Genomic DNA, 288,358 nt, shown 5'->3' with positions numbered 1-288,358 from the left:
AAATTTAAGTGGGAAATTAAATTTGGAGTCGAATCTCAGACTGAATAACATGAACTTAGTTTTTTCGCTTAATATCATAAAGTTTTTGTCAAACCATAACCTTAGGAAAAATAAAATCTTTTGACATTGATTGGTAAAGCGAATTTAAGTCATGGTTTGTATAAACAAAAGCAGTGTCATCGGCAAACGCAACCAATTTACCATTAAAACAACCATTACAAAGATCATTGACATAAATTAAGAAAAGTATTGGTCCCAAAACAGAACCCTGCGGAACACCAAATTCAATTTTTCCCTGGATCTCCCATGACGCCACCAATGTTTACCCTTTGTTCTCTCCCCGTGAGATAACTAGAAAAACCAGTCAAGTGGTAAACCTCTAATACCAGCCAGCCATAACTTATGAAGTAAAATTTCATGATCAATCGTGTCGAAAGCTTTTGTAATATCAATGAACAATGCAGATACCTTTTTACTATTATTAATTGGCTCGTAAACTGATTCCATGAATGAAAGTAAGGCATCCTCAGTAGACATACCCTCTCGAAACCCAAACTGATTATTAATAAAGAATTTGTTTTTATTAAGAAATGAAAGTAACTGCTTTTTAACAACCTTTTCCAATATTTTTGAAAAAAACTGAGAGCAAAGAAATTGGTCGGTAACAGTTTGGCTGTGTAGGGTCCCCACGTTTGAAGATTGGAAACTTACTATTGCACTTTTTAAGCATCTAGGAAATTCCCCTGTCATAAGACTGAAGTTATAGAGATATGTTAATATCGGAATAATACTGGGAGCTATTTGTTTTATCATCGTTGGACTGACCTTGTCAAATCCTGGTGATTTGTTGTTTTTTCAGACTAGAAAATTAAAATGAAGAAACATCCTCACTTAAAATAGGTTGCATAAAAAAAAGATTTAAGATTAATGCGTTGATTGAATACGTTGTCGAAAACCGTGTGCTGCGCTAGATTCGATTGATCTATTTGACCTCTCAATTTCCGAGGGGCATTTAAAAAATGTGAATTGAATTCATTGGCGATAAGTTTAGGTTCGTGTATAATACAAGATTCCCAACGACCTCCCTTATTAACGTACATCAAACTTACATTTACCTATACTTAGTTCTAATACATCAATAAAGCATTGGAAAGCATCAGACACAGTATTTTTTTTTCATATACACAAGCCCAATCTACATTAATAAGTTCAGCAGTAAGTTTTTCCAAAATCAATCTGGCTATAGTACTCTTCAGTATCTTTAATTATTGGATTGCAAAAGTGAATTGAAAACAGAACAACAGAATGATCAGTTAAATTATAATGGAAAACATTAGCTTTGAAGTCAAAACTGAAGATTGCCCTTTTTAAAGAAACCGTACAAAAACATGATCTAAACATGTAGACGAATTTCCTTTAATTCTAGTGGGTTCATTAACTAAAATTTAACATTCCCCTTGCTGCTCAAAAGGCTCAAATAATTATCGCTCTCAGCTGACTGACTCAATATATCTAAATTCATGTCACCTACTAAAACAATATTACGATTTCCTAGACCCGTTAATACATCCTCAATTATCATCAATGAATGCGGAGCGCAAGGCAGAGTGGAGACGGTAGACTGCGATCAGTGTAAAGCGCTCAAGGTCACTGACTCTGACGTCTAGCTGCAGAACATCAGTGATCTAATATCATCTCTCTCACTCACACCGCTACACTGATAACAGTCGCAGACGTACACTATGGTACCTCCCGCCCTTGTACTCCTCATTACAATTAGCAAAAGCATTGTAGCCAGAAATTTTATAATAATTTTAATTCAGCTTTACTAATCCATGTCTCAGTTAAAAACTATTATATCAGGAAATAATCGAGCAGATTCTAAATTCATTTAAAAATAAATTGAAATTCTGCCTTCTTACGCTTCTAATATTTTGATTTAAATCTACTATACTATTAGTGTTATTAATATTTCACAACAAAAAAAAGTGTCGGATTGATAACTAATACTAGCCTAAAATATACAATTTTCTAACCTCATTTCCACAAACTGTAGTTCACAATTTATCCAGGTCCGCCAGCGAAGTTACAACTTTCACAGGTTCACCCTCCGCCTTCCTCATTAATATCTTGCCTCCTCTGATCCATAGATAAGTGTAATGTTTTTCACTTTTCTTTTCCCGGGCTGCGTTCAGAAGTCGGCGTCGTCAGGGCTCAGGCTTTCATTAATATATATAGGCATCGCAGGACTTGCAGTTAGGCCTATATCGTGCGTATTTAAATTACGCTTCACTCGCCTTTTTTGGAGGACAGCCTCAGCATCCATGCGTCGGGTCATCTTCACTATAATTCCAGGGGGCTTGCCAGATCCTTCCCTGTTTCGCAGTCTATGGCAAGCACTGATCATATTTTCATCTATCGTCAGGTCCAAGGCTCGCCCCACTGTTTTCACCACCTCGGACGATCTGTTCTCCTCTATCAGCCGGGATACCGTGTATCTCGATAGTTATCCCTCCTGGAATAATGTTCGATGTCGTCCATACGGCTCTCGAGCATAGCGACCTTATTCCTGAGGGCAGCGTTTTCCGTGGAGAGTTTGTTTACAAGTTCTAAGAGTGCTGACATTTCCTCTCCTTGTTTACTAACCAGGCCTTTAGTCTCTTTTAACTCTTCAAAGGACAGTGTTGATCGATTTGCCCAGTCCAGCTTCAACTCCTCTCAGGTCCCTTTCTCAATTCCGATACTAGATTAAAAACATCCTCATTGGTAATGGTAGTGGTCATAGATGACTCAAGGGCCATGCTCTTACGTCGTTCCTTGGCGCAAGCTTCACACCTCCATACGGTATTGTTCTCGACGTAATACTGAATGTCGTCAGGTGTAAGATCGACACATTTTCCATGAAATGACAATTTACATTCAGCACAATCCACCTTAGGAGCATTTTTCCCAGTTTTAGGATCGGTCTCACACAGCGACCACATGTTACTACTAGGCAACCACTGCATTAGATTAAACAGCTAACAGGTTTATTTGATCTGCTACATGATTGAATTTATCATACGAAATAATCTATGCAGTTTTCGAATGGTGCTCAAAGTTTTAATTTAATAACTTGTAACTTAATATACATAGAAAAATGTATAATTGTAAAATATAATAGTAAAATATACATTTAACTTGATACAAGGTAGCAGTACATTATAATAAAATGTATAATAGGCTTCACTGAGTTGCAATGCAAAATTTTAAGTCTGTAGGTCAGTTAGTTTTTTAAATATTGTGCGGACAGACAGACAGACAGAAATGACATTTTTCCATCCCTCGAGTCCTCTTCGCTAACGCTCAGCCAAATAAAAACCATATTTAATAATATTGAAACTATTGAACTATGTATCTTGGTCAGTTTTAACACATTCACTATCGGTTATCTTTATTCAAATAACAATGAGTGTAAACTTTGAAAACCTGTAAATATCATAGCCAAAAACCGCAACACACAAAATGTGTAACATTATTGTTGAGTGAACGCAGTGCACAAACTTATGGACTGTATTAAAAGTCCATAATTTTGTACACAAGATAGTAAGTAAGTAATTATACTTACTTACTATCTTACATGGTATGAGTGTGACACAGTGTTGCGTAACAGGCTTCTCTGGTATAGCATGTAAAACTGTATTTTCAATTTCATTTTTACCACTATAGGTACACATGACTTAAAAGCTTTTGCTAATGCTTAGTCTGATACTCTATATTGCGTACATTCAGATCATGCTGTGTGCAAAATTTCAAGACTAAAAATCAGTCAGTTCGGTTTTGAAATATCGTGTGTGCGGACAGACATACAGACTGAAATAAGCATTTCCAGTCTCGAGTCATAAGTTTTGCTGAAGCAACTAAATTTTCTAGGTTAAGATAAAAAATGTAACATGAATCTCTCATCTAAATGGGAAAGTTTCCTTTAACAAATCATCATTTGGTGTTTAGTAGCATCTGTATGTGTTGTTTTAGTTCAAAGAGAGAAGTTAGACTAGAATTCAGTATGTCATTCAAACCGATCAGAAATTCCTTTGTCAAGATTTGCTCTTTGGTAACTTGTTTAGAAATATTTTCTGCAATCTTATTTCTTGACTTATAAAACATATTCACATTGTTTAGTATTTACACTAGTAAAGTATAGTTTTATGGGTTTACTGATTATATAGTCATAAATTTCTCTGTTTCGATTAAATGTTTTAGCAGATAGGAACTGCTACATTAAAAAGCCCAGAGAGTAAAATGAACATGCGGCATAGAAGAAAACCACCTTGACATTCAATAATACTACCAATGTCAGACAATAAGGGTGTAGTGTCAGTAATGTCACTCTGCGACGACAATCTCACGAAATATCTCACTTCTCCACAACTCGGTTATAGTCCTGGTAATAACCACCTCTCCCATTTTTGTGAGATAGGTAATATCGCAGACTTAGGACATTTCATGTCATTGCTTTTGCTATATTAATAAATGAAACGATCGTTGTTTCTTGATCACTCAATTATTATGTGAAATTACACATGTTTGTAATGATGTAATATGGTATGATCAACAAAACTTATGCTGCATTATTGTTAGAAGGTAGTGTAAACAGGGAAACAATCAATTTGGGGTTTGGAAATTCTTTTCATGTTAAATTCATATTCTTTTGCAATAACTTGGCCAACATATTTTATCACTCCTCATGAAATTTGAGGGATTTACAGTGGGGAATTCAGGCAAGTTTATAATTAGTCACAAATTAAAACGGCTGAACATAAATATTTATAGTAGGTTTCTAAATTATTGGATCAGGTACTTATATGTTCCTTAATTTAAAGACAAATATTTAAGAAGTTTTGTTATAAGCAATATTTAGTTTCTTTTCTTAACTTAGTCAAAAATTAACTAAAAATATGTCAATCCCTAAAAGTACAAGTCATGTACAAACAATAAAAATTCCTCATTTTTATTTGTACTATATATAAAAAATGCCTAAAAGTTTGTAATTTCAAAGCCTATAATTTCACGAGGATTGATAAAAACAAATATCGTTAATGTAAAGGGATATTTTCCAAACCTGGAACTGACTGATTCTTTTTGGGGGCAAATTTGTAAGAATTAGTAAATAATTCGTACTAGGTGTTAAAGTACACAAAAACACAATATATAAAAGTATGAAATATTGGAATTTAAAACCAATATTCAACAGTACATACGTGTGGGAAGCACAAATTGTTATTAAATAAACAGAACAACAATTTACTATTTCGGGTAAGCGGCTGGAACTTGTATTGTATTGCTGCTATAACGGCCAGTGCAGAGGTGGTATGGTCGGTATATTTGGTACGGCTATTTCCCACTATTGTTAATTAGGTTTTATATAGGCCAACCTATTTGTAGTTAAGGTTAGTTCCATTTTATCTGTATCTCCACAAAGGTTTAATCGACTGTTTATTTGTGCAGTTCTACTTTTGATTTATGGCCACCTTTTGTTTCCAATTTTTACTATACAATGCGAGGCAGTAAGCTTAATTTTTTGGTATTATTTATAACATTAGTATTTATATTGATTGATATTTTCATTATCAAAACGAGCTTTTGACTGATGACATCACAACCGTAGTTAACTAGAAGCCAGACAATAATAATTAGTTGTCAAAAGTAACAAAATTGGTACTCACCTTGCCTACACATGCACACGAACACTTAACAAATAAACAACATATAGTAAGGCGCTTTGAAACGTAGAGTTGGGCGTTATTTAACGTAACAGGATAAACAACAGTGTTACTACGCAGCAACAGTTATACTGGCTACGGGTTGCGAGAAACAACCTGACAACGAACAACGAATCCATATTTCGTTGCCGGCAACGGTAACGTTGACCTGAAAACAGTCTAAAGCGGTAGAATCGAAACCCTTCAGCTGTTATTTGAGCAACGGGGTTATAATGAACAACAGAGTTGTAGTGTGACCATTATTATTTAATTCCCGAACATCTACCTACAGCTCGATAATATCAGCTTGTATATAAGTTTTAAAAGAAACAGCTACTGGAAAACATTGTCCACAGAACGTTGCGCAATGGATAGACGGATGAACGTTTCGTAATGGTCAGTCGGCAACAGTTGCTGAAATAACACGTTACCGCAACCTGTTGTCTGCTGGCAGAATAACGTCGCAACGCGTTGCCGCTAAACAACAATTTCCAACTCTATTGAAAAGTAGCATGGTCCACGTCCGATATTACGTACAGGCTCGGGCATATTACGTGGCCGCCGGCGTTGAGTGATGTAATTTACCGGTCACTCACCTACAGGGTTCAAGGTCAGTAACGATCATAGCGATAACAGATATCAATCCAGCTGACTCCTTCGTCTCTAAAAACGGTTCTAAAACTTAAATGTGATTTTTTTAAAGGTTGTACTTTCTTACCACCGCGGGTTTGCACTCAATTTTCAAATTCGATTTCCTTGTACTACGAGTACTTAATAAAAGCGTTTATGACGCAATATGATGGAGTCCTACAAACGTTTTCAGACAAAAGTAGGCAAACATCAAGTTTATATTATTTTAATAATCTTACTTAAGAGAATTAGAGCATTTCCGGAACAAATAATTAAGACATCAAATACAAATCGTAGTTTACATCTTGTTGACCAGTGTTCACTGCGAAAAGTGTCAATAATATATAAACTTGTAATGTGTTTACTAAATAAAAAAGTAACATTTAATTTGGTTTTAAGTGTTGCAAGTAATCATCATTTTAATAATATCTTTTTAAACATTGGATAGGTCGTCTCTTGTGTAATAATACATTAAAAAATACGACTGTCTTCAAATGTATTTGCAGCACATAATATTGCTTCAACTTTCAAGCCATTGAAATACTGAAGAAATAGATAATTAAGGCGCATATAAATCTTTTCACGTTATCATTCTACAATGACTACTTCATTTTAATAAGACATCAGCTAGCAGTTACATGACATGAACCTAGTCTGCGTTATAAGCTATCTCACAAAAATATGAGAGGTTATTACCGGGCCGATAACCGAGCTGCGGGCAAGTGAGATGTTTCGTGAGATTGTCGTCGCACAATGATGACATCAGTGACACGATACCCTCCATCCCCCTCTCACAGCCCTTCGTACTCGTGAGATCGGTAGTTTTTTGTTGATTGTCAAGGTGGCTTTATTAAATGTAGTACATTCTTTTTCAATTTTTAGACTGTAAGTTTCAATGTTGTTCGTGTTTAGTAGAACTCATAATATATTAATAATTACGTGTTTACGAATTCACCGAAGGTTATATATAAATAAGGACCTATACATTTTTAAACAGAGGGGGAAATAAAACTTTGAAGTCAAGAAGCAAAGACAATGTTGGTTATATTTCCAAAACACTTACTCAGGAGTAAAACGTCTTATGTTTAGGTGTATATTTTTTCAATTTTGCCAAATAAAAACAAATACAAGAAATATGATAAATATCGAAACTAATTTCAATAAAATTTTGAGAAAACCCAGCTTAGTGAACTTTTTTAAAATTGAGCTTATATGAAGGCAACAAATTTGGTATTGATAATTAAAGACCATGTCGCTTGGTAATATATTTTACGAAATCATAAGAAATATCTTTTTATGATTTATACATCATTCTCTTTGTTCGTATGTCTGAGTGGTTAGTTTACTTTTGAATGTACTTGTTACGTACTGAAGAGTCATTTCAGAACCAACCCATCCTTGAAAAATTCCTTCAAATGTAAACGATCCCAAGATTTTATGACCTATTTCTATAATCCCTGAATTTTCCAAAGTTTTCAGAGAGGACTGTTTGACTTCTTGAAATACAATGCTATTTTATTTGCCCGTCAGTTTAGTTTTAGAGCCATCCGAAATACTTCTCTGCAACCGCTTTTTTTGCCTCAAAGCGGATTCTAAACTCCTTGGACTCCTGGTAACACACTCTGTGTATATTCTGTGATCTAATCACGGTATTTGATATGATTAATCAGCAAATCCTGTTTACCAAGCTTGAAAGACATGGACCTGTAATTAATGCTCAGGGCTCAGTGCTGGGGCCTACTTTATTCCTTCTTTATGTAAACTTCCGACAGACTTCGGTAACATACAAAAAACTCTATATCAGTCTGCCTAAAACCTACCTCATTAAATCTCACTCCCAAACTACACAAAACTTTCTACATCATATTATTTTTATAAAGAAAATAATGCTATAATATGACTATACGACTTCTGAAAATCAATGCATATTGTTATTGCATTATTCAGATTTTGTTAATTTAAATGAATTTGCTTACACGATGTTAACGCAATTTGTATCCACTTTAGTGCAAAAAAGGTGAAGGAAATATATCAATAATTTATTAATTGTAAAAAGTATCATGATGACATCGGGAAACTTCGCTAACGCTCAGCCCGAAGCATATCTAAGGCAATTAGCCGGACATTATAGGATGAGCATTTAGCGGAGTCTCTCTCATGAAAACAAAGGTCTTTTTTTATTAACTGATACATTTGAGAAGAAATCAACTTTTGTATTTTTTTCGTGTTCGTCTGTCCACATGATAACATGAGTAAACTTGGGTGGTAGTAAAATTCGACGTTTACTACCCCTGTATATAAATTAAAAGCGGGTAATGTGGGTCCGTTTGGAAATTCGACTCTGGGTAAGAAAGTTTTCATCCAAAGTCATTTAACACGGTACTAATTTGACTGAACATTATACACATTGTAAACATCTCATAGATTGCTATAATAAGACTTTGCCCCAGTAATTAAATCTGTTAATGATGGTATACTTGGATAATTATCGTAACTGAATGTACTAAACTAGAATTAACCATAATTAAAAGTGCTGCACGATATCGTAATAAAGTTTCTGATTACAAACTAAAAACAGATTTCGCTTAGAGATCAAAGGACTAAATTAGAACATCCCACTCACATTGACGTCACACTTGTTGAAACGGAATAACTATTTGTAGTTCTCGTTAAATATTTGTATGGTAAATTTAACTACGGTTTTCCATATCGGTAGAATGTACGAGTATTTTACAAACTGCGGTTGTTGATTTCCTAGAAATTTGCATGTTGCAATCATATTCATACCAGGGTGTCAGGAAGTGCTTTACAGAGTCCACCAATCATGAACTGTAATGCAAACGACTCCGTGTTCGTAGACTTAATTATCTTGCAGGTGTATGTGATATCGGTTTGGTGTGATTGTGATTTCCACGAAAATATTGTAAGGAAAATCTGTATTCGGCGTATCTTCCAAACGATAGAGCAAAGGAATATTAATGATATTTCACAATAGTACGTTACCTCACAAAACGTGAATTATGTTTTGAGGTATGTTTTTTGTAATATGACATTAAAACAACAAAAGAAAAAAAAGCACTGAAAGTTCTTAAATATGTAATTTAAAGGATGGAATAAAAATATTAATTTGAGGATTTTCCCAGTTAAAGTATCGTAAATGAAAAGAATTCAAACATATTTTTTGATACTATATAAGTATATGAATTCAGTGAACTAAAATAGAATTAAATATTTTGCAATTCAACCTTTAAAATATTATTTTTGCTAATGAAAACATAACATTTAGTTTCAGTTTGTTCCTTAACCATGATAATAATATGGAATTTATAATATAATAATACATGCATCAAGGAGCACTACGCTGACGTTTTGCCATGTCTTATTCTCAGAAGGAAGCACACTAGGATCCTCCGAGTGCGATATTGTATAACTATTGATAGAAAGCTTTTGATAAAAACTTACTTTATTTAATAATTTTGAGTTTAGGTTTCTCAAAATCACCTGCCCTTGTTTTTAACTCTAAATCCTTCGATATTGTTGTTATGACCACTTAATTTCTGTTGACATGCAACAACCTTACACTTCCACAGATTCACTCAACCACACTCTCACTCACCCCAGATCCTATTCCTCTCTTAAATCCCAGCTGCTCACCATGAACTCATAGACAAAGTAGAACGCACTAGACACCAATAAGCGTTTTAATTGGTTTTGATTGTTGGAGTTCTTTATACTTTCCGGGAGCTTATAGATCAATCTGACACCAACCTGTTGCGTAAATGCCCCCCCTCCCCACGACCAAAGTGCAATTTGATATGCAATACATGATCACGTCAAATATGAAAAGGCATTGCATGTCAGAAATTCAAGCTCTCTAAAAGATTCCCTGCACGACTCTGTAATTTAATTTTCCAATTATTTTGACAGCCTTTTGGAGCCTTTTGTGTGATTTTTAACCTTTTAGCGCTAGCAGTGGACTGAAATTTGTACACTGTGTAAATGCTCTGTGGACAGGAAGAATAATTTGGTAGATATTTTAAAACCAATGGAACGTCAATATACAATTTCTAACTGAAAATAAGGGTTTTTAATTTTTTATTTGTGTAGCCATTGAAAAATTAAGCCTTTTGCTAGTAAAACCATGTCATTTGCCATTTCTTAAATTGGATGGAAAATCGCTATTCGTTGCGCGGGTTGTGGGGTGGAGGGGGGGGGGTGAGAAGGTGTGAGAAGGGGTGTTGTGTCTAGCACCCTCTGTACTAATAGTGCTTAAGTAAGCAAATGGGGTTCTGATGAATCGTTGTCCCTCCAGGTGCCTGACCACGAATGTCATTCAACATTCACCGCAAGTCATTCTGAGAAACAATTTGATATTTTAGTATTGTTTGCCGTTGCATTGTTTGCATTATTTGATTGCGTTGTTTGGATTTGTCACACTATGTTTGCTTCGGACATCGAATCGTTATTTTTCTTTCTTTTATATTAATTTTGTCAATGATAAAAGTGAATTGCCTTCCGTTTCACCACCATATTAAAAATGATAAACATGTTACTTCATACAAAGTTATTAAAAAATAACGGGATTTAAATCAAGAACAGTTGTCAACATTCCAAAACGATTATTTTAAAATAAATTCAGAAACTTAATCTATAGAACAAAACTGTATAAGAATTATGATTATATGGTGAGACAAAAGGTATATTACAGATTATCAAAAAGTTAACAACATTGTGTTATATGTCTCTGTGTGTACACCTCTGAAATTTTAAAATTATACCTTCCTTACTCTACAACGTGCATTTCTCATATTTCGTATAAGCATGAATAATGAAGCATCATTTATAAATTTAGCGTAACATAGCACATGAGACATGGCTGAATTTTGAAAATCCAGTAGTTAGTCCTGCTGTGCGTCCATTTGCTTAATTTTGTCATGAGTAGAATTTAGTGTGTATTTAAATAGAAAATTGTTAGAGTACCGAAAATTCTAGTTGAATACTTACTAAGGCCAAATGTGAACACCAAAAGCGATATTATAAGCTGTTCAACCCAAATTGAATAAAATGAGTAACCAGTTAGTTATAAAGAGCATGTTTACAAAAAGCCTTGGGGTTGGGTTTGACAATAACGTATTACTCGCGTATTTAACATGTACGGTGACGTAAAGGCAATCAGCCGAATACTTAGCCAAATTATATTTTTTTTAAAACAGACATTATGAAACTAAACAAAAAATCATTATTATTACATGCAATAATTCGGTCACGTTGATATTTCTAAGAGTAACGAATAGGTTCTTAAGATGTACCTAGATTTTTTTTAAATTAATACTTTATACTGAACTTATCAAATTATAAAATAGCAATCATGATGTGGCTGTCAAATTTTTAAAGCGTATCAGCCAAAAAAGGTGCTTACTTTGTAAAAACAACATAAACATTGTTTCTAAAGAAAATAAATCAGAAATCTTTATTCCATGTCCTTATATATATATACAGTTACATAGTCAATATACATATAAACACATTACTCGAACTGATAAGCACTGTAGAAACATAATAATAGACGCAATACTACCTATAATAATAATCTATAATACTATTAAGACCACAAAATAATAAACGGTGTTATCATAGGGCATTAATAATTTTACATGGTTGACACCTCATTAGCCGAAGCTGCATTGAGGTGCCTTCGTTACCATTTAAACAACAATAAAGATTACAAAAGACAGATGCTCAAATATATTTTTTAGGTTTAAATTTAAATGTGTAACTAAAAAGATACAGTTTGAGTTTTCATTTTATAAAATATTCTTAAACTTCATCGATATTAAATGTGAACAACCACTCTTCAAGGTATCTAGAAAACGTTGTAAATTCAGTAGCATTACTGATGTGAATAGGAACTTTGTTAAATACTTTAGCAGACATGTAAGAATAAAACCACCTAAATGCTTCACAATATGGCTTAGGCACTTGAACTCGAATCAGCTCTTTTAACCTAACTGAATGTACAGAAGAGTTTGTGACACTTTGACCACTTCTCATGAAAAACAAACGTGAAACCTTGAATATGTAAAAGATGTCTTAAAGGAAATATTTTAAGTTCCTTAAAAAGGGGATAATATAGCACAATTATTCAATAACAGTTTATTTTTGGCTTTTTTCACTTTTGGCATATCTTATAATTAGGTTTAGAATATTTAACAGAACCCATTCGGTATTAAATTGCATTAGTAATGGTACCGTCAAGGAATATTTAGCAAAGAAGATTCTATCTACCTCTTTAAAGCATAACAAAAGTCGTAATTAGTTGTTTGAGTTATAAAATAAGTAAACATTTATTGTAATAACACAATTTTCTTGTAAATAAACACAATTATCCTATAAGTCTTACCCGTAAATGTTAACCATTTCGACCATCTCATCTAATTGAAAACTTTTTATTGAAAATTTATTTCGTTAAAAATGATTTCTATGTAATAGGAGTTTTATGAAACAATTCGAACTTAATTTGTCACCAAAATTTAATAGAGACCTCTAGTTTTTTCAATCATTTTTTTATCTTATATTATAGTTAGAAATGACGTGTCTCTTGCTAGAGGTACCCCTTTTAAATTGTTGAATCCCACAAATTACCCCATTTTGGAAGTGGTCAATAATGTTTGTGCATCAAAACACTCCTCAGTTGGTCATATAAACATGCCCCAAAGTAAATCACATATAAAAAAGTTAATAGGGATAGGTGGGTCTATTCTTATACCCGGAAAATTTTTGATATTAAAAAAAGTCAAAATAAATTATGACACAACAAAATACTAAGACCGGCGTACATTTCAAATGGCCATAAATGACTTATACACTTTTTGACGCATTTTATTGATCGTGAGAACATAGAAAACTCAAAATTGGCGTCAGAAATATAATTCGCTCTGAACCAAAAATGTTTTTATACGTGCCTAGCCTACGAAATTGCGTTGGAAGCCACGGGTAACTGCTAGTATAAATAAGAAAAAAATATTGGTAACAATATCACATTTCAGTTTTATAGTCGTATTTTGAGACAACGAAGTCAGCTGGATTGATAGTCATCTGTTATCGCTACGATCGTTATTGACCTTGAACCCTGTAGGTGAGTGACCGGTAAATTACATCACTCAACGACGGCGGCCACGTAACATGCCCGAGCCTGTACGTAATATCGGACGTGGTCCATGTTACTTTTCAGTGTCTCACTGTTTTTTGTTTATTTGTTAAGTGTTAGTGTGCATTGAAGGCTCGGTGAGTCCCAAATATTGTGACAGATATTTGTTATTTTTTAGTTTCTAGTAAATAAGGATGTGATGCCATTAGTTAAAAACGTGTTTTGCCAAAGGAAATACAAATTTAGATATACTTATGCTAGTATTAGAAATATTAATATAGAATTAATCAAAAAAGGGTGATATCGATTAATACCTTTTAAGGACAGGAAAATGTAGAATAATATAGAGAACTACACAAATAAACAGTCCATTACACTATTGCTGGGGTCAGAGTAGAAATGGAATTGGCCTATATGAAGGTTCACCTAAATAAATCTTAATTAAACATATTGGGAACCATAACAGATGTAAAAACATTCCTCTGTATTTGACTGTTTATAGCAACAAACACGATACAAATTCCAACCACTTACACAGACTACGAAATGTGTACTATTTATACAATGTGTGTTTTTACACGCATGTAACGTTTAATCAACAGCATTCATGTTAATAATATCAGTTTAAAATCTCAGTAATTCATATTTTTTGTATTTTTTTATCTTGTTCCTTTATACAGATTATACATTACTGCTTATTGGATGCGTACTACATTTGATTACATTCACCACACAGATAAATAGTTCATACTGACGAGCTATGAGTTCCAGGGATTATTCAACTTAGTTCTGAAGTGGAACGCTAGGGCTGCGCCACTTTATTTTAATTGTTACCGTTCAAATATTTAATATCTAGGCCTCTCACTCCACAAAGGGTATTAAGAACGCCTATTTTTTCCATCTGTAAATCTATAGCACTGGATTATTTGTCTATCATGTAACCAATAAGTACAAAGATACTGCCATATCTTCAAACGTATCTGCATCGACGGTTTTGCTTCAACATTAAAACCACTGCAATATTACAAAATGAGATAATTATAGCAATTGAGTCATTTCATGATATCGTTGAGTTGTTCATTACACTTTATTTTTTTAGACATCAACAATCAGTGACTTGTTATCTCACAAAAATAGGAGAAGGTTATTACCGGGCTCATAACCGAGTTGCGGGAAAGTGAGATGTTTCGTGAGATTGTCGTCGCACAATGATGACTACGGCGACACGATACCCTTCTCTTCTTTCTCACCCCTTCGTACTTGTTTTGACATTGTCGATTTTATTAATGAAAATCAAGATGTTTTTATTCCGTCTGGCACATTCACTTTCACCTTTTTAGTTAGACGTTTCAGCATGGTATAGTATATCATCAATTTCGAATTATTACTCAGAAAAAAATACATAACTATACTTTTACACAAAACTGGAAGAATACAAAGGTTTTGAATTTAAGTAGCAAGCAGATACAGACTATGTTTCCAAAAAAGTCACAGAATGAAACGTCTAATAAAAATGTTCTGCAAGTAAAAGAATCCGGTTTTTTAAAATTTATAAAAATTCGTATTAACTTCGTCATATAAAAACAAATACTTGGATTAACATAAAAAGTTACTTTAAAAACATTTACCCAAAAACCTCTTGCCCAATAGACCATTGTAACAATGCTAAAGAAAGGAAACAAACTTGGTGTGGTAATATTACAGAACAATTCATCTGTCCATATGTTTTAATAATCCTAACATATTTTTTTATAGAAATAGTTATCACTTTAGTTGAGAATTTACTTAATACGTACAGAAAAGAGTGGTTTTGAAGAGACATTTACTGTTCATTCAGTTTTTAAGAAAGATCCAATGGCCATTGACATTGTCAATAGCCTAGTAAAATTCTCCTGTAATACATATCCAAAACTAATAAAAAATTTACTTGTATGGATACCAAAAGTAATGGAGTTCCTATTGGTATTCCATTTCAGGAGAAATATTATTAGGTGAGATTTAGGGAGGCCTGTCACCCGAGGGACTGTACAAATGTAATATCTGTCTCTATGTCTTTCTTTCCACACGATATCTCTAGAGTAAACTGGTCTATAGATTTGAAGCTTAATTTTTTAGATAGGCAACATCGAGTTTGGTGATGATGCATTTTGCTCCATCTTATTGGTTGAGACTTATTGAACATTTTAACATTCGATTTTCGGGTAACAATGATAGCAACGTGAAAATAATAAAATAGTCCTTTGCAAACAAAGTACAGTCATATGACATTTCTACAAGTGACAGAGTAAAACATTTGTCCTATCACCATTTAACCATCTTAAATTCGGTATACATCTTTATTTATAAATGGCCAAGTGTAAGTTCTATGATGGTGCATAAGATTTCCATGGGATTGGGTCGAGTTTCAATGTCACTCAGAAAGCAATTTCCCTTTGGTCGTCCTAGGGGTATTTCTTCTTCTTCTTCTTCTTATTTACTACAGACTTGACTTCAGTTTTGACTTTTGGTGTAATAAAACTTATGCTTATTACTCGACACGTAATGTGGCATACTTGTATGTTCTTTATATTGAGGCCAGTCTTATATTGCAATATTAGCCTTTAAAATATGAATAAAATACAAAAACTAAAAAGCCACTATATTAGACTGGATATCATCAGTTTTGGTAATTATATTACCACATCAATATTGCCTGAACATTTCACTCATTATAAACATGCCATAGCGATCTACAAGAATACTTCATCTGAATCGTAATTGGAGAGAATTAATTATACAATCTTATACGTATTAAAAATAATCCTAGTCACAACATCATATCATATCATGTAGCCTACTACTTAATTATTATTAAGTATTTGTAAAATGTTGTACGGCAACTCAATAATGTTTCTGGTTACAAATTAAAAGCGGATATCAGGTGAAGATCAAACGCCTAAACATAGAGAACATCCCACTCTCATTGGCATCACAGGTAGTCAAACGGAATAGCGAACTTATTCATTCATATTCCTAGTTCGCGTTGTTTATTTTTGTGGCGATTTTAAAAACAGATTTTTGTATCAGTAAAACATATCATACACAATTTGTATCTAATTCCATTCCAAAGTACACAATATGTAGACACACTGTTATAGATTCCATAATCAATAGTCCGTGCACTCCGAAAAGTACAGTCGACTATGAACAGAATGTGTCTTCTAATTCCATTCCAAAGTACACAATATGTAGACACACTTTTATAGATTCCATAATCAATAGTCCTGCACTCCGAAAAGTACAGTCGACTATGAACAGAATGTGTCTTCTAATTCCATTCCAAAGTACACAATATGTAGACACACTGTTATAGATTCCATAATCAATAGTCCGTGCACTCCGAAAAGTACAGTCGACTATGAACAGAATGTGTCTTCTAATTCCATTCCAAAGTACACAATATGTAGACACACTGTTATAGATTCCATAATCAATAGTCCTGCACTCCGAAAAGTACAGTCGACTATGAACAGAATGTGTCTTCTAATTCCATTCCAAAGTACACAATATGTAGACACACTGTTATAGATTCCATAATCAATAGTCCGTGCACTCCGAAAAGTACAGTCGACTATGAACAGAATGTGTCTTCTAATTCCATTCCAAAGTACACAATATGTAGACACACTGTTATAGATTCCATAATCAATAGTCCTGCACTCCGAAAAGTACAGTCGACTATGAACAGAATGTGTCTTCTAATTCCATTCCAAAGTACACAATATGTAGACACACTGTTATAGATTCCATAATCAATAGTCCTGCACTCCGAAAAGTACAGTCGACTATGAACAGAATGTGTCTTCTAATTCCATTCCAAAGTACACAATATGTAGACACACTGTTATAGATTCCATAATCAATAGTCCTGCACTCCGAAAAGTACAGTCGACTATGAACAGAATGTGTCTTCTAATTCCATTCCAAAGTACACAACATGTAGACACACTGTTATAGATTCCATAATCAATAGTCCTGCACTCCGAAAAGTACAGTCGACTATGTACAGAATGTGTCTTCTAATTCCATTCCAAAGTACACAACATGTAGACACACTGTTATAGATTCCATAATCAATAGTCCTGCACTCCGAAAAGTACAGTCGACTATGTACAGAATGTGTCTTCTAATTCCATTCCAAAGTACACAACATGTAGACGCACTGTTATAGATTCCATAATCAATAGTCCTGCACTCCGAAAAGTACAGTCGACTATGTACAGAATGTGTCTTCTAATTCCATTCCAAAGTACACAACATGTAGACACACTGTTATAGATTCCATAATCAATAGTCCTGCACTCCGAAAAGTACAGTCGACTATGTACAGAATGTGTCTTCTAATTCCATTCCAAAGTACACAACATGTAGACGCACTGTTATAGATTCCATAATCAATAGTCCTGCACTCCGAAAAGTACAGTCGACTATGTACAGAATGTGTCTTCTAATTCCATTCCAAAGTACACAATATGTAGACACACTGTTATAGATTCCATAATCAATAGTCCTGCACTCCGAAAAGTACAGTCGACTATGAACAGAATGTGTCTTCTAATTCCATTCCAAAGTACACAATATGTAGACACACTGTTATAGATTCCATAATCAATAGTCCTGCACTCCGAAAAGTACAGTCGACTATGAACAGAATGTGTCTTCTAATTCCATTCCAAAATACACAATATGTAGACACACTGTTATAGATTCCATAATCAATAGTCCTGCACTCCGAAAAGTACAGTCGACTATGAACAGAATGTGTCTTCTAATTCCATTCCGAAGTACACAACATGTAGACGCACTGTCACAACAATAATTGAATATATAATTATTCTATTATTGTTTAATTCGTTTAACAATTTCACTGTAATTTTTTATAATTTAATAACGAATACAATAGAGATTTCTCCAACCTTCCTGAACAAAAACTCGAATGTAGGACAGTACAAAGTGGTCGAGTCTCTCCTTTCTCAACAAAGGGCACTTGACTTCTTTTGATTTTCTTTTATCTGAAGCTTCATGTTGATGTAGACTTACAGCTTCAAGTTGTCTTTGGCCTCCCTCCCAAGTTACTTACTTGTACTAAAAAGTAATCTTCTACAATTTACTTAATTGCATTATTAGATTTTTCATTAGGTCCATACTTTTATAAAAGTCTAAATACATCAAATTAAAACCATTACTTTTAGTTCCCTTTGATTTATTGAAGTGCATACAAAATGTTTCAAGTTTAACTTCTGTTTAAATGGACCAATTTACGTTGTTCTAATTTTGGAGACTATATATTGCATTGCGATATTATATTTGTGGATCTGATTCTTCGATTTTGCCGTTTTAATTCCTTTAAAGATTGGGTTAAAACAGTTTTAAGGAGGACCAAACTTAAAATAAAAATATATAACGAATGTTTGTACTAAATGTAATGAAAATTAATCTTCTACAGATTATTTAATTGCATTATTAGTTTCATCATAGGTCTAAACCATTTTAACAGTCTCAATGCAACTAATAAAGTCATAATTTTTAAATCAATTTGTTTTATTAAAGTTCATACAACATTTTTTTAAGTTGATGTCAGTAGAAACTGATAATTTTTAAGTAATTTTTCAATGTTGGAGACTACAAATTACAGTGCGACATTTAATTTTAGGACCTCCGTCTTCAAATTTAATGGTTTATTTCTTTAATTGTCAGCTTAAAACAGTTTTAATGAGAATAAAACTTAAAGCAAATATATATAAAACGTGTATTTATCTAGACTAAAATTCCAAAACCCAGTTAGTTTTTAAATTATAAATATGAGCTATGTATCTATCATTTCGGGGTTTAATATAAACGCAAGTATTTTTATTTGTACAACATTTTGTTGGAAAATCACTAAACAAACTACTATTACTATTTATTAGAGATAAGTGTGATTACATTTAAATATACATTAAATGTTTTAACTGCGTAAGTATTTTCTTCTTATTCTTCATATACGAAATCTTCTTTAATTTTAAAACCTCCCTAATTGCTCTAAATGTTTTTGTTCAAACCGCTTTTTACCATTAATGACGAGAGTTTTTAATTTCTGGCATATTAAAATCTATATTACCTAAGTGTTAAGAATAAACTATTATAAATAATTGAGATATTATTTTTATTAGAACATTTATATTATTTATATATGCCATGGTGTAATACAAGTTGATGAAGTGTTTTTTTTTTATTATTACTTTTTTAGAATGAGGATAACACGGATAGTCCCCCACTTTGGTAATGGAGGTCGGACAGAACCCTATTAAATTCGTGTTGTCCTGCCGTCTGTGAAATAACTCTAGACAAGAAGATCATAAGGATTTGAAAGTTTGGGCATAAATTGTTCTTGGTCCAAAGAATGTCCGTCTGTCTATCCGTAGTATCGTCTGTGTGAAAACTCTTGATTAAAAGGTTCTATAGACATCTACCTTGGTACAGAGATGTTTCTTATTGCAAAGAACTCTGTTTATTTTAAGACCAAAAATTAAAAGTACAGTCGATTCACCAGTCTGTCTGTCTGTCTGTTCGCTACCTCGATAAGTACGGTCCTTCAATACTCCGTTGAAGTACGATATCCATTTGTGATGAAAAAATCATTATCTGAAAATTTTAATGTTCCTTTGAGTTTAATTAAAATTGTTCTAACGTTTCTTATTTTTAACTCATATATTAATTGTTTTTAATTTTAAACGTTAATTTCAATATCAGTTTCCTGAATACACCTATACTTTTGTATATTTGTATAGTTCTTCTAACATATTGGACAACAGTGTAAAAAAGAGTGAAGCCCTGCAGGAATTCTCGTAAGCGCCTGCTAACCCTTGGTACAAAAGAGGCAATAAGCTCTGAGTGAAGAAAACCCTTCTTTCTTTTGAAACGCAGTTTCTTAAGTGTGACCCGCTTATCGCATATTAAAATCTCTTCTCCTGTTTCGGCCTTGGGAAGATTTTCCCGTACTTCATAATCATAGTATTCACAGTTGTATTCTTCTAAGAAGTTTGTTTGAGGAATAGCTAAAATTGAAATTAGTTAACATTTACTTATTAGATTGGTAGTTTAGAATTTACATGTTGATTTAATAAAATTATATAATGTTTAAATATAATTTGTTTGAGAAATAATAAACGTTGCAAAGTAAGAGGTAGCAATTTTCGCTTTATCAGTAAATAAAATTAGATTACCAAAGCTAGCGTAGAACAAGTGAATCGCGTGTGGGGAATATTACTAGAATAATTCGTAGTTTTATTCTTGGAGATTTAACGTAAGTTCACTTGTCTCAATATAAAAATATTGAACATTAGACTCAAATTCTGATCTAGCACATCCATATATTGAAATTTGAATTATTTGAACATTGAATTTAAAAAAGATATATATATATATATATATATATATATATATATATATATATATATACTATACTTTTAATGTAAAAAATGTGTTTTAATTTATTTTAATAAAATATGATTTGGAATAATTTTCCACTTCTTATAACGACGTTTGTGAAACTGTTACATTACCAACAATGTAAGTTAATTATTTAATGAAACGAAAAAATGTATATTTTGTGAGCCTTATCTTAACAAACATTTAACGTTTAAAACATTTCTTATTAGTTTTAATTATTTTCTAATTTAATAATATTCTTATTACTAAAAATAATACATCTTTCCAAAATAAAAATGCAGGTCTTATATTATGAAAATGATCTCGTAGTAATTTTAAACGTATATATGCTTACGACCAAATGATCCAATAAAATTATACTTTCGTCTATAATTAATCAAATATAACAAATCAAAATTATCAATAATCATGCTAAATATACGCTCTTTGTGTTGTGCATTTGAAATCCCTTCAATAATTCATGTAAGAAATACCAGAAAAATAATTTTAAATAAATTTAAATACCAGTATATAATACGAATAATATTACTACCTCATAATCACATACCACCTAACATTGTATATTCAAGTAGCACACGCAGTATCGATCAAGTGAGTTATATAATGTCACACCTTTTTATTTAGCTATAATGTCACACTACACCCTAGAGTAAATCGTGAGCGTATAGTTCAAGCTGTTGATTTAATTATTAATTAATGGCATATAAACTATATTGTATCGAATGGACGAAACACATGGGGTTGGATATCACTGAGGTTGTAGGAATAAATACTCGATTCGGAAATTTACTGCCAAAATAGAGTACTAAAATGTACTTAAATTATATCTTGGGGGTGGAACTAATGCTTCCAATGTTCTTCAGAATTTTGCCTACGACCTTAATCATTTACTACATTTTTTAAATTAACTTCCCTTAACGGCAATGTAGACTCACATGCGCGGCGTCAGCATCTTGGCTCGACATTGCGGCTGTAGTTAGAAAAAGTAAAGACTGGTAGATTAGAAGTCTAAAACATGAATGCTGGAAGCACTCGAAGTTGTACTCATAGTTAACACGTTCGCTGCTAAAAATCTCTATATAGAGTTCCCTACAAGCTGAAATTTTTAAAATATATTTCTACTTACTTTTGGATGAAATATGATAGAAATATATGAAAATTACTCATAAATCACAAAAGTTATCACTCTCTACCTTTTTTTGAATGCGGTAACTGGTCTTCCTTGCCAGCTGGTAACTCTAGTTACCGTACCACTCGCACTAGGGAACGCGCTTTTGTGGTAGTGGGAATGTTCCAAATGAATTTATTGTAGCTACGTAAATTGTATTTTATTCGTTTCAGACACACATAATAATATTTATGCGTAAATGTGAAAACCAAAATCAATGTAAAAGTTTATATAAATGTGAGAAAGTTTATATAAATCTCCACTACACTCACTAAAATTCAGTTATTATTTACAAATATTTGGTGTGCAATTATAATAAAATATAATTAAATGTTTACTTTAAGTTATAGAAAAAATATTGTATTGCATAAGTTTATAAAAATGTATTCCAATCCGATTGAGAGCGCTCCATTGGAGTGGGTTGGTCTCGTAATCAGAAACCTCAACTTCCGAGTCCGTCTGGTACTCCATATCGTCCATGTTGTCATCCTCGTCGTTTGAACTCAATACTGGCTCTGTTGTACGCTTTGAACTTGGTTATTGTACACCACTTGGTCTCGGGGGGAGATGTATTGTATTGCACAACCACTTACTAGGCCTACTATAAAAACTTTAAAAATAATGAAAAATTCTAATGTGAAAACGAAGTGCATAAAAGCCTGACGTGATTTTAAATCAATTTCAACAAACAATTTAATTTTCACCCCATAAATTCAAAAACAACCTAAAACAATTATTTTAGTAAAATAACAATACAACAAAATACATATGTGTCATTTTGAAGAACATATTACTGTAACTTTAAAATAAAGTTACGGAAACATAACATAATAATAATTCTAGAAGGTAACTGAAAGGCAAATAATAGAATTAGGCTTTGTTTCAAACGCCTAGTCTTTTTTAAACCACGTGTTTGTTTCGTAGGATCTTAAAAATTGTTTACTGTAAAATAAGATAACAGTATGTATAAATAAATTAACAGAAAGGATTTTCTGTAACTTTTAGGTGTATTGTAAACTAAGCCTAATTTACTCAAGATAGCCAACTTTACTTACTTACGTAACCTGATCCAACTAACTTAATACAGCTAACATAAAAGCAACATTCAAATTAACTTCTTAAAAGATAATCTTAGCTTTCTTTAAAAAGGTTCTACAGATTGAGAAATTGGAATGTTATTTTATTATATGTACAATTTATATACAAATCAAATTTGGCACAAAATATACTAACACCGCATCAGGTTAAATTGGATATAAATATATAATTTATCATATTTTATTGTGGGCAACATTGGTGTCAGAACTATAATTCACTTAAACCAGAAGTGTTCATAAATGTGTTAATTATGATAAATAAAAATAAATGCAAAAATTTCAGTTACAATTCAGTTATTCAGTTCCTTGAAATGTAGTGTTTATAACATTTATTAAAGAGATTGAATGTGCAAACGTCAAGGGCATATAGATAGATTTGTACTGGAACAACTTTTATAACAACATTTAGAGGAGGGGGAGTGAATAGTAATGGTTTAATAATTATATATTTGATAAAAGTATACCAAATTTCTATAAAAAGTTATGAATAAAATTAGCGTAAATAAATATTTAATTGATTGAAAGTATATATATTTTACAGTAATTATATTAACACATTAAGGTATTATTTTCTGAACTTAAAGATGTTTCAATAACCCAATAATAAGCTACTCTATATTAAAATGATAACTAAATATTTATTAATAAACCATATAACTAACTAACATTACAGTTGAAATATAATTTATCAAATATAATGAAATAAAATATTTAATCACTTCCTGCATAATTTAGTAGCTTGAGTTTCGACTATTTTAGTGAACAGTATTGAAGGTTATGGTTGTAAGCTGGCTGGATAAGTTACATTTGTTTTCTAGGAACCGTGCTTTATACCCAAAGCAAGTGAAGTTACATGCAAATTCTGACATTCGACCGCAAGTTATTCACGTAATATTCCCCACGGGCGTTTCACTTTGTTCCCCAAATCCATATTAGCTTCGTTAATAAGTGTTTATCCCCTATTAAAGTGTAACTTGCTACCTGTTACTTTACAACGTTTGTTGTGTGAATAAACCCTCATTACACAGTTACTCGGCTATTAATCATGTATATGTTAGCTACGATTACTGCTGCTCAAAGATAATTTACTACGTTTGAATTAAAATTATCCTGCAAAGAAAGCAGTTATAAGCGTATTAATGTAAATGGATATTCAGAAAACTCTTTTCCACCAAGGCAAACACAGAAGAGAGTTCAATAAATAATAAGCTGGTAATACAAGAAACTATGTTTCAAAAGAAAGAAATACTTTCAGGCTTCAGAGCTCATTGCATCTTTTAAACCAATGTTGAGCAAGTATAGAGATGCTGAATAGATTACTACAAGCTCCAACTCCCTCTTACACTGTAATATTATATAGTTATGTAATTTGGGTTGAAAATTAATTCAAATATCTAAGTTAAGGAAACTGGTTTTTACAATAATCCGATTACCTAATGCATGGAGTTAATGGTTTTATAAGCCGTATTAAATACAATATTTTAGTTTACAGTAATATAATTTTCAAACTGTTAGAGAGAACTGGGTCACTGGGTCTGAAATCATACATAATAGATTAATTAATTTCAAAAATATAATAATATAAAATTAACTTTGGGAATAAAAATTAACAAAGGTTCATTACAAAGGTGAAACCTGACTGGTACACTAACCCAGTGTCCGCGTTCGTTACACAGGTTTGTAACGACGCAACGCGCTGATTGTGCTCATTGTAGAATGATGACGTGAAATGACTCATAAGCTGTAACTATCTACTTCTGCACTGAAATGGTTTAAATGTTGAAGGAAAATTATTTGCTGCAGATATATTTGAAAACATATACGCATCTTTAAATGTATTTGTTACATTAGGGATAATCTTTCTAATGCTTAAAAACATATTTAGTATGAAGTTGATCTGCAAACACTTGATGCAAAGTTAAATTTAGCCTTTTAATTTAGTAATCACGATGCAGGTTGATAGTTATTAACAGTTTTCACAGTAAACACTTGTAAGTAGGGTTTAATCTACGATTTGGATTTGATATTTCAATACGTTTGTTCTAGAAATGCTCTGATTCTCTTACCCAGATTATTACAGATCTTTGCCTACTTACACCTGAAAAAGTTCATAGGACTCCATCATATTACGTCATAAACGCTTTTATTACGTATTAAGTACCCTATTTATTAAGTATTTTAGTAAATAGTATAAGGAAATCGATTTTGAAAATTTAGCGCAAACCTGCGGGTGGTAAGAAAGTACAATCTTCAAAAACATCACGTTTCAGTTTTATAATTGTATTTAGAGACGAAAGAGATGGATTGATAGTTATCTGTTATCGCTACGATCGCTACTGACCTTGAACCCTGTAGGTGAGTGACCGGTAAATTACATCACTCAACGACGGCAGCCACGTAACATGTCCTAACCTGTACGTAATATTGGACGTGGTCCATGTTACTTTTCAGTGTGTCTTACTGTTTGTTATGTATTGTTTAAATGTTCGTGTTCATGTGTGTGGTAGATAAAAATGGAATATCAAATATCGACAGATTGTTAGAAATATTAACAAAATATTTACTAAAAAATTAAACTTACTGACGAGCATTGTATAATAAAAATTGGATACAAAAAGTAGCAAGTGCACAAAAGTAGAACTGCACAAATAAACAGTCGATTACACCTTTGTGGAGATACAGATATAAATGGAACTACCCTAAACTACAAATAGGTTGGCCTATATAAAACCTAATTAACAATAGTGGGGAATAGCCGTACCAAATATACCGACTATACCACGTCTGCACTGGCCCGTTATAGCAACAATACAATACAAGTTCCAGCCGCTTACCCGAAATAGTAAATTGTTGTTATGTTTATTTAATAACAATTTGTGCTTCCCACACGTATGTACTGTTGAATATTGGTTTTAAATTCCAGTATTTCATACTTTTATATTGCGTTTTGTACTTTAACACCTAGTGCGAATTATTCACTAATTCTTACAAATTTGCCCCCCAAAAGAATCAGTCAGTTCCAGGTTTGGAAAATATCCCTTTACATTAACGGTATTTGTTTTTATCAATCCTCGTGAAATTATAGGCTTTGAAATTACAAACATTTAGGCAATTTTTTATATAGTACAAATAAAAATAAGGAATATTTATTGTTTGTACATGACTTGCACTTTTAGGGATTGACATATTTTTTAGTTAATTTGTGACTAAGATATGAAAACGAATTTAAATATTGGTTTTAACAAAGTTTCTTAAAGAGTTTTCTTTAAATTAAGGAACATATAACTACCTGATCCAATAATTTAGAAACCGACTATAAATATTTATGTTCAGCCGTTTTAATTTGGGACTAATTATAAACTTGCCTGAATTCCCCACTGTAAACCCCTCAATTTCATGAGGAGTGATAAAATATATTGGCTAAGTTATTGCAAAAGAATACGAATTTAACATGAACAGAATTTCCAAACCCAAAATTGATTGTTTCACTGTTTACACAAACTTCTAACAATAATGTAGCAAACGTTTTGTTGATCATACTATATTAAATCATTACATACATGTGTCATGTCATTTAGTAATTGAGTAATATTTCCACAACGATCGTTTCGTTTGTTAATATAGCACAAGCAATGACATGAAATGTCCTAAGTCTGCTATATAAGCTATATCACAAAAATGGGAGAGGTGGTTATTACCAGGTCTATAACCGAGTTGTGGGTAAGTGAGATATTTCGTGAGATTGTCGTCGCAGAGTGACATTACTGACACTACACCCTTTTCGTCTGACATTGGTAGTATTATTCAAGTTCAAGGTGGTTTTCTTCTATGCCGCATGTAAATTTTTCTCTCTGGGCTTTTTAATGTGGAATTTCCTATTGGTTACAAAATGTAACCAAAATATAAGAATTACACGAAAATTCAAAAAAATAAAACTTAAAAACTTTTCTGTTATTTACACCAAGATATGTGAATACTTCTTTGAAGTCAATCAATTGTACCGAATGACGATAACACATGGGGGTGGTGACTTCTGAGATCGTAGTAATAAATACTCGAATTGCAAAGGTTACTTATAAGTTCAATTTAATTAATGAAAATTACAAGCACCACTTTTAGTTGGTAAATTAAATGTATGCCTTGCCACGTTGCTGCCAATTAGAGTACAAGAACTAAAAATGTATATCTGATAGGTGAGCCTAAAATATCCAACGTTCTATGGAATTATGCCTACGATATTTTACTTTATAAAACATTAAGATTTTACTTCCCTTCGCAATATATAGACTCACAACCCGGGCGTCGGCGTTTTGGCACGAGACATTGAAGCTGTAGTTTAAGAAGGGTTATTTCTAGTCCGTAATTACTAGAAGAGGAGTAGAAGTTATGAAAGTGGTAGCCATCCACTCAAATAATACGTGAGCTCGCCTAAAACAAATTCGCGACAGTATTAGCCATGTAATGAGACAAAAAACTTATGACGACAACGTGCTCGTCATAAGGACGACGCCACAACTTGTATCCATTTCAATCAAGCAAATAAAAGATCTTCAAGGGTAAGTTACTTTACTATTTACAACTTTACTTTACGTTACATTTTTATATGTTTGGCATCAAAGGGCAAATTTAATAATACGGAAAGATAAATTTTACTTACGCACATAGCGCGCGAGGTGAAATCGGTCACGTAGTTAGGCTGCTACGAAGGGTTACAATAAAATATTCATACGCGTGCCAATTAGGTAGTTAGTCCGTCGATAATTTAGTTCCGGAACATTGGATAAAAAATAATATTAAGTTGTACTGGCTAACTAGGTTGTGAAATGTTGCATTACATAAAATGGAATTAATTAACGGTACACAATTAAATAGGGAAAATAATATTCCCAAACAAGTAACTAAAGTTTAAATCTAAACAAAATCAATTCTGATCAATTTTTGTGATATATCCTGTCCTTAACTTAAAACAACATATAAAGATGGTACTGAACACCATAATATATGATAATTTTCAAAAGGCAACTTTCCCATTCGATCGAGAGAATTCATGTGTCATTGTTTTTGATGAAGTAGAAAAGGCCTTTCCCATTCGATCGAGAGAATTCATGTGTCATTCTTTTTGTTGAAGTAGAAAAGGCGCTTTAACTTAACACAAGTTCTGGTTTCAAAAACATTATCCAGCTTAATACAATATATCTCCGATGTGGGAGAACACTAATAAGAATTTAATTTACAATTTCAAGAGACTTTATTGGGGGTATTTGAAATTTTTCTACTACATTTAAAAAATGATTGGGTAGCTTCAGCGAAACCTATGACTCGAGGGACTGGAATGTTTATTTCAGTCTGTATGTCTGTCCGTACACACACAATTCAAAACTGAACTGACCTATATTCTTAAAATTATGCATATAGCTTCATCTGTATGTACGTAATATTGAGTTAGAATATATCGTATGTCACTTAATGGTATTTGACTGAGCGTTAGAAAATCTTATTAAATTGGTCTCATGTTTCACCATGATCGCAAAAATAAAATTTAAAATTAAGTTTTACATGTTATCTCAGGGAATCCTGTTACGTAACATGTGGTGAGACGCTCATACTATGTAAGATAATAAAGTAATTAACAGTCCATAATTTTGTGCACTACGTTCACTCAATAATTACACATTTTGCTTGTTGCAGTTTTAGGCCATGATACTTAAAAGTTTTCAACGTTTTCACTCTTAGTTATTTGAGGATAACTGATAGTACATGTTTTAAAACTGACTAAGATGCACAGTTGAATAGTTTTAATATTATTAAAGGTAGTTTTAAAAAGGTTTATTTTATTTGAAGTCTGTCTGTCCGCACAATATTACGAAATCTAACTGAACTACAAACTTGAAATTTTGCATCGAACCTCAGCGAATCCTGATAATGGTGTACTGCTACCTCGTATTAATTTACAAGTATAGTTTTAGTTATATACTATTATTTTTTCAATTATACATTTTTCTATGTATATTCAGTTATCTTTAAAACTTTGAGCGTCATTCGAAGACTGAGTATAATTTTTTTGTCTAATAAATTCAATCTAGCAGATGAAATAAAACTTTTAGCTGTTTAATCTAATGCAGTGGTTGCTTAATAGTAATCTAACACCTCCAGTAAGATCCTGATGTCGTGTCTGACACGTATTATAACTGAATTGAATCATGATCCACATCTCAGGGTTCGGAATTTGTCCTGACCCTCCCTCCAATTGTTATTTATGATTTCTTCTCACGAAGTGCAATTAAAACCTTATTATCATTACGAAAATTAAAAAAATTACTCATATATCTAATAATATTTCTATAAATTAACATTCTTATGGCTTTTCTAATTTCATTTAGGATTTTTTGGGATATTACAAACCAAAACTATAGTTATTTTATACCTTAGATACAAACTGGCTGATTCAAATCGGTATTGTTTAAATTGATTGATCCCGTTATGCCGTATAAACTTAATTGATATAAAAATCGTAGAATTTTCATTTCAACAGAAAAACCGCGTAGAATAAAAATTAGAAATGTGTGCTTTCATTGTTTTACACTTTCAAGCAATGATAAGCGTGCAGATACGAAAAATGCAATTTTTTAGCATTAAAATAAAAATTGAATCTAACCTAAAAAATAAATATTGGCTGAGCAATAGTGTATCTTATAACTCGAGAGTTAGTCTCTTATAACTCAACATAAACTCTTATGTAGGACAGTACAAAGTGGTCGAGTCTCTGCTTTCTCAACAAAGGGCACTTCACTTATTTTGATTTTCTTTTATCTGAAGCTTCATGTTGTCGTAGACTCACAGCTTCAAGTTGACTTTGGCCACCCTCCGAAGTTACTTACTTGTATTGACATTGAATCTTCTACAGTTTACTTAATCGTATTATTAGTTTTATCATAGATCCGAACCTTTTTTAAAACAATAAATACAATTAATTAAAGTCATTTTTAAAACTAACGACAGGATTAGAATTTTATTTTCTTCCTTATCAACTATGTGTTTTAGTTAATTGCTATATATTCATGGGATAAAAAAATAGATTCTTCCTATCCAATATTGTGGTAACGTCGTAAAAATGTCTTCTAATTATCATATACGAGTTCGTCTTTAATTTTAAAACCTCCCTAATTGCTTTAAATGTTTTTGTTCAAACCGCTTTTTACTATCAATGACGAGAGTAATTATTTAATTTAAATTTAATTTCAAAGCATATTAAAATCATTATTGCCTAAGCTTAAAAAGAAGCTCTAATACATAAAAGAGATAATTTTATTGGAATATTTATTTTATGTACATCTGTCATGACGTATTAAAGATAAAGTGATTTATTATTATTATTTATTTAGAATGACGATAACACTGATAGTCCCTCACTTTGTTAATGAGGATCACACAGAACCTTATTAAAATCGTGTTGTTGTCCTTCCGCCTGTGAAATAACTCTAGACAAGAAGATCATAGAGATTTGAAAGTTTGGGCATAAATTGTTCTTGGTCCAAAGAATGTCCGTCTGTCTATCCGTAGTATCGTCTGTGTGACAGCTCTTGATTAAAAGGTTCTATAGACATTTACCTTGGTACAGAGATGTGTCTTATTGCAAAGAACTCTGTTTATTTTCAGACCAAAAATTAAAAGGACAGTCAGTTAATCTATATGTCGATCTGTGCGCTAACTCGATAAGTAGTTTTGACAAGTTTTTAGATGATCTTCTATGTCTGCTTCTTTTATAACATTTCGGTGAAACACTGTAGTGTATTTATTACTTACTAAGTAATAATAGTTGGGAGATAAATGTGACTTTTCTTTTACATACAATTCTTATATACTATCTTCATGACCAAATTCAGTGCCTGACAATTTAAATGCTGCTTTAATATTACCTAAAAATGTTGTTAGATTTCTTATTTTTAACGCGTATATTATTGTTGGAAAACAAATTTAAACTATCAGTTACAAAGTTAATTTTAATATCAATTTCCTGCTCACTCTTGTACATTTGTATATTTGTTATCAATAATCATGTATTCCTTCTTATAGGTTGGAGTAAAAAAAGGTTGAAGCCTGCAGGGATTCTCGTAAGCGTCTCTATCCTTGCTAACCCTTGATACAATAGGGGCAATAAGCTTTGAGTGAAGGAAATCCTTGGAAAATACTTCTTTCTTTTGAAACGCAGTTTCTTAAGTGTGACCCGCTTATCGCATATTAAAATCTCTTCTCCTGTTTCGGCCTTGGGAGAAGAGACTTTTCAGTATTTCATAATCGTAGTATTCACAGTAATATTCTTCTAAGAGGTCTGTTTGAGGAATAGCTAAAATTGAAATCAGTTAAATTTTACTTATTAGATAGTAGTTTGCAATTTACAGATTGATTGAATATAATCTAATTATATAATGTTTAAATATAATTTGTTTGAAAAATATTAAATGTTGCACATTAACCGGTAGCAAGTTTAGCTGTATTAACAGATACTCTGATTACCGAAGCTAGCGTAGATATGGTGAACACAGTGCATCGAGAGTGGGGAATTACTTGCATAATTCTTAGCTTGAATCTCCGAGGGTTTAAGAAGTTCACTTGTTTCAATTACAATTGGTGAAGTGAATAAAGTTGGAGTACATGCTCCGTAGCAGATGCTCAGGTAGTGAGGAGTAACTCCTCCTAACACGAGTAAGTGCTCTGATTCGATGTGAATAAAAAGTCAATATTGGACCAGAAGACTTGCTCAGGAAAATGGAGCAAGTGCTCACAGTTCCCTTTCCCTATCTTGTGCTAGACAGACGTGTTGCAACTTGTCCAGATATCGAGCAGATAACACTAATATTCAGCGTCCACATTCGCATTGTTGTTTTAGTTGTCTCACGAGTTACAACAAAACAAGTGATGGCTTGCGATAAAGGGAATAACCCACAACTGGAAAACCAGGCTTCTTTTTATTTCGATTATAAAGGAATATCCAGTTACTTTGGAAAAGAGTAATACACCAAATATCAAAAACAAAAGAAACAGAGTCATTGAAGAGATTCAAAATAGAATCGATAGTGAACTGGATTGCATCTCGACTCAATCCAAATTTTGAAAAAATTCAATAACATGAAGATTAGAGTGAAGTCAAAGGCAGATACTAACAAGACTGGCAACAAGAAGGTTATCTTGAAACCATGGGAAGAGGAGTTACTTAATTTTATTGAAGGTGAAACTGACTACCCGGCTATTGTGCGTTTAAAAGGTAAGTTCAGTTAAAACTGATAAGAAAATAATTTTACCTTTTATAACATTTATTTGATCTTGTTGGCATGATAAATAAACTCTCATTTTTTCTTCATATTGTACTGGTATACTTTGTGTTAATTTTTTTTAGAACTACGCTTGTAATAAAGAATTTTACGTTTTCAGGTGCTGTTACTGCGTGGACTGAAGAGACTCAGAATAAAACAGTGTTTCTTTTGACTCTTCGGTGGATTCCACCAACTTTGAAACTAGCTCGGACAAAATTGAAACTGAGGAAACTAAAGATTTGACCTTCCCTGAGCTACAACGTTTGGTGTTACTTAAGCAGCTTGAATACTTCAAAAAAGCTGAAAAATTGGTTGATATACAATTGAAACGAGAAGAATCTAAGGAAATCGATCAGCCACAATCAACAGCACCATCTGAGCAAAACAGAATTTCAACAGAGGAACTACAAACTATGATTGGAACTTCTTATTCAACAACTTACTGTGATGGATTGGAGTTCGCTACTGTGTAATAAATGTATAATAATGTAAAATAAAATCTCATCCTGATCATAGGATAAAAATACCTACCTACTTTATCTTAAGGGTCTTATGTAGGCAATGTGTACAACCGCGTATACAACACGGCCACAAGCAAAGGTTAGGTCCTACTGTGTTACAACAAGGTTTGTGGCCGTGTTGCATACGTACACACTGCCTACATAAGACCCTTGAGCGACTGTCCCAGACACTGGCTTTACGGCTGTAAGACTGGCTCTATTGAAAGTCGTACGCACGTAAACACGGTCATTACGACCCCAGAGTTTAAATATTTTTGGTATTGTTTTTGTTTTTCGTGTGTTTTTTAGGAATTCGAAGTAGGTAGGTATTTTTTATTTTTTTAACAGAACATTTATTTACACAGTACATTCTTTTTAAGCTGTTAAGCTCCATGTACCAGCCGAGCGATTTAGGTTCTTCTCTTTTGTCTTATATTGCGGATGTCTCTTTCGTTACGATTCTCTACATTGCCAACTTCATTGTTTTGCCTTTCCTCAATGTTAAAGTCAAAGTCTTCATCACTTAGTCTTTTTACTACATTATGAAGAATAAAGCAACCATCGATGGAACATTTTCAGTTTTAATCCTAATTTTATTTTGCATAACTGGGAAACGTTGTTTCAACTGAGCAGTTATTGGGTTTCATAGGGCGCCAGGGAGCTATCCCGTAACCCCAATCTCCAATTAGAAGTGATTTACCTTGATTGAATTCCATAATTCTGTAAATATCTGAATTTCTCCTAATTCGTGCATCATGCACTGAACCTGGCCAAGAAGCATCTACGCTTGTGAACTCTTCAGCAAAATTACACGTTGCCTGCACATTTATACTTGGAAACCTCTTTCTATTTATACTCGTATATTCATCGCCATGGTCAGAAGGCTTGCGTATAGGTATTTGAGTGCAGTCAACAGCTCCAATGGCTGAAGGAAATCTGTATTTTTCTTGCCAATTGGCTTTTTGATGTTCCATTTCTTCTCTTGTAGAAGGAAATTTTATCCATACGTTTTTCTTCAGTAATATAGCTGCCATTACATCTGAAATGGTTTTTGTGACTGTAGTTCTGTCGATACCAACATCTTCAGCAACACCACTCTGAAACCCAGGATCACCAACATATCGAAGAAAAGTACGCATTCTGTCCAAATTGGGCAACACACCACCTCGCCTTTCAAAGTTTTCCCTAAGAAAATGATCACTAATCCACTCAACATTCATTTCATTAAAACGATAAAGAGCTCGGTAGTCTTGCTCTCGAGATTCCCGACGCACTCTGTAAAGTTTTACAGCACGAAAAGGTAAAAACTCTGCCATCACAAAATTGAACGTCTTTAATTGAGCAAGTTGTATCTACTAATGAGTAGATCGGTAATTTCTGGAGTACCTGCTCACATTTTGGAGCAAGTGCCTAGTTTTATTCACCTAAAAAGGTGAGTAGATACTCCAAGTCAATTGTCTAGTCGTTAACATGAGAAAGTGCTCCGAGCCTCCACTGAGCAAGTTCTTTTTATTCACATGAAACTGGAGTACGTACTCATTTTTGGAGGAAAGAGCATTTGCTCAGCTTTATTCACTTCACCCAATGTATTGTACTTATAAGCAAATTCTGCGATATATATAATGAACTTACATGCATATATTGAAAACAATTTTCCGATATTAATACAAACTTATATATATCTTATATTATGTTTTTAATAACAATAAATTTTTAATTTTAATAGTGTTTATATAACTATGATTTATATAAATATGATTTTGAATAATTTTCTACTCGTTATAGTGACGTTCGTAAATTGTAACATTACCAACAATGTAAATTGTTATTTACTTAAAAAGAGAAAAACATTTTTTGTGAGCCTTGTTTTACCTTGGAAAAAAACCTCAATATTTAAAATATAGCTTAATATTTTTTTACTTTCATTTTATTATATTATCATTCCTTAAAATATTAATTTTTTTCGAAATAGAAAAAATACAGGTCTTATCTAATGAAAATGGTCTCATAGTATTTTTAAAAAATTCTACTATTTCACGAGAAAAGACTACCAAATTATCCATTCACATTATATTTTTGTCTATAATTTATAAAATATAATAAATCAGAATGATAAAAAATCATATTAGATACGTGTTATTGTGCTGATCATTTGAAATGCTTACAATAATCCATGTAAGAAATACCAGGGAAATAATTTACAATACATTTAAATACTGTACAGTATATAATATTAATAGTATTACTATGAGATAACCAAGGTCTCACAGTACCTAACATTTTATATATAAGTACCACATGTAGTATCGATAAAGTGAGTTATGTAATGTCACGCCTTTTTCATTTAGCTGTAATGTCACTTTACACCCCAGAGTAAAACGTGAGCGTATAGTTCAAACTGTTGAGTTAATTTATTAATAGTTACATATATAATCTATTTATACCGAATGGACAAAACAAATGAGGTTGTATATCACTGTGGTCGTAGTAATAAACCCTTGATTTGCAAAGTTTACCTGTGACAAATAAAATCTACGAACAGCACTTCGAGATGTAACAAAAAAATAATACCTTGCCTCGTTGCTTCCAAAATAGAGTAATAATGAACTTAAGTGATATCTCGGAGGTGGGCCTAATGCTTACAATGTTCTTTGGAATTTTGTCTACGAAGTGATTAGTACACTAGAAGTCTAAAACATGAACACTGGAATTACTCACAGTTGTACTCGTAGTTAAAGAGCACTCGTAAACACGTCTAAAACATAATCTCGACGGTATTATCCATTTATCGAGACAACTTATAATCCCGACAACGCGGTCTCGTCAGAAGGTCATCACAACAACTATTGTCTGTATTCATCTTCCAAATAAAACATTATGTAAGGTAAGTTACTTTACATTTACATTTCAACTTTATATACATCCCTGTATATATTACAGATAATGTATGTTCTAATACTTCCCCCACCTGACGACGAGGATAGATTCCAATCCTCGAAACGTTGTATTATACCTTTTGCAACAATAACGATTGCAAATGTCCGAAATCCTGTTATATTTTACTCTTTTAGTAGATATGTTAGTGACATATTAGAGGGAAAGAGTACGATAACAAGAATTTTCTCTTTCAGTTCTAAACTCTCGATACATTTCTAGACCATTTAACTTTAATTGTATCCCTTATTTTTAAATATCGAATGATTTTTTATTAATACCTGCAGTTCCAAATGACTGTTTTAAAGTAATCATTTACATTAGTAGTAATCACTAACATTCAAAAATAAAATTCCAATCTTACTTAGGAATTCTAAAATCTTAAAAATAAGAGTTATTCTTAACAACGATGACATTAAATCAATAATCCATACAGTTTGCTGGCCCAAGAGAAAGTGAACAGTAGCATGAACCTGGCAAGTTTGTGATTCTCAGAGCTTATAAACTGTCGATAGCAATGGCAACAATAACCAACAAACCATTACACTTGAATATTGTTGCCTGAGCAGGACCTTCAATACTGTCTTCTGGCCATCGACTGGCCTTACTGACTTGTACAGTATAACGTAGTCTATACCACTGTATAACTATATAATAGAGGATGTGTGTTCACACGTGCTATTGTGTTTTTGTTACTCATTTATAAAAACGTATTGGACCGATTGTAATATAATTTTACATGGACATACTAAAGCCTCTAACATACAGGCATATTCCTATTTTTAAAATCCCTTATGGCCACGCCCCACTAGTCTATAAATGTGTGGACATCCATGTTTGTTTCTAAAATATTATTAAAGCAAAAGAATTATTAATTGAAAAAAAAGCTATTAACTGTAATCAACTGTTCTGTGCAAACATTGTTTTAAAACAGCACAAGATGTTAAATTAATTTAACCACTATTTTAATTAATTTTGTTTTTATAGTCTCGAACGCGTAGAGTAATGTCGTAAAGTAACAACTTTTCTTATTTCAACCTTTTTTGTACCTCTGTCGAGTACAGAGTAAGAAAATATCCAGACAGGAAGAGGTTTATTAATAACATATTTTTAACTGTACTTTTTAATAAAAACTAGCCGTTACCCACGGCTTCGCACGCAAATCTTATAAGAACCGAAGTCCTTATATTACTTAGTTAAAGCAATTATGCGCGATTGGCTGCGGGTAACAGCTAGTTCGTCAATAAATTCGTAGCATTTTATAACGAAAACTCTTCATTTTCAATAAAATACCAATTACAACCAAATACCCACGGCTTCGCACACGATTTCCTACAGAAAAATTGGTACATAGGAGGCATATTTCTTTTGAACGTCGTTATTGCCATTCTGAGATAAATGATAGTCACTGAAAGATACTCCAAGCTCATGACCTATTTAAGATTTAAATTTTAACAGTCTTAATATGCACCTGTGAAATAACTGGAATTTTTCTCCAATATTCTATGATTTTTGGATACAATTGAACTATATTAGACCATCGTGGACAGGAGTCACAAAGTCGGAATTCATTAGCGCACATACAATGTAATAAATGATGGCGCTCAATGTAATTTTGAAACGAAAATAGGCATATATTAGGTACATATTATTACATTCTAATGATTATGAGCTCCAGATGTTAAGCAAAATTGTGTATGGTTTTTATTTTAGGCTTTGCGCGTGTATCACTTCTAGATCAAATTAGTTATATCTCCGATGCCATGATTGAGCTTGCTTTGTCGTCTCTATTATTATTATTATTGCTTTATTTGTCAGTTAAAGGTGCATTTTTACGTCAAATTTGAATTGTATTATCTGGATAGTAAAGTCTATGTTTAACAGTGATTGCAGAAACAGTTGAATCAAAATTTGCTGTTTCTCTTAAGCTTACTCTATACTTTCAAACTATAAGTGTAAAGAAATTTAAAATAGTAATTAAATGATATAAACATATATTTCTTTTGTCACATTATATATGTTTACAAAGAACAGCTGATTAAATTTGAAAAGGCTCTTTCACTTAATAACATATGTTTGCTGCAATGCATTTCTTACGGGTATTTCTGTAACTTTTAGAGACCAGTGGGGCGGAATCCTGAATCGGGAACGGGATAAAAAGTATTCTATGTCCTTCTCCCAGTTCTTAGCTACCTCCCTACCAAATTTCAGCCAAATCGGTTCAGCCGTTTTTGACTTATAAATAGTATAAGTCAATAATATGTAACTAACACGACTTTATTTTATATATATATATATATATATATATATATATATATATATATATATATATATATAGATAGTTATTCATTGCTTGGTCAGTTCTTTAATGCAGAAATCAATGAAACATTACAATGTAACCTTTACTAAAATACTGTTATAAAACCCATCTTTGTTTTCTTTTTACAGAAGTAGGCTTCTCAGACCTGATAATCAATATATATATTTCCTTCATCGTAGAGCCAAGGCAAAATCAACTATAGCACAAAACATACTGCGACCGGAATAAGTTACAATGTCTATAAATATATATTTTTTATTATGGGAAACATTGGCGTAAGAAATATAATTCGCTCATAGCAGAAGTGTTCGTACATGTGTAAATCCTAGGAAATTGCGTCTTGAGTCCTGTGTAGCTTGATAACAAAGATAAATTTTCTTCTTTTTAAAAAATGAAAATGGTGAATTTCTTTAGATTTTTTGCGTGAAGTTAATTATAACATTAAAAGTAAATAAGAAAATTTAAGTTACAATTCAGTTAGGAGTCTTATTAAATGTATGCAAAAATATTGGGACTAAGAGTTTAATATTTAAATTGTAATGATCTTATATTTATCAATATCATATTGAGTTAATAACGTTATCCTGTATTCGATTTACCAGGTATTAAGGTAAAACTACAAGTTCCTTACACTGACTTCAGAGGTGATGGTGGTGATGAGTGATGAGGGGTAGTGAGGGTTAATGAAGGGTGGTTGAGTTAATCGTGCTAGCCATTTGGGATTTTGGAAATGTTTAAAAATTCATTGAAAAGGAATAAATAATTTTTATTGTTAAAATAAGTTGAAACATATATTTCCTTTAATTAAATTTTAATTTTTAGTCACTGACAGTAGTCTTCCTTGAAATTTAGTGTTTATACATTTTATTGAAGAGATTAAATTTGAAAACGTCAAGAGGATATAAATAGGTTTGTATTGGAAAAACTTTCATAATTATATTTGGAGGAAGGGGAAATGAATAGTACCGGTTTAGTAATTATGTTGTTGGAAAATGATTTCGGAAAAGTTATGAATAAAATATTAGCATGAATTGAATTGAGTGGAATTAAATTAATCAAACCGTAATTATGTTAACACATATATAAATTAGATTCTATTGATACTATTGATTGATAGATTCTATATACGACAATTTTTGAACTTAAGGATGTTTCAAAAACTTTATAATACGCTACTCTACATTAAAATGGTTGCTTAATAATTATTAATAAGAAATATAAACAACTAATATTACAGTTGAAATATAATCTATCAGATATAATGAAATACAATATTTAATCGCTTCCTGTATAATTTAGTAGCTTACTTTTCGACTATTTAGTGATTAGTATTGAAGGTTATGATTTGTTTTCTAGTTACCGTGCAGTATACCTAAAGCAAGTCAAGTTACATGCAAATTCTGACATTCAAACCGCAAGTTATTCTCGTAATATTCCCCACGGGCGTTTCACTTTGTTCCCCAAATCCATGTTAGCTTCGGTAATAAGTGTTTATCCCCTATTAAAGTGTAACTTGCTACCTGTTACTTTGCAACGTTTGTTGCGTGAATAAACCCTCATTACACAGTTACTTTGCAATTAATCATTTAATAACAGCTACGATTACTGTTGCTCAATAATGATATTTGCTACATGTAAGTTTAAATTATTCTTCACAACACTTATAAGTGTATTAATGAATATTCAAAAAAACTCTTTTTCCCTAAGGCCAAAAGAGGAGAAGAGATTTTAATAAATAATAAGAAGGTAACACTTAAGAAACTACGTTTCAAAAGAAAGAGGTATTTTCTAAGGACTTTCACTCTTCAGACCTCATTGCCTCTTTTGAACCAATGTTTTAGCAAGTATATAGATGCTGAATAGATTACTACAAGCTCCAACCCATTCTAACACTGTAATATGTAGTTTTATAGGTTGGAATAAAAATTAATTAAAACATATGTCAGTTAACGGAACTGGTTGATACAATAATCTTAAGACCTAATTTATTTAGTAAATCGTGTTGTAACACGTAAGAAATCATATATTTTAATTTAAAACGATAGAATATCTAAAGTGTTAGATATTGTAAAGTATTTTGTTTTCACTGGGAATGAAATTAAACTCAATAAATTGAATAGTTTTAAATATATAATAATAGTAAAGTATTTACGCGAATAAAATTACTTCAATATTAAAATTGTTGTTGAGTTTTTTTCTCAGTTTGTTGTTAACGGCGGATGATTATATGTTACAAAAATACAGGGTGGTTATAAATTATTGTACACATTTTAAGATTGAATAAATAAATAACCAATCAACTTAAAAACATGGGAATTGTTTTATTAAATTGTAAATGTAAAACAGTTTTATATACTGACTGAAAATTAATAATTGTACACATTACAATAATTATAAAAAGTAGTTATAAAAAGAAAGTAAAAATGTCACTTAAACTGTGGGTGTAAGGTATGATTCTTCTTAATGACTTGTGTTGTGACATAGTCAGCTGGTCAACAATGGATTTTTCCACACCAGCTGTTAATTACAGTTGACTAAACAAACACTAAACTAACCTCAGTATCAAAATGGCTAGTGTGCAAGGAAAAGCAAGGTGTGTTCTTTGGTTTCATGAAAGCAGATCTGTAATAACTGTTCAAAGAAGGTTTCGTTTAGAGTATGGCCGCAATCCTCCGAGTAACAATTCTATAAAACGCTGGTATAGGCAGTTTGAACAGACGGGAAGTGTCCAACATAGAAAAGGTGCTGGTAGACCTCCAGTTTCTGAAGCTACTGTTGATCAAGTAAAGGAATTGTTTACGAGGAGCCCTGGTAAGTCTACTCGGCGTGCAAGTTTGGAATTAGGATTACCTCGATCAACAGTTTTAAAAATTTTGCACAAACACCTTAAGCTCCATCCATACAAAATTCAGTTATTACATTAACTAAAACCTAACGACCTAGGTTTACCTCGACGCTACGATTTTGCTGTTAGATTACTTGACCTCGAAGAACAAACAATAAACAGTGGAGAAAGCAATTTCTTGAAAAGGTAATTTTTTCTGATCAAGCAACCTTTCATGTTTCTGGTAAGGTGAATAAACACAATTGTAGGATTTGGGGTACTGAAAATCCTCATAATGTTCGAGAACAAGAAAGAGACAGCCCTAAAATAAACTTTTGGTGTGCATTGGCCATAGATGAAGTGATAGGACCCTTTTTCTTCGCAGAACCGACAGTCACTAAAGAGGTATACCTCGACATGCTTGAACTTTTTGCAATACCGCAAATTGAGCATAAACAACCAAATTTTTACTGGCAGCAAGATGGTGCCCCTCCACACTGGGGTAAGATAGTACGTGACTACCTAAATGACACGTTTCCTGGTCGTTGGATTGGACGGAATGGTCCAATTCCTTGGCCTCCACGTTCCCCAGACATTACACCCTTAGACTTGTTTTGTGGGGCTATGTCAAAGACAGAGTCTTCGCCAAAAAAGTTCAAGATATTGAGGAACTCAAGAATAGAGTTCGAGAGGTTATTGGAAGCATAACTCCAGCAATGCTCAGAAACACATGGTGTGAGGTTGAATTTAGACTACAAACTTTGCGTGCAAACCTCGGAGAGCACGTGGAATTAGTTTAGTTTCCTTATAAAAGTATGAGTAACAGTAATCTTTTTGTCCTTCATTGGTAATAAAACTGTTTTAAATTTGCTATTTAATAAAACAATTTCCATGTTTTTAAGTTGATTTGTTATTTATTTATTCAATCTTAAAATGTGTACAATAATTTATAACCACCCTGTATAACACTACCATTTGAGGATAGAAATCCACCCTATTATTCAGGTGTAAAATACCCTAATTCATTACAAAAGTGATATCTCATTGGTACAATAACCCAGTGCTCCGCGTTTGTTAATTATAATTATTATAAATTTGATTAGCAGTACATTACCGCATTTTTTTTTATTTTAAAAGTTATTTTTAATGTATTAGGTATTTATAACTGACCGTCAAAAATCGAGTTATACTTTTTTGTGACATATAAAAATGGCTTATGTCTGAAATTCTCAAGTTGTGAATTAATTGTGTGTAGAGCTTAAAAAAAGGGCAGTTAAATCTCGTGTTCAGTAATTAATTCTTGATCAATAAACTTAAAAGGATTTTCTACATTTTAATAAACAATTGGCATTATGATGTTAAATTGAATAGAATCAAACGATATATTAATAATATTGTAATGTTTATTTAGTCACGCAATCCAACCATCACAAAAGCCATTCTATATAAGATCTACAAATTATTATTATGAATTTTGTATCATACGTGAGCCCAAAAAATAATATTAATATAACATGAATTTGTAATTATGAGTTCTTAAAAAAAATTAAACACGATCGAGAGCCAGTTCAATAGCATTAATTAAACCATTTTATAGTTTATAGTTTGATATCATTACATTATTTACAAACTCTAATAAATATACCAAAAGAATTCCCTCACCCTCACCCTAATCACCCCCTCTCGCCCCCCCACCCCTAATGTAGGACAGTATAAGGTGGTGAGTCTCACCTTTCGTAACAATAGGTACTTGACATCATCTGATTTTCTTTTATGGCACTGTAGCCACGTGGATTTATAAGAGCTTTGTTTCCTTAGCCTGCTTTTAAAATGCAAATAGCGAAATTTCTAATATCTCTTACATTTAATTAATTTAGTTCAAACAGTGTTTTTATAGTAAGTACATTCTTTTGTTTTATTCACATTTGTCTGCTTGTGTTTTTATATTAGATAATTTTTTACTTAGGACAGTAAAAGATTGCAGTGCAGAGGTATATTTGAGTTACTTCCTTCAAATTAAATAACTATGGATTATCGTACTTTTAACTTTTCACTATACTTGAGTGTTAAAAGGGTAAAAACGTAAAGAAGTATTATTTTACAACGCGAAGTTAGGGGTAACGATCCCTTTGTAAAACTTAACCTGGGGACCAACGACTTAAAGGTGACTTCCGGAACACCATCTACGACCGGGCAGGCGGGCTGCTTGCAAGAACAGTATACAAATAGTTTATGAATTTTTATTTCAAAAATTATACTAAACAAGTGCTACTGTTTGAAAAAATATTTATTCCTTATGCAACAATTTATTATATTTAATTCTTAAAATTAGAATACAACAGACATAAATAAAAATTTTATTTACATTGAAAAATATAATAGAGCAATTTTAAAATAATAATTTAAATAAAAATCCCATTATCAAACAAGGTGTTTCGTAGATTATATAAAGTTGTATGAGTTTATTGTATCATTGAGTATTGTTTTTTTTTCGATTCGTTGAGCAAAAATTTTGGAATCTTACTGTAGTACGCAATATAAAATGTACTTATTTAGCAGATGTCTTGATTCACAAAAATCACGATAAGAACATTTATTGAGTTCGATAGATTAATATTGCAGTTCCCTAAAGCGCTGCTTTACGGAAATTATTGTTGAAATGTTAAGGACAGATTTTAACTTGTACTTTCCTTATTTTATTACACAGTTCTTCCAGTGAAAAGAATAACTTCAATCATCTCTATGAAAATGTATTCTATCAAGATGATACATAATAAAATTCATGACTTTTAAAGAGTTTAAGAAATTTAAAAACTGCTCTGTAAACAGTTTGACAATGAAATATCTTAAAGTTGAAGTACTTTATTTAGTTTCATAATATCAAAATCTTTCATTTAAAGTGCCATGTTTCAGCTATCAAACTCATAATAAAATGTGAGTATAAAAATTAAAATTCTTATTTCTCTGATGAGTACTGTAAAATAGTTGACATTTTAATATTTCATTGTAAAACGGTCGTTAAATTTCGATTACTCTTAATTACCACAAAAAAGAAATCAAAAGGTATATTAATAAAGGTTTAGGTGCAGTTCGTGTTGGGAAAGGATAAAAATAAATTTGAGGAACAGGAATATTCGGAGGGTCTAATTTATATGTGGAACAAGTTCTCTATTTAGGCATAATACATGCCAGACACGGCATTGAGATTGGCCTGCAGGCCGAGACTACATCCGGTGTAATTGATGTCAAAAATGGATATTTAAGCTCTAGTTTAAAAAATGAAATGAAATGAAATGAAATATGCCTTTATTCAAGAGGCGGAGTTAGTTTACTATAATAAAAGGCTAATAATAGTACAATTTACATTTATTTTAATAATAAATACAATTAGATCTGAAACTACTTCTAATACTATGCAAATTATATTCACAAGGCAAGCAAAACATAATAAATTTTTGTAGGAGCTTAATGAACGTTATAACATGAAGCAGAACACTAATATTGTAAGGTTACTTATTGTTTTAGCATTGTGTATTATTGGAAGTTGATTAATTCTAAACAAGCTACACTGTTTCATGTACTCCACACTAACTTTTAAAAATTAATGTATTTATCATTATGTATTTTTTGCCATTAAAACAAATTAAAACCCTTTAAACAAGTTACTTAGAATGAATATGGTTTGCAAGAAATTAATATTAATTGTAAGGCAATACGTTTGACTGTGGAGATTTATATAAAAACAACCGTTGTGGCACGCTTGCTTTATGAAGGAAACATGGTTTTTCCGGACATTTGCCATCGTTCAGTGAAACAAAAAAATCAGTAACACTACGTTCAAGATCTGCAAAACGAAACGTAGTGATACTGATTTTTTTGTTTCACTGAACGATGGCAAATGTCCGAAATATCCTGTTTCCTTCACAATCCTTCCATTTTCAAAAACAAACTTCAAACAGTGAAAGGACTAGCTTTATATTAAACCAGTGTTGTGGTACACTTGCTGTATATTAAACAAGTGTTGTGGTACACTTACTGTTTATTAAACAATTGTTGTGGCACACTTGCTGTATATTAAACAAGTGTTGTGGCACACTTGCTGTATATTAATCAAGTGTTGTGACACACTTGCTGTATATTAAACAATTGTTGTGGCACACTTGCTGTATATTAAACAAGTGTTGTGGCACACTTGCTGTATATTAATCAAGTGTTGTGACACACTTGCTGTATATTAAACAAGTGTTGTGGCACACTTGCTGTATATTAAACAATTGTTGTGGCACACTTCCTGTATATTAAATAAGTGTTGTGGCACACTTGCTGTATATTAAACAAGTGTTGTGGCACACTTCCTGTATATTAAACCAGTGTTGCGGTACACTTGCTGTATATTAAACAAGTGTTGTGGCACACTTGCTGTATATTAAACAAGTGTTGTGGTACACTTGCTGTTTATTAAACAAGTGTTGTGGCACACTTGCTGTATATTAAACAAGTGTTGTGGCACACTTCCTGTATATTAAACAAGTGTTGCGGTACACTTGCTGTATATTAAACAATTGTTGTGGCACACTTCCTGTATATTAAATAAGTGTTGTGGCACACTCCTGTATATTAAACAATTGTTGTGGCACACTTGCTGTATATTAAACAATTGTTGTGGCACACTTGCTGTATATTAAACCAGTGTTGTGGTACACTTGCTGTATATTAAACAAGTGTTGTGGTACACTTGCTGTATATTAAACCAGTGTTGTGGCACACTTTCTGTATATTAAATAAGTGTTGTGGCACACTTGCTGTATATTAAACAATTGCTGTGGCACACTTGCTGTATATTAAACAAGTGTTGTAGCACACTGGCTGTATATTAAACAAGTGTTGTGTCACACGCAATTATTACAACTTTTCAACACTTGGAACTAATTGTTATAGAACACTTGCTGTATATTAAACAAGTGTTGTTGCACACTTGCAATATATTACAACTTTTCAACACTTGGAACTAATTGTTATAGAACACTTGCTGTATATTGAACAAGTGTTGTGGCACACGCAATTGTTAGAAGTTTGCAACACTTGCTGTATATTAAACAAGTGTTTACATCTTGCTTGTGCTTAAAACATGTGTTGTGTGCGGTACACTTGCTTGTGATTAAAAAAGAGTTGCGGGTCACACTTGTTGTTATTAAACAAAGTGTTGTGGTACACTAGCTTTTAATAAAAAGTGTTGTGGTACACTAGCGTTATATTAAACAAGTGTCGTGTGGTGCATGCAGTGCTGTATATGTAAACAAGTGTTGTGGTTACACTTGCTATATATTTTAAACAAGTGTTTTTTTTTTTTGCGGGACACTTGCTGTATATAAACAAGGTTGTGGGTACACTTGACTGAATATTGTACAGTGTTGTGGCATACTGGTGTATATTAAACAAGTGTTGTGGCACACTACTTGCTGTATATTAAACAAGTGTTCGGTACACTTGGCTGTATATTAAACAAGTGTTGTGGCACACTTGCTGTATATTAAACAAGTGTTGCGGTACACTTTGCTGTATATTTAACATAGTGTTGTTGGCACACATGCTGTATATTAAACCAAGTGTTGTGGGCACACTTGCTGAACAATTGCTTGCGGTAGCTGTTTATTTAACCAGTGTTGTGGCACACGTTGCTGTATTATTAAACAAGTGTTGTGGCGACAATTGCTGTATATTAAACAAGTGTTGCGGCACACTTGCTGTATATTAAAAAAAGTGTTGCGGCACACTTGGCTGTATATTGAAAAAAGTGTTCAACACTTGTGGGGGGTTGCTGTGGTGGTTACACTTGCTGTATTATTAAAACCAAGTGTTGCGGTACACTTGCTGTATATTAAACAAGTGTTGTGGCACACTTGCTGTATATAAACACAAGTGTTGTGAGCACACTTGCTGTATATGAAACAAGTGTCGTGGTACACTTGCTGTATATTAAACATAGTGTTGTGGCACACTTGCTGTATGTTAAACAAGTGTTGTGGCACACGTGGCTGTATATTAAACAAGTGTTGTGGTACACTTGCTGTATATTAAACAAGTGTTCTGGTATACTTGCTGTATATTAAACAAAAAAGTTTTTTGTTCTGGTACAACTTGCTGTATATTAAAACAAGTGTTACGGTTACATTGCTGTAATTAAACAAGTGTTCCGGTACACATGCTGTATATTTAAACAAGTGTTGCGGTACACTTGCTGTATTTTAAACAAGTGTTGCGGATACACTTGCTGTGTATTAAACAAGAGTTGCGGTACACTTGTTGTATATTTAAACAAGTGTTGTGGTACACTAAGTGCTTTATATTAAAACAAGTGTTGCGGCACACTTGCTGTATATGAAACAAGTGTTGTGGTTTACACTTGCTGTATATTAAACAAGTGTTGTGGGTACACTTGCTATATATTTAAACAAGTGTTGCGGTACACTTGCTGTATTATTAAACAAGTGTTGTGGTACACTTGCTGTATATTGAACAAGTGTTGTTGGCATACTGGCTGTATATCAAACAAGTGTTGTGACATTACATTACCTGTATATTAAACAAGTGTATGTGTCATACTTGGCTGTACATTAAAACAAGTGTTGCGGTACACTTGCTGTATTTTTAAACAATGTGTTTGCGGTATACACTTGCTGTGTATTAAACAAGAGTTGCGGTACACTTGTTGTATATTAAACAAGTGTTGTTGGTACACTAGCTTTATATATTAAACAAGTGTTTGTGGCATACTTGCTGTATATTAAAACAACTTGTTGCGTACACTTGCTTGTATACTATTAAACAAGTGATGTGGTACACTTGCTATATATTAAACAAGTGTTGCGGTACACTTGCTGTATATTAAACAAGTGTTGTGGTACACTTGCTGTATATTGATCAAGTGTTGTGGCATCATACTGGCTGTATATTAATCAAGTGTTGTGACATACTTCCTGTTATATTAAAACAAAGTGTTGTGTTCATACTTGCTGTACATTAAACAAGTGTTTGCGGTACACTTGCTGTATATTAAAACAAGTGTTGCGGTACACTTGCTGTACTATTAAACAGGTGTTGTGGTACACTGTTTCATGCTGTATATTAAACAAGTGTTGTGGCACACTTGCCTGTATGTTAAAAAGTGTATGTGGCACACGCAATTTATTAGAATGTTTTCAACACTTGGAACGAATTGTTTAATTTAGTTAATACTTGAGCACCAAACATAGGACCTAGGACCATCTCCAGATACCAAAATATCCTAGCCGCTACTCTCAAATATAGTTCTCCATTAACAATTTTATTCATTCTTAATCTAGGCGAAACTCCTCATAGTCATCTCCACTATTAGCACTCCTGAAGATAGTGAAAAGCATGTAAATTATGTAAGATGTGTATAATAGTCATTGCATTGCAAAAGATCTTATACGAACTAGGTTACTTGGAGAATTCTTGGACGTGTAGAAGTATGGAATATTAGTTTCAGGAGGTCCTTTATATCCCAAGAGAGGTCGCTTCCGGCTGGCTTATACGTTCTGGTTTAATCTACTCTGGGTGCAGCAAAAACCGAAGTGTCACTTAAATTTGGGCAGACCCATGAATCTAGATGCGGCACATCAATAGTGAGTATTGATCGGTAAAGAGTTGATCTTTAGTCTAGTTTATGACGGAGGATGACTGTTGGAGGCGATCGAGCTTCCGTAGCTGTTGGTAGCTTAAACATGAAGAAGTTGTGTCCCTTATCCACTCTGACTTGAAAACCTATTTTCTTCCAAGGTGACATGACTTAGATATGGGGCTGCCTCCCATGTGATCTAAGGAGGTGTCCACTGCAACATACGACATCCATCCTGAAAGTCCTGCCCCTACAAAAGTGAAAAGGTCCTCTTAGGACTTGGAGCAATCGAGGGTTTCCTCAGATTCTACACTTACTACTAAGTCTTTCCTATTTCTGAGATCGTCGAGTAGGCTATGTTCGTATTCCTCTTGATGGCCTCGAATAGACCTAACATGATGCATACCATAGTTATAATGGAATCCATTTCCAATTAGGAATATTAGGATAGTGTTAATGTTTTAATTTCTAAATACCGATTCTGCTCAGCAATTTATCTTAATATCTTTATATTATCTTAATATCTTTGCCCAATTTACTAATGGTAGCTGAATAACTCCACAAGATTGAGGTAAGCTCAGTGCTTTGGTGAGTCTAAATTAATGCATTAGCTCCAATTTACTTAGACAAAGGCATATCTGAGAATGCTTCACGGCCTCTTCCATGAGTGAAGTTTGACGGTGATTGATCATAATCGCTATAAATATCAAGTATAATGTTTGCTGGGTAAATGGTATTGCTAGTTATATATGAGGACTTTATTATATAATATATACATAGTAATTCGGCAGACAGCTGTGTTATTGGAGAAAATGTTCTTTTGTTAGATGAAAGTTCAATTAGTTATCTGAAATGGCAATTTAAGTGCAGGGAAATGTTGATTTACTAACTATTACACTGTATCTAGAAAAAGGACCCAAAGTCGCTCCATGTTATTTCTCCATAAGAACTTTGTGTCCCTTTTGTCATACCTGACAACAATCTTTATCGATGATTATTTTGATGTTACCAGTTAAATATCACTTTACAGTAGATATTACGTTGTAAAGCAGGAGTTTGAGAGGAATATCCGAATGAAAACCGAAAATAGATTTTCAATCTTTACTCGACTATTTGCTTGTACTGACAATTTTACTCTGCCGACTTTGGGTCCCTTTTCGCTTTCCGTATCAAATATAAACTAATATAAATTGTGAGTTTTGTAAATTCTCTCTAACTTTTGCTGCAAGTCTTTAAATATTGGTTAGTTAGACTAGATAGTTAATAAATCAGCAATGTTAAAACAAAATTATTAAAAAACATAAATATGTTTTTAAAAAGCATAATATAAAGTATAATTTATAACAATGTCACATCACTCTATTGTTCATCTCAAAATACAGTAGATGACAACTATATATCTAAAGATAACCTTAGCGGTGACCTATTATGAATGAGAAATACTTTATTAATTTTCATATCAAAAATTTTCACAAAAAACGAGATAAATAAAAAACACATTCTGTAATAATTACATTCAAACATTAATTACCACGAATTACAATTAAAGGTGAAGTGAATGTTCTAACGTATAATTGATTCTCAATATTAATTAAACGAGCTGTAATTTAGCACAAAATTTTAATCTCTTGACTGTAGGAACAAAAAGCTTTCCTTATCCATCTAAATTCTTTTTACGTGCAGCTTCTTGATACTCGGATAAAAGTAATTGATATATTGAGAATAAGTAATGGAATCTTAAAGTGGAGAGTTTATTTTCAACTAAGATAACATTGATCAATAAACCTTTTCTACAGTCGTAAGCTATCTAGTTACTTTGTAATGTAACTCTAACCTATAAACTGTTTATATCGATTGAACAGTAACGAACAATCCATTAGACTTGAATGTTACTGCCTGAGCAGGACTATTGTCTCTGCTTGTCGATCGATAATACTACGATCTATACGGTAACGTTTTATTATAAATGAAATGTCTGGATAGAGACAAGCTATTAAATGTCTCTTCAAGAACAACTTGGCTAAAATTTGTTTTCATGTGGTACTCTCTTATATACACTTGAAATTTAAGATAGTTTGTATTCACACAAAATTTAAGTATTCATTTAAATACGAGTCGATCATAAATACCTGCATTCTTCAAGGTGCAGTTAACACAAAATCAAAAAAGAATTTATAAAATGTTTTATGAAATTTCGACCTTCATCTTGCTATTATAGTATTTTTCAGCAATTCAAGGTTACAAATAAAGTAGCTATGGTGAATTGGGTTGATTCCATGTGATTGCTGGGTTAAGATGCAATTCACCTTCCTCTTAGTCCAGCGCCAAGGATCTGATTCACAAATATTTTAACTTTAATTCCCTAATTGAACGCTAGTTTTTGGCCTCGTTACTGTTATGTTTTATATATATAAATATTGCATAACATTGCTAAAGGCTCAGGAAATATGCAGGTGAAACGCTTAACCTTCTCTTGAAACGTGAATAAAAAATTTGCGGATCTAAATAATAGGCTATATTTGTTAGTATACAAAATGTTTTTGTCAAACGAGCAAGCATAATGTAATGATGCTGCTCGTAATCAATTACTAACAATTGTGTTAGTGATGTGATAATCCACAAATATTTGGTAAAATTCGCAGTCTTCAATATTACGTTTCCAGCAACTCATACTGCGGATCTCAACTGAACTACAATATCTCACAAGCAAGTTATAAATTCATAAATGTCGTAGAAAATCTAGGTCTCCCGTTTTACAGAGTAGCCTGACAATTTACATAAGTGCGAGAATGTGTTAAGTCGTTTCATTAAGACCTCAGTCATTTTATAACTACTCATAACTTTCATAAAGTCGGTGCTAACATTAGACTTAAACTTAACATTAAAAAGTGTTACGAATCACGAGAGCACTAACTAAGAGTATATTTTAAATTAAATTAATATGGGTAAACCTGTGCATATTCACGTATATCTATATTTCACACACTTATTTTCACACATCACGTCAAAAGTTGCCAAAAATGACCTTTTCTATTTTAAGAAAAATCACAAAATTCCAAAGCCCTGTCAAAAGGTAACATGGTGCTAGCTAGGTAAATTTGATTATATCAACAGAAGTTGATCTGATTGCGTCTTTAGTTAGACAGTATTAGGTTAGTTAGATAAGGTTGGATACAATTAGGGTAAGTTAGTTGTATTAGGTAAAATAGTTAGTAGTTGTCACGTGATGTTAGAGTAACTAGGGTTAGTTAGCGTAGTTAATTGTTTGGTTTACAATACGTATCAGAAGTTTCATACTACGTTTTCATCAATTGTACCAAATTTCCTCAAAATACCTAACTTTCTATAATTTCAGCCAAATTTAACATCCCCATTGGTTCCGATTTTTTATATTTTGTAAAAATTAAATTGTTGATAAAACGATGCAACAAAATATCGGAGGACCCAACATAATATTATATCACACAGATGGACAGACAGACAGATGGACGGTCTACTCTTTGACCTCTTAACCCCAAAAACAATAGCATTTTTCTATGGATCTGTAGGCACCTGATACCAGGTTTAAACCACTACAATTCTTCTTTGGACCAAGAGGAACCACGTGCCAAGTTTCATTTCTCTCGGACCTTTCTATCGAGAGTTATCGCACAGAAGAGAAGACGGACAGACGACAAACGGACGGTTCCTAAAATTTGGCTCATAAATCAATATAGTTCTTCCTGGAGGGTCTCTAGGACTTTTATATCAAAAGTTGGGAAGAAGGGTACGGAAAATTACACGATCTTAAGCAGGATCTTTCGGATCCATAATAATAACATTTTAACTATTATTATATATTTAATACATAATATTTTCACAATTAATTCCAGATTTATAATGCACAACTATTAATTATTTAAATCAATTGATTGAACTATACATGTTTCACTAGTGTGATATCTTACAAGATAAAGAACCTTGTCTATAGCCTAACTAAGATACGAGTAAGTCACACCAATTGTCGCGTAAAAGGCTTCGTTAAGGTTGCATCTAAATAGCAAATTTCATCCTCTACATGTCCTGGAGATAGATAAACAGACATAAATACAATCTTACACAAAAGATTGTTCACATCCCCCGGCAGGCAAACTAAAAATTATATTAGACTACTTACAATGATAGGCATTAATGACGCTCAGCCAAATGCCATGGTTGGGCATGCACCATCTTACGAGATGCATGTAAAAAAGTAAAGTAATGTCTTATTTTACCAGGCGAAGTTAGGGCTAAGAAACCCTCTCTAACACTTAACCTGGGGACCATCGGCTTAAAGTTGAGTTCCGAACCACCACCAAATGGCCGGGCAGGCGGGCTGCTTGCAAGGACAGGATCGCTCAGCGGTCACCCATCCAAGCAGCAGCCACGCTCGACATTGCTTGATTCGGTTATCTTACGATACCCGTTACACTGCGCCATTGGCTGCATTGAGATTAGCATTGACATTTACTGTCTTATGTTTAAATGGAGTTTCAGAGAAAACTTAAAGCCTACAGTTAAAATCCATCTCGCGATTCTTGCCACATGATACATTCACATATTTTTTCAGTGTTTAGTTTGATAGCAGTGTTCAAATAAATGTTTCAACGTACGAGTGCACTAAATTCAAATAGTATCATCGACTTTTAACATTGACTCCAATGTGATATTCTACTCTATTTATATTATACTCTATTGATAAAAATCACAAGCTAAAATCTTAGAGGATTGGATTCAGTTTGTTTAGAAATGCATTTATTCACGTTTTTTCTCCTTTAGATTAGTGGCTAACTATAAGAGCAATGTAAAAGTATTCAGTAAATCTTAGCCAAATTCCATGCGTGTGGACAAATTTTCCGAGATCTAGTGCGGAGAGGCGGGCAAGTAAAATATTTTCAGATCCACAATTGATAGGCTTGGCTAAAACTCAGCCAAAAATTTAGGTTGGTCTTACTTAACTAGCATTTAAATTTACAAATATTTTAATTATTAAAAACAAAACTAAAATTGACAAAAGTTCTGCACAAAGTTGTACTTATGTAAATCTGATTTTTTCTCAATAACAAAAAAACGCACCAAAACAATAAGAATAATGATTGCTTGTGTACTATTAGGATAACAAGAATGTGTTAGTATCATGAGGGTTCACCTCATTCTCCAGGATGCAGCATTTATACTGTTAATAATCCTGAAATCCCGAAAACTTGTGATGCAGCATTTTCTAAATCCATTGCTGATCTAAGCATAAGTGTAATCTTGCTAAGTATGCAGCATTGATTTTAAATCTCGTCTGAATCGAGTCTCTTCGTGGATGGCTGAGTAAAATGGTAAATCAATATAAGAAAGCAAACATAGTCAATAACGTTTATGATAACTAAATAAAAAACTGTCTATCTTATCCAAATTTGGTTACAGACCTATTTATGACAATGACATTTACAATTTGGCAGGCATAAATCTAATACAAGTTCTAGAAATATAGTTCACGCCCCATTTAAGTACCTAATTAATAAAACCATGTACTGTGAAAACATATAATATGTTCAGTAAACGTCAAAGTACACCCTAACAGTATAAAATAACAGTAAAGGTTTGGGTTGAGATTTTTTTTTAAACATAATTTGACCCTAATTAAACAATTAAGCAAAATCAGAAATAAAGATTTCCTAATTAAGGAGCACAATGTGTACATGGACGAATGATACAAGATTTCTATTTTCCTATTGATAATAAAATGGGGCGTCACCAGGTTATTTACCTAGTTTGCAGATATTTTAGTCATCTGTAATTTAAAATCTGTCTCAGGAGTGTTCCTTCAAATGTGATCAAATAATTACGTGGTAATGTCAATACACAGTCCACAATACGAATCTCTATTTACGGACGAACCATATCTCATTCTTTACAATGAATGAGGTAATAACATTGGCTATATTTGTGCCGATAACTGAGAGACAGATAACATGGCGTGCGGGTTGACTGACATGAACACGCACTGACTTTCCCTTTCCCGCCAACCAATAATCCCTTCAACCATTATCCACATAACTGTTCAAGGATAAACCTCGAGGTTCTTATGTCGAAAAATAAAATAGTACACTCTTTTAACTGTACTATATACATAGACGATTTATTTACATTAATTGTCATTTATATTTACAATACAGTTTTTATATCCTTGATATTTAATTTAACTAAAATCGTAATATGAAATGTTTAATTTTTCTATTTATATAGTATAATGTATAAAATAATACTAGTGCACATAACTCAGATATAATGTATGTAGTGTGAATGTAGAGTTAGCTCCAATTCACCCTCCTCTTAGTGCAGCGTCTGAATCAGTCGTGCATTCCGTTATGCACCTGATGAGACAATGAGAACCCTATTCACCTAAGACTATTCACTATTCAATATACACTATATATGATAATTTAGGTGTCCCTGATGTCGAAAGGATGCTAACCTTTTTCGTCTCCGAAATTTTTCGATTGTCACAATCGAACATGACTTTAGATTCCCTGAGTCAAGTCTGTGACAGTTTTACTGCACTACAAATGTGAACTGTAGCTAAACACAATATTAGCTTGCATTTTAAGTTTAGCTCCAGTTCACCTTCCTTTTATTGCAGCGTCTGGTATGTGACACTGTCTCGGACTTGACTCCTAGAATCTGTGTCCTTACAGTCTACAGGTGGGTGGGGGGGTGTCATAAGCGTCCCTATACTTGACAACCCTTAGTACATAAAATCAATAAGCCCTGAGTGAAAGAAACCCTCCGAAAAGCTTTCTTTTGAACCGCAGTGTCCTAAGTGTCACTCACTCATCGCATATGACGTTTCTCCTCGTATTTGGGGATAGAGTTTTTTTTTAACATATAAACTGTAAAAATTTTCTACATCCATAGGAGGGTACAGGTCTGGTTGGTTTATTGCTACCAATAGAACCTACACTGAGTTTGGTAAACACCAATGTGTCACTTACATTTGGGTAACGCAATATTTATACAGGAGCTCCATATCTCTACCCAAGAATGTCGAGATTTGCTAATTGAGTAAGAGAACTGGTCAAAAGGTCAATTTCAGTGCCTAGGATGACTTTTGGAGTGGGTGTGTTCACCTTCATTTCAGAGGCTTTACTAAGCAAACACCTGGGGGACCGTTATCTTCTTTGCCCGCATTGACTGCACAGAGCTGGCATTTTTTGGACATGGGTGAAATGAATTCCATTGTTTGTTTTTATGTTGCTTTACCATACGTAAGGATGGGAGGTCTTAAAAGTTGAATTATTCATTAATAGTAATATTGCAGTAACTTCCACCATAAAGTTTTAAAAAATATTGAATTCCTAATCCCCATTGACATTGTCCCTTAAACTAACCTTTAACAGAAATCTTACAGTAAATGTCTGAATATTAAGAAATACTCTATCTCCCCAAACAGAAGAAGAAATTTCGTATGAGATAAGAGGGTATCACTTAGACACTGCCACCCAAAAGAAAGATTTTCAAAGGGTTTCCTTCACTCAGAGCTTATTGCCTCTTTTTTACTAAGCGTTATCAAGTAGAGAGCTGTTTACGAACACCCCTGCAAGCTCTACCCTCCTTTACACCCTGTGTAACCTATGGCTGTGGTTCTATAAGTGAAAATAAAATATTATGAGAAATATGTAGAAATATAAGTTGAGGGAAGTGGTTTTAAAATAAACGTCAGCATTTATTTTGTAATTAAGAGATAGTACAAATTCGAAACTTTTTAGTTAATACCAAGGTACCATATAAGTAATATTTGTTAGATGGTGAAATTATTTTACGACAATACAAATAGTTGTATATTACTAAGATTGTCATTTATGAACTTAAACTTAGTCCGCTGTGTTTCACCAAAATATAATACCGTGAAACAACAAGACTAAATACTTTTCTTGATTTCTTCATGTGAAATTATACATTAATACTTCCGTGTGATACCTAGTAAGTAAAAAATCATTATAATAGTGATAAATAGAAAAGATTTCTAATGGTTTTCAGATTCGGTACATTTATACTACGTATTTTACTATAGGAATAAAATTTTTTAATAATATAGTTAGAAACAGTAGGGCTGTTGTTTTATTTAGGGATACATCAAATTTTCACTGAAATGGTTTCAATTTTGTCATAGAATTGTTGATGCAATTTTGGAATACCCACAATGCTAAAGAAGAAAAATGATTTCTATTTTAAAAGTAAAATGCTGTCACACAAATCTTGTTTGTTATCAAATTTTAATCTCTATATTTTGAAGTGATATTAACCTTTAACGACAGAGGCATGTTATGTGAGGTACATAACAATCTAGGTAATTCCCGCTGATCACAAACGTGCAGACCAAGGCCATGGACTTAGCCAGCGAGTGTATCCAAGGTGTTACGACCCCCTCTTTTTCAACTTTTCAATTACTTTTTTAGTAAACGATTATTATTATTTCAATAATTCAGTATTACTGACATGTACTGCTAAAATATCGTTTTCAACAAAGAAACGGGTGATGAAGCTTTTAAGTAACAACATGGGACCTCACTCTCTGTCCACTACCGGAAAATATTAGTTGTCAGCCCCCCAAAATATTTTTCTTTACTAAGGCAATATCCTCCTTTAGAAGCAAGGAAAAATAAACCAATACAAAGGATAATTGGAGGATTTCGCAAAGTAAACCAATACAACGGATCATTGAAGTATTTAACTAAAGGTTTAACTAAAAATCAAACAAATTTATCATAAAGTTTTTATTAATATGATTGTAACTATCAGACTAACAATCAGCTTTACCATATTTTATGAAACTAACCAATCCAATGCAAGTACTTTACCACATGTGGTGATAATACCACTACAAAGTCAACATGCACACTACTACTTGATCGCTTCCAGATCTGTGTACTCATGGTCGCCCTTAATACCAGTGTAAACCTCTGAAATTGTATTACTTAGCTTTTTACTAAAATATATATAATTATTCCTTAGATCAAGAGAAAGGTAGACTTTAATAAGCGGCCTGCACTCGATATTCGGTTAGTTTATCGAAAGGATTGATTGTTTTTATCTGACTGAATAATTCAATCTTGCAATTTTGAAAGGAATGATTTTAACTTAGTTTTAGTAGTCTTTAATTTAAGCAATAAACTCAAAGAGCTGTATAACTGTTAGAGAATTTAAAAATGGCGATCGATATGAGATATTTCTTTATGCACATGTGGGTTTCGCACCTGACTTTACCCATGGGAAGAACACTTTCCTCCATTTTACAAAAGCGGTTGCTCACTGCTACCCGGGAAAGCTGTAAGTATTGCAACTTTTTTCCGATATGAAGACCGTAGTTGGTTTTGTTATTTTTTATGTTATTGTTAAATTTATTTTATTGAAATTGTAATTTATTATTTTTGTTTTTAATGTATTATAATTACTGTTACGTGCGATCATTATACAATATCGAAGTTTCATAATATATCAAATCGTTCGATAATAAAAATCGAATAACGGGTGTAGGCTGCTTATTAACGCCTTACCCAAGAGGAAGCTACGTATCAAAGTTATGTCTATCTTAAGGACCTTTCTATCAAAAGTCGTGACATGGACGGACAGACAGCCGGACAATTAACGATCCGATTTCAGGTGAATTCGCTTAGTAAATTTCGAATTAATTTGTTCTCCTTATACCGGGAGAGTTTTGCATCGTAGTTACAAATCTTCGATACAAAGGTCTATTTTAGGCTGGACTATTTCTTCCTCATTATTGCTGTAACATTGGCTATATTTGTGCCGAGAACTGAGAGACAGATAACATGGCGTGCGGGTTGACTGACATGAACACGCACTGACTCTCCCCTCCCATCACAACCAATATTTCCTTCGACCAACAACCGCACAACTGTTCAAGGTCAAAGATTGATATTCTTACGTCGGCTGATAAAGTAGACACGCTGTAACACATTGCAACTGATATGTAAGTCTCTTAAGAGTGTTACAAAATTGTGAATAACACAAAATACGATACTTTATTGTTATGTATAAATCGGCTAACATCTATTGTTTAACCTTTAAACTTTATAAAATTAATAATTAAATTTTAAATTTTCTAATCGACCCCTCCTGTTTTGACTTATTTTAGGAGCATTTCCTGTGCAATGGTTATTCACTAATTTGCATAGAGAGGTGTCGTTTAGTCTTTCCTAATTCAATAAAATATTGAAGATACGGTGTGTTTCAAATTTGATGCACACTGAAGGGATCTTGGAAACGATAAGAGATTGAGCAAATATTAAATAGACAAAGTTGTGGCTAATAACAAGACCAACAATTTAATGTGGTTAAGGTGATTATTTGTTACCTCGTTCACTCGCTGCGCTCAAAGAACAGTTTTTGTCATTTTTTTAAAATGACACAGCTCTCTTATTAGTTTGATTACAACTAGTAGAACAACAGTAGATAGTCACTGATAGTAAATAGTCACTGGTAACAGTCGATAGCCACCGATAACAGCATTTAGTCACTGATAACTGTCGATAGCCGATGATAACAGTCGATAGCCACCGACAACAAATAGTCACTAATAACAGTGGATAGTCACAGATAACAGTAGATAGCCACTGATAACAGTCGATAGCCACCGATAACAGCATTTACTCACTGATAACAGTCGATAGCCCATGATAACAGTCGATAGCCACCGATAACAAATAGTCACTGATAACCGTGGATAGTCACAGATAACAGCATATAGTCACTAATAACAGTCGATAGCCGCTGATAACAGTTGATAGCCACCGATAACAAATAGTCACTGATAACAGTGGATAGTCACAGATAACAGTAGATAGCCACTGATAACAGTCGATAGCCGCTGATAACAGTTGATAGCCACCGATAACAAATAGTCACTGATAATAGTGGATAGTCACTGATAACAGTCGATAGCCGCTGATAACAGTCGATAGCCACCGATAACAAATAGTCACTGATAACAGTGGATAGCCACTGATAACAGCATATAGTTACTGATAACGGCATATAGTCACTGATAACAGCATATAGACACTGATAACAGTATTTAGTCACTGCTAACAATTGATAGCACTGATAACGGTGATTACCGAGTACAGTAATAGTCTGAATTAAAAATCAATACAAATCTAATAACGGGGAGACGTATTTCCAAACTGAGTTTGATTTCATCTAAAAGCCGGAAGTTATGTTCTTTAGGTTACATTCCTTCCGAACAAGATCTTTCCTGATTAAACAGAAAACATCTTTATGCCATTCACATTCCTTGTTGAACCTATTACTAAATATTGCAGTTCCTAAGTTCTACTATACCTCAATAATTCTATGGCTTCAATTTGGTAGGAAAATATCAACACCCATTTTCATTATTTCATATTAAAGTGAACTTTCCCTTCGGCACTTCGGCCTTTTCGAGATCAAATCGTTCTATATAATAATATAATATAACACTTTTTCAACAATACTAAAGAAATACTAATACATGTTGTGCAACACTTTATGCGTGATTAAAATGTATACAAATAAATTTGATTAAATTATCAATTATGATTGGGCATATAAGTGATGTTCAAAACAATTAATTTCAAAATGTTTTCTTGAAATATTCAAATTTGTTGCCAATACCTTGATATTCTCTTATTTAAAACAATCTAAATTCATAGTCTATGTTGAGGAAATCTTAAGAAGATACTTTAATAAAGATTTAATTGGCGTTCGTGAGGAGGATCATAAAAATAAATTGTAGAGGGAGACAGGAAATGTTCCGAACCTCTAATTTAGATGTAGATCAAGTTTTCTGTTTAGCCATAATACATGTCAGGCACGACATGGGGATTTAGATCCTGTTGTAGGAGCTCTTTGTCCTTGACCACACACATTCACTGCTTATATTTGGGTAATTTGCCATTATAATTAGTTTTTGAATGCTGCTTATTTAAATAGCAAGGGGGAATATAGATATGAAATGTATACATCTCAAAAATAACAGTTTGTGTTTTTATTTTCACCATAAAAAGGTAATTTAAAATATCCACAATTCAACCCAAAATCAATCTCCCACACTGTTAGTTTTTCTCACTAAAGTGACTTTATAGTTATGAAATTAGTTTATACTGACCGTAATATACCTGGAAACTGCAACATACTGGCTGAACGTTAGCGAAGCGTATCCAAAAATGTAATGTCTGTCTTCTAAATAGTTTTCCGTATGATCGCATGGTAATTCCAGAGTGAACCTATAAACTTGAATCTTGCATGACACTTTCTGCATATTCAAAAATGATTATTATGATCCAAATGAGGGTGAAAGTCCATTCCTGGAATTTGGCTGCCTGGAGGGTGAAATAATTTATTTTTTACATGATTGACTGTTCACAAGGCACCTATAGAATGAAATAAGCTATAGCTGAAAACATTAAATTAACCATGTTTATGCAGGCTCAGCGTACTCCTTAAAACACAATTATTTATGATTGAGGAAACATCAGGATGAGCTATGTTTGTGTTAATATGCCTTTGGACAGCACACAGAATTTAGATGTCTAAAATAATAACTGAAACATATATTTACAAGTTTATTATTATTTAGGTAACAATAATTATGTGAATCCATGTCAAAAGCATTACGGTGTACGAGTTAATGATTTTGTAATGTTCTATTCTCCAGCATTGATATTGTTAGTAGCCGTGTAGATGGGACAAGACGGGGCCCGGGACCTCAGGGGGCCCAGACCGGGCCTCACCACACGTCTATTTGAAGGAACCGTGTCGACGGGACAGGAAGGGGGCCCGGGGCCCTCAGAGGCCCAGACCGGGCCTCACTACACGTCTATTTGAAGTAACCCTGTCCTCGGGACAGGAAGGGGCCCCGGGACTTCAGAGGGCCCAGACCGGGCCTCACCACACGTCTATTTGAAGGAACCATGTCGTGAGGTTCAAAAATATAAAATGGCTAGAGGCTAAACGAACTGGAAATAGTAAAAAGGTAGGGTGTATTTTGAGCTTAGAACCACACATAAATCTGATAATGCAGAGCCAGCCCAACCTTTTTGTTACATCCTGTATTTAACCAAATGCATTTATCCTGTAGTTGTGTAGTATTCCTATCATCTTGTATAGCGGAGAGGTCTGTTGTTTCGTTTATACTTTTTCATTTTCAGTTTTAGGGTTTCGATCTGTTCCTCTGACTTCTCAATTAATAATTGTTTAGAGTCTGTGAAGGAGGTCAAGATTTTGGATACAAAACATACTTTCAAATAATAACCAAAACCCCAAAAATGTCCACAAATGTCTTTCAGAACATTTTTGAGTCCCACATAATAGGTAACACGGTTACGTGATAAATCAAATCTGATGTTTTTGTTGTTTCAGACAAAATTAAAATGCTGAAACTAAGGATAATTTCAGTAAAATTTAGTTACCAATTAAAAAATTAGGAACTACTTGTACAAAAGTCGTGCTTATTAAAAAAAAACTCCTATTTAAGTAATAATTTATATTCACTGCAGAACTATAGTGTAGTATATCAACACTGGTGAATTAACCTCTTGAAATGAAATTTCCAAGCGTAAAACACATTCAGTCATTTATTTAGTTCTGTCATTTTTGTAACTGACCCACGTAGCCGGTTGTAATTGATGCCAACCAGCCAATGGCGAGCGGATCCGGTTACTACTGGCTTGCTATTGGTCGATCCGCTCACTACTGCGCTCTGATTGGCCCGGAACTCAGTCAAGGTCAATCGATCCGCCCGGGTTGCACCGCACTGCACAATCCAGGTCATACGCGTTGTGTGCATTGTTGCATCTTATTGTGGATACGCCTGTAATGTTTGTGTCCATAGAATACTACTTCGAATGTTTTAAAAATACCACTGGCCTTATTTTAGCCACTTGAAACTGATAATTTATTGATTATTTTGCATCAGGCTGTTCGTGGTGAGAACTCCTCACTCACTGCACATAGTAGCTTAAATATAAAGCACAATCGAAAATTTTTATCTGGACCTTACCTTTGTCTGTTCACCCTATGAAGGCAATAAGGTTTGTATTCATTGAAAGGTGATTGGGCCAAGAAGACTTTTTTCACCCACCAAGTGTCTAGCCGTTTAGTACAGGTCAGTATTCAGTACTGGTCTTTTTCTCTGTGAGTGTTCATTATTAAAATAAAAACTCTATTAGTAAAAATATGAAGGTGGCTTTTTCAATAGGCCACAATTATGATTATAGAAAATATAAATCTAGTAGCGAAATTTAAAAGGGGACCCTATCGTTGTTTTTAAATACAATTAAATGTATGTAAATAAAACTATAAAAAAAACCGCGCAATTTTGCAAAAATAAATAGCTCATTTAAAAAAGCCACCCTTTAGAGCATGAAAGTGAACAGTTCTTCTTCTATTCTTGGAAAAACATAAAATTCCTGCTTATTTTTACTTATTTAAATTTAAATTGTACGACCAATAACTTAGTAAATACACAAAACCATTTTATTACTGCTCTAAGTAATAAAGTAATAATACTAAGACTCTAAACTGAATCTTGCTCTTGTAGGATAGATACACCTAATGTATTATTGTTATTATTATAAATAGGCTTAATAAAACAAAGTAGCTATAAATCATTTATATTTTTATTATACTGACATGCTTTAGGACTAAGCTCGTCACAGTAAAAAATAGTAAGTTGAAAATATAAAAATTAGGTTTAGTTGATAAAATATTCATGCGCTTTATACGAACTTTTTTTTGGATTTAAATATCTTTTTAGGATTTTAATCATTAACATGATAATATATATTTTAATAATATGCAATAAATTATAAGGTATTAATTTTTTTAACAATGTACATACGTATTTATGATATATATATATATATATATATATATATATATATATATATATATATATATATATATATATATCATATATATAATGATCTTTAGCCATTTTTATTCGTGTATGTTCACAAATGGGGCTACATTTTTAATATTAACACTATATTGCAATTCCCTTTGGAGCAATAAAAACATTTTTCTTAAGGTTTCTTCTTCACGTAATTTATTCTATAGGTCTAAGACTTCAAAAACACAAGCCACCATCTTTAAAAATTCACGTTGTGATGAATTTCACTATACGCGATTTTATGTCATACGATACTTCACTTAAGGGACGGCTAATAAACAGCAAGAAGCCTTTCGCTGTCCAACTCACTTAAGATACCTTCACTTAAAGTTTATTGCTAGTTGTACAGCAGAATTTTCCAAAGACGGAAGGAATAAGATTATCCATTACAACTAAATTTATGTTGGTTATGTATAAACAGTGTATCATCTTTTTTGAGTGTCACTGTCAAATTTAAAATTTGTTTCATCTCGATGATGATATTGTCCTTTCTTGGGATTTAATTAACATCTTAACAGAAAATCAGTAACACTACGTTTCGAGATCTTTAGTCTGATTTCTTCTTCAGGTAAACAACTGTTATTTACCTGTGAGAGAGATCACTTTGCAGATCTCGAAAAGTAGTGTTACTGGGTTTTTGTATCACTGAACGATGGCAAATGTCCGGAAAATCCTGTTTCTTCAACAATCCTTCCATCGTCAAAAACAAAATGTCAAACAAACAAAGAACATAATAACAGTTGAAATTGCGCATTTATAGCCAGATTCGACGAATAGAGTTGTACATGCATCAATTTATCACATGAATCTTAGTATTTTAAGGTAGGCTACCTATTAAAATTTATTTGAAGTTTTTTCGAGAAGTATGCAAAGCTTACTGTCTAATTATAGGTTATTTAGGTCACTTCCGTTCTCTCAGAAACTGAAGGAAACTAATTTAAGAATTTCACGTTTCACAAATCTTGATCTACGGATTTAGAATAATGTTGTCAAATAAACTGAACACGTAAAGTGAAAGTGCGCAATATTAATACATTGTTGTAACCAAGTCGGGCAATATATTCCCAACATATTCAGGTGTTTCTTTCAACAAAACTTGGTTCTAATCTCCTAGAGAGTGGATGCATACTTACTGTAAACTTACATACTTATTCTGTACTTGTATACTTAGTAACTTACCCTTGCCTATATGATGAATACAATAATTATGTGTGTGGAATACAACACTTTTGGTCAAAGTTAACTGAACATATAACAGATTGGATGTCCAAGAATTTGCAGTTTGTCCTACTACCAACGTAATAATGTTTGGGCAAGCCAGGGGGTGGCTTGGAGAGTAAACAACCCCACGTTCACACCTACAATGTGATAGACTAATTAAAACAGACTAGGAGTTTTTAGTGGTTATACTTCCAAATAACTCGAGGGGATGGAAACATTTTATATTATATCTTTTATATTATTATTTTATATTATATCTCGAAAACAAAAAGGCCTGTAGACTTGAAATTTTCACGACGATTTATTTCTAAGTTGGCACACTGGGTTTACAAGATTGGATGGTGCATCTTATCCCATGAAATTTGTCTGAGCATTAGTGAATATATTTCCTTTGCTCTATAATCGCTAACGAAATAAATACACCTGTAAAAACAGTGTGCAATAATATATATTATATAATATCATAATAATTAAATTGTGACATATTAACTCATCTATCCAAACCCCCAACACATTCAACATAACCATTGGTGAATGGTATTATTTAAACACTGCTAGACAACCCAGTTTAATGTACAAAAATATGAGTATATCAGGTGGAAAGATATGTAAAAAAAGTATTTAATTAAATTTTCCAAAAAACCTTATGTATACACTGTTATTGGTTAGGCTTTATGGCTTTATGGCCAACTACCAAACTAGACTGAGCGTCACTGAAGCCTATAATTATTTTGCTAAAGCATAACCTCCGTATTCATTCTGCTGTAAAGGAGGATCATCAAGGGTTTATGGATAAATAAATCCTAATAAATACTTAGAAAATCCTTTTTGATAATAACCACAATATGGACTTTTAATACCATCGACTTTTATCATGACCTTTTGTTATCAGTGACCATTTGTTATCAGTGACTAACGGCTGTTATCAGTTACCTTTTGTTATCAGTGACCATTTGTTACCAGTGACCTCTGTTATCAGTGACCCCTTGTTGTCAGTGACTATCGTCTGTTATCAGTAACCTCTGTTATAAGTGATCTTTTGATATCAGTGACATCTGTTATCAGTGAATATCGACTGTTATCAGTGACCATTTGTTTTCAGAGACCTTTATTATCAATAGATTAAAGTAGAAATTTGCGTAAGTTTTATATTAAGGCCACAGAAAAACTGCTATAGATAACTGTATGAAATGTTTACATTACATACATGAAAGATGATATGGGACAGAACAATTTCCTTTATTAAAATGTTTTATTTTAAATAATAGTTAAATAAACAACAGGTAAAATTCTGCAATTGCATGTGACTAAATAATAATCCCTTGTGTGGCAAACTATTAAGAACATGTCGTACCTCTAATTCACAACCAATATACTGTTAAATGTTTAGGAATGTAAAACCAATTTATGCAATTCAAAAATGTATCTACGCTTAATTTTGAGGATGAAGTGGTATTACATGGACTTATCTTAAAGCACGTCCCAAACGTGCTAGAATGATGGAAAGCCACATACCCATCACTTACATAAACATCACTTACATAAACATCACTTACATAAACATCACTTACATAACCATCACTTACATAAACATCACTTACATAAACATCACTTACATAAATATCACTTACATAAACATCACTTACATAAACATCACTTACATAACCTCACTTACATAAACATCACTTACATAACCATGACTTACATAAACATAATACCATTAAGTAAGACATAAATAGATATAAAATTTGACTACCACACTTAAAACGGTCTTAGAGATATCGTCCGAACAAAGGTACAACTTTAAACACTGTTGTGGCGTTCTAAATTATTCATCAAATCACTTGTAGTTTAATAAAATTAGTCATAGTTTGAAATAATAGCTAGAAAACCTTAAAATATGTTTATTTTTGCATGGTAAAAGTCATAAAAAATCCTTTTGTAAACCAAAATAGCGTTTTGTTCAAAATAATTTTAAATTTCGTGTACATTATGAACGTTAAAACTTCATGGAACGGGCAGGATAAAATATGCTCATTGATGAAATATGAATTGATTGTTGGAATACATTACTTGATTGGTTTTTACTGGCCGTGTTTGTTAGTCTGGTCAAAGCGGTGTTTGTTTGAAGTGTGCGAAATTCTCAAAGTACTTAATAAAATATAACATGCGGCCTTTGAGCAGTATAAATAAATTGCTCATTCCACATAATTACATTGGGCCTCTTCAGAGGTTGAGCGGCGCGGCGGGTGGTTTGGTCTTGTAAATGTAACCTACCCACATTTTTGGGTTTAGCTCATTCAATTAAGTGTCAATGAATTAGAAATCTTTACAAATTCAAGGGGAAAGTGAGATTCAATTCAATTCTCACTCACTAGTGATCTAAAATATATAAATGCATTTGAGTTGAGTGTCAAGTGTTAGCTCCTTGCAGAACACCCGTCAATAGAGTTCTCTCATATCGCTTAAGAACGTTTGTTCGACAAATATATAATGACTAATCACATCGTCACACTATACCAGCAGAGGTGAAGCACTCGAAGACTCGTGGAGTGTACACAGATCAAGACATTTTTAACCTATAAATATTTGTCAAGCAATCTTCGGTTGGGTTTTATACATTACGTCATATGATCTACACAACGTAGGGGTACGTTGAAACATGTGACACGTAATAGGTTTTGCTGAGGTTGCGTGCAAAATTTAAAATCTGTAGATCATTCAATTATTGAGCTATTCTTAATACTTATTGCTGAAGATACTCACAGAAAGTTAATTGATACAAAATGACACTGAGTCAAATTCCATGATTTAGCATGCACCATTATTACTTATTTCTATTATTTATTTATTCGTTGTTTTTGTGCTGTGTTCATGAATTTTAAACTATGACGACTCCAGATGGACAATCCTTGCTTTTAATATTTATTGACACCGACACCAGAAATGAATTATTAAAAGTAGAAATTATAATTTGTATGACTACAGTTTGAACAGTTTGACAAGAGTACGTTGTTATTGTTATTCGAAATTAAGTCTGGTGCAAAATCTACAGTGTACAGATGAAACCCTTCTCAACATATACTGCAACATGATACATTCATTTTTGTTCATTAAGTTAGGTTTCATAGTAGAGTTTAAATATTAAAACTTCCGGAAGTAGGAAGGTTACTACAACACAAGAGTGCGCTGAAATTAAATCCTGTCCCTGACTTGTACATTGCATTTGCACGTTAAATCTCTCATGTTAAAATCTTATTTTATTGTACTTAGTTTATACACAAATTTATTTACTATTCTATTTTCACGTTGGTATCTTGGCTACTCATACAAGCAATGTAAAAATAATCGTTAACGCTCAGCCAAGTCACATGGAGTGACGTCATCGAACTCAGTGTTGCCTATATTATCGAAATGTTCATAGGGTAGTTCGTTTTCGAGATATTGCGCTGATATACAGACTACTAAAGATGCAGACAGACAGACAGACAGACAGAAATAAAATGTTTCAGCTCTAAAGAGGCTTCGGGAATGTTCAGCCAATAATATTGAAGTTAAGAACCAAGTGTAGTGGATTGACCTTAAGTTTCACTCAGTAAGAACCATATTATTCTTCAAAGACATTTACATCCTAATTTTTGGTAGTAGAAGAATAGGAGGTGTCTCATTTTTAAGATTGTTTGTATAGGTAGAATAAACGTTTTTTTTAGTTTTTACTTAAATGCATATGTATCCTTTTAATATTATATTAATGAAATACCAAGAATCTTAAACAGTTTTTAGTTGAAAAAATAAAAACAACTATTCACGCACATTATGAAGCGCACAAATAAAGTATTTTCGACTGAAAAATAAGAATGCAAAGGTGTGTGATGATAACCATATAATGAGACTGCTGTACATTATTAAAACCAGTGCGCAAGACTGATAAAATTACATTTTATTCTTAAACTTCCAGATGAGGCATAAGTACAATTGTCAATATAAATCGTTGTTTACCTTCTTAAATACAAATAATTGTATATTCCAACAGGTTATCAAACAAAAACGATGTTTTAAATTTAATTAAATCAGTCTCAATCATAAAAGCGTTCAGGTCAGACGTCTACAAGGCCAAACCTCTTTCAAAAATAAATATATCCTAAAAATGTTTCACATGTGTATATCGAGGTTCCAATTGGAAAAAATTATATCAAAATAAATTTGCGTACTTTAAGATGCCAACCGCTGGTCTTTAGTAGCGGTTAAGACACTTTAGTTAAGATGCCAAACGCTGGTGCCAACCTAAGGGTTGCACACCCCCTACAGAAAAATACAAACCTCATAACTTTATATTCCTTGTACACTTTGACTTTTATAACGATAATTACAAAAAGACATTAGCCTAACCCTGAATAATCATCAACAACTCTTTGGATTTCAGCAGTAGCAAGAATAAAGTTGCAACTAATTCTTACACGAGCAATTTTCCAAACAAAAGAACAAATATAATTGTTTAAAACTGTGTTGGAAAACTTTGCTAGTTCGAATCAGAGAGGGAACCTGCCGTGTAAACACGTGTGGCAAAGTTATAATTGTAACAGTTTGCTGGGTGTAACTGAAGGCGGTTTCTGTTAACTTGGTGGATGATGTGTTGGTAAACCTGGTGATTCCGGTTACACCTCGTGCTCTTTGTCACTGCTGTTAGAAACTTAATTGTTTACCAGTAGTATGAGCTTTCTTTGTTGAGTTTTGTAACAGATTATTTTTATGTTGCTTAATTGCTTATTAAATTATGTGTGGGAAAATTCGAAACTCAACTGGACACAAAAATTATATTCTATAAATAGAGTAAAAGCATGTGGGAGAGCCAGTAACCGAGCGGACTAGGATGGTGAACTTTGAGTCTGAGATTGAGATAACGCAGATTCGAATCCTGTCTGTGACATTTCCAATTTTTATCTTATCAGTACTGCGCACCTTATCCTGTTCCGACTCTTCCCCTGATTCTGCTTGATAAGGACCTCGCTCAGGCCAGTGTCCTATGAGAACGGGCAGAACAAAACTTAAGTGGATTGCCCACTTTTGTTAAATCCTTGTTATTCTTTAAATCCCTACAGTAATTTTCTTAGATGGATAATTGATTATCACCCATGCTAGTTTCGGTGGATTTCAAAATCGGAATGTATCGGAGGGCTTAAAAATATTAAACAACATTTTTTTTTAACTTTCCTAATCTAAGCGTCAGGCACAAATAAAATTTATATCACTATATAAAAACTAGGTGCAGAGGTTGGAAATGTCCACGTGCAGGATCTATGGTTATCTGACTATGGTTTAAAAGTTAGTATCCCACTTTTGCTTGTGCTGGTGTGACGTGTGTTGTGCTCTTGGATTCTCGTGGTCGGAACTTGTGCTCGGGACTTACATCCTGTGCAGTAACAAAGTCTGGATTCATTTTCTCCTGTCTGGACCCAAGCAGTTTTGGTATATCTTTGACCCCTTTTTCCTTTCTCTCTTATTTTTTCTTTCTTTTGTTTCCTGTTTTATGACCTAGTTAATTCCTGACCTGATGAAGAGGATAGGTTTCAATCCTCGAAACGTTTTGATGTACAGTAAATTTTGTAACTCTTAACGATGTGAAATGTCTGAAACCCGATTATCCTTTTCAGCTAAGAAAGATAATACCTGAGAAAGAAAATTTAAATTTATATTTTTACGTCTTTTCATACCTTTTCCATTTGAACCCCATTAAATCTTGGGCGTTTAAAAGTCTTACGTAATTACTTAAATTATTATTTTTATTATTAAGTAAATTGGCATTCAACTTACTATAAAACTATAAGAAATAAATTTTATTCAGTCTTTTAACATGAATTCAATTATAAAAATTACAGATTCTACGATGGTAAACGAAATAGAAGCCTTATATCTTATTTTATTTCTTATTTCTGTCAAAGTCGAGTACAGATTATAGGCTAAATGATAATACCAGGTGATAGGTATTAAATGCTGGCTAGTTGGAAAGTGAATGTTGATCGTACGCAGATAACAGACATGTTTATCTGAAATATTACCTAAAATAGAAATATTACCTTATTTAATCCTAGCAATGCAGTCTTTCTTCAAATTTTCACAAGCTGCTTCATTGTTAATACTGAACATTATTTGTAATGCAGTTTTCATATATTTATAAAATGTATTAAGTAATTGTAATTTTTAAAATTACTCTGGGGTTTTCAGATTCTAATTAAATTCAGGTTTAATAAAAATGACTAGTACATACATAAATGTACGTAAGTATTCAGGATTTCACCTCCGAACTCTTTCACTGTTTTGATTTTATTTAAAAAACACAACTTGAGAAAACTGTGTTGAATTTATAACATTCTCGACCTGTGTTTAGTGCAACTGCACTCCGCTTTTATATTTCCGTCCAATTATTTAAACGTAGACGATTTAAATTCATGCTCATATTTGAGCAAAATGTATTCTAAAAGTGACCTATTTTAAACATGTTATACAATTTCATATTTTTAAAAATAATAAAATAGTTTATAGTTTGTATTAAATATTTCCGGGGTTTGTTTAGGTCATTAACTAGTTTTTCGTAGAGAAAGTATTATATCAATTGTGGGTGGGTCAACTTCACGGTAGCCCACCCACCATGTAACTTCGAGATAACATTTGGGTCTGTCAATAATTATTCGTTAATTTACGTTAGTTTTGTCAATCCCAACGTTTGTATAGGTTGTTAAATTTAGAAGACAAACCGCTCCCCAGGGCGGTTATCCTACTCCTAGCCCTCACACTCACATTTAGGTTATTTAGCTCGGATAGGCAATTTATTGTCCTCAGGCATTTATGTCATGAGGTCTTTAGCCAAATATTGCCCTACTCAGGTCTTTATGACGGCATATTATGGTTTGATATACCCCCACCTTACCTACGGAGTAGTATTGTGGGGTGCCAGTTGATGAGAGTGTTCAAACTGCAAAAACAAGCGGTTCGGATAATCGCTCATTTGAATTTTCGAGAGTCCTGCCGAGAAACCTTCAAAAATTTGCAGCTATTGACTCTGCCTAGTCTCTACATTTGCGAAACGACACTGTTTTGTATGTCCAAGTGTGCCTTAACAACTGGCCGAGACATTCATTCGTATGAGACCAGAGGCAGGGAAGCCTACCGAACTGGACAACACAGAACGGGGGTTTATGAACACCTGCCCTCACAAGCAGGTGTGCATTTCATCAACAAGCTGCCCAATGGGATCAAAAATGCACCATCGCCCCAGGCGGTCAAAACTCGGTTGAAAAGCTTTTTAGTGTCACAAGCATTTTACAATGTGGCCGAGTTTTTGGCATTTAACTGGGAGACCACCCAACAGGGAGATTGACTTTGGCTGAGGAGGTGGGGAAATTGGCGAATGGAAGTGCGATGAGTGAATGCGGATTTGTATGTATGAGTGTGATCTTGATGTGGAGAGAGTGGACAAAATTTTAGTTATTATAGTGACGTTTGCTATACATGTTATACATGTCTATTGCAATAAAAAATGATTGATTGATTGATTGTTTTAGTGCACTCTGAAATAGAAATCATTTACCAGCTGGTACTTGGTTAGGACTACAGCTGCAAAGGTTCGGTCATAAGTCCTGCACACTTAAAAGACTGAATATATGAGAACCTGAAGAGATCGTCGAGTGCCTGGAGAATCGCCAAGAACTGATCGGAGAGGTGCCACCCCAGGGCTGTTAGTTTACCCCTCCCCCCCAAACTCATATTTAGGTTGCGGCGTATTATAGTCCCTGTATTCGGGAACTGTGTTCTTGTTACGTTCGTTGGAGCCACAGCCTTAAAGTATAACGTAAATAAAATACCGGACCATCCGTCGTCCTGATCTCTTTTATGTTCTTTTGTCTGTGATCTTTTGCACACTGGAATTACGCAGCCTCTTGCAGGCTGAGCCGTCTGCAGCAATAAGTCTAATATTCTACTAACGAATTTCCTTCGCAAGTGGAAAAATGCTCGTATTATAAATTTATAAATCTGACAGAAAACGTTAAACGGGGAAAACTTTTCTTGTTTTAAAATTATAAATATATGTTTTTTTTCATTTTTAATAACTGCCCTACTTTTCAAAATGGCGGTCAAATTTGTTTTTCTTATGGTACTTTGTATTATATTATTATTTTCAATAACAAGAGTAATTGTAAACCTTTTTTTATACTTCCCTTAGTAACAGACATATAGTCTAGAAGGTATTGACATTCCTTTTTGGAATATTCCAAGGAACATAACATGTAAAATTTAGCAATATATCATTGTTTCACAGTACTTAAACATTTGTGTTTAACCTTTTTTTTAATAAAACCGTTCAGTATCTGCACAAGTTTAAATGGAATAAAAAGGATTTGAGCTGAGTGTTATTTGAGCTCTATTAAGTCTGTTATCAAAGAAAACCCTTTTAAAGTTCCAATAATAAAAAGCATTGAAATTACTTTTGCTATCAAATAGAATAATAAAATAAAGGATGTCCTGTGAAAAAAGTAATATAGCTCGCTAAATTTAAAAATAGCGACAATTTTAAACTTTTGAAAAACACGTTTTAATGTATCTAAAACAAGGAATGTTTTCCATTTAAATTTTTCTGACAGATTTATAATATCCAACATCGAAATGGTAACCCATTTAAAATGACAGTAGGTATTTTTGAGATCTTATTCGCACAACTTATTCTTTTGATACCTATGTCTTCATTGTCACATATTCATTATTTTTTATTTTGTGTATGCTTAACCATCAAGATTCCTGATGACCTGATGAAGAAAGTAGATTACATCATCGAAACGTAGCCTTTTCCTGTTAACCTTTTAAGTATACGTAACTTTACTCTTTCAAACTGCATTTTATTTCCTAATTCCTTTTATTGACCCTCCATCAAAAATAATTTAATGACATAGCTTAATTTAATTGACTTTAATATTTTTTAATCAACTACGATGAGATAGATAATATAACTAAGAGACATTCATACAGAGAACGAACCGCACTGAAAACATTGGGATTATGAAAATAGATGTACTATTATCAAATGAATAATAAATCTCTGAACATATCCATTGCAATAATACACTGGCTTGTAAACACGATTTGAACACAGTTTCTGACTCAAACCGAATCTGTTATAGGATTAGTACTTACGTATGCATTGAATAAGCTCATTAGTTTCGTATCCATTACTTTTCCTAACCAGAATTAATGCGATATTTCTGGCTATGAACAGAAATTGTTTATAAATTAGTTAAGCGATATATTTCAAGCACCAAGTATTATTTTTCCCCAGATGATACCAGAACATTACATAAAGTCAGAAAAAGCTTTGACTGTCTAAATAACAGAAACTAAATAATTTTCAATTTCTATATTTCTAATACAATATTTTATAAGTATTATTAATACTGCGTAATTTATAAAACATTATTCGTAAAAACAAATGTAAATTATATTTTTAATAGTGAAAATATATCAAAAATCAATTAAAATGTTGTTTAAAATAAATTAAATATATGTTACAATCTATGTAGAATATCTCAAACAAAACAAAACAAAATCAAATCAAAAACCTTTATTTTACCAAATTAATCTTAAGAAATTCGTTAATACATCTAATTACTTTGTCTCTACTAAAAATGAACGTAAAATCTGCTAATAATCGAGTAAAATATGTTTAAAATTAATATCAAATCTGTTAAGAATGTTGTAAATTAATTGAGAATCGATGCAAAATCTATTGAGGGCTTTATCAAATCTGTTTGGAATCAATGTACACATATGTTAAATTTAAATATAAAATTTGTTGAGAATGTTGTAAAACCTATTGAGAATGTTGTAAAAGCTGTTGACAATGTTGTAAAATCTGTTTAAAATCAATCTCGAAACTTTTAAATCAAACATTTTTTAGTATATGTTTGAACTTTGTTTTAAATACATACAAATTTATAAAATCAGAGTTAAAAAAATGTTTTATAACCATAGAAACATTGTAACTTAGATAAAAACATGTTCAAAATTTTTGATTAACAATCTGTCCATAACTATATTTTGAGCTTCTAACCCTGTATTAATAGAGTCTGATTATGAATATTTTGTAGTTGGTTGTAATCCATGTCGATTTTAATATTTTAATAATTTTATTTTACAATTTTAATGTTTTGTCATCATCTTATGTTTTTAATTTTAATGAAACTGATTCTTTATTATTTATAAAATATTTACAGAGCCTGTAATTTTTTTATACTTTTATTTCAACAAATTTTGATTTATGTTTACCATCTTAGACATTTCATAAATTTAGGTAAGGTTTTAAGGTTTGACTGTGCATTTTGTATTATTTTAAGATTTTTGTATTTTCATATTCTTCCAATTATCTTTGTTAATTTTAATAATTATATTGCGTTTTCCATCTATTTAAAAAGAATTACAAATTATTTTAAATTTAATCATTTTTCTGGTCTTTTTGGAATTTTCTATTTTCAGTATCGGTATTTTAAGTAACTTTATTGAAAAGCATGGAAATATATTACAATTCTAAATATTTCATAGAAAATGTATGTTATTAATATAACGAAAGTTTGTCGGATATGTCTGGTTCAAAGAATAATATAGATATCAATGTTTACATTCAAAATGCTGTAGCATATTTTTAACCTGCTAGTGTATTGTTGCTTCTGAGACATTGCTAGTTTAGTGTCATTAAAAATGACACAAGACATTCAACTAACTTTTAAAAATATTTTGTAAGCCATTGGTTAGATGTTTTTTAAATCATTTTCACATTTTAAAGTTACTAACAGAAGTATTCATTTGTATTTTCTAAGGAATATCCAAAAAAATATGAATGAATATTTATTTATTTCATCTCTCATAGTTACAAAGATCTCAACATACATGCAAAAAACAGGAAATGATCTCCACATGGGCATAACCTGTGTGTGGAGATCGAGACGCGATCAGCAGCATGAATATGTACTCATCAACATAAAAAGTAATGTAAATCTTCGTATGGAAAAACAACGTAATGACAACATGAAATGCAACTTTTGTATGCTTTTAATATAAGAAAAAACAAATATTTTCATAGCTACAACAAAGCAAGTGTTTGACAATAATATTAAAACCAGATAACAACCGCAGAAATGATAATATGATAATGGATGATTCATAAATGATAACAAGAATATAAACTGAATTTATCACCAAAATACGAGATATCGGTTAATAGGAGGCTTGGAACCTCTCACACACTTATACACTCACGCCACACATAACTATCATAATCTATCTCTCTCTCTCTCTCTCTCTCTCACTCACTCACTCTCTCTCTCTCTCTCCCTCCCCCCTCTCTATCCCCCCCTGCTCCCCTTTACTTTTATCTCCCCCTTCCTGTCCCTGTATTTACCACGATCAAAAGACACTCTATCAACACTCAATCCTACACAGTTACAACATCATGACACCAACCCACTGTCAATGCTAGCGATGAACGAACATAGGTTCAACAATTATGCTAATGTGCATACAAAGAAGTTATAAAATATTCTAACTCAACTTTATCTATGTTTTAGTAGCCATGAGGTTACTTTCTTTTTATAAGTGACGGATTTGTAAACACTTGGTAACTTAAGACAATCTGGTAATTTAGGAAAAAAATTATATTTGCAATGTAGTGTGAATTTGTGCAATTGATGGACTTCTCTAATTTTGGGGCAATAATCCCAGAGGACACTGCCAATCTGGTCGAGTAGCTATGGCTTACTTGATTAAAAATATTACTGTGGTTTTTGAACATGTACATTATAATATTTCTAACATATAAATGTCTAACGTTAAAAACCTTAAATTCATCAAATAACAAATCTGAAGGATAAAGACGATTTTTTTTTCAAGGCAGCAGCTTTAATAATTGCTTTTTGGACGATTTCTAATGGTAACAGCGAGCTCTTAAATGTCCCCACCCCAATAATTCCGTACTGCAGAATAGACTGTACGAGATGCGTAATAAACCATTTTTAGTAAATCAAATGTTAATATATTACAAAGTTTAAAAAAAATAAAAATGTGTTTCCTCAACTTACTTCTTATATATTGGATATGAGCTGTCCCATTTCAACCGATTATCAAAAAATACTCCTAAATACTTGTACTCAGATACACGCTCTACACATTCACATGACATACAGCCAGCCAGCCATACTCCGCCACAAGTGTGAAGCCTCAGGTGTAAATTGTCCGGATCATGACCCGTCCGAAGTGCCACTGCCATGCACTTTGTTTTTTTGACGTTGATAGTGAGTCCATTTTGGTCAAACCAGCGCTTTACAGTGTTTAGACCACGCTCAGCCGCCCCATTACACCTCTGGCCAGCTGAACCCCTCGAAACACAGAGCTGTGTCATCCGCGTATAAAAAATATTTTACCATTTGCCATATTTATTTTACCTAAATTGTTCATTATATCAAGAATAATATAGGACCTAAAGTACTTCCTTGAATTACACCGTACTGTATGGTCCTTCCTCGAACTCAGCTCCCCCTGAATTGTGACCACCTGACTTCTGTCTCGGAAGTAGTCTTTAAACCAGTTCAAGGTTGTATCGTGTGCCCCCAAGAAATTTAGTTTCTTAATTAATAAGTTCTGATTAATTGTGTCAAACGCTTTATCCAAATCAATAAATACCAATAGAGCCTTCCTGTTTTTGCCCACAGCATCATGTAACTCTTTAGTCAACAAATATAAAGCATCATTCAAATTCCTATCGCTCCTAAATCCAAATTGGTTTTGATAAATTATATTGTTTATTTTTAAATAATTCACAAGTTGGTTCTTAACACATTTCTCTAAGATTTTTTGCTAGTACACTAGATAAAGTAATAGGTCTATAGCTTACACGCTCGTGTTTTCGGACCTTAAAAATTGGAATAACTTTTACCCACTTTGAAAACATTCGGATAAATCCCTTTTAAAAAATACTACAGTTAAAAATATGGTAACAGTGGTTTTATTAGTTCGGTAATATTGTCTTTGACGATCCTAGCGGGAATCCCGTCAATCCCCGGAGCGGAGCCCCCCCTGAGTTCGGTGACACTCCTAAAAATATCATCCTGAGTGAGGGGAACCAGCCTGAGGGCCGGAGAATCAACTGCGAAGTCACCATCATCAATAACAAGCTCAGTCACTGGAGGGACAGCACTGGCTAGCCCTGCCCCATCACCGACATAATAATCATTGAAAGTGTCCGCAAACCTTAATCACGTCACTTTTATCAGGCTCCCTATTCCCTTCCAAAAATGGGTCAATTTTGAAAGCTTCTTTTCGTTTAGTATTACCGGTAATCTCGCTAATACTTTTCCATAGGAATTTCGCGTTATTCTCGTTCACGTTAATATTATTACGAAAATAGTCTTCTTTCGCCGTTTTAATAAGATTACTAAGTACATTCCGTAGGATTTAAACTGAGCAATAAGAATAGGATTGAAAGGTTGTTTTTTTAATTGTTTGCTAATCTTATCTCTGTGTCTGATCGACTTAACCAATCCTCTAGTCATCCACGGTTTTATTTTCATTTCTTTCGCGGAATGTGTTTATCTTCTGTAGATTTTTTTCAATATTGTCTGTATCTGATGAACAAATAGCTCGCTAGAAGTGTTGACGTCGTCTGTTTCAACTACAGACTCCCAATTAGTTACGGAAATGAGATGTGCTACTTTTTTGAAATCTATAAAAATGTTGTGATATGTTTTACTAAGTTTAGAATTGGTAATATTGTTTATTAATTGCAGCAACTGTAAAATAATGATCCGTCATTTCTGCTTTAATTACACCGCATCTTACATCTTTCGTGGTACGTGAGTCGACAAAAAAATATGATCAATGCAGCTACTTGTATTTGTGGGTGACACGAGTGGGTAAGTTAATACCACAGACATAGCCCGCGCCGTAGAGCAACATCCAGGTAACGTTGCGACGTTGGGTTATGTGTATCCGGCAGAATACAGCAGTTCACGTCACCTAATCAGCCAGTGTGTCCTGTCCCGCGGCCCTGCTGCTATCACAATACGACTCCAGATTATCAATAAACAGTTCAAGGTCAAGATCAGGTGATGGGCTGCGGTACACAATGATATTAAGTAAAGTCTCTTTAAAGGTCATTAACTGGAAGTGATGATTAAAAAAAAATATGTAATATATACTGATCTTATACACAAAATTTCATTAAAAAAGCTCTAGTACTTTACGAGATATTCTATGTTTTAAGAGTTAAGGTATGATTGGATTAGACTGTGAATTCTTGTTATTTTATGCAACTTTAAGTAAAACTTGCTTTTTAAAGATTTAGAATTTTCAGATGAATTTTTGTTTTAGTTTTCAATAGATTTTAAGGAACAAGAGATGACTTCACTCTCGTGGTTAATTTAAGTCGATAGAGTGATGTATTTGCTATATGTGAACATAATTTTATCAAAATTGGTTAGGTAGTTTTTGAGATGCGAATTTTAAAATAAATTCACTCATTTAATATATACTTTATCAATCATAATAGTTATGGGGAATTAATAAATTTCGTTCTAGCATGTTGGTAACACAAAATCTCGTAATATACGCAATTTGCCTTGTAGATAAAATAGGCGAGGCTATTGAAATATTTTTTTCTTATAAAATTAAGAAGACAAATTATTATATTTGTAATTTTATAGTGAAATTGAGTTTAATATAGCATTATTATAATATATTTTATAAGTGAAATGAACAAAAAGATTTGAAAATTCTGATAGAGTGATAAAAGTTCAAGGACGACGTTACCATTGGTAACGCTCGAGGTCAAGTGTTACAGCAACTCTTTACATTCTTCTTGCCATGTAAAATCTCAAGGACGAATCAAATAAAACATTCCTTTCTTCTTCTCCTATTCCCAGTTTTTTAACAAAATCAAGTTGTAATCGTGATTAAAATCAAGAATTGTAAAATGGAATAATTATTAAAAAATATCGTATTTATTGCAGTCTTGTAAATGAAATTCTTTTGATCCAAAGCGGTTTAAAAACAGGATTGTTCAAGAAGCGCAAGTCAAAATTCAAACGTTCAATAGAAAACATGCACATTCTGTATAAGGTTCACTATTTTCACTTACAGAAAATTATGACGCATGAATTCACATTTCTATTTTACTCTTTAGTTTTTAAAAATATCTGCCTTTCTAATATCTTGAACAGTTAATATTTTACTATATAAAAGGGTAAATAAATAATTATAACAAACTATTACAGAAAACAACAAATATTAGGGGAAAAATTATTGAGTCATATTTGGTTTTTAAATATTTTCATTGTGTATAACAAACACAAACCAAAGAATTTAGAAATAAATTTTGTTAATGAATTTAGATCTCTCAAAGAATCGCCATTTTTCATTATCTTTGATGTCTTCGAAAATATCAAAACTTTTTTAGAGAAGGTATTACATTTGTTGGCACAAAATAAGCATATTTATTATAAAAATTATTGCTTGTGATTTTTCAATATCTGGATCTAATGATAAAGAATATTTTAATTAAAACCTGAAATATTTTATGATTTCATAGTACATTTACAAAAAAAAAAATAAATGAAGAACTTTGAACTAAAAAACATTCTGCATTTACTTTTTTTAGTTCGAGTTCGTCTTAATGTTCGTTAGTTCGAGTTAATGTTGTCTTCATAGGGCCTAAATGGAGTTTTTTAAAGAGTGAAACTGTGTTGGGGAATTTACATTTAAAGAATATGAAAAGATAAATTATATTATATAAGTTTTATTGAATTGTGAATTTATAGAAAATGAACGATACATTTTGTTTGACACTTTTTATATGTTATGATAGTTAGAAAATATAAAATTTAATGTACTAAAATAGATTCTCGAATATTGTAAATGATACGATGATTACATAAATATATACACAGATAATTTACATTTAATGAATATTAGTAAAAATATTATTGAGTAAAAATAACGTATTGTGATTAAAATTGGAGAAAAGATTTAAAAAAGTTAAAAAATATTACAAATATCCAGGATGGCAATGATAAAAATTATAAAATGTTGGTACTATTATATTTTGTCTGTCATCTTAAGAATCAACAGAATATTTATTTTATCTACCTCAATATTCGTGTGTTTTTTTAAATTAAAAAATAATATTTTACTATAATCAAAATGTGATTTTTTTGTTACAAGATTTATTAATAACTTATAAATCTTGAAGAATCGTAAATTTATATAACGAGATAAACTCTTATATTTTAATGTCTACTATACGATGGCCTATATAGTGATATTATGATATTGATCATGAAACTTTATAAAAGATTGATAAATATTTCTGATTCTTTAAGTATTTTTAATTTGCTTAGGATATATTTCAAATAAAATGTATATACTATATGTTCGCTACTATTTTTGTTCTACAGTAATGAGATGATTTTAAATATTAATAGAATTATTTTTCATTTAAAGCCGAGACCGAAAGTTGTATAAATATATGTTTAAAATGTTCGGTAGATTTTATAAATTCATTATATATTTTATTTTATAAAGGTTTTAATCGTGAGAAACTGTAGTGTGTAGAGCAAAACGTGAAATTAGACGCCTCCGACGACTTTATAAAACCTGACAAATCTGTGTGCGCACAGACGTTCCATCTTGGTAATGTAACTAATTTATTTGTACTCTAAATTGTATCAGTTATGGGCATAAAGAGTTCTGTATTATTAGTAATGAACGTTCTAACAAACGTAGGTCGTCTTTTGCTACGAAAAAACATATCAACAGCTCAAAGACTCGTATTATAAGCCTCAATAACAAGAGTACGATATCCAAGAGGGTTCAATTCTGGTCGGTTTATACTTTTCAGTTGAACTTACACTGGGCACAGCAAAAACCAATGTGTTACTTAAATCTGGAGAACATTATAGATGTCGAGGTTCACTTAAATCTGGGGAACATTATAGATGTCCAGGTTCACTTAAATCTGGGGAACATTATAGATGTCCAGGAGCAAACCGCAAATGTGGAGAATCTGGGGTTTAAGGGCAATTCGATAGGTGTCTACTGTGGAAGATGACGGTTTGAGTTGGTAAGGTTCGTTCCCTAAGAGTCAAAGGTTCTTGCTAACCTAAAGGGTGTGTCAACCCTTGCCTGTTTTTATTGGAAAGGCTGGAGCAGAGCTCCACCAACCTCTTCTTCCACGGGAACAGTACTTGAGATTAGTGTCATAAATTCTTCCTCGTGGATCTCGACAGGAGGCGGCCCCTACTTCCAACCTTACCCATCCTGAATATCCTGTCACTCCGGAAGCAGCGCAAAGTTCCCTATAGAACTAGGTGAAAAGTCTAAGTTTATTGTCCTAAGAGAGCTAAAAAGTACGATTTTGAATTGAAAATTGCTCCAGGTCTTATACAATTTAATTACCTTCAACAATTAAAAGGCTAAAAGAAATTACAGCTGAAAAACAGCTGTTAAAAATATCAGGTTTATTGAATCACCCACTCTAATATACCTAAGTGGAGACAGATTTAAAATAAAATCAGCTTTATAAATCAGTAACATATCCCTTGGGATCTCGGGTATATTTTTGTTACTATGTACGAGATATATAGGATGGTAAAAGCATTCACTTACATTTCATGTAATATAGGAGTCGTATGTTTGCAGGGCTGTCATGTATACAACCAGTATTGTGCTATTAGTCAAGCACCGTGCCTACATGCCCTCTCCATAACTACCATATACTCCCACAACAAACACCCACTACCAACTCTACTACCCACAGTCCTTTTGATTGAAAGGTTCTCGATATGTTGTGATAGATATTTTCTTCTTCATATTTAGAGTGTGATTGAAACTAATTATTATTAGCCGAACTTCAGCGTTACCTAATGTCTACTCTGAGTCAGACAGCGTTAGATTTTGCTAATACGCAGTGTAGCGGGTACGGCGGTTATCGCAAGAGAACCAAATCAAGCAACGTCGAGCGTGGCTGCTACTTGGATGGGTGACCGCTGAGCGATCCTGTCCTTGCAAGCAGCCCGCCTGCCCGGCCGTTGGTGGTGGTTCGGAAGTCACCTTTAAGCCCAGGTGAATTGTTAGAGAGGGCCCTTAGCCCTAACTTCATCTGATAAAATAAGACAACTTTATTTTACTTAAGATACGCGCCAAATTTAGCTTCAGGTAAAATGTGCAAACTCAGTTCATATCTTGGGATCACCTGAAATCACAAACTAAATGGGTTTCTTGAAACTCATTGATTATTAATGTAAGGTTATTTTTAAATCTGTTCGTAAATAATAGTACTGAGAAAACAAATTAACAACAAACCGTTATTTTTATTTATTAGCTGTAACAAAACAGTGTATAAGTGATAAATATTTGTATTTTCCAATACGAAACATAAGCACAAATGTATAACAAACAATGTCAGCATTCCTATCAGACCTGGTGCTATGAATGTTTGGTTTGAATCACTATTTATACGATAAATTTAATGTGGAGAAGGGGGAATCAGTGGTTCCTGTGAAATACATTTCAAAGAATAATTTAGATTCACAAATTGATACATTTACTTGTACTGTGGGTTATTCAGAAACATTTTTATAAATAAATTAATTCCACTTATAATTTATATTTTACAAAATTAGTACAGTTTAACGGTTAATGTAGATAGTACTGATAAATATATTTTTCAAATGTCCATTTCAATTATTACTATGTAATTATAATTGAAACAGTTTGCTTTGTTCACAATCTTTATTATAAACAATGTAGAACAACGTGATGTGTAACAGTCTTTGATTAGGTTGCATGCAAAATCTAATAGAACATCTCACTCTGATATGTGTTAAATGTGTTATTATGCCGTATGTTAAAAAGTCAATTGATTGTCTTCAGTTTGTTAATACAGGTAAATGTATTTATCCTATATTCCCTCTTGCCATGTTGTTTAGCCATAAGATCAATGTAAGTATGTTCGGTCAAATCTCATGGGATGACATTTACCATCATCGAATCGATGACACTCATATGAAGTTCATATTTATCGTGCGGGCAGTCTGAAATTAAATTTGTTAGCACTACGCTAACGCTAAAGGCTTCGCTGAGTCTGCATGCAAATTCCTATAGCTCATTTAATTTTCAAGATGTCCTGCAGAAAGACATAATTATAAGATGAAAACCATTGTAGTAGACATCCAAATTAACTGAGTGACCTCAATTTGACCTCAAGGCTCAAATCCTATCCATCATTGATGGAAATGTCTTACTCTTTCAAATTCTTTTGCGAAGCAAGTCAAAACTAAATCAACTGGCATGTCTTACAAGTATACAGGACAAATAAAATACATAGGACAAGAATATTGTTTTAACCATTGCAGTATGATTTTCTTGTTAGTGTACGAACTCTGCGTGAGGTTATTAAAAATAATATACTTACTTTATTTTTGAGTTACGTAATAAACAAGTCCATTTCAAAACGCAGCGTAATTAATACAAAGAATATTGAATGCTGAGCAGGTTTATACAGGCTTTCTGCTGAAACCACCTTATTGCTGCCGTGTTTTTAATTAACTTAGGAACATAGGCTTGGTCAAGAGTTAAGTCAATTGATACAGCTTCGTTATTGAATGTACGAAATGGCGAGCCAACTCACAATTCACTGCAATTCCACTTTATCATTCTAAGAGTTCATGAAGAATGGAATCCCCATCCTTCAACTTTCGCGTACTTCACGGCTGATGGTCATCTGCTTCTCTGCTCATAAGAGCGATTAAAAGATGTTACCACTGTCTACGATCTATTTTATTTTACAATATCTAACAAGGCCACACTACTGTCCTTCCTTCAAATTCATAGTATGCTAAAATTGAATGCAACAATTAGGGTTTCTGCGAATATTTAAACGAATGTTTGGGATGAAAATTAAAATTCCACATTTTATTTCATTGAATGTATTTGAACCAATGGAAATTTTATAACGGTTATCGTGTACAGACTGATGTTTACAAATATAAATAAAAGCTGTTATTTCCTTTCCACCCCCCCCTCACAGCACTAGACTTTACTGATAGTTGTGTAAACCTCCACTGTGTTGTTGAACTAAGTCAAAATCATCAGACATGTAGCAATCAATATCCCAATAACTATAACAGTACTGATTACCTGTTATCAAATCAGACATCATATAACAACAGTCAATATTACACAATGTTTCTGTGCACGCAACTCCACGAGACGGTTTGTGGACAAACAGACGTCAAAGTTCCCCAATATAACCCACATATTCGTGTACCGTTCCTTGTGCTTTTGAAACTACAATCTTATATGTTCCTTGCTGGCCTCCGACAAGGTTTTGGCCTCTAATAAAAAACAATCCGGGTTCTGAATAATCCGGAAATTCAGTTCCGGATAAATTCGAAACTTTTGAGTTCTATTTGAAAATTTAATTCATAATAGTTTTCAAAAACATTGCTCTCTTTTGAGTCTTCCCTAGTCAAGAGCAGTTAACATTAACAGCTAAACACATCTATAATGGTTAGTAACTTCTATTGACAAAAAATAAAATTTGATACATTTTATTTCTACGCTGATTTTTCATCATGGCAGGAAAACTGCCACAAGCATTTTCAGAATCTTTAAGAAACGTTTTAGAACTTGGTGTGATTTAGAACATAGATGCTGATGGATTTGATGGGAGTGCCGATGGCCGAGTGGTCTAAGACGTTGGACTTTGAGTCTGAGTTAGAGATAGCGCAGGATCAAATCCAGTCTGTGACCGTTGTACTTTTTATCAGTACCATCGACCTTGTACTGTACCGACTCTCCCCCTTATTCTGTTTGATAAGATCCTCGCACAGGCCAGTGGTCCATGAGGACGGGCAGAATAAGACATACAGGGAGATCGGCTTCTCCTTAAAAAAAAAAAAACAAAATAAAATAAAAGATGCATATTCCTATACCAACTCAGCAATTGAATGATATTGTCTGTCAACTTTCTCTATCTAATATTTATAATTTCAATACTTTCAACAGTTTTAAATAAATATTTATTTTCAAAAACATTTCTAGAACCATTTTATTTATATGCTTCATATTATTTATAACAGAAAAACTATTGCATTACACTGTGGCTATGAATCAATATAAATCGTGTTTCTGAAATTTTTGGATACATTAAAGTATTATTAACTTGTAGTAAAATTGAATAATACTAAATCTGTTGATCTATACCGAAGAAATTAGTATTAATATTGTTCAAAAGTTTAATTGTTAATTTAACGTGTCCTCATATTTTACAATTTACATGAATAAAATACATAACGTATTTCTACAGAAATAATTATGCTATAATTTAGGATAAATAGAAGCTTTTAATAAATAATAGGATTACGGTCTACAAAATATATGGGTTACTGGTATATGAGTACAATAACCAATACAGGAACAATAAACTTTCCTGCATAAGGTGATTATTTTGAACATATATAATTTGAATATATATATATATATAAATTTAATTGTTTACTCTTATATTGATGTATGAAGAGTACCCTTACTCATCTAGAAAAACTGGAGCAAAAAACATTACACTCATAAGAAAAAACGTGCAAAAGACCAGTGTAATTAAAAAAATTGTTGAAAAAATTATAAAATTTAACTACAGTCATTCGGCCGAAATCCTTTACTCTACTAATGTATTATAAATTAATTAATTAGGGTCCGAATATAGACCTGGACAAGTGTTATGTCAATTTATCCAGTGTCGTAATTGAATGTATGAAGTGGCGAGCGAACTTATAATTCACTGTAATTCAACTCAGCTCAATATCGTACTAGAAGTTCGAAATGAATGGAACCATATAATGTGTTCAGCGGTTCTAGCAATTTCCCGACTGTTGGACATTCATTGCTATGAAAAAATGAAGATTATAAGATTTTGCTTTGTAAGTGCATTAATATCCCAAAAGGCTATAATATTAAAAGTACACATAACGTAGTCATGGGAGGAAGGTTTTATTCGATAATAATGATGAGTTTAGCTTCATTGCACCCTCCGCTTAGTGCAGCGTTGGAAATCTGTCAAAACTTTTAAAATTCTAAGAGTCAACCAAGTCTGTGAGTGTGTTAGATTTCAAACGATGCACTAAGTGGATGAAATGGGGTTTAACTCAACATTCGCATAACAAGTCAGTCGCAAATTATAGGTTTCACTAGATAAGATTCCAAATTTAAAATCTACATTCTTCAAATCTCCTACGGACAGATTGGCAGGCAGACAGTGGTAGGCAGACAATCATACAGAAATGCATTTTTAAATCCATCGGAATCTTCAGATAAATTGCCTACTGCGTGAAAGGTTTTAATGACGCTCAAGAAAACCCCATAGGTAAACTTGGGCTGTTATAGACTTCATTTTTGCCCACGTAGAAGTCTTTAGACAAAGTCTTATGATATCGTACGGAGTTATGCAACATGTGTTATCACTGATCAGAGGTTCTCCTCAGAGCAGCTTATGGAAAAATGCCGCAATAACTGCTGGAGAGCAGAAGCATCAGTGTATTATAGCATACACTTAGTGCTAGGGGAGAATGGTACATTGCTGAAGAAGTTAATGGAGTCAAGTCAATAAAAAGTAGATGAACAATGAAAAAAATACGTGGTCGGAGGAGTTTGAGGATGGACGGAAAGTCTAGATGAGTGAAGCGCTTATGGAGGGTCGTCCAGCAATGCCCTAGGGCGTCTCAGGTTGTGCAGTGGAATAGGGCCCTCACGGGAAGACCAGGCTCAGTCCCACTCTGAGGGATCAGCCGAGTCAAAAATTTGCCGAGCTTGCGTCTTGATGTAGTCTCCCAGCGTTGGGATGCCAAGGGAGTGCATCATGACAGTGTTCCGAACAAACCAAAGGGTTCCAAGATAGGAAATAAACAACCCTGTACTGGAATGATTGAAACTGTTTCCTAGGGGTAGCGGGCAGCTGGTTGTTGGATGGCCGTATGATCCAGGTGTAAAGAAGCAGCTTGGAAGAGGTAGTTAGTGGTGAGGGACAGCGAAGAAGTGGAGCAAAAGACACGAATTTCGCACGGTCAGTCTGGATTCTGCGGGTTGCAGCATCCTTTGTCGAGAGCCGCCTGGTCAGCACCATCCCTAGGTACCTTGTTTACGTAGCCCATCGTCTGTCACCCTGGATGGCAGGACTTCCCGAAGAACCGGACCAACAAGTGTTGATCTTGATCCACCAACAAGTGAATCACTTAGGGCTCAGATTCGCAAATTTTGCGGCATTTTTCAGTATTTGGCGTATTATTTGGTTGTGCTTCAATTTCTAGTGTCCAAAAACCGTTCTTAGTGGGATTTTGCTTAGGTAGAAAAGAATTTCATATTTCATTTACGATTTTCGAAGAGGAAATTATTGTCAACTAATTAGGTTTTTTATGCGAATTTGTATTATTTTAATACGATTTGATAGCGGAGATTAGAAGCTTAACTAAATTATTAACTCAAGATTGTAACATATTACCAGTTTAAGCCAAATCAAGATTATAACATATTACAAGTTCAAGCCAAATTATGTTCAAGTAAAGTTTTCAATTTAAATAATTTCATTAATAAAATATAAAAGTTAATATAAATATAAAGGTAATATAAATTTAATATTTAACTATCAGAACAAAATAAACTATCCAAATTTCAAGTTTTGAAGTAAATAGTTTTCAAAGGATATAGTATACTACTGCATTAATTTTGAACTCGTGCCAACTGACAACAGAAAGTGGAACACGAGGCTCGAAGTTTTCAAAGGCGTTGTAAATTAAATTTTATCTGTTTACGCCCGTAAGAGAGATTAATTTGATTTTGTTTCAGCTTTATAAATAAATGTGATATTAGTTAGATTTTTAAATGTTAAGAAATATTGATTTTAAATAAAATATGTTTGAAAACCTTTTTAGAAAAGCTATCGGAAACAAGTGCTCACATAACACTTGGTGATTTAGTCTAAATATTTTGAATATTGGATCACGATTATTTCATTGAATGCCAATTTTAATTTTGGAAATTTTAATGAACTGTGATTTAATAAACAATTTTTAAAATACTTTGAGAACATTTTCTCCTGTATATACTACCAATATTCAACATCAAATAGTTTAAAAAAAAGAAACACATGTTCAGAAAATTAATAAAACAATTTTGTATTGAGAGAGAGTATTAACAAAACTTTTACTTAAGTGAGATAAAAAATAATTTTTTTGATAATATCTCGTATTAGAAATATTGTTTTGAAAAATTGAACCTAAGCTAGAATTTTTTCCTCTGTTCATGTAAACTCCTTCCTAGGTCAGGCCTTTACTGTTGAAACTAATAATTTAGTTAAACATTCATTTAGTTAATATTTCTCGAAGCATAACTGCTTCGAGAATTAATAATGCATCAAAATACATAAACATGATTTTAACCTGAGTTATTCCTGTTAAACAGCATCGAAGCAACATTCCAAACAAGATAGGATGGAGTTTGTTAATTCTGTGAAAGGTAATATTGTTACATAATTCATTATAACATTAAAAAAAACACACAAGAAAAAACTAAACCCGTAGGGCTGGTATTAAGTTAGAAATAAAGAAACTAAAATGTCATTTTGAGCCAGCTTGTCGGACCTGTTGTAATTATTACAAATAATTATTGTGCAACGTACAAAATTAAGAAGAAACCTCTACTCCCTCCACCCACCAAAACTGTGTTGGGCCTGTGCGTGTTTGGCTCCAGTAACAGTAATCGGAAGTGTAGGCATCAAAGCCCCAAAAAATACTGATTTTCCAATTAACAAATCCAGACACTAAATAACAACAGTGACATTGATAATAAATAATGTTTTTCTGCACGCAACTCCTCGCTACAGTTTGTGCTTAAACAGCGGCAAAGTTTGGGATATAGATCAAATCTTCGGGTACCAGTCATTGTGATTTTATTATTGCCGTATTTTCTTCACGACATACTTTTCAATAAAGAATAACAAAATATTTGTCTTTATTACTACGTTGTTGACCCTAAATAAACGTATATTTAGAGTATTATAAATATATTCAATTAACACTTTGTAAATACAAAAATTAAAAATGTTTGAAGCAGTTCCAACATTTACAAAGATTTCTCTAACCCAGCTAACTTTGCACGGGATTCAGAAGGCAAAGCCTCCAGCTCATTCTCACTCAGATTTAAGGAAATCTCTAAACAATTGGGCTCTTTCGTTTGTCTCTTCTGAGGTGTATATTTTCGTACTTCTCTTTTCCTGTTTGTTTAAGACAATTGCAATTTTATCAAATTTACATTAATATGTTTTATTAATTCGACTCACCAACTCTTGCTTTTACATAAAAATTTAATTATACATATAGTATAATATTGTAAATGCTTGACATCTCTAAGTAAATACTAACATCGATCTGCAATCCTTCCCATTGATATTATATCAAGAAAATCCAATTTCTATGATTTCGTTGAAACAAGCACCATTGGAATAAATATAAAATAGTTTAAATAACTGGTGTCTACTAATTTGTTTTTAATATAATGTTTTTTTTTATTTGGCTTTAAAAAATTTCAATAAACGCCATTTTTAATATAAAGAAAATCAGACAGTTATTATTTTAAATTATTCTCTTACATATTCCGACCTATGAGGCAAATTTGGTTTCTTTAGCCTGACTAGTTTTAGAGATAATAATGTTTTTATAAAAAATACAAATTACGTCTAGCGGACAAACGAGACATTCCTCGACCAATGTTTATGTAACATTTTTTGAATGAATTGATGAATAACTTTACCAACACAAGCTTGCGTCACCCTTTTTGCGAACACCCTGTATAATGTACTCCTTAGAAAGGCTAACCATGTAATGTTTAAAAATACTTAGGTCTCAAGAGATGTAAATAACGCATTTATTATGAATCATTTTCTTATTTAGATAGAGGCCAAGGCAGGCTGCTTCTGTGGTAAGTGTACAGTGATCATATAAGTAAAAGTAACAATTTAGTTATATCCCCTAACTAAAACCCGGGTGTTTTGATAAATAATTGATTGAACGTTGGTAGCAGTGGAAGACTACGTCCTCCTCCGTAGTCTAATGGTTATAGTCTCGGCTCTCTAACCAAAAGATCACGGGTTCAAATCCCAGGTAGGTCCAATCATGTACTTTGTACTTAAATAAAAACCAGTGTACTTCGAAGCCGGCATAGCTGACGCTGAGGCTTAAATGAGATTAAAAAAAAATACTGTTTACTTTGCAACAGCTGTAACAAGGAGCACGAGATGGGTATCTGAGGAATCGTCAGGTTTACCAACATATCCTACAGCAGTTTGAGATAAACCACCTCACCTTGAGTCAGACGCGGTAAACTGTTACAATTATAACTTCGTCACACGTGTTTGTAACACACATTTTCCCTCTAACTCAAACTTAGTTAATGTCAATGTTATTGCTATAAAACAGGCTAGTGATAAAAAGCATAAAACGTATACTATTCTTTGTCATTATAAGTCATTGTAACGAAATGAAAATTATTGAGTTGTTACCGAATATATTTATGTTACAATCAAATGATACCAGAAGGGTTTAGGTTGTTGTTCCAATCCATAAACATTGCGTATTGTCTGATTTGGTTTATTATCAAACCTTATTGGAATTTTAACTGGAATTTGTCCTTATGACGATTTTTTTACCAAATTAAGCGACTATTTATTGTTAATTTCGTCCCATAATTCGATAGAGTACTAACAAAATAATAGGTACTAAATAATAGGTATAAGCACATGTGTCTATAAATTCTGTTTGTAACGAACGAACCTATTACAAATGGTAATCTTGTTTCTCTGTCTAGTATAACAGTAGAACCATAGTGAATATATGCTTAGTGTAAATTAACTGGCTGTTAGCCAAGCTTATCACTTTTTGGGCTGGAACATTTTAAATTTAATCTTTATTTTTAAGGTAATATTTCATTCATTTTAAAATTTTACGCTGTCGCAGGTTACGTGAAACAAAGGGCCATGCTGCCCTAGCTTTGCCTATATAAATAAAGAATTTTCTATTTCGTTTTAATTAAAAAATAACGAATTGACCTGTCAAATTTAAATGTTTCTATAAAGTTTAATGTTATGTATAGGCAACAATGCTTCAGACGACGGCCATTCTACGGGATTAATAGATTAGTGGTGGTGAAAGTTTAACGTAGGTCTTACGGGTTGGGATAAACTACATAATAGGTAATGTTTTAAACAGATAACGTATAATTATGTATAACATTTTATCACGTAGCGGAAGTTTAGCACACAACCCCTGTGAAACGTGCTACGTGTGATCTTGTTGGATGATAAACAAAAGACAATTCACGTTAAGTTCACGATCGATCGACAAATATTTACAGACTAAACACGTCCTCATCCCCCGCACTGAACGTGTTTTCAACACGCTGCGCCTGCCTGTGTAGCGTGGGCGAACGTGTTTCGCCTGCAAATGTTGTGAATCTATAGTAAAATTGATGTGTTTACATGTTTGACTCAAGTTTAAAATTGCATTTTATGGACTAAACAACGTTAAAAGTAAAATGTTCTTTAATAAAAAAGTTGTGACACAGTAAACATACTATCAATACTTTATGTCCAATGGACACAGGTAAATAATCTGAAACAGAGCGAAAATACTAAAAGCAAAGTAAAGAAAGCTGACTTTTACTAAATCACCGGACTGTGAAGATCATTCCACTATATCGAATCAGATTAGCAGTAACGTAATTAGTAAAGTTCCCCAAAGTGACAAAATTTTCACTCAGCTAATACACATCAAAGAGTCTTTGTGGGTGGTGATTATTCGGAGGTGCTGTGTCTTGAATACTGTTATCCACAGGGTTCGGTCCTCGGACCTGTCTTGTTTATTTCGTATCTGAACGTACCCTTAATGTGGAACTTAATTCACTTTGCCAATGGTATAACTCTTTGCAAAAAAAGTCACAATGTTTTAGAGATGAAAGGTGAAGAAATCTAACTAAAATATCCTGTTCAAAACCAAAACTAAACCTTACTTCAGTGAGAAGGTTACAAGTAAGCCGATCAAGGAATTTTGTTTTGTATGTTACAAACTGTTATTAGTAAAGACAAATTCAAAATATCTAATTCATTCACGTAACAAAAACCTAAATGCTATCTCCCAAATATGATATTTCTAAGATCACCAGGATGACATTTATTGAATTTTTAGTTAAAAAAGTAAATATGTTTAACCCATGAACATTATTTTTTATATAGTTATATTACTGACTGAAACAAGTTTGTTTAAAGAGTTTAGAGTTCGTACTTTATTAAATTAATGTTAATACTGCAGCTTATTCCATTGTCCATTACATTGCAGCTTTCCATTGTTTTATTGTTTGTATTTTATTTTATTGTTTCATGCAGACATCAAACATACAAAATTGTTAATATCTGTCTCACTGGCAGACAGAACAGAAATTGTGTTAGCCCATTGAGAGGTAAACTTCAATGATGCTCAGACAAATGAATATTATGTTTAAACATCTACCATCCTAGACATAATTATTTTTTATGTAAATATACAAGTCTTACATGTTATTTTACATGGCTAACATAGCAAAAAAAACAACTTAAAAGATCATGACAACTATAAAAATTTCTAACGTACCACAATCATATTTGATACAGAGTAGGCCTACTTATACTTTGAAACATGTTTCGTAACCACCCTCATAAGATACATAACTTTAAAATGGTGGGTTCTCATATTCACAAAAAATTCTTAATTTACTTTGCATTTTCATTCCAACCTTTTTTTAAATTTAAGGGCTCTTTTGCTTTCTATGGTATTAAATTTGCTTTGCTAAAATTATAAATTTCAATTTTTCTTTTAAGTAAACAATTGTTTTTAATGAATTGAATTTACATTATAATTCAGAATTTCCTTTTCCTCGTTACTTAGAACGAACAAAATGATAAGGTTCTATTTTTGTTTACCTTCAACTTACCTATAACTGCCTAACATGTAGCCTAATGTACAATTTCAAGTCTATAGGTGAGTCGCATCTGAAATATTATGCGTACACTTAGACAGACAAGAGTGATAGGTTTCCCTACAGATGAGCCAATTGCGGTAACATACCTTTTCAGTTCTTTTCCATTTGTAAGAACCAACATTGAAGGTCATTAACACACTTAAATATAAAGCCTTCCTAACCGTTGTTTATATACTATAATTGTCTACAAGTAATCATAAACTATAGTAATCTTTTTAAACTTTTCAGCAGAAGAAAATTGGAACGTGAAGTATGAAAAACCGAGTTGAATGGGACCCAACCCCGAAGCCACAACTCCGCAGTCGTCTGTGTAAAGAGACGAGGAGTTTACATTGTTCAATACTTTCCTTCATTCCTCATAGTCGAACAGGGTTTGTACTTTGCCCTGTCAGTCAGTTCCTCTTTATTGAACTATCAATGAAAGAGCGTAGGAAGGGTTCAAGTTCACGTCAAGTTCCCAATTAAATATTTGATGACAGGATTAGCCTTATTGTGATTTCTATGTTTTAATACGAGCATACCTATTCAAAAGCATATGCAATTACAAGAATTACAGAACTCGTAGGTCCAAGTTAGAAGCAAGGGAGATGTCATCTCAAAATGTCAAACTAAAGATCCATTTTCTATTATTTTCTGTAAAAAAAAACTCACAATCGTCCGATAATTTTAATTTTTTCACTCGATTTATCTAAGATGCCATCGTCAGGTGTAAAACAACAACTTGAAATAGTATAAAATAATTTACAATTTAAAACAGTCATCAGCTGAATAAAGCTTAATACAAGATTTTTATATGAAAAGTAAAATAAAATAATCATTATTATATGTATAAAAGTTTGGGCCAAAAAGAATATAGATATATTTTAAAGGAAGGGTGAATTTTTAATCGGTCCAAAATCATTTTTTATTATTTAATAATTAAAGACCTGGTGTAAAAAATTAAAATTATTGAACAATTGTGAGTTTTGTGTATAGAAAATATTTTTTCCAATAAGAAGAGCTCCTCCTTCAATGAAGATCCATTGATTGTATATAGACGGTTAATTTTTACAGCGCTAATAGAAAGATGGTTGTGATATCAATACACTTGTAACACTTTTAAATACTAAGAAACTCAACATCTTGAAACTTTTAAATACTAAGAAACTCAACATCTTGAAACTTTTAAATACTAAGAAAATCAACATCTTGAAACATTTAATGCTAAGAAACTCAACATTTTGAAACTTTTGAATGCTAAGAAACTCAACATCTTAAAACTTTTAAATACTAAGAAACTCAACATCTTGAAACATTTAAATGCTAAGAAACTCAACATCTTGAAACTTTTGAATGCTAAGAAACTCAACATGTTGAAACTTTTAAATACTAAGAAACTCAACATCTTGAAACTTTGCAAAACAAGTTTCATTTGTCATACAGTCTTAAATTTGTTTCTGAAACCGTGAACTTGATTAAAATCAATCGTAAATTATGTTTATAATTTACTCATAAAGATTCAATATTGTTTTATGCATATTCTACATCTTAACGATGCTATCTTAGAATAAAACGAAATGTCAAAAGTAATAAATACAAGCATTGTTAAAAATAACCTGAAAATTATAATACTATTTGAAAAATAAAAAAGTAAAATGCTATTATTCTTTTTTTGTAACATTTAACGATAACAAAAGACAAAAATCCTATTATCAATTCGTAGTATTCCATTCAGAAAAAATATGTTTTTGTCCCAAAATACAAACATAAACAAAGTTCTACTAGAATAGCTTCATTAGTCGTGAGCGCGTGTTTCAGAAATAACCGAGCCATGTTTGGACCCAGCCAAGCCTCATGTTGCTAAATTCTAAATCCTGGACCCAGTCCGATAATTCTTAGAGGCTTTAACTTTGCCTTATTTTGTTCCTAACTGTGCGTTTTTCACACACATTCTGCTCGTACTATTTATTACTAATCGTTAGTTAACTAATGAAACAATAATCATTTTTCATTTACTAGTTACTTTTTGTCCTCCTAGATGACATTAATCGTACTGCTTGTTCCTGTTAAACAGCAACGGTAAAACTGGTCTAAGTTTTTTATTACGTTTAATTGAATACATTAAAGCTTCGTAAACTAGATGTGGTGAAAACCAAAATTACCAATATTATCAGTGTCTAGGACACACTGTATGTAGAAATGAATCAGTATAGTCTTGTGTAATTAACTGTGTAGTAATGATTTCACTTATTTATAATATATAAACTCACAAATTTGGGCGTAACAAGTATTAAAATACTAATTATATCATAATCATTATTATTATAATTTCTTGTGTATTTTATATATTTCACTGCTCTCCTTGTAATACTTATAATAATTGTACAGATTTATAAACGTACACACGCAATAAAATATTAAATTAAGGTTATTAAAATATTTATGAAACGTAGTTGAGCTACTTTAAAGTTGCCTTAGTTTCCTGAAACCGATTATTATTCTAATAACTGTAATTTGGCAAACAAATGAATGCGTAACATTGTAATAGCCTGATTTCTTGTATAAACTAATCTTAATAATTTCCCGTAATCACAGGCAATTGTCACTAATAAATGATAAAACAAAATTATTTAAAGCAATTTATTTCGATTTAATCTATATTTCCAACAAATTCAAGATTATTTATTCTTCACATATTCGAGAATTGTTTATCACTTTCTTGAGGCTTGCGATCACTATGTTCAGCACGCGATATTTTTAAATTTAAATAAATCCTTTACATATAATTGGGACTCCGCGATATCAGCACTTGGAGGGGTATGCTGATATCGCACTCCGCGATATCAGCACTGGGAGTGGGTACGCTGATGTCGTACTCCGCGATATCAGCACTTGGAGGGGTATGCTGATATCGCACTCCGCGATATCAGCACTGGGAGTAGGTACGCTGATGTCGCACTCCGCGATATCAGCACTGGTAGTGGGTACGCTGATGTCGTACACCGCGATATCAGCACTTGGAGGGGTACGCTGATGTCGTACTCCGCGATATCAGCACTTGGAGGGGTACGCTGATGTCGTACTCCGCGATATCAGCACTTGGAGGGGTACGCTGATGTCGTACTCCGCGATATCAGCACTTGGAGGGGTACGCTGATGTCGTACTCCGCGATATCAGCACTGGGAGTGGGTACGCTAACGTCGCACTGCGCGATGTTAGCACTGGAAGTGGGTACGCTGACGTCGCACTCCGCGATGTCAACACTGGGAGTGGGTAGGCTGACGTCACACTGCGTGATGTCAGCACTGGGAGGGGTACGCTGACGTCACAGTCCATGATGTCAGTAACCTGAATGGGTAGGCTGACGTCACACTCCGCGATGTCAGTACTGTGAATGGGTAGGCTGACGTCAGACTCCAATAAACTTATATAATGAGTGTATATTACTGTCAAGACCAACATCGAACACTGTATCATGGAATAAAACGATAACAAGAAAAGAACGAAAGCTTTAGGCTGACTTCGAGTTAGAGATGAAGAAACACGTGGTTGATGTACCATCCTCGTCTTGTGCTGCAACTTCTAAGGGAGTGGCAGGGCAAGGGGAGGAAGCCACCTTCCCTTATCACTATTCCAGTGACAAGGGTAGAAACCTATCCTCCCTCTTGGTTTGGCCCTGAAATTGAGAGCAGTTACCTATCCCTTCCTTTCCTGATGGTCCCACCCCTACTTTACCAACAACCCCAGACTAAGGTGTTATGCGACCCGTGCTGAGAGTCTCGTGGCACTGGGGGTATATTATTCAGTGTCTTCAACGGAGCCTTCTGGGAACCAGGGGACACCCAGTCGTAATTACCCTTATCTTCCTAATCGGGTCACTGGGAAGATGGACTGCAAACACCCGGTTCTCGTGGGAACAGAATGGAGAACGAAAAAGAAAATAAAAACAAAACTAAAACACAAGAGGTAAGCGAAACTCAACCAGAAGAGCTACCGATTGAGCAATTAAGAGTGTCTGATATGACCCCAATGGAGGAAGACAGACTTCTCTTGTCAGAAGGCGAAGTTCAGCCGGAAGAGCCAAAAAAGAAGAGGTGGGAAGAGAAAAAACCGAGCTCTGATAAAACCACACAACGAAGCCGGTTCCTTAAAAGGGAACTTGGTTGGTGTCGGGGCCCCAGAGCAAGGGAAAACTCATTCCGTACCAGCCCGCAGGGAGGTAACGACCAATAGAGGATGACAGCGGTGCTCCAGATAAACCTACACCACAGCAGAGCAGCTACGGCAACACTCTGCCAGAAGATCCTGGCTGACGACATAGGCGTGGTCCTGATCCAAGAACCATGGACCGTTGGCAGTCGTGTGATGGGGATGAGCACCGCTAAAGGTAATCTGATATACGATTCTGGCAGTAACAACCCTAGAGCATGTATATATGTCAGTAACAAAATCAAATCACTAAAAATGGCAAAAATGTGTTCTAGAGACACAGCCGTGACAGAGGTTCACTTGTAGACAGGTGATGGCAACATCAGAATCCTGTTTGCAGCGGTTTACCTCCCATACGATTCTCCAGAACCACCGCCAACTGCGGAGATGAGGCGGATTGTAGAGTTCGAAACCCTTACGCGGAGGCACCTGATTGTCGGTTGTGATGCGAATGCCCACCACACCGCTTGGGGGAGCAGCAACATCAACAATCGGGGAGAGTGCCTCTTGATTTTTATAGTAGAATCTAACTTAGTTATTATGAATCAAGGCCGTAAACCAACTTTTGTACAAAGAAGAGGTACAGGGGTAAGAGAAGAGGTCTTAGATATAACTCTGGCTAGCGCAACTATATTGCAACTAAAGTTTTAAACTGGAGTGTGCTAGATGAAGCATCTGCTTCAGATCATAGGTATATCACCTTTGACATGAGGTCGTACAAAATAAATGAGACCTATAGAAACCCAAAGAAAACAGATTGTGTAGCTTTCAATGCAGAGCTAAAAAGCAATCTAGTAAGGGAAAATGGGTATCAGGGGCAAGGGGTCGAAGACATGGCGAACTCTTTGCAAAACGCCATGAAAGAATCGTACCACAAAACCTGCCCCGTGATAGAAAAAAACTCAAGGAAAAAAGCATGTTGGTGGAACCAGGGGCTGGAAACCTTGAGTAAAAACCTTCGCAGAGCATATAATACATGCAAACGTGCAGGGAACTGGAATAGGTACTCTGCTGCCCTAACAGAGTACAATAAAGAGGTGAGAAGAGCTAAGAGAAACTCGTGGAGAGAATTTTGTCAATGTATTGATAAGGTACCTGACTGTGCAAAACTCCAAAAAGTCCTAGCTCGAAGCCCCATAAATTTGGTGGGTACTATACTTAGGGAAGATGGGACTCACACCAAGGATCCTGAGGAGACTCTTCAGTGTTTACTGAATACACACTTCCCAGGATCTTTTCAAACCAGTGAAACAGTGGTTAGTGAATGGCGGCGAGAACCTAGAGATAGCTCGTCTAAGGAGGACTGGAACTGTGCAAAGACTGTTATCAACTACTTAGGGATAAAACGGGTCCTGGAGTCTTTTAAGCCGTTCAAATCACCAGGTACCGATGGCATTTTTCCTGCTTTACTGCAGGAAAGTGGGGACTTGGTGATACCTCTGCTTCTACGACTGTTTAGAACTAGTCTAGCGACAGGAGTCATACCCTCATCCTGGAGGACCTCTAGGGTTATATTTATCCCGAAGCCAGGTAAACCCTCCTATGAGGTTGCAAAGGCTTATAGACCAATAAGCCTAACATCCTTCTTCGTCAAGACAATGGAGAAGGTTCTGGATAGGCATTTAAGGGACACAGTCCTCATCAACCATCCCTTACATCCAAATCAACATGCCTATCAGAAAGGTAAATCTTGTGAAACAGCCCTACACTGTCTGGTTGGCAAGATTGAGCAAGCTATTGAACAAAAGGAAATAGCTTTAGCAGTATTCCTGGATATAGAAGGAGCTTTTGATAATACGAGTATTCACTCTATAGTGTCTAAGCTTACATCCTGGGGTACGGAGAAAACATTTGTTAGATGGATAAATAACATGCTTAAGAGCAGAAGAGCACTGGCATCTCTGTGCGGAGTCACAAGAGAGGTCAAAACGCAGCGAGGATGTCCACAAGGAGGTGTATTATCACCAAGCCTGTGGAACATAGTTGTGGATGACTTACTCTGGACTCTGAATGAACAGGGTATGTATGCTCAAGGCTATGCAGATGATGTTGTCATATTCATAAGATGCAAGCATATTGTTACGTGTCTGGAAATGATGCAGAGAGCACTGGCCATTGCGGAGCGATGGTGTGACGAAGAAGGACTTGCAGTGAATCCTTCGAAGACCGTCATGATACCATTTACAAGTAGGAGGAAACTGGAAATCACACAGCCAGTCCTATATGGGGGCCAGATACAGATAAGCAGGGAGTTCAAATATCTAGGAGTCAAACTAGATGATAAACTCACTTGGAATATTCATCTAGAATACATAATCAGCCGATCTCAGACTACATTGATGATGGTGAGACGTGCGGTAGGATGCACATGGGGGCTTAGACCTGACATGTCACATTGGCTGTACACCAGAGTCATCAGACCAATGATGGTGTATGGCTCAGTGGTATGGTGGCCAAAAGTCCAACAGGTGACTGCCAGGTGACTGCCACAAAAAACCTGTCAAAGGTACAGCGGTTGGCATGCTTGGGGACAATGGGCGCCATGAGAGGAACACCAACCACTGCTATGGAAGTAGTGCTAAACCTCCCACCCCTAGACATATTCGTCATAGGAATATGTCTAGGATGGCTGCCTAAAGACTGAAGTGCAATGGGAACTGGCATCATCACCATGCTAGTAAGCATTCCAAGATCGTTGACATTCTCAAACTGGATATTCTAGAAATGATGTCTGACAGAATGGCAAAGGTTACGGACTGGGAAAAACCATTTCAAGTCAACATTGTTGAAAGAAAGGAATGGTCAAAAGGTGAGCCTGACTACACGAAGAAGGCTCTAACCTGGTACACACGGACGGGTCAAAGACTCTGAAGGGTACTGGGGCAGGGGTCTGGAGAGTCAGACCTGCTTTAGCCTGGGTAAACTGGCAGCTGTCTTTCAGGCTGAAGTTATAGCCCTTGCAGAATGTGCAAGACTTAATGTGGAAAGGGGCTACAAAGGCAAAACCATCTACATTAACTCGGACAGCAGGGCTGCTCTGCAGGCCTTGGCCAACCATGACTGTAATTCGAAGACAGTCTGGGAATGCCATAAGGTCATGAAATTGCTGGCGAAAACCAATAAAGTTATTTTAACTTGGGTGCCTGGACATAGAGGAATCACAGGTAATGAAGGGGCAGATAGTTGTGCTAACTTGGGAGCCAACTGTCCTCTTCCCGGTCCTGAACCAACGTGTGGGGTCTCATATAACTTAGCACGTAGATCAGTTACCAAGTGGATGGTTAACAAACACCTACAACATTGGAGAAATACTGAGGGGAATGTACAAGCAAAGCGGATGCTCAAGGGACCATCAAGGATCATTGCAGCAGATGCCCTTAGAATGAGTAGAAGGGAGATCCGAAAGGTGACTGGTTTTATTACAGGTCATTGGATATTCCGAAGTCACCTGAACAGAATAGGTATTCCAGTTCAGAAAACACTGTGCAGGAAATGTGGCGAGGCTGACGAAACAGCCAAGCATGTCATATTTGAATGTCCGGCATTACAGAGCAAACGCTCAAGATCCCTAGGTGTTCTTATGCATACGGAAGAGGGGTTGGAACAGGAAAGCGTTGTTCAGAAGATCTCATGGTTTTGTAAAGGCCTGGGATTTGATACAGCTTAAACCTGGGAGAGGGTGCACAATAAGCCGGATGGCTGAGAGGCAACTACATACCAGGCCTAGGAAACCTGGCCCTCTGTTACAAAAAAAAACCCCTGTAACTTGTTACTGGTTGGTATCAGTTTACTCCGATGTTCTTGGAAGTAAATTCTTGGTGGAATAATAACCTAATTGGCACGTGTAGTTAATTTTTCTCTCTCTCGACAGCTGAAGATCTTGCTGTCAAGCAACTCCGCGCAAAAGACATTATTTAATTTTAACACCTTAAAGTGGTACTTGTGAGTTTTAATGAACGTTGCAAGGTTAACGTTCTAGGATAGTTTATGTCACCCTATAGGATTTAGCTGAGCTTTACATAGGTGTTTTCCTTAAGCATGATGGGAACAATAAGCTTTCCAGATAAAATATATTTGTAATGAACTGAGATAATCATATCTCATTTTAGCGTGTGAGATAGTGACTTGAAACTGTACATACAACCTAAGCCATTGTACTGTGTTGTTTGGTCTACTCCTATCTTGTTTTCCTTAGACCATAGGACGTGATGTACAAAACACGATCGATCTACAAATATTTACAGACTAAACACGTTCTTATGCCCCCGCACTGTACGTGTTTTCAACACGCTGTGTCTGCCAGTATAGTGTGTAGTGAACGTGTTTTGTATGCAAATGCTTGTAACTCAATAGAGGCATTTATGTGCTTCATATATGTCCACGCTCTGTGTCTTTTTACTCCTTCTTAATGATTTAAATTTACCGAATTAAAGTCAAAAGTAACATGTTCTTCAGTTTACTAAATCTGGTCGATACAAATTATGTTTATATCAAACTTGTCCATCCGGTGTACACGATTATAACATATGAAACACGGGGAAGGACATAATAATAGTGAAGGAAAGTATGAATAAATCTTATTAAGCTAGCTAGATTGCTACAGTTGTCAGCCTGGAAAGATGAAAATGAGTTTTCACTGTTCAATACTTTCCTTTATTGTTATCCTAGACCGAAGATCATGGAATACGTAAATTCAGTAAAAACACACTGACATAATAACATTCGTTATGGAATGTAGAACGATAATAAGAAAAAGAACGGAACCCCATGGTTTATGGAGGCTGTATGATATGTATTTGCCATTATGCGAACTTCATATGGTTGACTGAAATTTCATTCACGTGTTTGACACTCGATTGTAGTACGCCACGTTAAAATAATCTAATCTAAGAAAAACATCGTTCTATATGTTAACCCTACCGATACTAATCCATTTTAACTCTATTACAATCAATGCGATAATCAATGTATTTCTTAAATAAATTTTCTCTTTAGATTTTACGAAAGAAAGTTCGTTTACTTGTACAATCCAATTTGACTTTCTACTCGTGGGCTATTACGACATTGAAACAACAGACGTCTAATAAATACCGTAATTTTCAAATACAATTTTACATTTTCCACATGACATGACATTCAGGGGTAGTTTCCTGACGAGGCAGAATTGTGAGGTACTATGGTGTCTTACTTGTGTTACTTGTAGGAACGATATTGCTTCTAAGTATATTAATTATCTAGGTAGCGTAATTTTAGATAATAAAATCACCATTTTCATTGGAACAAAGATATAGGCTTTTTCAATCACACAGATTTGTGTGTTTTTCAACAGGCTTTATTTTCTTGTACAAGACGGATTACTATAGGTGTTCTTCTATATGTTATAATGTTCATTACAATAATAATAATAATGGTTACAAGTAATTATAAAAACATCAAATAACCGACAGAAACTACGAGTACTACTTGACCACTCGCCTCCCAAGTCTGCCCTGGATTTATACCGGTCACTATAGAACACTTAATGTTGTAATAATGATTAAAATTAATTATGGAACATCAAATAACCGACAGACACTACGAGTAATACTTGACCACTCGCCCATCCCAAGTCTGCCCTGGATTTATTAACTCGGTCACTATAAGAACACTTAATGTTGTAATAATGATTACAATTAATTATTCAACATCAAATAACCGACAGAAACTACGACTACTACTTGACCACTCGCCTCCCAAGTCTGCCCTGGATTTATACCGTTCACTTTAGAACACCTAATGTTGTAATAATGATTACAAATTAATTATGGAACATCAAATAACCGACAGAAACTACGTGTACTACTTGACCACCCGCCTCCCACAAGTCTGCGCTGGATTAATACCGGTCCACTATAGAACACTTAATGTTGTAATAATGATTACATTAATTATATCAACATCAAATAACCGACAGAAACTACGAGTAAACACTTGACCACTCGCCTCCCAAGTCTGCCCTGGATTTATAACGGTCACTATAGAACATTTAATGTTGTAATTAATGATTACAATTAATTATGGAACATCAAATAACCGACAGAAACTACGACTACTACTTGACCACACGCCTCCCAAGTCTGCCCTGGATTTATACCGGGTCACTATAGAACACTAAATATTGTAATAATATGATTACATTAAATTATTGGAACATCAAAATAACCGACAGAAACTACGAGTACTACTTGACCACCCGCCTCCCATGTCTGCGCTGGATTAATACCGGTTACTATAGAACACTTAATGTTGTAATAATGATTACAAGTAATTATGCAACATCAAATAACCGACAGAAACTACGAGTACTACTTGACTCACTCGCCTCCAAAGACTGCCCTGGATTAATACCGGTTACTATAGAACACTTAATGTTGTAATAATGATTACAAGTAATTATGCAACATCAAATAACCAACAGAAACTACGAGTACTACTTGACCACCCGCCTCCCATGTCTGTGCTGTGATTTATACCGGTCACTATAGAAACATTTAATGTTGTAATAATGATTACAATTAATTATGGAACATCAAATAACCGACAGAAACTACGACTACTACTTGACCACTCGCCTCCCCAAGTCTGCCCTGGATTTATACCGGTCACTATAGAACACTTAATATTGTAATAATGATTACAGTTAATTATGGAACATCAAATAACCGACAGAAACTACGAGTACTACTTGACCACCCGCCTCCCATGTCTGCGCTGGATTAATACCGGGTTACTATAGAACACTTAATGTTGTAATAATGATTACAAGTAATTATGCAACATCAAATAACCGACAGAAACTACGAGTACTACTTGACCACTCGCCTCCCAAGACTGCCCTGGATTAATACCGGTTTACTATAGAACACTTAATGTTGTAATAATGATTACAAGTAATTATGCAACATCAAATAATCCGACAGAAAACTACGAGTACTACTTGACCACTCGCCTCCCACCATACTCTGCCCTGGATTTAATACCGGTTACTATAGAACACTTAATTGTTGTAATAATGATTACAAGTAATTACGCAACATCAAATAACCCGACAGAAACTACGACTACTACTTGAACCACTCGACCTCCCAAGTATGCCCTGGATTTATAACCGGTCACTATAGAACATTTAATGTTGTAATAATGATTACAATTAATTATGGAACATCAAAATAACCGACAGTAACTACGACTACTACTACTTGACCACTCGCCTCCCAAGTCTGCCCTGGATTTATACCGGTCCATTATAGAACACTTAATATTGTAATAATGATTACAATTAATTATGGAACATCAAATAACCGACAGAAACTACGAGTACTACTTGACCAACCGCCTCCCAAGCGACTGGCCCTGGATTAATACCGGTTACTATAGAACACTTAATATTGTAATAATGATTACAAGTAAAATTATGCAACATCAAATAACCGACAGAAAACTACTAAGAGTACTACTTGACCACCCGCCTCCCATGTCTCTGCGCTGGATTAATACCGGTTTACTATAGAACACTTATGTTGTAATAATGTTTAAGATTACAAGTAATTATGCAACATCAAATAACCGACAGAAACTACGAAGTACTACTTGACCACTCGCCTCCCAAGACTGCTCTGGATTAATACCGGTTACTATAGAACACTTAATGTTGTAATAATGATTACAAGTAATTATGCAACATCAAAATAACCGACAGAAACTACGAGTACTACTTGACCACCCGCCTCCCAAGTCTGCGCTGGATTAATACCGGTTACTATAGAACCACTTAATGTTGTAATAATGATTACAAAGTAATTATGCAACATCAAATAACCGACAGAAAACTACGAGTACTACTTGACCGACTCGCCCCTCCCAAGACTGCCCTGGATTAATACCGGTCACTATAGAACAATTTAATGTTGTAATAATGATTACAATTAATTATGGACAATCAAATAACCGACAGAAACTACAAGTACTACTTGACCACCCACCCCGCCTCCCAAGACTGCCCTGGATTATACCCGTTACTATAGAACACTTAATGTTGTAATAATGATTACAAGATTAATTATGCAACATCAAATAACCGACAGAAAACTACAAGTACTAACATGACCACCTCACCTCCCAAGACTGCCCTGGATTAATACCCGTTACTATAGAACACTTAATGTTGTAATAATGATTACAAGTAATTATTTGCAACATCAAATAACCGACAGAAACTAACGAGTACTACTTGACCACTCACCTCCCAGACTGCCCTGGATTAATACCGGTTACTATAGAACACTTAATGTTGTAATAATGATTACAAGTAAATTTATGCAACATCAAAATAACCGACAGAAACTACGAGTACTACTTGACCACCGCCGCCTCCCAAGTCTGCGCTGGATTTAATACCGGTTACTATAGAACACTTAATGTTGTAATTAATGATTACAAGTAATTATGCAACATCAAATAACCGACAGAAACTACGAGTACTACTTGATCACTCGCCTCCAAGACTGCCCTGGATTAATACGTGTCACTATAGAACATTTAATGTTGTAATAATGATTACAAGTAATTATGCAACATCAAATAACCGACAGAAACAATGGACTACGAGTACTACTTGACCACTCGCCTCCCAAGACTGCCCTGGATTAATACCGGTTTACTATAGAACACTTAATGTTGTAATAATGATTACAAGTAATTATGCAACATGAAATAACCCGACAGAAACTACGAGTACAACCACCACATACTTTTTGACCACTTGCCTCCAAGACTGCCTCCGTGGATTAATACCGGTTACTATAGAAAACACTTAATGTTGTAATAATGATTTACAAGTAATTATGCAACATCAAATAACGACAGAAACTACGAGTACTACTTGACCACCCGCCTTGAAAAGACTGCCCTGGATTAATACCGGGTTCACTATAGAACACTTAATGTTTGGTAATAATGATTACAAGTAATTATGCAACATCAAATAACTGACAGAAAATACGAGTACTACTTGACACACCTCAAGACTGCTCTGTGTCTGAGAGTGTTTGGCTTAAGTCAGAACGATCGCGATTGTAAGAATCAAAGTCCAAAAACAATAGAAATACCGATTTGCATATTGATAAATGCTGACATCAAATGTTTCCCTATTTAAACTACATCTCCGAGAACCGCTCATTGTGGTTTTAAATCTCTCATAAATCTCTTTATGCTATAATGTTCAGTTAACAAACACAACAAAATAATGCTATTTATTATTAAGTTGTTGATCAATAATAAATATATGTTCGTGGTACTATAACCCTATTTAATTAACCTTTTTTAAATACAAAAAATAACAAAACTTTGAGCAGTTGTCACATTTACAAACGTTTCTCTACCTCAGAAAACTTTGTACGGGATTCGGAGGGCAAAGCCTTCAGCTCATGCTTACTCAGATTTAAGGAAATCTCTAAATAATTTGGCTCTTTTGTTTGCCTCTTCTGAGGTGTATGTTTCCGAATTTTTCGTTTTTACATTTACTAGTGACTTTTAGTTCCCCTAGATAATATTTATTTTTACTTTACTGCTTGTGTATTTTATATTCTTCAGTTTGCTCTATGTAACACTTTTGGTTTATTTTTTTAATAAACAAATACCCAAATATAATAGTTGTATAAAGTTAAAAACTGATATTGACATAATTATTATAATTAATGTAATTAAAATATTTATCAAACCATACCTGAGTTAATTTAAAGTTGCCTTAGTTTCCTGAAACCGATTATTATTCTAATAACTGCAATTTGACAAACAAACGAATGCGATATCATTGTAATAGCATGATTACTTATACGAACAAACCTAAATCATTTCCCACAATCGCTGTCAATTACTACTAATAAGCTATAAAACCTAATTATTGAAAACAATTAAATTATTTATTTCGATATACTCTGTATTTTCCTCAATTTTAAGGTTATAGATTATTTAACATATTTGAGATTTGTTTTTAACTTTTGTGATCTCTATTTAAGCAGTCACCATATACATTATGTACAATTGTAGATACGAAAGTGTCAATGTTATCAACGTTGAATGGCTCAGCCAAGTGTACCCATAAGAATGGAATAGCTGATTGATCTACACAACATTTTAAGAATTATCTGAAACTTTCTGAATATTTATAATTTTCTGCTCTAAATATCACGATAAACAACTAGGTCGTATTCACACCTCTGTAATTTAAAAACCATGCGCCGTTTGCCGACCACCAATCAGATTGTTAATTATGATATTATGGTCAATGTAGACGAAGTTGCTTCACTCCAGTTGGTTCAATACTAGTCTGGATATTCCGTTTAACTTATGAACAAAAATCTTTATATTATTGTCTGCAAGAGAATGGTTGAATTTACTTCTATTTCATAGGTTAAAAAGGCATAAAAATGAGCATCCAGGCGGGTGCAATCAATGAAATCTCCATATTGTTTTCCACCTTTGTTTTCAATTTTGTGGTACGTGACCCTCTTCATTTCAAAAACCATAAATTTGAAATTTACCACCAGTGGTCACATTTTATCGAATACGGTTACCTCAGATTAACACATGTGGTACATGTTAAATTGTCCCATGATTTTACTTAGTTGGTTTACAAATTTACCTATTCTGCAAGTTTGTTGTTATCCATCATGGTTAACCATAAAACCAATCTTAAAATTGTCGCTAACGCTTCGAAAACTATGGAGTGACCTTCTTTGATCAATGGTCCCTGTATAGAAATCGATGCTTCATGTCAAATGTCAAGTCCACAAGTCAGTTCACACTCGAGATATTATGCGGTAGATAAAGAACAGATATAAAATGTAACGTTCCCTTCGAGTAACAGCTTTCGTTAATATTCAGCCAAGAATGTACAAATACGATTAAACGTTTTCCACTAGGCTAGTTGGAGGTGGAAGTTACCTCTCGATTCTAAATCTCGAGTTGTAAAACGATATATTACACTAGCTCTAAAGTAAGTTGAGTAAGTATAGATCTAACATTGTTTCTATAGGTAAAACAATAATAATTTTACAAGAGGGTAAACGATTTCACGCCCTTTAATTACTATTAGAAAAATATATACTGATACATGAGTTTTTCCCTGGAAGTGGCAGTAGCAAAACCTGTCACGGCTGGAACATCGTTTTAGTTACAGCCAACTGTTATATGTAAATAAAAAGTTAATTTAAAAAATAAACCAGTATAATAAAGTCAAATGCTGTATTAATAAAGTACGAATCCAGTTATTATAATGTGTTCTTCATCAGCATTCACCGACCATTTTACAAGTGTAGCCTATACTGTACTTTAAATTAACGCACCTCTATAACAAAACAGATAATGCATTCAAGAAGTTTTTACAATGCCCTAAAGTGTCAGAGCGTCTCAACATGTCATATTTTGTACACATTGCATTTTCCTTGTGAGCGCAGCACAGGGAAAACATTTAAAAACTACTAGTACTCATCTTTTGCCACTTCCTGGGTTAAAAGTACACTTATGTTTTCAAAAACAAGACGAGCTGTTTACAAATAGTTCTGCAAAAAAATATTCAAAAAATTCTATCCCTTCCCCCTCCCCACCCAAAAAAGAACTGCGGTAGGTCTCGTGCGTGTTGTCAAAATGATCGGAAATGAAGAGATCTAAGTCCCAAAACAATACAAATATCGATTTTCCAGTTAACAAATCCAGACACGAGATTACAACAGTGACGCTGATATTACACAATGTTTCTGTGCACGCAACTCCACGAGACGGTTTGTGGACAAACAGACGTCAAAGTTCCCTAATATAAACCACATCTCCGTGTACAGTTTCGCGTGTTTTTATTACTACGTCACAGTATCTTCATGGCATAGCGATTTTGGTGAATGAACTCCAACAACATATTTTCATTTATTCATCATTTACTAAGTTTTCGATTTGTTATAAGCATATATTCACAGATATAAACCAATTTAGTTAAGCGTTTTGAATGAAAAGGTTTCTTCTGCTTAGCCAACTTTACAAGGGATACAGAAGGCAAAACCTATTTTCACTCAGATTAAATTTAAGGAACCCTTAAACAATTCGACTCTCATTTTCCTCTTCTGAGTATATTTCTGTACTATTCTTTCTATACTTGTATAAATACTGCAGTGAGCTAAAACCTGATTAGTACACAATTCAGGTTGCTTAGGTACAAAATAAATAACATAGATCCAAGCAATGAACCCTGCGAGACCCCAGTTTAGAGGGACGAGGACGTGTTTGGTCTGTAAATATTTGGCGATCGATTGTAAACTTGCGAATTGGGTTTTGTACTTCACGTCTTTCGGGCTAAGTAAAACAAGGCTGGAGAACGTTACACCACGTAGCGCGTAACAAGCTGCGATAAAGTTGTATGCCAATATCAAATTTATAGCTACCTGCTAATAATTTATATAATTGTACATAGCCTGTTTACAATTTTTTACGTGAAAGTTACTTAAGATCTACGTACGTAACTTTCACAACTGATCATCTATAATCCCACGGAGAGTGATCATCGATGAACGTGATGTTACCTAGACACAATATGAAGCTTCGCAGAATTTCAAGCCTATAGGTGACTTTGGTCTCAGTATATCGTGCGGGCAGACGGGCATACAAATTGAAATTTTCCAGCACATCTAGTGTTATAATTCACTTTGATATGCATATTTTTGGTAAAAGGCTTCTACTATCAATCATACTAATTTACTTCCAGTATAAAGTACTCGTATTTCACTGTGACAGAGTTTGAACTATTGTTATTGTTAGGAAAGTTTATACATACGTTGTTATAAAAAGTAATTTTTTAATCGACTACTTACGGCTATTCCAATTTACTTCTGGTCGAACTTATTTCCAGTGCTGGCAGTCCGTTGAGGGCAGAATACACATATGTGTGAACAAATTTCACCTTGCTAGGACAGCGAGAAGTTGAATAACAAAATATATATCAATTCTAGTGATAAACATATACCAGTGTCTACGGGTATTTAGAATTTATGAGAAATTAATATACTCGTACTTTGGCTTAGCTTAAGCGTTGTTATAGGCCATCTGGAATATAAAAAACAAAATCTTCTATGGATTGGAACCTTATTTAAATCTCTACGGATAATCAATAACAATGATATATCTTTTCTTTTTCTGTTGAGAGCAAGGGAAATGTATGTATATATACTTTCGACTTATTTATATTTTATTATATATATATATATATATATATATATATATATATATAGAAAAAATTTATAATAAAGTAAAATAAAAAAAAAAAATTTATATATAATAATATTTTTATATATTTAATAAAATATAAATAAGTCGAATTCAAACTTAATAGGACAGTGAATAGTTAAAAAATAAAAATACATTTCTCATTGAAGTGCAACTCTATTTCAACTTCTATGGATAGTTGATCGATATATAAATCATATTATTTTTCTATTTCAGTGGTAAGGAACGTGTGTTTCAAATGCCATACTTTAGGGCGGGAAGTTCGTAACTTCTTTAGGGAGTAAGATCCATTTGTGTACATTAACTTTAAAGTTTACCTAAAAGAATATATTTTGATCCACATCTTAAATAAACACCCACATGGACTAAATAACTTATTATCCGTTAGCAAAATTGTTTGTTATTATTACTGATTTATTTTCAGTAAGCTGTAACAGCGTATTTTGTAAGTCTGCACGTCGTACCTCAAGTGTGTGGTTCTTGAATTTTAAACATCTCTTAGATGCATATTTTATTAAGTATAAGAATGTGAGTTTTTCCTAACGCTTTATCATTTCTTTTTACGAGCCATTATAGTGTTTTACATAAGGAGTAACTATAAAAACGATAAAATTCAAATAATAATAATAATCCATAATCCATGTCTATTTGGGATCAAAACCCAAATGTGGTCTCAGTTTCAAAGTACCAATTTGGGGATTTAGATTGTTGATTGGGGATTTAGGTTGTTTAGACTCGCCAGCTGACAGCTTTCTACAGTAAGATATAGTATTTAGTAATTTGTTTTTTTTTTTTTACTTTTATATTATAAAAATAAATTTTATCAATAAAACATATTATACAATTAAACATTAATACACCTAAAATGAACTAAATATCAAATTTAGAGCCTAATTACAACAAAACATGGAATTACATTTGGGGCTTTGTGCCCAATAGGGCACATTTTATTTTTCTACTATAAAATAAAAAATATTATAAATTTAATTAATTTATTAATTGTCCTGTGTTTTTTAAATATATATCTGTAAAAAGAAAAGTATGAAGAGTTTTTGAAATTTTGAGAGAACTTTGTATGTATAATTCTATCTTTATAGCAGCAGGAACTAAAAAAATATAGTTCTTCTAATTCCAATCCTTATAAACCTTTTATATTTATGAAAATTCTTCATTTTTATATTTAAGTCATGAAACACGTGTTGCACATTTTAATTTTCTAAAATATGGAAAAGTTGGAGAATGAGTGATGAAGTTGGTGAGTGAGTGAAAGAGGGCTGCCTTTTATACATCATATTAATATGGTATATCTAATAGTATAACAGACAAGACGTAAGTACTTAAGAAATCTTTGTTTATATTACATGCCTTTCTTGCAATTTCTATTATCTATTGATTATTGTGGAAAACCGTAAAGTTGAATCGGGACAATAAATATTGTTTTGTATTATTTAGCACAACAATAGCTTAAAATATTTTTCTGACATGCATTGTTTAGTGTTTAATTTGTATCCGTGGGTAAACTAAATAAATTCACCTATCTTTTCAGTACTCTTTCAATTGTTAGAAATACAATTCAAACACAATAATAAACTTAAATCTACAGCCTTCCTTATAATTTACTGTAGTTTTCTTCAAGCATAATCATATACAGTAGTAACTATTTTTAACAAAACAAATGTACATTTGACAGAAAACAATGTCAATGTGAAGGATAAAGAACCAAGTTGAATAAGATCTAAACCCGAAGCTACAACACTGCAGTTGCCTGTCTAAAGACGATGAGGAGTTTACATTGTTCAATACCTACCTTCATTTCTCATCTGCGAACTGGGTGAATGAGATCCAATCTAATCTCATTAGGTCCTAAACAGGTACCGGTAAAACTGAACAATGTACGCTGTGTTTACTCACTTATAATAACAAATAATAATAAACTTTATTTTATCCTTTGTTTATAAAAATAAGTCTGTTTTATTGCAATAACATCCAGAGGAGAAACTCGTGTTACAAAATCGAGTGACGAAGTTATAATTGTAACAGTTTACCGCGTCTGACTCAAGGCAAGTCGGTTAAACTCAACTTATTAGGCGATATGTTGGTAAACCTGCTGATTCCTCAGTTACCGCTTGTGATCTTTGTTACAGCTCTTGCAAGTTTTGTCGTCTCGTATTGCTACCAAAATATAGTCAATAATGGGTTACTTTGAGGTTTTAAAAAAATTTAAAATACATTTTTTTTGTTCACTGGGATGAAATTTTGGGGTGACAGAGAAGCAAAAAGTGTTATAGTTAATTGTCATAACCACAACTCTTTCAAGTTTTGCGGTCTTGTACTGCTACCAATATCTAGTCAATAATGGATTATTTTGGGGTTTTTGAAATAGTTAAGCATAATGTTTTGGGTTCCCTGGGATCAAATTTAGGGATTACAGGGGGGAAAAAAATGTCACAGTTAATTGGCAAGATTAGTATACATACCACACGAGTGGCTTCCATCTTCTTGTGTTCCCACCACATGGTATTTTGTTCTTGCCTAAGTATTTTTAAGCACTAATGCTACATAACTGTAATACAGAGATGCATACAATAGAAATAAAATATAACAGTATTACATTTCTGAATCCGATGCTAATTTAAAAACACTAGTAGTTTTCAGATGTAAATATTATGAATACGTAAACTCTTTAAACTTAGTAATATTTTAGATTGCATTACTTACACAAGAGATCTCCATTCTTAATATCTTTCACTCTAGGTCACATTCATTGCTATAAATATGTGAATGGAGAAAGTGCGCGCACGGACTGCTCTCTGTAGAGTGAGAAGCTCAAGGAGTAACTGTTTAACTGCAAAGATTAAACACGTGGCGCAGCCCTATTGACGGTCCTCAGAACTAACTAAAATAGATCATTATCTCCTGTGTAACTAACGTAGCCTGAGGTAATATTGCTACGTAAAATCATATTGTTTTTAAAGAGCAAGCAGTGGTAAGTCATATATATTCATTTGTAAATGTAGAAAGTAGTTTTTAGTAGCCTACATTGAAGTAAAAAACATAACTAATAAAAAAACGAACGAAAAATGTAGACAGAGTTTTATTCAGAAATACATACCTCAGTAAATGCAAACGGAAAACCGAATTCCTTAAGGATTTCTTTAAATGATAGGGAGAAGAGCTGCGGATTTCATCCTCAGAAAATGTAAAAAGCTCAGGAGAAATTGGAAAACTGCCTAAATATTTCTATTTACAATATTTTTAAATAACTATTTTAATGATACTGTGAAGTCATATTTATAACAGATCAACAATGTTATAATAAATACAAATTTTCTTTTTTTATTGACTAATCGGTTTGGTAGTGTGGCATAGTAATTATACATTAGTAATTAAGCACAGCACACGGGGATGGGGTTTATATTGGAAGACGTATTAATTCAAATTAATTTAAAATATTTACATTATATTTTAGACGATTGAACTATTAAACAAATAGGAAACAAAAAGTACGAAAATACATAACTGAGAAGAGGCAAACGAAAAGCCCAATTGTTTAAGGATTTCCTTAAATCTGAGTGAGAAAAAGCTTTGCCTTTCGAATCCCGTGTAAAGTTGCCTGAGCTAAAGCAATCTTTCAACTGTGAGAACTGCCTGAACCTTTTGTTACTTTATTTATTCAAAAAAGGTTAATTAAATATGTTTATAATACTGTGAAGACATGTAGCAACAAATTAAAATATTTTTTGGTGTTTATTTACTCTACTTTATAGTAATATGACACAGTAATAAAACCACAATGAACGGTACACAGAGATGAGGTTTATATTGGGAAACTTTGACGTATGTAAGTCCACAACTTGTGTCGTGGGGTTGCGTGCAGAGACCCATTATGTAATATCACAGTTACTGTACTTTTTAGGTTTTTGGATTTGTTAACTGGAAAATCAAATTTGTACTTTTTTGGGATTTGATTTCTACACTCCGAACATTAGATGGAGAAGCTTTCATGTCTTGTTTGTTGGCTCTGGAAGTTAATTTAATTACCAACTCGAGGAACTTGTGAAGGAAACAGGATTTTTTCTTCACAATCCTTCCATCGTAAAAAATAAACTTCAAATCGAGGAACTTGAATATGCACATGTTTCATAAGCCGAATACCTTGCTCATAAATAAACCTACATAGTAGCAGCAGCCTTGGCTACCTTGAACAAGGTGATTGAGGCCGATGAACGGCGATATTGATGCACCAAGTATTTCAGCTTACAGAGTGAACGCGTTTAACTACCGTCTTGATTATATGTGGATTACTTCAATATTGTCATGTACAAATAAATAAGTATATATTGTATATGATGAGTGTCCACATATATCTAAAATCGTATAACAAAGAACATTGCCCCACCACGACCTTTAGAAATAGCACATACAGCTGAATACACACAACAACATAGCTGAAATATGATGAGGAATCAAGAACCTTGAAATTAGGATAAAATATAGTACTCCAAAACATGATAAATAATGTTATTGTTTTGAATCCTTTTATGATATTAATTAGTTTGTATATATATCTGGAAAATTATTCAAGCTTTGTTTATAATTAATCACGCTATTAAATTGTTTCTTATATCTTTTTTTTCTGGAATTATTACCGAGTTAATCGAAACATTATCACTTTCAAGAAACAAAGGCTAATTTACAGGAGTTCACCTATGGTTTGAATTTTTTTATTGTTAAATTGTATTGTTATGTGCGTTTATTGTGTTATAAATTTTTTTATTATTGTTAATTAAAAGAGAACATTTATTTTATCAAGCAGTTAAGGAATATGTATTACCTTACTTTGTTGGCAGTTGTGGCAGCAAGTGTAACCTTGAAGCAGTTAAAGGTGATATGTAAATGGTGGAGCAACCGATTTTTCTACAAATATTGTAAGGGCAAGGATTTAATCAACGTGAATGTTGAGTTCAGCTTAAGTTCACCTTCCGCTCAGTGCAGTGTCTGAAATCTGAATCTGTCACGGACTTGACTCCTGGAATCTGGAGTGGTGTTAGTATGAGTATGTACAAAACAAGATTGCTGCACAGATCGTGTCTTAAAAATCGTAGTAGACATAACTTAGCTACGGTGGGAAGCGTTAATTCAATGTAAATATTGAGTTAGGTCCAGTTCATCTCCTTCTTAGTTAAAGAATGTGGCGTCGTTAGATACTTAAAGCGTCAGAGATAGGTAACCGGAGTTAAACTCAACACTCACATGGAAATGGTAATATTGTCTTGAAGGACAAATATACACTACTGACGTAAAATAACCTATACTTTATTAGCCTTAATAACTCTCTCATTATAGTTATCAATTATAAAACCGCTGCAAGGTTGCATTATTTTACGTTTGTCATATAAAGTTACGTTATCAGGCGTTTGTTGTGGTTTGTTACGAGTGACCTTGTATTTATGTTTTTATAAATAATTATGTTTAACTATGGTCAAATGTAGTTTCAAGGATTACAAAATGAAATAAAATGCACGTGACTTTATTAATTATTTATTTAGCTTTTATTTTACAGTATAACGAACCCTATTGTAACTACAATTAAATAATGTCCTTCAAAAGTGAAAATTCTCGTATTTGAAACTTATGGTTACTTTCCTTAATACTTTCCATACTATCTTAAATAATACTTAAATAATTTTACAAATAATTTAAACTGAATTAGCTACATATTTCATACACCTACACATTTGAAATATTCAGCTGCATTTATTGTAGAACACTGCGACACTTTTATCTAAAATGTAATTAATAAACAGTTAAAATACTAATCAGACTTTTTTAGAAATTTAGGCGAGAAAAATCTGATAATCAAGGTAAGTTTACAACAGACGAATCTGGAAATCTCGGTATAAAATATGTATCTTTACTCATTGAAGAATTTGTAAATCAAGGTGGCAATATCCATATAATTATATTAGTAGCTACATAGATAAATCCAATAAAGTGTGTTTAACTGAAACAGTCATGTCAAACTTATTCATACTTATGTATGCCAATGGCGCAGTGTAGTGGGTACGGCGGTTATCGCAAGATAACCAGATCAAGCAACGCCGAGCGTGGCTGCTGCTTGGACAGGTGACCGCTGAGCGATCCTGTCCTTGCAAGCGGCCCGCCTGCCCGGCCATTGGTGGTGGTTCGGAAGTCACCTTTAAGCCGTTGGTCCCCAGGTTAAGTGTTAGAGAGGGCTTCTTAGCCCTAACTTCGCCTGGTAAAATGAGACATTCTTTACTTTTTTTTTTTTTTTATAAAACATATCGCAAAGGAACCACCTTAATGCATTATTTAAACGCATTACTGTTAAACTAGTAAAGAACCAGTTTTACACCAACACGCACAACTCATAATCCTTATTCTGGTAAGTAATATTGGCAATGTTAGATATTAATGCTACCGCTACGGTCACTACATTCCTGTGGTACCTCGTATTGACAGAAGAAGAGGGGCCCCTACTTCCCCTCCTTATTCCCTTTCCCCTCAAACCCCTGTTTCCCCTCATCGCATCTTCCTACTCTTCTCCGCAAACCGACGCCACTCCGTATCCATCCAGCCAGCCATTATACTACTGGTTTTACAAGTTAATAGCTTATTTTAATTCGATAATAATGAAGCCTACCATTTGAAGAAACATATATAAATGGTCATATGCAACGAATTGGGATTATTCTTCAGAATGCAGTTAAAACTTAGTTTATACAGTCTTATACTGTAAGAAAAACCTTGGGACCAACGGCTTAAAGATGAATATTCCGAACCACCACTAACGGTCGGGCGGACTCCTTGCAAGGACAGGATCGCTCAGCGGTCACCCATCCAAGCAGCAGCCACGCTCGACGTTGCTTGATTTGGTTATCCTGCGGTAAACACTGTACCCTATATTACCGCAGAGTAGAGTAACTCTTAGTTCTCAATTAGCGCATGAAAAACGCTTTGAGGTTATGAAAAAATATGTTGCTTGTGAAGTTGCGTTGCCAATATAGAAAGCGTTGTTGCTTTTATTATCCATGAGTGCCATCTGATAAGTACTCGCGTTGTTATTTAAACTTATGTGATCAATATCAATTTTTTTTATAAAACGTGATTTAAGTGCTAAACTTAAATTTACTAGAACTAAGAGCATATAGTAGTACCTCTCGGACTGTGGAGGTATAGGAGTTATTTTTATAACTACAGTTGTTATATAAAGCTGAACAGACGGCAAATGCCCGAAAATATCTACTAAAGTTTCAGCCTTTTACCATTCCTTCTCATTCTTAAGTTTGGTATTTCCTGAGAAAGGTGATAATAAATACGAACAAATAATGTCTAGGAGTGTTTAATTTGTGCTGTTACTGGCATGCAGATATTTGAGCGTAGTGATTATAAAGTTGAAACAAGTTTTTAATAAAAATACAATATATTAGTACAAAAATGTGAAAAGCATTTTAATTCATAAATTCATTTAATAGTAAGAAATTTCCTGTAGAACAAGGTAAAATTTATTCATCATAAGGAATTGAAATAATAGGTGGACAGAGTTTATGATTCTTGCACAGAACAGCTTTATATTTTAGAGAATAATTATATAATATTGTTTTGTATACGTTTGAGGAAAATCAATGTTCATCTTCAGTTCTAGGGATTGGAAAATCAGAACAACGAAAAGAAACTGAATATGATACTGAAGAGCCCCCAGCCAAACTGATGAATATGGAGATGGGAAACAGAGAGAGAAAGATTTATAGCTCCAATAAATTATAAAACGACGGTAAATATTCTCTAAACAGAGCTGAGAATTATTTGTTTCATTATATATATTAACTCATTATTTTGAACATAAATTGGCCCTCGATATACAAATTTTCTTCTACTAAGCGCTCTCCTTATATTTTGTTAACAAACAAAATTTTGGTAATTATTTATTATCTCAAAAATTATATCAGATTGAGTATTTCTAAACATTGGATCTTCAAACCTAGTATTACTTCTAGAATACCGGTGTTTGAGACAGTTTAAGCAAGAAGCTGTTGTTGCCAGGTTGTTAAACGAGTAAATTTCGTGTTGTTCAGATATTCCCAGGTTGGGGTAAAATAAAATTTGCACAATGCTTATAAGATCAGGAGCCACAAATTGTGGAAAGGTTTGGTTCAACACGAATGGAGTTTAGCTCCATTTTACCTCCACTTGGTGCACCAGCAATTGTGTACTTATTAAGAAAACCTCTCCATCTAGTTTACATCTATTGGGTGCCAAAACACAGCTTTGGAGTTTGAAAGCTGTGACGAATTTTGGAGTTCGTCTTGAATATATACGTCATAAACTTTATTGGATCTCTTCAGACGGAAGTGGACTGCAAATTCCAAAAGTCGAGTCCGTGAATTAAACGGGACTAAACCAAAAACATTTGCATTGAGTTTGAGTTATACAAGTTAAATCTGCAAAATTATGGTATGGTCAGGTTAAATTACTAAACAGAAACCCCGCATTTCTGATGAGACCAGAGTAATAAAAGATCAAAGTTACCCAATTCTGATGAGCCCATGCTGCAAAACAGACGAAAAATTACTCCGTTCTGATGAGGCCATGCTGCTACTAAATGGATCAAATTTACGAAGTTCTGATGAGTCCTTTCTACTAAACAGATCAAAAAAGTTACTCAGTTCGCTGATGAGCCCATGCTGCTAAATGGATCAAATTTACGAAGTTCTGATGAGTCCTTTCTACTAAACAGATCAAAAAAGTTACTCGGTTCTCTGATGAGGCCATGCTGCTACTAAATGGATCAAATTTACGAAGTTCTGATGAGTCCTTTCTACTAAACAGATCAAAAAAGTTACTCAGTTCGCTGATGAGCCCATGCTGCTAAATGGATCAAATTTACGAAGTTCTGATGAGTCCTTTCTACTAAACAGATCAAAAAAGTTACTCGGTTCTCTGATGAGGCCATGCTGCTACTAAATGGATCAAATTTACGAAGTTCTGATGAGTCCTTTCTACTAAACAGATCAAAAAAGTTACTCAGTTCGCTGATGAGCCCATGCTGCTAAATGGATCAAAGTTACGAAGTTCTGATGAGTCCTTTCTACTAGACAGATCAAAGAAGTTACTAAGTTTTGATGAGGCCATAATGCTGAACAGTTTAAATACATTGGCTACAAATAAGAGTTTAATTGAGCTAAATTACCATTTCCTATTTCCAGTGTTAAAATTAATGTCTAGTTATTGGTGGTTGTTTTAAAGAATGTTTCATACTATAAAATGTTATAAAGTTCGAGTATCTAGCAAAAGAATTGTAAAAAATCAGTTGCAGTTTATTTGACTTCTTTATATTGTATTACAAGATTATGAAACTACACTTAATAATTAGATTTAAATAAAGAAATCTAGGTTTCTAGGTAGACGACCGTAAAGAAACGATCGGCCTGCTTTGATTCCTAATTATGACACGCCATGCGCCATGTTTCTAATGTTTTTACGTAACCTAATGCCCTTCACGTGCAGATTTGCAACTCAACACGTTTCCTCGGTCATTGCCCTGTTGTAACATGCTTCGTTTCTTTATAACACGGATTTTTATACATAACTTAACCTAATTTTAAACTATTCTGGGATGGCTTTGCCAGTCAGAAAGGATGGTTTCTATTAAAATGGGGTTAAAAAGACCCCAAGTTAAAGAGTAAAATAAAGGATGTCTTGTTTTTTCAGATGAAGTTGGAGCTAACAAGTCCTCTTTAACACTTAACCTGGGGACCAACGGCTTAAAGGTGACTTCTGAACCACCACCAACGGCCGGGCAGGCAGGCTGCTTGCAAGGTAAGGTTCACTCAACAGTCACTCATCCAAGCAGCAGCCACGCTCGACGTTGCTTGATCTGGTTATCTTGCAATTACTCTGTATCCACTACACTGTGCCTGTACCGTACGAATAAGCATTCTTAATTCTCCACTAGCGCCTTAATGGTTAAGTTTGTGTATAAGTGCTTTGATTTATGTTTCTCAGAACTGAGTTAGGTTTTCTATCTGTATAGCAGCATGGGCTCATCAGAATTGGGTAACTTTGTTTGATCCATTTAGCAGCATGGCATCATTAGAACTGAATAACTTCTTTATCTGTTTTGCAGCATGGGATCATCAAAATTGGGTAACTTTGTTTGATCCATTTAGCAGCATGGCATCATTAGAACTGAATAACTTCTTTATCTGTTTTGCAGCATGGGATCATCAAAATTGGGTAACTTTGTTTGATCCATTTAGCAGCATGGCATCATTAGAACTGAATAACTTCTTTATCTATTTTGCAGCATGGGATCATCAAAATGGGGTAACTTTGATCTTTGTATTATCCTGGCCCCATCAGAACTGCAGTATGCTTTTTCAGTTTAATAATCTAACCTGACCATGCCAGAATTTTGCAGATTTATTTATTTTTTATAGGAGGTACAGATTTATTTGATTTCGTGTGAACCAAACATTTACTTAAAATAATGTAAAGTTTTTCTTTATATTTTGTCATTTACTTGTTGTAATTTAAACATTTTTACACTGATTTATAAATGTGGTGTATAATAAACATAAACAGATTGCTCTAACTTTTTTAGATAATTGCCCGTGTTTTAAAGTTTTGATATTTCGGATATGCTCGAAAAAAGCGTTAAATTTAATTAGAAGTTATAATTTAAATTCGAATGCATTAAACTATAAGTATTATAATACAACAAAATGTGTTATCATATTTTTTTAATTTGAACTCTTGTAAGCCTCATATGGGGGTATGGTGGGAAAAAGGGGGTATGATTGGACTTGGGGGTATGACGGGACACGTGGGAGTTGTCACCATAACCCAATAATCCACGTAGAATATACGATAAGCTCTCACACATTATGATACACAAATACAGCAACGCATACATGTAATGTACTGTATGCTTTTAGTTAAATGGGGAATGAGTTGTATATACTTTCACCATATGGTTATACTCATCATGGCTTAGTATCCAATCTCTTGAAATCCAAATTCTTTGGTAAATTTAAAGTTATATACTTTCTAGTATGTACTCCAAAAACGTAGACCTGTATGATATTGAGTAAAATTAAATGTATTTTTATACAAACAGTTAAGCATATGCATAGTTCAACACTATTGTACTTAACTTGATATATCGTGGTGGGCAATTTACCTACAACGTGGTGGATATAGTTTCCCTTTTACAAACATTGAATATTACATTGTTTGGCAACGTAATGGTTATACAGTTATGTATAAAGTTAAGTTGTGTAATGAATGCAAATGCTAACACTAAATGAAGTAAAGTTGTTTAAACATGTTATCATTCGTGTGTATTGTAACTGTTGTTTATGTTACATCTTTTACTCCCAGTTCTTTTGTTTCTTATCCATACAAGATATTTCCACACAACATAGTTCTACACAACCCATATTAATACGTAAAGATTAATAGTAAAGAAATAAAATATATATTTACCGTCTGTTGTGAAAATTCATAGGTAACCTTATTTTCTTCAAAGCATGATGTCCTACACTTCAAAGTCGAGCTTAATCCTAAAAGTAAAGTTCATAAAGAAACATTTCTCTATTTAAATTATACAGTGCCCGTTATAAGGTGAAAGGCAAATTTTTAAATCAATTTTGTTCTCTAAGCGTTTAGAATAACAAGCAAATAAGTAGAAGTATTATCATAGTCGAAGTTATGAAAAGTTTTTAATGCTTTCATAAATACATTATCTTTTTGTGAAAACACCAAAGCTTCGTTTACAGGACATTATTATTTAAATTTCATACAATCAGCTCAAGGATTTAGAAATAAAAATGTGCTATTAGCATGAGACAAAAAATAAAATTATTTCAGAATGTTATGACTTTAATTATTTATACTACGCATGTAGTTTTAACAATAAATTTAAAAAGCATTAGCTTTTTTACTTTTTTTAATATTTAAAACTATTAAATTTAATATAAATGCCACGTTTTGTGTTGTAATCCAACTATTGTCGTTTTCAATAACTATTGCAGTTGTTTTATAATGTGGCATAATTGTCTATATGCAGTCCTATACAGAATGTCCCGTAACTCTCTCGTTAAAGGTATATCACATTATTGCCCAGGTCAGACAAATACATTTCACCATATGAACATGGATCTTCGGTGCTTAGTTTCCCATGTGTCTGTCTAATTTGTATCTTAACTATTAAATTAAATTATACAAATTTGTATTCAAATGCTTAAAGTAACAAGACCAGTTAATGGAAAAAAATTATTATACTCTATTTAACATTTTTAAAATACCGTCCATTAAAATCTTTATCTTTGAATTTCTAAATAACCAGCAAATGCTAACATTCAGCTAACAAACAACAAATTGATACCGTTTCATGGGATTTGCCTTTGCAGGAATTAATGATATTATTTGGTCAGAATCATGGAGAAGACACTCTTCTTAAACCTGTATTGGCCATTACAGAAAAGTCATCACAGGTCAAGTCTCAAGCATCGTTAAACTTACAAGGCGGCATAAAACATGTAGGCTACTTCATAGGATATTGACTTCTGAAAAATAATTCAAAGTTCTTTTCTGCACGTGACTCGCAGCACAGTTATTGTCGTGAGTTTTCCCTTGATTACAGTAAATTTATCCCTTTAAAATCAAATCACGCTTGTGGTATGAAACGCTCGCAGTTATAGGGTTTTTGAAATCCAGATATTCAATCAAAAAGTGGTCAAAATCGTAAAATAATTATGAAAAAGCTAACTGAATTTTTTTATTATCAAAATAGTTTTCATACTTGTATCAGAGTTTGCATTCTACTAGATAACAATTGCGGCTTTACCCTTTGCTATTCTAGACCGCCTTTGCGTTAGCTCCCAATTATTGATACAATTTGCGATGGTCGTTAAATAAGTCATCGTTTTCAAAACCGTAACTCTTGCAAATGGATTTAGATACGGGTATTATCGAGCCCCATTATATTCATCATTGTTATCAAACCTCGGAAGTATCTATTATGTACGGAGAGTTGTTCTCATGAGAGATATCGAAGGTTTTTCTCGCGGAATTCTCACAATCGTTTACGGAAAAAGCAATAAATCGTCTTGCGTCCATAAATCTGGTTTATGTGAAACCCTAACAGTAATTTTTAGGAATCTAACAATTCTGAATCTGAAAAAAGTACACTAACAGCATTGCGGGTTTTGAAGATTTTGCTGTGTAGGCTGCGACATATTCAAGAGCTACCGCCTTTAGAGGTAAGAGAACATATTCAATGTAAATCCGTATTTCTATACGGAAATTCTTTTCGGAGACCTCACAATCGTTTACGAAAAAAGCAAAAAATCGTCTTGGGTACATCAATTTGATTTATATGAAACCCTAACAGTTTTTAGGAATTTAACAATTCTGAATGTGAAAATGTACACTAAAGCATTGCGGGATTTACAGATTTCGCTGTTTAGGCTACGAAATTTTCAAACCCGTTTCTTAGCGAGCATATAAGAGGTATTAGAACATGTGTGGAAGATTTAATGTAAATCGGGTTGAAATATCCGTGGCTTCGAAGATCCACGATGTGCCAGTCAGTGGTATTGTGCTTACATATTTTACTTTAGTAATAATTTATTTACAACGTGCTTATTACAGGGTTTGGATATCAGGTACTAATATCACGTATATAATATTAACATATTAAAACTGTTCACGAGTTGTGTGTAGTGGTATTGCATCGTCATATACTGAAAAGAAGAATTCCTACTAAACTTCTGTTATGAGTGACATTGCCGAGATTCTTGCGGGCAAACACAAGAGCGTGGACAACATTGTTTACGTAGTAAACAATTTCCAGACTTTTATGACCTTGCGTGTTATAAGTTTTCTTAACTCAAATGTTATATTTAAATTCACGCAGTTCGCAATGGACTAGTCACTCAATTTTATGTCACTTAAGGGGGTTCGGTATGCTCTATCCTTCCCATGTTAATTTGGCCAATTTTATGTACCTTTTTCTCAGAAACCTTTAAAGCTATCATCATTAAACTTTAGGACACTACTATTTAGACCTTTGTTAACATTTAGAGCTGAAAAAAGTAAGTAAAAAAAAAGAAGTTTTTATTTAATTTGTTGTAAATAAAAAATTTATTAATTTTTTGTAAAGTTGATTTATAATTATCATTTTTTTTAATAAAAAATTTAAAATAGATTTTTATAATGTCTTCCGCTCTAAATGTTAACAAAGGGTCTAAATAGTAGTGTACTAAAGTTTGATGATGATAGCTTTAAAGGTTTCTGAGAAAAAGGTACATAAAATTGGCCAAATTAACATGGGAAAGGATAAGGCATACCGAACCCCCTTAATACAAAACCGTTGCCACATAATTGATTTTCAAATAATGCCTCCAGTTTTCTAAATTTTTCCCATCCACGATTTTAACTTTTTTAATAAGCCGTAAACCCATATTTCACTCCCTATAATAAACTAATATACGATATGTCCCTTGAAAATAATTTATAACATGTGTTTTACTTTTGTAACGATTATAACTTGGCCAACAGCGTGTATAAAAAACAGTATGAAACCTTGAACTTTCTGATAGAAACTATTTTCACTGGGTAGAGATTAATAATAACGTGTAGTGCTCATAATACTCAAAGGATACTAAGTGGAGTAAATGCTGTTTGTATGATATTACAGTAATATAATTTCAACACCTCTGGAGTCAAATGGATTTAGTTTTTTATAACTAGGTGATTAGGTAATTATCATTTCAAGGCGTGATAATTTTCATAATTTTACAGAAATATACATATATATTTTATTATATATATATAACATATATATATATATATAATTCAAGGTTTAATACTATATATATATATACAAACGTGGATACATTGTATAATTTTAGGTTGAATTGTAATGCTGCAATAAACTAACATTTTATACATGTTTTGAAAAATATTTTTATATATTTTTCAACTTATGAGTATTTTTATTTTATTTTTCAGTAATGGACCAAAGCACGCCTTCCTGGATTTACGAGTCCTTCTTGACAGCGTCTCTGCAAAGCTTCACCGTGAGTTCGGCAATTGCTAGCGGCAACTACTACTTCAGTCACATGTACAGACTTCGAGTCAATTACAAGAACCTGCAGTCATCATCCGCACAGACATTATCGCTCATTGTGAAGAGTCCCGACAAGGAAGAAGGGTACCACAGGCATTTGTCCGAGAAAGGGGACCTTTTCAAGAAAGAGAGGGAAATCTACAGTGTTTCTGCTTCCAAAGATCTTTAAGAAAGTGAACATAAACGTCGGTCCAAGATCATTCTACTTTCCGACAGAAAGCGATTTAGTACTCAAGGACCTCGTGGAAGACGGCTACAAGGTGTGTGATAAGTTAAAGCAGTTCCATTTCTCACATTGCAAATGTGTCATTGTTGCTCTAGCGAAATTTTATGATGCATCGGTGTCTGTTTGTAACGAAGAACCAGACGCTGTAGAGAGGATCGGTAAAGAAGCCACTTTCAAGGAGGAGACAATGAACGAGAGGAACCCGTATTGGTTGACTGTGTAAAGGCCGTGGCACGGATCTCTAGGGAGATCTACGGCTGTACAGACTGCAGACTTCCTTCTCAGTAAAGTTGAGAGCCTTTGGGAATCAATTTTGGAAATTTTTAAAAGTAGGTCTGAATGGTTTGATGTTATAAACCATGGAGATTTTTTGATCAACAAATGATGTTGTTGATGTTATAAGAAGATGCTATTGGTGAAGTGCTAGATGTTAAATTCGAATACTTCAGTTTTCCAAGTACGCTTCTCCGGTGCTTGACCTTTTACACTTGATCTGGTCCAGTGCCAACCAGAAGGTGAAGTAAAATAGGCAGAGGTCTCTATGACATTTACCTCCAGGTTTTAAACTCCACACTGCAAGACCTCGGATGTAAGTAGCGGTTGAAGGATGAAGAGCTTTTTTCATGATCTTAAGACCTCTTCTAGTGACTTTCTCATCATGATTATTTGCCAATTGTTGCCAGGAATGAATGTCTGCTACTGAAAATCCCTGAAAAACTTATGTGGAAGGTAAAAGAACCAATTGAGAGCACCGACATTTTAGGATCAGATCAAAATATTGAGATGACGTTGAGCGGGAAACACTACCAGACTATGTTTCCAATAATTGTAAGACAGTTTCAAAATTGTTTAAATAACTTTGAAACTAATTTCCGAGTTTAAATTCCTATTTGACTATTCGTGATCTGACACCTTAAAAGAATACTGGACTTGTAATTTTGTTATAAAAAGAAAAATATAAAGCATTATTCTTATTTCTCATTCATTACCTTTCTTCTCCAAGTTCATAAGTGTATGGTATCAAAATTTCGACAAGATTTGAAATTGTATTCAGGTCTTCAAATAATTCTTTAATTATATAAAAACATTATGTGGGTGTTTAAATGTTCTTGATAAAATCTCACCAATCATGTAGGCTATTCCAAAATCGTATTGTTATTGTTTCAAACGAATAATGGATAATTTTCTTTTACTTTAAAATATCAACGTGTATGTTATGCGATTCTCAGTATGATATTCAGAATATTTAATTATGCCTGGGCTTGGACTCATTTGTCCGAAAAATCAACGTGGTATTCCCACACTCATGTAAAAAGTATTGACAGATTTAGGTTTGTCAAATGACAGTTAGCACAGAAAACTCATGAATCTTTATATGCTTCATAGTTTGCGGTTATACTGAATTGTTTTAAGTACCCTTAGCTATTTATGTTTAATGTTATGTAAGCATAATATTGTCTAAATTTAAAAATAGATAAAAACGAAAAGCATTGTTTTAGGGTGTAAATTTCTTAGTGTTCTGCGCAGTGTTAATAGTACCAACATTCCAAATATTTGCCTTTTAAACTCCAGAGAAAAATTAATATACAAACAAAAGCGTTACTTTTCTGTCAAAGACATGGAAGCATGTGGTGCAACCTGAAATTATTTGCTGTGGCTGCAAAAATGAAGTAGGCTATCCATGTTGATTTCCGTGGCAGTGCGGAAGAAACACACATACTCTTGTTTGCCATATCTGATTCAGGAACATAACCAACACCCGGCTGTGGGAGGTGATGTGGAAGGAAGGAAAGGTGATGCATTGGGCAGCTAGCCATTCTTGGAGTAGATGAAGAATCCTAGACCTTCAAATATGTTATGGATTTGGGAAAGTCACCTTGAAAGGCTTTAGAGTGTAGAGTTCTGACAACAATGACAACAATCAAGATTTCCAGGTGAACGACAACAACGCTATATGAGCATATGGTTTTTGTAACAAAGATTTCTTGTGAGCTGCTGGAATTTAAATAATAATTAATTTTCGTTACAAGAATTACGTATTAATTTGGAACACAAAGAGAGTTAGATCTAGTATCTGTATACTATTTATAAATTTAGTTAATTATGCTTGTTTGATTGAATTTTTAACAAGATGTCAGTTCGGGCCGATGATGAACGAAAACCCTATGAGGAAGACAAGACGCAGGAACGCCGCCGAATGAAGAAAGAACTAACTATTAACTTTATCTTGATGTTTTTAACTAAGAATTAATTGTTATGTTTGACCCTGACAACACAACATCCTATTACTCTCGAACTAACAATAACAGATCTGTTCGCCCTTCACATTGGGTCGCTTGTGGAACGCTCTCCAGTGTAAGATTAGAACTCTTGACAAGTGTGATCGCTTTGGGCCAAAGTTAGGGCTTTTCTGTTGCGGACTTGGCGGGAGTGACGGTTCTTATGGTCGCACTTGCGGTAATTGCATGTAAGTTGAGTGAATGGAAGGAGAAAGAATAGACTATTTTTATTGGTTTCTTTTTTTATTAAAGACATTTTTGTAAGAATTAATGTACATACTAAACTTTAATTTTTTAATGCTAAATTTTACGTTGAATCCAAGATGTCAAACATAATTTTAGTTATACGTACCAGTTTTAATATTGTAATAGGAATTATTATATTTTATTTACTTTATTTGTGTTTAGAGATTAAGTGGAAGAGAGGAATTTTAAGTCTTGACTACGCCTTTTTAGAAAAGATATTTATCATTTCATTTCATAATTTTCCATTACTGCAACAGATCTCTATTCGAACTAAAACCAGTGTTGTCATTAACATAAATCACACTTGACGGTAATGTTGTAAATCATTCATTAATTACTACAGTAAAAAGAAAGCGCCAACGAATGAACCGAGTGGAATACCAGATTTTACAACCCCTTAATTGGTTTCCATAGCTGATTTAGGATTTCAAAACAAATTTTATGTCTTTTGCTCTTTTCTAATGTATCCCATTAAAACCCTCAAAAACTCTTGGAAAAGCTTTTTTAATTGCCTAAGTTAAAAAATTAATTAAATTAATCATTTAATTATTTTATAAACATTTCTCCGACTGAAACTGGACGAAATTCTGGATTATTTTATAACAAACGTTGCGTTTTCTTAAAAAAAAAAAAAATAAATAAAAAAAAATAAAAATAAAAAAAAAAAACTGAATTACTTGTGATGAGAATAATACTCTATTTAAGCACTATTTTGCGGCATGGGTTTATTGATGCTGGGCAACCAATGAATTTAAAATTATTAAAAGAACTAACTGATGAGATGAAATCTTTTCGTAATTGAATATTGAATTTCCTTAAACTGTTTGTACATTCAATTAATAGCGGCCAAGTTGGTAGAGTTTCCTTGCTCCCAAAGTTCCTGAGCCGAGTCTACAAAATAAGAATTGAATTTATCTGGTTCAATTACTATTTCATATTTCTGTGTGACAATGTTCATATGTTTGATAACACATCTGGCAACTTTGCAATTCATTGTACCAATAATATTTTCAATGTTGGATTTTTAAACAGACAGCATATTCAGATGCACTCTTTACAAGATGTTTGTATAAAGTATACTAAGGGTAACAAACATATTTACAATTCTTCTGTTTTATTGCTTACGTTCATTTTCAAGATGGTAAAATCAATTTTTGGTTGGGAATTTTTTTTATTTCAAGTTTATTTACTGTAAAAATAATTCCCTGAAAAGAGAAAAATATTTTGATCACTCTACGAGGAATTTCAGTCATTATAAATAATACATTGAGGGAATTTTATAATTAGGCCAAAATAAAACCGCTAAAAAAATAAAACGTGAATATCTCGTGGTAGGCTGAAAAGGTTTTTAACTTCAGGGAGTGAAATGCATTGTATTTCTTATGATTTAATTTAATTTAATGTTGTGTGAAATGTAATTCAAGAAAACTATGTGTTTTAAATACATTTATTGTTACGAAAATTACTTAATTTATGATATTAACATATAAAAGGTAATGTACAAACTCATCACTAATTCTCAAACTTCTTTAGAACGCAGGAAATTGATTTTAATACCGGAAAGCCTCATAATTTAATAGAATAGTACAGTTTTTAAATAAAACTACTCCAAAAAGTAAGAATGGAACTAAACAGTAAAAAATTAGTTTTAATTGAAAATCAATTGCAAAAATAGACAATACTGCTTACATGTACTAACTCCATTGGTGATTACAAACAAAATGTATCTATTATGGAATAACAATGTTATCATTCGTATTTCTGTAAAAAAATTGGCTGTTGTGAAGTCTAGAAAAAATACGAATAACTTAAGCTAGCGATAATAAGACATAAGATCAACTTAAAAAACTTAGGTCCAGAATAACACAATTGTACAAAGAAAGAAATAAGTTGTATGATTTTTTTGGGAGGGCAGAGTTAAAAACAGATTTGACATTTTACCTTTGTAGCCTTCACGGCTACAATTCAAGGAATCCATTCGACCAATTCTCAAAGAATTCCAGGAGGTTTCACTTCTCCCTGCCTACAGTTGAACCCACACTGGTACAGCAAAAGCCGACGTGTTAAATCGACGACTTAAATCTGGAAAACCTTATGGATGTCCAGGAGCGGCACATCTACAGCGCTAATGTCGAGAATCTGGGGCGCAAGGGTAATTCGATAGGTCTAGTCTACCACAGAAGATGACCGTTGGAGTTGGTGGGTCAAAGAGCCAGCCTACACATAAGGCCTGTTTCGACGGGAGAGTCTGATTTAGAGCTAACTTCTCCTTCTTCAGAGGGTTCATGACTTGAGATCAGTGCCCTAAATCTTTTCCTCGTGAACCTCTATAGGAGGCGGCCCCTACCCCCAACCTTACCCATCCAAAATATCCTGCCATTCCGGAAGCAGCGCAAAGATCCTTATAGGACTTGGAAGCTTCAGGTCCTAAGTAACCAACACATGTCTCAAAGGAAACGTGTTACTGAACTTAACAAAAAAAAGGCGTGTCAGTATTGAATAACAGAATTTCAGATTTAAATAAAAGTTTTTGTGAAATGTTTAACTGTGACCAGATGTTTAAGTTATGCAATAATCTTAAGTTGGATAGATTGCAAAAATGATAATTAGCACTTCGTAAAGTAAAGGACAAGACTGTAATGAAAACTGCAATACCCTTGTGTACAACTTAAATATGAATAATCTTAAAACTCACATTCCAAATGTACTCAGAAATATGATAAAAATGATACACCACCAAAAATAAATTCTCTCTGATGAAAGTAAATTTTTCATTACCTTGAAATTATTGAAATCAATGAACGACTTTACCTCAGGTCATTGAATGTTACGTGTTTTGGCTTTGCACGTATTTCCCTTCCTGCTCTTTAGTCCTTGGAAAATCGCTTACAAAAGGACACTGAGCGATTTTAGTTCACGCAGGGTGGGGTAAATACCCCTCCGCCGCTGTGATGCCGCCCTCTCCCAGTATCCCCACCACTGCTCGGCACTCGCCCGCTCGGTCTATCCCCTGACCAGGCTACTGCCACAGGCTAACCTCACACCAAAACTCAAGCTCCCTGGATATGTCTATGGCTACATTAGACTGTTCAAGTAACATTTTACACTTGCATAAGTCTACACACAAAAATACAATACACTTATAGGATAGGTAAGTAGCTGCAATGTAAACAAAATAGCGTGAATGAGACCCGATCACATAGTTAATAAAACAGAGACGAGGAGATGCTTGTCCCACTCCCCACCACTGGAGGGGCCCCTCCTGCGCGGGGCTGCTCAGATATTTACTTCTGCGCAGGTTTCTTTGCGCAGATATTTTGTGATCTTCAACTAGAGTGTTTGTGACTTAACAGGAATTTTGACTCGTATGGTAGACCAATCTGTTCTATAGTGTGAACCTCTAAAGCGACCTGAAAACTTGAACAAAATGTGTAAACAAATTATTTAATTTACTTTCAGTAGTAGCGATCCTTGAGGCGAATAATTTCCCCGTTATTTATCGACCTCATAAAAACATAGTTTACCAGCAAAGTAAATAGGTAATATAATTGCACTTTTTGGCCACGGGTAAATATTAAATGATGAAATAATGATATTTCCATATAAGAAATTCGGGTTTTCTATTTATAATCAAGTCAATCTAGTTTTATTGGAAATATTTTATACATTTATAGCAGTGATAGTAAAATAAACATTTTATCCAATGCTACAAGATTCTACATTCAACATGGCACTCAATGAAGCCCAGTGAGATAAACAGACTTCACAAATACAGACAAAAAGTAAGGAAACATTTGTTAATTTGTGAAGTGTGTGATGATGGAATCGTTGATTCCAAAAGGCCTTACGCAAAATTAAGAGTTACATTGTAAAATATTTTATTCATTTATAGCAGTGATAGTAAAATGGAGTAAATCTAATTAGAAAAGATAAGTTTATTGAGTATTGAAGCAACTATTTCCACCATTGCTCTAAGTTATGTGTAGAAAACTCTTTCGCATAACTGATAAGAAAAGGTTACTGATAACAGCCGATAGTCACTGATAACAAAAGGTCACTGATAACAAAATGTTACTGATAACAAAGGACACTGATAAGAAAAGGTCATTTATAACAGCCGATAGTCACTGTGATTTGGGATCGAGTCAGAAAATCGTAGTGCACAGAATTGTGCACCTGACAAGACATTGAGAAAGCCTCTTCATCTAGATTACACTTTATTTTGTAGTGTAGGTGTCTCTGATTATGAAACGATATAAGGAGTTCTTTTTTAGCTTCTTCGTCGCGACTGTTTTGAATCTCTTCATACAGATGTTGATTCCAGATTCCAGGGGTCAAGTTTGTCACAGAGTTGGACTTCGGACGCTGCACTAAGTGGAAGGTGAAATTGAAGGCTGAATGTAATGTTCTTATTAAATCAGCTTGTAATATACGTTTTGTTCTATTTTGAAATATAATTAATACGATATTTTATAAACTGAATAGATCAATAATAAGCGATTTAAAAAAAAATAACACTGAGAAATGTTTATTGTGTTTTTATAATGATACATAATAGTGTTTGTATAATTTTGAATAATTAAAATAGCATTATTTAAGAAAAACCACATACTTTTTGACTAAATATCACTTATATTATTTAAGAACATTCAAATAAAGAGTTATAAGGAATAAAAACTGAAAATATATTTTTCCAACTCCAGAATATTTATATATAGTTAAACTATGCTCAGTTATATGTCTAATTAATGATTTCAGTAGTTAAATCATGATTAATTGTAAGTGAAATGGTAAACCATGCAAGTGTGAAATGTTTTGAAATTTAATGTTAATTACACATATGGATAGGAAAATTATATTATATAAGGTCTGAGTGAAATCAATAAGCAAATCAATTAAATAAAAAAAGTAATACTATACCAAATCATTTGGTATAAACCAAAAAATTAATAATAATAATAAGATATAAACGTCAAAATAAAACTTATACAAGCTCTTGTTATTCTAATAGCTTGATAAGAACTATTTGAATTCGAATGATTAGTTAGTTAGTAATTGCCTGTTATCTTCAGTGATAACTTCTTAGACTGCAGTTAGAGTTGTATTTCCACAGTCTTTATTCACTTTCACAGTCTGCATAAGGTGAGTGTGTTTTAGAACTTGTGGTAGAAATTAAATCATTTGACAGCCAAAGTGATATCGTTACCGTTATTCTGAATATATAACAATCTTATTCCATACATATAATATTGGCCAGACTAATATATCATATGGCACCATAGTAACGTCGTTTATGGCAATTTTATTTCATGGCGTCGAGCGTGGCTGCTGCTTGGATGGGTGACCGCTGAGTGATCCTGTCCTTGCAAGCAGCCCGTCTGCCCAGCCATTGGTGGTGGTGGTCCGGAAGTCACCTTTAAGCCGTTGGTACCCAGGTTATATTAGAGAAGGCTTCTTAGCCCTAACTTCGATTGGTAAAATGGGACATTACTTTTTGACATTTTTCATGGAACCCAAACGTGGTTTTCTAATTCATTTAATTGTTCAACTTAACCGTTTTGCAGAGATCACGCAAATTTCTCCGAGTCAGTAATAGACCTCTTTTCTTAAAACTAAATTAAAATCAGAAGTAATTTATGCCGGCAGCACTAAAACATGTGACATTAAATAGGTCATGTACTAAAATTAACAATCATAATGGTAGACTATTAAAAGTCAATAGTATAATTTACGAATTGGTGCACAATCTAACAGGAACCTGGTAAAGAATACGGTCATTTCCCTAGTAAATTCGAGATCAATAACAAATCAATTGTTGTACCTAATTGAGATGCGTTAGTTCTATCAGCTTTTAATCAATTTACTTCATTCAAGTAGGAATCATCCCTTCCGTTGCCCTTGTGTTTATTATCAATAAAAGGAAACTTAAGTCTGTGGTAAAGTGTATTAAAGAATTCGGTTGATATAGGAAAATCAACCTATATCCTATATCCTATATCTTTTCGTTACTGATCATAGATTGTTTGCAACATGGTGTGTAGATATTGATTAATCAAACAGATATTTCAAAAAAGATTTATTCCATTTTTCATATTACTTTTAGAAATATTATTAAATGTAAATTACTATATCATTGTTCTATTTAGGCTTACATAAACTCATCAAGGGCCAATAATTTAACACTATTCTCAGGAAACAATAAAGTGCGTCAAAACAGGAGATAAGTCTCATTGTTACCAAGGTCACAGTATTGGTGGGGATAACTGAACTAAAATAACTGGTTAGTTCAGTTATTTTTTCCAATTAGTCGGGTATTTTTGCTGCAACTAGTTAAATTAATCTTAAGACTATTTATCCTACACACCAATCAGTTTAGCTGATTAAACAGACTTAGTCTGTACTTAAATTAGCCGGTGACTGTGATTGGTTATTTTGAGTAATTATTCTACAATAGTCTAGACAATTCTACAGGGTGTTCAGTAAAAGTGTTCCAATACTTTGGAATTTTGTTCTACACATAAAAATTAGCAAAAAAGTTTATACATATGGAGGTATATCCTAAAACCTTTATTTTTCCGTCTATCTGTCTGTTTGTTTTGTATATCAATTATCCCATCAAATAACGAAACATCGACTAACTTCCGCCATTTTGTAACGGGTAAAGGGATTTTGTTAATATTACATTTTCAAAAAGGGCTACCAAAGTTAAACATAATTCTTAAGTTTTATAACTTAACTGGTTAAAAATACATAAGTTTTTTATAAAAACACATACAGACAGCTAGACGGAAAACTAATGGTATTAGGACATAGCCTACTTTCAAATGAACTATTTTGATAATATTTATGTGTGGAAAAGAATGCTGAATTATTGGAATACTTTACCGAATACCCTGTATAGTAGCCTAACTTCAGCTGAATGTACAGACATATTAACCAATCGAATTGGTTTTAGAGTCAAATCGGTTATTTATATTATACTAGTATTATAGTCCTTCTAGAATAGTTAATCTATTTAAAAATTGAGCATTGATTTTATAAAATAGTTAAATATAACTAAGATTAATGAACCAAATTTGAATGCATAATTAGGTTTTCAGATACAAACAGAAACTCTCAATGAATTTTATTTATTGTCAGATTAGCGATAGTAGGTTGCAACAGATTAAAACCGGAAGTGGTCGATACTCAGACTGGAAGAGTAACACAGTCGGTGTACCGCAAGGCTCCACCTTATCAGCCTTGTTGTTTTCTTTGTATGTAAATAAAATGTGTGACTCTTTGATGCTTTGTAAATCCATGGCATATGAATACGATCTGCAGTTGTACATTCACGCTGATGTTAATAACATAAATAATGTATACACAGTTTAAACTCAGATTTGAACACACTCCTTATTTGGTGTAAAGCTCATGGTTTAAGTTTAAATATTGCAAAGTGCAAACCAATTATTTTTGCAACTAGTAGACTTTTAAATACCTTATATTACAGTATAATCAACAATGTGGTCATAGATGGTGTTGTTTTGCCATATGAGAAAAATGTTTTGAATCTTGGATTAAGGATTTCAAATAGTTTGTCATGGTCAGATCAGATTAATTATATACATGTTTTATATATATATTATATATATATATATATATATATATATATATATATATATATATATACAGTATATGTATGTATGTATAATGTTGGTATTAACATGGATTTTTCCATTATTCGACTATGCTAGTATGGCTTATTGTGATATAAGCAGTACTTTAGTAGCGAAATTACAAAGAGCACAAAATGCTTGTATTAGGTTTATTTCAAGCTCAGACTGGATGAACACGTAACAGGTTACTACAAGCAGTTAGGATGGCTACAAATAAGGAGAGGTTAGAATACAATATGCTTTCTTTGTCTTTTAAAATTTTGAAAAGAAGAGAGCAATTGTATTTACATGAAAAATATACGACCATGAGAAATGTAGACTTAAGAGAAACACGTGTTGGTAATGTAATACTACAGTTTCCTAGGCATAGGACGTAATTTATTCAAATTCATTCCATGTTGAGTCCATTAGGAAATTAAACGCATTACAGAGTGAACTTAGAGATTGTAACAGTGAAAAGTGTTTTTGAAAAAAGTAAAGAAAAACTTAGTAGCAAGATACTGTATAATTGATTTATTTTAGATGTAAAAATGTATTTCTTAGTACTTCGTTGACTTATTGTCTTAGTTTAATGTGTGATTAATATAAAATCCATAAATATAAGCATAAATGAATCTATAATCACACATGGTATTGTTAGTAAAATATAATGACTCGTTTATAAATGTCTAACCACAACTCAAATGTACAACGGATTGTATTTATTTGATGCCTGTTCCGGTGAAAGAGTGGACCTCTAAACCGGGGCAGGTAAAATAAAGATAAGAAAGATAAAGAAATTTAAAAAATCTCTGCCTCTCTGCCTACCTGCCTACCTGCCTTTCTGGCTACCTGCCTCTCTGCCTACCTGACTCTCTGCCTACCTGGCTCTCTGCCTCTCTGCCTACCTGCCTCTCTGCCTACCTGGCTCTCTGCCTCTCTGCCTACCTGTCTCTCTGCCTACGTGCCTCTCTGCCTCTCTGTCTCTCTGTCTCTCTTTCTCTCTGTCTCTCCGTATTTGAAAGCATTTTAATCGGATATTATGGCGAGGAAAATTTGAAAAATACATAGCTAAGTTGCATGAATCGTTTATACTTTGGCTGCAACCATTATTAGAAGAGAAAGGTCCCGTACACACAAATGAATATCATGTATTTTGTGATTATTATTTTCAATGTAACACGTAACCAAAATTCAGACTATGTATTAATCAATATCATTCTTATGTAGATTTCTTCCTAAGTAATTTAAATGTTATTTTTTTAATAATATGTAGAGTGGTTTGAGTTTTTTTTTAATGAGAAGCGATCCCCTTTTATGCCTTATTCTGATCGTCCTCATGGGCCACTGGCTTGTACGAGGATCTTATCAAACAGAATAAGAGGGAGAGTCGATACAGGACAAGGTAGATGGTACTGGTAAAAAGTGCAAGGGTCACAGACAGGATTCGAACCTGCGATATCTCTAATTCATACTCAAAGTCCAACGTTTTAGACCACTCAGTCATCGACACTCCCAGTTCATATTAAAATGCCAAATCGATCGATAAGCAAGGTATTTTTGCGTCATGGTGACATACGAGGAATTGTAGCAATACCTACATTTATGTAGGTATTGCTACATACAAGCAGCATTATATTGCTTTGTATTGCTAAATTTACAAAGCAGCATTATATAATTTCATTCCATTCTTCGAACTGTGTTTTAATTAATGTAGATAAATGAAAAATGCAATTGAAAATTCGTTTTTAAAACTGGTATCCTATTATGGGTATCCCATTGCAAGTACTTTTTTACTTTTCCTAGTTACATGTAGAATTTAATTTCAGGAGGTGGACAAAACCATGCCAGAGTGGATCAACGAATCCTTCCTAAAAGCTATTCTTCAAGGAGGAGAAGGTCAGGAGAACAATGTATCAATCATCAAGTTCTCCGTCAGCCCAGCCGTCACTCCCGGTAACAACTTCTTCAGTTGCATCTACAGGGTCCAAATACAGTATACAGTCAGCAACTCACAATCTGTGCGCGCATTGTCACTCATCGTGAAGAGCCCAATCACAGAAGGATACTTTGCTACGTTATCTAAGAAAGGAAACTACTTTGAGAAAGAAATGAAAGTGTACAATGAATTACTTCCAAGACTTAATGATAAGTTGAAGTTCGAATTTGCTCCAAAGCCATTTAAAGGCCCGAATGATAGTGACCTAGTACTTAAAGATCTCCTGGAAGATGGTTATAAAGTAATGGATAAGTATAAAAGGCTTGATTTCTCGTACTCTAAAAGTGTGATGGTCAACCTAGCGAAGTTTCATGCTGCCTCTGTGTCCTTGCATCATGAGGACCCGACTTGTGTCGAGGACGTCGGGAAGGAGGCTGCAATTAACGAAAACACGATTAATGATGAGAAACCTATATTGGAGTATTGTGTAAAAGCTGTTGCAAGGATCGCGAGAGAAACTTATGGACATGAAGATCTTTCTGAGTTCCTCCTCAGCAAACTCGAGAACCTTTGGGAGTCCATTGTTAAAATTTACAGCCACAAAGATGGACAACTGAAAGTACTAAACCATGGAGATATGTGGATCAATAATATCCTGTTCAAAACTGGCGATTTAGGAGAAGTGGCCGATGTAAAGTTCATAGACTTTCAACTCTCAAGGTACGGTTCCCCAGTGCTCGATCTTCTTTACTTTTTCTGGACCAGTGCTGATCAAGAAGTCAGGGAAATGCAAGCTCCAAGACCTTTGCAAAATTTATCTTCAGACATTGAACAGTTCATTGAAGGATCTCGGCTGTGTGGAGAGATTGACTTTAGAAGAACTCAATCACTGTTTCAAGTCAGCCAGTGATTTGTTCGTACTCATCCTGTGTCAGCTGACGCCAGGAATGTTTTCTGACCCGGAGAATACCTTTGCTCTGGCAGAAGTGAACAATCCCTTTGACGAATCTTCAAGTCTAGAGTCAAACGAATTCTTTGAATCAAGGTTAAAAGGAAAATATTTCTGGACTCTATTTCCAATAATTATAAGGCAGTTTCAAAACTGGGTGCTGAACATGTAGATTTAAGTTAAGTTAAGTGTTAAGTTCTGTATATGATGGCAAAAGTACTGTAAATTCCATTAGATACCTTTGTAAAAAAGTGTTGATTTATTTACTATTTTTTGCATCAGAAGTCACACCACTTGTTCTCCCTTAATCAAGGTAATTCCCAAGAACACCATTTTAGGGGCAATATCCAAAAAAACTACTGTGGACGCTCTGGATTCCCGATATATTGAAATTCATGGTCTATCATTTTAGATGATTTGATCCCAAATTTATGTCTTTAAAATATGAAATACGCGAATGTATCCCGAGACTTTCCTTTTATTTCTTGTGTTGTTTTACTATTGATGCATATAGAATAAGACATCAATCGCCTTGGATAATGACTTTCAATTTATTGAAATATTAAAAAAAAAACTGAAGAAAACTTTCAATTTACTGGAAGTGACATTCTAAATCTATTCAAGGTTCTTTCAATTTTTGATATAGTAGGATAAACAATCGCGCCAGGCACCAACACTACTATTTTTCCAACTGGAGTAACAACGGTTAATCGTTCACAAAGTTGCAGAAAGATGGAAAATATCTTTTGCAATGTTCACATCTTTTCACGCCATTGACAACAATAACTAAGATGTATCATAAATAGCATTAATTGTGAAGAGATTTTGTTTCAAGTCAAAATATAGTAGACGCAACGTATAAAAATTCGTACAATCACTTTTCAAAGTTTGACAAAAAAATTACTAATTGAAATAGGTCGATAGTTTCAAATAAGAAAGTTATCGCCTTTTTTTAAATTTAAATGTCTCTGAAAATGGATTTATGTAAATGAAATAGGAATGGCTCCATTTCATATAAATAATTTATGAAATTAGTGACTGACGTCCGGCTTCAGAATCGGAGTGAGCATAATTTGGAAATTTTGCCTGGTTTTGATAATATTCTAAGACAGTGGTTCCCAACCTTTTGTGTTTGACGACCCACTTCCAAATGTTTTTTCACATTCGCGACCCATCCCTCAGCCGTGATTTTATATATACATATGTATATTATGTATATATAACATTAATATAAAATATACATGATTTATATTTATATACGTGTATAGAAAAAAATGTAAAATGTAAATAAATATGTACACAGCTTAGTATTGAAAACATAGAAAGAGTTTATTGATTATTCAAGATTACAAATAATTTTTCTATAATACTAGTGTGACTTCTGGCATTGTTTTGATTGAACAAGTAATTCAATGTCACGATTTAAAAATTAGATATTTTGAGGCGTAAATCACTTTCAACGTCCACCAGTCTGTTTCTATACTTATTCTTGATGTGAACCAAGGTTGGAAAAGGCACGCTCACATAGATATGTTGTTGAAAAAACCATTAGGAATCTCATTGCCTTTTCATACAAAACTGGATAGCTTTGCTTAGCATTCAACCACTTTTTAAACATGGTTTTCATGGTGGAATCACAGGACAACTCAATTAAAGCATCTTCCATAAAGAAAAAAAAATATATTTTTTTATAGAAGGTAATTTTGCAACGCTTAAAAACTGAAGTTTGTAGGTCAACCAGTTGTCACATATTTCTGAAAGAGTTAATTTTTTCCCACAAGAACAAAAATAGCTACCATTGAAAATTCAGAAAAATTTTATATAGTGTGATAGTTAATTACAATAAAAAAGTTATAATCGGCATTTAAAAATTCTGAATAAAAATAAAATTTAAGCAAAAATTTCATGTAAAAATGTGTACATACCTCAAATGCTGCTAAGTTGACGTTCTTTAAATTATCCTCATCGAATGGATTTTGTATCCACTTATTAGTAGCTGCTATTGGTGGAAAGTGTCGCCTCAGTTCGGATGACAAGCCTTGTAAGTGTTCAATTATAATTTCTGAGGTTACTGAATCGACTGCCAGCTCATTAAAATCCACAAGTTCTTTTTCTTACTTTGAAAAAACATCAAAGGTTTATTCAAGCATTCTGGATGTTTTGTTGAAATGTGCCTCTGAAGTTTTGAAGGCTTCATACTTTCGTTAGCTAAGGTTTCGAAACAAAGTACGCATTGGGGTAAAGGTTCTTCTTCCGTACCTATGAACGTAAATCCATATTGAAGGTATTCAGGACAATATTTTCGAAACATTTTTTTCCCTTTCTTAACATTTGAAAACACTCGAAGCACTATAACGTCATTGCTAGTAGACGGACGATTAAGCTCACCTTCATCAGTAGATTCCAGTTTTCTCTTAACACAAAATCCAGTTTTCAGCCAATTCTCCATCGTAAATAGATGTAACAGTCACTACTTAAAAAAAAAAACAAAGCATTTTTTCAACAATTCATATTCTTTTGTACACAAGGCTAATTTATATTTATTTGTTCTCGTGATATTGTTTTCTTATTTTATATTTTAGTTAAAAGCAGCTATTAATTTAAAAGGATTTTAAAGTGGAATCAAGGGGGAGGTATTTCTGTATCAAAATATCGTATGCAGGAAATCAAATTACATTATTTATTGATACAGCTCTTAATAAATAATAAAAAATGCCTTTTATTTCCAAGCGTTTCTCAGTACAAGACTGTTTTCAGAATAACTTAGGTCAATCCTTATAAATATTTAAAATCGGTGCAACGAACAATATTTAACAAGTACACACTAAACTTAACAGTAACTAAATAATGAACTAACTTAAACTACATGACTATTGTTATAAAAATCCTTTACTTTTATTCTAAATGAATTTAGTTTTACTCGTTTGAGGTTTTCGGGGAGGTCATTGTACAATTTTGGGCCGAAGTAAGAGAAGCTCCTCCTACCAATTCCAGGTTCACTTTTGGAAAGTGTAGCAAGTGCGTGACATGACGGGTTCTGTATTTTGAAACCTCCTTCCGGGATGAGAGCCTCCCGCTTAAGTACTGTGGCTCTCCGTCAGACAGGACCTTGTGAATTAAAATACAGGTCTGTATCCTGCACACAGTTTCCATCGGCAATAGGCCAACAGCATCTCGATAAGGAGAAACACGATCAAAGCGTTTCAATTTGAAAACAAAACGAATTGCGGAATTTTGAAGCTTCTAGATTCGCGCCTGGTTTCCCTTCGAGATACTGTTGCCATAAGCAGGATAACAATAGTAAAATACAGAGAACACGAAAGCCTGCATTAATTGCAGCCTTGCAGACTCCGGCAGCAGATCACTAAACCTGTAAAGACCCCTTAACCTGCCAATGGCATGCTGGATGGTATAAGTGTTGCCACTTATATATCCATAAGCTCTTCTATGATGATTCCCACCGATAGAATTAGAATGACGTAAGGGAACAGTTCATAATCTCATTCATTTTGGCTATTGACTGTATAAGATTTATTATACAATATTGATTATTCATTCACCGAGTGTTGAGAGTGAGACTCCGCCCACCACTGCCGTGACGTAATGACGGGCCGGTTCACATGCGGTCAACGCAACTCCGCTTGACAACAGGAAGGCGGGAGTGACCGCTTGTGAACTCGGCGTATCGATATTCCAAGAACTCTCATGGTCCACATGGACTTTCACCTTTAAGCCGTTGGTCCCCAGGTTACGTGTTAGAGAGGGCTTCTTAGCCCTAACTTCGTTTGGTAAAATAAGACATCTTTACTTTACTCTCTGATCGGTCACAACCCCTGAGGCTCACCTCTCTGTGGGCGGAGCTTCACTCTCAACACTCGATGAATGGACTGTTCGTAGTGAACAATTATATAAATAGTAAAGAATATTTATTCTCAATAAAATTTAATTTTTGCCTTCACTTTTCTTACGCGGGGAATTCATATTCCTTTATGAAATAAGCAGCACTAAAATGTTTTATAAGGTCGTAAATTCACAGAGCACATCAGCTAGTAACAGGACCCTTATGATAAAACAGAGCTACTAATCTCTGAGTCGATTCACAATCATAGTAACAAGTATATGTAGAAATGGTTGTTGCTACAAAGTGAGGCTATTCGTGTAAAAAATAATTTTGAATAATACTTAGTAATTTGATTTTCCTTATCAAATTATTACCGACAGACTATAATAACTAATTCTTTTGGTCATTTCATAATTTTTCCCTCAATAGTGTGATTTTGTCAAACTTTATCAATTATAAACAATTTCCCCTGCACATTGGATGGATTGATGCAATATAGTACACGTATTTGATCTATTCTAATATCAGCTAAATTCTGATACAACTCTCTGACATTGAGTTTGATTTATTCTATTTCGTCACATTAAAAAATGTAATTTACTATCTCACCATGTAATAAAATGTAACATTAGTATAATTTGCTCTCCGTCTATCTTATATTATTTAAAATCAATTAAATAATAACGCAAATACTGTTATTGTTATTTTATGTTTTTGTGTAACTAGCCTAGTGAATCGAATCTGGAAATTACGTAAGTGATATTAATTATATTTGTATTTAATTAACACATAACAGCCTTGATAATTAAGTGAGAGTGCCACACTCGGGAATAAATAGTGTATTTACTAATGTGTACACACAGCACCACAAGGCTGTTGTATCAATGTCCCTTCTTCATACAATAATGTAATGGTGAAAACGTTAACTTGTTTCCAAATTAATTATTTTCTCATTGTAGAAATGTATAGAAAACTCTTCCTGAGAAAAGGAGAAAATTCTTAACTCGACTGTCAAGAAGGAAGACGTGATTACAATTTTGCCATTTTTTCATCCCGAATTCATTTCATAAAAGTACGTTGGGATCAGAAATTTAAAAATTTGATAAATAAACTTATTTTATATATATATATATATATATTTGTCATCATTAACTTGGACACCAGGACTTATACTCATTGTTGGAAGTTTTGAGTAAATTATCCAACAATAATTAAATGAACATTTCAAAACATCACTAAAACAAGTTGATCAAAGCCAAATCCGCTTAAATTGTTTTTCCGTCTGAATAATTTGTATGTTGAATGTTTTATTTACATTACAACATAATCAAGTGCAGTCATCTCAGATTCGAGTACTTAGATCTTTTATTCCCAGAAGAATACGGGATTTATTATTTAACCAAATTAATGATGATTTGTTTATTATAAGAAATTGGTGTCTTACAAACAAAATGCTTGTAAATGTTGAGGAAAAAAATATGTAAATTTTGGTTTTAATGATTCAACTTTTATTTTGAACTTGTATTTCACGAATTCACTTTCAGAGACGACGTAAGTCGAAGTCATTCTAATTATATTAAAAGCAGGATAATTTCAAATATCTAGGCGGGTGTTTTGACCGGAAGCTAACTTGGGAAAGGCATGTAACAGTTTTTCAAAATAAATAAAAATATTCAACTAGAAAATTTTAATTTTTACGTAATATGTATTTCGAAAATTTGTTAAAAACTCTGTATTTTGTTTTGGTCGAATCAAGATTTCAATAGGGGTTAGTTTGCTTTGGAGGTAGTTTTAAATATTTAATAGAGAAATTAAGAGTTGTTCAAAACCATTTTATAAGAATTATTTCTCACAAAAAAGACGTGACAGTTCTTTCCCAATGTCGTCATACTTAAAATGCTACCTTAGCAGCATTTATTCATATTTAAAAAATGGGGGGGGGGTGGGGGGGGGGGGGGGTGGGGGGGGGGGGGGGTGGGGGGGGGGGGGGGTGGGGGGGGGGGGGGGTGGGGGGGGGGGGGGGTGGGGGGGGGCGTTCTTTGGGCCAGTACAGGACCGATAGCGAATCTATCCTGCTCAAATGAATAATATTTAAGGATTGATTAGGTCAGTCCATCATTTGTAACCATTTAAATCGACAATATTAGCATGAAGAAATTAATGTACTCAACCTTCAAATTATCACACTGTTTTAAAATAAGATCTACCTAAAGTCTGTGCTTTAGAGTAGAGAGTCAAAAAGTGTAATAAGAAAGTGTTACGCTGTTTAGTTCCAAAAGCTAGTTTAAGTCCCATTGCCTTTTATATCTTAGATTTAAAGTACCAAATCAAGTACGACAATAATTTATTAGCACATGCATTCGTGTTTCAACGGATAGGAACGACTAGGCAGTGAGTTTATTTGGATGACAGAAATGGATAGTTTATAACAATAGCATCTGAAGTAGCCATTGTTCGTGAACAGTTGGCAAAGTAAAAAAACAGACATTTTTGGTCAAATTTAATCTTTTGACCAAAAAACAACGGAACAACCTTGTCGTCCTTCGCCTTCGGGTTCCATTCCGAACATCTGCTGCTAAATCTGTGGTGTGCGTCCATGAGCATTATTACCACAGTCGGCCGAGAGTAGGCTATTCTGTTATTTTGGTTATTACATATTAAATTTTAGATTGATTTATATAACACATCTGTTATAAATTAGGGCGCTTTGATGATGCGTCATAAACGTTGATATTCCTCATGTAACTACAAGGTAGAAGTTACATCACGTGACGTAACAGGCTTTGTTGAGGTTGTGAAATTCCAAATCTATAGCTCGTTTCATTCACGAGACTTCTTGCGGACAATCATACCAAAAAGAAGATACCAAAAAAGGGATGCATCATAAAAAAATTATTCCTGCAGACATGAAGTCTCATGCAAAGTCATATATGATAAATCTTTCTCGTCATATGCCATTAACATGTTTGTTCATTAAATTGGGATTTTAAATCATAGAAATGATAATAAATCGCCATAAAATTTTGTTTGATGTGTTGGGATTGTTAAGCTACACGTTTTAATTTGTCACATGCTTGAACCTCTTATAGATTTACTGACTTGGTTTACAAATGTTTATATTCTGTTATTTTCTCGTTGCCATCATGATTATCCATAAAAAAAATGTATAGAAGCTAACGCTAACGCTCAACCAAATCCTATCGCGCGACATGCACCATCGTCGAACTCGGTGTTATTCATATAGAAATGATGCTTTATGCACAATTTCAAGTTCATAGGTCTGTTCGTTTCCAAGATATGGACAACAGACAGAAGACAGAAATGAAATTTTGCCAGCCCGAAAAGTAATACGCTTCGCTAAAGCTCAGCCAATAAATACGGATATTTAGATCCATTTATTAGTCAAATATCATAGAAGCAGCTTAGCTCATTTCCATTTCAGGACTCTGGAAATTCTGGTTGTTGCATCTTGGCTTGATAGCGTTATCTCTAGAATTCAAATACAAGTAATACCACTTCTATTCAACCTTGTAGATTTGGCTAGTAGATGAATAAAAGCATTTCTATTTTCAGACACTTTTAGTTTATTCAGCGAGTCAATACCTTTGTTTTTGCTTATCTCTTGTTTTCTGATAAGAAAACGGACGTTACCACACAACCAACATGGCGTCGGTTTATTTGGGGTTTAAGGCAATTCAATCGCTTTTGGATTCCGAAAATATTTCTATTACGTTAAATTCAAGAATTTAGAAAATTATTTTAGATTAAATGTGAATTTTTACAATATTTACATTAGCTATTAGTTTCAGAGAGCGACATGTATTTTATTTAGAAAAATAATATACGTTAAAAAATATTAAGAACATGGAGTAACATTATTGTATTAATTTATCACTTATAGAAATTATTATTTTTTTAAATATAGGTAACGTAAGAAACTGCTTATAATTTCACTTAGATATAAACTAAACAGGTTTTCTACTCTTTGTGTTCAGGGAAGTCGTTTTAAGGACTATGTATTTAACAAAAAAATATTTTCCATACAGAAAAACAGTTGTTAAGAAAAAAAAACATTAAGTGTTGCAATTTTACTGATTTATCACTTATGTAAATCACATTTTTTATTAAATATATTTTAAGAAACTGCGTATAGTTTAACGTAAACTCAAACCAAACTCCTTTTCTGCTTTTTCTGTGTTTAGGGCAGTTATTTTAAGCACTATGTATTTGACAGTTGACAGAAATATAATTTCCAAACCTAAAAAAAGTAGATTCAAACCAAACTCCTTTTCTGCTTTTTCTGTGTTTAGGGCAGTTATTTTAAGCACTATGTATTTGACAGTTGACAGAAATATAATTTCCAAACCTAAAAAAAGTAGATTCAAACCAAACTCCTTTTCTGCTTTTTCTGTGTTTAGGGCAGTTATTTTAAGCACTATGTATTTGACAGTTGACAGAAATATAATTTCCAAACCTAAAAAAAGTAGATTCAAACCAAACTCCTTTTCTGCTTTTTCTGTGTTTAGGGCAGTTATTTTAAGCACTATGTATTTGACAGTTGACAGAAATATAATTTCCAAACCTAAAAAAAGTAGATTCAAACCAAACTCCTTTTCTGCTTTTTCTGTGTTTAGGGCAGTTATTTTAAGCACTATGTATTTGACAGTTGACAGAAATATAATTTCCAAACCTAAAAAAAGTAGATTCAAACCAAACTCCTTTTCTGCTTTTTCTGTGTTTAGGGCAGTTATTTTAAGCACTATGTATTTGACAGTTGACAGAAATATAATTTCCAAACCTAAAAAAAGTAGATTCAAACCAAACTCCTTTTCTGCTTTTTCTGTGTTTAGGGCAGTTATTTTAAGCACTATGTATTTGACAGTTGACAGAAATATAATTTCCAAACCTAAAAAAAGTAGATTCAAACCAAACTCCTTTTCTGCTTTTTCTGTGTTTAGGGCAGTTATTTTAAGCACTATGTATTTGACAGTTGACAGAAATATAATTTCCAAACCTAAAAAAAGTAGATTCAAACCAAACTCCTTTTCTGCTTTTTCTGTGTTTAGGGCAGTTATTTTAAGCACTATGTATTTGACAGTTGACAGAAATATAATTTCCAAACCTAAAAAAAAGTAGATTCAAACCAAACTCCTTTTCTGCTTTTTTCTGTGTTTAGGGCAGTTATTTTAAGCACTATGTATTTGACAGTTGACAGAAATATAATTTTCCAAACCTAAAAAAAGTAGATTCAAACCAAACTCCTTTTCTGCTTTTTCTGTGTTTAGGGCAGTTATTTTAAGCACTATGTATTTGACAGTTGACAGAAATATAATTTCCAAACCTAAAAAAAGTAGATTCAAACCAAACTCCTTTTCTGCTTTTTCTGTGTTTAGGGCAGTTATTTTAAGCACTATGTATTTGACAGTTGACAGAAATAATTTCCAAACCTAAAAAAAGTAGATTGCACTAATATAAGCCATCTTATTTATACATTAATCTCTATGCATCTATTTATCGGTAGTACTAAATTGAGGAGAAAATTTATTTTGTTCAGAATTTCGTGTACGTGTATATGAATTTTATTACAGTTTTTGAATGAATGTTTTTAGTTTACCAATCTTACTTGAAGCGCTAAGAGGATATTTATATGTAAATCGCATTTTAACATTATTCAAATCCCCAAAAGGACTTCGTTAGTTAATGAATGGTACCACGTAATAAATATCCTTACAGCGGATTGGGTGCTGCGGCTAATTTTCGCAGTCATCTCCCGAATTTAAACTGGCAATATTTTCTGTGCTAAATAAGTCATAAAGCAAATTAATCGCCAATAAATCTTATATGCGAGACGTGAGGAGGTCATTGCTTGTCATTACCAACCCAAGTTATCAATTAATGTTTTCCTGTTTCATTACTTTCATTATTCAGCTGTTCCAAACAAATTGAAATAACAAAAGATCTGTTTAAAACGTTTTCAAACAGAATAAAAAGATTAAATAGTATCATCTGCATCTTTCCGGTTCACATTGTACTAAAACTGTGCAATAATGGATTTTAATATGTATGAAAATACTTATAAAATTAAAATTAAATCGTCGGGTGCAAGAAGTGGGTAATTGATCTATCACACTTGATCTTAACTTGAAATTCTGTTTTCAAATTTACAATTATTATCATATTTATTAAAATAATTTTTAAACCGTTTTATTTACGCATTTAAATGTTTTAATGAAAAATTATTTGTTACGTAATTATACTTACAAGATTGAAAGTTAAATTATTAAACATTATGTATTTCTGTTAATTGTCCTATTTTCCAACCAAGAGAAAATCCGGGGGAAATCCTGTTTCCTTCCCAATCCTCCCATCGTCAAAAAACCTTCAAACATTAGGCGCGTTGAAATAGAGAACGCATAAATGTGTTTTTATAATTGAAAATACGTATTTCATAAAACAAAATATTCTACATTTTAAAATACTGCTTTTATTCCAAATGGCGTATCCAATAATTTAACCTTTTCACTACATGTGTCATATTATTTGTTCTACAGGTTTTATCAAATTTAGTAGTTTACAATCTAGTAATTAGACATTTTTTAATTTCTGGCAAGACGAAGTTCCATCCATTGTGTACAGGTTTTAGTACGTTATAAGTATAAGGACAAAACGGTATGTTTTATTAGTATCGTTATATGTCTCTATAAATGAACGTTATAAGTGTCGTTATATGTGGCTATAATTATACGTTATAGGTGTCGTTATATGTTGCTATAAGTGTCATTTTATGTTCTATAAATGTACGTTATAAGTGTCGTTATATATTGTTATAAGTGTCGTTATATATTTTTTTATAAGTGTCGTTATATGTGGCTATACTTGTACGTTATAGGTGTCGTTATATATTGTTATAAGTGTCGTTTATATGTTGTTATAAGCGTAAGTTATAATTCCGACACAATTCATAATTTTAATCGCACACCTTGTGTAGGAAGTCATCGAGTCGAAGAGGTGCTGAGATAGACATTTGTCTTGTTATCACTGGACTTATGCATTTCGTTAATTGGATCATTGATTGCCGAGCGTAACTCAGTGCTTTCAGCTCCTGAAACCAATTACCGTCTGTTTGGTTTGCAAGAATGCCCAACACAGAAAGGATGGACCACATCCCACTCTGCGGTTGGGCCGGTATGTAGAGTGTCCGCAGTGGACGCTGTACCATAACTCAAGAGTAGTGTTGTAACCGTCTGATAAACAAATTCGGATCTTGTGGTCTCCCCCCCCCCACAACAACACCCACCATGTACAAAGCCTACACACAACCTTCTCAGATAACACACCATTGACCAGTCATACGCCTCTTCCCATTACAGTACGTAAATCTCCAAATTTGGTACATTAATATCTCTAAATTAGAATTGGCATACCATCATTTTTTGGTACGAAATAACCTTGAAAACTAGAGAACACGTAAATATTATGTATAAGAAACTCAAATTAAGTTATTCAAAGTAGAAGAAATACGCTTCCTTTTAAAATACTTATTTTACTCAAAGAAAAAAAGTTTAAAAAATATAAATTTAGTTGTCACTGTAGTTAAATTAATCGTTCGGTAATTCGTTCACATTTACACACAATTAAAGTGATCGGAAAAACTTATACCTCAAAATCACTCATGCTCATAACTTGAAACATTCTAATTAGCAATAAAAATAAAATTTTTGGTCTGTTCTTAATAAAATACCACAAATTACTAATTTGTATTATGTACTATTTGTCATAGTTGGAAATATAACAGTTGATTTCATGTTGATATACGAAAGTCAAACCTAACCAAACGATCACCTAATTAACGAAGTGGCAAAGCCACCTTTTTACTATAGGCAGTAAAAATACAACTCAAAGTATTCAAATTTAAATTTTTATACAGAGTGTTCCATAGCATGTGGATAAATATTAGGGATATGATAAAATAGATAAAAATAAATCAAACACTTTCTCCAACACTATGGTATATTTCACTTCGTTAGAGTCCGCCTGTCTATTAACTGGAAAGGTAACTAAACATAATCTCCAAACTATAATTGTGTTAGTACAAAATAATTGTCAGAAATGGTTTTACTTACGGTGTAATTTTTCATGTTTGCATTCCTTATTAGAATGTTACTTTCCCTAAATAATTTATAGTTTAAATTGGTAGACCTTTTAAAATGTTAAAGTTTCATGAAAATTGGCAATAAGAACAAACATTGTCCGCCTAACCGCCACCTCGCCTTAGGTGGCTTAGTCACCTTCAAGCCGTTGGTCCTCAGGTTAAGTGTTAGAGAGGGCTTCTTACCCCTAACTTCGCCTGGTAAAATAAGACATCTTTACTTTACTTTTACTTTATCGTCAAACCACACAAGAAATCGTATAAAGAGATACAAATATTAAATCCTGTTTGTTATTAATGAATAATTCATAAAGAAGCAACAGTGTTTGACTCGTGGAATACATTTCTGTAATAAACATTGAAGCAGACTCAATTTGTTAATATGGATTTATTTCGTTACATTTCATCCAACGAATAAGGTTTAAACATATTCGTACTTTTATAAGATATCTGGATAATATTTCCCTTTACTGTCAGAATTCATGGAACTTTGCTTTAAACTTTAAAACTGCTATTTTGGAATGTGTTAATAATAGATTAATAATAGCGGATTGTCCGTATCGTAATTAAAACGATGTGACTTTAACTGCTTCTGGGTTTTGATTTTTTATTTGAAAATATAGGCATATTCTAAACGAAGCGAAATACACTGTATTTGTAAAAGGAAAATTTTGGTTTAGTTTTACCTAGTTAACAACGTAGTTTCGCTACATTTTTTGAAAAGCCTGATGCAAAAGAAGCCGAAGATAAAACATTTTCTAAAATCTTAGAAATTCATGAAAACCATCTGAAATTTCACCAAGGAGAGTATAAGGATGTATTTAGTTTTCCACATATATCGTAGCATAGTGGGAAGGTTTATTCAATGTAAATGTTGAGTTTAGTTTACTTTCCAATTAGTGCAGTGTCTGGTATCACGTCTGCGAAGACTCCCGAAATCTGGAGTCATGTATGTTTGAATAGATCTAAAATGTCGGAGACGAAGACGGTGAAAATGAACTCTTTATATTGTTCCGACATCAGAGACTAAGAGAACGATGGAGCTAAACTCAACATTCACATTGATCAACTCTTCCCACCATAGCTACGTTATGTGTAGAAAACTTGTTTGCTCCATCGTGTTTAGAGATCGTTGAATTGTGCACTTTGATGGTACAATGAGAATACCTATTCACTTATATTACTCAGTATCTTTTAGTGCAGAACTCTTTATCTCTAACGATGTAAAGAGTTCATTTTTCATCTCCTTCGCTGACGTTTTTAGATCTCTTCAGATAAACATGAATCCAGATTCCAAGAGTCAAGTCTGTGACAGCGTCAGATTCCAGAGACTCTGAACTGCAAGGAAGGTGAACTGTATTTGTCTCGACATTCATATTTAATTACCTTGTACGAAAACTTGTTATCTTGACTTGCCACCTGCTTACAAGATGTTAATTACTACGAAGATGTTAATCCCACTGATAGGATTGATGGGAACGGATCGATTTCATCACTATCAATAACACAATTAATCGATTGCGTCACAGTTATTGATTTCTGGGAACTCAACTGACAGACTTAGGAAGGTGAATGTGAAAGTTATGCACTGACTATTTCTGATTACAACGCTATCTACAGATCTCGCCGGCAACAAAACAACATGCAGGCTTTCCTGGATTTCATATAAGAAATAATCCTTTTGCAGAAGTGTTGTGCGAAGATTAGGGAACACCCTAGATAGTGATCTCTATTTCGTAAACTCTACGATTGTTCAGTAGCGTGGCATTTTTATATATTCAGGGTTGTCCTCTGCTGGTTTTAGAATGGATAAAGAAATGGAAATTTGATAACTTTTTGGTAAATAAGGTATGTTTCAGATGTCATATCTTGACCCTACCCTTCTCATCAGAATACATTCTTAGGAAAGGGACAGTTTTTAATTTTTTACATAGTAGCATGCGTGTACAAAATGTAAAGTAATATCTAATTTATAAACTGCTACTAATACATACCCGCCTGTATTGAGTAGTTAATTTGGTTGTATCGTAATTAACTGAAGTTTATAACTAATCAATAGGGATCATTACGGAGATTTCAGAACAGATTGCTTTTTACAGTTTCAATCTTCTTGTTTTTCTTCGATCATTTCTAAAATTTCCCTTTTTGTCCTTTGAATTTTGGTAATCTTTGATTTTTTTTCGATTTATATTGCATGTTTGATTTGTGTAACAGTGTAACAGTGTATAGCCACGGTTAATTTTCAGATTGACGGTTGATTTTTTTACTGTTATCCAAGGACATTAATTGTTTATATTTTGAAACTTTGATTCTTAATTTGTTTCTGAATTATTTTAGAATATCTTTTTAAAGAAATCCACGAAAAAAATGGAAATTATATTTTATTATCATTGCGGCAAAAAATGATTACCATCACCAATAATGTTACACATTGCAAGTATAAAATGCTACAAGAACTGCAAAAAAGAATTGAAACTTAAGTTTGGAAGTTTTAAAACTTCCAAACTTCAAGATCCTGCAAAGACATTGAAATATATCCAATTTTTGATAATTGTAAAATAAACTCTGCACCTAACTTACTTCAAGGGTTAAACCATTTTGGATCAATGATTTTTTGAAAAAGTTATCACTTCAAATTGTCTTTGAATGGCAAACTTTTATGGCAATAGAGTTAGTTTGCCTTTCCAAACATTAAGATGAGAGCAATTTTATTTGGGATCAACTCTGACACTTTTGTATTTTTACTTATTCTTAAAATGTAACTTTAATGCCTTCAATCAGACTTTTGCCTTTTTTGACCAAATCTGTGTTTTGAGGTGAAACACTTATTTTATTATCTAATCTGTATGTAATCCAGTAATCAATTTATTGAATAGTTGAAAACTAATTAAAAGATAATCATAAAAAAGACTTCGACTTTTTACAAAACATTCAAAATATTCATTCGCCTAATTAATTCTGTGCCAAGTAAATACACATGATTTCATTTACCGATGGAAGCAAGATGTACTTTAAAACTCGGTCGATTGTTTTTTGCCATTAATATAATAGCCACAAATTTTTTGCAAAAAAGTTCCGTGTGAAGTTATGGAGATCGATGTAATTAGAGGATTTTTGATTCCGTTACTTTACAGTATTACAGTCTAATTACAATCTTTCCAAAATGGCAACAAGGATTTGGGCTAAAACTTTAAAATTGAAACGATAGTACGATTTTGGACATTTTCTTCAGTACCTGAGATTAATACAGTAAGAAAAGGGGTTTAAACGTACCCAATCACTTTTATTTTTCTTCTCGTATCCTCTTTTATATATAATAAATATTTTCCAGCCTGAAGAAGAGGACAGATTTCAGTCCTCGAAACGTTGTGTTATAAATTTTTAAACATATAACGATGGTAAACTTATTATCCTTTCAAACCTTCCATGGTCAATAAAAAACATTAAACAAAGAATTTACAATTGAGTTGTCACCCAATATCCGAAGGACATTTTGGTTCGAGAGAGGGTTTCCATAAAGGCAAGAATCAAATTAACGATAGCCAAGCAGGTACACTTCGTCCTAGCCAATAATAGACCGATGACCTCCTAGGAGGCTCGCTAGGCGGTACCACGAAAGTGATAGCCACGCCGGCCTACTTGCCTACGCTGTCGTACGCTCCCCAGTAAGGCTCTGCATTACGGTATCTGTGTGTACATAGACTCACATACCGCCTAGACACCTAGTGTCGCTTCGTCCTCTGTCTGTCATCGTCACCTTGAGCTCTTGCCAGTAAGTTAAATTAATACCGATTTAAGGCAAAATTTCTTATATTTGCAATTTTTATTTGAGATTTAAAAATAAATTTTGTATTGTACTGTTTAAAAAGAGGCATGCAAATTCAATAACAGAATTGTGTTTCAAATAATTAAAATATATAGTAGGCTAGCAATGTAGAGTCCCTCATAGCCTTCGAGCATTAACCATCAATGTTTGATTTATTATCAATAGTCAAATCTGCACTTCTTATTTACATTATTTATTATTATTATGAGTGTTAACCATTTCATCATGATGATATTAACTTTTTTAGTGGAATTTGTAACCAATCTTGTTGGTTCTTAAATCAAATATGAGCCAAAACCTTTTTTTAGGAATCATAATTTAATCATTTTCATATTTAAACTTAAAAAAATAATCTTATAACATTAACATTGAATAAGGTTCTAATGATGACAAATATTAAAATGTATTGGAAGTTGTCGGATGTATTTGAAAAAATCCATAAAGGCAATATCCAGAATTTGCGAGCTTTCGACACCAAATATGCTTAGATACCTAAAATAGCCATACAAAAACCAAGAAATTATTCTAATTTAATGTAGAAAACTAGCTGTTACCCGCGGCTTCGTACGCAATTTCGTAGGTTTTGCACGTTTATGAGCACTTAAATTAGATTTCCGACGCCAATGTCGATTTTACCTTGTTGCCATTCTATTATTATAAAATGTTTGTTTATGTTTGTTATGTATGCAACTTATCAAAATCTGACTCATATTATTACAAAATAGGTATAATTTATAATTAATTTCTAATGGTGTCCATCATTAGAATCATAAAGGATTGATAAATAAATATTTAACCATTTTTATCTTATAACAAACCCTTCTGCCTATAAGTCACAGTTACGTAAAATTTATAATAAACCATATATTTTATTTACAGTTATAGAATTTATCCATGGCAGATTAGTACATGAAGATTGTCTGTCTGTCTATGCGCTATTTCTCTCTCTCTCTTTCCTTACTGTATGTCGGATTCTTCTATTCTCTGTTTGGTTTATTACTTCCTATTGATTTCCAGAATTTATTTTTTCGCCTGCAGACAACAAGGCTGGTCGTTTTTTATTAAACCTGCGTTTTGAGTGATGTTAATATCTTCAAAATCATTAATATTAATTAATCACGAGTTTTTTTATATTTGTGAATTATTATATTACGGTATTTAATAGAAAGAACATTTTAAAATAACCAATATTTCCTTTAAAATATTTCTGGAATAAAAGAATATTACGTGATAGCAAAAATAAATAACATGTTACAAAAATGTTTAAGGTTATAGAGTTACGTGGCAAAATATTTAGGCCTTTTTTACTGGTACATAACTATTTGAAGCCAGTAATTAAGCAATTATTTGTTTTTGTTTTGTTTTTTTTAAAATTTTAGACACATGTTTGTTGCGATATGTAGTAATTTAAAAATATATTTCTTCATATTATAATTATAAGTTTTTATTTATTTAGAAGGTAAACTTAGACCGCAAGAAAACATTTGAAAATACTCCCTTCTCCGAAAGGTCTTGCACAAGAACTAACCAGCTAAATCCATCAAACCAAGAAGCGTCTCTGCCCACATAAGGCCCACGGAAGGCAGACCGGTTCTGTCTCATTCATAATTAAACGCATTCTCGTTTATATAGATGTATCATGTTTTAATTTAGATTTCGTGGGTTCATAGTGGACACAAACACGACCACTTTGATTCTGGTTTCCGTTTATAATATTTTATAGTGAGCTCCCGTTTGGGAAATGAAAAATACAGGAATAAATTTCAGCTACTATGCGGAAAGTTACATAGAAAATGCCAAGATCAGGCTGGAAAAGACTTTTGTGATGAGCTCTTAGAGAATAATGACTCCACCCAGTTCCTAGGGATGTACCTCGACAAAGGTCTAACCTGGAACAATCATGTGGACTATATCTGTGCTCGTGTTACTTCAGGTATCTACGCCCTGCGTGACCTTGCCAAATATTGTTCACAAAAAGTCTTAGGAATGGCTTCCATTTTTTGGCCTGATTTATCCATACTTGACATATGGTTTAATACTTCGGGACAGCTGTGCCAAATACAATCTAGTAAAAGTATTTAGACTGCAAAAAAGCTGTCATAATAATTTCCCAATTAAACATCAGAGAGTTGTGTAGGGATGCTTTCAGGGAGCTTGAATTGCTGACTCTGCCCTGCCAATATATATTGGAGGTTGCCCTGTATTGTCGTTTAAAGTGCGTTCTTATACAGGGTATTGACGTTCACTCTTATGAACCTAGAGGCAAGGAGAGTTACCGTGCACAGCAGCATAGGACGGTGGCTTTCGAACGCTTGCCGTCACAGGTTGGAGTCAAATTTCTCAATCGGCTCCCTAAGGGTTTTATACAGTCGGATAGTTTAAACCAGTTTAAAGCTGTTCTGAAGCGCCTACTGGTGTCGAATGCGTTTTATTTGGTCAAAGATTTCATGGCTGGCTGCTGGGAAAATCAAAATTTGAATCAGAATTAATTAATTAGAGCCCCGAGTCTCATGTCGAAGTGAATCTCATGAGACTCAAACACGAATCTCATGTTTGAAGTCTCATGTTGGCGTGAAAGTGCAAGATATGCATGTTTGAATGAGTATTTGAAGTATGAATGTGTATAGTATGGATTTTAATTAATAATATCAAACTAACTTTTACAATTCAATGTTTTATTGTCAAAATGCAATAAAAGAATTATTATTATAATAATGATCCACATCAGTAGGTAGTTGTTACAACAAGCCTGTTTGAATCTGGTTTCAATATTTAATTAGAATATCGTTGTAGTGAGCTCGTATTTCAGAAGCAAAATTGATTTCAGGTTTTTATCTAAAATAGGTTTAAATTTATCCATAGTGCCACCTGAATAGTCCCATATGATGGAGAACACTAAACGCCGCCAGGAGTCCGCCGTGAAGTCGGCTCACGCATGGATTTGTCACATAAGTTCTACTTAAGGCAGAAAGAAGTAGTCGCCAGTAGCTGTTGAACAACGGTCTGCCCGGACTAATTGACTTGTCACTTGTCAGTGAACGACTTTGGAAACCGAATCAACACTGTCTAATTGTGCGGGCGAGATTTTGGTCGGTTTTGGATCATTCTGAGTAGTCGATGTCAAATCGGCCAATTTGTTAGGAGTTTGAGACAGAGCGGCGGGTTTTAGTGGACAGCCGCCACCGGTTTAGGTCTGGTATTCCGATTATGTCCAACCGGTTCGGGTGAGATTTTTTGCACTTTGTGTACCATCTCGGTCCGTTCTTTTCTTGTTTTTTCTGGTCGTGAATAGACTTTCTGTAAGTCGAGCAACAATCGCAGCCGCTTATCCTGCTGGGTAAATTTCAAATACCCTACCTACTCCAGTTGAATTCTTTTTGAGAGAGACGATTACATTTTTAGAGATATATTTTAGTAAATACGCATTACACTCCAATGGAGCAGTGTAGTGGGTACACCGGTTATCGCAAGATAACCGAATCAAGCAATTTCAAGCGTGGCTGCTGCTTGGATGAGTGACCGTTGGGCGATCCTGTCCTTGCAAGCAGCCCGCCTGTCCGGCCATTGGTGGTGGTTCGGAAGCCACCTTTAAAAGCCGTTGGTCCCCAGGTTGTGTTAAATACAACTTCTTAGCCCTAACTTTGCCTGCTAAAATAAGACATTCTTTTACTTTTTAACTTAGATTTTGTACACTATTCAATGCAAGTATATATAATATTGATACATGGATATAGAAATTCAACAAACAACCCTTGAACTAGACTTTATGGCTCTTAAGAGACTCTAAAGAAAATAAACATAAATATAAAGAATATTGACATTATAAATTTGTACTGTTTTGAATCCAACCTCAATACATAAGTCTATGAATATTGTTTCTCGGGGCAAAATAGCAAACTCCAGTTTGGCTTCGAAAATATATTTAATTTGAATCAGAACACAAAAAGTTTCTCACCAATCCGTTTAACCTCCGACCCTCTTTAACCAAGAACACTGAAAAAATGGATACTTTATGCATGATACGACTAATTCAACTTAAAAAATATCAGAGAACCCTATTGCATTACATCATAAGTGCTTTCGTTAAGAATGGATTTCCTCCACATTGGTCAAAAATAGTTGAAGATTTTTTTGAAATCTTGGGAGCTATCCAATCAAATACACGGACTGTTTCAAAGTAACATTACTAGCCGCGAACATGTGCTATTATTTAATAATTATGACTTTTTTAAGTTCATCCCTATAAGATTTGTATTTGTGTACCATAAAATTCCTTATATAATCGTAGAAATTATCACCGTATATGGGATGACTTTTTAAATTCCCTTCTGTCGTCTGGGTGATAAAGAATCCTAATGTGTTAACTGATAAACTATCCCATTGACCTTAATTATTGTGGTGCAGGATAATATCAAGGTCAAGCAGGATAGACATGTGTTTTCACAACCAGACTCTTTCTAGGCTAACTACTAAAAAATTTGAGTACATTTCACAATACAGAAGACGTCGTAAATTTGGACGTCAAAAATGCGGACCTTCGATCATCTGTATTTAATTCTGGCAAAACATATTTCTTATATCCATGCTAAGTACATCAAAAACCTGCCGTTGGACATGAAAATATAACGAAAACAAAAGAATCGGATGCGGATAATAATGAAAATAAAATTGAAGGACATGGGCCGACACATTCTGAAGCCTTCATTACAACAAAGATCTTGATTGGCACACCAACCAAATAAAAACTTGGCTGCAAAAAAAGAAAAAATTAGGCTACAGTTCAATCCATAACAGACTTTTTTAACCAGAAACCTTTCGTAATACCAGTTATTTATTAATCACATTTTAATATTAGGTACAGCATTTTCGTTTTATATAGTCTAGGTGTATTTTACACAGCATATGAATACTGTATGTTTTCTGTAAGTTTATATAATACAATAATTAATAGTATTATTTATCAGCTCAACTTCCGAAAAAAAACAACGTGATTGGTGCACGATTGAGTATAACTTTTCATTAGCTCTTTTGTGGTTAATTTAAAAATTCCGGACAGGATTTGGATTATCGACGGTCTACTGCAGTTGTAAGGAACAAGATGGGGTGGAGTGTGAAAAACTGTTTATATGCTAACTCATGTAAAGCTTCTGCCAAATTTGAGTTTTTGGACTTCGAAGATTCATTCCAACTACGCCATGCTTACTTAACCTATTCGGTTAAAATTAAGAATACCTCGCCGGGATCACCTACTTGTTGCTTGCTTTACTTTCCTCATTCACGTACCTTGACATCAAAATTATATACAGGGTGTTCCCCATCTGTCTACCAATCTTTTAACGTATTATTACTGGAACAAATACCAACCAAAACTTGTATACCTTCAAATTTCAAAATTTAAACCTTAAAAACATAAATAATAACCCAAAGAGGCGTCATTTAGTTTTTAACTTACTTTTTACTTTAGGTCACATGTCTTACTATATCAGACATCGTAAAATTGATTCAGTTTTTATTACAAACAATTTTTTTTATTTGTAAATTTTCTCATTGCTATCATAATATCAATTTAAAACAATATAAGCTTATTTTGACCTTTTGGTCAAAAAATCAATACAGTTCTTTCTTTCGACCAAGAGGATCCTTCTGAAGTAACCAGAGTTGTGAATGTCGAGTTTTGCTCCAATTCACCTACATCTCAGTGCAGCGTCTGGAATCTGACGCTGTCACTGACGACCCCTCGAAGTTGGATCAAAGAAAGGTGGTGACGAAGAAGCTCAAAACGAACTCTTTGCAACGTTCGATCTAGGTGAAGTGCTCTTATTGTCTCAATTTGATGTAAAATTTAGTGCACTCGATGTTTAAACACGATTCCAAAGACGGTGGAGCAACTAAGAGGAAGATGAACTGGAGCTAAATAAACTCAACAGTCACATTACATCAACTCTTCCCATCACAGTTACGTTTTCAGATTTGTCACACAAACGGACAGACAGACAGACAGACATCGACACGATAATAATTTAAGAATAATAGTTACGTGCCAAAAATAATTGCAGAGCATGAACATTAGTTTTTAGAGCATGAAAATTAGTTCTTCTTCTCTTTCAGTCAGAAGAATAAATTCCTGACCTATAAAGATCATCGAAGTGAGTCAGCCTCCGAAATAAGCGGTTGGATAATCCAAGGGACGGGCTATTGGTTGACTCCAAATTGTAGCCCGAATAAAGACCGCTATTACCCAATAACCGTGTAAAACTAGTTGGGCCTGCCCGTGAAACTGTACCGCGCCTCGAGATGGCACGGCCTTGGCTGTGGCTGTGATGATAGTCCTTAACGTCAGCGCCTACTGGCCTAATACCATACATTAGTAGTGCTCCACTCAATTTACCTTTTATATACAGAGTGCTCCAAAGATATGGAAACGGTTGTAGTCAATTTTATACGGCTCCTGTAATAAAATTGAAACTGTATACGATAGTTAGGCGTCTCCAAATAAATAGGTCTCGAGGATACTTTCTTAATTGATTTTTTAATATTTTAATTTCCTCTTGTGATTTAAGGGGACTCGGATGGGCAAAATTTTTTTTTTTTTACCGAAAATTGTTTTTTTGTGATTTTGTATTCCCTGTTTCATTCTTTTTTCATAAAATACTTCACTTAAGATTTTCTGATGGTTAGTTCTTTTTTATAGCTGTTTTTTCTAAAGAATTGCAAAGAGATTTTGACGTGCAAGTACCAGAGAGCGATGGCCAATAAGGAGGCCTATGATCATAAAGATCATTTCCACCTGCCTAAAGTGGTAATGGACAAAATAAAACCATTATTTAGGAACTTGGCTTCACCAGACCTTCTAAGGAAATGTTTACACGGAGGTACACAAAACCCCAATGAATCCGTCAACACCATAATTTGGTCTCGACTTCCTAAAAATACATTTATGCTAAGGTCAACCCTTGAACTAGGTGTATATGAGGCTGTTGCTTGCTTCAATCAAGGTAATATTGTGAGATGTTTATCTTTAACAATTAGGCTACAAGCCTGGCAACAATTTGGTCAGACAAATGAAACAGAAAGATGAGATCCGAATCCGACAAGCAAAAAAATGCCATCGAGGAATTAGAAAAGAAGTGCCGGCAGAGGGCAAAATTAACCAAATTAAGACTGGAAGAGTTGCTTGAGGAAGAAGAGGATCCAGATAATCCAGCATATGCCCCTGGACACTATTAACTGTAGTTTGTTTTTGTATTTTTTATAGAGTTGGTTACAATGAACTTCAAATGCGTTTTCTGTAAAACTATGTTTTTTGTTCGATAGGTACACTTTTCTCAAGAACTATTATAGGTAGCCTGTTTATTCTTTTTTTAATTTGTTCCCTAAGTAATAATCTGCATTTTGAATACATATTATTGCCTTATGTTCAGTACTTAATTTTATACATCAGAGTAAATTGTAATTTTTTATGATATTTTTTGCATAAAAAGAAAAAAAAATGTCACACGTTTATATGAAAAGATTTTTTATAACCCTGTATTCAAAATGTTAAGAAAAGTACAAGGAGCAGAATAAAAAAAGAATTAACTGGCTACCATTTATAGTTTTTTAAGATAATGGTACCTAAAATTCATCAAATTAACATTGCGGGGATAGGCCCATCCGACTCCCCTGATCTAACGTATTTTAGTAACACGTATTTCATCCTAATAATATTATACTGCGAAAGTTACTTTGTTTTTCTTTTACGTGTAAGCTATTCAACCGATTGTAATGAAATTTTCCATGGGCATTCTTAGGGTCTCAGGGATGAATATGGGCTTATTGATATTTCGGAAATTTCTCCGGGCTACGCCCCACTGGTCTTTAAATTAGTTATTATCTAACTGGTAACTTCAAATTTAAAGTCTGTTATAAAACATATTCAAAGTCTATAGTATATCGGGAAACAAGGGAAAATCAGCTATAGATCCAGAAAAAAATAGAGAACGAAGTAAATTACAATGGCCATACATTTAGAATATTTACACATTTTCTTTATCATGGCAATAAGGCACACTTAAAATTGGTGTCGGAAATATAATTCACTTGAACCAGAAGTGCTCATAACGGTGCAAAACTTACAAAATTGCGTGCGGATCCACGGGTAACTGCTAGTATTTTATAACTCAAAATTAGTTGTACTACATAATTTACAAGGAGAAATTTTATACGTAATGCAAAGCCATAAAAACAAGATAAAAAGTATATTAAACGTTTTACTCAGGTAAAATGCCATTCGAAATTAAAACCATCTGTGAAAATCTATGAAATACATATATAATGTTTCTCGTGAAGTCACCTAAAAATTCAAAATGGGTTAACATTTAATTAGAACTGCCAAAAACGTGTAATATAGAGAGAGATCTTTTTCATTGATCACGAAATCAGTTTATATATAGAACCGAGTAGAATCTTGTAATCCTCTGAAATAGAAATCCTTCTCCGTAATCCCTTCAAATAATAAACTGGAATAAAACTTGTAATCGAACTGCCGATATCCATTATTGTAAGCCGGTTGTAATGTAAATGTTAATGTAAATCCATTTCAATGAATAATCAACCCCAACTGGATTTTAGGCTGACGCTATAAAACTTCAATTTTGTCTTGCTACTCTCGGGTAGTACTGTGACAGAGACGGATTTGGAAATTTATAATTCTAAAAATGCGAATATCGAAAGGTTTATCCTTACTAATGGAAGACAAGACGGTATTAAGCTGATTCCGATTATATTTTTCATTTGTGATTCATGTTTTGGTATCACTGAGAAACTGGTCCTTTTATCATCAGAATTCCACAAAAAAGCGTTTACATACAAGAAAACTACTGAATCATCATGACATTTTAAGCATTTATTGATGTCGCTTTAAAATTGTTCTCGCTCAGAATATGTTGTACTTTCCGACTGCATGGATTTGCCCATTGGGCTTTAAATTTCCAATTTTTGTGTTATACATGTAACACACTGTGGCACTTGTCATACATATTCGTCATCACCCTTTGAATTTTGTTCAAGACGAAAAAACATTTATCTAAAAATAATGGTGTTGGATTTCAAAAATTCCCTCGTAATAAAACTACAAATCATAACAGTTTACATGGTTTACAACAAAATTTGAAGATTTTCTCCCATTTTAAGTTCAACAATTAATTTAATAGAGGACGCAACCTAAGTTAATGTCAGTAAGCTGTTTTTGTGGACAGATTAGTTCAGAGAACGAACAGTATAATAATAATGATCATTATTTTATATAATACAATTTTTTAAATAAAAACCTCAACTTTAATATTTGTACTAAAATCAAGGAACTAAACAGTACGAAGTTATTTTAATTTGACAAATTTAAAGCTATTAAAAGCCAACACCACACAATTTTAAAGGAGGTGAGGCGCTTTGGCAAAACGTTTCATCCAAATCGGTTCTTTAGTTTCGGAAGAAAATCTGTTGACATACATAAAAATAACATAAAATAGGCCGATAGTATAAACTCTTCCTTGTTGAAGTCCGTTAAAAATCCTTTTAATTCATAAAATTCCTATTTAGCATTGGGTTGCCACGATGATCACGATGACTCAGGGATGATCGAATTATCTTTTCACCCATGTAGTACCCGTAACTCCCCATTGAAATGTTATCCACAAGGAAAACTACAAATACTCTCTACAAGGTATTCTCAAGGGATTATTTAACAAATTTGGTAAACATCCAGTTAAATAAGCCACGAGGACGTCACAATATATTTCGCGCGTAACAAGATTCGCTGAGGTTGCATTCGTAATTTTGGTCTTTGGCTCACGTCATAATCGAAAGTCTTATGGACTGACAGACAACATGCAGGACTGACATGTATTACGGTAAATAGAAGATATACCAAATCAGACCGAGCTATGCAAATGTCCAAAGAATTTTCAGTATAATGAGCGGAGATTTACATGCAAATGAGTGCAGGTTCATCAAGCAATGACATTCACAAATCAGTGAATACGACAAGTCAAATTTAGGAACTGGAATGGTGTGGAACTCTGGCTCCAGACGTGGCCCCTATATGGTGATTGCTGTCAGGTTTTACTCTTTAACTTAATGCTCTCACAAGAACTCAAAGTTAGTATCCAACGATTCGGAAGTGGGTTTAAGAGTTGTCTTTCTTTAAAGACAAATTTAGGATGATGGTCTCCTAAACTGAAATGTGTATGGAGTTGGGAACAGGTTATTTTAATATAATATAAGCTACAGAGTTTAAATTAAGTCCCGTGTGCGTTTGATGGTTCCCGAAAGATTTCAGATAAAGCAATAATACTGTACACCATTACTGCACCTATAAATCTACTTTTTGAAGTAACCGCCGTTTTTGTCATGTCAGGGGGATGACCCGCAAGAGTCACAAGGATGTCTTAAATGACGGTTTCCGAGTTTGTATTTGTAAGTGCTATCTGCAACGTATGAATTTTTTTAAGGAGAGGCCGAACCTTTTTTACGCCTTATTCTGTCCGTCCTCATGAGCCACTGGCCTGTACGAGGATCTTATCAAACAGAATAAGGGGGAGAGTCGATACAGTACGAGGTCGATGGTACTGATAAAAAGTGCAACGGTCTCAGACAGGATTTGAACTTGCGCTATCTCTAACTAAGACCCAAAGTCCAACGACTTAGACCGCTTGGCCATCGGCACTCCTAATTACTTCTTAAATAGAAGATTTTAAGGACTTTGTATTCATACATATATGTGAGAGGCAAAACATCGAGGAAGGCACAAAATTGATAAGAATGTTCATGTTTCTTTTTCCGTGTGATGATTCGACTAAAATGCGTTTGACATATGATTACAGGATTAAGATTTGTTATATATGTCCCACCCCAACAAGCAAATCCACAGACAAGCCTGCTGTGCACTAATGATAGACAAAGCATCCGCATTAAGTTCATTGTTGCACACTTCCTTAAAAAATAAAAAAAGTCTGCGAAGCATTTTTAGTTTTAGTTCAGATACATGTATTTTCCAGGTTAGACCGTTATCAAGCATTACACCTAAATATTTAATTGGTACTGAAATGACTCCAGAGATATGATACCGACTGCCAAAGATTTGTTGACTGTCTAAGTTCGACTCTCTTGGTGACACTTGTGATATTTTCAACCAGCTGGCTCCTGCCATTAATACTAATCCAATGAGCGTGGGTACTGTCACCGTTGACAGGATCAAGATAGCATTGTATGATACTAAATGTCGAGGTCGTTTGGACAGCATTGACGGATTGAGGAGATTTAATGGTATTGAGGTCTCTGGTACTTCGATGTTTTGTGTCACATTTAGACTGAGCAAAACCCTTTCTGAACACTTTCTTGTTCACAAAATCACACCCTCTTTCAAAACTTTTTTCAATTAATACTGTACTATAAGTTAATGACGTTTTTTATTGTAATGTTTTAATCAAAGTAAAGGCGAATAAAGTGAAGGATATACTGTTTTAAAATAGTACACACGTTGTTCCTCAAGGACGATCTTAATTTATGCTCGTTACTATACCATATTTATTACGTTGATTTCTTAGGAGTCATAGATAAACTTCTTACGTTTCCAGTTTTCGAATTTCCTGTGCAGATGTAAGAAGTATAATATAAGTATAATCGTATACTTTTTTTAGATTTATAGGCTACTTACTTTCTCATTCTAGAGAAATGTGGTAATAATTTCTAATGTCCTACATTTCTAACTCTGACGGCTCTGGCATCATAATCTAACCTCCCTTCCTCTCCCAATCAAAATTGGCATTTTACTACTCAATATAAATTAATGGGTGGATAGATACTAACCCCATGTACCCTAAAAATCGTAATTATTTCTTCAGCATATGTTTGCGTATTCTTTGTTTTTGGCTCTAACTGCATGGTTTTTTTATTATAGAGCTATGACTTGATTTTTAAATAGATATGCTGCAAAATCTACCCTTCTTAAAAAAAACCAAGAAGCATTAGATTCTAGACAATAAACCCTGATTTTATGAATCATGTACATAGATGGGGTTTTAGACACGGAATAACAAATTTCTCTACTAAATTTGTTTTGTGGCGTAGATTTTGTACACTAATGCTAGTCGGTTTTGGACAAGATATACACATTTCTCCGCTAGTTTTATCTAAAATAATGGTGTTGGATTTCAAAAATTCCCCCGTAATAAAACTTAAAAATCATAACAGTTTACATTGTTTACAACAAAATTTGAAGATTTTCTCCTATTTTAAGTTCAGTAGTTAATTCAATAGAGGACGCAACCAAAGTTAATTTCAGTAAGCTTTTTTGCGGACAGTTTAGTTCAGAAAACGAACAGTATAATAATAATGATCATTATTTTATATAATACAATTTTTATATATAAACCCCAACTTTAATATTTGTACTAAAGTCTAGGAACTTAACAGTAAAAAGTTATTTTAGTTTGGCAAATTTAAAGGTACTCAAAGCCAATACTACACATTTTTTTAAAGGGGGTACGGCCCCGGCGCTTTGGAAAAACGTTTAATCCAAATTGGTTCATTAGTTTTGGAAAAAAATCTGTTGATATATATAAAAATAACATAAAATAGGCCTATTGTATAGCCTCTTCCTTTTTGAAGTCCGTTAAACATCCTTTTAATAAAATCAAAGGTTGAGTATAAATATTTACTTGCTTAGTTCCTTGTGATTGATGAGGAAATCTTAAATCTGAGCTTAAATTAGTCGAGTAGTTCATCAAATGTAAGATGGTCTACAAATTTAAAATAATGTACGTACATCTTGGGCTATGCTTGTGTTAAAATCTTTTGCCGAACTCCTTGGATGGTCTAATCCTCTATTGGATGTGAAGAGTCAATAATTATCCAAGTCCAGTATTCATTTACTAAGTGTAACATTTACAACTTGAGTCAAGACAAGAATATTTAAACCATCTAGAACAGGATCTGCATTGTAAATGTTTAAAACTTTAAACCAACGTAATACTTACTGAGTTTTAAAAGTCTTAAAAATAGAAAATGTTTGAAAGGGTCAGGATGTTTCAGATCTAAAGATAATATAAAAACACTTTATCCTTATTAGCCTTAATTACAATTAATTCGTATTTTATAGAGATCTGGTCAGTTTTGGACTTGGACTGCAATTTTCAAAACTTTCTTCCTCAGATCTTTTTCATTTCTCGCTCACTATTCTTCTTCCGTGAAACATTTCTAATAGTCCAATGAAGATATAACAGACCAAGTACATTCTATATTTACAAACCATTATGCACTATGGAAGATTTGAAAGGATAACAGGGTCCAATTTTAGACATGGATGTTACAAAAACAATGGACACAACGTTTCGGAATGGAATCCATCCTATTCTTCAGACGACAGAGATATAAGAAATGGTTTTAATCCATATAATGCGTAAACTTCCAAAAGTCAAACTTGAAAAAAGCCTTGACATACAAATATAACTGCACATAACTGAGAATCCCAAGATGATTTCAGAAGAAGCATAAATGAACAATACATGCACACTGCAAAACACGTGCTGTACGCACAAGAGAAGGTGAGAGACTAGATGCAAATGTCCGAAATCTTGTTATCTTTTCAGTCCAATTACAGGAAAGATCAGGGTTGATTGCAGCATTGTAAGACGCAAAATAAGAAAGAATTCCACTCTTTTTCTTACTGTGTTGTGGTGTTCCATTACTGAATGTGCTGTATCATTATACAAACACGGCATTGTCGGCAACGTTGTCAGGCGGGCATGACATCTGGTTGATTCGTTTAACCCGGGCGTGGTCTTGAACCCATTCGGTCCCCTGTGTGGTGTATTAAGGCTTCTCACCGCTCTACTTTTTGTCGTGAAGGGGTCAACTATCATGATTTATTGACGGGTCACTTATACAACGTTGACCCAAAGTTCCATTCCAGATCAGTCTGGTTGACATATTGTCACAAGAAATATTTCTGGCACGCTAAAAGATTTGGCATTTGAATTCGTCAATTTGGAATTCTAACTGGACCAGTTTAAAATTTAAAACATTCCTAATTCAAATTTATATAATCACAACATACGTTATTTCTGCTACTGTGGTACTAGAACATTAATGTGACTCTTTTTGAAGGACTCAAAAAAATGAAAGGGCTTGCACACTTGATGTACAAACGGACATTGCCCTACAATGCCTTCTTCTTGCTTTACCTAAAAAATTCTGTATTTTCAATTTGATCATTACATTAACAGAACAGTAAAAATACCTTTAGAATTCAATTCTTCTATTACTAGGATCCAAATTAAAGTCTTCGATCTGTTTATGACGTGAATTATCCAAAAGAAACTTTTCTTTTATCTGTTAAAATAAAAATCATTGTTACGATTTTACAATACAATAAAATATTTTAAGTGGTTTAAAAAACTGTAACTCTATATTTCATGCTTCTTTAAGAGCTTATATTTAGTTAAGTATTATGTCAAAATGAATGGTACGTAGTGGATATTTAAATGGAGAGATAGTATCATCCTATATGCTTTGAATAAACAGTGGATGTTATAGCCTACGTCACTGTAGAGGTTACACCCTCCGTTAGTGATGAAATATTTCAAAGTTGTCGATGTGCCGATGTTGAATGGATGTGTTTCTATTAGAAAATGCTTCAGAAAAAGGATTATCTCTAATAACCAAGTGTTATTGTTACACAAAGACGAAATATATACGTTGAGGACTCTTTTCTTTAGATTATTATTTTCTATTCAAGCAAACTGGATAGAACAGAGAAATTATCAAATTGCATTGAATCTATTAGCCTGTTTCATACAACTATTTGAGAACGCTGCAAAATATAGGGTGACTGGCTCTTGGTGTGAAAAAATAAATCTGTAATAATATATTATACTTAGGGCAGTAAGAAACTATTATTTAAAACTTTTTATCTAAAAAAGTCCTGTTTGTAGCGATTTTTTCCTTTTTTCATAAAAATTTATGTAATTATGTAAAAAACTGCATTTTTCTCCAATATTTACTTGTAAATAATTTTTTATTGGTGCTTTCAGAAAGTTCATAAAATTTCAATTAAAAAAAGACCATAATAAGCAATTCACATAACTTTATGTGATACTTACTTATTACCAATAAAAGTAAGAAATTTGAAATTTCTTTTAAAATTAAAAAAAAATTTAAACCAATATTCTGAGCAAATTTAAGTTAGATTCAATTGTCAAATTTCACAAAAACCTGTCCCTTTAATAAGCTACTATTAACATAAAAAAGTATTTATTTCTGTTTCAAATAGCAAGAGAAAAGTGAAGTTGAATGTGGAAAAACATAGAGGTTTGTAACAAACAAACAACACTAATACAATTTGGTATTAAAGTTATAAATACACTAAAAACCACACATTTTATTATGATTATGAGTAAAATTGAGAAAAATTTAAAACATTTGTTGTTCAGCAAGTTTTTGTGAAATTTGACAATTGAATCTCACTTAAATTTGCTCAGAATATTGGTTTAATTTTTGCTTCCAATGAAAAAAAAAAAACATTATGAAAAATGCTGTTTTTTACATAATTACATAAATTTTCTGAAAAATGGAAAAAATCGCTACAAACAGGATTTTTAGATACAAATTTTTAAATATTAGTTTCTTACTGCCCTAAGTCTATATTATTACCAGATTTATTTTTTTACACCAAGAGCCAGTCACCCTGTATAACACCATACACCTCTTCGTGGAATGAAAACGCCTCGGTTAATTAAAACTCCAGCCAACTCCGGCGTTGAAGTCTCCAAATTTCCATTGTATGGAAGCCGTATAATGGGATCGTATTTTGCCGCGACACTTAGCATCGCAATCACAACATAGCCGGACAATAGACGCCTTCTCGGTCGGACAAACACACACGCTCACACACAAAACGACTCAAGGTTTCGCGTCTTTTTGCAGTTTAGTGCTCCAAGTTAGCCTCCGACCCTGACATTTGAGACCATTTGAGCATTCCAGTTTCCCCGAAAGGAGTACCTTTAAACGAACGGCTCCATTAGCCGTTGTTTAATAGCCTGCCCACCTTTCAGAAGTCACCTAATTATCATCTGTTAGGACTGTTGTGGTCCGTAAAACACCCGATCTTGATTGGATCTTGATAGAAGTCTTTGATGGTATTTTAAATGTTGAGCAATGGTATTTCATTCAACATCTAGAGTATTTCATGAGCGTTAAACCACAAATGCTTACACGAATTTGGCAAATTCTGCTACTCTGAGTGTAATCGATCATCGACGAAGGCCAGCGGGCCAAGTGCAAGCTACAGCCAGGCTACTAGGATCGGTGACAAACCACTCCTGGGTCTCGGATGTCAGTGACCGCCCATCCCACTCTCCTCCTGAGACGTAGACAAGTGCAGGTTATACACACGAAGAAGTTCAAGTTCAGGGAAGCCTTGAGCACGGAATAGTGATCCTTGTGGCACTCCTCAACCACAAGTACTCGGTTTTGTCTTTCGCGTTTTGTAATTCTAGCCAGTCATCCTGAATATTTGAAGAATCTGTTTTTAGTAGGTTGACGCAAAATTACTGGAAGGTGCAAAGCTCATTTCTTACGTCATTGCTGAGTTTGTGTTGTTGTCACGCTCAAGAAAATCTGTAAAAAAGGGCACATTTGTGGATATTGTAATTTATTTCTAAGTATTTGTTGTTCCTGACGATCACGAAAATATACATACGTACACAAATCGGAGGGCTATACTTTAGTAAAATGACAACTAAGATGAGGTTAGTAAACGCTAGATAGCAACTTTGTCTTTTATCTCATACTTAATAATTTCTAAAAAATATACAGTTAAAACAATACATTAACAATTACACCATTTACGTGTTTATTACTTTATAAACTGAAGAATATTTTAGAACACTTAGCATTGGTATATTAGTTCAAAAGCACAGCCCAGCGAACTTTCATCTAGCATAGTTCTAGCCGACTGCTTCAAAGGGAGCCATCGGAATAAAGTTCTGACCATCTTATGTGTTAGCATCGCTAAAATATAAAAACAGTGTGAAAACTAATGGTTAGTAAATTAGAGAATTTACACACTATAAATGTAAACAAATTGAAAATAGTGTTTAAATTAATTAAACTTGTGGTTGTGTTGTTGTCGTAAAACAAACATTTTGAAGCTCTTTCAATTAATATTTCATAACTTTAGAGACCAAGATGGGATTTTTCGCTACTTTAAAAACCAGTGTGGGGCGTAGCCCTCAAGGGATGTTTGTGCAATGTTCAGTACAAATTTCAGTGCAATAGGCTGAATAGTTTACGCGCGAAAACAAAAAATACATTTTCGCAGTTTAAACTAAGGCACTTTCATATTTATTAGGATTAGGATTGACAGATAAATGTTTTTTAAAGTGTTGGCATCCTTTCTAAAAACCTACTCTTAATGATGTTCGAAGCATTAAAGCATTTTCATGCTGTCCCATTTAATCTATATAATTGTAACATAATCAAACACATAAAAATACCCGGGGATACGACCTTTTAAGTTATTACCCACTGAACACAAAAAAGAAGAACGCTGCTACCAAACATAAGGTTGATAAGCTTGGTCTTCATTCATCTTCCCAATGGTGAAACCTGATCTTCTTGCCACGTGTTTATACCTGAGAAATCATCTTCAAGGTTATTTACAAATACTCCTATCATGATCATTCAATGTGCAAAATACACTTTAGAGCACTCGTTATTTAGCTGCACTGTGTTATTAAAGCATCGTTTTATCATTTTGACACTGAATAAGTGATTATTCAAGGAATTCTAAACGAGTGTCTTCAGGGTTTGGTGGGAACGATGAAATTGTAAACAGATGCGGTATCATCGGAGTGGGCAAAAAACTCATAGAATAAAACGGAATTAAATAGCACAACTGTCGCCTTTATTATCTATGTCCAAAATACATTTACCATATAGCAAGATAAGGCTTTTGTGGATTGATTGTTTATTTACTTTTTAGAACGAAATCTTCAAAAACCTATATAAAAAACAAATACAGATATTTTAATTTTCGTTGTTTACTATTTTAAAGGTGTACTCTTAGTTATGTATATGCACTTTTTAATTTAGTTTTGTTCTTGTTGCAGGAGGAAATGAGACTCGAATCGCTCTCTTTGACGGCCACATGTTTTCTTTTCGTTCAGGTATGTTGTGTTACAATCTATCAATTATTTTCTCACTTTGATTTGCACCTCTGAAAATGCATTCTGCAATTTTTTGAAATATGAATACAAACTTTGTGTCAAATTAATGTTTAGAGTGGCAAATTGCAGTAAGTGGAACTTGACCCTGTGTAGATAGGTGGCTGTTCACACCTAAATGTAAAAGGAACCAAATCAACCGCGACTCAATCCGGTATTCAACAGGTGATTGCAAGCAATTCATCAAAGTCTGGCGCTAGACCAACTTGCTGCTGGAAAAAAGAGGGGGGGGGAGAGTTATAAAGTATGACCTGTGTATTTGCGTGGGTGGGTTATTGAAGACATATGGCGATACATTATAAATACTGTACATACAAATTTATATTCAATATATCATTTTGCGTTTCTCTTGTTGCTTTCCATTTTTATTACCACGTTTTCAAATAAAACATTTGTTCTTTAAATTAGTACTATATCCATGAAGAGTTTATGTATAAGGCGTTTCCTGTATATAAATTGTGTGTGTAAAAATATTCAACTTTTTTAACTTTTTTGAAAACTTTTGAAACTATTTAGGGAGTTTTTTTGGAAAATCCTATTATAATACTTTAAACTGTGGTAGTAAACGCGTAATGGAAAATTATTGTAGTTAGAACTCCCTAAAAGTTTCAACACAATACAAATTAAGTCTAAGAATTAAAAAATTTAATATTTTACACACATAAGTGATATACAGGGAACGCTTTATACATCAACTCTTCATAAAATAATAGTAAATTTGAAAATTAATTTTTTATTTCAAAACTTGGTATTATTGAAAAATTAGTTATATCAATAGATGAATGAGCCAATAAATTAAATCTAAATTTATTCGTACGATATAGCAAAATCAGTAATTTTAGCACTATTTGAAAACATGGAAATCATTTTAATTGCAAAAACAGTATTAGATCAGAGGCGTAGTACACTAAGAGGACATTTAACGGTCTCTCATAAAATAAACTGCACTCAAATTTTAGACTTGCCATAAACTTTATGTCAATACTTCAACGGCCAATAGTTGGCGAGTTCAGAATCGTACGACATAAATCGAACATAAAACTCGATTGCAGCGTCTGTATCGACTTTTTATATCGATGGCAAGGTGCAAGGTCATAAAGTAAATGAAGCTTAGTACCTGAGACCGAATTCATTAAAGTCTCTTTTATTACACTTTTTGTGTGAATTGTTTTCCTTGCCTTCCTGGTTTACTCTCTTTGGATTGTCTTCGTTTTTGAGTATAAATATAGTAAGTAACCAGAATTTCATTAAATAGAGAGTAGCTTTTCATGAATATTTAAGAACAAACAATATTCGGCGTAAAAAATATTTATTTGTACATTTTGCATAAGGTACCAAACACACCTTGCCTAGGGCTAATATTGTAATAAACTAACGATTCAAAATAATGATATTTCGTACTGGTAAAATATCAAACAAATTTTATTGTAAATTAATATTTTTCAATAATTATAAATTTATTTGGCACGTTTTTTTCTTAATAAGTAAATAAAAACGCTAAATTAAATAAGTAAAAAACTATTTATGTAGTTCAATTTCTAAAAAATATCGTAAAATTAAATAATACTTACAAGAAAGTCCAGATTGATATTATATCGTGACACCAATTAACGAGTATTCCAAATACTTATTTAATTCTAATAAAGTAAATACTTAACTTATTCTTGGAACAGAGATCGAGTCCCCATTGTTACTAATTTTAAAAGCTGTTAGTCCTGGCGTCCATCTTGGTTTAGCCCTTTAAGAACAGTGTTATCTATCAATCACTTTTACTCCCTAATTTGTACCGTAAAGGTATGGGAGGTGTTACACTTTAGAAATTATTTGAATGCAAAATAAAATATGTATTTATAGATTATTTAGAACAGATTCAAAACATTTTGTATTTCTGTTCGATTACCAAACAGTACACACTTTATAACGAAAACTAAAAGCTTTTCTATGCCTATTAATTATGCCTTTATAATGAGATATTACATTAAGATAAAACGTTAGTTTAGATTGATTGCTTTGTAATTACGGTTGTAAAAGTGAATGACGCTTATTAATCACAGTAATCCTTGATTATAGACAAAAATACAAAATATAATATTAAATAATAAAAGAGGGCATGAGCAGGTCAAACCACTTGTTGCGTATCGAACTTCGGCGTGACAATTTCAAGTTTATAACTCATTTCAATCTCTAAATGTACTGCGAATAGATATACAGACAGACAGTCGTACAGAAAAGACTGCCTTTCCCGCAAGACATTGGGGCACCATACAGAGTGATAGACTTCGATAACGCTCAGCCAAATTCCATGGTTGGACACGCAACGTCATAGAACTCAGTCTTATGTCTACGTAAAAACGAAGTTTCGTTCGAAATTTAAAGTCTACAGGTAAAATATTTTACAAGCTATCTTGCCACGTAGGCCCTAATTCAATCACTTTTTAATTCACTAAGTTAGGTTTTATAACAGTGTTTAAATAATAACAGTTCCGGTGAGGTGGCAGAGTACTACAACGCATGAGAGTGCTGAGATCAAATACTGTCAGGGACTTTCAGTATTGATGCTCCACTCTATTATTTATCCTCTAGTTGAAATCATGTTAAATTTTGTGATATTAATTTTTTGTGTACTTAATTTGTTACCAAATTTATTTATTCTGATATGTCTCGTTGACATATCGTTCTGATATGATGATTATTTACCCATAGGACCTATGCCAAGTAGTGGCGTAGTGTAGCGGGTACAACGGTTATCGCAAGATAACAAGATCTAGCAACGTCGAGCGTGGCTGCTGCTTGGATGGGTGACCGCTGAGCGATCCTGTCCTTGCAAGCAGTCCGCCTGCCCGGCCATTGGTGGTGGTTCGGAAGTCACCTTTAAGCCGTTGGTCCCCAGGTTAAGTTTTAGAGAGAGCTTCTTAGTCCTACCTTCGCCTGGTAAAATAAGACTACTTTACTTTACTATCCATCATCGAGACCAGTGTGGGTATATTTAGAAGTCAAGACGCCATGCAAAACTTAAAATGGGTCTTTTTCGTTTAAGGGCCAGCACAAAAGACCCTAAGCTTGCCTATTCAAAACTCAGATCACGCGATGCTTGCCCGCTGCGCAGCGCTTTGCGCTGCTTGCTCTTTTAGAAAAAAAATAACTCGAACTTGCAAAGTCCAAGCCCAGATCAACTCACCACGCTTTATTGACACAAAACTCAGATAGAACTAACGCAGGTTTCATTACAGGCAAAAGATAAGCGGCGCGCATTTATCACTGATAAGATAAGACGAGTTTATACTAGAAGTAGTACCTGGACTACTGCCCTACGAACTAATAACACCAAAAAAACTTTCAGTCAGGTATAGTATGTTTTAAGGTGCCGGCCCTTAAACGAAAAAGACCCCTTAAAATTCTATAGGTCAGTGTTTTTTTTTAAACATCGTACGGACAGATAGGCAGATAGATATGGATTTTTTCCAGCCCATCAAGTGATGGCTTCGCTAACGCTCAGCCAATAAATTTTAGCTGGGACGTTTGAAATACCGGAGCAAGTCCAGGTAAGGCAATGGGACGCAAATAACTCGCCTATAACAAGTTGCCCCCCGCAGTCTGTTGGTTTTCCATTAATGTGCCTACACCAGTTATTACAATGGTGGACCGGTCTCGCGAGCCATTCCGATCGAGTTCGCATTTCGTCCAGACACTCGATGCATGTAAATGGGCACCATTTTGCCCTTCGTTTATTGCACGAGTTCGGAGCTTGTTCCGATAATCTGCTAATAGGTGACAGGGTTTTGAAATTAACGTATTGACTTTACCGATGTTTGTGCTGATATTCTATCTTTGACGTCGTGGAATCTTTTATATGCCAATACTGCCATTGAAAGATGAAGGAATGTTACTTTTCCTTGAAGATGGGCCACAAAAATCAATAATTGTTGATACCGCCTTGATAATTTTCTTATTCTTAAGCTGATAAAATTGATTTTGGTCGGAATATATTTGTCTTAATATTTATACAATATTTTGGCCACGTATTTTGGTAAAATTCCTTGAATGGAAAATAAAAAAATGTAATACTTCTGGGAGGAGTGGTTAGACTTTTTAAGCAGAATTTAGGGGTATCTTGTAATTATACCCAAATAAAAACTGTTAAAGATGTGGATATGCATTTTTAGAGTGTGTTCAAGAACGATGCCTGGAGGTAATTATTATTTTTGTTTTTTGAAACAAATTTATTACGAATCTCTTATATTACAAAAAAGACATTTTCGTTAATTATATATTATTTAAAAATATGTATAATTTTCTTTAGTCATACATCATTCAAAAACTATGTCAATTTCATGTACTTTAAAAAGTTTACAGTTTTAATTTATACTATTTATATTGATATACAGTTGCACATTTTCAAAAATGTTTAACTTTATCTGACTTTAATTTTTCTTGGAGTGATAAAAAAGACAGTTTCCATTTTATTGTACATATACAATTTTGTTAAGATGAGTCACTCTCTGAAGCTCATGTATATACTTTAAATTTTACATTTTTTATTTTACACTATTTATATTGAGATATGTTTACACAATTTCAAAAAGTTCTAACTGTAACTGACTGTAATTTCTCTTGGAGCGATAAAAAAAAGAAATGTTCCATTTCTTGTCTTTAGGAGAGTTATCTTAAAGAGCTATATGAATTTAGAAGGCAAAAAAGTTTGAATTTGGACAAAAGTCGATGCACCACCTTAACATATGACTCGCTATATAGTATAACCGAGTTTTTATTAACTGATATAAAACACGTTATAATTGTGGTGTGCATAGGTATGATTTGACGTATTCACAATGAATATTCAAAATTCATAAATCGTGATCACAGATCAAGGCGCTTGGCTTACACTTAATCGTGCACCTCACAGGTAGACAAGCCCGTGTATATCCTCGGTTTGCCTATTCATAAGAGACATTGATGCCAAAACGTGGCAATCCACAAAATCGTGGGTCGTAATCGCCAGACAGACAGACAGCAGTGCCGGACTGAAAAATACTCCTCACGTTTTTCCAAAATATTTACAGAGAACTGCAATACTATAACAACAATCTTGTAAAGTAATTAACCTTACAAGACTACGCTTTTAATGTAAGTTAAATGAATACAGAAGAGAAAGGAAACACGTACATAGAACAAACTTTATTCTGGGTTACACTCCTAACGGATTGTATCATTATATGATTACAAAGAGTTATATATTACAAGATAATACTATATATTAGATCGCAATACAGCATACAAAAAAGGATTCCGATTCCCTGTTCTAGTTTAGAGGTGGTTATGGATGTAGGGACAGAAGAAAGTGCAGAGGTGAATGGGATTACGGGGGTAAATATGAATGTAGAGGGTGAATGCTAGTGTAGGGGTGAATAGGAGTGTAAGATTGACAGAGGGTGTAGTGGTGAATGCTAGTGTAGGGGTGAATAGGAGTGTAATAGTGACAGAGAGTGTAGTGGTGAATGCTAGTGTAGGGGTGAATAGGAGTGTAATAGTGACAGAGAGTGTAGTGGTGAATGCTAGTGTAGGGGTGAATAGGAGTGTAAGAGTGACAGAGAGTGTAGTGGTGAATGCTAGTGTAGGGGTGAATAGGAGTGTAGTAGTGACAGAGAGTGTAGTGGTGAATGCTAGTGTAGGGGTGAATAGGAGTGTAAGAGTGACAGAGAGTGTAGTGGTGAATGCTAGTGTAGGGGTGAATAGGAGTGTAGTAGTGACAGAGAGTGTAGTGGTGAATGCTAGTGTAGGGGTGAATAGGAGTGTAAGAGTGACAGAGAGTGTAGTGGTGAATGCTAGTGTAGGGGTGAATAGGAGTGTATGAGTGACAGGGAGTGTAGTGGTGAATGCTAGTGTAGGGGTGAATGGAATTTCAGCGGTAAAGAGAAGAGGAGGAGTGAGAAGGGAAATATAGGGAAGGGAAGAAGTGTAAGAGGAGGAGATGGATTCTAGGTAGGAAAGACAGAATACGAGTGAGAGGCGGTGTAGGATTGAGTGAAATTTAGGCGTGAATGGCAGTGCAGGAATGAGTGAGAGTGTAGAGATGATTGAGGGCCTCATTACAAAATTTAAATCATATTCTAAGGCGAAGGACGTTAAAACAAGTTATATTTGCGAACGCGACAGTGAAGCGCATCCTCTTCATCGAAACCGTGCAAAAATGACTGCTCTGCCGCATCTTGAAATGTTGATGGAACCATGTCATCGTATTTCTAATGAACGGCCTTCTCAGTGTTGTGCATCCTTCTTTATCTGAACTGCTCTTCCAAATTTACATGCAAGGTTAGTTATGAGTCAATGTCGGATGATGCAAATCCATAGCAGGACCAGTTTGGATGACCTTTTCTACATGGATTTTAATACTAGCCGGATTTTTATATCAACCAATAGGATGATACTATAAATTCGTCCTAATACTATAATGTTTTTAACACAGCTCAAAAGGACTGGTTTGATATTAAACAGTAGAGTTATTATACTGAATAATTGGTTTGAAAAAGAAATATATACCTAATTATATTATTTTCGTCATATAATTCGGTTATTTTTTGGTTAATAAATCAGAGTCTTGTTTCTTTCTTTGTACCAAATTTTTACACGTGTTCTAGTCCCACCCAGCAATTTTCTTGCTACTACTTGAGGTCGAGTAATGTTCAAAATAGTTGTTTATTTACTAATTAGTAAATAACTGAAATCGGTGGGATTATTCATCAACCAGACTCACGGACTATTCAATTAAATCGAATATACATTGAATTGTATCATCGCGTTCACCTTAATTGATATGCTCACCTTCGAGCAATACCACTCAATTAACTTCTTATAATTCCAGCTAACAGTGCAATGCAATATTGGGTTTACTGTTATTGGATATGATATACCACGTTACTTGCACTGCACTCGTCTCGAACATCTCAACTACATTAATTTATTTTTTAGTAACGCTTCACTATTATTATATCAACATTCACTGGTCTTGCTTATTGCTTCAAAGAAAAATAAATAATGAAAGATAATATCTTAACTCATAGGCTGGTAGCATGATTATCGTTTACGTTTACCGGGTTACACTGTGACGAAAAACACATAACTCGATTCAAAAATCTTGGAATAATTCGGAATATATCTTCATTCAAAAAATATTTAAACCAAAACTGGCAGAGTCACTGATGCACTTCTACAGGTTAATGTTTATCATGATTTGCTGAAGCCCAATCTCCAATAAATCTGAATAACAGTCAATCAATGTGACTTCTTTGCCGCATGCTTCCATGTTTTCGACAAATGTTTTAATTATAATAAATTTTCTGGTAAATAATCTCAAAACTAATCATGAAAAGACAAATTACATCAACTTCTGTTTACGTGGGTTGAATACTTATGAAACCCCAACAGTAATGATGGATAACATTGTTCTGGAAGAAACTGATTCTGCTAAATTTCTAGGAATACACCTAGATAAAGGGTTAACCTGGAAATTCACATTGAAAGTGTATGTGCTAAATTGGCAACTGGAATTTTTGTCCTTCGAAATTTATCAAAGTTTTGTACGTCTGATGTCTTAATGATGGCTTACTATGGATTAATACTTCTATACCTGTCGTACAGAATTTCTCTGTGGGGCAGTTGTGCCATATCAAACTTGGAAAGAGTATTCAGACTGCAGAAAAAAGCTGTTCGAATCATCGCAAAATTGAACAACAGAGAGCCATGTCGAAGTGCCTTCAGGGAGCTCAACTTGCTAACTCTACCCAGCTTGTATATTTTAGAGACTTCATTTTACTGTCGATTTCAGTGTATATTGATGCAGGGCAGTGATATACACAAATACGAGACAAGAGCTCGGGGGCGCTTTCGAGCCCGACAGCATAGAACAGCAGCATTTGAACGCCTCCCTTCTCAAGCTGGGATCAAATTCATTAACAATCTCCCTGAAACACTAAATTTAGAAACAAATCCAAAAAAAATTAAAACCCAATTAAAAAACTACCTAGTGTCCTGTGCTTTTTACTCAGTTGGCGAGTTTATGGAGCACACTTGGGATTGATATTCGCGGCGGTGTTGCAATCCTGGGGTTGATCCCACGAATTATGAATTTTGTTTCTTTGTATGTGTGTGAATGTGTGCCTGCGTGCAACTGTATGGAAAGTCGAGTGAATGGATTTAGTTTTTAAGATAAATACCGTAAAAAATTGGTATTATTGACTATTGCAATACAATGTAATATATATTGTCAACGCAATAAAATATATTCTATTCTATTCTATTCTATCTGATGCTATCTTCTTTGTTCAAAGTACTTCCCTGCTTGGTGATTTATAAGTTTTCTGTTAATACCCTTGGATAATATTGGAATATTTGTAACAAATTTTGTTTTGCCGAATTCTATTGCGTGGTTGATTATGGGGAAAAGGATGATCCTATCTTTACCATATTAATTTCAGCATAGTCATTTACCTTACTCTCAAAATGCAATTACAATAATTATACAATTTATTTTTTAAAGCAGATTTTTAAAATTTTAAGCTAGTAGAGATTTTTAAAGTAATTTTGCATGTTTGTGATTTTTTAAATATAACGTTTCTGTGAAAAATGCTTAAAATTTGGTATAATAAATTAATGAGTATGTTTTAAACTTCTAATTTAAAATATTCAGTATCGAAAGAGGACAAAAATCAAGAATCATTCAAAATTGTCTTTTTTTTGTTCTTGATACAAGTGCGAAAGCTTAAATTTCAGCAATAATAAATTAAACAAAACATACTTAATATAACATATCTATTTTACCTTAAAACATCCCATTCACACAAAGGATTACCTGGGTCCTTTTCCTCTTGATATTCATCCTTGAGCCTTATTTTTGCCAAATTTTGTCCCGCACGACACTTTTTTGGATTTCCATAACCAACTCTTCGGCATCCTTAAGTCGAGTTTCATCCCTCTTTTTCATAGTTTGTATCCATCTTGATTCTAGATTTATACCTAAGCCATTCAAAAACGACATCTCACTATATTCCCACTAGTAAAAGAAGCAATAGCCTCATTCTAACATTAGGATTTTCGGATTCGTGACCAATTATTAACTGACTCACTAGGGTTTTGAGTGCCACTGTGTAAGCATTAAGCTATGACGTTCATTGTTGTTTAGATCTCCAAATATTGACTTTGAAATTTTATAAGTTCAGAAAAGTTTTAAGAACTTATTAAGACTCTGTCCTTCCTCTAAGTGATCTAAAGTAACTGAAGCAGTGGTAAAATGTCATATTCTAACACTATCACAGCTTCATCTGTCGTAACACAGTTGTATCAGACTAAAACCTACTTCTGTTTGGCAAACTTCAAAAACAATTAATTAGCGGCATATATCGCTAATCCCGGAATTTCTAGAAGGACTTTTATGGTATGAAATTCTAATCCATGTTTGGTTAAGGGTACAGGGATGGCTCTATCATATTATATTAATTGTAACACATTCAAGTACCTTTTTTATAAGGTATTTTTGAAGTTATCAGAAAAAACTCCTTGGCTGATACCTTATATTCTGTAGTATTACAAGCTGTTAGTATGATTTTAAAAGTTGAATTATGAGGTGATAGTGGACTATGGCATGGTATTACACTGTAACAACGATTGCGGTACAACTAACATTGTTAAAAGCGCTGTAAACAGAGTTTATTAGTACTCCCAAAACTTTGATTTTCCAGTTTTGGGTTGTTGTATCTCCATAACGACCCAAATTATTTATAGTAATGACACAAATGTATCCGCTGTATCACAATGGGTGAGAGGGCGAGATCTCCGGTAGTATGGGCGTGCCCAAGTGATCGCACTCGGACCATTGTTGTTTCGGCCTTGTCAAGAAAAGGTCGCCAAGTGATATCGATTAATCGGCAGGTTATTTATGCACTCCTCATACATAATTAATCAAGTAATTCACTTTTTTTGGAGCTTTTAGCAAGTGCCACTCTGGTACTGAATTTGGCCGGAGCTCCGGTGCCATTTCTGACGGGATATTTACATACTTGTCACATACGACCCGTAATTTTGGACTCTAATTGCGCCATGTACTTTCCATATGCAAATTTTTTATTTGTGACGTTGCGTTTTAGTAGCAATGAATGCGGAAGTTGTAAATCAAATAACGCTCAGTGATTGATAGAATCTATATTCTACCCAAAATTTGTTTTTTAAGCTGAAACCACGTAAACTAATTGAATAGACATATAACACACATGTAGAGGGGTACATGTGTTGGTGTATCTCATGTTTAAATTGTGATGGACGTTTTATAAAACACAACAAAAATTGGAATATGGAGTTATGTTAATGAAATTTTAATGAAGAAATTAATCGTTACTAAATGGCATTAAGTAATTTAAATAACTCCAAGGAAATTTCAATGTGAAAATTATTCCTTCCGTACACTAAAAAATAAAAAAGGGCTTCATTTGCGTTTAATGTACATGGACATGAGATGAGTTTGTATTTTTGTGCTATCGTTTCGTTTAAATAATGTATAGATAAGTGCAAAAGTAACTCACTAAAATTTGACAAAAGATCTTTCCCATTTACCCCAAAAAACATAAGTCTTAGTACGTGTTAATTCATTCCAATATAGAAGAATAAAGAATTAAAAATTTTATTTGTATTGTATTTATTTCCATCTGATACGCCAGGAGGAAAATTCCAAATTGTTGTTTGTGAAATAGGATACTAAAAAGATGTGAAGCGGTTGATCAAAAAGTCGAGGCCAGATACTTCGGTGTAATACATTGCATTGAATTGAATCGAGATAAATCTAAATTGTAATTGAGATGGGATTACCCCCCCCCCCCCCAATAGCTAATAGCCTCGTACTAAATGATTGTTTGGAAACCTTATTAGTGTATCCGATCGTATTTCCTGGTGGGAGCTTCAAGATTCCTGCATGTTTTGCTCACTCAGGAAAAGAAGCTGAGAAATCTGTCATCAAGGGACTATTGTGCTTGAATCCGGAGTGACAGAGTGTTCAGAGTTAGTAACAATGGGGATAGGGGCTGCCTCCCTGTCGAGACCCAATGGGATGGCACTTTGTCAACGTCAAGCCACCTTCCTGTCAAGGTGAGTTGGAGAAAAAACTACTCTCTCATGTTTAGGGTGCAAGCCTTAACACCAAAGAATCTCCACCCACTCCCAACAGCCATTCTCCGTAGTGAACTAAACCTATTGATCAAACCCAATGCCCCTAAATATCTCCGCATTTGCGGTTAGTGATTGTGCCGCTCTTGGATATTCATGGGATTGCCTAGATCTAGGGACATTACGGTTTTTGCTGTACCCAGTGTTACAACAATAAATTCGACTTTCTACTTCGATGCAGATGGCTTTGGCGCTTTTCAACTAAACTGCAACTTTGAAATCTTGTGACCCGATTAAAACCAAATTTCTATAAAAGATAGTTGCAACTTTACATTCTTGATCGAGCTGTTTGGTCCAAAAAATTCGGCATTGGTCAAGTTTTGGGGTTCTTAAAGTTATTTACCTTGGGCGTTTATTTTTGATGTGTAGGTTCAACTGTAACGCATAAAACAGTTATGAAGTGAACCTCCAGAGGGGGGAGGGGCTCTTTGGATTTAGAGTAATGGGATGGAGTAGATACGGAAGTTCGGATCTCCCTATGAACAATACTGACCTTGGGATGACCTCTGCACCAGCGCCCACGTCAATGCGAGTAATCGTCGTGGAAGTATTGGCTTGGTTGACTCGTTCCTCTAGACGGTGGAGGTTCTAAATAAAAAAAATAACAACCTCCGAAAGTAACAATCATAACATTAAATCTTTAATATTATAGGGAAACAAATTAAATTACATTAATATAAACAATTTTTTTATTATTTATCACATTGATAATTATGGTTAAATCATCAATTTACGATTTTAAGTTAATGTAAAGTATTAACTTTTCAAAGTTAAAAATGCTTTAAAGGGTAAGTCTTAAATTGTTATTAATTTTAAAATTTGCAATTGAATATTTTTACTATAAGACTATATTAAGGGAATATACATTAATGAGTAAATTTACAGTTTACTACTTTAATCAGACACCTTATTTACAGTAAATAAATTTATTATTTTCTACCAATCATAAGGATATCGGAACATTTTACTTTTTATTTGGCATTTTATCATCAATTATATTATTCAAGATAGTAGAGAAATTATTTAATTTTAGTTTTTTTCCGACAGTGCCATTATTTATATATAGATAATAAGACGTGATTGTTTAACAAAACACCGTAATCAAAGAAATAAATGATTTACTGACCAATATGCTCTCATTTTTATTAATATATTCATAATCAAAATATAATAAAATAAAGCAAACTAATATGACTGTTCCAAAAGTGACAGATATAGGTTTCAATTCCCAGTGGAGCCAAAGTATTGTAGTTAATTATTTAAATGAAATGCACTGCACCTCTTATCACGATATTTTATGTTATGGGATATGTAAATATTATAACATAAATTAAGTAATACTGTCCACAAATATTCAAACTGCGGCGTGACCTTCTCTCGTAGCGGACATCAACACACCTGTAGACACAAATTGCAGTCAGACGGTCAACCGCCAACACACGGCTTGCAGACAGTCTGTGTAATTCGATTCTGACAACAGATTAGCCTCAACTGACCATACGTCACTGTTGATGTGGACTGATTATTGCGTGCAATTGATGTCAATGCATTTAACAGCGCCAGACACTGACTGCCATAGGCTTGGTGGCGTTAACGTTCTAGAGTTAATGCCCTCATCGGCTACAACGTTTATTTCAGTGGCGTAGCTATGACTTTGATTGGGGGGGGGGTTGATTGACCACACAATACATCGGGGGTATGGAATAGGTATTTAAAAGATCAAATTTGTACCAATTTCAATTTTTTTCATGTTTTTTTTTTGACGTGACAACGTCTTAAATTAGGTTGCGGCTCGGAGGTCACTCATGAAAAAGTGTAACGCCCGGTAACGTTACGATGCCCGTCCAGTGGGTCCGCCGCACGGGATCCCGCACGGGATAAAGCAGATAACTGTGGGTCCGCCGCACGGGATAAAGCCAGATAACTATGTTTATTCGTGAAAATGTGGAGTGCTTAGATTCGTCATTTACAACAACTACAACAATAAAGGTAAATAATTGTACACTGATATTTCATTATCGTAAAACTATGATTGATTTGATTAATTGTTAGATTGACACAAAGTGTTGAGAAACTGAGTTTATAGGTTATGTCATACTATTGACAAATGTTGATAGTGTTAAGTAAATTATTAGTTTTAAATCACTCTGCAAATCAATCGTAATTCAGTCGATTGAGAAGAAACAGCGCGTATTGCTAGTCAAACATTTAAATAACAAATTATAACCTCTAACCTGTCATAACAGTGCGACCAAACAAACGAACTAAACCGACCAATCACCACCGCGCGGAGTTAGAATTTAACTGTGTTTTAGCAAGAATTTCAAATTCCAATTTTAGTAAATGTTTTATTCAACTTTACCATTTACAATAACAAATTTTAATTAATTTCAAATTATGTACAATGTTTTAGTAAACAAAATATATTTCTATAGTTAAAAATTTGTGCAATTCTTATTTTTATTCAATTCCTTGTTCCTATTGTGCAATTTAATAATATTCATATCAATAAATATTCTACCGAGAAAAAGACGTTTGTCACGTAAAATCTTCGCCCGTAAAACCGACTTTACAGGCAACCATAATGTTTTTGGAATGTTTGTTGGTTTTAAAAGCCAAGTTATATAGAACCTTTGGATGGGGGTGATTTAAGGTTTGGTGAAGTTATGCAGAAAGTTTCTACCTTGTGGGCAGTTGCAAGAGGCTGACTTTGCATACAAAATACCATTAGAACCAAACTGTAACTAAATGAATACGTTTCTAATTACGGCTCCAATTTATAATTATTGTATATTCTACACGGTGTCCCGTAGCTCTCTGGCCAAACGGTATACCACTTTATTCCTCTCTGATCAAGACAAAAATGTTTTGCCATATGAACATGGGTCTCTGGAAGCTTAGCTTCCCATGTGTCTGTATGTTATTAGGAAAATAATTGTTCGAAATGTGGTTCAAAAATTTATGACAACAAGGGCAGTTACCGAAACAATTATCGTGAAATTATCTTTAGTATTTTAAAATGGCGGCCATTAAAACTATTAACTTTGAATATATTAAACCAGCAGTTGTTCTCAAGAGCTACACGATAATAACACTTTTTATAGGATATTTATCACAAATCTAATGACACCAACATTATTTCATAATAAATAACTGATTTATAGCAAATTTTTACTGTGACAAGACATGACCAACATCGAGGTCCTTAGCGAATAGCCAACAATACAAAAGCTTATTAAATGGCAGCTCTCAATGTGGGCCATGTCTTGTCACAGTAAATCTGCTTTAAAATAAATTATTATTGGATTTAAATAATTTTGGTACCATTAGATGTCTTATAATATCATCTAAAAAGTGTTATTCTTGTAGGTATTTTAAGAAAAACTGTCGGCTTAAGATATTTTTTTATATAAGTTTAAACGGTCTTATGGCAGCCATTTTGAAAATACTAAAGATAATTCCATGATATTTTTCAGTAACTGGCCTTGTTATCGTAATAATTTGAGCCAAATTTGGTACAATTTAATTTTATTTGTTTTTGCGGTGTTGAAGTTTTAATAAAAAACACATACAGACTGACAGATGGGAAAACTAAACATCAGAGACCCATGTTCATATGGTGAAATATGTCTGTCCTGACCTGAGCAATTAATGTTGTATACCTTTGTCCAGAGAGTTACGGGACACCATGTATAATAATTTATACTACGAGTATTATACATAATTGTTTAAGATTGGCTGTGTCCTATCGGTAACATAATGGACGAAATTTACCATTCTTTACAATTCCTTTTTATAGGGAGGCGCCAACAGCGTTTTAATTAGTGCTGCCGCAATTATAAAAACGTTTAAGTAAAAACAGTTTGAAATTTCTTTCCACTCCGAAAATAGAACCCCGTGACCTTCGGATGAAAAGCCGCAGCCTTACTTCACGATCACGGTGAAGGTCAAACACATTAGTAATTTTAAATCGCATTTTAGCCAACCTTCTCAATCGAAGGGCATTAGTTTTGATAGCTGATTGTGGATAGGGTTTATTCTGGTATGTAAGGTCGCAGCGATACTCCAGTCCAGCTGGTCACGGAGTGACAGTAGAGTCCACTTTGCGGTGGCACCCTGCTCTAAACCAGTTTCAGAGGACGTCACCGTTTATGTATTGCCATATAATATTCACTTTAACCTTTAGGTTCGGCGGTGAACCCCAAGAAGGTCCCCATATATCAAATGGGGTCTGACACCTGACGTGTTATTGGTGTGTGGAAGGGCCTCAGGTTATACACTCGGGAAGGACGGTGTGCAGAGGGCAGGTCCTGAACAGGATCAGGATAAGGTCAGAACGATCAGTAAATAATAGCGGTCCCTAAAATTTGTAAAAGCACCAGATGCCATTTTTATGTTCTTCGGAGCGTTGGAAGGCCAAGAAGACTTTGCTTTTTCTTCTTAGGATAAGAATCTTATCAATTGCACTTAGTCCTGTAAGAACCTTTACGCTGCTTCCGGAGTGACAGGATATTCAGGATGGGTAAGGTTAGGGGGTAGGATCCGCCTCCTATCCAGATCCATGAGGAAGAATTAGGGTACTAATCTCAAAGTCATGTCCCCCCGGAAGAAGGGGAGGCATCTTCAGTCAAAGCAGTCTGGGGGGGGGGGTGGCACACGCTTGTTGAGGCTAGCAAGAACCTCTGATAGTTAGGGAACGAACCCCACCAAACTCTAAGTCATCTCCTGCGGTAGACTAGACCTATCGAATTGCCCTTGCACCCCAGAATCTCAACATTTGCGGTTAGTGATGTGCCGCTCTTAGACATCCATAAGGTTGTCCAGATTGAAGTAACAGCAAAACGGATGTCAATTAAATCTGAAAAATCGAATGGATGTCCAGGATCGGCACATCACAATGTCGAGATAATGATGTGCAAAGGTGTATCGATAAAGTCTAGTCTACTGCGGAAGTTTGTGGGGCTGCCTAAGTGTTAATTGCTGTAGCTAGCCTAGACATAAAGACACAAAGGCGTTGACAGGAGAGGCTGGTTCAAAGCTAGTTTCCCCTTCTTCCGATGAGACATGAGTAGATTAATGCCATTTATCCTTCCTCATGCATATTGACCGAGGAGGCCCCACAGCCAGAATATCCTATCACTTTTGTTGAACTTTGAGTGTTGATTTTTGAACGTTTCCTTATACACACAGGCACAGTTGTTTAAATTTGAATAATTACTAAGAGCAATTATAATATATCATTAAACTGCTTCCTCGCCAAAGGAAAATCGAAAGCCTATAGGCGGAGTGACGTCAGCTCTGAAACACTGAAACAATTCGGGTGTGCCTTCAGTAATAAATTAGTATAATTAACTTTTAATAAATACATACAGAGGTTGCATTGCTTAGTATTCACATCATGCCGAACCTACACTAATCAGGTAGGTTTAATGTCACTAGTAGCTGATTGGTTGGTTGCTTGGCAGCGTACTACCCGGGTTCGATTACTGCTTTGGGCTAGGCTTTCGCACACTAACAAATAATTATATCAATTTTGATAAACTTAGATAGAACCTCAGACCATTTTTGTGACATCGTTTACATTATACATGACTACCAAGAAAATATAAGAGATAATGCATTTTCAAATCATGTCTATGATCATAGCACTTTTTTATCAGTACCTTGTACTGTATCGGCTCTCCAACTTATCTGTTTCATAAGATTCTCGCTCAGGCCAGTGGCCCCTGAGAACGCGCAGACTAATGGTTAAAAGGAGATCGGCTTCTTGACAACGCGTTAAAAGAATGTCAAAAATTTATAGTACAATTTTTTGGATTAAGTTATAAAAAAAATGTTCAACCACAGCAAAGAGAAGCCTTTAAAACCCCGTAGAACGCATTGCATCGTAATTTATTACTGTTAATAATTGTATGAAGTTATATCTATTAAGTTATTATTATAACTCCCTAAATACAAAACTAAAGTACCTAGTCTATAATTGAATTAAGTCTTTAAAATTCTATTAAAGACATACTTTAGTTTATTACATTTTATTGTTTAAGCTATTTAAATTTAAAATGTTCAAATACTTAATGTAAAACCGTAATAAGACAGAAAAGAATACAAAATATAATTAAAAAAACATTTTAATGGATAACCACAATTGGATTTGAGATACCTTATCTGGAAATGAGAGGGATGAACTTGTATATATTTACGAGGAGAAGGATACGAATATAAAATTTTAATTCTGCTTGTAATTATTTTCTTATCCATTCCCTTTATTTCTTGCAATCTCATCAGAAAAGCTATCGTTAGTACATTTTCTGAAGAAAGGATCAAAACTGTCAGATTAAGAAAATGTAACACAGAAAAAGACATAGTTAGGAATTCAAATTTGGCTAGTAGTACAGTTGTATTCAAATAATCCAAGAAAAGGATTTTCAAGATAAAGCCTATTTCAACCAAGCCGTAATACGATAGGTTTGTAAAAGCCGAGGACCGGCGAAAGGCTTTTAAATGCCTACCTTTTCAGCACCATTGGTGATTCGCTCTTAAGCCTACTTCAGGGTACGTCAGCGGCCGACCAAGGCAAGGAGGATTACACCTTTGCGACTAATCCTCACGTCACGGAGATATTTTGACAAATCCGGACCAATACCGCCTCCATACTATCACCTGGGCTTATTCAAATTCCGGATTTTGTAGAAATCTCACGGCAACGTCAGCCGTGATAGTTTGACATGTTTTGAGACCTATGTATTGTCCACATGATTAGCCGACCCGATCAATCATATTTATTCATGTTCCTAAGTACATAATCATTTATGAATAATTCATGAAATGGAAAATAGCCTAACTCATGGCAACCCACTGCGCTTGTCACATAATTATATCAGAGGTATTATAGGATATTCTTTTAGACAGTATTGTAAGCTTTCTTGGCCGCAATGATGGGCAACAAGAAAATAATCCACCTCGCACTCCATAGTCGAAGAATCGGTTGCAAAAGATACACGACATTTTATACAGAAATAATATCAAGATTTCTAGATCAAGACTGGGTTGATTGGGAAATTCCAAATTTCAAACTGCTTCCTATGTAAAAATACAATGGTCTACATAAATGGAGAAAATTATAATACGAAATATTTCCAAGTAATTATACATTTTTGACCCGTCTAAGTTCTATCTATTTACAAACAGAAAGAATTGTGCATCATTCCAGAGATTTTCTCTTTTTTGTCACCATTTTGATATAGCATGATACGTAAAAATATATATACATCTAAACTTTTGTAATAAAATGTTATTTTGGACTGAGAATTTGTTGTAATGACATAGGGAGCAATCTTTCACATTTCATAAATAAAAACTTCCGTATACCTTCCTAACTATTAAGAATATTATCTCAATCAGAATCTTAAAACTGTAAGATGTTTATAAAAATAGTGGTTTATAAGTTTCCAGTATATTTAATGTCTTTCTGGAGATGTTTCTTTCAAGACTTCATCCGAATGATCGAATAAATTTACTTATAAATTAAAAATTTAGTTGAATTAAAACGTTAATGTTCCTTCGGACTCTTTCTAAATACGGAATAATCCATATCAAAGAGAATATCAACATCAATATCGGATACAACATCAATTTTTTATGTGTTGGTAATGGACACATTAACAATCTTAAATGTGTTTTCTGGAATAGATTTTTGATGGAAGAGTAAAAAAACTGAATGTCTGTTGAGAAACCTTAACGATTTAATTTCATATAAGTCTCATGAGCGAAAAACACTAACTGCCATAATTTATAGTTCATTCGAAATTAGCATTTAGATGTACCTTTGGGGGTTTATTAGTCAGGAACAACAAATAAAACATTCAATTTCTAAAAATATAAAACATTGAACAGTTTCAAAAAACCTTAATTACTTTTATGTTTGGATGTCTCCAGTGCTTCCAAGATTACATTGTCGATTGCTGTTTCCTCGGACTAGAGAGAGACGGAGGGGGAGAGAGAGGGTGAGAAGGAGAGATGGATGGAGAGAATGGAAAATGTATATAAAATCTATTGCTCAAGTTCAAAAATTTATTGTAATTAACTTGTAACTGTCTTAACTTTTCTTGACAAAATTTGCTTTTTAATAGAAATTTTGTAAAAATCTAATTATTTTTATCGAACTTTTTACTTACATTTTTTTATTCTAAGTATTACTATTTTGTGATTACATTATATATTACTTAAGTTTGTTGTTTTGTTATATTTTCGTTATTTCTTTTTTTACACATTTTGTATTTCAACTCAATTTTTAATGGTTCCAAAAGTGTTGGGATTTAGGTACTTCGTGACCATACAACTTCTTGATGCCAGTACAGAATTCCGAGCGGGTGTTAACACAAGTATTATTACTATTAACACTAGCGAGCGACCTGTATTTATTGCTCAGTGCGTTTTGAGTCATGACCACAATTAGTTATCGCTGCAGTTACAAGTTACATAATAGCCTGCGCGTGCGCCGCGGACATTCGCGCAGGCGCCTCACACTCTCATCTCCCGCTGAGGCTTGTTTCCAAGTTTATCACTCTCTTAGGATATTTAAGTTTCCAATTTTAATTGAAATAAGAACAAGGTACGCCATATCACGCGCACGTGGAGTTTCAAGTGACTTTATTTCAATTAAATGCTGGTGGAATATGGCTCTTCTTCCCATTCTAAAAAGCTGGTAAAGTACCCCGAAAAAGTTCTAAAAGGTTACCTGTAATCATGGCAGATCAACTTATGTCCCCCCTGGACCCTCCCTCTGTCTGAAGGTAATGGGCGTGTCCTTGACGTCATCCTGGCAAGATAAAGGATGTCCACTGAAGGAACATGTGCCATCGAAAAACTTGATCTTGGCTATGTAATTTATAAAGTTCCATCCAAATTTCAACCCCGTAGCACAATTCGTTCTGAAATATTCTTCTGAGTGATAGGCTTTGCTAAAGCTCAGCCATATCTCATAGACGGGTATCCACCAACATTGAACTTCATCTTGGCTATATCAAGATTAAATTTTACACATATCTTTAAATTTGTAACTAACTTAATTAATTCTCGAAATATCCCGCGAAGAGGTAATCTTTGCCAACGCTCAGCAAAAAGCCCGATGAAAAGATTCAAGTTGGCCCAATTAACTTCTCTCGAGATATTCTGTGGAAGAATATGCAGATTGGTCGGCAAGAAAATGTACAAAAAAGTAACTTCAATGACCTCCCGGATAATAACAAAATATGTATAATTTCACGTCGATTATTTTCTAGACAAGCTGTTCTCGATATATCATGAAAAACGTTAGCTTCGCTAACGCGTGCTTAATCCCGTGGAGAGACATATATCATAGTCGAACTCGCTGTTGCTTATGTAGAAATAGTTTCCAACATTCAAAGGTTTAAGTTTAAGAAATTTTGCAGTGAGACAAGCAGACAAAAAGTAAAAATTAGATTTTTTCGCTAAATTGAATACATTCCATTCCTCCTTTATGTGCTACCATACACACGTTAATTGCAGTATTCTTAGTAAATATAAAAATCACATCAAGTTTTGTTTTATTTAAAACTTACTTTGTTGGTGATTTATCATTATTTTTTTTATTTAGTGCTACATTGCGTTAAAAATCATAGATGTGAAATAGTTTTAGAATATTTAAATATAGTTGGTATTTACAACGCGACGTAATTTTAGAGTTTATAGTACAAAAATAACTTTTTTGACTTATAGCCCCCGAGAATGGGGTGGCTATCATGCTTAGAAAAGATGAGGAAATCGTTTGCATTATTATAGAAATGTCTGAACATGGAAGATTACAACCACAACGGGGGTGGTCTAAGCAGACATAAAAATATCATTAGGGCTATAAACTTTACATTATCACTTCCAAATAAAGAAATGACTTAAATGTTTAACAAAATTTGGTACTTTTTATTCATCCTTAAATATTTCTTTAGTTCAAGCAAGGCGTAGATCAATAAAAATTTGTTTCTTCGTGTAACGGACAAAATGTGTGACAGAGTAAATCTTTCGATACTCTTATAATAAGTAAAAGAAACAAACAAATTAGGAAATACCGGTGTTATTGCTTCTTGTTTTTTGGAGGGAAGTGCAATTAGCTAGGTTGTATGATACATGATTAAAATGATGATACGCTTGGTTTTAAAATGTATACACCCAACGTTTTTATTGATATATTTCAATTTAATTTACAAGTCTGATTCGAGTACTTTGGATTTAAAACCGTGGCGTAATCTTCGATTTTTTAAAATAGAGTAGGCTGATAAGCAGTATAGATGAAAATATACAGCTAAATATGATTTGCCATTACACAGCTTTTTCAGAACTTCTTTAATTTTAATACTTATGTTGAAAACAAAAACTGAATGATTCAAAACTGTTTTATGGCTCTTAGACGAGCCTATAATATTATTGAATTGGTGCTCAAATACAGTATCTAGGCAGCTAGCTCAAAAATAATTTTAATTTAACGGAAATATATTGAAGTACGCTCAGCGGAGTGTTATATAAAAATTTAGCAAGTGTAAACACATTTTTCCGTTCTATAAAAGAATTTATAACCGTAAAATTATTCAGTTCGTAAAAACGAAATCGTTTGTCGCTTTGGAGCACCCATCAATACAGTCCAATACATTCTGTTAAAAAAAACTGGAAGACTTGGATTTTTTGAAAATTATTTGTCTCCAATCAAATGTTTCTTTTAGATAGGGGTCAGAACTAACCATGTAAGAATTATTGGAACCTAAGAAAATAATAGCTTAACCAGAATAATAATTATAAAAATAAAGAGTGATGCAGATTTTTTGCAATGCAGTGTATGTTTTTTTGTGCTGTAAAACTGAGTGAATTTGAACTCAGACCTTGGCGGTAGCTGCAGGCGTGTGGAGTAGCGCATGCGCAATCACGGGACATGCGCAGATCCACTATCGCTGTCTCCCGAAGGGTCCGTACGTGTGCGGGACTTCACTCACTAGTATTTGCGCCGAGATCTCCAATTCGAATCAAATCCAAAGCACACATTTGGCCTTTAGTTAATTCTTGGCAGCACGTTGGTGGGATACGTTTTGCCATAATGTTGGCAGACTCCGATCTAGAAGAAGCAAAATCCACTAAATTCCTTGGAATACACCTTGATCAAGGGTTGACATGGAGTGCTCATATCGACTCAGTCTGTACCAAATTAGCCTCAGACATTTATGTTATGAGGTCTTTAGCCAAATACTGCCCGAGTCAGGTACTGATGACGGAATATTATGTTCTGATTTGCCCACATCTTACCTAAGGATTGGTGTTGTGGGGCTCTAGTGCAAACAATCAGTTTTTCAAAAGCCTTCAAACTTCAAAAGAAAGCGATTCGATTCATTGTGCAAACATGAATTTTAGAGATTCGTGCCAACCAGCTTTTCAAAAAATTGCAACTGTCGACTCTGCCCTGTCTGTACAGTTTCATTCTGTATGTCCAAATGTACCCTGATGAGGGGCCGTAACGTGTACGGATATGAGACAAGAGCAAAGACAACTACAGTTTCTGGAAAAACACAGAACGGTGGTTTATGAACTTGCCTTCGCAAGCAGGTATCCGTTTTAATCAACAGCTTACATTAAAATGCACCAACGCCTAAATCTTTAAACCCGTCTTAAACGCTTTTTAGTGTCAATGGCATTTTATAATGTTGGCGAGTTTTTGGAATGTAACTGGGAGAACCACCGATTTTGAAAACAGATCCTGACGTTTAAAAATGGTGTAAATTGGCGAGTGACTGGAGTGAATGAGTGCAAAAATTGTATGTGTGAATTTGACATGGTGCTGACTCTGACTTTTACCATATAACGTGTATATTGTTCACGGTACTAAAAGATTTGAATTTGAATAAAGCATTAGTTATTATCCTTTTTAAAGAATCAGATGTCGCCAAATCACACCCAAATCCCACAAAAGATCTGCTGTCAACAATTACTTCAACGCACAGCCTGGATATTTCCTTAACGGACTAACCCAATATCATCAACTAAATATATGAACCAAGGAATGGAATGTTTGATATGAGGACCATTCCGTCGAGATGATGTTGAGGTCCAGCCCCGGACCTCGGCGGGCGTGTCGACCACTTGTCAGACCTTGACTTTTGCGGCTCCTGGTCTCTCAGTAACCGCCCGTCCTCTGCTCTCCAAGTCATCCACTTTGTTGGACCAGCAAGAGCCGTATTTGCAGTCACGAATACACCAACACGCTAGAGATCGTTTCTTCAGAAAAACCTCATGGTCACCAACTCTTGCCCTAGTAAATCCTCCTGAAGGGATTTCATCGTAAGCGAATTGTTCTGTAATTCCAACACAACTAAAGTTCATCGTAAATATACTATCGTTATGTCAAATTCATCTGTAGATTCATGCATGTAGGTTTTAGAAATAGATTCACGAATACAAACTTGAGGCCTTTCCATTCCGGCATAGTATCATTGCTCCTCTTTTAAACGTATACGATACTAGGTTTCTGATCCTTTAAAATTAACTACATCGTAATTGTGAGTAACTTGTATCCAGTCTTAAGTCATAAATACTTTTATTAATAGTGAACCCATTAAGTTTTATCCGCCTCAGAAGACAAACCGTAAAGATTAATTAGCTAAATAACAGAGAATTTATCAACTGGAACATAATATTTCACTCACAGAGCTTAATTTCACTATGAACCTTGAACTATTGCAACGGAGTCAAAGATGATTTTAAAGAAATCAAAAACATGAATGATGCAAAATTTTAGGAAGGGTTTTAACATTATATAGTGCAGCTGTGTCTTTATGATGTTGTTATTGTTACAGGTACCTATGTATCAATTCAAATAAAAATTGTTTTAAATCGAAATTTGATTAAAACCTTGATCAATCTTGGTATCATACAATCAATTTCGACCAGCTTTGTTAAAGACTGAGCTAAGTCAATATTGATCAAGGTCGCTAAAATTAAATGCAAAATCAATCTTTTTCAATATTGTTCAGGTATGAATAAAAAGTACCAAACTTATTGGTCATGATTGATCAAATAGTTTATTACAGATGTGATAATTGATCAAATGACTTCATCAAGTTTGATTGATAGTAGATCTGGGCGTGTCCCTTAACTCCATCAAATTTTAGCCAAGGTTGATCAATTTGGTCCGGCTAAGGTTTGATCAATCATTCTGTGCTGGAAGCGTGATGGGTCCTCTCTCTGAGTTGTAAAGGGTCTGGAAACAAGAAAAACGTTCAGATAGGACATAGCCGTAGTGATAATTTCTAAATTGCGTGTTCTCTAAGAGGATATTCAACTTTTTTCCCGCCATCTGCCACAGGAATTATTCCCTAAGAATGTAGTGCGCTTGATTGTCGAATGCTAGCAGTGTGAGAGTGAAGTCCAAGGTCAACTCAAGGACAGCCGAGACACACCCTCGCCTCGGGCTGAAGACAGTCGAGAAGACGTTGACACCTTCTACACCTGACCTCCCTTCTATATCAACATTCCGAGCTCATACTTTACGTCGTATGGTGAATTGCGATTTAAGTCTTGAAGTCATTCTTTTTGGTTTTATATTTTCACCCAAGAAGTACCTATATCATCGATAGTTCCTTTATTTAATTCCTGATCTATTTTCTCTCTTCTGTGACCAAGTTGTATAAAATGTTTTCCTAACACCATTGGTTATCTCATATATAAAATCCATTAATTGATATTAGCTCTACTGTTTTCTTCATAAAACCATAGCACTCTTAACGATAGAATCTACAATTCCAGCGTGCTTACCGATCATTAACGGCGTGTTTTCCGATTTTTAATGTCCCAGTTAATGATGGAACGTTGTAAACGAGTCGGAACTTCTTGGCGAGATAGTTTCTTTCCTAAACACACGCCATCTTTGTATTTAACTGTTCAGGTAATTATGAAATAAACTGTGAACATATTCTATCTTAACGAAGAAATTAATGTTCTAATAAGTTATAATCAATTACATTAACTTTTGAATTAAATTAAACGTTTCAGCCGGGTACGTGTATCTAAATTAGCTCAAACTCGATCAAAGTTACTCAACTGTATACGAAGATATATGAGTGTATTTACGTATTGAATTTATATACGTGCAAGTAAGCATAAGAATGTTTAACTAAATATTAATAATAATTTTTATAGTAAAATTATTTTGTAGTGATCATTTCACAGTTTTTTTGTGGTTGTTGTGATTGAACAAATTTAATACACGAACCTGCAAAAAGTATGATGGATATTTAATTAGTACTAATGTATATGGTAATGGTAATTTGAGTAAAAAATGAGCAAAATAAACTGAAAAACACTTTGAACGTCAGTTTTGTAGGTGGTGTTAATAAAAACCGTTAATAGTCGAAGCATGTTCTTTTCTTTGCAGAGTTTAACAATTCAACCAACTTTTAATCTTGCTCCAGATCCGCGCCACGATAGCAGCAAATTACGGTGGCCGTGGGTGCGCGTGCGTGTGGGCGGTTAATCATACAATTTGGCGGGAACTGCGGCCTGCGGCAGCGCCATAACCTAACCTCACACGTCTGAATCGCTGTGTCGATTAATTACAACAGGATCTGCAAGTTCAAACAGGACCGGTTTTGTTTGTCAAGGATACGAGCCCGTGAGTTGCATAACATGGTAGGTACCGTACTTTGTGTGTTTTAACGCCTACCTGACGTTGTAAACATAGAGGACCACTACTACTGACATAACCTCAAACTGGGTTAACCTTAAATTTGGCGTACGATTCTCAGAGCGAACGCGATGTGCCTTGTATTATTTTACAACGCCATTGTTTGTGAATTTAACAGTTTACAGGGCGTTATACTGAGTGTGTAAATGTATGGAAACAACTTACTACATTTAAACCATAAATGATTAAATCTACGAACACAGTGTCACACCACATTGGGGAACGGTCCGTGGAAGCATCTTGAAAATCTAAAAATGCAAGCATAGGTTAGTATGCATATAATTTTTTAAGTCCTATCGTTAGAATACAATACAATAAACCACACCTCACAAGTTTTAATTAATCGGAAGTTGTAAATCAAATAAAGCACAATGATTGATAGAATCTATATTCAACCCAAAATTTGTTTTTTAAGCTGAAAGCACGTAAACTAATTGAATAGATATATAAAACACATCCAGAGGAGTACATGTGTTGGTGTATCTCATGATTAAATTGTGATGGACGTTTATAAAACACGACAGAATTGGAATATGGAGTTGTATTAATGAAATTTTAATGAAGAAATGAATCATTACTAAATGGCATTACTAAACAACCTCCGAAAGTAACAATCATAATATTAGATCTTTAATATTATATGGAAACAAATTAAATTAATATATCGATTTTGTTTATTAAATTTCATTTTATCACCTTTGATAATTATGGTTAATCATCAATTTAAGATTTTAATTTAATGTTAAGTATTAACTTTCTAAGATAAAAATGCTTTAAAGGGTAAGTCTTAAATTGTTATTAATTTTAAAATTACAATTTAATTTGTTTACTATAAGACTATATTAAGGGAATATACACTAATGAGTAAATTTACAGTTTACTACTTTAATAAGACACCTTATTTACAATAAATAAATGATTATTTGCAACCAATCGTAAGGATATTGGAACATTTTACTTTTTATTTGGTATTTTACCATCAATTTGATTATTCAAGATGGTAGAGAAATTATATAATTTTAGTTTTTTCCGACAGTGCCATCATTTATAGATAAAAAAGACAGGATTGCTTAATAAAACACCGTAATCAAAGAAATGAAGGATTTACTGACCAATATGCTCTCATATTTATTAATATATACATAATCTAAATAAAATAAAATAAAGCAAACTAATAAGACCGTTCCAAAAGTGACAGATATAGGTTCAACTCCCAGTGGAGCCAAAGTATTGTAGTTAATTATTTAAATGAAATGCACTGCACCTCTTATCACGATATTTTATGTTATGTGATATGTAAATATTATAACATAAATTAAGTAATACTGTCCACAAATATTCAAACTGCGGCGTGACCTTCTCTCGTAGCGGGCATCAACACACCTCTAGACACAAATTGCAGCCAGACGGTCAACCGCCAACACACGGCTTGCAGACAGTCTGTGTAATTCGATCTGACAACAGATTAGCCTCAACTGACCATACGTCACTGTTGATGTTGGACTGATTATTGCGTGCAATTGATGTCAATGCATTAACAGCGCCAGACACTGGCTGTCACAGGCTTGGTGGTGTTAATGTTCTAGAGTTAATGCCCTCATCGGCTACAACGTTTATTTCAGTGGCGTAGCTATGACTTTGATTGGGGGGGGGGGGTGGATTGACCACACAATACATCGGGGGTATGGAATAGGTATTTAAAAGATCAATTTTTGTACCAATTTTAAATTTTTTCAGGTTTTTTTTGGAATGTTTGTTGTTTTTAAAAGCCAAGTTATATAGAACCTTTGGATGGTGATGGTTTAAGGTTTGGGGATCATGTTGGGTGAAGTTATGCAGAAAGTTTCTACCTTGTGGACAGTTGCAAGGGGCTGAGTTTGTATACACAATACCATTAGAACCAAACTGTAACTAAATGAATACGTTTCTAATTACGGCTCCAATTTATAATTATTGTATATTCTACACGGTGTCCCGTAGCTCTCTGGGCAAAGGTATACCACTTTATTCCTCTGGTCAAGACAAACATATTTTACCATGTGAACATGGGTCTCTGGAAGATAGCTTCCCATCTGTCTGTATGTTATTAGGACAAAATAATAACTTTAATTGTTCCAAATTTGGTTCAAACATTTATGACAACAAGGGCCAATCACTGAAAAAATTATCATGAAATTATCTTCAGTATTTTCATAATGGCAGTTATTAAAACTTTTTAACTTTGAATATCTTATAAACCAGCAGTTGTTCTCAAGAATTATATTAATAACAGATTTAGAGGATATTATCACAAATCTAATGACACCAACATCATTTAATAAATCGAATAATAAATGACTAATTTAGAGATATTTCGATAATAAATTACTGTGACAAGACATGGCCCACATTCAGGTTCTCAGCGAATAACAATACAAAAACTGGATAAATTGCAGCTCTCAATGTGGGCCATGTCTTGTCACAGTAAATTTTCTCTAAATCAGCTATTTATTATTCGATTTAAATAATTTTGGTACCATTAGATGTCTTATAATATCATCTAAAAACTGTTATTCTTGTAGGTCTTGAGAAAACTGTTGGCTCAAGAAATTTTTTTATATACAGTAAGTTTAAACGTTCTTATGGCCGCCATTTTGAAAATACTTACTTGATGATTTCATGATATGTGTTACAGTAACTGGCCTCGTTATCGTAAAAATTTGAACCAAATTTGGTATAATTTAATTTATTTGTTTTTTTTTAGATATTAATTGTTTTAATAAAAAACACATACAGGCGGACAGATGGGAAACTAAGCATCGGAGACCCATGTTCATATGGTGAAATATGTCTGTCTTGACCTGAGCAAATAATGTGGAATACCTTTGTCCAGAGAGTTACGGGACACCCTGTATAATAATTTATGCTACGAGTATTATACAGATTGTTTAAGATTGGCTGTGTCCTATCGGTAACATAATGGACGAAATTTACCATTCTTTACAATTCCTTTTTTATAGGGAGGCGCCAACAGCATTTTAATTGGTGCTGCTGCATTTACAAAAACGTTTAAGTGAAAACAGTTTGAAAATTCCTTTCCACCCCGAAAATAGAACCCGTGACCTTTCGGATAAAAAGCCGCAGCCTTGCTCACGATCACGGTGAAGGTCAAACACATTAGTAATTTTATTTTAAATCGCATTTTAGCCAACCTTCTCAATCGAAGGGCATTAGTTTGATAGCTGATTATGGATAGGCTTTATTCTGGTATGTAAGGTCGCAGCGATATTCCAGTCCAGTTGGTCACGGAATGACAGTAGAGTCCACTTTGCGGTGGCACCCTGCTCTAAACCAGTTTCAGAGGACGTCACCGTTTATGTATTGCCATATAATATTCACTTTAACCTTTAGGTTCGGCGGTGAACCCCAGAAGGTCCCCATATATCAAATGGGGTCTGACACCTGACGTGTTATTGGTGTGGAAGGGCCTCAGGTTATACACTCGGGAAGGACGGTGTGCAGAGGGGAGGTCCTGAACAGGATCAGGATAAGGTCAGAACGATCAGTAATAATAGCGGTCCTAAAATTTGTAAAAGCACCAGATGCCATTTTTATGTTCTTCAGAACGTTGGAAGGCCAAGAAGACTTTGTTGCTTTTTCTTCTTCGGATAAGAATCTTATCAATTGCACTTAGTCCTGTAAGAACCTTTACGCTGCTTCCGGAGTGACAGGATATTCAGGATGGGTAAGGTTAAGGGTAGAGGCCGCCTCCTATCGAGATCCATGAGGAAGAATTAGGGTACTAATCTCAAAGTCATGTCCCCCCGGAAGAAGGGGAGGCATCTCCAGTCAAAGCAGTCAGGGGGGGGTGGTGGCACACGCTTGTTGAGGCTGGCAAGAACCTCTGATAGGGAATGAACCCCACCAACTCTAACAGTCATCTCTTGCAGTAGACTAGACCTATCGAATTGCCCTTGCACCCCAGAATCTCAACATTTGCGGTTAATGATGTGCCACTCTTGGATATCCAAGGTTGTCGAGATTTAATTAACAGCAAAAAACGGATGTCAGTTAAATCTGAAAAATCTAATGGATGTCCAGGATCGGACATTACCAATCGAAAATGTCGAGATAATGGGGTGCAAAGGTATATCGATGGGTTTAGTCTACTGCAGGAGTTTGTGGGGCTCCCTAAGTGTTATTGCTGTAGCTAGCCTAGACATAAAGACACAAAGGCGTTGACAGGAGAGGCTGGTTCAAAGCTAGTTTCCCCTTCTTCCGATGAGACATGAGTAAGATTAATGCCATTTATCCTTCCTCATGCATATTGACCGAGGAGGCCCCACAGCCAGAATATCCTGTCACTTTTGTTGAACTTTGAGTGTTGATTTTGAACGTTTCCTTATACACACAGGCACAGTTGTTTCAATTGAATAAATAATTACTAAGAGCAATTATAATATATCATTAAACTGCTTCCTCGCCAAAGGAAATCGAAGCCTATAGGCGGAGTGACGTCAGCTCTGAACACTGAAACAATTCGGGTGTGCCTTCATTAATAAATTAGTATAATTAACTTTTAATAAATACATACAGAGGTTGCATTGCTTAGTATTCACATCATGCCGAACCTACACTAATCAGGTAGGTTTAATGTCACTAGTAGCTGAGTGGTTGGGTAGCTTGGCAGCGTACTACCCGGGTTCGATTCCTGCTTTGGGCTAGGCTTTCGCACACTAACAAATAATTATATCAATTTTGATAAACTTAGATAGAACCTCAGACCATTTTGTGACATCGTTTACATTATACATGACTACCAAGAAAATATAAGAGATAGTGCAAGTTCAAATCACGTCTATGATCATATCACTTTTTATCAGTACCTTGTACTGTATCGGCTCTCAACTTATGTGTTTGATAAGATCCTCGCTCAGGCCAGTGGCCCTTGAGGACGCGCAGACTAAGGGTTAAAAGGAGATCGGCTTCTTAACAACGCTTTAAAAGAATGTCAAAATTTATAGTACAATTTTTTGGATTAAGTTATAAAAAACGTTCAACCACAGCAAAGAGAAGCCTTAAACCCCGTAGAACGCATTGCATCGTAATTTATTACTGTTAATCATTTGATGAAGTTATATCTATTAAGTTATTATAACTCCCTACATGAAAAACTAAAGTACCTAGTCTATAATTGAATTAAGTCTTTACAATTCTATTAAAGACATACTCTAGTTATTACATTTTATTGTTTAAGCTATTTAAATTTAAAATGTTCAAATTCTTAATGTAAAACCGTAATAAGACAGAAAGGAATACAAAATCTAATTAAAAAACATTTTAACGGATAACCAGAATTGTATTTGAGATACCTTGTCTGGAAATGAGAGGGATGAACTTGTAGATATTTACGGAGAAGGATACGAATATAAAATTTAATTTCTTATCCATTCCTTTATATCTTGTAATCTCATCAGAAAAGCTATCGTTAGTACATTTTCTGAAGAAAGGATCAAAACTGTCAGATTAAGAAAATGTAACACAGAAAAAGAAATAGTTAGGAATTCAAATTGGCTAGTAATACAGTTGTATTCAAATAATCCAAGAAAAGGATTTCAAGATAAAGCCTATTTCAACCACGTCGTAATACGATAGGTTTGTAAAAGCCGAGGACCGGCGAAAGGCTTTTAAATGCCTACCTTTTCAGCACCATTGGTGATTCGCTCTTAAGCCTACTTCAGGGTACGTCAGCGGCCGACCAAGGCAAGGAGGATTACACCTTTGCGACTAATCCTCACGTCACGGAGATATTTTGACAAATCCGGACCAATACCGCCTCCATACTATCACCTGGGCTTATTCAAATTCCGGATTTTGTAGAAATCTCACGGAAACGTCAGCTGTGATAGTTTTGACATGTGTTTGACCTATGTATTGTCCACATGATTAGCCGACCGATCAATCATATTTATTCATGTTCCTAAGTACATAATCATTTATGAATAATTCATGAAATGGACAATAGCCTACAACTCATGCAACCCACTGCTTGTCACATAATTATATCAGAGGTATTATAGGATATTCTTTTAGACAGTATTGTAAGCTTTCTTGGCCTCAATGATGGGCAACAAGAAAATAATCCACCACGCACTCCAAAGTCGAAGATCGGTTGCAAAAGATACATGACATTTTATACAGAAATAATATCTATGATTTCTAGATCAAGACTGGGGTTTATTGGGAAATTCCAAATTTCAAACTGCTTCCTATGTAAAAATACAATGGTCTACATAAAATGGAGAAAATTATAATACGAAATATTTCCAAGTAATTATAAATTTTTTGACCCGTCTAAGCTTTATCTATTTACAAACAGAAAGAATTGTGCATCATTCCAGAGATTTTCTCTTTTTTGTCACCATTTTGATATAGCATGATACGTAGAAAATATATATACATCTAAACTTTTGTAATAAAATATTATTATGGACTGAGAATTTGTTGTAATGACTTATATTTGAGCAATCTTTCACATTTCATAAATAAAACTCCGTATACCTTCCTAACTATTAAGAATATTATCTCAATCAGAATCTTAAAACTGTAAGGTGTTTATAAAATAGTGGTTTATAAGTTTCCAGTATCTTTAATGTCTTTTTGGAGACGTTTCTTCAAGACTTCATCCGAATAATTGAATAAATTTAGCTGAATGAAAACGTTAATGTTTCTTCGGACTCTTTCTAAGTCCGGAAGAATCCATACCAGATTGGAGTTTTCTTCTGGTATCGGACACAATATCAATTTTTATGTGTTGGTAATGGACACAATAACAATCTTGAATGTGTTTCCTGGAATAGATTTTGATGGAAGAGTAAAAAACCGAATGTCTATTGAGAACCTTAACGATTTAATTTCATATAAGTCGCATGAGCGAAAAACACTAACTGCCATAATTTACAGTTCATTTGAAATAAACCTAGTCCGAAAATAGCATTTAGATGTGCCTTTGGTGGTTTATTAGTCAGGAACAACATATAAAATATTTAATTGCTAAAAATGAAACTTAGAACAGTTTAAAAAAACATTATTTACTTTTATGTCTCCAGTGCTTCCAAGATTACATTGTTATTATGCAAGCTAATCTACAAACTAAGGGACTTACAGTTCTGGGATCTAGTTTATTCTATTTTTCTGCTTAAAATTGATATGAAAGTATAAAACTTTTTAATTAACGTTCTAGTAATTTCGGTTCGCTTTTATTGGATCCTTGGAGTGGAAATCTGGATGACAAATGTTTTATGTCTTTTTGTCTTGTTATTACGTCTCAATCTCATGTCAAGTGTGTTTCTTCCCTCGAACTAGAGAGAAAAGGAGAGAGAGAGAAAGAGTGAGAGGGAGGGAGGAGGAGGGAGAGAGAGAGGGGGGAGAGAGAGGGAGGGAGGAGAGAGGGGGGAGAGAGAGAGAAAATAGAAAATCTATTGTTTAAATTCTAAAATTGATTCAATACAGTAACTTTCTTAATTTTTCTTTCTAATAATTAGCTTTTTCATCTAAATTTGTTAAAAATTGCTTTATTTTTGTCCACATTTTTTATTTTTATTTGTTATTCTAAGTATTACTGTTTTGTGATTATATTACATATTACTTAAGTTTTTTATTTAGTTATTTTTTCGTTCTTTCTTTTTTTTCTTTTACACATATTGTATTTCAATTTCAATTTTTAATGGTTCCAAAAGTGTTGGGATTTAGGTACTTCGTGATCGTACAACTTCTTGATGCCAGTACAGATTTCCGAGCGGGTGTTAACACAAGGCTTATTACTATTAACACTAGCGAGCGACCTGTATTTATTTCTCAGTGCGTTTTGAGTCATGACCACAATTAGTTATCGCTGCAGTTACAAGTTACATAATAGCCTGCGCGTGCGCCGCGGACATTCGCGCAGGCGCCTCACACTCTCATCTCCCGCTGAGGCTTGTTTCCAAGTTTATCACTCTAACTCTTAGGATATTTAAGTTTCCAATTTTAATTGAAATAAGAACAAGGTGCTCCAGACCACGCGCACGTGAGTTTTAAGTGACTTTATTTCAATGAAATGCTGGTGGAATATGGCTCTTCCCATTCTATAAAGCTGGGTAAAGTACCCCGAAAAAGTTCAAAAAGTTACCTGTAATCATGGCAGGTCAACTTATGTCCCCCCCTGGACCCTCCCCCTATCTGAAGGTAATGGGCGTATTCTTGACGTCATGCTGGCCAGATAAAGGAGATCCACTGAAGGAACAGGTGCCATCGAAAACTTGATCTTGGCTATGTATTTATAAAGTTCCATCCAAATTTTAACCCCATAGATCAATTAATTCTGAAATATTCCTCTGAGTGATAGGCTTTGCTAAAGCTCCGCCATATCTCATAAACGGGTATCCACCAACATTGAACTTTATCTTGGCTATATCAAGATTAAATTTTACACATATCTTTAAATTTGTAACTTAATTAATTCTCGAAATATCCCGCGAAGAGGTAATCTTTGCCAACGCTCAGCTAAAGCTCGATGAAAAGATTCAAGTTGGCTCAATTACTTCTCTCGAGATATTCTGTGGAAGATATGTAAATTGGTCGGCAAGAAAATGTACAAAAAAGTAACTTCAATGACCTCCCGGATAATAACAAAATATGTATAATTTCACGTCGATTATTTCTAGACAAGCTGTTTTCGATAGGCCTATATCATGAGAAAAGTTAGCTTCGCTAACGCGTGCTTAATCCCGTGGAGAGACATATATCATAGTCGAACTCGCTGTTGCTTATGTAGAAATAGTTTCAACATTCAAAGTTTTAAGTTTAAGAAATTTTGCAGTGAGACAAGCAGACAAAAAGTAAAATTAGATTTTTTCGCTAAATTGAATAAATTCCATTCCTCCTCTATGTGCTACCATACACACGTTAATTGCAGTATTCTTAGTAAATATAAAAATCACATCAAGTTTTGTTTTATTTAAAACTTACTTTGTTGGTGATTTATCATTATTTTTTTTAAATTAATGCTACATGCGTTAAAATCATAGATGGGAAATAGTTTTAGAATATTTAAATATAGTTGGTATTTACAACGCGACGTAATTTAGAGTTTAAAGTACAAAAATAACTTTTTTGACTTATAGCCCCCGAGAATGGGGTGGCTATCATGCTTAGAAAAGATGAGGAAATCGTTTGCATTATTATAGAAATGTCTGAACATGGAAGATTACAACCACAACGGGGGTGGTCTAAGCAGACATAAAAATATCATTAGGGCTATAAACTTTACATTATCACTTCCAAATAAAGAAATGACTTAAATGTTTAACAAAATTTGGTACTTTTTATTCATCCTTAAATATTTCTTAGTTCAAGCAAGGCGTAGATCAATAAAAATTTGTTTCTTCGTGTAACGGACAAAATGTGTGACAGAGTAAATCTTTCGATACTCTTATAATAAGTAAAAGAAACAAACAAATTAGGAAATACCGGTGTTATTGCTTCTTGTTTTTTGGAGGGAAGTGCAATTAGCTAGGTTGTATGATACATGATTAAAATGATGATACGCTTGGTTTTAAAATGTATACACCCAACGTTTTTATTGATATATTTCAATTTAATTTACAAGTCTGATTCGAGTACTTTGGATTTAAAACCGTGGCGTAATCTTCGATTTTTAAAATAGAGTAGGCTGATAAGCAGTATAGATGAAAATATACAGCTAAATATGATTTGCCATTACACAGCTTTTTCAGAACTTCTTTAATTTTAAAACTTATGTTGAAAACAAAAACTGAATGATTCAAAACTGTTTTATGGTTCTTAGACGAGCCTATAATATTATTGAATTGGTGCTCAAATACAGTATCTAGGCAGCTAGCTCAAAAATAATTTTAATTTAACGGAAATATATTGAAGTACGCTCAGCGGAGTGGTATATAAAAATTTAGCAAGTGTAAACACATTTTTCCGTTCTATAAAAGAATTTATAACCGTAAAATTATTCAGTTCGTAAAAACGAAATCGTTTGTCGCTTTGGAGCACCCATCAATACAGTCCAATACACTGTGTTAAAAAAACTGGAAGACTTGGATTTTTTGAAAATTATTTGTCTCCAATCAAATGTTTCTTTTAGATAGGGGTCAGAACTAACCATGTAAGAATTATTGGAACCTAAGAAATTAATAGCTTAACCAGAATAATAATTATAAAAATAAAGAGTGGTGCAGATTTTTTGCAATGCAGTGTATGTTTTTGTGCTGTAAACTGAATGAATTTGAACTCAGACCTTGGCGGTAGCTGCAGGCGTGTGGAGTAGCGCATGCGCAATCACGGGACATGCGCAGATCACTATCGCTGTCTCCCGAAGGGTCCGTACGTGTGCGGGACTTCACTCACTAGTATTTGCGCCGAGATCTCCAATTCGAATCAAATCCAAAGCACACATTTGGCCTTTAGTTGATTCTTGGCAGCACGTTGGTGGGATACGTTTGCCATAATGTTGGCAGACTCCGATCTAGAAGAAGCAAAATCCACTAAATTCCTTGGAATACACCTTGATCAAGGGTTGACATGGAGTGCTCACATCGACTCAGTCTGTACCAAATTAGCCTCAGACATTTATGTTATGAGGTCTTTAGCCAAATACTGCCCGAGTCAGGTACTGATGACGGAATATTGTGTTCTGATTTGCCCACATCTTACCTACGGATTGGTGTTGTGGGGCTCTAGTGCAAACAATCAGTTTTTAAAAGCCTTCAAACTTCAAAAGAAAGCGATTCGATTCATTGCAAACATGAATTTTAGAGATTCGTGCCGACCAGCCTTCAAAAAATTGCAACTGTCGACTCTGCCCTGTCTGTACAGTTTCATTCTGTATGTCCAAATGTACCCTGATGAGGGGCCGTAACGTGTACGGATATGAGACAAGAGGCAGAGACAACTACAGTTCTGGAAAACACAGAACGGTGGTTTATGAACTTGCCTTCGCAAGCAGGTATCCGTTTTATCAACAGCTTACATTAAAAATGCACCAACGCCTAAATCTTTAAACCCGTCTTAAACGCTTTTTAGTGTCAATGGCATTTTATAATGTTGGCGAGTTTTTGGAATGTAACTGGGAGACCACCGATTTTGAAAACAGATCCTGACGTTAAAAATGGTGTAAATTGGCGAGTGACTGGAGTGAATGAGTGCAAAAATTGTATGTGTGAATGTGACATGGTGCTGACTCTGACTTTTACCATATAACGTATATTGTTCACGGTACTAAAAGATTTGAATTTGAATAAAGCATTAGTTATGATCCCTTTTTTAAGAATCAGATGTCGCCAAATCACACCCAAATTCCACAAAAGATCTGCTGTCAACAATTACTTCAACGCACAGCCTGGATATTTCCTTAACGGACTAACCAATATCATCAACTAAATATATGAACCAAGGAATGGAATGTTTGATCTGAGGACCATTCCGTCGAGATGAGGTTGAGGTCCAGCCCCGGACCTCGGCGGGCGTGTCGGCAACTTGTCAGACCTTGACTTTTGCGGCTCCTGGTCTCTCAGTAACCGCCCGTCCTCTGCTCTCCAAGTCATCCACTTTGTTGGACCAGCAAGAGCCGTATTTGCAGTCACGAATACACCAACACGCTAGAGATCGTTTCTTCAGAAAAACCTCATGGTCACCAACTCTTGCCAGTAAATCCTCCTGAAGGGATTTCATCGTAAGCGAATTGTTCTGTAATTCCAACACAACTAAAGTTCATCGTAAATATACTATCGTTATGTCAAATTCATCTGTAGATTCATGCATGTAGGTTTAGAAAATAGATTCACGAATACAAACTTGAGGCCTTCCATTCCGGCATAGTATCATTGCTCCTCTTTTAAACGTATACGATACTAGGTTTCTGATCCTTTAAAATTAACTACATCGTATTTGTGAGTAACTTGTATCCAGTCTTAAGTCATAAATACTTTTATTAATAGTGAACCATTAAGTTTTATCCGCCTCAGAAGACAAACCGTAAAGATTAATTAGCTAAATAACAGAGAATTTATCAACTGAACATAATATTTCACTCACAGAGCTTAATTTCACTATGAACCTTGAACTATTGCAACGGAGTCAAAGATGATCTTAAAGAAATCAAAACATGAATGATGCAAAATTTTAGGAAGGGTTTTAACATTATATAGTGCAGCAGTGTCTTTATGATGTTGTTATTGTTAGAGGTACCTATGTATCAATTCAAATAAAAATTTTTTAAATCGAAATTTGATTAAAACCTTGATCAATCTTGGTATCATACAATCAATTTCGACCAGCTTTGTTAAAGACTGAGCTAAGTCAATATTGATCAAGGTCGCTAAAATTAAATGCAAAATCAATCTTTTTCAATATTGTTCAGGTATGAATAAAAAGTACCAAACTTATTGGTCATGATTGATCAAATAGTTTATTACAGATGTGATAATTGATCAAATGACTTCATCAAGTTTGATTGATATTAGACCTGGGCGTGTCCCTTAACTCCGTCAAATTTTAGCCAAGGTTGATCAATTTGGTCCGGCTAAGGTTTGATCAATCATTCTGTGCTGGAAGCGTGATGGGTCCTCTCTCTGAGTTGTAAAGGGTCTGGAAACAAGAAAACGTTCAGTTAGGACATAGCCGTAGTGATAATTTCTAAATTGCGCGTTCTCCAAGAGGATATTCAACTTTTTCCCACCATCTGCCACAGGAATTATTCCCTAAGAATGTAGTGCGCTTGATTGTCGAATGCTAGCAGTGTGAGAGTGAAGTCCAAGGTCAACTCAAGGACAGCCGAGACACACCCTCGCCTCGGGCTGAAGACACTCGAGAAGACGTTGACACCTTCTACACCTGACCTCCCTTCTATATCAACATTCCGAGCTCATACTTTACGTCGTATGGTGAATTGCGATTTCAGTCTTGAAGTCATTCCTTTTGTTTATATTTTCACCCAAGAAATACCTAATCATGGATAGTTCCTTTATTTAATTCCTGATCTATTTTCTCTCTTACTGTGACCAAGTTGTATAAGAAAATGTTTTCCTAACACCATCGGTTATCTCATATATAAAATCATTAATTGATATTAGCTCTACTGTTTTCTTCATAAAACCATAGCACTCTTAACGATAGAATCTACAATTTCCAGCGTGCTTACCGATCATTAACGGCGTGTTTTCCGATTTTTAATGTCCCAGTTAATGATGGAACGTTGTAAACGAGTCGTAACTTCTTGGCGAGATAGTTTCTTTCCTAAACACACGCCATCTTTGTATTTAACTGTTCAGGTAATTATGAAATAAACTGTGAACATATTCTATCTTAACGAAGAAATTAACTTATTGTTCTAATAAGTTATAATCAATTACATTAGCTTTTGAATTAAATTAAATATTCAGCCAGGTATGTCTATCTGAATTAGCTCAAACTCGATCAAAGTTACTTAACTGTATACGAATATATATGAGTGTATTTACGTATTGAATTTATATACGTGCAAGTAAGCATAAGAATGTTTAACTAAATATTAATAATAATTTTTATAGTAAAATTATTTTCTAAAACAATACAATTATTTTGTAGTGATCATTTCACAGTTTGTTGTGGTTGTTGTGATTAAACAAATTTAATACACGAACCTGCAAAAAGTATGATGGATTTAATTAGTACTAATGTACATGGTAATGGTAATTTGAGTAAAAATAAGCAAAATAAACTGAAAAACACTTTGAACGTCAGTTTTGTAGGTGGTTAATAAAAACCGTTAATAGTCGAAGCATGTTCTTTTCTTTGCAGAGTTTAACAATTCAACCAACTTTTAATCTTGCTCCAGATCCGCGCCACGATAGCAGCAAATTACGGTGGCCGGTGGGTGCGCGTGCGTGTGGGCGGTTAATCATACAATTTGGCGGGAACTGCGCCCTACGGCAGCGCCATAACCTAACCTCACACGTCTGTATCGCTGTGTCGATTAATTACAACAGGATCTGCAAGTTCAACAGGACCGTTTTGTTTGTCAAGGATACGAGCCCGTGAGTTACATAACATGGTAGGTACCGTACTTTGTGTGTTTTAACGCCTACCTGACGTTGTAAACATAGAGGACCACTACTACTGACGTATAACCTCAAACTGGGTTTGGTTTAATTTGACGTTCGGTTCTCAGGGCGACGCTACGTGGCCTTGTATTCTTTTACAACGCTATTGTTTTGTGAATTTTACAGTTTACAGAGCGTTATACTGAGTGTGTAAATGTCTGGAAACAACTTACTATATTTAAACAATAAATGATTAAATCTACGAACACAATGTCATACACCACATTGGGGAACGGTCCGTGGGAAGCATCTTGAAAATCTAAAATGCAAGCATAGGTTAGTATGCATATAATTTTAATGTCTTTATCGTTAGAATATAATGCAGTAAACCACACCTCACAAGTTTTATTAATAGAAAAAGCGGCTGTTGAAATAATATCAGTATTTAACCTGAAAGGGCCCGCTATTTTGTATAGGAAAATGTTTAGGAATCACTCTTTCATAAAACAGAACACCACGAATGTAGAAAGTATAGAATTTCATAAAGTATTGACACTTTCAATATTTAATTTTAGTTATTAAAATATTCTATTATTATTTACAGTATTTGCCCTAGTATTTTTCTGAACATCGAAATTAAAAAGGAAACCGCCCTATTTGAATAGTTGTAATAATATCTGAAAAAATAAAATAATAGACAGAAATGAAAAATCAATCTTATATTGCGAATACAATGTTTCGTATATTAAGAAAACATTCTTTAACTTATAGATTACAAAATATCAAAGTGAGCTGTAAAATATTCCCGGAGAAAGCAGGTCGAAGAACACAGAATATTTAGTCAAACAAGGAGAAACATGGCACCCCTCAACGTCTTCTAATCTTCCAAATTTTAAGGACTCGTAAAAGAAGATATCCGAGGCAGGTCTCTCCTGGATATACTAAACCTGGAATATTTCATTCAAACAATGTAGAATTAAATAAATACTAAATAATGTATATTTCACATCTTTCCCTTTCCCTCCCCTCAAAGAAAAATTACTTTTTAGGTTGAATGGATTTGGCCCCCATACATGAATACTCCACTAATATGTACTATGAAAATTGGATTATGAATTTGAGTCTCTTCCACGAAAATTGTAGATACGCCACTGGTCTTTATTGTGTTCCATCCTATTCTATTCTTAACGTATTCAACTTTCTTTCCTTAGATTTAGCACAAATAAAAGCACCAAAAACAATTCATGGCTGATCTTGTTATATACGAGTACCTGTAGCGACGTAGATGTAGAAGCCACCGATCGACTGTGAGATTGGAAGTCGATAACGGACGATGGCAACTTTATCGGGCATTTGCATCGATCACCCCAGGCTACCAACAATTCTCGCCTAACCAGACATTGCCGCCAACATGACGATTTAAATCACTAATGTTGTCGTAGCTTTTTTGCCTTTGGTTCAAACGCGATGAAAGTTCTTCAGTCTCCATTATATATTACTAATTCTAATTAATAGGTTCGCCTGTTTGAAATCAAGACTTTTTTAAAGTAAAAATGGTGAACTTTTACGTTACCTCGCATTTATTCCCTCCAAAGAACTCTCCTCCTCTTTCAATAAACGGCTGAATTCGCATTTTCCACTGGTTGAAGCACAGCTGGAAGTCATCTTTTGAGAGCAACTTCAAAACTCTTCTGGGCCTTCTTCACGTAACCGTTTCTGCTATTCAAAAACACGCACCCGCGACATAGTGGAGTTACCGAACACTTCATTCAACATAGTCAAACACTCGGTAGCTGATTTTTCAAGTTTAACACGCTGCTCAATCTTTGCACTGATGATTTTCCCGGCACACACGATTTTCACTGGACGCACTTTAAACGACAGTTGTGAGCAGACTACTGGACTGAGCGATGATATTTTGATATCTACGGACTTATCAGTATCCGAGGAGATAACCAGTGACCTATTTACCCGCTTATCAGCTCGCCGGTCGACGAGCTGATTGTTTCCTTTTCAAATAACCGCGCTTCTTACCTTTCCTTTGCAGTTTTGTGTAGTCTTTAAGTTGGGGTAGCAAGGATGGAATCAGGGTCTGACTATTGTTGCAGATGGTGAGAGTGTCAGGGCACGGTCGCCTGATGGACCCTCCCGCTCGAAACAGCATGTGGAGATTCGGCTTCCCCAACCCCGTCAACTACAACGATAACGAACTCTTCTGTGGAGGCTACGCAGGTTGGTTTTATTGCATAAGTTCTAATAGCTGTTCCAATAAAATACCATTATTCTTACGTCAACTTCTATAATCAAAGGTAATCGCAGACTGCATGCATGTTCTGCCCAAACCGTGTTGTGGAAAGATTCATAGCAACTAAAATTTGTATGTGCAGTGCAGTACGAACAGAACGATGGAAGGTGTGGGGTGTGTGGCGACTCCTTCGGGATCCAGGACCCTCGACCTCACGAGGCTGGTGGGCAGTACGCCAAGGGGATCATCGGCAGGCACTACAGCGCCGGTCAGGTAGGGTATGGTGGAGAATGAGTTGAAGAAAAGGTGACATGAAGGAAACAGGGTTTTTTTCCTGACATTTGTCATCGTTAATTGGTACAAAAATCAGTAACACTACGTTTCGAGACCTGAAATCTGATCTCTTCTTCGGGTAAATAACTAACCTAACACATAATTACAAACTAGGTTGAAATAAACATATCATACCCGACAGAGCGTTGTGACACGCGTAAGTCAGGAATCACAACCTCCATTTTACGTGAAACTTTACTAACTCTAAAACATGCACTCAATAAAAAAACTACACACAACACTGTGTTCTTTGTTTGAAGGTTATTTTTGACGATGGAAGGATTGTGAAGGAAACAGGATTTTTCCGCACATTTGCCATCGTTCAGTGAAACAAGAAAACAGTAACACTACGTTTCGAGATCTGTAATCTGATCTCTTCTTCAAGGTAAAGAACTAACCTAATACATAATTACAAACTAGGTTAAAATAAACAAAACCTTTAATTTATTTTAACCTAGGTTTGTTTATTTTAACCTAGTTTGTAATTATGTATTAGGTTAGTTCTTTACCTGAAGAAGAGATCAGATTGCAGATCTCGAAACTTAGTGTTACTGTTTTCTTGTTTCACTGAACGATGCCAAATGTCCGGAAAAAACACTGTGTTGTTTATCTAAAGAAGAGATCAGATTGCAGATCTCGCAAACGTAGTGTTACTGATTTTTGTATCACTGAACGATGGCAAATGTCCGGAAAAATCCTGTTTCCTTCACAATTTTTCCATCGTCCAAAAGCAAAACTTCAAACAAAGAAGATGACAAGGGGAATTTTTCATATAACGTAGCAATGGTGGGAAGTGCTTTATTAAGTATGATTTCTTCGTCGCCAACTTTTTTGGATCTCTTCAACAAATATGACGCTCTTCAGATTCTAGGACGCTGCACTAAGAGGAAGATGAACTGGAGGTAAACTCAACATTCACATTAAACCAACCCTTCCCACCATAGCTAGGTTATGTCTAAAAGAAACCTGATACTGACAGGTTCATAAGATTCATAATTGAAATCTATTAAACCAGAAAGGTTTATAGATGAAGTTTAGGAAATGGAGTGTTTGATGAAAAATATTGGATACGTTTAAACGTTAAAAGGAAGTTATTTTAACTTTCTTAGTCTTCATAAATTTGAAACTACGATTAGGTCTTTATATTTATAAATTCGCATCCATCCAATCTTATCTGTAGGGATCAAAAACGTAGTCAGCGAAGGGGTCTAAGGGGTTCAAACCCTTCCCCTCTCTAAATTTTCACTTTTTTAGTAAAATATTATTATTTAAATAATTCAGTATTACTGGCACATACTGCTGAAAGATCGTTCTCAACAAAAAAACGGTCAAGAACTTTTTAAGGAACAAAATGGGGCTTTACACTCTGTCTACTACGGGAAAATATCAGTTGTCTGGAGCCCCCCCCATAATTTTTCCGGGCTACTTTCTTGGTAAGGGTTGGCCATCATTAGATTACGGGATAGTCTTTAACAATGAATAGGAGTGAAATGTTATCAAATTTATTACACTTGCTAATTTAACTGGCGGAAAGTTCTGTTTCGAACACGGCTGATGATGTATTAAAAAATGAAGATAACGATCAAAGCATCATATTTGGGTATAATTATTTTAACTCTACTGTTATTACTTTAATTTAAATCCGATCAAACGCTCGTTTGTTTTCAATTTCCAGCACACAAATTTTAGTAAATTGCGGTTAAAGTGAGCTCACGCAACCGCTATGAAGACAAAAAGAGAATAACGAAACTATTAGCGAGAACTAAAAGCGTCCGTGGGTGTACCAGAAGCTAACAGCGTATAATATTACAGACAGCCTATATGTGAGGGCAATGAAGCGATAATGTGTCATAAGCGACACCTACAGGGATTTATAGGTATCAATTATAGACTCCCACTAGAGTACTGGAGTTCGCGCTCCACACGTAGTACGTGGGCAACTTGACAGATGGCGTGGTGCTTCGTTACCGTAATTTACAGCGTTCCAGTCCGAAGTTTAATTTATTTATTTTTTTGAAAGAGGTCTTTTTATTGGGCAAACAACTCAGTAAAAACTATTTTTAGGGACTGAAATGCGTGTTGTGTACAACGAAATCATATAACAAATTTAACACACAAGTTTCATTAGAGCACGACGCTATCCTGTGGCCAGACCTAGTACTACTACAACTTAACGCATATGCTGCAACACTAGCGTATTCTGTTAATTGGTCCAGGTACTAACCTCTGTCAGGATCGTATTTTTGCTGTCTGGTGAGTAGTCTAGTTTGGATTGTTTTTAACCATGTTTTGCAGATATGTGTGTATACTTTATTCAACCAAGTGTAGCTTGATGCAAAAATACCTGGATTTTCATCAAGGGGATTTTAGTGACCTTTTGTAGTTTAAAGGGGAAATGTGCGTCATCATTTGTTTCACCATATTATTGGCCTTGAGACAAAAGTGGGATTGTTTTGGTCATAGAAATTATTCAAAAATTATTTAAAATTGAAGGAAACTTAGGAAAGTGTTGTATAAAAGCATGTAAAGAAACTATGTAAAACATAACACACAAGTCTCACTGGGACACGACGCTATCCTGTGGCCAAACCTAGAACTACAACTTGTTGCATATGCTGCAACACTAGCGCAATCTGTTTATTGCTTCAGGTACTAACCTCCGTCAGGCTCATATTATGGTGTCTGGTGAATCGTCTAGTTTGGATTGTTTTTAACCATGTTTAAGAGATATTTGTGTGTACTTTATTCAACCTTGAGGCAAAAAATACTTAGATTTTATCAATGGAATTTTAGTGACCTTTTTTATTTTAAGGGGAAATGTGCATCATCATTTGTTTCACCATATTGTTGGTCTTGAGTCAAAAGTGGCTGTTTTTATGGGCATAGAAATTATTCAAGATTATTTAATATTTTTGGAAACTTAGGAAAATGCTATATGAAATACAATTTTTACATTAGGTAAATATTTTTAAAGCAATCACTTAACTTCATTAAGTTAACAATATCTCGTGGGCATTTGTCAGCGCAGTTTACTTTCTTTAGCAATACTAAGCAAACATCGCATTGATCAGAATTAATTTCTTAGGAAACAATATTTAAGAGAAGTGTTATCATTGTAAATTTTGCAGGAGATAGACGTGGAGGTCGAGTTGACAGCCAATCATTGGGGGAGGTTCGAGATGTTCCTCTGCCCCAACAACAACCCCAGATATGAAGCCACCCAGTCATGCTTCGACAGGTAATTCCAGAGTAGGGTATTCTACGTCCAATTTGATCACAGCCAATTGCTATAAATACGCATCAGAAGTGACATCTGAATGTCCAATCGTGGACCATTTGTTACTGGAGTCAAGAGATTTAAAATTCCCAGATCTACCGTCCGTCCGTTTGCTGGTATTCATAGTCTTAAGCAATTTGCTATTTATTTACCCTTGAATTTGAAAGTAAGAAAATAAAGACCCTGATTTTCTGCCATTTCAATTACTGTAGCGAAGTTATAAATGACATGACGGTTGAGCTTTCGGACAGATTACAACGTGCTCAAAATTATTGTGTTCGCTTTATCTTCAACCTTAGACGATATGACCATATAACACCCTCCATCAATCAGTTACATCTGTTAAAGTTGAATCTACTCCGTCAGTTCCATATTCTTAGCATGTCACTTTCTATTTTGTAAACGATTATTCCCCCTCCTATCTGTCTCAACGCTTTTCTTTCATTTCTGAAACAAGCAATTGGAATACTCGACGTGGAGCCTCTCTGTTATCTATTCCTGTTCATAGATCCTCTATTTACAGTAAATCATTCACAGTCTCTGCTTGTCGAATCTGGAATAATCTCCCGGATCGTATCAGAGGTATTCGTAGTCGGGAACGGTTTCGGGGGGTGCTTAGGGACCATATGTTTAGGGCCTGGTCGGGTTGACGATATCGTGGCATAGGGTATGGGACGATGGCTTTGTATGAATGGTGATGGGTGAATGTCTGTTAATTTCCTTGCAAGTTTTATTCTATTTATTTATTTTTAGTTTCATAGAGAACCTTTATTTCATTTTATTACTTTATATAAATAGAGATTATAATTATGGAATGTAAAATAGCAAACTTTATTGTGGCTCTTGTTTTACAGTAATAGTATAGTTTATTAATTTATGGTTAGGTGTAAGAGAGGACTTAATAGTCCTAATCTCGCCAATTGAATATGTTTTACGTTGTATTCAATAAAGACATTCATTTCATTTCATTTTTTCCGTCCTTGGTGGTTGAGCGGTTAGCGTCTCAGCTCATCACCCCAGGGGTCCGGGTTCGAATCCCAGTTTGGGCAATAAAATTTTGTAATCCCACAAACAAATCCAAATAATCATCTGAGTCTAGCTTGAAATAATGTAATGCAAAATTTATGTCTAGAACTTCAGATTATCCATAAAAAATGATGGATGCATCCAGATTGATGATGAATGTCTGCAGCTGCATCTTCTGGTGGAGAGGATTGATTCAGAGTGAATATTGAGGCTCTATTTCCACACTGAGATTTTTTTATAGGCTCTGGTGTTGAAATGATGCAAGGAGCTCGTTTCGGATGTCTAAGTCGTCGACTTTTTATGGATCTATTCAGATTTAATCAGATTTCAGACGCTGCTCTAAGCGGAAGCTGAAATGGAGCTTAACACAGTATTAAGTAGATTCTTTGTTTGAAGTTTGTTTTTGACGATGGGCGGTAATTGAAGGAAACAGGATTTTTCCAGACATTTGCCATCGTTCAGTGATACAAAAAGTCAGTAACACTACGTTTCGAGATCTGCAATCTGATCTCTTCTTCAGGTAAATAACTAACCTAACACATAATTAAAAACTAGGTTAAACTAAACACATCATACCAGAGCGTTGTGACACGCATAAGTCAGGAATCACAACCACCATGTTGTGTTTTCTGCTTTGTATTCTTGATGGTAGTGAGTAGGTTTTAATTCAAAAGACATTTTTCATTCTTCCACATTAAATTTATTTTTAAATCGCTTAAAGTGATCTAACTGATGATGCCTTAACCGGCGAAAGCGCCTTTAAATAAATTTAATCTGGAAGAATGAAAAATGTCTTTTGAATTAACACCGTGTTGTGTATGAACTTCACTAACTAAATACAACACTAATTATTAGAACTGAACTACAGGGCGTAGGTCACAATAGGTCTGCATTCGTCGACCAACCACCTACGACTGACTAGAGGCAAACTTTTTTACCCTACTTTGTAATTATAGGTTAGTTATTTACCTGAAGAAGAGTGATGACTGCAGATCTCGGAACGGTAGTGTTACTGATTCTTTGTATCACTGAACGATGGCAAATGTCCGGAAAATCCTGCTTCATAAGGTAGATGTTAGTTATGGATGGAAAAAGAGTAAATGGAGGTGTCAAAAATTGTGCATAAAAGAGGTGCGAATACAATTTTCTGGCATTTTAATGGCCTGAGTTGCGTAGTGTGCATAATGAATAGTTGTAAACATCCAGAACTGGTCCGTTAGGCTGACCTTGTCTGAAAAGTAAAAAGCCGTTAGGACAATATGAACTCACGAGACGAAGAGGATTCTGGTATTTTTGTTTGTAGAAACTTATGCTATGTTCGTTTATTGGTTCCACCACAACACTCCGCCCGACTCCAGATATCCGATAAAACTGCAGCTGGGGGTTTCCGAGAAATTCTGTTATCACTGAGATTATTTCCACTGTTGAGCAGATATCGATGAATTTCAAACGGTAAAAACTCTTTGGATCATTCATATTTAAATTTTGGACAGTTTTTATAAGTCATTACAAAGCGCAAGTGTGAGTGAGATTGTGGTCAAATTTTGTGGACACAATTATAATTTTTTTCTCCACTTTTCCATGTATCATAATCCATTAATTGCTGTTCATATTACCAAGAGTTCTTAAATCTTCCAAAATTGATAGGCAACATAAAACACAATTGAATTTACAAGGAATTAAAAATTAGGGTTTTTATCTTCTTTTCAATGGCCATTATATAAATATTTATTGCTGTTTTGAATATAAAATAACATTAATCAGCTTTTTTATTCATGATCATTTTTTTTCAATTCAATCATTTGTGAGCTTCAGCCTACCAGGTATTTAAAACTACCACTGTTTGTCACATATGTGCAGTATTGTGAAAGTGATTTAATAAAACAATGAAAGACGTTAATTGTAATTTAACTATTAGTCTTGTATCCAAGATTAGTTAAAAATCTTAGTGTAATTAATAAATGGACTTTAAATTTCATATCTACAACTCATTCTATTCTCAAGATTACTTCAACGACTCGTCGAATTGGGCGACGCTTAGCCCAATTCTATGGTTGAACATGTACCATCATAGAATTTGTTCTCATCTATGTAAGAATGAAGTTTCATGAAAGATTATTTTGTTCGCAGAAGAAACCCCTTTGCTGAAATATTTTACCACATGGTTCATGCAGACTTTTGACCCTTAAATTGGATTTTATATAAGTTTTAATAAGAAAAATCTACACTGCAAGTCACTAAACAATGACGATTTATGTTTTGGGAAAGTCAGTGTTAATATGTCATATGTTTAATGTCTTATCGGAGTATTGGGTTTGTATATATTCTGCTATTTTCTCGTTACCACTATCATGGTTACCCAATGTCCAATGTAAAAATATTCACTAACGCTCAGCCAAATCACATGGAATGACATGCACCATCATCGAACTCAGTGTTTCTCATATAGAAATGAAAATTCATGCACAATATAGTTCAATTCGGTTTCGAGATATCGTACGGACAGACAGACATAAAGAAATTACTTTTAGCCCCAAGAGTGATAAGTCTTCGCTGAAGCTCAGCCAATAACTATAAAAGACCAACAAGGTGTCCTTGTCAGCTAAGGTTTAGGAATTGAGTTTGGAATTATAGCAAGAGAAAGTGTTGAATTAATCAATCATTTACATGTCTTTGATTAGAATATTTATAATTTATTACTTATAATGCATTCATTATGTATTATGTTGCACAAATTTTAACGAATTTAACATTTTAATATATGTTTTTTGTTGTTATTTTTGTTTATTTTAGCTAAATAATCATGAATATTTAATTATTCATAAACAAGTCTTTACTTATGATTAAATTATCAGTTTTACGTACTAAGATATTTATTATACAGATGAAATATGGCGGTTATATAAAAAATGGGTATGTTTTGATTTATTTTTCAACTATTCAATTACGTTTTGGATTATCCTTTAATTTTATCCTACTTTATACTCCATAGATTTACTTATTAATAAATTCTTCTTTCCGACAGTATAACATTGATTTTATAAATTACAAAATATTAACAGCCTGACCTAACATAATTACTGTTCTCCCTCATCCATACGATACCAAAACTTATCACTACTGTAATGCTAATTGCCTTGTCAGAATGAAGGCGCTTCTGATCAGCAGTGAAAAAGGCAACACAGTACGGCAATAGGTGAATGCACTTAGTAATATTATAAACACAATTTATATAAATTTTAAAGCAATAAAACTAATTGAGAGTTTATATTGTGGGTCAATCTTTTAAAATAATTTATTTTTGTGACTCTGTGTACCACCCTGCATTTTTTTATTATTTACTACTACTCATAAATTTGCAAACTTCAGCTTTACAAAGATTTAATCTATTGTTCAGTAAACAATATTATTATAACCGTGAATAATTTCTAACGTGGTATCTATTCATAGAACATTTATTAAAATAATTGTTTTAATAGCATCTTTATTTTATACTTATAACAAATATTTAAATTCATGTAAGCTTTATATTAAAAATCTTTAAAGATTTTTAAAATTATATTAAGTTGAAATGGTTCATTCAACAGAGTGCAAGCGCGTTTTTTTAACTCACTTAAACCAAATTATATATTTCAAAAATTATGTGTCAACTTGTCATCTTGGTAAAATATTTTTAAGGAGATGTAAGAGCCTCTGAAGGAAATAAAATATTATCAAAGCCTTAAATTTGTAATAGTTAGGAGATTAAAAAAATATGATTATTGGATGTATTTTATTTTGTAGGAAACATAATTTTTACAAAGTGTTCGTTGTTTATTTCAATATTAATACTTTAATAAAACGTTCATGTCGTAAAATTTTCTGAATCCACTCTAGTAGAAATACATGTTTAATATCATTAGAAATTAAACGAAATTAATAAGTTTTATTTATTTTTTTACGTTTTTCTTAAGTACGGTAAATTAATTAACACATTACATCAAACCAACAACAAAATTTATACTGTATTTATTTTACAAATTAATCTCTTGTTATTGACACAAGTTTTCAGATCACTTGTCACAGTTGTATGTTTCAAATATATTTAATTATTTTACATTTCGAGTATTGAAATCCATCCTATGAGAATTGGATTAAGTTAAGTTATCTTTCCAAAACCGTAGCATTATTTAACATTATACAACATATTGTATTAGTTAGTATCCAAATATTAAATTTGGTTGGTTATTCTTTTAATTTAATATGACTTTATATTCGTAAAAGATTTTTTCAGATAAACCGGATACAATAGAGTATAGAGGACTTCCACAGATTGTAACGAAAGTCTTCACTGAACTGTCTGTAACTTTTTCCTCAGTAGTAACTTTTTCCGGTCTGAGACTTTGCTGACCTTTGCCTTTCGATCCCAAAATCAATAGATTTTTTTAACAAGGAGGACCCTAAGTACTAAGTTTTATACTTCCTATTATCTTTTTATCAAGGGTTATCGCATAGACCGATTTACAGATAGGCAACTACACAATTTTTAGAAAATGCTTTTTTATAATGAGAAAGTCTGATTTAATGCATGAATATTTATTTTGAAAACATTATATTTATGAATATATATTCTTTGAAGACAAAAAAACACAAACGTTTGGAAAATATCTGACTTAATATGTTTAATATCAAAGTATAAATGCAATTTTAGTATCATCCTGTCCTGCTTCAATATTCGAGTTCATTGCAGCACAATGTAAAAATGTAAACTAGTCATTCAGTATGAATGACGAGTTTAGCTCCAGTTTATCTTCCTCGTAGTGCATCATCTGGACTTGAATGCTGTTACAGACTTCACTCCTGGAATCTGAAGCTATCGTCTGAAGAGATCAAAAAACAGTCGATGACGAAGAAGCTCAAAACGAACAATTTACATCGTTTCGCCCTCAGAGATACATGGATTACAAATTATACTGTAATCCTGATGAATTGGCATTTTATTGTCTCATCATGTGCACAATTGAATGCACTACGACGTTATTAGCACGACCTCTAAAGCACGATGAAGCATCCGACTCTTTGATGGGGAAACTACTATGTTTCGATCTCTTTAGACGAACATGCCTCCAGATTCCAGGAGTCAAGTCTGTAACAGCATCAGATTCCAGACGCTGCATTACGAGGAAGGTGAACTGGAGATAAACTCATCGTCCACATTAAATCAACCATTCCCACCATGGTTAAGTTATGTACAATCAATAAAATTGTTATGTTTTTGATATAAAACGTGTCCCTGCTATCCAGGTTCCCCCTGTACGTGTCAGGGACGAGGGAGGTGAGGTTCCTGATCCCGGAGAACACCAAGAAGAAGGAGATCTTCAAGTACAAAGTGCGACTGCCTCCCTACATAACCTGCTCTCAGTGCGTACTGCAGTGGACCTACTACACAGGTACACCTCTTGCAAAGTCCAAGACCTTTTGGCAGGTACATCTCTTGCAAAGTCCAAGACCTCTTGGCAGGTACATCTCGTGCAAAGTCCAACACCTTTTAGCAGGTATACCTAGTGCAAAGTCCAAGACGCTTTTGGCAGGTACATCTCGTGCAAAGTCCAAGACCTTTTGGCAGGTACATCTCGTGCAAAGTCAAACACCTTTTAGCAGGTATACCTAGTGCAAAGTCCAAGACCTTTTTGGCAGGTACGTCTCGTGCAAAGTCCAACATTTTTAGCAGGTACACCTCTTGCAAAGTTCATGACCTTTTGGCAGGTACATGTTGTGCAAAGTTCAAGACCTTTTGGCAGGTACATGTTGTGCAAAGTCCAGGACCTTTTGGCAAGCACATCTCGTGCAAAGTCAAGACCTCTTGGCAGGTACATCTCGTGCAAAGTCCAACACCTTTTAGCAGGTATACCTAGTGCAAAGTCCAAGACGCTTTTGGCAGGTACATCCCGTGCCAAGTCCAAGACCTTTTTGCAGGTACATCTCGTGCAAAGTCCAAGTCCTTTCGGCAGGTATATTTCGTGTAAAGTCCAAGACCTTTTGGCAGGTACATCTCGTGCAAAGTCCAAGACATTTTGGCACACTGGTCACGATTCTAGACCAGTTATGTGTTAGCCAGTTGTCAGACTTCCGTCTTAGTTCATACCAGACTTGGACTTTTGAAATCTCCAAGCACTGATGCATAAGATCATTGAGATTTTTAGTTTCTGAATGTGCATTACCACTGGGGCAACCTTTCATCTAAATCCTCTGGCGTAAAAGACAAAGCGTCTAGAATAACCCACCAATGGCTCCACTAGTATCTTGCGTATTACCAGAATCACTTAGCGTCTACGGACCTCCAGATCACTGATCTCTTGATTCACCCGGTGATTTGAAACAATTTTTACCAGAAGCCTTCAAACATGATATAGTATCTTGTAATCCTTAGTCGTTGTGTTTCCTTTATCTAGACGTCTTCAGTACCTAGTATATGGAACTTCCTTACTATGGAACTTCAGGTCTTCATAACCAATAGAAACAAGAATTTAATTTATGTAATGTAAATAATTATTTAAGTTACAATGTCATTATTTTTGGGTTTTGTTTATGTTTTTGGGGGAAGGACGCCGAGTTTATCCCAGCCCCGGACGATATTAGCCCTAGGAACCAACGACCATGAAGGCAAACAGCACACAAATAATAATTGTTCTAATTATTCTGTAACAGAATTACTAGTGTAATTTCATCAAAATTGTGTTTTTTCACTAAAGACTTCGCAATCTGAAGACCTTAAATTATGTAAAAAATTATATTCTGGTAGTTTTATCAACAAATATAACTACAGCTGAACAGCACGTGCGCTTATGCACGATTTGACGTCTTACAAACGTGATTCAAAAGATTGTATTCCTGATAAAAGATAAACTTGGACTCTTGCACAATATGTATTCTACTCATGTTATGAATGAAAAATTATAAAAAGTAATACTGATGAGGAGGCAACGCCACATAAGACCACGAGAAACTTTTATTCTTTACACAATTTAAAATATATTATATATAACACCAAATAACAACTGGATTCAGCGAGAGTTGAGAGTGAAGGAATGCTTTTATCCGTTTTAGGAAGCCAGCCCATTGATTAGCCTGAAATCGCTTGTTTTGGGAGCTGAGCAAAAGCTGTTGTTCTGAAGTTTTGTAGTCGATAGTTGCTCCTACCCCTTGTCGTAATTTTGTCTGTCGACCGCAGGTAACATGTGGGGTCGGTGCGCCAACGGGACTGAGGCGGTGGGATGTGGCCGACCCGAGACCTTCAGGAACTGCGCGGATATCAGCATCGTCACCAGCACGCTGGGGCTGCCTCCGCAGTTCGTCAGCAGTCAGCCGGACAACCCCTTCCTGCTGAGACTCATGAGTCGTGCGCCTCAGCTACCTTTCCCTGCAGTCATCAGGTCAGTACAGAGTACACTGGAAATCCTTCCGGGAAAGGTCTCCTGCTTCCAATATCTAAGTGAGGATGTCAGTAAAATTGTTTGCCAACATATTATGCCAAAAATTGTATGCCCTTGAATACCTCTCACAATTTCCAACAAGCGCTTTGAGATTAAGTTTGTATTTCGCAGAAGTATCTAGTGCTAACTTTGTAAGCCCAAAACACAAACGTAGTTTGTACTAGCAGTTATCCGCGGCTTCGCAAACGATTTCGTAGGGTTTCCACCTGTATGAGCACTTCTGGTTCGAATAAATTATATTTCTTCGCCAATGTTAAGTTTGCCTTCTTCCCACGATCAAGAAAATGTGTTAAAATATATATTTAGGACCATTTTAATTACTCCGGTTTTGGTGTTTTGTTTTTTTTTTTCAAAGCTGATTTTGCCTCTCTCCCGAACAAGAATATATATACATACACAGATCTGAGAAGCCTACTTAAGTAAAGGGCAGTTTAAATAGGTATCATAACTGTTTTTAATTGCGTAGTAAAAGTTAGACATTTTTTCTTATATAAGCTTTTCATGCAATTTAGTAGGCGTTGCACGTTTATAAAACCACTGCTGGTTGGAGTGGACTATATTTCCAACGCCTTGTTTTCATGAGCAAGAAAATACATAAAAATGTTTATAATTATGACCATTGTAATTTACTTCGTGTTTTGTATTTTTTGTTCGATTGTTTATTTTGTTTGTTTTCCTATCAAGAAACATAGTTTTAGCGTGAAAGCGTAACAAAACTCGACCTCCACCAAAATTATTTCGGCTAACAATCGATTTCTTTTTTAGAAGACCTCTTCTGTCTATTTCACGAAAATCTGTTTGTTTGCTTTTAAAATGCAAATTGGCTCTTGGACGCATCCAAATCAAAAGCGGCAGGCGACTGAGCAGGATCAGACCTGTACCGGACTCAGAGGCGTCCACGTGACCTGTCAACTCATCGTCGTAAATTAACATATTTATGTGATAATAATGTCTTTAACAGAGATTTTCATACCCTCGCCCCGTAGTAAAAATTTTACGTTCGGTGGATAGACAACGGTCTTTGACCGTATTAAATGTTTTTATGTTGAATTTTGTCCTTCAAGCGGGGCCCACCAAATATAAATCACCTTCATTTTAAGAAGACCTGCCTATTGTACCATTAATCTCAAGTCATGTCCCCTCGAAAGAAGGGGAAGCCAGGTCTGGACCAGCCTCTACAGTCAAAGCAGGCAGGGGGTGGCACGACGTTATGTTGGGGCTGGCAAAAACTCTTAGGGAACGAACTCCAACAGTCATCTCCCGCAGTAGACTAGACCTATCGAATTGCCCTTGTAACCCAGAATCTCAACATTCGCGGTTAGTGATGTGCCGCTCCTAGACATCCATAAGGTTGTCCTGATTTAAGTGACACATCGGTTTTACGCTGTGTCCAGTGGGTTCAACTGGAAGGTATAAACCAGCCAGAAGTAAACCCTCCTGGATAGAAGATTCACTGAAAATCTTGCTGACGAAAGCGCCAGCTCCTACGCTAGATCGGGTAGACGTATTGATGTGAAAAGAATCGATAACTGCTTAATCAAACAAAACAAATATTAGTTTTTTTTATTTTGGCACTAATTTTTAAGGGGGCTGGCCCAGTATCGCAATCACTTTTGCATGGTTTTGGAAAACAATTTTGTACTCAGTCAAATATTGCCCAATTTGTTTGAAACTTTCAGGTTAAATCAAAATAGACTTTTTATACACATTAAAAAAAAAACAAAATTGTAAATATAAAATTTATTATTTTTTTTAATTTTTGTTTTTTTTTGCAAAAAAAAAATCTTTAATCTAATGGTTTTAACATGATAAATAATCTACCTTATGAGATAATTTTCACAAAATAAAATGTCACAAAATGTATCTTCCTAGGCAATAGTTTCTTCTTGGCCTGAACTAAAAATATATAAAAAATGTACAAATAAAACAAATTACTGAATTTTAAAGTAGTTTTACCAAAAAAATTGAGTTTTTAGAAGGTAATAGGCTTGGAATATAAGAAATACTTTTTAATTTTAGTTCAAGCCATTTACACACAGCTAAAATGAAGATCTGGTGAAAATTTGGTGAAGATTGCTCTAATACTTTTGGAGTTATGATGTAAATAATAGGAAAAAACAATGTTTCGGGAAATCGTAAACAAACATATTTTATTGATAAATTTACTAAAATGGTACTCTAAAATTCTCCAGCAGCATAAGAAACACCTTCCTTTTCCTTGTCTGGTCTTGACTTTCCTTTTCTATTATAAGCCTTGCTCTCCTTTCTTCCAGACTTGCCAACATAGTTCTTTTATTTCCGTCGCGCACTCGTCGAACGTCAAAAGTCTTCATGCAGCTGTTGAAGTGTTTTCCGGGTTTGATTTTCAAGTGGTCTAGCACTTTTGACTTTGCATTATTCCCTTCATTAAATATCAGGAAAGCTTCATGAGCAGCTATTTCCACAATATCCCTTCCTGCAAATCCTTTTTTAGGACACAGTGACCACAAAATACTGTTGAAACTTTCGTTAGAGTTCTGTGTTTTTCCCATAAGACAACTTAGGAGGAGGTTTGGCATTGTTAGGTCTACAAATATTGGTTTTATCTCCAGCATGATGGCTTTGGGGATAGTGTTTTTATGTTTAAAAGTCCCAAGACTGTTTGAAGCAACTGCTTGTTGGTATGAATGACTGGAAAATAGAATCAAAACAAAGTCTTGTCTGACGTACGATTACACTTTTACCTGTAACTCAGCCAAAAAAAATCGTATGCCCATGATATTTACATCAAATTAATTGTAAATAAACAAGAAAAAAATTAAAAAATATTAAAAAAAATTTCAAAAAAAATTTTTTTTACTGGGCCAGCCCCCTTAAACAAAACAATCGAAAATTGTAGAAAACAATAAAAGTCATACAAGTCTTTGTAAACAGCAGGTATTTTGATTTTGTTAAAAAAATAATAAAAATATGTGTACACATTTTCCACTAGATTACTAAAAAATCTTTGAAAACACAATGAAAAAGTAGTTTTTGCAACAGGCGAACTGGGGGTCATTTTCCTAGGCGGAAATCTCCTTAAAGTAACACATTTTGTTTATAACTAGCTGTTTCCCGCGGCTTCGCACGCGTCTCTTAAGCTTTGCCCGTATATTTCTTTGCCTTCAAATAGTGTTTGGCTATTTAATATACGTAACTGTGTCGTAATTGCAGTTTATAATGTGCAGGCGCTTTGATAACTTTTATATCTTGCAGTACAGCCTGGTGGTGAGTTACATCAATGGGCATTGCATATAAACCTTCTACATAGAAAAATACAAATAAATACAAATTTTCATAGTGATCGGTCCAATAGTTTCTGAGTCTATAAAGGAGAAACCCACAAACATTCATTTATATATATTACTATGCTTTAAAACTATAAGTGTAGTAATTAAATTATATATAAATATATTTTTTGTCGCATTATATATGTTTACAAAGAACAGCTGATTAAAAATTTGAAAAGACTCTTTCACTTAATAACATATGTTTGCTGCAATGCATTTCTTACGGGTATTTCTGTAACCAGTGGGGCGGAATCCTGAATCGGGAAAGGGATAAAAAGTATCCTATAACCTTCTACAGATCAAGACGAACAAATTAAAAAAAAAAATTAGGCGAATCCGTCCAGCCGTTTGTGAGTGATGCTGTTACACACGAACAGTTTCATTTTTATATATATAGATAATAATATTTTTAATCCCAGATTTGTTATATTTCCTTAAATATTAATCTAAATATACCATTAATTATAGCAGCCTATACACTGGTATAAATATATGAATCTGCTATTTCTATCCATAAACATTAATTTTCTGTAAATATTTTTGTCTTACCACTGTTGAATTTTGTGCCCAGGGAGACGGTATGCGTTGCTACGCCCCTGTTCAGGCGACTTCCCGGCATCTCCGACTGGTGCCAGACCAACTGTCTCAACTACCCCCAGAACTGCCCCTCTCACATGTGCTACTGTCCGTAAGTACAAACCTGGTGTTTAGGGACTCACAGGACTTGTTGGTATAAATCCTAGGATCCAAACAAACACAGTAACGCATATTTGTTCTGTTTGTCTTTACGTGTTGTATATCTAACAATTGACAAGATGTGTTTGATTTCAGTTACAGTATTATTACTATAATTATATGTTCTTATAATGACCTCACTTTTGGTTAAAATATATTTATAAATATATTATAGATATTAATAAACCTCTTAACACTTTCTGATAGATTTTATTTTGTACAATGTAGATTTCGATTTCAACGAATTCATCATCAGGTACTTGTATGTTAAGATAAATGAAGTAAATAAGTAATTGAAGCAAAATTGTCATATGTTTTTAACTACATAACACATATACAATTAAATACAAAAATTTAGCCGCCAAGGTAATTAAAAACCTTCTAAAACCTACCACAAGAGTTTTATTTAAAGGTTCATTTACATGGGTTAAATATTTCACCTTTGTCAATTTATAACATTGTTTTGACATGAGAATTCTATGTTTCAGTGTAATATCTTTGTTAAAAAAAGATTAATACTTGCTCAGAACTTAGATGGTGGGATGCTCTATAATAACTCCTTCCAGTTATCACAATTTCTTTTAAAAGCTTTTTACAGGCTAAGTATTTTATTAATCATGTTTATGTTTATATTCGAATGTCTTTATAAAATAAGATGTCTTCGCAACAAAAAGTAATTAGACAAAGTTTAAAACCCACAATTTCCTAAGCTTAAACAAACTATGTTAAAATTTGTAAAACATTTATTACTAATAAATTTTTATCTTACAATTATTCCGTAAAACAATTGTGTTTGAATGGGATAAATTCAGTATCATAGACTTAGCCACTACTCCGAACCTTACAAACTAAATAGACAATATGCATAATACTTAGTTGTATTATACAGAGTGTCCGAGAACTCTGTACCAAAATTTTCATGTGTTATTTCTGGACCAAAAGCAAACCAAAATCTTATTAAAACTTTTAAAAACTAAATAATTACCCAATATAGCCGCCATTTTGTTTTTTCGCTTAACTAACTATTTTTAATGCGAGAACAACTTGTTGTAATAAGTTGAAAATTTAGCATGTACTTTTGCATCTTGAAGTCTTAATTACAGAAACAATTTTAATTTATTAGAAGGTTTATTTTCAAAACGACGGCTTCCTAAAATCTGTAAGCATAAATATATTAAAAACGACGTATGATAATAAAAATCACAGTCATTACACGTTAGTTAGACAATTTAATTAAAATCCAGCGATATCAAATTTAAGAAAATTGGTTGATAGATAAGGGAGATTTTTAAAGTTGAGCACACAACAATCAGCTGTTTTAATTGTAGCTGCTCTAATCAGCTGATTATAACACTGCATTGTTGAACTGTGATCATAACATCCTTACGTATTGTTGGATTTACGTGTATTACAGTTAACCTATAGTCAGGTGAGTTTTAATTAGTGTCTTTATACAATTTGTATGTTGTTTATGCGCAAATAGAAGAAAGTATTTTCGATGCACCTCAAGAGCAAAAAGTAATTCGAAAATAAATTAACTGGTGGTGTATTATTTATCCGTATGTTCTTAATACCTAAGAAAGTATATTTTTGTCCCCAGATGTAACACAGTCCAACGCTATAATTTTTCATTTTTTAAAACCTTAAGACTTTTGAATTTATTTAAGCAGGAGGTAAATGTGATCAATAACATAGTTGGTGAGTTCAAATCCCTAATTGACAAAGTTTGTTAACTTATTATACAAAACCCTTTCAATTTATTGTTTTAAAAATTATTATTTTGTTTAGTTAGGTATACGAAGAGTCTGAAATTGTAAAGAGCATTGTGTTAATTTATAAATTTTTGCTTAACCTAATATTCTTGAAGGAAACAGGATTTCCGGACATTCGCCATTGTTCAGTGAAACAAAAAATCAGTAACACTACGTTTCGAGATCTGCAATCTGATCTCTTCTTCAGGTAAAGAACTAACCTAACACAATTAAAAACTAGGTTAAAATAAACAAATCATACCATCGTAGGCGGTTGGGCGACGAATGCAGACGTATTGTGACCTGTATTCTGTAGTTCTGTTTTAATAATTAGCGTTGTGTTCAGTTTTTTTTTTTTTTTTTTTTTTTTTTTTTTTTGTTAAGTGCATGTTGTAGAGTTAGCGAAGTTGACACACAACATGGTCGTTGTGATTCCTGACTCAGGCGTGTCACAACGCTCTGGTATGATTTGTTTATTTTAACCTAGTTTTTAATTATGTGTTAGGTTAGTTATTTACCTGAAAAAGAGATCAGATGGCAGATCCCGAAACGTAGTTTTACTGATTTTTTGTTTCAAATGTCCGGAAAATCCTGTTTCCTTCATAATCCTTACATCTTCAAAAATAAACTTCAAACAACGAATAAATATTCTTATTTAAAGTATATTTTCCTTTGTATTGAAATTTATTGTATTTTGTTTAGTTTTATAAAATGTCAATAGAATAGAGTAGAACACTCTTTATTGCAGAAATATACGAACTCATTTTCTTTCAAATTAAATGAAACAAATAATATATTATTAAAACAGTTCATAAATATACAATAATTACTTACAACTAACAGTAATTACTACTAAAATATGTATTATAAATTTGTGAATTCCCGCAAAAGGTAGCCCTTACAGGTATGAAGCCAAATTATAAGGGATCACTATGCTAAGGTTTACCTCCCCGGTAAAACGACAATTAAATAAAATCCTTATATTAAATTGAAAGAACAATTAATTTTAAAAGAAATTTAACATCTGTGTAAAAGAGTCTGCCAAACTAAAAATAATAATGGTAAAATTAACATAAACAATAAAAAAATATGAAAAAACAAAAAAAAAGATTCCAACAACAACACAAAATAAAACAACATAAAAAATTGTCAAAATAGCTTTAAGGATATGGCACCCGTGGTTATTGAATATATAATTGAAATAAATAAGTGAAATAAATACTTATAAATCTCAATTATGGTATCAGTGTTTATATGAAGGTATAATAAATTATTTTCTAAAAATAAATATTTTCAATTTCCAGCGATACCTGCGACGCGATTGGAGAGATCGCCGGAAGGGCAGGAGCTGACGCCTATTGCCAGGACCAGTGTATCGTCTATCCTTCGAGGTGTCCTGCAGATCGCTGCCGCTGCTACAAGTCTCTGGAGTTCAGCAAGTAAAGAAGGACACCCCAAGGAAACCTTTCATTCTGGGGTCCAAGCTGACAATCTATCGAAGTCCCTTTCAAAACTAGTATGCGAATAGTTTTTGGAAAGGACTTGGACTCTAGTATACAAAAGATTTCAAGCGAAATGTGAAGAGTGGTTCTCGTTTTTCTTGGCTTGGATCCTGAGATTGAAGATTCTATTTAAAATCCATACTGACTTGATTAGTTGCTCAAATTGAAAAGACATTAAGACTAATTTAATTTTAGGAATATTAAAACCCTAATTGTTCAAAACAAAATTATTTAAAATTTTCCGTTTTCAAATCATTGTACTTAACAGATTATTGAGGTTAGGCCTGTGCTAAGCACACTCATAGATTATACTGATATAATGATGTGATACGTGCTTTAGCGATAATGGAGTACATTTTAATAAGTAATTTTGTATTGTGAATATGAATAAGTAGGATATATAATTAATGAATTTTAATGACAATGGTATTCTTCTTTTACATTTAAATGACTTGTGATTGATGTTACAAAATTGTGCTTACCAATAAAAGTCTATAATTCTAAGTGTACCCTTTGGATTTATTTCATCTTTTATGAATTGAAACACCCTAGTAATATCCTAAATTTGAAAGTTTGCGTGGACAGTCTTTACTTACTGATATGCAACGGACGGATATTGCATTGCCTATGTATGATATTCATGTTGTATTGCCTATGATATTCATGATGCATTGCCTATGATATTCATGTTGCATTGTCTGTGATATTCATATTGCATTGTCTATGATATTCATATTGCATTGTCTATGATATTCCTGTCGCATTGTCTGTGATATTCATATTGCATTTTCTATGATATTCATGATGCATTGCCTATGATATTCGTGTTGCATTGCCTATGATATTCATGTTGCATTGCCTATGATATTCGTGTTACATTGCCTATGATATTCATGTTGCATTGTCTGTGATATTCATATTGCATTGTCTATGATATTCATGTTGCATTGTCTACGATATTCCTGTTGCATTGTCTGTGATATTCATATTGCATTGTCTATGATATTCATGATGCATTGTTTATGATATTCCTGTTGCATTGTCTGTGATATTCATATTGCATTGTCTATGATATTCGTGTTGCATTGCCTATGATATTCATGTTGCATTGTCTGTGATATTCATATTGCATTGTCTATGATATTCGTGTTGCATTGCCTATGATATTCATGTTGCATTGTCTGTGATATTCATATTGCATTGTCTATGATATTCATATTGCATTGTCTACGATATTCCTGTTGCATTGTCTGTGATATTCATATTGCATTGTCTATGATATTCATGATGCATTGCCTATGATATTCCGGTTGCATTGCCTGTGATATTCATATTGCATTGTCTATGATATTCCTGTTGCATTGTCTGTGATATTCATATTGCATTGTCTATGATATTCGTGTTGCATTGCCTATGATATTCATGTTGCATTGTCTGTGATATTCATATTGCATTGTCTATGATATTCCTGTTGCATTGCATGGATTTGCTGTAGTAACCACAAGCAATACTTCTACTAGCTGTATGAAATAAAAGTTATTTTTCGTAATTATAAACAGAACTCAATATGAAGTAAGATTTGCACACCAAAGTGTTATATAGATTTCACTTCCCAACCTTTACAGGTATATGGGTAATTAAGTATTACTAATAAATAATACACTCTCTATTGAAATTAATTTCTTAAAATTCTTAGGCTTACATAGCTTTATTTAGATATTCCTCATATATCTATAAATTAGAATTTACTTTCCTAATTAAATTCAATCATAGATGTGCTGTCTGGCAATATATGACTACAAACTAGTTTCTTTAAATATCTTTCATGCTGATTTGTAAGTCAAGAACCGTTTTATACTAGAGTGTAATGCTATATAATATTTAGCAACGCTTTTGGCGGATTTTATTTCTACTGTTTACAATGCTGCTAGTATAGCTGATTTGTACAATGCTATTTTTAGTTTCGAAAGTCTGATAATGCATAATTTAGATTCTGGAATAAGCAACTGGTTTAGTATCACACATGTGTCACGATTTCGTCCATTTATAAATATATATTCCAAAGTTCTCTAGCAATATTTTGATGTATTATTCCTGGATCAAAGGCAAACCAAAATATCGTATTAAAACTTTCTAAAACTCAATAACTACCCAAATATCCGGCACTGTGTTTTTTCCTTAAATAATTTTTTATTCGAGAACCGCTTATTGTAATAAATTGAAATTTGGTACATATCTTTTATAATATAATAGTGTAGGCTAACTACGGAAAAAAGTCAAAAGAGTAAATTATAAAAATATTTATTATCTTATGTTTAAATCAAAATACACTTTAATTCTGCAATAGGTAAGGATATTATGACTACATTTGAACAATTTAATGCTATAATCAGCTGATTGGAACAGCTAAAATTAAAACAGCTGATTGTTGTGCTCACAAACAGTGCTGTCACATAATGGAAGTGGATATTTTTAGTACTCGGTTTTTTTAAAGCGCATTATCTCCTTTATTTATCAACCGATTTTCTTATACTTGGTATCGTTGGATTTGTAATTACATTTTCTAACTGAACAAATTTGAAAAATTATTTTATTTGTAATTAGGCCTTTCATTTATATACCAAACCTAAACTTATTACGACAAGCTATTCTTGTCCGAACAAAATGACGGATATTTGGTTAGTGATTAAGTTTTCAAAAGTTTGAATACGATATTTTTATTTGGTTTGGTCCAGAAGTAATTCCTGAAAATATTGGTAGAGAGTTCTAGGACACCCTGTATATTTGAATGTGCAAAGGCAAGATTTATTAGAACTTTACTTACGTATCATCAAGGACCAACAGTGTAGTCGTCTTTCCTTCCGCGATCTTAACAGAAAGGATCCAGAGACTTTAAATTTGGTATACAGGTTAATTTCAGTCCAAGGAAGAGCTCTGCTCATTTTGAGGTCAAAAGTTCATAGGGTAGCAAAGTTATCACTATCCAGGTTAAAGGAGAATGCCAGCGCCTAGTTGATACGCAATGCTTGCAGTACATCGAATAGTTGGAGTTGCGGTCACCGGATTGAAGGTGCTAATATCTTTAGGTTTTCCGGTCCTTCAAAACTGCTCTGTATCGTATTTTCTTTAAAGAAATCATGAATTTTCCGGACATTTACCATTCACTGATACAATAAATCAGTAATCTTGATTGTCGTATCATGGAATGATGTTAAATATCCGAAAAATCCTGTTTTCTTCACAATCCTTCCATCGTAAATAGCAAATTTTTTGACTTTTTTCATCAAACGATATTTTTTTTCCTTTTGACATATTATCTCAAATTGGATGAAAGAAACACTTAACGTAGTATTAAAGTTTAAAGATTTTAATGAACTCATTACGTTACAAAATATACACAACACAACCAATAACTTATTCTAACACAACTGCTGTTGTAGTTGTTGACTCCTCTGTTCTCCCCCACACTCGCGCTCCTCTGGAACAAACCTCCTCTTGGCCTCCTCCGAGTAGTACTTGAGTGCCCTGAGGTGTGCCGCCTGGTGGCCGTACACGGGGGCGTAGTGGAGGTGGAGGTCCGCGCGGAGACGGTTGTACAGGACGATGGACCCGAGGAAGGTGATGGCCGCGGTCGGGGGGAGAGGGAGCGGGCCGGCGCCCAGGACAGGCAGGAGGAACCCCAGAAGGGGCTCCAGGATGGCGGCCAGCGTGTAGGTCACGAAGGGTGGAAGTGACCACCAAGAGTGGCTGTAGGGTGAGGGTTCTCCCGGGGGCTGGGTGAGGCGGACGCACAACTTGGTGATGTCGGTGATGGGAGAGTCGTCCGTGATGAAGAACGGAAGTCCGGCTGCCACTTCCGGGTTGTCGGCGAGGGCGTTCTTAGCGCAGACGTGAGCCCAGCCGGCGTTCCCTGAAACATGGGTCAATGGTCTTTTTATTCTTTCAAATAGAAGCCTAATTCACTGGTAAATCAATGTTGCTAAACAGCAATTCTTTCTGTTTAAAATAGTAAAAGTGGTGGTGGTGTTGTTGACTTGTGTACTTATATGAACTTTCAAAAATGGTGCGTGTCGGATCGACATTATAATGTCGACCACCACTATGAAATTGATTCATATCGACATTATAATGTTGACCACAACAACGGAATAGATTCGAATTGACATTATAATCACCACTACGGAATTGATTAGGATCGACATTGTAATGTCGATTACTACTACGGAATTGATTCGGATCGACATTATAATTTCGACCGCCACTACGGAATTGATTCGGATCGACATTATAATGTCAATCACCACTACGGAATTGATTCGGATCGACATTATAATGTCGATTACTACTACGGAATTGATTAGGATCGACATTATAATGTCAATCACCACTACGGAATTGATTCGGATCGACATTATAATGTTGATTACTACTACGGAATTGATTAGGATCGACATTATAATGTCAATCACCACTACGGAATTGATTCGGATCGACATTATAATGTTGATTGCCAAGAGAGTGGCACAATATTTTTTTGTGATTTATTTTATTTCAGTTATTTTCTTTTAAGATATCCTCCTTTATGAGGAAGGGACAATTTCATTTTTGTATCACTACACAAGGATTTATAGGCATTTAAAAAAGGATTTATGGAAATTTTGTGACCAACTCCAAGAAAACATCTGAATACGTGATTACCTAAATTATGTATATGAGTTATTAATTCAGAAAATGGCATGTTTTAGTGATTCATGACTTAGCAGCCGGCCCGATATACTCGATTGTAGCCTCATAAGAACAATGTTAAACCCCACGTACTTTAACGCCTTTTTTAGTCGTAGAATTGTGGGAGATGTTCTATTTTAAACATATTATTAATAAGTAGCCTAAAAATAATTTTAAGTTTCTTCAATATATTTTGTAATTGAGAAAAAACTCAAAAACATTTTTGTACTTGATCACTTAAATATTCAAAAGGTATACACATTACAACAAAATTAAATTTTTATTATACAGGGTTTAAATTAATTCCTGATAAGTATAGATATATTCCAAACGGATTGGGCTATCGATGTACAAATCTTTAACATACTTACTAAATTACTTTTCGGATTTTTTAAAGGTTAAAAATATTTCACCCCCTTTTTCAAAGGGAGGTAGAAGGGAGTAACTTTAAATTTTCAAATTGCAACCTCTATCTGGTAACATGTCATTTTAAACGCCTATTCAATGGAAACACAATGACGTGAACAACACATCTCTACAAGGCTGCTAGTAAAAGCTAAGGGCAAATAATCCCATCATTTTAATGCCACCTAGAAAAAGACACCTCTTACCAAAACTATGCTCACCAGAAACATTACATAAAGAGATAAGCTGGGCACCTCAAAGTCTTACTAAAATATATCACGCATGCATTGTGTTTATATGCGCAAGACGTTGGGATTGTACATACAAATTATTATTTTTCTGCATTATTTGCCCATAACCTTTGCTAGAAACGGCATCCAGGTGTTTTCTTAGTGTCATTGTGTTTCTATTGAATAGTCCTTTAATACGATATGTCTCAAGATAGTGGTTGCAATTTGAAATTTTAAAGTGACCCCCTTCTTTCCCCCCTTAAATATATATATATATATATATATATATATATATATATATATATATATATATATATATATATAAACCCTCCGAAAAGTCCAAAAAAAATTTTAATAAGTATTATAAACATTTTACATCAATATCTCAATCCGTTTGGAACATTTCCAGGTGTATCAGGACTTATTTACACCCCCCGTATATTATATAAAAAATTAATAACCTTAACTTCAGTCGTTTTTGTGTGCTTTATTACAAGATATCCCCGAATAGTTTAGAGCCTAAAACTCTTTGGGGAGTGATTAAAACATCTGTTATATGAGATATTAACATCTATTCTTCTTTTTAGATAATGTGCTTAGACTAAAAAACGCAAAAATTTTTAAACTTTTGCCGAATACCTACACATAGCACCACCTTAAATGATTATAGACTTAATAAAGCAATGATATTAAAGCTCATGTGATTACCTGCATTAACCTGATTGCCTAAAGAGAATTGTTTAAAGTATTTGACACAATATTAAAAAAGTTTAAAAATATGGTTTATTTACAGAGAAATGATTTGAGATCGGTTTTATAGGGACTTTAATACACCGAGTGTCCCATGAAGAAGCTTGTTCCGATATATGTAATTGGCTGAGCGCTATCGAAGTTTTGTGTCTTTCTGTCAGTACGATATCTTGAGAACCAACTTACCTATAGACTTTTGCATGAAACTTTATTTCTACGTAGGCATCACCGAGTTCGATGATGGTGAACATGTTTGCATTAGTCTTATGGCTAACCATCGTGGCGACGAGAAATTTGCAGAATAAATAATAAATAAAACATAAAAAAATAATCAAAAGCCATTGTTGAATAAGATACTGCCTCATCCTGAACTCATTATTCATAGTTTAGTTTTAAAACAATAAATAATGAAAACCCTAAAACGTTTTTAGTTGTGGCTCATTATATTTTTCCACAAGTTGAAACCTGAGCTAAAAATTTTCTATACAATAAGATACCCTATCTGAATATTTAAGTATGTGTTTTAATTTTCATAATAGTTTTAGAAACAGCAAATGTTTTGCACATTCCGCTCTTGAATCCCACTAATTTCGAGGTTTGTCCTCGAATCACGCTGAAACTGCTATACGGATTGTGCTGAAATTTGGAACAGGTATAGCTTTTGGTCTGAATTAACATTTAGAGTGCTTTTTACCACCCATAACACATTCATTTCACCAAATAAAGTCGAATTCAAATTGAAAAATTAGTTTGCTTACATTCGAATGTTATGATAAGAACGAAACGTAATAATGTTTCATAATTCAAATTAAACTGGCACTAAACAGCTGTTGACAGCTATAATTCGACAAACTTTCTGAAACATCTGTTTACATTGCTAATGAAAATAAAAAGATAATGGCGGGCGACTTATTATGCCAAAACACCGGGGGTGAATTTAAACGACCAGAACAGACCCATATTGACCGCAGCAACTTTTTAGTTGTACGATACACTTTCGTCATTGGGATAAAAAGGCTAACTCTTATTGTTACTGAAGCCATCGAAGAACTTCAATAAATTATCATGGAATGTGGGAGGTAAATACTAATCTTATAAAAACTGTTTCACTTTACGACCTCAGGATCCCAAACCTCTGTTCTTTAAACTTAAATCTAAATTGGATCAGGAGATTGGAATAGCTTTGAGTGACTATCGATTATCTCTAGACTGTTTATTATGTCATAGAAAAAGAATACATAGATATATTGTCCAGTTTTTCAACAGAAAATTGCGTGCGAAGCCGCGGGTAACTGCTAGTTTACTATATTGACGTATCCGTCAAAATACCTACTTGAAATATAGACAGGCTATATTTAGGAAGTAAACAATGTTGCCAATTCACAATTCTGAACAGTCACTTTAGTGAAGCAAAAATAGAAGTTGAATATTTCGAAACTGGTTTATTCACATTACAGGAAGTGAAACTAGGCCTACGAGACTAGTCAATAGGCTGAATGTGGCCTTGCAATTACGTAATCATTTCTAGTAGAACTTAAACTTCATGTGATTTGGGCTTTAATTATTTGCTTACGTTTCAGTTGAAGCAACAGTGATTCTTTGTCAAAGCAGAACCCTTTTGCATTTTTCTATACCGATCCTTGTTTAGAGCATACTCAATTTGCATTTTAAACCCATTCAGAGAAATTCAGCGAAAGTCGGTGGACCGAAAAAGTCCTTGTTTTAAATCAATGTAACCTGGTTGCCATATTGGTCCTAGATTTGGTATGTTTTACGATACATATACTCCAATTATATGGCATACTAAACCAACTTTATGAATTAAAAACTAATTTCTCCAATACACCAAATAATAAATATACTTATTTTTTTGTCTCTCAGGACAAGAAGCTTAGAAATTTCAACTAGTCCTATAGAGACCTTTGCGCTGCTTCCGGAGTTATAGGACATTTTGGATGGGTTAGGTTGAGAGAAAAGACGCCTCCTGTCGAGATTCATGAAGTTTGGATTATGGCACTAATCTCATGTCCCCTCGGAAGAAACAGAAGACAGCTCTGAACCACCCTCTCCAATCAAAGCAGGCAGGGGGTGGCACATAATTATAGGGTGGCAAGAACCTTTGACTATTAGAGAACGAACCCTACCAACTCCAATAGTCATCTCCGCAGTAGACTAGACCTATCGAATTACCCTTGCACTCCAGAATCTCGACATTTGCGGTTAGTGATGTGTCGCTCCTGGACATCCATAGGTTGTGACACATCGGTTTTTGCTGTATTCACTATTGGTTCAACTGGAAGGTATAAACCAGCCAGAAGTGAACCCTCCTGGGGAAATAATATACTGGGGGATATATACTTTAAACATCTCATGTATTTCAGTATTGATAATTTCTTTACTAAATGTTTCTTTTTGATGATGGTAAGATTGTGAAAGAAATTGGGCTTTTCCGGACAGTTGCCATCAAGTAACACAAAAACAATCAGTAATACTTCCTTTCAAGAACAGCAAATCTGGTCTCGTCTTCATGTGGATACCTGACCCAACTCATAGCTACAGTCTGTACCATGGAGGTTAAGTGTAAGAAAAGGCCATGTGGCCCTAATTCGCCTCAAATAAAGAAATATTCCATTTCATGAGGCCAGTCGTCGTTGACACAAAAACAGGCCTTAGGCCAAATAATTGCAGGAAGCTGAATATTTTGTATGTTGTCAGGACATATTAGAGTAGTATTAAAACAAGTTTACAGCTTCGAAATCCTTTAGCTTTAACTTTCAAGAGCCAAAAAACCTTTAAAACTTTTGGACTTTCTCTTTTCGGATTATAGCTCTTGAAAGGTGGGGTTTTCATGAAAAGTCATTCATACCTTTTTTAAAAGTAGATCAAATGTGGAAAAATTTAAGACCAACTGCAACTCTGCAGGTATAATAGTTCCCGAGTTATTAAAATTTAAAAATTGGCATTTTTTTCAAAAAAATTTTATCATTTTGATTTTAGTCATCTTTTAGCTAGAATGTTAATTCAAATGCTCATCCCTCGGGGAAAGTCACATGTTATACTATAACTATTTCTCTATATTAGTGGAAAGTATTTCACTACTCCATTCTAGAACTTACCCGCGTAGCAAAGCTGGTGTTTCCCCCCAGGGCCACTCACTCGTGGAAAGTTGCCCTCGCAGTAGTCTGCCACCCTCATTATGAGGGGAATGAACCCACGGTCCTCCTCCCCGTACAGCAGGGTTGGCCTCAATGCCACCGTCCTCAGCTTTTCCCCTGTACCAACACAATTAGAGGTTAATTACACCAATTAACGTTAATTAAATAAGACATCGCAGTCAGTCATTGGTCTAATTGTCACTAATGAGGGAATACCAAATTATCACTAATCTATTGTTGGAACTTTTTTATATGATTTTCACCTCATTTTGATCACCCTTTCAGTACAATTTTTCAATACTAAAAATGCCAGACAGTTTTCTGACGTTTTGCATGGTTTTAGTAAAATAGCTTTAATAGTTTATTTGATCAGTTATATTGTTATTTATTTTACCATTATATTTCCAATAATCCATAGAACAACGTGGTGTATAATAGATTTATATCTTACAAAAAATTAAAAGAATTTAACTTTTACAAAACAGAGTTTGATCTTGCATAACTTGTAGGAAAATAGTATTGTAATAAACATTTTTTCTGAAAGACCATTTTATTTTATACATATAGTTGAAACTTTACATTGATATATTCATAAACATAAAACAAAAATAAAACAGCGTAAAGAATTTAGCACGTCATTTTTTAGTTTTTTTAGTTTAAAAGTCTATAAAAGTAAGTACTGATCCTTATAATATTTATTTAAACGGAATAAATGTAATAAATAAGTGCACAATGTCTATTTACATAAAGGTTATATACATAGCGCCTTCCCGGAATTTCTTTTATCATTGGTGATCGGAAGTGCACTTAGGGTGAAGTCCTCTTTTGCATTTTACACAGATGTTGTCTTTTCCTTTTTTTTCTCCAGTTTATGTACTCCTTTCATTACAAATACATAAATTTTTTTCATCTTCTACTACATTGTTAAACTTGAAACCGGAACTGAATTCGCGGGTACTGTAGACACAAATAAGTACAGTTCTCTCCTGAAAATATCTATTTTGATATATTTCCTCATTTTAATACCGTATGCAAAACTACTAATTGTTACAAAACATAGATTTTAATTTTCCTTTTCAGTACGGAAGTTACTCTAAGGTTCACAATAAAGTTTAACGCGTCCTTGTAAATACGCACATCCAAGTGCTCGACATCCATTTGGACTGGATTTTTCCATAATTTTTCAGAGAGATGAATTTCTTGACGTAGCGAAATACATGTTTCTTTAATGAAGAAAAATACACATTACAGTGAAATTAATTTCGTGATTTTATACTGGTCTTATAAATGAAATTGTTTTAGAAACAGAATGTTTTTATCTTAAATGGAAATAGGAACAGTTTATGAACAACGTTTATGAACAAAAAAAAAAAAAAAACAATAATAACTTGAAATATGCAACCCAAAAAAGGACGAAATTTTACGTTGCATAAATAGAAAAAAATTGAAGAGACTAATAAATGACTATGTAAGTGCTAAAAATTGATTATAATGTTATAAAATTAAAGATGTTTTATTTATATCCCTATTAAAATTACATTTTTATGGACACATTAATATTTGATTCCATTTTCATAAATTAAATGTTTCATTGTCAAGAATTAAACTTATTTCATATATATATATATATATATATATATATATATATATATATATATATATATATATATATTTCATCATATTAAACTTGTTATTAACGTCAAGGACTCATGAACCCTTTATTGTTTACAACATTAGGAGCATTAGGAGTAGGTAATGGGTAAATTTGTTTCATGGGCAAATGTAAGAAGATCAAGTCATTAGTAAGCAGCATTGGTCGACAGCGAGAGTGGCAAGACCTATCCGTAATTGTTTGTTTGGGTTTTGAACGTTAATGTTAGTTACAACTACCCATGTGGGAACACTAGAAGAAGGGCTAAATAATGCAGGCACTTGGAAATACTAGGATTTATAACCCTTTGACAGATATGTGGCGATGCTGCTCGGAGAGTCAATGTGTACATGGACTCTACACACTGCCCCCAGGAACTCGAAGAGAGATAAAAAATTACTAAGTAATTTTTTTTAAATTGAATTCAGCTCCAGTTCGCCTTCTTCTTACGTGCAACATCTGAAATCTGATGCTGTTGCAGACTTAACTTCTGAAACCTGGAGTCATGTTCGTCTGAAGGGACCCAAAAATTGTCGGTGACGAAGAACGAAGACGCTTAAAACGAACCCCCCCTCCCTATCGTTTCGACATCAGAGATACACAAACTACAAAAAGTAGTGCGATCCAGGTGAAGAGGTATTCTCATTGTCTCATCAGTTGCACAAATGAGCGCACTACGATGTTGACTGACACGATTTCAAAGCACGGTGGAGCAACCGAGTCTTCTACACATGAAGCAGCTAACGTTTGCCCGTAAGAGGAAGGTGAACTGGAGCTAAATTCAATATTCAAATCGAATCAGCCCTTCCAACCATAGCTGCTTTTTTGTAAGGGAAATTTAATACTCTAAGATGCGTTTTACATTATTTACGCATAAAAGGTTCCCCAAGGGTGGGTCACATCTTAATGATCCACACCTGCCAGTAGAACCTGCACGGGACCAAAAAATGATATTTCAATATTAGTGTCGAATAGGCAACCCAATATAGCAAAAAAAGCTAGAAACAGGAAATCCCTATCGCAAATATTGAGGAAAAAGCATGACTTCATTGATGCGTCTAGTTGCGGAGGAATGATTGTTGGAGTTTGTGGGATTCCCTTAAGGATGCGCTTTACCCCAGCGCTCGAAGCCAAAAGCAAGGGTTACAAATCATGCCCTTATTGTTGGGACGATCTTTAGGAAACATATAGTCCAATTAAAGCTAACATTTCACTAAATGCTTCTCGTAAGAGCGTATGAACTATTCGTTGGGAAGACGGTCGCTGGGCAAATGTCGGTGATGCTCGATCCCTTCCATAGTCCCATTCGTTGTCCTCCCTACAACCGAATTTGCAGCGTTTCCTCTGGATTCTTGAAACACTTTAGAACTCTACATTGCCAGCTTTGACCGGTAGAGGCTTTAACAGAGCTAATCTCTCCTTCTTCCTAGATGGCATGAGATAGTGTTCACTGAACCTCCTCATGGTGGCTGTCCCACGGGGTCTAGACAGAGGCTCCAATTCATCCAACTTTAAACTCCAAGAATTACCAGAGAAGATCTTACAGATGTTAAGTGCGATAGAGATTTCCTCAGATTCTTGTTACAATGAAAATAAAAATCAATAAGTTCTATCAATAAATCAATCTTATGAAATATCTAATCCTCACAAATTCAATTTCTGAAGGAAACAAGATTTTCCGGACATTTGTCATTGTTCAGTGAAAAAAGATCAGTAACACTACGTTTCGAGATCTGCAATCTGATCTGTTATTGTGACTGAATAAACCAGTCATACGAGAGCCCATTCGTTTGTCTTATCCTCTTACAAACAAACTTTAAGAAAATCCATTTCTGACTGGAACGGAACACTTTATCAGTCGAGTATATCTAAAAAGCGTTTGAAGAATGAAAAGATTAAAGGTTAAAAATAACTATCTTTTTGAAACATCATTAAAATTAAATGAAAATTTGAAAGAAAACATAATTAGTAAGGTAGATTGTCTATACGCGTTGTGGTTCCTCACAAACTATGAGGTAATTTGATTCAGTTACGTTGTTGAAGCCAACCGGCTCGAGTGAGTGAGACAGAGAAAGCCCTTTGTCTCTTTACCTCACCGTAATAAAGTGAAAAACAGAGTGATGACTAAAAAGAGCGTCACTCAACTGAAGTCATAAGGCATGTTTTGAGGTAAATTAAATATAATTCAAAAAAGAGAACTTAAAAAGATTCCATACTATTATCCAAGGAAAAGAGAGAACCCTTAAAAATAATAAAGAAGGAATATAACTTAACAAAGAAGCTAGCAACATATTATCGAAAACTTGGCAGGCTATGTTGAAGAAGCTACATTGAGCACTGAAATATTGGATTGATTGATCGGCACTGCTTAGCTTTCAGCCAATCACGTTAAAGTACTGCCCCCTTCACATACCTGAAAATGCGTTTAACAATTATTGTTCACTGAAGATTGCTCTACACAAAGGGGCATAAATATTCACGATTTGTTTTGTTAGTGATGTTTTGAAGCGTTGTAAAACTTAAAACCATTAATATAGTTACTATTTAATATCTTCATCTGTCTTCAAGAAAGTCCCTTTTAAATCACAAGGAAAATATTTTTAAATGTCTGAATTCTAAACCAAATTATATGAACTATCTTCGCCTGTCTTCAAATGGATTCCATTCGTTGTACAGGAAGGAAGAATATTCTCTAAGGTTTGAATGTAAAATCAATTTACTATTGACTATCTTCACCTGTCTTCAAATAGTTCCTATTCGTTTCATAGGAAATAAGAACACACTTAAAGGTTTGAATAAAAAAAAAACAATGTACTATTGATTATCTTCCACTTTCTTAAAATAGATACTATTGTCTTAAAGGAAAGAAAAACATTCTCCAAGGTTTATTGACTATGTTCACCTGTCTTCAAATAGGTCCTATTAGTTTCACAGGAAAAAACAACATTGTTAAAGATTTGAATTTAAAAGAAATTTACTATTGACTATGTTCACCTGTCTTCATAAAGATCCATATAGTTTCACAGGAAAGAAGAACACCCTTAAAGGTTTGGATGTAAAGACAATGTACTACTGACTATCTTCACCTGTCTTCAAAGTGGTCCCGTTGGCTTCACACACAAACCGCTCCGCCTGCAGCTTGGACCCTGCGTATGCGGAGAAGACGAGTCTGGAGATATCCTTGGGGCACGTAGCCTTGTTCTCGGTCTGGTTGACGACGGCGGAGAAGAAACCGTGATGGAAGTACGGCACCAACGTCACCTCAGACGTGCTCGTGAAGACCAGCCGGGGCACGTTCATCTCCTGGCACAGACGTATCACGTTCTGGGTACCTGGAAGATAAAAACGTTTCCATGGGTACAAAAGGAGAAAGCATTATAGGTTAGACTTTTAGGATAGATGGTACCGGATTCATTATTTAATGCCCTATCAAAAGAGATGGTAAAGTTTGTTCAAGATAAGCCAGGAGGGTGAATTCGGGAGCGGTGAGGAGTGAAATATCTCGGTATCGAATTTTCTGCTCAAGCTTGTTGGGTTCAATTGGTTCAGAAATTATCTGATGAGAGAAATGTAACGCGTTGTCTCCCTTAGTAAATGTAAGATTAATTCTAAATCCCTCCAATATTCCAATATAAGCGCTGGAGAAGTCTACAAATTGCACAAATTCACACGTTGCAAATATAATTTTTCCTAAATTACCAGATTACCTTAAGCTACTGAGTGTTTACAAACCCGACACGTATAAAAAGAAAGCAACCTCGTAGCTTCTAAACATACATAAGGGTGAATTAGAATATTTTATAACTTCTTTGTATGTAAACTAGCTTAATTTTTGATCTTCGATAGTGTCATGATGGTTGTGTTTTTCGATTATGGTAAATGGAGGGATAGGAAGGGAGAGAGAGAGAATGGAAAATCTACAATACATCACTAAAATACATATATTATAATTGAATTGAATAGTATTTGAAGTACTCAAATGAAGTAACAGAATTTCCAAATGCATTGCATAAAAATACGGGGACTGAAAAATATCGTAAATATTAGCATTAAAGTAATTGAATTGCGATAACACATACAACATTCCAGAACTGTACACAACCAAGTACGCATAAATGTTAAATTTCAAGTCCCTCCAGAATTCTTATTATTTCGTCTTAATGTTATGGAAGGAAAGAAACAAAGCGGAAGATAAAAGAAATTTACTGCTTTTATGCTCATCCTAATAATTCACTGAACATTCCTTGGGGGATCAGGCAGATCATTTTAAGTTAACTAATCATCTGAGGGGACAAAACATGTTTCCATCTCTTAAACCCCCAGGACATATACAGGATCTTTCAGATGTACGATAATCTACAACAACACGTTACAAAATTCCCCGATTGTCTCGTAATAGCATTGCTAATTAGCTGTAAAGAATTTCGCCTTGTTCTAAAAGTACAGTGTGAAAACAAGATAATTAATGACCACAAACAATCAAACAAGGAAAACAAATGCCCAACAACAAACAAACACGCGGATGATTCTCGCCTGTGGCGTAGAAGATTATTCACGACAAACTTTGTTTTAAACAACAAATTCCAGTTATCTCTATATCTAAATTAAACAAACAGGAGTTACGTTATGAATGTTGTGTTGTAAACCACAATCGCGTGGTCAGAAATTACTGATAAATATATTAGATTATAATAATAATTTGATTTCAGACAAGTGATATTTTTTATGTTCTTCCTTAATTAATGGTGTAGATTAGATTCTTCATTTGACTATTTTCTAACTGTCGTTTGTTATCATTTTTTTGTTACATAATAGTATGCAGATGTGAAATGTTTTAGGAGACTGCAACGAGGCCTTATCCAAAACCCAAAAGTTAATAAAATAGCTTTTAGGCGTTCGTTTTCCTCCATGGGTCCATATTTATTTAATCAAATTCCAAAACAAAATAAAATTTGTAATTATTTTTGCAATAATATAACTAATTGACTTCTTAGTCAAACTGAACAAATAGATATCAGAAACAACAGACTCTAGTCTAAAATATGCTTAATTGAATTATTTCTTTTTCTTACATATTTGCAAACTTAAATTCGTCTCCTTTATAAAAAATTCTTTAGTTTTAAATGTACTTCTCTTTTAAATAGTAACCAAACACAACATTAAACTTATAGAATCAGAATACTATTTCATTGGTCTCAAATGTCAAGATTTATTGTCATTGTTTAAATTTTACTTGTAAATTAAAGTATTCAATATATTAGAGTCATATTTGTATGTATAAAATTACATTAACTAGTAAGCAAATTTAAGTTTAACAACAGTTTAAATTGATCAAAATATGTTCTTATCAACGCAAATGTGTTTTTCTTTAAGATGTACTTTTAGTTAAATGTAGTAAGAAACTCTAAATATTACCGCAGTGATCTGCACATCAAGGCCTTATCAGAGAAGACCCGTCTGTTATCAGACCTTTCCTTATCTATTGTTTTGTTTATGTAAACAAGTAACTTGTTAATGTGGTTAGATTATATGCCATAATAATCTTGTTAGTAGAGTTTATATATTTTCGGAATAAATTTCATTATTTCGGATTAAAAGACTTTTTTATTCCGGATTTGTTATATAAAGGAATGGAAAATTAAGGTTTCTGAACTTCAAGTCGGTTTAGAGATTCAATCTCTGGTAGGTAACTTTATTGACAAGACCAGAAGGAAGGGTGAAAGAGAAAAAAGAATGAATACAGGAATAGGAATCTTGTAACAAGAAAAAGGATTTATAGGATATAATAAGAAGTCGGGTTTATAGAGTCCAGCTTCCTTACCATACTTTGTTTGAAGTTTATTTTTGAGGTTGGAAGGATCGTCAAAGAAACAGGATTTTCCGGGCATTTCTGCTACCGCTCAGTGAAACAAAAAATCAGTAACACTACGTTTTGAGATCTGCAATCTGATCTCTTCTTCGGGTAAATAACTAACCTAACACATAATTACAAACTAGGTTAAATTAAACAAATCATACCAAAGCGTTGTGACACGCCTAAGTCAGAAATCACAACCACCATGTTGTGTGTCAACTTCACTAACCCTAAAACATGCACTTAATAGAAAACTATACACAATACTAATTATCAAAATGTAACTATATAGTACAGGTCGCAATAGGTCTGCATTCGTCAACCAACCACCTACGACTGACCAGAGGCCAATAGCAAATGGGGATCGTCACGGCAGAAAAAGATGACTGCAATAAAACGTCTCTTACCTATGACGTTGACCCTGTGTAGACGATCGGTGTCTGCAGGAAAGTCGTAGGACACGAAAGCAGCGCAGTGGATCACGCAGGATACATCCTGGAACGCTGTCCTGCAGGTTTCTATCTCCGTGACGTCAGCCACAACGCTAACGATGGGTTTTTTAACGTCATGTCCTGAAAAAGTTCCTCTAAGTATTTGGCACTGTACATATATTTTCAATGATCACTCATTGTCTTTTGCAGGACAGGACAGTACATGCGATAACTCAGGTCTTTCCATCTCATTTGTAGAATTTAAACAATCGTGGCTGTTGTGATTGATTGAAATTTCAAACAAACACACAGAGCCTAAATTTTTTGTGGCGGTAAATTTAAATATTCTTTACTTTTTAAGGACATCCACATTATACCTCAAAAACTATTAATTATCTAAACGGTATCTAATTAATTCACGTTATCTACTTTTACTTGTCTCGTTTGTGTTCAAGGTGGATAAATCTAAACATGAAGACTGCATAATTTTCTTACTAAATACTTTTATTAATACAGCAGTGTTTATTGTGAAATAACCTGATCTACTAACTTATCAAACTGTGAGAAAGAGATAAAGTTTTTCTTATTTTATTCATGTAGCCTACACATCGTGAGTAAGAAATTACTGACAGTTACTTGTAACCGATATATCTAACAATCTGTCGATATTGATCTCATTCTCGCCGACATCGATTCATTTTTGGAGGCAGAAAACGAGAACCGATCGTAACAATGACACGTAATTTGCACAGTAAGTCAAATGAAATCTGTTCTTTCTGATAATGTTGTTTAAGGTTTGTTATTGACGATAGAAGTTTTGAAAGGATAACAGGATTTTAAAAGGTATAACACAACGTTTCGAGGATTTAAATCTACCCTATTCGTCACGTGGGGGAGGAATTAATACATAAAAAAATAACGAACAGAAAGAAGTAAAGAAGGGAAAGAAAAGGGTTCAAACATACCCAAAAGCTGCTTGGAGCCAGTCCTGACGTTGTCACTGCACAGGATGCGAAGTCCCGAGCACAAATCACGTACGAGGATAACAATCACACATCACACAGCCCTTCTCTATCGTTTCTTTCCCTTCTTCACTTCTTTCTGTTTGTTGTTTTTGTATTCATTAATTCCTCCCCCACATGACGAAGAGGATAGATTCCAATCCTCGAAACGTTGTGTTATACCTTTTATGACCTATAACTATGGCAAATGTCCGAAATCCTGTTATTTTAGGTTTCCGGTAAGAAAAATTCTTTAAAAAATAATGGCCTCCGGATAATATTCAAGTACCAATTGTAGTATATAACAGAAGTGTGGTGCGAACGTTAGTGTGTTAATTTTAAGTTAACTTCTATAAACGGGAACGTAACAAGGAACCAGATTAGATAAGCCTGGGAGAAAAGTTCACTAGGGTATCAGAATATCTGAGATGATAATTCCACGAAAATGACAATCCAGTAAAATTGCGGAGAGATAAGAAAGGAGAAACTCTGATAAGAAAAATTGATTTGGCAATACAATCAACAACAGGTTATAAATGGAAAGAATTGAGAGCTACAACATAACCTCCCCTACATATTTGAATATACAGTAGTGTACTAGAATATATAATTTAAATATACTTTTTTATAAATACAACTTACCCAAACAATTCCTGTAGGGCTTGAGGTCCAAGACCCGAATCTCCGTCACCCTTGGATCCCTTTCCTGCAATTCCCGAACGACATGTTGTCCAAGGAACCCACTACCTCCTAAAACATCCCCCAGGAACATCTTACAACTTGTCATCTCTTTCAGCAATTTCACTTTCAAAGTTATGGAAATAAAGCACTATTACATATGTTTTGTTCATTCGAGGTTTATACCGAATTAACTACTTTGATTTCTTAATGCACTGTTATTTTTCATTGTTTATTTTCCATTTGTCTTCTCAGGATAAATTTAAAAACGACAAAACTATTCCAATACGCGAACATAACCGAACATAACCTCAAATGTTGACAACTAAAATGCTCTGATTTTTCTCAACCGAAGAGATAAAAGTAGTCGTCCTCTGCTTTGTAGTTTGCTTCCAACTTTTTGTTTTTCCGCCCGAGTATTGCCTGGCTAAGGTGGCGGGTTTCGGAATAAAGTATATAGAAGAAAAATATGCACACAGCTAAACCCCAAACTGCTATCACAAACACCAGGATTTCCACCACACTCCAATGTGTATTAAAGCCAGTATATTGAGACCTGTGATTTCTTCTGTTGAAATGACGTTGACTTTGATTTTCCGCGTCGTAAAATTCACCTTGCCACATTGAATTTTCTAGAATTCCAAAAGGTCCACTTCTAGTAAAGTGTTAAATAATTGTACGATTGTAATTTGTTGTGGTTCAGTAGTAAAAGTGAATACCCTAACATATGTTTGATTTGATCAAAGTAAACAAACAAATATCTTTGATTTCAACAGAAGTTTTTCAAAACTTCAAAACCACTGATTGATTGTGGTCTTATAAACGGTAACGTCTTACTCTTTGTACCTCAGGCCATGATTTTATAGAGCAATATAAGACTTTAAATCGATTATATCGTCGTGTCGCGTTGCCTAGAATTCGATAGGGTCCAACCAAGCGGCCCAAGAGACAACAGGTCCAAGTCCGCCAGTACAAAAAAATCACCATTCCAAAATGGCGTTTTGAATATTCACTAACCTTCAGAAATTCAACCAGGACAAAGCCTGCGTTTCTTTTTCGGTTGAATCTGAGTATCAGGAGCGCAGAGATGGATAGGGGTTAGGATAGCAGAGCTTTGGCGATCACCGATTCCATCACAAGAGATTGACGGCCTACTGAGGCGGGCAGTTTGAAGGACCGCACTGTTTTATACAAACATATTATTTATGTATATGTATGTATGTGTGTGTATGTATATGTATGTGAATTTAATTATTTTTTATTTGCTGTGGTAATGTATTGCATTTCATTATGAAATACAACTTAATTGTGTGCTTTGTATTAAATATTGGTATGGTTTATTCATTACTCTAATTATGTATATTTTACTCTGAAAGAGGAGCTGCCAGGCCCATCTGCCTTAAATTAATTAGTGATGGCAACCTCAACTCAGCTAATAGCTCAGAGGTGCCTATCCATTGTACTTTTTTCTACTTTTTTTAAGTAATTTTTGTGTGAATTGTAATGTACTTTGGAAATAAAGATTCTTGATTCTTGAATATTAAATCAACCTGCGCTGGTGAATTTATTTTTTGACATACAAATTTATGAAGCTAACCAGTGCTTCTTGGTCTGTTCTTTTTTTACAAGAGAGCCTGTAGAATACCTTCTTCCATCTTCAAAGAAAACACTCCAACACGAGAAATGAAGTCATGCAAAAACATTTTCATCGCGTGGGGGAAAAGATGGCACTCGTGGGGATTCATACAATTCGTTGAAGTTATATAACCTCAACCTATAACCTAAAATGTGTATTTTAGGGATTTTTGTTTCTGGTCCTCCTCTAGATGAGATAAAAGGCTCTATGACTTGAGGAAGAGTTAGTTAGAAAACTCACTTTGAAGGTAAGTGTAAAAATCATACTTAAAATTAAGTAAAAAATAAGGTTTATATTAATACGCATTTCAATTCGTCTGCAAAATAAGACAGAGTAATGACAGATTACAAACTTGATCAATGGATTTTTAATTAGGGAGCTGAAACTTGTCGATAATTTTCCATGCGGAAGTAGATTCCTGGTGAGAAAACAGCGGATATATAACCATTGCGAAACAAGTAAACAAGAAGAAAGCTGCCTGGTATTAGTCACCAAGTCCACATTTCCATATCTCCCCCTTTCTCTCCACGCTAATAAATAATATTTTAGTTGCATAAAATACATTTTCATCGATGAAATTACAAAACAAATTAAACTACATATATTGCCATTTTAGCCCGTCTTCTGTACTTCAGTAGCAATTCAGGAACAAATTGAGCTGTGGGTTTTTTATTAAAACGTCATTGCATCTGTTTCTGTACACGTAAGAATAATTCATTGGAGTGAGGATATTTTACACAGCCAATCTATATATCTAATACGAATTTCAAACAATACTAATTGTCTTAATGGATTTTTGGAGCCAGTGGGTCAAAAGATTTAACCCACAAACACTTTAGCAATTTTAAGTTTTCTATGAAACTATGAACATAAATTCAAAATGTTAACTTAAAAAGGCTGAAAATTTTTAGGATTATTAACTAAAATTAAGATTGCTTCTATACATTTTAAAATGTTGTAACATCAATTATAAAATTCATTCACGGTTAGGCTTAATAAACCTATATATATATATATATATATATATATATATATATATATATATATATATATATATTAATTATTATGGCAACCTTATCAAAAAAATATAAATGTGTTATTTATTTTTGAATTATTTATATTACTACATTATATTGCTAACTATTCTTTTTTTAACTGACTTTGTGATTGATGAGGAAACATAAAACAGACCTTCAGCAATTATTTGTGGCACATCTTCGCCTGCAATAATTTTACAATGCAGTAATTGCACATTTATTTTATGTATAAAGAAATATACAATAGATAATATTGAAAAAGTACCAACTTCTTGTAGCACACATCTTACTGTGTTCTAAGCGTTACATACAATCTACGACGGTCTATAAATAATTATTTTAAAAATTAATTTACCGTTTGTTTTTGTTTTAGCAGTATTTTAACATACAATGTAATAATTACACACTAATAATTTATTTTATATTTATAAATACTAGATAATATTGAAAAATTACCAATTCCTCAATATCGGTAAAAACTCATTACCAATCAAAAACAGTCATTGTGTGTGGTTTATTATTTTTATTTCAAAACCAAATGGTTGAAAAGTACACTGCCGTTCCGATCGGAACGACAAAAACACATTTTAATTCAACAAAATATTACTAAAAGTACTACGATTAGAGGAGTAATGAAAATTACCTGTCACCAATACTATGTCTCCATCCATCCCGGTGCACATCTGTGTACATACAGTACTGCTCGTACCCAAGTATCTGCGGGGAAAGTCGCTCGTTTCCGCCCCTAGAGAGTGAAAGCGGGGTGTCGCAACGCCTACATTTCAATCTATTCTCGCCCCCGGAAATGTCCTGTGTTTTGTTTATTTTAGTTAATCTATCCCACATCAGGAGTCATCTAATCCTCGTCTGGCTTGTGTTATTGTCTAGATGATTTTACACCGTGGTACGGGAGGTATCTTCGCCTTCAGGGCTGATAATAATAATTTATTACATGGCCTTACATAAGGGAAGCTCAGGGGCTCAAGCCGCCCTCCGACATTTTGAAAGAGAAGTATTTAAACTGCGCCCAGTAGCTGCCAAAGCAATTTAGTTACATTTGCCCTGTGGTGCCAATCTTCGTTTGCGCATGATATCGATACTTTATATGTTTCATATAAAAAAGGGATAGTTATGACTACTATTCCAACAGTATATAGAAATTGTCGGCCGATCTGACCGAAAAGTCCTTTTACGAACTAAAAACTTACTCGTAAAATTCCTTGCCGGTCCGATCGGACCGACCATAATTTTTTGTTATTTACTAGAAGCGTAACATTGGCAATCCTGTGACCTTTCTTCGGTGTTGTGTTTAACGCAGTATTTTACTGTAGTAAAACTGCATTCATTACAATTCAACGAACACTCATTGTATGTTTATTATTTTTATTTCCCACAAAATAGTTGGATAGTACACTGCCGTGCCGATCGGAACAACAAAAAACCGCTGCTTTTAGCTTTGTTTCCAGGCAGTTGGTTACAACGTACAGTGATATTTTTATATTTAGAAGGTTCAGTTGAAAAAGTTCAAGACTTTGCTGCTAGGTTATGTTAGTTGCCTGAAACGTGTTTTGCCGTACCGCTACAACAGCGTATTTGTCGTTCCGATCTGCCAACATGTAACTTTAAATAGTCTGCCTGTCGTACCGATAGGCGAGACAGAGCACTCAACATTTTAAGCTGAAATACATTTATGAGATCTTAAATTCAATAATCTCCCTGGGAAAGATTCCCAAGCCGCTGCATTTGGATTATATTTTATACCTTGTAACCCCCTCCCCCCCCGTAAGAAAGCCCCTCCGAAATAATAAAATCATGCAAGTGACGAAACGCTGTCTGACTTAATTTCTAAGAAAAATAGTAAATAGTCCTAATCCTAAACACTTCCTTTCTGACATAAAAATACTGTCCTGTAATTGGACGACCAAATATTTTGGCTCCACTATGGTTAACACTAAATGTTGCCGCCACGAACCCGATTATACCAAAGCCAACTAATTAGTTTTAAGCTGAGACATCCTGATAATATTATAAATGCGAAAGTGGCTTTGTTTGTTTGTTGTGCTTTCACGTGTAAAATACTGAACCCAATGTACCTAAATTTTACATGGACATCCCTAGGGCCTCTGGAATGAATATAAGCCTATTCTTATCTCGAAAATCTCTCCGGGCTACGCCCCACTGGTCACTAAAGCAGTGAAAAATCCAATCTTGGTTTCCAAAGTTTTAAAATATTAATTGTGAGAGCCTGTCAAATGTAATCAACTGATCTATTTAAACATTGTTTTACAACAGCACAGCCATATGTTTAATTAATTTAACCACTACTTTAAATTTGCTTACATTCATAGTGTGCAAACTCTCAAAAGAGTAATGATTAGTTTGCACGCCGTTTTTAGATGTCAGCGATTAGGTAAGCACTCATCTACACTATAAAACATCCTAAAACATAAGATGGTCAAAATTGGACTCCAAAAACTCCCTTTGAAGCAGTCGGCAAGAACTATACTAGATGAAAGTTCGCTGGACTGTTCTTTTGAAATGTACCAATTCCAGCTCTAAATGTTCTAAAATATTTAAAATATTTTTCAGTTTACAAAGAAACAAACGCGTAAATAGTGTCATTGTTTATGCACATTTAACTGTACATTTTTATTAAATGTTAGCGTTAGATATATTAAACTTGTATATATATATATATATATATATATATATATATATATATATATATATGCCAAATTTGGTACATAGGTTTGAATAGATAAGACAAAAATAAATAATTGTGTTATTTTTTAATTAACAAAATAGCGTCTGTTGGAAATTTGAATGTCAATTAACAAAAACAAAATAAATATAGTTATAAAACATTTAGTAGATATCAACTATTTGAGAAATTGTATTAAGACTCCAACGGTACTTGTTTCAACGAAATCCGTCAATAAATAAGCGAGCACGATAGGCAACTGAGATTTTGTCCAAAGGTATCAGTTGTTTGTTGCTCCCGGCTTGTGTAAGCGTATCTTTAAAGTGGCCGTGCTCGCTTATGCGTTGACGGATTTCCCTGGAAAAGGTACCGTTGGAGTCATTTTAAAATTTTTTAAATTATTTAGTATCTTATACACTTTTTATAACTGATGCCTATCAAAAGACAAAAGTTTTTCTCGCTTATGCGTTGACATCTGTTCTTTGAGCAAACTACGTAATTAACTTTCCTTGTTTTCACATTTGGTCTGTTAGCGTTTCCTTTCTCCAATGGAACTTGTGCAATCTTCTTTTCAGACTGCTGGATGTATTTTGGAATATGGAATACAGGTTGCCCAACAGCTTATGGTTTACCACTGTAAATACAATATCCTTCCTCATTCGTTATCATCTGTAGTATAAATGTGTGGTCAGAAGCACTGATAGCTCAATAAGAAAATTATCAACATCATTCCATATTGAAGACTCTTGGAGCAACTGGAAAAATTAGTAAATAGTACTAAATGTTAATAAAATAATACTTTCCAATGTGGTTTATTTTTTTGTTCGAGGCCTTTCGAAACCAAAGGTTTTATCATAAGTTAACTCCACAAATACAAATTGTTATATTTTGTTTTTAACTTTGGTTTTTTCGAAAGGCCTCGTTCAAAATATAAACCATATTGGAAAGTATTATTTTATTAATATTTAGTACTATTTCATTCCATATAATTAGAGATACTGTCTAATTCTAGCTAGTGCCATTTATACAAATTTAATTATTGTAAATAAAAGTGCTTGACAGGTATTTGATCTTCTGATCATATATTATTGTAGTTATTTAAATGCATATACGACAGAAACAGCCGGATTTAAATAATTGAATCGTAAAAAGTAAGGGCTCTGTTGTGTAATGGTAGCACACTCACCCGTGTGCGTATTACTCCTTTTTAAAGTTTATTTCTTTGTAGAGTTTTAAAAATATTCAGCTTAACAGCTGATAGCAAATTGTTTATGGTATCCTTTTGTTTTTACTATTATTGATTCCTCTAATAATAATAATATATTTATCTTAGAATTTTCAGAATTTCTTAAAATTAAACATTTTCATAAAAAAGAACATTTTAATGGGGTACTCACCATTTCTTTTTTAAATACCATGAGAAACAATTGAACATGAAATAGATCAAAATAATTTTGTTTGATACATCTTTTAGTTATATTTTATTATTTAATTAAATATATAACACGTTATATATTAACTGCTTACCTTTGGTATATTTTTATTTTGTCCACAAAACTGTAATAGCCTCTTTTAGAAATTTTATATTTATATAAAACTTTTGTACCTATCAAAGAATGAAACTCTTGGTTGAGTGTTATAATAAAATAAAGTTTTTTTATCTGAATATTATTTTTACTTTCAACCAAGGGAAATTCTAATTTTCTCATATAAATCTGATTTGCATGGTTAGAAAGTTTTGTTCATTGTGTGTAATAGAGCAGACTTTATGAAGCAATTTAAAATATATAATTATTAATTTTAATACTAAAATAAAAATACTACGCAATTTTCAGACAACTTCTATATTTTCAGTAAAATATGGCTCGGGCTCGGGAAAAATACCTGTGAAAAAATCCTGGGACTAAATCAAGTAAGGATTTAACTGATCTGTACCAAATATGGTATGATGATTGTATTACATGTGAAGCAGTTTGTACGCCAACTCAATTCGTTATGTTTCAATATGGTGTCCTATCGATATTAGTGAACACTCTTAATTATTTCAAAATATAGACTGTTCAATTGCTTGATTCAAAATTGTCAGCATTAACATTTACAAAAATGCATAAATGTAAGTTTGACTTCAAATAAAAGAAGAATATAGCCTCTACTCTTCAATTTTTAGAATATATATATATTGTCTTTGTACATTCTCATATCAGCAATCAAGATTTTAGATAAACAAAGCAGATATACAGGGTGTAAAAAAGTCCCACACAGGGTTTATAATTTCCGGACGAATACAGGTAACACAATACAACTTGGTACATCATTACTGCACCTATAAATGTACTTTATGAAGTAACTATAATTTTTTACCATGTCAGAGAGATGACCCGCAAGGAGTCAGAAGAAAATATTAAATTAAGGAATAGGTTGATTATTACAGCAAATTAAAGGTTTGTATTAGTAGAGTATAATGGAGCAAATCCGACCTCAAAAGGTTCGCTCTTTAACAAATCACACTGGTTTAAAGTTTGAAACATTTACAATGTAGGTCCTGTTCTAGATGGTTTAATATTCTTGTCTTAGCTCATGTTAAACTTAGAAAATGAATACTGGACTTCAGAAATAGTTTATAAGGTAGTTATTCCAATACAATGCAGGATGGTCTAACAATTTTAAAATAATGTACATATTGAACTATGCTTATGTTAAATTTCCCCCTCCTTCCCCTAACTCCTTGTAGACTATACTCCATTGGAAATGAAGAGTCACCTTAAAAACTATTTCTTTAATCCAGTATTCATTTACTACATTCAACTTTCGCAACTTCAGCCAAGACAAGAATATTAACTATCTAACACAGGTCTTACATTGTAAATGTTCAAACTTTAAACCAGCATAATTTTTTAAAGAGTTAACCCTTTCAGGTCGGATTTGCAGCATTGTACTCTACTAATATCTTTAATTTGATGTATTACTCAACCTATGTTCTCATAAGACTTTCATCTGATTCCTTGCGGGTCATCCCCCTGACATGACAAAAAAATTATAGTTACTTCAAAAAGTACATTTATAGGTGCAATAATGATGTACCAAGTATTATTGCTTTACCTGTAACCGTCCGGAAATTATCAAGCCCGTGTGGAACTTTCCTTACACCCTGTATAATGCTCTGTGTGGCTTCAAATTCGTCTTCGCTCTGCAGAAATGGACCTTGCAGGGGAGGTAAAGTTTTGAACTGCGGGAAAATTCGGGGAGAATTTCCAGCCTGGTGGACTTTTGGGTAACATATTTTATAGCAAAATGTATGAAATTATTGTTTTTCTTAAATGTGCTATGCATTTTTCTATTTCAAATCAGAGTTTATTTGGTAAACTAGGTAAATAAAAACAATTTTCGCGTAATTTAACGCTCTGAAAGTTACAGCTGGCATTTCCATATTTTACAACAATACAAGACGGCAGAAATAACACTTGGCGGTCTTTGGTAATGTTTATTGTCAATCAACAAAATGTATACACAGTTAAAAATACAACATTTGGTAAAGTTACCTACTCTTAACAAAATATACGTTTAGCTTGTTTCATTACTTAGTATTTATTTATATCATACGTAACACAAACGGTCTGTCCAATAACTACATACTACTATACATTGTACTCGTAATACCTATCAGTCACTTTCAGACACAATAAAAAAACATTCTTAATAAATAGTTATGGTACGTTTAGTGTATTAATTGTCATGCTATAAATTACTATATATGCAGTTCAAATAGCACAGAAGTTACAACGATACTCGGTTACGTTAATAGATTAATGAGAGTACAATAATTACACTATAAACAAACACGTATTAAAGGCAGAGATTGATCTGTTTTTGGCATTTATACAAATTGTTATTTCCATTCGACAAATCGTCTACGATCAATTAATTATCTTTAAACTAAAGGTAACAGGTAATACAATGTCCTATCATATTTTTATGAAGATTAAAAAAATATCCTTTCTACACACAATTGTTTGTAATAATCAAAGGTTGAAATTACGACGATAATACAGATAAAAGAATAAGTCAAAGTAATTCTTCTTATAAAATTAATTTGAAATTTAATCGTACAAATAATTTTACTTCAAAATATGCAGTGTGAAATATGATATATTGTTATTATATTGAAAGGTAAATGACAATGTTAATGGAGTTTTTTTGAACTTTAACAGATTGGTAAGCTTGCAATTAAGAAGTTAATACAGATAAAAGAATATGCTAAATGAATTCTTCTTATTAAAATGAATTTGAAATTATTATTTACAATAACTAATTTTACTTAAAAATATGCCATGTGAAATATGATATAATTATATTTTATATCGAAAGGTAGTAAATCACAATTAGAATGAAGTTTTTTTTAACTTTAAAAATTGGTTTAGTCTTGGTTTTGATTTAAATTTGACATGCCTATATCGATGTCAATTATAGCCTATAAGTATGTTTGTAATTATCAGATCTATAATAAATTAGGCTATATCCTGTTAATAATTATTTCTAAGGATTACATTCTGATGACCCTCATCAGTCCGTCAGTTGTAAGGCCAATCCGGTAACACAATATGTTGTCTCATTCAGCCAATTTTCATGAATATTAAATAATTAAAATACATTTTATTCTAATTCAACGTAACACTTCTTTCATGGTTTATTTTTTATAAAAATTATAAATATGATGAAGCCAGTCGCAATAGATTAAGTATTGCAGAAGGAGAAAATAATATATATATATATATTAAGAAAAGTATTTGAACTCACTAAATTCCATGATTTCGCACACTTGTGCCAGGATTTTGAACGTGTTAAGTTCACGTGTATATCACTCTCTCTCCTCCGTTTTTAAATTATTAAGTTTGTCATGAATTGTTTAATCGTAACATCAATTAAAAATATTATCAGTTTTAAAAAGTATATTATTTTTTTCAGTCAACCAAAAAGAGTCTTTCTTACAATCTCCTACGTTAACCTAGGCTACAATCCGTCACCGCACCGAGTGAACCCGTGGAAACTCTACAATATACAAGTGTGGACATCACAACACAATGTTATATAGCACTTGGATAATGGAGAGTCCCTACACTCAATTGTATATAATTAATTTTTTATGTATTATTTGCAAAGGTTTGAAGCGTCAAAAGTAAAAGAGAACGAAAATTCACTTCAGGAGATGGAAAGGTGAATTAATTGACATATAAATCAGACTGATGCATGATTCAGACTTGGATGAATGTAGATTAACAATAAGTTCTCTTCTCAATCTTTACCGCCATTAAGTTCCAGGAAATGTTTCCTGTCAATTTAAAAACATTTGTTCCTTAAGTTTACTATCAAAGTGTAAAATAAGAAATGTTTTCTAATCAAGTGATTTCACATATCGGCGATTTACTGGCCTGCACGCTCACCCGATCTATCGCCGTGCATCTTCTTCTTATGGTGTCACTTTACATTGAAACTCTATTATCTTAACCTCGTTCACCCAAAGATTTGAAGCCTGCAATACGTGAAGATATTGCTGCTGTATCACAGGACACTTTTATGTAAGTTATGGAGAACTTTGAAGCGACATGGAGAACTTTGAAGAGAGACTTTTAATTAACGCAGAAGGACGCCATTTTTCCAATGTAATAAAAAAAATAATTCAGTGCTTTGGAATTTTTATATCGAACTTAAAAATAGGAATCTAGAAATAACACCCTATGCGACAATCCTGATGTTAGTTAGTTCTCATTGTCTAAAATTCCCAGCTGCATGATTAACACATGATGACACAGAAGTATATGGAGAACTTTGAAGAGATATGGAGAACTTTGAAGAGGGATGAAGAACTTAAGAAAGATGGAGAACTTTGAAGAGACACTTTTAATAAACGCAGAAGGACGCCATTTTCCCAATGTAATAAAAAAAATAATTCAGTGCTTTGGAATGTTTAATGTCCAATTCTCAAATTGGGTTGTTTACTGATTATTTTGGTGCAAACAAAATATCTGTATGATTAAAATAAACTTACTTATATAATTTTAAAATGTATTATGAATCCAAACATCTGTAGCAATTCTTTAACTCTTTCAAATCTTCCATTACATCGAACTTAAAAATAGGAATCTAGAAATCTCACCCTATGCAACAATCCTGATGTTAGTTCTCATTGTCTAAAATACCCAACTGCATGATTAAATAAGATGACATAGAAGTCCATTAACCATGGGAATTTTAAACTCTTTGGGTGTCAGAAAACACTAAACATGACTACACTAATTTATTACATTATTAATTTTGTAGTAATTATTGAGTTTTGAAATTAAATTCTAGTTATAATTTGTACAATAGCCCACTAAAAAAGCGAGTGAACCAAAACTAAGTGCTTTTGACTAATTGTCATTAGCGGAGATGCAAAGTGCAAAACAAGTGCTACTGATTTAATGCACCTATATGTAAGAGGAAGGTTTCAAAAATACTATTGTCCATAAGTAATCCGCCATTAATGACCCTCCCTGGTACAAATATAGATAATTATAAGATTCAGTGGTTCATACCAAAATATGTAAGAGAAGTTTTAAATTAAAATATTTTAATTATAGGTAATAAGTTTGAAACTATACTAAACTCTATAGACACTAGTATGTAAGTTTTTCAGAATAAAATAATATACACTGTATCGCCAGTAAAATTTATGTTCTGTTTTTTTTTCTCCCAGCTTTCCGCTAAATGAAATTTCCAACACACTCAACAGTCCAGATTTTCAAAACTGATTTCGGGACTGGCGCAAGAAAACCGTGAACCAAAATACGAAACAGTTGCTTCAAAGTTGCACTACTATGTTTTTTTCTTTTTCATATAAAATTTCAATACCATTACTAAACTTTTTTGTGTTATACGCGTTTCAAAAAGCATTACAATTATAGGTTAGCCCCTCTCATCAACACACTCACACACAATGGTTTGTATCCGTAATACTTTATGGAAACTATGAAATAAATTACAAACAACCATAAATACAGATCACACTACAGAGCCTAGGAGGTGTTTCCTCATAACGTAATGAGGGGCACTTCTTTGCTCTCTTGCTCTTGTTTCTGGCGGTGCCTCCACTCATTGCGATCTGTGAGGATTGGTCGGCCGTACGCGGTGTGTAGTTCTCGGAAGGTTATTCTGAAAGAAAGAAAAATCTCTGAGACTCATCAATAGGCTAATAATTCCTCAGATATTTTGGTTATTCTAAAAATCTAAAAGCGTGAATAAAATTGATAATTGGCTATATATTATTGTTCACCGTACAGTTTAAGCGATTTAGCCTGAGACTTAAACTGTAATTAAAGAGATCTGGGATCTTGAACCATGTATTGAAAACTAAGTTATCATCTGCAGTTGCACTAGCATTACCACGAACTTCTCCTTCACATGCAACCCTTTTTATACTTGATGTATAAAGGATCCTAAAGATCACTGTAATATATGCTTGTCCCTTCAATTCAACCTGCTGCATGAAACCGAGAGTTTGACCTCCAGCCAATGTCTTACATTGTTAGAGGCGAAGTTAGGACCTAAAAGTCTTCTGTTCCACTTAACCTCTAAACAATCAATGGTAAGCGATGGTCATCAAAGAAATCCCCAGAGCTCTATCTATCTTTAGATAGGAAAATATTTCTATATGTATTGAAAGTCACAGGAAAAAATTATACTTCAAAATAAAAACTTGTAGGAAATTTCATTTTAGGTAATTTTGTACTAAAACTTAGATTTGACCAACTTCTCACTCGTGCCAAATAGAAGAAAAGTTGACAATTAACACTTAACAAGTTTCCTTGTTCTCTTATAATTTTCTGACCATTGGTGATATTTAATATAAAAACACAGTAGGTATATGAAAACAGTAAATAAAAAAGGTGTAGGAAGTTTATGTTTAAGTAAACCTTTTTATAAAACCTTAAATCTGTTTAGTAATTGGACAAAATTAATTAATAAATGAAGGAATATTTTTATCGTGGTAGGAAAGAAAACCGTACAAATTTCCTTTAAGAATTATAAGCATGAGCCTGTTATTTGGAAAGGGCACTTGAACAAATTAATAAAAAATATGAACATCTCATGTTTTACTCAAGAAAAAAAAAGGGAAGCAAAAGTTTTACTCAATGTCTGTTGAGGTGTTTTTTGCAATGCTCTTGGAATTGTTGTTCTAGCTGCCTTCAATTTCTATTTTATTCACTATTATTACCATATAACCACCAATAATTCTATGCCTGTAGGAACTACAAGTTATTAATTCTCCATATACCAAAAGTTTTTCACACAATCTCCCATTTTTTATTAAGCCCTTGAGAACTAAGTGCATCGGTATTCAATTTTAATACAAATTTAAAAGCTATAAATATTGAAGCCCATTTTGTACTGTTTTCAAGCAGAGACCTCTCAGCTGGCATGTAAACCTTTTCTTGATGGTTTGCAGCTTATAGAGATTTCAAGCCAAGAATTTAGATGCAGCAACAGGTTGTTTGTTAAGGTAACAAATGAATTTTATATTATAAAGGATAGGATTTATATTTCTATTACCAATATAGATAGAGTTTAATGTGTAAGATATACATACGTCTACTTAATATGTTGACTATGGCTGACGCCTTACGGCCCACGAACACAGCGATCGTAGTTGGTTTCACTCAGTATAGACCAGAGCTGAAGGGTTTTTTTTTGTTCTCTCAAGACAAGAAGCTTATAAATTACATGTAGTCCTATAAGAACCTTAGTGCTGCTTCCAGAGTGACAGGATATTCAGGATGGGTAAGGTTGGGGTAGGGGCCACCTCCTGTCGAGATCCTTGAGGAAGAATTAGTGCACTAATCTCAGTCAGGTCGCCTAGGAAGAAGGAGAAGCTAGCTCTGAACCAGCCTCTCCAGTCAAAGCAGGCAGGAGGTGGCACACTTTTGTTGAGGCTAGCAAGAACCTCTGACACTTAGGAAACAAACCCCACCAACTCCAACAGTCATCTCCCGCAGTAGACTAGACCTATCGAATTGCCCTTGCACCCCAGAATCTCGACTTTGCGGTTAGTGATGTGCCGCTCCTGGACATCCATAAGGTTTCCCAGATTGAAGTGACACATCAGTTTTTGCTGTGTCCAGTGGTGGGTTCAACTGGAATGTATAAACCAGCCAGAAGTGATCCCTGCTGGGTACTGAAGGTGTTGAATGACTCACCGGTGCCTGGTGGTGTTTTCAGTGCGAGTGGGGTTGTCAGCACGAGCGGGAGCTGAACGCACACTGTGTGAGCGCATGTGGTGAGTGGCGGTGCCATTGGAGGTGTGTCCTCGGTTAAACGGGTTGTGTCTTGTACGAGGAGGAGGCTGTGGTGATGGCCCACCTGCCACTTCCGCCGATAGAGGCATATTTTCTACAAAACATAGTTAACCTACTGTCAAAATTGGTCCATAAAAGATTTTGTATTACATATTGTTGCATATTACCAACATTTTTCACATAACTTCTCGATACTCAATAACCCAAGTTTCTGCACAGTAAATCCAGCTAATTCATAATTACTTACAGCTGAACCAGCATACCCGAGTGACTACTATGTCTATTCCATTTCCAAATGGATGTTCCATCCCTAGCAGCACTCTCATTTTATCTCCGACATTAACAGTTACATCTTAATTATAAACTTCTTGGGAAGAAATGGAATCAACTGGTGAACAAGTAAAATATGTCAAAAACAATTAGTTTTTTAATTGTATTAATAATGTAATATAATTTTTCACTTAGGTCAAAATACCTGAGAAAATATTGTATTGCATTTCAGCCTATAAAACTTTCTACATGATTCTGTAGAGACAGGATATTCATGATGAGTAAGGTTGGGAGATTAGAGTTGCCTCCAGCCAAGAACCTGTGGTACAGCCATCATGAAGAGAGATAGTTTTTTCTCAGTGATGCTTCCTTGAAAAAGAGATTCTCTCAGTTTCTCAGCCTACACCAGTCAGAGCCAGTATGTTGCAGTGCTACCTCACATTTAGGCTTGCAAATTGTTAACACTAAGAGAGTCTCACCCAATCAAACCCTTTTTAGTAAACTAGACAGTTTTATGAAGTTATCCCTTCCCCCTCTTATAACCCTCATTACCTTCCATCTCATCCAGCTGCTTCTGGAGGTCTGCTACCATCAGTTTCATATAGTCATAACTGGCACAGGCCAACGCCTTCATCCACTGCTCCATGGACTCCTGGGACTCTGCCCCTAGGATGTAGCTGCGGTTGCCTGGTCCGTGAAATACTATCTTGAAACTGAACTGCTCCTCATCCTCGGACAGTTCTGTAAACAACCATAATCATTTTACCCGGTTTCATAGTCGTATCTTGCATGCAATGCAACAGATATCCATTGCTCTAACAATTTGATAACATGTTTCTTGGAATACTATCTTCAAACTGAAATATCACGAGCGCTCCAAATTTACAAAGTAACAAAACTATATATTTGTAAAATTTATTTCCCGCTTCCTCCTTCAAGGCTAGTTTACAGTATTTCACCAGACCAATATTCTTCTATCTTCTATATAAATAAAATCTGAACTATGAGTTTCCAAGCCTTATGACTGCTTTACTTTTTTTAAATTTGATTGTAGTTTGTTATTCTGTTCGTGATAGTGTGTCGTGGCATAACAAGCTATAGATACTAGAGAAAAAAGTTAAAGGTAGCCATGAAAAATCCATTATGTTTTAAATCATCCACAAAACTTTCTCACTTATAACAGCAGTGACAGTATGTAAATAATTTTATAGTTGATTCCATGTTCACCATGCAGTAAAGGTCCAATAGGACAGTCATACTAATACTTTTACTAAACATCATGTTTAGTGTCATCAGGGTTGAATCAAAAGTCCTCAATACCCTTGTAGAGGTGCTTAAGTAGAGTTAAAAAATATGATTACTACTTTATATAATAATATTATTATAAGTAATCATTCCGAGTATTTAATTCAGCGTGTATAGCCAAGAGTCAATGTTGTCAGGATGGCTAGTACCACTCAAAACACCATTTGGATAACATGTTTTATGGTCTGTACACATGAAATCAAATATAGATACAGATTTTTTTGGTTTCAGCAGAAGCGTCAACAGAAGAGATCGGTCTTTATATGAGTACGTTACTGTAATCCTTGAGTCGGCTGTGGCTGTTATTAAAAGGCATACGTCATACTTTTAACTTTTAACCAATCATAACGTAAACTGGAAAGAACTTGGTTCACAGAAGACAGATTTCAATATTTCTCTACTGTTTGAAATCCATATACATAGCCTAAATTGATTCCAATAAAACATAAATGTTACTAAAAATAAAGGTGATACATTTATGAATAATTTTCTATAATGAGCTACTAGAAATTGTTAGCTTGAACAAAATATTGAAAAGAAAAATGGCAATATATTAATTATTTAGAGGGCAACGCAGAAAAGTAGATGAAGAATATATAATCAGACTCATTTAAACAATAATTTTACCCTATTTATTTCTTCATTTTTCTACGGTTTTCTATATTTAAGTATAATGGATTTAGCAAATGCATTACCTACCTGCAAATAGAAATATTTAAATGGAAGATTTGAAATAAAACATAATCAAACACTTCCTACCTATAGTGCAGCCTTCCAGGACAACAACGCCCACAGGCTCTTTATCTCCACGTTTCTCAAAATAGAACAAGAGGTTGCCTTTCAAAATGAACCACCTCTTCTGGTAGCCTTTGTTCACTTCCCCTCTCTTGACCAGCCAACCCTCTCTGTCCACAGGTGTGGGCGAAGTTGCAAAAGCTGCCAGATTTTTCTCGTTTATCTTCATGATTTACTGAAACAAGAACAATATGATCAAGACACTATGACCAATCTTTACACGATTTAGATAAAAAGTGTATTTGTTGTATGTTGTTGGAAAGGGAGGAAAATATGGGGAATAAATCCTGTATACCTTGTGAACAAAAACATATGCTGCTAAATAATAGCGGGTTAGTTACAAAATGACAGTTTCCCCCATATGTGTACTACAATATAATAATGTATAACAGCAAGCTATGCAAATCGAAGGATGATCTATGATGAAATATCTACTGATCACCAGTTTGAATGTTAATGGTGAGTCAGTGAAAGTGATGGTGCTTCAGAAGCCTAAACTGCTGGCATTTATTATCAGATCTTATGGCATATTTATCTGCCGTGTGAGTTAAATATTCAGGGTTTGATCACGAATGCCTCCAGCAAACAGTACAGGTTGCGAAAGCAAATTGCATTGCCCAAAGGGCTACAGTCGCTTATCCAAATCAATTAAAAGGAATATGGAATTTAACATTAAACATTGTCGACTTTACTAAAATAAACAGAAAGGAAACGATTCCTAGGGGCATATCTCCTCAGCCCTATGGACATCAGAGAACATGAGCCCTCAAATCTGATCAGCTTCCGTAAAAGTCTCAGGGCACGAAGGTCCTTAAGGGTTAAGTGTGGGGACAATCGTCTCCTCCCCCCTATCATTACACCTTTTGAATTATTAACGATATAATATGCAGAGTGGCCAGTCAAAATCCTTTTTACAACTTCCCAGTTTTTTCCCAGTCGAACATTTCCGATTCTCTAGTACATTTTCAAACCAAACTGTAATACTGCATTCAACAACCCTTATGCTGAGTACAATGGTAACGGTTTTCCATCACCAGTTGTATTTGCAGGAAATGTCATGAATAGAAGTGGCGGTGGCCTAGTAAACTTCATCACTAGCACTATATACAAGAATTCGGTGATGATTCATCACTATCACCTATTTTAAGTTCCTTAGTTTTTATCTTTGTGTCTTGCCATGTGTTGAAGTTCTGTGAAACAGTTTGTTCTGTCAACATCCTTATTAGAGAACACTACAATTTCACTCCACAAAATAGCACTCTTTAAAAATCATATTTTTTACAACTGCATAACCATATCAACGTAATTAATATTGTTCATACTCTTTATTTTGGACACATTGTAAATGGTACTATTCATTTAAGTATAATTCACTGCATGCTACTGTATATACTTATTGGATTAAAGTCTATTGTTATGTATTTAATTTTTAGTTTAACATATGTTAGTGATTTAGATTTATTATGAGCTTATGTAGCTGATAATTATCTAGCTAACTCCTGATTGTTTAAAAAATGTTCCTCATTGATGGGTTTTCTTACAATGTCCGTAAACACGATATTCATTAGCAGATATGTTTTTTATATATTTTTAACCCTTCCCACACCGAAGATAAATTTATTTCAATGATAGACTCTGACTTAACGCCAAACACAATTATATCCTAAATTATACATTTTGTATTTTGAAGAGTATTTTAATTGTTAAAAAAAAAGCCATCAGAATGGAGGTGCACACAAAGTGCTTTTCACGGATGAGTAGGAAGCAGTTTTAGATGACCTACATTATGCAGCAGGGGGAGAGGGCGCCCTTTGTCTAACTCCATCTACTTGCTAGTCTGCCTTGTGCATCCTACATACCCATAAACAAATATATCCCATTATTTTTAGATTTTAACAATGAATACACTAATTTTAACTAAAATCCCCTCTTTTACATTTTTTTGCGTTCAACTCTTATAACATATTTACAGTAAAAATTAGCTTAGTGCTTAAAGAAAAATATATTTTATATGTCATGGTTGAAAGCAAAATTATGGAATTCCTTAGTGGGAAGCGAATGGTTAAATGTTAATTTAAGTTACAATAATTTATCTTAATGATGTTTTGTTTATCATCGTGTGATATTGTGATGTTATGTGAAATGACTGTAAATCTCTTTTGGCTGTTTGCCCATGCAATTCCTGTTTATGTCAATAAATATCCTGATTCTGATTCTATATAACATTGTAAATATCTTATTTATAATTTGTCTTTCTGTGATGTTTGGAAAATAAATGTACCCAATTCGGAAAAATAAAGAGAACCAAACAATTACATACACTGCTAAGGGGCAGACTGCAGTCCAGCAATGTGAGTCAGAGGTCTGTGGTGCGTAAACTATTTGTACGAGACCACGATTTTAAACCGGTACACAAAAATGGTTATTACAACTAAAAAAAATTAACCAAAGATTTTTATCTGAATTCCTTTTAACTTTGTTTAACCTTTTAGAGAAAAAAACAAGCCCAAGAAATAATACCACACTATTTCAAAGAAATTTGCAGAAGTTAATGGAAATGAATACATATTTTTAAAAGTCATAGCCTATCTTCTACCTTTTACTTTTAAATACAGTATCCATCGGCATCACCACTACTGGCCAAGACAATTAATTATGATCAGTATTTTCCATATCGAATCATTAAATGTGGGAAAGTAAGATACCGATCGGAAGTGTTTCTGGCTAGAAATACAGTATTCAGTTCAGAGGGGCCTTCCCGTGCTTCTGGCACAAAAAAGAAAAATATTCCTCAAAATAGTACCTTAATTCAAGCTTAGATCACATAAACACTCCTGTACAACAGTGCAGAAACCCAAAAATAATCAAAACAAACCGTATATTGTCATTTCCCCAGTAAAAAACCAAGTATCTTTTCAATTAACAAGTACTGTGGGCGGGTTTTCTATAAAGTAGACATGGAAACGGAGAAGGGAACCACAATAAAGAGGAGGAATATTTTATTGTGAATAAAATTGTGTATAGCACTTTATGCTTTGTTTTGTGAATGATTCGCCTTATCAAATTATCGATATTCATCAGTAATGAAGATTCAATAAGTACTGAAAGCACATTACGCTGTGGTTATTACAAATTACATTAAAGTTTTGCTGTTTATAAATACATCTTAAAAAGTAATCATTTAATTAGTAATAATGGTTGAATTGTTAATATATTTTAATTGACAGTTGATGAGAATCATATGGTGACCACTTAGGTACTTTGGGATTATACCGACCACACCAGTATAAAGAACACAAAAATATAAATTTATAGAAACAAACACGATAGAACGAAAAAACAACTCTGTAATTACAAAATTACAAACTTACAAGCATTTCCAGGTATTGTGATCGGTATTGTTGTCGCTGTTATCTTATCTTTCTCGAGAATCCTGATTACGGCAGGCCGCGCGGAATCACATGATTTGCACGGTACATAATTGCCTTTCCATTACAATTCAATTTATATTTCTGATCAGCCCCTCTAGAATTTGATATTTTACTGATAGGTACTATCTCAAGGGATGTTTTTCTTTCGTTGACATCAGCGCGGGCTTCGGCAGCACCTTCTGTAGAAAATCACCTATGCCGGAGGCACTCGCATTTTGGGTGGCGGAATGTGATCAAGAATAAAAACAAGTTTTGAGTGTTTTTTTCAATAAAGAGTTTAGTTTTAGTTTGGTAATGTTTGTTTTTGTTGAATTTTTGTGTTTGGAGAAATGTAGAGGTAAAACACGGAAGTACAACAAAGCGACGCGACTCTGCAATCACGTTATCTACTAGACCGCTCGACTTTGACCTCTGTCTGAGGATGGGGAGGGGTTTGCGATAAGACAATTCCTGTTTTATATTGACGAAATATTGTTTTACGCTAATCTAGTAATCAGTAGAAGCAAAATGTCAAATAACGATTCATGTCTGGGTGTGGTCGGTATAATCCCAAAGTACCACCACTTGTTACACTGCAGCCAATGATTTTGCAGTTGTTTTTTAACTCTGCGCAAGGGAATTAAAAGGTGTGCCAATTAAGGCTAAAATTCAGGAATTCTAGGGTTAAATACCAAAACACAGAAATAAACACAATACATTTTACTGCAACTCCAGTCATTGTAGCAGTATTGGCTAGTTTGTGGTTAACTTACAAACTCAGATTATACTACAACTATTTCACTGGAGATATTTTCTTGTGAATGCAGCAAACCTAGGCCTACCTATGAGTAAAAAGTTTGGGCACATAGAAACTTAAGTAACATCTGGGTTATAACTCACTAATCAAACAGCAGCACAGACAAAAGTGACCCTGTTCATGGATTACCAAATTTTAAATCATATTTACTTATAACTCGTAAAAGCGACAGATTTTCTGAATTGACCTAGGCTATGTTACTGATAATAATTTAAAAATTTGCAGAAAACTCACTTTTAACTTTGTAACATAAATTATTATCTGCTTAAAAAACCAGTTTAACGTCTATCGATTTGTTTATTTCATGGTAATAAATCCCAATTTAACAGTTATCACATTAGTTTAAATAACTTGATACCTTCACAACCATAACAACACATGACGTCATATCTTCGATATCTGTATTATATTCCGTAGTCCGTACCCGGTTTTTTTTTTAAATTTTATACTCTATGTAGTTTTATGTGAAACCAGTAACACTAATAATACTCTATGTGGTTCTATGTGAAACCAGTAACTAATAAAACTTACAATGTCACAATTTTTTGAAACAGTATTTTATTTGGTTCTTAGACCGCCTTGTGTTTAAAATCCAATTTGTCATTGACTGGGAGACAGTCTAGGTGGGATTTCACTACATAACCTTAGAAGTCTTGAGTACCACTGTTGTATGTGTAATACGTTGTTACACTTCTCTATAGCAACGTCGTTACCACAAAAATAGCCATTTAAAGGTTGCCATGAGGAAACACCAGTGTGCAATGATTGCTGCTTAATATAACGGGGCAATCCAGAACGTGGCCGTTACCAATTTAAAGAGCACACTGACGTCAAAGTTGTGCTCTGCAAAGCTACATGTAAGCCACAAGAGTACTGAGAAAAGTGAACATGGTATTGCTCCCAACATAGTGAAGAAACGGAATTGTATTTCATTTTCATGTTAGTATGTCACAGGTTCAGTTTGTGTGTTCTCTAGGATTGTATAGAAGGACAAGGTTTGCGCAAGGGAATTTGTATGCCAGGAATCCATCAAGCTTGCCTAATCCGAAAGGGAGTTTGCCACGGAATTAACATAGCAGGATACCAGGAAATATAAATGTTCCTATTTGCCTTGTTAAACTTTCTTTTTAATTGGTAAACATCTCAATTTATTTCGTTGTATAAATCAATCTATTTATCTTTTAGTTTTAAGGTTCCCTTAGATTACATGGATAATTACCTTAAATAATTTTGAAATATTGAGATCTGATTGTTTCATTTTAAGATCATAATTATTCTATTGTATCGTTTGGGTTGTTAAACAAATTTCTTCATTAACTAATCTATATAGAATGTTTTTCTAATTTTTGGTATTCTTCTCAATCAAAACACATAATGTTCATATATAACATTTAAATGGACATTATGTGTTTATTGCCAATAGCTTCTTTAATTAAACCATGTGCTCATTAATTGTAGCCGATTCATAAATGACCTACTCAAACAAGCGCTCGCACACATACAAACACATATACACACACATTACATTTTGAAATCGTTGGAAAAAATAAACCATTGTATTTTTATACTTTGCCTCATCTATTGCTTTAATAATAGATTACTAATCGGTTAATAATGCTATTAGGTTTATTATGTCAGTAACTGCTCAATAGAAAGGATATAGTACATTAGAAAGAATGAACGTTATTTTTATGCTATTTACTTGCTGCCGTGAGTAAAGACCTGTTTAAATACGGAGAAAGTTATTTAATTTCTAATATTATAAAATATGGCCTTTAAAAAAAATATTACAATCATTTTAACAGTAAAACATGTGTTTTGTATATTACTGTATAAAAATACTAATAACGTATAAAAGTGAAATTTTAAAGGCAGAGGAAGATTTGACAATCAAATAAAATTGGTCAAAGGAGAACAGCTGATCTGGTTGAATGTTTATCTTCGTCTGTCTGTTTTTGGTGTCTTCGATTTGCACTTGAATTCTTTCCAAAACTGAATTATTATTGAAATATTTCGTGAAATAAAAAATTAAAATGATAACGTAGCCCACACCACTTACAAGTCGCTATTACGTTTTACCGGTTTGTAAGATTTCGTTTGCTAATTTATACGCTGTGTAATTTCTCTTGATCTGTTTGGATTTTAAAATTTTTAGGGTGTAAAAATGTCAACGAAAAAGAATGAATCTACTACTGGCCAGCACATAGAAACAGAGAAAATTCAAAATGGTAAGACACTATTTCTGTCTATTGTTGTAGAATTGTTTAAAAATTGTAAATTTAAATATCTCATAGGTTAAGTATATAACTATACTGGTATCCTTCCTCATTTCTTAATAAATTTCAAACAACTTAAGTCCAAGAATACTAAGAAAAATTAATACTGATATCTCAAGGTAGATTATACTGCCCAGAGACAACTTGTTAACAGAAAATGGGTTCTGGATGAAGACAAAAAAAAAAAATTACATGCTTGGCCTATTTACAAAAAAAAGCGTAGTTTGGTATATTTCTAATTTGGTATCAGTGAATTTATTGGCGGAATTACCAATCATAATTGTAGTGCTATTAACATTTTCTGTTTGTCTCCCTGAACGAAACTACACATGGTTTTAGGGGGTGGAAATCACAAATAACTATGCTTTGTGTAAAAATGGGGTATTTATTTACATTAGCGTGACCATGGAAAATGGACTTTTTTCATGAGTTGGGCATTTATAGTCAAGTATTATTATCACAGGTGCATATGAACTGGGGGGAAAGTATATTATTGTATTATATTGATGCCTTTCGGACATTATTGCGTTAAGGAGCAGGGGCATCACGTGATCTGGGATTCGACTTTTGCAAGCTCGAGTTAATGTTTTTTCTAAAAGAGCAAGCAGTGCGCAGCACTGCGCAGCGGGCAGGCATTGTTGACAGGATTAACGTATTAGTCAGACTCGTCTTTACGAATTGCTTCCACGTGAGATACCGAACATCGAACACAAAGGTGTGCCATTACCACTACTGAACTAGGAGGTTAAGAATAGACGTGGAGGAACAACGGTAGTTCAAAATGGCGTCCCTTCTTTATTTGAGTAATACCAAACTGTCAAATATGGATAGTGTTGCCAGAGGTAGGATAATTTTATTGCTTTTGTGTGCTGGTAAGATACACGATGGGTAGTTATTATCGTACCATGAAAGATTTTTGACAAATTTATACAAGTAACAAACCAAAAGTTAATTATAACATTATTTATTATACGAACATAACATACTTTTTCATTAAATGTGTTTGGTACGATTATTTTATATAAAAGTACGATAATTTCTCGTTGTTGGTATGATAATCGGTTTTTAAAATCTGGCTATATACTGAGTTTGAGCAGACGCGGAGTTATAGGAAACTGTCAAAAACAGAGTTTTCAGAGGATTTAAAAAAATCGTAGCTCCTTAATTTTTGTTGCCGACAAATTTTTCTTCAATATTGTTTTCAGGAAAAAAAAATGAACATACCTTTCCATGGTCACGTTAATGTAAATTGATACCAAAAATGGAAATGTCAATTTGTGACTATATTTGTGCACTTTGCTCCTTATCTGTATTTCAGCATTAGCCTATCTGTATCTGATAGGGCTGCATGGTATAGTAAGTGGCCACCAACAAAATCAGGTACTTTGGGATTATACCGACCACACCCAGACATGAATCGTTATTTCACATTTCGTTTCTACTGATTACTAGATTAGCGTAGAACAATATTTCGTCAATATAAAACAGGAATTGTCTTATCGCAAACACCTCCCCATCCTCAGACAGAGGTCAAAGTCGAGCGTCTAGTAGATAACGTGATTGCAGAGTCTCGCCGCCCGTTCAGCTGGTGCATCGCTTTGTTGTACTTCCGTGTTTTACCTCTACATTTCTCCAAACACAAAAATTCAACAAAAACAAACATTTACCAAACTAAACTTTTTATTAAAAAAACACTCAAAACTTGTTTTTATTCTTGATCACATTCCGCCACCCAAAATGCGAGTGCCTCCGGCCATCAGCGCGGGCTTCGACAGCACCTTCGGTGCTGCCCCGCGCTGATGTCGACGAAAGAAAAACATCCCTCGAGATAGTACCTATCAGTAAAATATCAAATTCTAGAGGGGCTAATCAGAAATATAAATTGAATTGTAATGGAAAGGCAATGATGTACCGTGCAAATCACGTGATGCCGCGCGCGGCCTGCCGTAATCAGGATTCTCGAGAAAGATAAGATAACAGCGACAACAATACCGATCACAATACCTGGAAATGCTTGTAAGTTTGTAATTTTGTAATTGAAGAGTTGTTTTTTCGTTCTATCATGTTTGTTTCTATAAATTTCTATTTTTGTGTTCTTCATACTGGTGTGGTCGGTATAATCCCAAAGTACCCAAAATCAAATCATCAATATTTATGACTATCAAAAAATATTGAAAACAAATTGTTGAAACAAATTACGTATGAGGTATTTCAAATAACAATATAGTTCTGCTGGTTTTAAATCTTTAAAATTAATATATTTTCAATAAATTAAACATATTTCTACTTCTTCATTTATAAAATAGTATCAGTGGGGTAAACGGCCGCAATGGGCAGTAAAATTATAACGTTATTAACGTATTCTGCTCATCTTCCTGACAAAAAATATATATATGATTTTAGGGGGTGAAAAACACAGATAACTTTGTTTTTTAATAATTGATGCGTAAATATAAATTTATGTTTATATTTTTTTACTGTGCTTTTTTATCTATGATTTTCAGCGTTATCAGCTCCAGATAGTTTATCTGAGTATTCTGTGGTCAGAATAGCTCTGTTAAGTAACTGCAATCAATCGTCTCGTCAGTACGATTAACTGTCTTCTCGATGGCGTATATTACACAATCTCAGCATGTTAACTCTAATACTGTTAGTTAGTTTTCATAGTTGTGTTAGTTACGTGTTTTATTGCGGATTACATGAGCAGTTAAAATATTAGAAAATTAATTTATTCCTCTTTAATTGGACGTATTTTTGCAGAGTGAGAGTACAAGTTTATTATGTAATTGCGTGTTATTTTTAAATCAAGAAAAGTTATTTTTATGTGATCGGAAGTTACCACATGTTATGAAAGTCATAGTACATACATTGTTAAACAACATTATAAAACTTAGGCTATGTTTGTTATTTTACATTATTTATTGGTTTGTTGAAAATTAAATTCAATTTGTATACATTATTTCCAAATTACTTTTATCCACATTGGAAACCAGATTCGTCTTAATAAGCTATTGCTAACTATCTTACTGAAAAAAAAAAAACAATAAGGTTTTAGTTTATGAAAATGACAAATGATGAATATTAGAACATTAAAAGTAGAACTACTTTTCTTTCAAGGTTGGTTGTAGGAAGTTATAGTTAGGCGAATTCACAATATTTATTTGTTCTTTCAAGTTGCGCTTCCTATAAAGCAGTTACGGCCAGAGGTAATTGTGTCAGGCCAGTATGAACTTTTATTCTTAGAAGGTCTAAATTAACAAAAACATCTTTCATTTGGGTCCACTTCTGATTTGACCATTATAACAGTAATTTACATATCCAAAGATGGTGTAACGGCTGACCTCAGCACCAAAGAATAGAAGGTTGACTTACGGTCATAACAAGACCATGTGACACCCGTAGAAGAAAAACAGAATGAAATACTACTCAGCGCGAGAAAAGTAGTTCCACTTTCAATGTTCTATAACTTCGTTATTTGTTATTTTCACCCATTGAAATTTTATTTGGTTTTGTTTAGGACAATAGTAAAAGGTTAATAATGTGAAACCCGTATTTTGCCGTGCAGTTCGTTAAGTTCACAGTTGCCATAAAATAATGTAATTATTTTTTACTATTTTCCAGGATAAACGTAACTGACTCCTTGTGAAACAAAGAACACATGTAAATTATAATTGTAATTACCACCATTAGTCTAATACCAAACACATGATTCTACTCACTTTGAGTTACTTTGGAGTAACAATGTTGAACTGAAGTACGGATTTCGGACATTGCCGTTATAAAAGGTATAACATAACATTTCGAGGATTGGAATCTATCCTCTTTGTCAGGTGGGAGAGGTATAAATACATTCAAAGATAACGAACAGAAAGAAGTAAAGAAGGGAAAGAAAAGGGTTCAAATATACCCAAAAGCTGCTTGGAGTCCAGCCCAGGCGTTATCACTGCACAGGATGCAAGTCCTGAGCACAAATCACAAGTACGAGTATAACAATCTAGCACAGGCTACAGTGGGATTCCGATCTTCGAAACTTTGTGTTATACCTTTTATAACCTATAACAATGGAAAATGGTTGAAATTCTGCTTCAAACCTTCCATCGTCAATAACAAACTTCAAACAAAGAATTTACATTTTTATTTAAGCGTTTCATGTTGTTACCCACTATTTTTGTGTACATTATGGTTTTGGGTTTCTTACATGCATGAACATTATTATCAGGTGTGAATTGATACTGACTCTACAGTGAGTGTGCTCCTTAAAAAGTTCCAAAACTTTTATTAGGTTTAGTGCTTATAAAGTTCTAAAACTCTTATTAGGTTTAGTGCTTACCTCTTGTTTTACTCAAACCAAATATAAATTAAGTACTGTAATGCCTGGGCCTGATTAAGAGAGACTAACTATCCTTGGTAGATATAACTTTTTCTTTTTATTTAGTACATATTCAATCTACACCTGGTGGATATTTTTAAATTTTAATTAATCTACTTCCAAACAGTGAGGTAATTTGAACTCGTTCCCTTTAGCTTGGCATATCAAATCTCAGATGTCAAATCTCATTTCCAAGGGGTTCGGTTCTGTTCACTTTTAAGTCTAAAAGCTGAAGAAACCTCTCAGTACCTAATTTTAAAATGACCTTTGCACTTTTTCTGGAGTAATAGGATACTCAGAAGGGGTAAGTTTGCAGGCAGAAGGCGTCTCCTTTCGAAATCCCATTTAAAATCCACCATGAAGAGAGATACTGTCCACTAAATGTCAGTCATGTCACCTCGGAAGGAGAGGAAGCTAACTCTGTTGCAGCCTCCTCCAGTCAAGGCAGGCAGGAGGTGGTAGGCCTACTCCCTTACGTTTTGTCGTTGCAGAAGTCTTTAACACCAAGGAAGTCACATTTACATCAACAGTTATCTCCTGCAGTAAACTAAACCTATTGATCAACCGCTTTATCTCAATATCACTAATACAATATCTACTATTTGTGGCACTTGGAGATCCATGAAGTTTCCAGACATAAGTGCGTAAGTCAGATGTAAGTCATAAGGTCAATCAAGAAAAAACAGAAAAATTGTTTTTAGTCTAAGTAGTAGGCCAACAGACTCTAAAAATAAATCAGTTAAGCTTTTAGGACTTAATTTAGATTTTACACTTACCTGAGGTGCTCATATTCACTTATTCATTTATTCACTTTAAGTGGTGTACCTAAATGATTTTGATAATATTGATTTTTAAACTAATTTTAAAGAAATTTTAATCTAGTTATTAAAAACTAGTTATAATGAAATATGACAAATAAGACAATGGACAATATACTTTATTTTACATATTTTTTGAGAACAGTAAGAGAGTCATACTTACTTACTTACTTACTGCCGGGGCGTAACAAATCTCAGTCGATTCTTTGCCTCGTCTATGAGCCTCTTCCACGCCACCCTGTCCTCCGCCAGATCCACAGACCCTCCACACCGGGTCACATCTTCGACCACTTGATCGCACCATCTTATCTTTGGCCTACCCAAAGGGCGCCTTCCTGCCGGTGGTACCGCCTGGTAGACCTCTTTTAACCTTGTGCCCTCCTGTCTCCGATGTCCATGTCCTAGCCAGCTAATTCTCTTTGCCTCTAAGAGAGTCATAAAAAAGGTAATTATACAAATCAAAATTTTATAAAACAATTATACAAATCAAAGCTTTGTAAATGATAGTCCAGTCATTGGTTGATGTTCAAAGCTCTCCAGTTTAAAAACTCGTCAATTGAGTAGAAAGGATGTTGGAGGAGCCATCTTTTCAGCATTTTCTTGGGGTTTTGTTCTGTCTTAATGTCGGTAGGTAGGGAGGTGAACAGCTTTGCACCTGTATATGAAGGCTTCTCTTCAAATAATGCTGAATGGTGTTCTGGTAGTGTAAAATCTGCTGCTCGACGAGTGTTGTAAGAATGTAAATCAATGCCTCTGGTCAAGCCATTTTCATGAGCATATATTACTGTTTCTAAGATGTACAATGAAACCACAGTGAGGATTGACAGCTCACGAAAGTTGTTCTACAACTGTCTCTAGGCTGCAGGCCTGCCAGTATCCTGATACATTTTTTGTGTAGAGTCAAGGGTCTTTGTAAGTTGGCTACACTTGATTTTCCCCAAACAGTGAGACCATATCGGAGGTGTGCTTCAAAGAGTGCATAGTATGCAGTAATTGCAACTGTGACATCACTTATCGATTTTATTCGACGAACAACATAAAGTCCAGAGCTTAGTTTGCTACAGAGGTTGTCCACATGAGGTGTCCATTTCATTCCATTGTCCATTACGATCCCCAGATACTTGGCTTCTTCCACAGTGTCAATGTTTGGCAATGGTCCAAAATTGTTCTTTCCTCTTCCAAAGACCAGTTGTTGCGTCTTGGCTTCATTGACTACCAAGTTGTTACTATGGCAATACTGAACAGCCATGTTCGTTGCTGTGTATGAAGAGACTTCCAGCAATTCAGGATGTTTATTACCTAAAAGTAGAACCGTATCATCTGCATACATAATGGTTTTTGAAAATTCTTCCAAGTAACCCGGGAGATCGTTAGTAAAAAGAACAAATAAGACAGGCCCCAGAACTGAACTTTGGGGTACTCCACTTGGTATTAGTAAAGGGCTAGATCTTATTGAACGGGACGTTCCTCTGTCTGTGCACACCAAGTCAACCACCTGTTGCCTGTCTGTCAGATAACTTTTAAACCATCTTGCTGCTGTTCCAAAAATCCCAAATGCTTCCAGCTTCTTAAGGAGTTGGTTGTGGTCAAGACAATCGAAAGCTTTGGTGAAGTCTAATAGTACTGCAGTTGTTGTGTTGCCAGCTTCAAGTTGATCCACAATAAACTCCACCAAACTAGTAATAGCAGTTGTTGTGGATCGGCCCTTTATAAAACCATGTTGATGATTTGTAAGCATGCCATGTTCTACAACATGGTTCATGAGGCGAGAGAGTACTGCTTTTTCAAACACCTTAGAAAACGTTGAAATCAGGGAAATAGGGCGGTAACTGCTTGCCTCTGTGGTAATGCTATGTTTGAAAAGAGGTATTACTTTGGCCAATTTTAGTCTAGTTGGGAACTTTCCTTCTTCAAATGACTTATTAATAAGGTGGGTTAGTGGTCCAGCAAGTTCCTCACTGCACACCTTCATTAGCTTTGAAGACACTTCATCAATTCCAGATGATGTTTTGGTTTTAAAGGAGGAAATTACTTTTTTCACTTCTTCTAACTGTGGAATGATTAAGTGTCAGAGGTGGAGCACCGTAGTTGTGTGTAATTGCAGTGAAGCATTGTCTTGGATTTGTAGCCAAAGAATTTTTAGCTGCAGTGGTGAATGTTAAATTAAAATAATCTGCAATGGTTTTTGGGTCAGTGATTTTCTCTCTATCTGGAATTATAAGTTGCTTTGGATTTTGGTGTGTTTTTGCTTTCCTTTCACCATTCACTATTTCCCATAAGGTCTTGGTCTTGTTATCAGAGCGAGCAATTTGGGAAGATATTTCTTGACGCCTTAATTCTTTAAGCCTTAAATCATAAGCTTTCTTTTTGCAGGAGGTTTGTTGCTTATGCTCTAAATTTCCAGTAGTGTTGTAGAGTGTCTGGGCTCTTAGGAAGTCCTTCCTCAGTCTCTCTGCCTCTTCATCTGTAATTTTATTCTTCTTTTTTTTTTCTTCACTCTTGATCGTTTCAGAGGACAGACATGGCTTATTATCATACTTACTGTGTTACTGAAAAGGTTGTAGGCAGAGTCAATATCTGGGGCTGCAAGTACATCATCCCATGATTCCTGACCTAACCTTGCCTTGATTGCTAACAAATTATTTTCGGAGAAATTTCGCCTTACAGAAACGGGTGTTCTTGTTTCAAATTGTTGGCAAACTACTTTACAGAACTGAGCTGTGTGGTCAGAGATACCTACATCTAGCACTTGAACAGATATCTTCATCTCTTCCAAGTTGATGCAAACACAGTCGATAGATGTCTGTGATGTTGGTGTTATTCGCGTAGGAGGAAGTGACATTCTGGTCATATTGTGGCTTCTCAACATTTCTTCAAGCTTGATGCCATCCCGTTCAGGAATTAGACAGTTAATATTTATGTCCCCCATAACTACGACTGGGCAACTCCATGTTGGTATCACTTCCAGAGCTTGTGAAATTATTTCAAGGGATTCTTCCAAATTACCTTTGTTTCTGTAAGTGCCAACTATATAGATACGTTGTTTTTGTATTTTTACTACCATCATGGTTATTTCATAGACCATTTCCACACTTATGTCTTCAATAGAAACAGGTTCAACGAATGTTTTTAAAGAATCTTTACAGAAAATCGCAACCCCACCTTTTATGTGATGTAGTCGACTGAATTCTGTAATTAAGGAGGTTAGTATTGTGTAGCTGGTTTTTCTTTAATCCATGTTCTGTTAAAATTAGCAAGTCAGGTTCTGTCGTTTGCAAGAGATGGTTTACTATGTCTATTTTATTTTTAAGTCTATCAACATTCTGGTGCAGTATAGTCAAGTTTGTCTTTCTGGTAGCAACTTTGCCAGAGGTCACATTCTCTTCAGTCTGTGGCAGACACGTACTAAAAAAGAAGAAGTGTTGTTATTGGGGTGGTTTCTTGAACTATTAGCCTTAAATGTTTCAATGTTTCTGTTGTAAAATTCTTCTATTGTTTCTGATGGTTCTAATTTTGTTGCAGTGAAGGGTGGCCCTTTCTTCAAGGAGAATGTCCCTTTGTTTAAAGATAATAAGTTGCTCTCGACAGTTTTAGTTTTTAAGTCCACCTTGTCCAAACTAAGTATGTTTGATGTCTGAGGGTTTTTAAAAGAAATGGGCTGGCTATTGATTGATTGGCAACAAATTTAGCAGTTTGAAGGGATATACTCATATGGTTTGTTTGTTTTTCTTTATTTTTCCTCATAGTATTGGATGAGCTCATGTTGACAAATAATTTTGAAGTGAACTCTCTGGATCTTGAAGCTGTTTGTGTTGGAATCATCGCACTTTGAGTGCTCTGTTCATGAAGGATTGGTGTGTATGGAAAAGTAGACCTGCTGTTGAGCTGATCATTTAGGCTTTTAATTGTTATTTCCATGTTGTCTTGTCTAGATGCCTTTTTATTATGCCTTTTTTCACTCTCAGATTGTATATGGTATTACTTTATGGGGAAATAGTACTTATATGGAACAAGTTTTTTAGATGGCAAAAATATGCTTTACGGACCATAAAAGGACTGGACAATCGTGAATCTTGTTTTCCCATTTTCAAAGAATTAAAAATAATGACACTCCCATGTTTATATATATATTTCTGTCTAATAAACGTAAAATAAAATTTGCATAAATATAAAATTAGATCTGATATACATAACTATAACACAAGAAATAACTATGCCCTAGATTTACTACCTGCTAGACTTACAAAAACAAATAACAGCATATTTTGCATGAAAAATCGATTATTTAACAAATTGCCTCAATCCGCTCACACTGTCTCTGTTAATAAATTCAAATATTGCTTGACAAAGTGGTTAAAGGAACAAGTTTTCTACAAGGTTGATGACTATCTAGCTACTGATTATGGTAAATTTAAGGACATCTTTTACTAATTTTTAATCAAAGCTAAATTCAGATTAGATAGTTAAATGTATGTATTTTAATGAATTTTGATGTAATGTATATAGGCTATTCACTGTTCATTGTTTTAAATTTTATTAGTTTATGTTTTTTGTGTTTTTAACTGTTGTCTAATTATTTATTCATAAATGTATGTCTTTTAGTCTATTAATAATTTACGTTTTTATTGTTGAAGCTATTACAGTGTAGTTTATATAGTGTTATAACTATTTATAATGTTTTATATTTGTTTTAGTTTTCACTTAAATATAGTGGTTATATAGTATGTCTTTTAATCTATTGATAATCTGTGTTTTTAATGTTAAAACTATTACAGTGTACTGTATATAGTGTTGTGGCTATTTATTATGTTATTCTACATTTATTTTTCTATATTTATTTAAACTTTCATTTAAATATAGTAGTTACCAACATAGTCCAGGAGAGAAATAGCAGTTAAAAATGGTCAAAAAAATAAATGTTTTCTTACAGCAAACTAATGGCACAA

The 288,358-nt window shown here is 33.9% G+C and overlaps 4 protein-coding genes across 6 annotated transcripts; 2 read left to right on the top strand and 2 right to left on the bottom strand.

Annotated features, from left to right (window-relative positions):
- Nucleotides 1-138,981: 138,981 nt before the first annotated feature.
- On the top strand, nt 138,982-139,997 carry LOC124368054. The gene has a single exon (XM_046825327.1). It carries the CDS (start codon nt 138,993-138,995, stop codon nt 139,995-139,997), a length of 1,005 nt encoding a protein of 334 aa, XP_046681283.1. The 5' UTR covers nt 138,982-138,992.
- A 33,991-nt stretch (nt 139,998-173,988) lies between these two features.
- On the top strand, nt 173,989-236,281 carry LOC124367421. 2 transcript variants are annotated; one of them, XM_046824224.1, is made up of 8 exons: nt 173,989-174,055; nt 216,232-216,355; nt 216,511-216,641; nt 219,830-219,939; nt 226,288-226,433; nt 228,215-228,416; nt 232,356-232,472; nt 235,575-236,281. In XM_046824224.1, the coding sequence occupies exons 1-8, from the start codon at nt 174,005-174,007 to the stop codon at nt 235,711-235,713; spliced, it is 1,020 nt and encodes a 339-aa protein (XP_046680180.1). In that variant the 5' UTR covers nt 173,989-174,004; the 3' UTR covers nt 235,714-236,281. The 2 variants fall into 2 exon arrangements, with proteins under 2 accessions (XP_046680180.1, XP_046680181.1); XM_046824225.1 differs by lacking the exon at nt 173,989-174,055 and adding an exon at nt 214,117-214,134.
- A 2,842-nt stretch (nt 236,282-239,123) lies between these two features.
- Nucleotides 239,124-255,361, bottom strand: LOC124367113 (3 beta-hydroxysteroid dehydrogenase type 7). Its single transcript, XM_046823767.1, has 5 exons — nt 254,617-255,361; nt 252,950-253,114; nt 249,775-250,020; nt 244,999-245,154; nt 239,124-239,682 (listed from the first exon to the last, which is right to left on the bottom strand). Exons 1-5 carry the CDS (start codon nt 254,759-254,761, stop codon nt 239,192-239,194), a joined length of 1,203 nt encoding a protein of 400 aa, XP_046679723.1. The 5' UTR covers nt 254,762-255,361; the 3' UTR covers nt 239,124-239,191.
- An 11,635-nt stretch (nt 255,362-266,996) lies between these two features.
- LOC124367419 (sesquipedalian-1-like) lies at nt 266,997-276,351 on the bottom strand. 2 transcript variants are annotated; one of them, XM_046824222.1, is made up of 5 exons: nt 276,184-276,351; nt 271,687-271,897; nt 270,175-270,363; nt 269,254-269,446; nt 266,997-267,211 (listed from the first exon to the last, which is right to left on the bottom strand). In XM_046824222.1, exons 2-5 carry the CDS (start codon nt 271,889-271,891, stop codon nt 267,091-267,093), a joined length of 708 nt encoding a protein of 235 aa, XP_046680178.1. In that variant the 5' UTR covers nt 271,892-271,897; nt 276,184-276,351; the 3' UTR covers nt 266,997-267,090. The 2 variants fall into 2 exon arrangements, with proteins under 2 accessions (XP_046680178.1, XP_046680179.1); XM_046824223.1 differs by lacking the exon at nt 276,184-276,351 and adding an exon at nt 276,033-276,050.
- Between the last annotated feature and the right edge of the window lie 12,007 nt (nt 276,352-288,358).

This window comes from Homalodisca vitripennis, chromosome 8 (genome assembly GCF_021130785.1).
Source record: "Homalodisca vitripennis isolate AUS2020 chromosome 8, UT_GWSS_2.1, whole genome shotgun sequence".
Lineage (NCBI taxonomy): Eukaryota > Metazoa > Arthropoda > Insecta > Hemiptera > Cicadellidae > Homalodisca > Homalodisca vitripennis.
This window is presented reverse-complemented; position numbering and strand designations above follow the sequence as displayed.

Excerpts from the sequence above, each read along its gene's own strand:
- LOC124368054 (XM_046825327.1), top strand. The coding sequence starts at position 138,993 with ATGCCAGAGTGGATCAACGAATCCTTCCTAAAAGCTATTCTTCAAGGA.
- LOC124367113 (XM_046823767.1), bottom strand. The coding sequence starts at position 254,761 with ATGACAAGTTGTAAGATGTTCCTGGGGGATGTTTTAGGAGGTAGTGGG. Across the intron at positions 253,115-254,616 it reads GCCCTACAGGAATTGTTTGG|GACATGACGTTAAAAAACCC; the intron begins GTAAGTTGTATT and ends GAACTTTTTCAG. Across the intron at positions 245,155-249,774 it reads CGGGACCACTTTGAAGACAG|GGGAAAAGCTGAGGACGGTG; the intron begins GTGAAGATAGTC and ends GTGTTGGTACAG.
- LOC124367419 (XM_046824222.1), bottom strand. The coding sequence starts at position 271,891 with ATGAAGATAAACGAGAAAAATCTGGCAGCTTTTGCAACTTCGCCCACA. Across the intron at positions 270,364-271,686 it reads CCTGGAAGGCTGCACTATAG|AACTGTCCGAGGATGAGGAG; the intron begins GTAGGAAGTGTT and ends GGTTGTTTACAG. Across the intron at positions 267,212-269,253 it reads GAAAACACCACCAGGCACCG|AATAACCTTCCGAGAACTAC; the intron begins GTGAGTCATTCA and ends TCTTTCTTTCAG.
- LOC124367421 (XM_046824224.1), top strand. The coding sequence starts at position 174,005 with ATGAGACTCGAATCGCTCTCTTTGACGGCCACATGTTTTCTTTTCGTT. Across the intron at positions 216,356-216,510 it reads CTTCTGTGGAGGCTACGCAG|TGCAGTACGAACAGAACGAT; the intron begins GTTGGTTTTATT and ends TTGTATGTGCAG. Across the intron at positions 228,417-232,355 it reads CCTTTCCCTGCAGTCATCAG|GGAGACGGTATGCGTTGCTA; the intron begins GTCAGTACAGAG and ends TTTTGTGCCCAG.